The sequence below is a fragment of the Mesoplodon mirus genome (genome assembly GCF_964341445.2).
Source record: "Mesoplodon mirus genome assembly, chromosome: 19".
Classification (NCBI taxonomy): Eukaryota; Metazoa; Chordata; class Mammalia; order Artiodactyla; family Ziphiidae; genus Mesoplodon; species Mesoplodon mirus.
Window position 1 is genome coordinate 39,723,975 of NC_138995.1, and position 254,491 is coordinate 39,978,465.

A 254,491-nucleotide genomic window follows, 5' to 3' on the forward strand; every position below is an offset into this window, starting at 1 on the left:
TGCTACCTTTGAACCCCAGTCAGTTCCCTAGTTCCGAGTCCCCCAGGGTTGGCAGTTATAACAAAGAGACATCAGTGCCACCCAGCTCAGATCAGGTCCCACTTCCCAGTTGCGTGACCTTGGGCAAAACGCTCCCCCTCTCTGAGCCAATTTAGTTTTCTACACTGCAAGGTGGGAATAGCTAAAGGTCTCTAGATGGGAGTTCCTGGAGGTCTCTTCTTGGTGAAGACTGGAAAAATGGCATCCAGGTAAATGAATACCCAAGGTGTAGCCCAGTGGCTCAATCTTAGCAAATGGAAGGGCAAGCTGCACAAAAATAATGTCCTTGTATGTTGCTGTTCCTGGAAGGGTCACATACCTCAGTGGGCCATGGATGACTACTATAACTATATGAGTTATAGACTGACCACTGTCTTATGTTTGGGGCAACACGTGTTCACTTCTGGAATTGATCAAGTTTCCTTTTTCTATAATAGTCAAGAATAACAGCACTTATCTGGCACTTCCTGTCCGATGCTGCTCTCCATGAGAACATTTTCTCCTAATGACCTTATGAAATGAGGCCTATTAATTATTTCCTCTTGGAAATGGAGGCACGGAGAGGTGAAGTAATTTGTCCAAGGTCACACAGCAAAGAAAGTGGCAGGATGTGAAGCACAGGCTCACTGGTTTGAGTCAGCACGCTTAACCTCCGTGGTCTCTTAAAGAACATGCGTAGTGCCACCAAGATGCCAGGATCAATTCTAAAGCTTAAAACAGATCTCAATCACTCATTTATTCAACACACATTTATTGAGCTGCTTCGGTATACACATGGCTTTTCCAGGGCACCGGGGAAACAGAAGGTAAGAAGAGACCAGAATATAAGTCCCCTTGGCCTGTGCGCCCCGGCAGGGTAGCTCCGAGCTGTCTGGGTGCTCGATGGGCCCCGAGCAAGGCGCAGGGCACACAGCAGGCGCTCAGCAAGCGTTCCCTGAACGAACGCGCTAATCGAAGTGTCACGCCCGCAAGGCGTACACGGCCCCGCGGGGCGGAAACAGACCCAACGCCACCGAGGCGTCCCGGGGCTTCTGGGAGTCCCATCTGCGCGGCCCCAGAGGCCTCGAGGAGGCTCTAAGACAGGTCGGACCCACGTCCCCGGCGCCCTCCCCGGGGCGTAGCAGCTCAAAAGACCGATTGAGGTGAGTGAGCGAGCCGCGTTCGGAGTCCCGGCCAGTAGCCCCAAAGCACCCCCCGCCCCCGCGCCTTCCACCCTTTTGGCTCCGACTCCCGGCTCCTTCGCGATTCCACCTGCGGGGCCTCCCCTCTCCTCCAGCCGCGACTCTCGCTACCTTTTCGAACCTTCGGCGCTCCCCCTGGTCGCGTCCTCCCGCCCGCTCCCCAGACGGGCTGGGCGCCCGGGATACGGGAGGGCGAATCCCTTTAGCCTTTCCCCCTAATCCGGAGCATCGCTCGATGCAGTCGGCAGACTCCACAGTAGCCTGGGAAGGCACGCCCCCGAACCCCCGGGACTAGGGCTGGGGAGGGGGCGGTGCCGGAGCGGAGGTCACCCTCCCGGGGCGTTCGTAGACTCCCATTCGTTCGCGGGCCCGCAGCTCGAAGCCCAGAGCCGAAGCTGGTTTGCTGAGTCGCAGGGCGGGGCCTCCCCCAAGCCCGTCCCTCGGCGAGGGCGGAGGGAGTAGGAGGAGGAGGAGGAGGAGGAAAGGGGGGGAGGAGCACAAAACCTGTAAGGTTTTTTTTTTCTTTTGCACGTAATTAAAAAATATTTTTCTTTTTTTTTTTTTTTTTTTTTGCAAACCCGAGGGGTCCCGCCCGGAGCGGGCGCCTGTCCGGGGCGCCCGGTCCGCGGCGCGGGGCGGCGGCAGGGGCCTGGCGGAGGCTGCCGGGCGGCCGCCATGCGATCAGGCAGTGCGCTGACCGGCCCGGCCGTTCGGCCCCTTCTGGGTCCTCCCTTTGCAGCCCGTGCGGGGCCGTCTCGGAGAGCACGCGTCGACGGCTGCTCAAACATCAGGGTGAGTTTCTCACAATGTAGCAATTTCTCTTTAAATCTCTTAACTCTCTCTATCTGCGAGTCGGGGCTGTGACAGGGCGCAAAAGCGAGGGGGGAGTGGGGGTTGGCGGCGAGGAGCCGCAGCCGGGGCCGAACCCACTCCCCCGACACTCACACACTTAGCCCCCCAACCGGGGCGCATCGCCCGCTGCCTCTTTTTCTGTTCGGCGCCCACCACCCACGGCAGCCCCCCCTCACCCCCCGCGTCTCTCCATCACCGCCGCCCCGATTCTGCGGGGACCCCCCCCCCCACCCACCCCGGGCTCCCCTGCCCAAACCCGGCGCCAGGTGCCTCCCCGGCCCTCCCGCCGGCTGCCGGGGATACAATGGAGCGGCGAAAAAACGAGACCTAACGTCCCACGGAGGGAGGGGTGGGGAGACCCCCTCCCCCGGGCGGGGGGGCCCCCCTCCCCTCCCCTCCCCTCCCCTCCCCTCCCCTCGCCCTGCTCCCTGCCTTTTGGGGAAGAAGAGGGCAATGGGGCAGCGGATGGTGGTTTCCCGGCCGGAGCTGGCGAGCCTTCCTCTCCCCCTCTCGCCCGTCCCCTGCGCTCCCTTCTCAGATCCCTCCGGGGGTGCCGGAGAAAAACGGGGCCTCCGGCCTGCTGGGGAGGGATGGATGCGGAAGGAAGCCACTGGGTCTCCTCCTCCCCACTGCCCCGAAACAATGAAAGGAGTTGACTTGGTCCCCCACCCCCCAGCAATGAAAGGAGTTGACCCCCGCCCCCGCTAGCTGGTTGTTCCCGGAGGGGGCCGCTACGGGGGGTGGGGGGAGAGGGAGGTGAGCCTTACCCCTGTCACCTGCGAGATTTGGGGCGGCCCCCCATCTCCACCCCCTCGGCCTAGCAATGGGAGGCACCAGGCCCAGCCCGGGCACCGCGCTCGGGTGTTGACCTTTAGCCAAAGACAGCCCTTTCCCTGTGGTGAGCCCGGACGAGCCGGGCCTGAGGCCTCCCCGGACCCCTGCGGAGGGCGGCCGGGCCGCGGGCCCCCGGAGGGAGGGATGGAGCAGGAGGGCGGAGGGATGGAGCCATCTGGCTTTCCCATCCCTCGCTGCCCCTCGGCTGCTTCTCCGGCTCCTGTCACGGGCGGCCGCGGGGAGACCAGGGACCGCGGTCTGCCCAGGCCTTGGTCCGAGGCCAGCGGCGAGCGGGGCGAGCAGCCGCGGGCGGGCTCGGGAGGCAGCGGTGATTGGAAGGCACGGCGGCTCCTTCCTCTCCGCACGCCTTTGTTTTGCTTTGTGGTTCTGAGCAGCTGAACTTCCCGGGAGGTGGGGTCAGAGGCCGCTGTGTCAGCTCTCCCCGGAGGCCGGGGTGACAGGTCCCAGCCCTCTGGTGTACGCGGACCGGGGCTCCTGCCCGTGCTCGGCCTTCTGCCCGGACAGGCAGCCCCTTTTGTCACACAGCCCTCCGATAGTCTAGATCTGGGGATGTATTGAGGGTTTGCTTTTCCCTCACACCTCCTTTCCCAGGGCGCTTGTCGGGGAAACAGTTTTTAGAAACACCCCCAGACTTCACGGCCTGAGATTTCTGAGAAGTGCTCTGTGCTTTCACACCTCTCCCCTCGCCTGGGGTGGGGATGGGGGCCTCAGTCAACGCCGACCTGCTAGGGTGGTGGGAGAACAGGGGAGGAGGACAGCTGAGGAGTCACCCCCTTCCCATGTGCCAGCGTCCAGTGAGACTTAAGGGGTGTGCTTAGCTACAGCCCCCCTCCCCCAGAGCTCCCCCACTCCTGGAAGGTGGAAATAACATCTCCTACCCAGAGAGCATTAGGGATTGGCTACTGTTAGGTGCGCTACCCACTGGCCCCCACCCGAGGAGGAAGTTGGGTCAGTTATGTGATTCCCATTTTGCAGACAAGCTAATGGAGGCTCAGAGAAGCTAAGTGACTTGCCCGGGGTCACACAGCCCCAATCTGTAACCGTCTCAAGTTTTTCCAACTCAGCTCAAAACTCTTAGGTTCTCCTGTACCCCTCTTTGGCAATTTGTCCCTTTGACTTCAGTTGAGTCTCAAATGTAGATAATACCAGGAAGGAGCCGCCGAATCCCCCCCAGCCCCCAGCCCCCCGAGTGATCGTTTGGGGAAGGAGTAAGGAGCATCTGGAAGCTGGGCTGAGGGCAGGATGCTTTCACCTGTGGCTGGAGCAGAGCGTTTGCCTGCAGGAGCTGAGGATTGGAGGTGTGGAGTCAGGAGAAGGGGGGCCCCAGGCCTCGCTGTCTGGGGTTTGGGGGGCACTTGGTCGGTGGCCCCTCTGTCATCCTCTTCCTCTTCCATCTGAGCTGGGACTCAGCCCCGCTGGGCGGGAATCTGAGCTGCCAGGGACCTTCGTCGTCGCTCTGCCCTGTGACCCTCCGTGGCGCCGTGATGTAGCTGGCAGAGAACTCCCCTGTCCGTTCTCCCCTGGGCCTGGGTGGCAGACTCCCTGTCCCACTCTGTAACCTCAGGCACTAGATTCAACTCACTAGTCCTCAGTTTCCTCATCTGCAGGTGGGGATCAGCAGAGCTTCCTTAACTGACCTTGCGGTGACTGAAAGTTTTATCCAAGCGTGTTATTTTTATTTCTCCTTCAGCATATGGGGATATGGCAGGCCTGTAGGGTGGGGAGGAAAGTTGGGTGCTGGGTATTTTAGGGTGAATGGCAAAAGGCATCTGCCTTGGAGGAATTCCCTGTGGTGGTGGGTGAGGGCAGGCAGTAAGTAAGGAGTTCTGCTTTGGTGACCCTCCATCTCCAGCTCTCTGGGACCCCACCCCTTCAGCAGCCTCCAGCTCTCTGGGACCCCGCCCCTTCAGCACTTACTGGTGCCAAATACACATTTGGTGGCGGGGGGGGGGGCGGGGGGAGGAGGAGGAAGGGCTGGGGAGGGCCCAGCTTACCCAGTGAGGGGGGCAATACGGGCGATCTTGTCATTTTACAGATGAGGAAACTGAGTCCAGCGGAAACCTGTTCCATGGCTGAGAGGGGACTCCAGCCCAGACTTCAGGGACCGGGGTGTGATTGGAGAGAAGCTAACACTTTGAGGGACACCCTGCAAATACCTTCCTGAGGTGACAGGCATCATAAGTAATCATAATTCCTGTGGGGTGGGGGCAGGAGGGGAGGGGCTGTAGGTCTCTCTAGGGTGAGTGCTTCCTGAAAGTTGGAACTGATTTTGGGGGGGCAGGGTGGCAGTGGAAAAGGGGGGAAATGTGAGGCCCAAGAGTGACAGGCCTATGCTCCGCCCCCCCTTTTTGCCCGCTTCCTTCCCAGAGGCCTCAGGGGCCTTCCCCAACCTTCCCTGGGGATGTGGGGTCTTCCCCCTCTCCCCTCTGAGAGGCTGTGAAAGGGTCCAGGGGTCAGCACCAAGGCTAGGGGGCCTGGCAGGAGGGTCCTGGGGTGTGGTGTGGGTACCCCGGGGTCCTGGGGGGGTCACCTTTGAGCCCCAGGCCCAGCCGCCCTCAGAGTTCCTGCCTGCTCTCCCAGCTCTCCCCCGTGGCTGTCTTGATTCCTGGTCTCAAGAATGCGGAGGGCTGCTGGTGGGGGGAAGTTAATTGGAAACAGGAGAACATGGCATTCCTTTCTAGCTGGCCTGGGCCTGGAAAGCAGTGAGGGGCTGCCTTTCTCCCTCTCCCGCCCTGCAGGGGAGAGGTGGGGGGGGAGCATGGTTCTCTCACCTCTGTCTCTTCGGGGTCTTTCCCCCACCAGGCTCCCTGACTCTTAGTGGAAACAGCAAGTTGCCTGTTTTACGTCCATGATGTAAAATGCTCTCCCACCAATCAGAATGACTTGCCCCCCTTTTTCACCAGGTCATATCCAAGTTTGTCCCCGCTCTCTGAGGGCGGAGGGCCCGTCTCAGTTGGCTCCCCAGCGTAGGCTGTGTCACACTAGAGACACATGGGAAATGTTTGGTTGACTGGTCCCCAAGGATTCCCTCCTCCTTCCTTCCCTAGACTTCTCCCCTGCCTGGGGTACCACCAATAGAGTTTTATCCCGATTGACTGAAGCCTTTGTGTCTCAGTGGCATGCAAGATCCCCCAACGGGAAAAGAGAAGGTTTTCTAAGACATTTCTCGTTTGGCGACAGTTTTGTGTCCTGAGTTTGCAGGTATTCATGGTGGCGGGGGATCTGTTGGCAGGAGAAGCTGGAGAGAGGGCCTGTCTGTCTGTAATTGTTCCCGATTAAACTTCCTGAGGGCCTACTGTGTGCCACGGACCTGGGGCCCAGTTATGATACTGGGACCCGATCCGGGAGAAGGCTCGAGAGAAGTGTTGTCTTCAAGGCTGCTGGGGGACTTTGATGCCTTCTGTCTGGGTGGTTTGCAAAGGCTCCAAGGGGGAAGCAGCTTCTTTCTCTCTTTCTCTTTTTTTCTAAGTGATACATCCACATGGGACAAATTCAAAACCTCAAACATAGTAAGTCTCCCCCTTTACCCTCCGGGGCATCCCTGGTCCCCCAACTCGCCTCCCCAGAGCACCGCCTCAATCCTGATGTTCTGTGCGCACACATTTATATACCTGTGTATGTCTTAAAAAATATTTATTTTGCACAGATGGTAGCCCCCTCTTCCCGTCGTTGTGCACGTTGCTTTTTTCACTTCATCTCCCTGGGAGATGTGCACAATACATGGAGGCGTTTCTTTGGCTTTTTCTCAGGTGCATTGTATTCCTCAGTGTGGGCAAATCCTCCTTGACTCAACACGGATATGGAGGTGTTTCCTAAAGTTTCAGCGTGCAGAGCCAGAGGGCATGCATCCATTTGTCTTACTGGGAAGTGGGTATGCCAGCGGGGTGAACTCCTGGAGGCGGGATTGCTGGGTCAAGAGCCTGTGGTTTGTCATTCGGTCACTCTTGGGAGGCACCTGTGGAGCTGTATCTTGAAGGAAATCGTTTCCCCTCCTGTTCAAGTCATCCCACCCATCCATCCATTGTCTTTGCCTCTTGTGACCTCCTTGCCCCTTCCTTCCTGCCTGTGGCCTGCACCCTGTGCTTGCCACTTCGTGTAGAGGTCAAGGGTGGGGGCTCTGTTGATTCGAATCCCGGCTCTGCCGCTTGCTGGCTGAATGGATGCAGGCAGGGGGCTTGCTGGCTCTGGGCCTGAGTTGTCCCCTCTGTTAAATGGGTTCACCTCAGTACCTACTTTTGGAAAGGTTGTGAGGATTAAATAATACCCATCAAGGTGCATGGGTAGCCTAGCTGAGTCATTCGGTGGAGGTGTCATCTGTCATTCTATGGCAGTTCTGTCTCCTGGGGTGAGGAGCCCCTTAATTCTGGGCTGTGAGCCCCCTTACTGGCAGGCAGGGGAGGGAATGCTGGCTTTTGCACTTACCTGCAGCGTGACCTTGGGCAAGCGATCCTTTTCTGGGTCTCGATTTCCTTGTCTGTAAAATGGGCCCATGATGGCTCCCTGGCAGGTGGGCTGTGAGGGCCGAAGGAGGCACCGCCCTCCCCAGCCGGGCGTGCAGTAGCTGTTCGGGAAGGAGCATCTGATGTTGCTGTTATTTTCACTATGGTTACTGTTCTCCTGTGGGCCCCACGCTGACTTCGCCACTCTGAAAGCTCTCCATTGTCTTCCTGAAAGGCACATAGGGAACACTGTTGGCATTCTAAACCGCACAGCAGCGGAGGGCACAGGGCAGGCTGCTGCGGCGGCATGGCCCTGGGGACAGACGGGGCTGTCCTGCTCTGGGTCTCGCTTTCCTCATCTGGAAGAACGGCTGTGATGGGAGACCTACCTGTGTGCTCACGGATGTTCAGTGCTTAACACAGTGCCTGACATGTCACAAGTGCTCAGAAAATGTCCGTGGCTGTGATGGTGGTGGTGGTGGTGGTGGTGATGGTGTTGGTGGTGATGATGGTCATGATGGTGGTGATGATGATGATGATGATGATGGAGAGAAATCTCCTGTGGAATTAGATACCTGCGTCCTTGCCTCCTTCCCCTAAAACCCTGGGCAGTCAATGTTGGCATTTTAATCAGAGGGAAGGTTCCAAGGCAATCAAATACCCTTTGGGCCTCAGTTTCCTCATCTGTAACAGAACTCATGGGGTCTTTGTGAAGCTTAAATGAGTGAAGATGTAGAAAGCTTTTAAGACAGGCCCCGGCTTGCAGGAGTGCGGTGAAAATTCACTTTGCTTGTTATTAGTTAAATTTTTTATCATGGAAATTTTAAAGTACCTACCAAGAGTTGAGAGAATAAAATAATCACCCCCTGTGTACCCATCGCCAGCTTCACCAATTTTCCGCTGATCCCTCCTCCCGCCCCCCCCCCACCCCCGCGCCACCCTGCACTTTCTTTTCCCTTTTCTGCTGGAGTACATTTAAGCAAATTCCAGATAGCATATCAGTTCAATTGTATCATTATCGTTACTAATGGTGTTATTATTTTTGGTATCCAGAATCTGTTTCATCACCTCCGGGTTCTATCCTGTTCTGTGCTGGAAGAGACATTAGGCCCATTTCATAGATTGGGGAAATCGAGGCTGCAGGCCGTAAACTTTGGTCAGGTTGTCGTTGATCTGTGTTCCCATCCTGTCTTGGCCAGCCCAGGCTTTGCACCTTGGTGGCTGTTTCTGATCACACGGGCTTGGGGATTTATGCCTGGATGTGGGTTCTGATATTCTGTGCAGAAATCACAGTCAGAGAAGGTGGGCCAGTGGCAGGGGGATGGACAGATGACCCCGGCAGTGAGGGGTTACTGGGTCAGCCGCCCGGGTTCGAGTCCTCTTTCTGCCCCTTCTAACCTTGTGACTTGGGGGCAAGTTACTTCCTTTCTCTAATTCCAGATTAGAGAACCAGAAGTACAGGAATAATAAATCGATGCTTCTTTCAAGAGCTTTTGCATCAGTTAAATCAGGTCCTGAGTGGAAAAGTGTTTTGCAAGTGCCTGGCTCAGAGTAAGCGCTCTGCAGAAGGTAGCAGTCACCATTGTCACTGTAGTTAGTTATCACTTCCGTGGAGGCTGTAACCAAACGCTCCTTCCAGGGGTAAGAGGGTCAGAGGAAGGGTTATATCCCTGGAGCCCCTGACCAGGCCTGGCTGCCTTAATCCCCCGCTTTTGCTCACTCCATCCTCTATAATTCTCCTTCAAAGTGTTTCTTGTCCTTCGAGGGGCTGGAGGGGGCTGTTGGCTTCTAGGTAACCACCCCCCCCCAGCCTCCTGTGTCCCCTATGTCCCATCCTGGCAGTCTTGGGTGCAGAGTGAGGGAGGACCATCTCTATGGCTGTGGGACCCTCGTTAATGACCCCTGGGGCCCTGGAGGGAGCCCCGGTGGCCTCCGCAGCTTGGAGGTGAAGGGCGGTCCATTCCTCCAGGACACCTGCAGATCGAAGGTGCCTGGAGCCCCCTTTCCAGAGGATGGATGCCGCCCTGCCTCTCGTCCAATATGTGGTACTGGGCAGGCTGTTGCTCGCAGATGCTCACGGGATGATTGTGGCGGGTGGCTAGATTGTAACCTCCCTCCTGTCCTTCAAGGCACCTCACCCATCTTCGAACACCAAGCCCTCCAGGCTAGGTGACGGGGGCCCCCGGAAGAGTTCTCAGCTCTTTACCCTCTCAGGCCAGGCTCCCCTCGGCCTAGCAGGCCCTGGCCACGGTGGCCTCACTTCTCTCCCCAGAACATGCCCAGTGCCCTCCCGCTTTTGTGGACATGCATCCCCGGTTTTTTGTTTTTTGTTTTTTGTTTTTTGGTTTTTTTTGGCGGTACATGGGCCTCTCACTGCTGCGGCCTCTCCCGTTGCGGAGCACAGGCTCCGGACGCGCCGGCTCAGCGGCCATGGCTCACAGGCCCAGGCGCTCCGTGGCACATGGGATCCTCCCGGACCGAGGCACGAACCCGCATCCCCTGCATCGGCAGGCAGACTCTCAACCACTGCGCCACCAGGGAAGCCCCCATGCATCCCCTTTCACAGAAAGTTTTGTGTGTGTGTGTGTATGTGTGTATGTATTTCTCCCCCAACCTCTCATTGAGTGTAATTGGCATACAATGAAATACACAGATTAAGGGTGCTTCTCCATGAGTGTTGCCAAACCATAGCAGCGTGTGTAATCCACACCCCATCGAGATCCAGAGCGTTCGCATCGCAGCCAAAAAGTTCCTTTGTGCCCCTTCACCGTCAACACCCCCTCCCAGAGCAGCGGGTCACTGGCCCGCTGCTCGTTTATCCTGTTGTGGATCTGCCTTGCCTCTTCTTGAATCTCGCAGACGTGTGTGGTCCTTTGGGTTGAGCACCTCAGCTCAGCATCACTGTTTCGAGATTTAGCCTTTTTATCACTGAGCAGGAGTCCTTGGGAAGGCTTTACCTCCTTTCTCTCGGGAGAGAGAAATCTGCCCCCCCGCCCCCCTTGAAGTCTCATCATCCCATTTGTCCCTCCCCTGGGTGCCCTTCCCAGCCTCAGCCTCCGGCCTAGGGACGCTCTCCCATTTCACTGCTCCACCCCTCGTAGCCCCATTGGGATGTAGGTGTCCCGTGAGTTTTTCTTCAGGCCTGGCTTTCTCACTAGATTCTATAAACTACAGAAGGAGGGAAATGATGTGCCCCGTGTTCTCAGCTCCTGGTGTGCAGTAGGAATCGTGTAATGTTTGTTGCCTGACTCACTGACTGACTGAAGGATGGACATGTCACAGGCATGGAGAAAGGGAGCAGAGAGCCTGTGCTTGCGGTCGCTATTCTGTTTCTTAAAAAGTGTGACCCACCTGCTTCCAAAGCACCAAAAATGCCAATCTCGGGGTGCCACGCATCTCCTGGGAGTCCTGGTGGGTAGGGCCCGAGAGGCCCCCAGCCAGGCTCAGCTGCCTTCATTGCCCGCCCCCCCCCGGGCCCATCCCCCCACCACTTTTATGAAGCCCGACCCCTGAGTGGCTCCTTGGCTCAGGAAGCCCAGCCCTCAAAGCTGCAGGGCTCTGCCTGCAGTGGCAAAGCTCCACCGGCAGGCCCCTCACCCAGGACAGGCAGCCATGGGTCTCCCAACTGCACTTGACACTTGGTCCATGGACATTGCCCATCCTGCCCTAGCCACCTCCCCACTGCCCAGTACTCGCTCCCTCAGTGTCTTCAGAGACGGAGTGAATCAGGGCCCATGGGACAGGTCAGGACTGCCCACTGCTCAGCAGGGAGACTGAGGCTGGAGGGGGGCGCTCAGGTGCTGCCCTCCTCAGTTCAGCCAGGACTGGAAGCCACACATGCTGTGTTCACACAAGCCATTTGCTGTAAGTTACGCCTCCTTTTACAGAGATGCTAAAATGGGCAAAGACTCAGGTCTCGAAGTTGATAAAAATGTCCGGGAAACTTCTGCTCCGTCTTTGCCTCTGGTTTCTGCGGCCCTTCCGGGCTGCCTGTGCTTTGCCACCTAAAGTCTCAAAGCTGTTCCGTGAGGAGCTGTTTTCCTTTGTCAGATTTCTGTCTCCTTAGCTGGACCAGCAGAATTCCCTGACATCTGCCCAGCCCTTGCCCGTCCCCGAGCCCGTCCCCCTTCCACAGTCCTATTTTTTCTTTGCGACCTTTAAGGGGCAGGGAGTCGTGTGTGCATTGGTCACAGGGGACACTGAGCCAACTTCTGGGCCTGAAGAGCCCCCGGCCAGACTCTGTAGCAGAATAGGGAGATTTATTTAAGGGAGTTCCTAACAGAAGTCTGCTTTAAGCAAATGAACAGTAAACTATATATACCCACACACATACATTAATATATGTTACATATTATTATACTTTATGTAATAATTTAGTGGTAAATTTAAACTTAGCAGTATAATAGGCATGTAGTAAATGTATATATTATATACACATATATGCAAGTGCATATGTGTATATATATATATCTATATATATCTATCTGTATAAGATTCCCTTGTATTCTCATTTCCTTCCCTGGCCCAGTGCCCTGGCAAATTGTTCTGTGCCCTGGCAAATTGTTTGCTTTGTGTGGTGGATTTTTGCTTTCTACAGAGGATCCTGCTGCATTTCTCTTTCTGAGTCTTTGTCGCCCAACACCCACTCTCAGGCCTCCTGTGTTGCTACTTGTGCATCTTGTCTGTTGCTTCTCCTGGCTGTGGGACTCCGTGCGGTGCAGTTTTCATGGTTTGCTTAGAATTTTCCCAAGGGCCAGACCCCTGGGTTGCCTTCCTTTCCCAGTTACAGTGGGAGGTGAAGTGCCTTGTCCAAGGTTACACAGCTAGCTGCTGGCAGAGCAGGGATGTGAATCCAGGCGCATTGTACTGGTTAATTCAGACCCACATAGCAGGCCTCCCTTGTGCCGGGCCTCAGAGCTCTGCACTCGGGACAGGGGAGGGGGGTAAACCCAAAACACACCCATCCTCCCTGCAAGGTGAGATCAGTGTCTCAGGAGTGTCAGCTGGGCTGGTGAAGGCCAGGAGGAGGCATTGCTTGTGGGGTATGTTGGTGCATCAGGGCAGGCTTCCTGGAGGAGAGGGCTTCTGGGGGCAGGCTTTGGGCTCCATGCCATTTCTAGCAGAGAGAAACCTGGGATGCTTTGCACAAAGGCCAGTTGAAGCTTCACGGGGAAAGAGGACCCAGGACACTGGGGCTGAGATCTGGGGTGCTTTGGTTTTGTTGATGGGAGGTAAGGGAAGGAGGGAGTCCAGGATGATCCAAAGTCACTGGCCTGAGCAACTGAGTGGATGCAGGTGCCCTTTCTTGAGATGCTGTAGTGGTGTCTATAGTTTGGGGAACACAAACCCCAGAGAGTAAAGCTCCAGCACCCTCTCGGCTGGTGGTGAGGTGCAGACGGAATGAATGAATGAACTGGAGGCATCATGAGTGAGAGACGGTGACATGGAGTGATCACTGAAGTCCCAGGGATGGGGATGATTCCCCAGGGAGAGGACAGGAGAGGGTGGAGAGTCAGCTTAGGCGGGCCACCCACGTGTAGGGAGGGGTGGGAGCTTCTCTGGCCAAAACAGAGAAAGGGAGGAGGAGCAGGATAAGGCAGGATCAGCTTCTCAGGAACAAAGGGGGAGAGTTTTTAGAAAGGTTTAACTTCCATGGACCTGAGGACAGGCTTCCTGGGTTGGATGAGGCTGTTGTGGAAGCAAAGGTTTCCTGGGTTTGATGGGTATGTAGGGGCGGAAGCCAGACTGGAATATGGTGAGGAGTCATGAGAGAAGGATGGCTTCGTGGATGGATGGATGGATGGACAGATGGACGGACAGAAGGCAGGCAGATGGAGCTCTTGGCAGCCAGAGATTGGAAAAAAAAATCCTGCTACCCTTTATGGCTCCCTAGTGCCCTCAGGTGAAAGTCTAATCTCACCTCCCCCCACAGAGCCCCATTAGTCTGGCCTGGGCTTATCTCCCTGACCTCATCTCCTGCCCTTTCACCTTGCTTTCTTCCCACACCCAGCTTGTTCCTGCCTCCCCACCTTTGCCCTTGCCTCTACTTGCCATGATCTTCTCCCATTCCTTCCTGTCTCTGGGCTCCTCGTCCTGTCCTGCAGGCCTCTGCTTAAATACCGCCTCCTCTGGGAAGCCTTCCTTGACGACCCTGTCCAACTTTCTCCATGTCATGCGGTTTGCTTCTGTGTGAGGATTCATCCCCCGGACCTGACTGGGAATGCATCCAGACTCAGTATTCACTGCATGAGTGAGGGACCAGGCTTAGAGAGTTTTAGGATCTGAGCAGGCTTAGAGAAAAGGAAAGGAGCAAAGGAAGATTCTAGAAGAAGAGGGAGGAGGTGGGGTGGTGGGTTGGGCTCAAGAGTGAAGCTTCCTTACAGGTCAGGAGGTGAGGAAGAGAGGGGTGTGAAGGCAGAAGAAAGATGTTTGTGCAGTTGGGAAGGAGTTCAGGAGGCCAGTGCAAAGGTGCTTGGAGACAGGAGGGGGTGGCAGGAGGTGGGGGGCGGGAGCGGGGGAGGCCGGTGGTATTGCCAGCTGTTGGGAGGGCGAGAGCTTTGGCCGTCCTGCCCCAGCTGGGAGAGGCAGCCGCCTTTTATCTTTTCCAGGACAAGGTCTTAAGAGCACGAGGTGGTCCTTAGTGTGGGGGAAGGAGGGCTCAGGTCCTTTGGGGAACCTGCTCGGAGGCCTCCGACCTTTCCCCCAGAGAAACGCATGCTTGACTCTACATCGCAACCTTTGGCGGAGGATTTCAGGGGTGTTGTGGATCCAGTTAGGAGCTTTCCACAGCTCATGACTGTAGCAACAATAAAAATAACAGCCCACACGGCCATGGGCACCAGTCTAGGGCCCTCACAAGTCCTGACTCAGTTACTCACGTTAGGACCTTAGGAGGTAGGTGCGGTGAGCATCCCCATTTTACAGATGAGGAAACTGAGGCACTGGGCGGTTAAGTGACTTGCCCAGAGTCACACATCTGCTAAAGGGTATACTGGGGATCCCCCACCCCACCCTGGGGGTCGCAGTCTGGCCCCAAAGCCCAGGCTTTTAGCCATAAAGCCTCACTGTTTGCTTGTTACAGGGACCAGGACTGAAAGCCCACAGTCAGGAAGTTGCCTTTGCCCCGCCCCCCTCCACTCCGCTTTTTGCCCTGGGATCCAGCTTGGATCTCAGCTTAGCCAGTGGAGGCCCCGGCTCAGCAGGGTGCCGTCCCACCCTCCTCTTTCCCTTTTTACCCTCCGTGGTGTCTTCATTAACATAACTGTGGCGCCCCCAGCTTCCTCGGATGTGTTTGTGAGTTTGTGAGGGAACCCCGGTGGGTGACTGACAGGGAGACCTGCAAGGAAGGGGTCAGGACCCCGGAGGCAGATCTGGCCTGGAGGCAGCTGCGGGACTTGGAGCAGGGGCCCACCACCTCTCGCAGCCTCAGTTTCCCCATCAGCGAGGGCGGGGGCCTGATGCCTTCCTCTCGGAGGTTTCATAGATGACGTCACATGTCAACAGATGTGCTGCAAATTTATGGCAGTAAGCAGCTTCCGAGGTGTGTCAACATTCAGAATATTTCAGACCACAGCGCAGGCTGCAGTGAGGTGGAACAGCCCTCAGCCAGGCAGGGCAGCTCCCCTTCCCCAAATAGGCTAAAGATTTCTGCAGCAAATACTATTCCTGCTGCTAATATATCTGTGGCTGTTCTACACTAAGAAGGATACATAAGGATAGTCATTGCAGGTTAGCTTTTGCCCCACAGTGAGTAAAGGGGAAAACAAAGGGATGGTTTTTAGAGATTTTTGGAGGTTGGAATTGCAGATATGGGGTTGTAGATCGAGATGATCTGGGACATGGTGGGATGTCTGTGGCGTTTCATTGAGATAAGGTACCACCACCTGGCACTTAATAAGCCCGTTGTAAGTGCTGGCTGCTATTATTATCACTGACCAGCCTTTAGTCTGTACCTACTAAGTCTGTGCAGACAGATTGGGCTGTGTTGCAGATCAACAGTTTCTCAAACTTGAACGTGCACACGAATCCCTTGGGGAGCCTGTTCAAATGCGGGGTCTGATTCAGCGGGTCTGTGGCAGGCGTGAGACTCTGCATTTCTAGCAGGCTCCCAGGGGACACTGAGGCCGCTCCTTTGAGTAGCAAGGGGTAGAGTGGCTTCCGGACGATTTCCGAGTTGCTTCAAGGGCCCTGCACTGGATGCGGAGGCTAAGATCAGATTCCTTAACTCTTTGGGGTTTGCCAGTTTGAGGGCAGATCTGTATGAATTAATTCGACACGGAAAAAAGTCATATATAACACTATGAAAGTCTTTTCACTGTCCCCTTGTCCTGCCCTCTCCAGAGGAGCCCTATGTGAGGAGTTTGGGTGCATTCTTTCTACCCCTCTATTCTGTGCATACATTTTTTTCCTCTTGCTCACACGTATCATATGAATTATTCTACAGCTTGCTTTTTAACTTGAACAAGTGTCTTAGAATTATTTCCATGGCAGCAATCTAGAGCTCCACTCTTTTTTTTTTAATTGAAGTATAGTTGATTTACAATGTTGTGTTAATTTCTGCTGTACAGCAAAGTGATTCAGTTATACATATATATTTACATTCTTTTTCATAGTCTTTTCCATTGTGGTTTATTACAGAATATTGAATACAGTTCCTTGTGCTATACAGTAGGACCTTGTTTTTTTTTTAATATTTAATTAATTAATTAATTAATTACTTTTTGGCTTTGTCGGGTCTTAGTTGTGGCACATGAGCTCTTCACTGTGGTGCATGGGCCTCTCTCTCCAGTTGTGGCACGTGGGCTCCAGAGCACGTGGGCTCAGTAGTTGCCGCGCACGCGGGCTTAGGTGTGGTGTGCGGGCTTAGTTGCCCCAAGGCATGTGGGATCCTAGCTCCCTGACCAGGGATCGAACCCACGTCCTCTGCACTGGACAGCAGATTCTTAACCACTGGACCACTAGGGAAGTCCCCAAGAGCTTGTTTTTTTTGTTGTTGTTGTTTTTGTTTGTTTGTTCATTTGTTTTTTAAGTTTTTTTTTTTGTGTGTGGCTGCACTGTGCCGCACGTGGGATCTTAGTTCCCCAACCCGGGATCAAACCCACATCCCCTGCATTGGAAGCACAGAGTCTTAACCACTGGACCGCCAGGGAAGTCCCAGGACCTTGTTGTTTATCCATTCTGTATATAATAGTTTGCATCTGCTAATCCCAAACTCCCAATTCGTCCGTCCCCCACCCCTCCCCCCAGAACCCGTTCTTTTAGCAAACTAAAGGAGGAGGAGTATTCCATAATTTATTTAACCTCTACTCTATGGATTTTTTTTTTTTTGGTTCGAACTTTGACTGTGAGCCTATATATGTCTTTATATTTAAAGTGTGCTTACATTTAAAGTGTGTCTCTTGCAGACAGCAAATAGTCTATGTCCTTTTGATGATTGGAATGTCGAGACCAGTGCTGTCCAGTAAGAAAACCCTAGCCACTTATACGTTACTTAAAATTTTCTAGTAGCCACAGGAGAAAGAAATAGGGAAAATTAATGTGAATATATTTTATGCAACCTGTTATATACAGAATACTATTATTTCAACACGTAATCAGTCTAGAAGTCACTAATGAGATATTTTACAGTCTTTTTTATTGTGGTAAAATGCACGTGACCTAAAATTTCCCATTTTCACCATTCTTAAGTGCACAATTCAGTGGCATTATGTATATTTGCAATGTTGTGTAACCGTCACCACTCTCCATTTCCAGAACTTGTTCATCCTTCCATACAGAAACTCTGTGCCCCTTAAACAATAATTCCCCATCCCCCTCTCCCACCACCTACTGGTAACCTCCATTCTACTTTCTTTCTCTATGAATTTGACCACTTCTTCCTCATATAAGTGGAATCATACAGTATTTATCCTTCTGTGTCTGGCTTATTTCACTTACCGTAATGTCTTCAAGGATAGTCATCACATTCGTAGCATCTATCAGAATTTCCTTCCTTTTTAAGGCCGAATACTATTCCATTGTCTGAATAGCCCACACCGTGTTTATCCATCCAATAATAGACAGACACTTGGGTTATTTCCACCTTTTGGATATTGTGAATAGTGCTGCTATAAACATTGGCATACAAGAATCTGAGTCTGCCTTCAGTGCTTTTGGATATACACCTAGGAATGGAGTCGCTTGGTCATCTGGTAATTCTCTTTTTAACTTTTGTTTGTTTGTTTGTTTTGCGGTACACGGGCCTCTCACTGTTGTGGCCTCTCCGGTTGCGGAGCACAGGCTCCGGACGCGCAGGCCCAGCGGCCATGGCTCACGGGCCCAGCCGCCCCGCGGCATGTGGGATCTTCCCGGACCGGGACACAAACCCGTATCTCCTGCATTGGCAGGCGGCTCTCAACCACTGCGCCACCAGGGAAGCCCTGTTTTTAACTTTTTGAGGAATCACTGTTGTCCACGGTGGCTGCACCATTTCACATTCCCACGAGTAATGCACAAGGGTTCCGATTTCTCCACATCCTCGCCAACACGTGTTGTACACTGTTTTCCGCCTTCCATCCCGCACTGAGTTTTTGAAATCCAGTGTGTATTTTCCACTCAGAACATCTTATTGGACTAGCTCCGTTCCCAGGGCTGGGCAGTCACATGAGGCCTCTCTGAGTGGACGGTGCAGGGTTAGACCGTTCGTATTTGCCCTCATTACTGATGTGGCTGCATTGAAATCTTCTATCTTACTGTTCATTTTTGGTTTATCTCTGGTGTTCTTTGTTCCTTATTCTCTCGTTTCCTGCCTCCTTTAGATTAATTGAGTAATTTGGCCTTCCATCTTATCTCCATTAGGAGCTGATTCATGCTACCTCTTTACTACTCTGGAGTTTCCATTCTGCGTCTTTGACCAGGACCTGGGCTCTGCTCCTGAGTGAGATGGGAGCCATGGCAGGCTTTTGAGCAGGGGAGTGACCCGACCTGGCATTTTTGTATCCACATCTGCAGTTGCTTGTGCAGGAGCGTTTCTACTGGCCAGATTCCTGGAAGAGGACTTGCTAAGGCCAAGGGAAGCGTGTGCTGAGGTTTGAGGAGGCCCTGGCAAATGGCATTCCAGAAAGGCCTCACTGTTCTCATCCCTTGCAAAGAGCAGCCAGAATTTACCGAGTGACTGCTTGGTGCCAGGCCCTAGAGATGCTGGCGAGAATCAGCCCAAGTCCTGCTACTTAAATAACTCTTGGTCCTGGAAACACAGGGCAGTCTCTGGAGTGGCCTCTGAGCTCAAAGGAAGGTGAAGCTTTCAGAGGAACCAAAAAAGGAGAGGCCAGGGGCTATTCTAGGTGGCAGAAGGAGGCCTGGCACAGCCCTGGTGTGAGCTCTGGCTGGACCAAGAAGTGGAGTGTATTGGCCTGGAGAGACTGCGTGTGTGGGCCCCCCATCCATGTGGGACATAGCGAGGTACAGCTAAGGAGTAAAATAATAGCACCTCCCCCTTGGGGCTTGTCTGGGAGGGTTCAGCAGGAAGCAGACAGCACACGGTTGTTGTTTGGCTAACTTATCCCCCCTGGGAGGGGATCAGTATCGGACGGGGCGGCCTGACCTAGGGACAGGCATGATCCATGCTTTGGACATGTTTAGGCCCTGTGGCAGATAGACTTGGACTTGGAGCCCCAGCTGTCTCCTTCTTCAGGCCAGCTGCGCCAGGCCTCTGTTAAAAGAGGATACATAACAGTAGAAGCTGCTTCTCAGGAGAGTGATGAGGGTCAGGCAATGAGACGGTCACCACATGGAGCGCAGGGGCCTCCTGGACCAGAGTAGGGTTCCATGAAGGTTAGCCACTATTATTATTATTGCTGCTGCTGCTGTTGTCATTGTTGTTGATTTAAGGCTTACAGGCGACAGCCAGATCCTTCCAGACCTGCCCCCCCAGGACTGAGACCCCTGGAGAAATGAGGTCGGTTGCTCAGGGTCAGGAAATCGCAGAGCAGGGATTTGAAGCCAGGTGTGTCTGACCTGAGCTCAGGGGCTCCCTGCTTCCAGGCCTTGGGGGAGCCTTGGGCTTAGCACAAAGACTCTTCCCTTCTTAGATCAACCAGGGAGCAAGGCGTGCTATCACAGTGACACCACCTCCATCAGTGATGATGAGGGCAGCTCGCCCGCTGTGACTCAACAGGCAGCAGGACCTGACCCGAAGCCAAGCTATTCGTAGTCTGTCTTTGCTCTCCATGTGAATATTCATACATTTGGCTGCAGAAATATTAGTGTTTGATTACTGGGTGGCGTCTCAGAGCTGGTTGTGGGTGTTCCGCCATAGACAGCTGCGCATCCCAGCACCTGGCAAAGTCTGGAAAAGAATCTGCTTTTCGGAAAGCATCTCCCCTCAAAGGTTTCGAATAAAGGCTCTTGGACCCCTTAGAATATATATTCTGTCTCGCGCTTGCCCACCCCCCAGGGTGCGTGTTGCCTGTACTGTTTGGCGACGTTGGATGGTGTTTACTATTCAGATTCCGCGCTCCTTGCTAGACGATGCGGAACAAGCAGCCGCATCGGGCCTTCATGGGCTCCAAAGGCGAGGAAGCCGGGTGGGTGGTAGGAGTGGGCAGGGAGGTTTCTGGAAGCCTGTTCCCTGAAAGCTGGGAGCCTGGAGGCTGTGTTGCGCTGTGACTGGTGATGAGGGAGGAAGGGGGAACGTGATGATGGGCCAGACTGGGGCCTGCCCTGTGACAGGATGCTCCTGCGCAGCTGGACACTGTGTCAAGGGAACCAAGAGAGAAGCCAGGCCCTAGAAATGGGCAGGAGTGGAATTAAGGGCAGATTTTATTCACTTTTGTCTCCAGCCCGTCCCGCTCTGCCGAGCCCTCCACTGGGTTGTCTCAGAGGCACCTCAAACTTAACACATCGGACCCCTCACCCCCACCCCCCAAGCAAACAAACAAAAGTAAAGCCTGCCCCCTCCAGTTTGTCACCATCTCGGTTCATCCTCCCAGTGGCCTGGGTCAGGTACTTTGGCATCATCCTTGACTCTTTTTTTTCCTCTCTCTTTTTAAATTTTATTGACTTATTTATTTATGGGTGCTGCTCAGCTTGCGGGATCTTAGTTCCCCAACCTGGGATCAGACCCAGGCTGCAGCAGTGAAAACGCCAAGTCCTAAGCACTGGACCGCCAGGGAACTCCCGATTTTAATTTTTCTTATTGTGATAAACAACGCATGACATAAAACTTACCATCTTAAGCCCTTTTTAGTCACATTGCTGTGTGGATGCCCCTTATCCTTCTGTCTTCTGCACCCCGTCAGTCCAGCAGTGTAGCCTGTGAGCTCTGCTTGTGGAAGATCTCCACCGTCTGGCCTGTCTCCCCACCCCGGCTGCGCCCACCCCGGTCCAGCCACCATCACCTCCTGCCTGGACCATCTCAGTCTCCTCCTCCTGGGGCTCCCTCCATCCCCTGCCCCCCACCGGCTATTTCCCTCACTCAGCCAACCAGACCCTGTTGTAACCTGAGTCAGCTCAGGGCCCTTCTCTGCTCAGAGCCCTCCCGTGCTCGCCCAAGAACTCCGCTCACCAATGCACTAACCACTGGGTGAGTGTAAGTGTTAAAAAAAAAAAAACAAACACACTGGATTTCAAAGACTTCGAAGGAAGGGGGAAAAAGTCAGTTCCCCATTAATACTATTTTTATGTTGATGACACGTTGAAATGATCGTGTTTGTATATATCATATTACATAAAATGTATTCTTGAAATTAACATACGTTAAATTCACCTCTTCTTTCCACTAGAAAATTTAGAATGACATATGTGGCTTGCATTGCCTTTCTGGGGGGCAGCACTGGTTTAGAAGGCACCTCCCCTATTGGGCTGTCGGAGGGGTGAATGAATGAACATACGTAAAGCTTTGAGGACAGTGCCTGATACGTCTAATGCAACATGTTAGCTGTTGCTTTTTTTTTTAAATAGATATTTAACTGCTAGGATTTTTTTTTATTATTTTTTTATTTTATTCATTTATTTTTGGCTGTGTTGGGTCTTTGTTGCTGCGTGTGGGCTTTCTCTAGTTGCAGCGAGCGGGGGCCACTCTTTGTTGCGGTGCACAGGCTTCTCATTGCGGTGGCTTCTGTTGTGGAGCACGGGCTCTAGGCGCACGGGCTTCGGTAGTTGCGGCACACGGGCTCAGTAGTTGTGTCTTACGGGCTCTAGAGCACAGGCTCAGTAGTTGTGGCACACGGGCTTAGTTGCTCCGCGGCATGTGGGATCTTGCTGGACCAGGGCTCAAACCCGTGTCCCCTGCATTGGCAGGCGGATTCTTAACCACTGCGCCACTAGGGAAGTCCTGTTATTGCTTTTTAATTGTGGGAAAATGTGCATACCATAATAACATTGACCATTTTCACCATTTTTAAGTGTCCAGTTCAGTGGCACTAAGTACGTTTATGGTGTTGTGCAGCCATCATCTGTATCCACTTCCAGAACTTTTTCGTCATTCCAAACAGAAACTCAGTACCCATGGAACAATAACTCCCTGTTCTCCCCTCCCACCAGCCCCTCGTAACCTCTCATCTACTTTCTGTTTCCATGAATTTGCCTATTTTATGCACCTCATTTAAAAATTTTTAAAATTTTTTTAATCTTTTGGCTGCACCCTGCGGCATGTGGGATCTTAGCTTCCCGGCCAGGGATGGAACCCGTGCCCCCTGCAGTGGAAGCACAGAGTCTTATCCACTGGACCGCCAGGGAGGTCCCGTATGGTCTCATGTAAATGGAATCATACCATATTTGTCCTTTTGAGTCTGAGTTATTTCACTTAGCATAATGTTGCCAAGGTTCATTGCTAATGTAGCATGTATCAGAATTTCATTCCTTTCCAAGACTGAATAATACATCCAGTGTGTGGCTGTACCGCATTTTGTTTCTACACCCCTCAGGTGATGGGCACGTGGGTCGTTTCTGCCTTTTAACTGATATTATTTTTAGTTCATGATCTGACCCCTGGCTTTCTATCTATCTATCTAACCTCATCTCCCACTAACTACTCTCCCCCTTACTCACTCCGCTTCAGCCTCACTGGCCTCCTTCCTTGACTCAGACACGTATCCACCTCAGGGCCTTTGCACTTGCTATTCCTCTGCTCCATGATTCCCTCCCTCCCCTCCTCAATCAAGCCTGCCTTTATTACTCTAGTTAAAATTACAAATACCTTGTCCTTCCTTTTCGTTGCTTTTCCTCCACAGCACTTAGCAACTTCTGACATAATATTTGTTTTACATTTATATTGATTTTACATGTCCTAATCTTTTATAACATTTGTATTTTAAATATGATAGATAATTCTATACATGACATATATTCTAATATCTATTAAATATTTATTCAATAAATAAAAGCTAAATACATGTAAATTAAATATTTGTAAATACTTAGTATAATCTGTTATATTGTTCTTTCTTTGTTTCCCTCCTTACTCTCCTCAAAAATGTAAGCTCCACGTGAACAGGGATCTTTGTTTTGTTCACAGCCATCCCTCCAGCTTCTAGAACAGAGCCTGGCACGCAGCACATATCCCAAGCCTTAATTGCTGAATGGCTGGATATTTCGTGAATGAGGAACCCGGGAGGATGTGAATGAGCCAAAAGAAAGTGTGTTAATCGGGGAGAGGAGAGGAAGTTGGGAAGAGCAGCAAAAGGGCCCCGAGGCTTAAAAGCTGGTGTGATCAGGCCCTGGGTGAGTGTGAGGGACACTAGGGAACAGGCCGGCAGAAGAGACACAGTGCGTGCTTTGGGGGTGGTGGAGGTCTGAGCTTTGCCCGAAATGTGGTTCCCTCATTTGCTGGGTAACCTTGAGTCAGTGACTTGTCCTCTCTGGGCCTCATTGCCTCATCTGTAAAAGGGGAGAAGAGCAGCTGTTCGTTCATGAATGCGACATGAACATACATATTTCCTGCATTCCTGCCATGTGCCGGGCACTGTGGTAGATGAGGCAGGCAGCGTCCTCACCCTCATTGATCTATTCCAGGCCCCCACCTCCAGGGTCATGTAGAATTAAGCACTGTGGTGGCCTGTGGTGAACCGCAGTTCCTGTCGTCAGGTTAGCTGTAGGCTTCAGCTTTCCTCATCGGTAAGGTAGGGATAGAGGTACCCACCGTGCGTGGTTGTCATGGAAGCCCGGTACCCCGTGTATGGTAATGGCGATTTCTAAATGGGGGCTTTGTTATTGGTGTGGTCTTGGGCTCGAGATGCAACTTGGATCCTTCATCATTGAGCTTATGTTTCTTTTCTTTTCTTTTTTTTTCTGGACCACGCCACGCAGCTTGCGGGATTTTAGTTCCCCGACCAGGGATTGAACCTGGGCCCCCCCAGGCAGTGAAAGCGCTGAGTCCTAACCACTGGACCGCCAGGGAATTCCCATGGAGCTTATGTTTCTTTTCAAAATATGAACTTGGCGTGGCTTAGAACACATTTTGTGGATGCTAAATCTCTGGCCTTGGACGTGACCCTGATGCTTCACTAGGCTTTTCTGAGTTGGGCACACCTGTTGTACTGTGAGGCGTCCAGAGACTCAGTTTCCTCTCCTCTCCTCTCTGGAACTTCAGCAAAAGATTCTGCGTTCAGCAGGCTGCTGAGTTAACCAACCTTCGTTTGGGGGGTGTGTAAGTTAGCACAGGTCATGCTAGCTGCTGTAACAAATAAGCCCTTTCTTCTGAGTGGCTTCAGTGTACTAAATGGCTTCCAAGCATTTTTCTCACACGTGTTATAGACCAGTGAGGGTGTTTCTGGTGGGGCAGCCTCATGTGAACTCATTGAGAGAACCAGACTTCTTCCCTAGAGTGTCTTTGCCCTCCCTAAGTCTGTGGAGTCCACTTTAGATGAAGAAGTGTGGAGGGATGTCTTTTGTGCCAGGCCTGGAAAGTAGGAATGTGAATGTCACTTCCAAGTACATTCTGTTGGCCAGAATTCAGTCATGTGACCACACCCAGCTACAAGGGATGCTGGGAAATGTAGTCCAGGGAAAGAAAATGGTTGGGAGAAACATAGAGCAGTCTTCACCATAGTGGGTGTGTATTTGTAGATGCCCTGGGTGGCCAGTGGAATGAGTGGGAAGGTCTCAGATCTATGGGAGGAGGCATCTGGATTAGCTGTTTTCCTGACCTTTGGACCTGCAGTCTCTGATAAGACATATATATTTCACACCATGATCCAGGAGAGATACACACACACACACACACACACCTGAAACAAAGTTTTGTGGAATACTTAGCTAAACCACCTTTGAGTCATTCAATCCGTTTTTTCAATTTTACTCTGTTCTTTTTCCTTCATTTGTTTCAGTGATGGTTGAGACTCACTATACTGATTTCATCACTGCTCAATTTTTCCAACTCACAATTTGAAAAGCGCTGAAAATGAAAGTAGAAATGTGAGGAACCCTATGGGCAACTTCTACGCTCCTGAGAGCGTACCACCTCAGTTCCCCATGTGTCCCAAGCCCAGTTCCAGAAGCGTGTTGGAGGCATTGGGGCAACTCTGGAAGGTTAGAACACTTAGGACAAAATCTACTGGCTTCCCGTGCTTACTGCCCCCCCGACCCCCCCGCCCCAGCTACTTCTCTGATGTCCTTCCCAGCGCCCTCCCCCCACCTCACAGTGATCTAGTTGTTCTTGGTGCCTGTCAGGCACATTCCTGCCTTGGGGCCTTTGCACTCACTGTTCCCTCAGCCTGGGATGCTTTTCCCGCATCTATTTGCACGGCTCCCTTCATTTCAGTCTCTGCTTCAGTGTCACATGTATTGACCACCCTGTTTTAAAACTAAAGCCTCCCCTTCCCCATCATGCCTGCTTTTTGAGCTCCTTCTGGCCACTTGCCACTAGCCAATATCACGTCGTAGATGACTTTGTTTACCAATTTATGGTTTGCTTCTTCCAGGAGAATTTAGCTCTATGAGGGGTCTCCCAGGGCCTGGGGCATAGTGGGTGTTCACTGAATATTTGTTGAGTGAATGAATGCACATGTTTTGGTTTTGTGGTTTTTTCTCCCTGCCCAGTGGGAAAGCAGCTTCTGCTCATCAGCATTTTGGGAAGGTGAATTGTCCACCAGGTGTTGTAAGAGAGGGTCTGGGTGGGGGTCGGGTGGGAGGGAGAGAACCGAGCTGGGAAAGCTGTTCCCAGGAATTCTGTGGAATCAATAGCTTGGTTGCTTGACGTGAGAACATATGTCTATAGATTATTATTTCATAAAAGAATCGCTTAGAAAAAAAAAAAAAGAATCGCTTAGGAACTGTGTGGGTTTTTCTGTCCCCCCTGCTGAAATAACAGTGCTAAATCTCACCTCCTAACCAACCTAATCTCCCAAGGCACCGCAGAGCGTGGCGGGGCAGAGGGGGGGTTCCCTCAGGTCCCTCTGGCCTGACTTGCTATGTGTGTGTGTGTTTTCACTTTTTGTTGAAGTCTAAAGGTTTCTATGTTTGCTTGGTTTTGTGTTTTGAAGTATAAAGGTATTTCTGCCTCCGAAATCAGCACTTGTCACACTTAGAAAATTCTACAAACCCAGCACATTTCACATGCCTCTGTGGTTTCTGTGTTTTCTTGCCCATTTTTGGCTTTGGTGGGGTTGGGGGGCGGGGTGTGGTGGATGGAATGAGAGGCTAAAGCTTCATACTCACCTCTCTCACACGTGGCGCCCCCATCCCAGGGCCAGTAGTGGGTACCGAGGGAGGTGACCCAGGGCCGTGCTGGGGGTGTCCCACCTGGGTCATGGAGGGCACCCAGGAAATTCATCCAGGGCTGGAGGCGGGGGTCCCGGCGCTGCCCCATGCGTTTGAGGGGCGGGGGCCGTGCTGAGGGAACATGTTCTGGGAGGATGTGCAGCCTGGTAAGTGCAGGTTGGGAGTCATGGTCCAGGTGGGGGTGGGGGTGGGGGTGGGGATGGGCCATGTGACCAGTTCCTTCCTCCCTCCCTCCCTCCCTCTCTCCCTCCCTCCCTCCCTTCCTCCCTTCCTTCCGTTTTTGCTTGCTTAAAATCTTGAGCAGCTTTATTGAGATATAATTCACATACCATAAAATTCCCCCATTTAAAGCATACAGTTCAGTGGTTTTCTGGTACATTCGCAGAGTTGTGCAGCCATCCCCACAGTCTAGTTCCAGGACATTTTCATCCCCCCAAATGGAAACCCCGTCTCCTTAACAGTTGCTCCCCATTCCCCCTTCCATCCAGCCCCTGGCAACCCCTAACCTGCTTTCTGTCTCATGAATTTGCCTGTTGTGGACATTTTCTATAAATAGAACCCTACACTATGCGGCCTTTTGGGTCTGGCTTTCATGCAGTGTGTTTTCAAGGTTCATCCATGTTGTAGCATGTGTCAGAGCTTCATTCCTTTTTTTCTTTCTTTTTAAACATTGAGATATTTGCATGCCATTAATTTCTCCCCTTTAAGCGTACAACTCAGTGGGTTTTAGTACATTTACAGAGTTGTGCAACCATCCTCACAATCTAGTTCTAGAACAATTTCACTCAAAAGGAAACCCTGTATATTTTCCTCTAATCCCTGGCAACCATTAATTTACTTTGTCTTTGGGCATTTGCCTTTTCTGAACATTCGTACAAATGGAATCGTGCAAGATGTGGTCTTTTGCGTCTGGCTGCTTTCATTTCATGTATTGTTTCCAAGGTTCATCCATGTTGTAGCATGGATCAGTGCTTCATTCCTTTTTATGGCTGAATAATATTCTGTTGTACAAATGTACCGCATCTGGTTTATCCGCTTGTCAATTGGTGGACATTTGGGTTGTTTCCACTTTTTGTCAACTATGAATAAAGCTACTTGGTGGCTGTTTCTTCAGTTGAGGTGGAAGATGGCATTTCCAGCCACCCCCTGCCCAGGCCTGTTCTTCCTTTGTGTGCTTACAGGTACACAGGCTTCCCTTTCCCTCTCTCCCTCCCCGCCTCCCCTTCCTCTTTTCCTTTCTCTTCCTAGTCTTCCTGTTCTTCTTGTGTTGTATCTCCTCCTCCCCCAGCCTCAGCCCAGGGCTTAGGAGTCTGGAAATCTTTTCCAGGGAGCCCTGGGCAGTCCCACAGGGCGGTTCTGCTCTCCCAGCAGGAACGCCTCAGCCCTGCCTGGCCTCCCACCCCTGGGAGGGAACAGAGGGGACAACCTGATCCTTCTAATCCAGCCCCAGGGGAGATGTGTGGGGACAGGGCCACATGTAGGAAACAGCTTTTCTTTGGGGCTTAAAAAATTTTTTTTTCTTTTTTTTAAATAGGAACAACGCACCCAAGTAGAAAACTCGAATAATATCAGAGATTTCTAGTCAAGAGTCTCCCTCCCTCTCCCACCTCCCAGCTATCTGTACCCATATCCTCTTCCCAGAGGTAAATGGTTATTGTTTGGGGGCCTCTTTTCAAACAGACATTCTGTGCATGTGTAAGCATCTCTCCCTCTCTCTCTCTCTCTCTCTCTCTCCTTCCCCCTCCTTCCCTCCCTCCGTCTCTCTTCATGCCCCACCTCCCCCCATTTTTTAAGGCACTAATGACAAGTTATTCTAACACCGTTCTGCCCTTTGCCTTTAGCTTTTAATGATATATCCTGGAGGTTCTAACTTGTCAAGTTCTGTGTCTTTCTCAGCTGCATGGTATTTATTCCATTGGAGGGCCCTAGCTTGCTGAAGCAGTCCCCATCTGCTGGACACTTAGGTTAGTTCTAGGCTATCACAAACAAGACTACAGTGAGGTACCGTGTGTACCACTGTTGATTTGCATGAATGCAAGCAACGTGAGTACCGTGTAAGTTAAAAGCCCAGAGGTGGAATTGCTGGGGCAAAGGGTGTGCAGAAGAAAATAAAATTTATTAATGAAAAATTCCAACTGTATACAAAATTAGAGAGAACTGCATAATGAACCCTCCTTACTTATCCCCAGGTTCCATAGATGGAGATCTGGCCACACTTGCTTGTATCGATATCTTTTTTGTTGCTGTTGAAGTATCAATATTTTAAAGCAAATCCCAGATCTCCTGTCATTTTAATTCTACAAACTCAAGTGTGTATTTAAAAAGCAAAACTAAGCATTTTCTTACATAGCCACAATGACATTGTCAAACCTAGTAAAAATTACGGTCATTTGGTATCATCAAGGGATGTGCTTTTTTTAATTACTTTTTTTTATGGAGATGTAATTCACATGCCATAAAATTCACTGTTTGAAAGTATACAGTTCAGTGGTTTTTAGTATATTTACAAGGTTGTACAACCATCACCGTTATCTGATTCTAGAATATTTTCATCACCCTCAAAAGAAATCCCATTTCCATGAGAAATCTCCTCATTTCCCCCAGCCCTCCTTCCCCACTACAAGCCCGTGATCACCATTAATCTACTTTCTGTTTCCATAGATTTGCCTGTCTGGACATTTCACATGAATGGAATCATCCAGTATGTGTGTGGCCTTTTGTACTTGGCATCTTTCACTGAGTGTAATGTTTTCAAGGTTCGTCCATGTCGTAGCATGGATCGGTGCTTCATTCTTTTTCCTGGCTGATTAATGTTCTATTATATGACTATACCAGGTTTTATTTATCCATTGATAGACATTTGGGTTGTTGCCACTTTTTTGTCTCTTGTGAATACGCTGGTATGGGCATTTGTGCACAAGTCTTTGTGTGGATGTATGTTAATTCTCTTGGGTCTATACCTAGGAGTGGAATTCCTGGGTTAAATGATAATTCTGTGTTCAGGTATTGAGGTACTGCCAGACCTTTTCCCCCAGCGGCTGCACCAGTTTACTTTCCCACCAGTAATGCATGAGGATTCCAATATCTCTTTTCTAACATAACCATCCTACTGGGTGTGAGGTGGTATCCCATTATGTTTTGTTTTTAAAATTTTTTAAATGTATTTCTGGCTGCATTGGGTCTTTGTCGCTGCGCATGGGCTTTCTCTAGTTGCGGTGAGCGGGGGCTACTCTACGTCGCGGTGCGCAGTCTTCTCACTGCGGTGGCTTCTCTTATTGTGGAGCACGGGCTCTAGGTACGTGGGCTTCAGTAGTTGTGGCACGTGGGCTCTAGAGTGCAAACTCAGTAGTCGTGGCGCACAGGCTCAGTAGCTCCGCGGTATGTGGGATCTTCCTGGACCAGGGCTCGAGCCCGTGTCCCCTGCATTGGCAGGTGGATTCTTAACCAGTGCGCCACCAGGGAAACCCCCCATTATGGTTTTGACTTGCATTTCTCTAATGGCTAATGATGTTGAACATCTTTAAATGGGGTGGGGGTGTGCATCTAAATTCTCATCTCTGTTTCCACTTGGCGGATGGGACCACTGGTTTTCACTGGCTTGTCTTTAATTTTCCCCGAAACACTCTCCTTCCCTCTTCCCTGCCTGTTTTCTCTGCCCCTGCTTTCTCTGTCTTGACTGAGTAGTCTTTGTGTACAGAGACCGCCAGTCCTTCTTGCTGCCTGTCATTCAGGGGAGGAAATCTGGGCTTCATGGTAGTCTGGGCTCATGCCCTTCTCTGGGGCAGCGTGCAGTGTGCAGTGTAGGTAGTTGGTGGTGTCAGCCTGCCCAGTGGGGACCCAAGCTCCACCCCTTCCTTGCTGTGTGACTTGGGGCCAGTGCCTTTGCCTCTCTGAGCTTCATTCAGATCCTTGAGGTTAGTGGTGAAGCCCATTTCTTTCCATCTTCCCTTGTGCTTTCTCCTTCTTTCCTTGACTAGATACTTATTGGGCATTTTGCAATTCACATCCCCAAATGGGAGTAGCATGTATCCCTTAGCTCACTTATTCAGCAGTTATTTACTAAGTGCCTATTGTGTGCCAGGCACTATTCTAGGAGGGGGGATATAGCATGAACAAGACAAAAATCCCCGCTGTCTGGGGACTGGCTGGCTGGTGGGGGAGACCCATGATAGGACTCATCAGAGGGTACTGAATGCAGTGGAGCAAAAGGGAAAGTGGGTGGAGAGGGCTGGTGGTGCGAGTGGTCATTTTAACCTGCCCTCGCTGAAAATGTGACATTTGAGCAAAGACCTGAAGAAGGTGAGCTGGAAGCCCCGTAGCTATCTGCAGGAAGGGTGTTCCTGACAGAGAACAGCAAGTGCAAAGGTCCTGAGGCAGGGAAGTGAAGATACTTGCCCCAATTCACAGCTGGTAACTTGTGGAGCCACAGTTTGAACCAGGCAGTCTGGAGTTGGAGCCTGTTTTTGTTTTTGTTTTGTAATGAACTTCATTAAGATATAATTTATATTTAATGTGATACATCCATTTAAAAATGTTTTTAATTTAATTTTTCAAATTGAAGTGTAGTTGATTTACCATGTTTCAGGTGTACAGCAAAGTGATTCAGTTGTACATATGTATATTCTTTTATTTATTTATTCATTCATTCATTCATTTGTTTATTTATTTTTGGCCGCATTGGGTCTTCGTTGCTGCGCGCGGGCTTCTCATTGTGGTGACTTCTCTTGTTGCGGGGCACAGGCTCTAGGCGCGCGGGCTTCAGTAGTTGTGGCTCACTGGCTTCAGTAGTTGTGCCTCGTGGGCTCTAGACCACAGGTTCAGAAGTTGTGCCAGACAGGCTTAGTTGCTTCGTGGCATGTGGGATCTTCCCAGACCAGGGCTCGACCTGTGTCCCCTGCATTGGCAGGTGGATTCTTCACCACTGCGCCACCAGGGAAGCCCCATATATATATATTCTTTTTCAGATTCTTTTCCATTATAGATTCTTACAAGATATTGAGTGTAGTTCCCTGTGCTATACGGTAGGTCCTTCTTGTGTATCTATTTTATATATAGTAGTGTGTATCTGTTAATCCCAAATTCCTAATTTATCCCTCCCCCCAAGTGATGCATCCATTTTAAGGGTACTTATTGGTTGCATTTTGACAAATCAGTACTATTGTGTAACCGCCTTCCCAGTCAAGGCACAGAACATTTTCTAGCGTTTGATGTAAGTAGAATCACACAGCCTGTATTCTGTGGTGTCTGGCTCCTGCCACCCAGCACAGTGATTTTGAGGTTCATCTATGTTGCACATCTTAGTGGTTCATTCCTTTTTGTTTGTTGCTGTGCAGTAATTCCATTGTGCAGATATAATACATTGCGATGTGTTTATCCTTTCGGCTGTGGGTGCACCTTTGGGCTGTTGCCAGTGTTTGGCCATCACACATGAAGCTGCTGTGAACATTCGGGTACTAATCATTGTGTGACATATGCCATCCTTTCTCTTGGGTAAAGACCTAGGCGTGGAATGGCTGGGTTGGATGAGGATACGTTTAACTTTATTAGAAACTGTCAAGCCATTTTCCAAAGTGCCCGGAACATTTAACATCACCCCCAGCCGTGCATAAGAGTTCCAGTTGCTCCACATCCTCACCACCACTTGCTGTTATCAGTCTTATAAATTTTCAAATGGGTATGTAGTGGTGTCACTATGGTCTTAATTGAAATTTCCCTCCTGACTAAAGATGTCGAATATCTCATTGGCTTATGCGCCATTTGTAGGTCTCCTTTCGCTCATTTTTAAATTGGGTTGTTGGTCTTCTTATTGTGTTGTAGTATTTCTGAATATATGTCCTGGTCTGATATATGTGTTGTGAACATTTTCTCACAACATGTGAGTCCATTCTTGTTATTTGCAGTAGGTGTGTTCTGTAAAGTTGACAAAGTCACCACACTGGGGTCTTTTCAGAGATCCTGCTGGCTTTCCAAGTGGCGGGCAGCTAACTGAGGCCCCCCAGCTGATGTGCCGCTGTGGTGACTCCCCCCACCAGCCTACATCCCAATTCAGATACCTCTCAAGACCACCCTGTCTCTTCTGCAAGCACCCAGGCATCCCCGTTCCCACCTTATGCCTCCTCTGGTGCTTCTCTTTAAATGGCTTTATGGGATGTAATTCGTATACCCTCCATTTCACCAGTGGCTCTTCGTATATTCACAGAGTTGTACGACCATCACCACAATCAATTTTTGAACATTTTCATTCCCCCCAAAAGAAACTGGGAACAGTCCCCTGCCAGGTGGCCCTGGACAGACAGGCAAGGGAGAAGAAAGTTGAGGAGGCCCATGTCGCTGGAGCTGAGTGGAAAAAGGAGGGAGGGCAGGGAATGGGGGCAGTGGGAGCAGGGCCAGTTCCTATGTGGCCTGGTGGGCCTCAGTGAGGAGTTTGCTTTGACTCCGAGTGAAACAAGAACTCTGCTCGGATTCGGGGCAGAGGAGGGACAGGAGGTGACTCAGGATCAAACCAGATCCCTAGACTGGGAGTGGAGGTGGGGAGACTGTTGAGGAGGCTGCTGAAGAAATTCAGGCATAATGTGGGTTCGGGAAATATTTATTGATTTTTGAATTGAAGGAAGGAATGATTTCAGCAAAGCAGTAGGAGGCATTTGCTGAAGCAAATGTGCAGGGGAGAGGGCTGGAAGGTCTGTCCCAGCCACACCCCAAAAGCAGTCTCTCATGCTTCTGCCCCCTAGAACCAGCAGGGTATCGGGAGGACCCAGCCACTTAACAACCAAAAGCCCGGCTTCCAGGCAGACCTATTCTGTGACCTGGGGCATGCTCAGGGGGGTGTTGCCTCAATTTTCATTCTGTAAAATGGGAATAATCAAGTGCCTGGGTGTGGTCAGTACATGTTTGCTAGTTTTCTTTTTTTTAAAATTTTGAAATAGAGGGTTCATACAGAAGAGTAGAAAACGTGTCTTCCGCCTAGCAATGATCAACTAACGCTCTCACAGTTACTTTGTTTTTAAACAGCTTTATTGAGCTTCAGTTCACGTATCATACAATTCAGCCATTTAAAATGTACGACTCTGGTTTATGGTACATTCGCAGAGATGTGTAACCATCACCATTTCAATTTAAAACATTTTCGTCACCCCCAAAATAAACACTGTGCCCCTGAGCCATCACCCACCCCCGCCACTCCCATCCATCCCAGGCCTGGCAACCACTGATGTACTTTCTGTCTCTATGGATTTGTCTATTCTGGGCATTTCATATAAAGAGAATCATATAATATGTGGTCTTTTGTGCCTGGCTTCTTTCACTTGGCATGATGGTTTCTCTGTTCATCCATGCTGTAGCATGTGTCAGTGCTTCATTCCTTTTCGTGGCTGAGTAATATTCCGTTGTGTGGATGGACCACATTTTGTTTCTCCATCCATCAGTTAATGGGCATTTGGATTGCTTTTACCTTTTGGCCATTATGAATAATGCTGCTGTGAACATTTGTGTACATGTTTTTCAGTGCATACATATTTTCATGTTTCCTGGGTAATGTACCCAGGAGTGGAATTGCTGGGTCATAGGGTAACTCTGTTTAACCCTTCGAGGAGCTGCCAGACTGTTTCCCACGCGATCACACCATGTTACATTCTACCAGTAGTAGATGAGGAAGACAGTTATTCTTTTGTATTCTTCTGTCTTCTCCCCCTTTGGGGGAACTTGTTGTTGAATTACAACATGGAGAAAAGAGCACACATCATAAATGTCCAGTTGGATGAATTTTTTGCACATTGGCCACACCCATGTAACTGGCTCCCAGATTTAAAAACAAAACACACAAAAAACGCCCAGAACATGACCTCCTCCCAAAAGATGCCCCAACCCTTTCTGGCCCCTCCATCTGCCCCCCACCCCTCCGACCCCCAGGGAACCGCCATCCTGATTCTAACTCCATAGTTAAAAGTGGGTGTGTACTTTACACATGAAACCGTACAGTGGTGTTTTCTTTCACTCAACACGATGTTGGTGTGATGATTCCATGTTGTACATACCAGTAGTTTGTTCCTTTTTCGTTGCTGTGTAGTATTCCATTATGTGATGGACCGCAGCGTATTCGTGCATTCTTCCGTTGATGGACATCTGGGTTGTTTCCAGTTCAAGGGTGCTGTGAACATTCTAGAATGTTCTACATCTGCCCCATTATTCATAAGGGTGGACTTAGAGTAGCCGCAGGCTCTGTGTGATGCCAGGTAGAAATTGTCTGTAGACTCCCCTCCCTTCTTGATGGAGGTGTGCCCCCCCATCGCATGTTCTAGAACCCTCCTTTCTTAGTGAGGGTTGAAAGCCATCATGGCAGTCCCTGCTGCTGTTGTTGGTTCTTTAACTCTTGCTCTGTGGACCTGAGAGATGTCCTCTTCCACAGCACCTGTGAACGAGCCGTCCACGATGTCGGTGGGGATGCGGGTGTTGTCTGGGCGTCCTGTCCCTGTGGAGGGTTCCTAACCAGCTTGACAGGGTTCATCCGGGTGGTGTCTGTACACATTCTGCACACTTGCCTGGAGTTTTTATTGTCTTCCATATTGGGGTGGCTCCTGGCATTTGGGGCAGGAGCCACTGGTGTAGACTGATTGGCTTAATTTGCCTCCTGGGTTGGTGTGCAGGGTGGGGCGGGTGGGTAAGTCCTGTGGAACATCCCCCCACTGTCCTGGGAAGATGCGCCCACCTCCTCTCTCTCTCCGTGTCTGTCTCTGAGACGTTCTCTATGGCATCGGCCCCATCAGCACCTCTGCTCAGTTCTCCCTTCTCTGAGCAGCTTTCTGTGGTGGGGCCCAATTCCACCCCTCCCCCACCTGTGACCTTTCACCTCCTCTCCCATCTGCCCCTGACAGGTTCCCTCTGGGCCCCTGGGCCTTGCTCTCATCCCAGTGGCCAGTCCCCCATTGTGAGCCCTGCCCGATGGTTCCCTGGTCAGCCTGTGATGTGCCCCCCCTGCCCACCACGCCCACCCCCAAACCTGGTCCCACACCTACTCTGTTCAGAATCAGCTGTGACCACGGAGAACGGTCCCCCTCTGTCATTCAGTCCATGTTTACACAGAGGGAACAAAACAGACCGAAACCTGGGCTCACCCGCTCCTCCTTGCAGAGCCAGGCAATAGATAAGACAAATCAGAGTCACACGTGAGCTAGTAATTGGAGCTTTGAAGTAAAGCAAAGCAGGAGAGGGAGGTGGAAGTGCTGGGTGAGGGGGTGGGGATCACGACTGCCAACAGAATCAGGTTGAGCCTCACCGATCTGGTGCCAAGGTCCTGAGGCAGGTGTGTGCCTGGTGCATTGGAGGAATGTGGAGCAGGCTGGTGTGGGTGGAGGGGAGTGAAGGAGGGAGAGAGGGTGAGAGGTGAGGGCAGAGGTGGGATGGGGGCAGATGGTCACAGTAAGAACTTGGACTTTGATTCAGAGTGAGGCAGGAGCCATGGGAGAGCTCCGAGCAGAGGAGGGACGTGTGAGCGGACTTGCATTCTAACATGATCCCTTTGGTCACCATGTGGGGATGAGATTGTAGGAGAACCAGGGCAGAATCGGGGACAGAGGGGACAGAACCTGGTTGATGTTTGTCACAGCGAAAAACCAACATCACTATGAACCCAACTCCAGAATTGATTCAGATTTCCTTAGTTTCCCCCTAATGTCCTTTTTCTGTTCCAGGACTCCACCCAGCACACCACATTACACTGCGTCCTCATGTCTCCTTAGACCTCTCTTGGCTGTGACAGTTTCTCAGACTTTCCTTACTGCTGATGACCTCGACATTTTGGGGCACAACTGGCCAGGGATTTTGGAGAATGTGCCTCTCTCGGGATTAGTCTGATGTCTTTCTCGTGATTCGATAAGGGGTTAGGGGGTTTGGGAGGAAGACCACAGAGATAAAGTGCCCTTCCCATCTTATCACATCAAAGGTACATACTATGCCCTTGACTTATCATGGCTGATGTTGACCTTGATCGCCTGGCGGAGGCCACAATACTTGTGACTCTACACTCATGGCAGTAAAAATGGTAAGCATGTGCCTAATGCATATCTATTTACATGCATCCATTCGTTTTAATCCTCACAACCCTCTGAGGTGGGCACTACTTTTAATCCCATTTTATAGAGAAAGAAACTATAGGGAAAGGGAGACTGAAGTGACTCGCCTGAGGTCACACATCAATTAAGTGGCATTTGAACCCAGAAGGTCTGGCTCCAAAGTCCAGGCCTTAACCGTCACCTGTTTTTTATAAACTGTATACGTACATGACTCCACTTTGGTACATTATAAAAAAATACATAAAAAGTAGATTAAAAACAGGTGAGGAAGATTTTTAAAAATCAAACATTTTACATAGCATTATATTTATCAATAGTCATTACTAATGATAAAACCTAAAGGCTCTATTTTGAATGATGTTCTTGATAATTAAAGTTTCAGTCAGCTTTTTGCCAGTTCTGTTGAAAACATCACTGATTTTCCTTTTTTTTTTTTTTCTTTTTTCTTTATTTTTGGCTGCGTTGGGTCTTCGTTGCTGCGCAGGCTTTCTCTAGTTGCGGCGAGCGGGGGCTACTCTTCCTTGCAGTGCGCGGGCTTCTCATTGCAGTGGCTTCTCTTGCTGCGGAGCACGGGCTCTAGGCACACGGGCTTCAGTGGTTGTGGCACGTGGGCTCAGTAGTTGCGGCTCGCAGGCTCTAGAGCGCAGGCTCAGTAGTTGTGGCACACAGGCTTAGTTGCTCCGTGGCATGTGGGATCTTCCCAGACCAGGGCTCAAACCCGAGTCCCCTGCATTGGCAGGCGGATTCTTAACCACTGCGCCACCAGGGAAGTCCCTGACTTTACTTTTTAATGTGGCTTAAAAAGAGCTTACAATAGGAACAGCTTACAATAGGAATGGGACCATCGTCTTTATTTTCTGCTTACATTAACTGTGTTTTCTTTCTTTGAGATAACATTCACATAGCATAAAAATTAACCATTTTGAGGGGGAAGGGATAAATTAGGAGTTTGGGATTAACAGATACACACTACTATATATAAAAGAGATAAACAACAAGGACCTACTTTGTAGCACAGGGAACTATACTCAATATTTTGTAATAACCTATAAGGGAAAAAGCAACTGAAAAATTATATGTATATATATATATATATATATATCTGAATCACTTTGCTGTACACCTGCAACTAACACAACATTGTAAATCAACTATACTTCAATTTTAAAAAGTTAACCATTTTAAAGTGCACAGTTCAGTGGCTTTTAGTACGCTAATAATGTTATGCAACCATCACCTCTATCTAGTTTCCTGCCAACCCACCTATCTAGGATAATTTCGTTTGCCCAAAAGGAAACCCTATACCCATTAAGCAGTTTCTCTTTGTTTCTCCTCCCCCCAGCCCCTGGCAACCACTAATTTGCTTTCTGTCTCTATGGATTTACCTTTTCTGGACATTTCTTAGAAATGGCATCATACGATATGTGACCTTTTGTGTCTGTAGATTATGATTTGTAACGTTTTGGTTTCTTTGTTAGTACTTTCTTATGCCTTCTGTCTCTTCTTGTGAAGATAGTTTCATTAAAAGTTGATAACGTGATATATAAGTGAAGTTACTCGAGAATGTATTGTCAAGCAAAGGGACATCACGGTCTCTGCTTTGGGGACCTTGTACCCTTCTGAGGCACCTTGCTGCCTGGACTATCCATCACCTTCTGCCCAGCATCAATGCATATATTGATTACCCGTCCAGCTGAATATGTTTTATCTCCGAGATTAGGGAATAAATAGAAATTGACATTTTACCAATGGAAAAGAACAGAGAGCCCAGGATGAGAGCCAGGCAAGATATGGACATGTGGTCTGAGGCCAAAGTGGCCAGTGGTCACATTGATGGGGAAGGGAGAGACTTAATAAACCAAGCTGGGGACCAAAAACCAGTCATTCATTTGGAAAGAGATGAAATGGGATCCCTACCTTACACCATATAGCCCCAGATGGTTTAAGGATTCAAAGTCAGATGTAAACTGCCAATCTCAGTTTAGACTTTGGGGAAAGGCCAGATTCTGAAACAAGACACACAAAGAGCTGCTGGGTGAGGAAGATTTGAAGGCCTTGCATATCTCAGCTAGTTTTCTCTGTCTCTGAGGCTCTGAGCAGCAGCCCTCCCTGCTTTGTCCTGGGTGGGAGGCCAACCCCTCTCCTAATAACATAATTAGTAGCTTTGGGACCATCAGAATACCTTAGCGAGAAATGGCCTTAGCTGGAGCAGCTGCTTGATCAACCAGGAGAGCTGGTGTAAGGGTGCGTGTGCACTTCACATCCTGCCTGGCTGCCCACTTTTAGCTGCTCTGCCCTGCTGTCCGGCTCAAATTCCAGCGGGCCCTTGACTCTGCTCTTTCCCCTACACCTCCTACCTCCTGGTCAATCCGTCTGCAGGCCCTATTGCTTTGCCATTAAATCCAGACTCCAACCACTTTTCGCCTCTTCCCCTGCCACCATTGCCACCTCTCTGGGCTCCCTGCTCCCATCCTTGCCTCGTGCAATTCTTTCTCCACTCAGCAGCCGGAGGGATCCTGTGAAAACCCAAGTCAGGTCACGTCCCTGGACTCACCCAGAATAAAAGCCCGAGTCCTCACCACGGCCCACCAGGCCCTCTGTGGCTGACCCTGATCGTCTCCTCAACCCCGCTTCACCTCCTTGCTGTTGCTCAAGCAACCCCAGCATGTTTCTGCCACAGGACCTTTGCATCTGCTGTTCCTTCTTCCTGGACCACCCTTCCCTGGGTGTCTGAATCACTCCTTCCCTTACCTCCTGCACATCAACTCAGACTCCCCTTTCTCTATGAGGCCGCCCCAACCACTTTCACTAAAAATGCACCCGGAGCCCTCCCCGCCCCCTCCCCACAGCACCTTTCTCCCGCCTTCTTGCTTTCCTCCTCTCGGCACCATGTCTCTGTTCTCTGTTTGTCATCTGACTCCTGCCCTAGAACGTCACCAGGAAGAGTAGGGATGTCTGTTGTCCTTGCCGCTGTCTCCCCAGCACTGTTTTGTTGAGTGGGGCAGTGGAGAGTCCTGGGAAGGGGAAACCACGTGACCTCAAATCAAATGGACCTCTTTGGCCCGAGTGGGGAGCTGAGTTTAGAAGGGACCCGAGAGGAAGCTGGAGGCCGGTTAGCCACTCCCCTGCAGCCCTCCAGACGGTGAGCACAGACAGGGTTAGACGGACGTTGCTGCTTGTAAGTAAGCCCTGGAGGAGGGTGGGGGGGCATTTGTTAAGAAACAGGATGAAGTGTGACATCTTGAAACCAGGACCACAAACCCATGGCTGGCTCAGGACCTGCCCACCCAGCTCCCTGGCCCTCGTGGGGTAGACCTCAGGCTCCCACTTCTCAGGACTCCCCAGTGGTTCTGCCTCAAGCATCATGTGAGAGAAATCGGGCCATGATTAGGGAAGGCTCCTGACAAGTTCAGGAAGAAAAGAATTTCTGCCGGGGAAGGGTAGAGGGAAGGGAGGTCGTGCCAGCAGATGCCCAGTTTCCCAGCATTTTCATGGACACTGGAGTTGAGGCAGTGGGGAGTCCTGGAAGGCTGTCCAAGGATTTGGTGTCCCGAAGTCTGGGTTCAAATCCCAGTTCTTCCTTTTACCACTGAATAGCTTTTTAGTTTGTGTGCATTCGGCTGCAAGTAACAGTTTACGCTGATGAGTGATGGTGGAAACTGTCCTCTTATTTTTTTTAACACATTTTTTAAAATGTACTTTTTGGGGAATTCCCTGGTGGTCCAGTGGTTAGGACTTGGAGCCTTCACTGCTGTGGCCCGTGTTCAATCCCTGGTCAGGGAACAAAGATCCCACAAGCCTCGGGGCATGGCCAAAAAAAAACCCCCCAAAACAAAAAACAAATTATAAAAAACCAAAAGCTATTTTTGAAACATTTGCAGCGGAGTGTCTCCGTCCCATCTTTGTCCCATCTGCTGGGTCCCCCTCCTAGTTCATAAGTGGGTTTAGTGCTGTAGAGATCCTTCTGGAAGTTCTTTAGACCTAGAAAGGCATTTAGGATATATAGTCTTTTTTTTTTAAGTAGATGTATAGTTGATTTACTAGAATATATATTCTTGTATCTCCTCCCTACTGTCTTTAAGCAGATGGTAACGTTTTATACACTGTTCTGCATTTTACTTTCGCACAGAACAATAGTCGTGGAGAACTTTCTCTGTCAGTATATGGAGAACATCCTTGTTCCTTTTTAAAAAATAGCATCTTTATTAACATATAATTCACATACCATGAAATTCACCCATCTAAAGTGTACAATTCAGCACTTTCTAGTAGATTCACAGGTTATATATTCAAGATTCTATAATGTGCAACCATCACCACTATCTAGTTTCAGAACAATTTTATCACCCCCCCCCCAAAATTTTGTGCCCAAGAACAGCCACTTCAAATTCCTCCCTCTCCACAGCCTCTGGCAACCACTAATCTTTCTGTCTCTGTGGATTTGTCTATTCTGGACAGTTCATAAAATGGGATCATACAATATATGGTCCTTTGTGTCTGGCTTCGTTCACTCAGCATGATGCTTTCAAGGATCATCCATGTTGTACTGTGGTATATCAGTACCTCATTCCTTTTGATGTCTGAGTAATATCCCACCAAATTGAGAGACCACGTTTTGTGGATCCATGCATCCGTTGGTGGACATTTGGGTTATTTCAACCTTTTGGCTATTATGAATAATGCTGCTATGGACATTTGTATACAGGTTTTTGTGTGAATGCATGTATTCATTTCTCTTGGGTCTATATGTAGGAGTGATATTGCTGGGTCACATGGTAACAGTGTTTAACTGTTTGGGGAGTTTCCCAGACTACTTTCCACTGAGGCCCCGCCATTTTCCATTCCCACCAGCAGTGTATGAGTGTTCTGATTTCTACACATCCTCACCAGCACTGATTATTGTCTGTCTTTTTGATTGTAGCCATCCTAGTGGGTGAAGCAGTCTCCACTTGTGGGTTTTGTTTTTTTTTTTTTTTTTTTTTTTTTGCGGTACACGGGCCTCTCACTGTTGTGACCTCTCCCGTTGCGGACGTGCAGGCGCAGCGGCCATGGTTCACAGGCCCAGCCGCTCCGTGACATGTGGGGTCTTCCCAGACCGGGGCACGAACCCGTATCCCCTGCATCAGCAGGCGGACTCTCAACCACTGCGCCACCAGGGAAGCCCATCCACTTGTGGTTTTGATTTGCATTTCCCTGGTGGCTATTGATGTTGAGCATCTCTTCATGGGCTTGTTGGCCGTTTGTATTCTTTAAAAAAAATTTTTTTTTAAATTTTACGTTGGAGTATAGTTGATTTACAATGTTGTGTTAATTTCAGGTATACAGCAAAGTGATTCAGTTATATATGTACATATATGTATTGTTTTTCAGATTCTTTTCCCATATAGCTGGCCATTTGTATTCTTCATTCTTTTTTACAGCTGCATAGTATTCCCATTTAGATGGACCCAGTTTATTTAACCTGTTTTCCAGTGATGGCCAGTGGATTACTTCCAATATCTCGCTGGTAGACACACACCTTGCCCTAAAAACCTCCTAAATGTATAATTTTGGATATATCAGGTTGTACCTGTAGGATCAGACCATGAGTGAAATCTCCAGGTAAAGGGTAAATAAATGTGCTATAATCTTGACCAATATTTCCCTGTACTGTTGATTCTCATTCCCACATGCCATATTTGTGAATTCATCTACCTGGTAAAATTTCTTTGTAACCCCCAGATCAGCACACCGGGTGCTTTCCCAGTCATTTACAGACATGTGCAGAGCAAGTGAAAAATTTGAGTTGTGCTGTGTGCCTGTTCCCAGCTGAGATCAACCAGGGCGACCCTCTGTCTTCTTGTTTCAGCTCTTACTGTAGCCAAGTGGCTTTTTCTTGGTCTGTTCAGTGCCACGTTTTTCACATTTGGGGGCTTTTGGTTGCTGGTTTAGCTGTTTAAAATGCCCCGCAAACATTGTGCTGAAGTGTTGGCTAGTGTTCCTAAGTTCCAGAAGGCTGTGATGTGTCTCAGATGAGCTTCGTTCAGGTGTGAGTTACAGCGCCGTTGGTTATGGGTTTACTGCGAATGAATCAGCCGTATATATTAAATCAGGCGTCTTTAAACAGAAACACATGTAAAAACAAGGTTATGTATTGATCAGTTGATGAAAATGTTGGGACCAGAGGCTCATAAGAACCTGTATTTCCCCCAGGAGCAATAGTTCCTTATTCTCTAATTCAGTGTTTGTGGCAACTTTGTCGAACATAACTACCACGAATAACAAGAATGGATTGTGTAGGGTTTTTTTGTTTTTTGTTTTTTTAAGCTGTGCTTTACTGGGATACAAAGTAAGTATAATAAAAGGCACAAACCTTAAGTGCACTGCTTGATGAATTTTGGCCAATATTACCTATGTAACCATCACCCAGATCTAGCTACAGACCATTTCCATCATCCCAGAAGATTTCCTCGTGGACCTTCCTAGTCAGTACTTAGCCCTCTCCCCCTCCTGCTGCTCGCTTAAGGCAATCACACCTCCGATTTTTTTCCCCATCACTTTCACTAGAACTTTACTTCAAGGGGATCGCACAGTGAATGGTCTTTTGTGTCTGGCTTCCTTTCCTCAGCATGGTGGATTTGAGATTCATCCATGACCTTGCGTGTATCAGTAGTTTATTCCCTTTCATTATCAAGCTGTATTCAAGTGCGTGGATATAACATAGTTTGTTTCTCCATCTACCAGTCGATGGACACTGTGCTGTTTCCAATTTGGGGCTTTTGTGAATAATGCTGCTATGAAAACTTCTGTACAAATGTTTTTGTAGACATACTTTTCACATCCATTAAGTCAATTCCTTGAAGTGGAATTTCTGGGTCATAGAGTAGGTGTATGTTTAACCTTAGTTAATTCAGGCTTTTAGTTCTCTTCTGGAACAACACATCTAGTTGAAGGCCATTCCAGGCATAGTTGGCAGCTCAATATTGCCAGGATGCTGGGTCTGTCTCTGATTCACTGGGCCTTCCCCCTCAGGAGTGCAAAATGGCTGCTGTAGCACTGGCCATTGTCACCATGCTTCACATCATTCTCTCAAGCAGGAAAGAGTAGGGGCAAATAATCTTCCCAATGTAAGGTTCTGTCTTTTTTATCCAAATGTAAACATCTTCCCATGTCCACACTTGGCTGCAAAGGAGGCTGAGAAAGGAAGTCTCTGGCAAAGGGGCAAAAGGCCTATACTCACTGTGAGTCGTCCTCTTAGGAGGGTACATTGCTGAATGGAACCAAATCCAAGTTCTGTTTAAAAGGATATCAGACTGAGACTGGCTGTTGGACCCTCCTGAGCCTCGGAGGGGACCCTGCGAGGCCACATTGTCAGGGGCCTGGGCACTGGCTAGGAACTGGTGGCTTGTGTTCTATGCAAGAGCAAGAGCCCCAGAAGGAAAACTAAAGAGACAAAAGCTTCTAGAGCAGTGGTCCTTGGACCAGCAGCATCAGCATCACCTGGGAACTTGTTAGAAATGCAAATTTTCAGCACCCCCCGCCCCTGCCCCCAACCTGCTGATTCTGAAGTCCATTCTTTCATTCTTTCTTTTAAAAGCCTTCCAGGTGATTCTGGTGCCTGCCCACGTTTAGGAACAAGTGGTCTAAAGCACGTGTGGAATGTTGTAGGGGCTTTTCTTTCCCCTTCGCTTCTCTTAACTCCATTTTTTCCTGAACTTGAAGTGTTCTCTTCTGCTTGATGCCCTGGGCAGCCCTGTGTCTGGTCAGTGTAATCGCTGCTTTTGTTCCCTTCACCCCACCCCGTTACCTGTTTCACTCCTCAGAGTTTCCCCCCTGTTTTTTACACACTAGTATTAAGAAAAAATTCAAAAACCTTTTCAGATGCCTGATTTTCTTGGCAAGTCTGTGGCTTTATAGCTTCATTTAGAACAGCGGTGAATGGCAAAAAGGGAAAGAGAGAACATACCAAACATTTCTAGTGTGTGACTACCTGTGTAAACAAGGCTTTTAGGAGCTAGACACCAGTTGCTTTATGAGCAATCCAAGTTTTATAGGGCACGCTTTTATGTTGTTAAACTAATTCAGTGATTTTAGAACTCTAAAGGTCGCTGAACATAAAGGTGGTGTCGATTTTAATTGCTCTCCAAAGAGCTCTTTCTTTCTCTCTCCCCAAAAGTCTGGGTGGATGGATAGATGAAAAGAGAGATGGTGAGGCCTGGATCTGGGCAGGAATAGTGGTCATGGAGAGGAAGAGATAAAGTGGAGAGATTTGGGAGGTGGAATGGGTAAGACTTGGGTGAGGGACTTCCCTGGTGGCACAGTGGTTAAGAATCCACCTGCCAATGCAGGGAACATGGGTTCAATCCCCGGTCCGGGAAGATCCCACATGCTGCGGAGCAGCTAAACCCATGTGCCACAACTAATGAGCCTGCGCTCTAGAGCCCGTGAGCCACAACTACTGAGCCTGCATGCCACAACTACTGAAGCCCATGCACCTAGAGCCCATGCCCCGCAACAAGAGAAGCCACCACAGTGAGAAGCACGTGCACCACAACAAAGAAGAGCCCCCGTCGCCGCAACTAGAGAATGCCTGCACGCAGCAATGAAGACCCAATGCAGCCAAAAATAAATGAATTAATTAAAAAAAAAAAAAAAGAAAGAGTTGGGTGAGTCAGAGGTGTGAGGTCAAAGTTGGTACTTAGTCTCTAGAGAGGGCTGTATCAGCTAGCTGCTGCCACATAACAAATAACCCCCAAGTTTAGAGGCTGTTCTGGTTACTGTTGCTGTTTAACAGATTACCCCAAAATGTAGCAGCTTAATGGAACAACTGTATTATGCTCACAGGTTTTATGGGCCAAGAATTTGACATGGAATTTGACATAGTGGGTCTCTGCTCCATGATGTCTGCAGTCTTGGCTGGGAAGACTCGCAGGCTGGGGGCTGAGGGCTTGTTCATATGCCATGCATGGCACCTGGGCTGGGATGACTTGAAGATAAGACCATCAACCAGAGCATCTACTCATGGTCTCTCCATGTGTCTAGCTTAGGCTTCCCCATAGCATGGTGGCCTCAGAGCGGTAAGAATTCTATTAAGGTGGCTTAGGGCTTCCAGGGTCAATGTCCTGGTGGACATGGCAGAAACTGAGTTGACTTTTATGACCTAGCTTCAGAAGTCACATAGTGGCACTTCTGTTGCCTTGTCCTGGTTGAAGTAGTCACAAAGTTTCCTCAATTCAAGGGGACTGGCAAGATCCCACCTTGGTAGATCATGGGAGGTTGTAGACATTATTTCAGCCATGTTTGGAAAACACGATGCGCCACAGTGGATTAAAACAAAACTGTGGTTCCACTGGTTAGAATTTGGCCTTGGGTACCTCTGGTTACTTCTGTCTTACCTGGGTGTGGTCAGCTGTAGGTCAGCTAGGCAGCTCTGCTTCTAGGGCTTGGCTGGCTGTGAGCTGGGATGATAGAGGTGATGGGCATGTGTCTCTTGTCCTCCGAAAGGCTAGCCTGGACTTTGTCACATGGCAGCTGGGCAAAGAGTAGGCTCAGAAACGCACACCATCACTTCCACCACATTCTGTTGGCCAAGGCCAGTCAGAAGGCCAGCCCAAGTTCAAGGGTTGGATAATAAATAGGAGGAGCTGTAAACAGTGGGACTAGGGAGAAGAAGAGTTTTTGGCCCCAGTGGTCTTTTTTCCAGATCCCCTTGCCATCAGCCCTCTCCCATTTTGCTGGGCCTCTCTTCTCAATCAGCGGATTCACAGAGTACAGTCCTTGACCCACGGAAGGCTTTGAGAGTCCTTGTGATGGGCTGCAAAGATGTGTAGAAATGCCAACTCGTTTGTGTCAGGTTGTGTTTGACTGCAAATAACGGAAAACCTAACAGTGGCTTAAACTGTAAGGATTAAGAAGTCTGGAGGCAGGCAACCCATGAGGAGTGTTAAGAACCTAGTCTTTTTCTCTCCTCTCATCAGTTATCCTCCGTAGGTGGGCTTACCAGCCTCAGATTTATTGCCTCATGATTGCAAAATAGCTGCCACAGCTCCAGTCTTCTCAACTGTATTCAAAGCTGGAAGCAGGAAGCAAAAGACTTTCTCCCTAGAGAAGCTCTGTCTTTATATTCTGGAAGAAAACCTTTCCCAAATTCTGTCTTCCCCAAAAGATTCATTGAGCAGAACCCAACTCTGTACACTTTGGCTTTTACTTATTTGCAAAACTATGGCTAGCCTAGCTGCTAGGAAGCCTGGGAAAGTGAATGGCTGATAAAGGGGAGAGCAGTGCCACTGGCCTCGTCCAATTATTTTAAAGCTATTTTGGCCACAACCCACAGTCGGAAATATGTACACACAGAGACACACAAAATTGAAACGAGTATCACAAACTGATCCTTTTGCTTACCCTGTGTGATGCCTTTGAATATTTCCTATTCTATCCCATTCCATTTGACCCCATACTCTTTAACTTAAAACAAAATTCCTTGTCACAACCTGCTAATTGGATTTCACAACCCTCAAAGGCATGACCCATAGTTGGAAAAAGACTGACTGACTCAGAACAGCGTTTGTTTACATCTTGGAATTGGCAGGGGTTACCCCGAGCAGCATCAGGCTTCTGTGAGCAAGGCGAGGAGGGGTGGGGAAATGGTGTTTGGAAAAGCAACAGCTAGACTTTGCCACATCCTCTTCACCTATCACTTCCCATGAGCAAATGGTAGTGTCCCGTCGACTTTGATTTTTATGACTTGCAAATAACCTGAGGGTTACTAGCATTAAATTAAATCTAAATTAAAATTAGCCTGTTTCTGGGCTTTGCGGGGACTTTTAATTCTGTATCCTGCTCAGCAGCCTGGCTTCTGCACAACTCCTGATGACAACGCAAAACTCCGATGGCATTCCAAGTGCCGGAGGAATTCACAGGATTTTCTGGAAGGACACTTGGTCATTGTTGCATCGTGGCTGTTCTCTTGAGCTGGTTGTGGTTTCGCAAGCCCATCTTTTCGTGCTTTTGATAGCCCAGTGGTGGAGAAGGAGGTTCTTCAGAATCACAGGGTCTGAGTTCAAATTCTGGCCTCACAGTGTGGTTTGGGGCAAGTGTCCTGACCCCTGGGAGCCTCAGTTTCCTGCGCTGTGGGAAATGTTCCTCCTGCCTCCCCGGGGCCTGGGAGGAAATCAATAGGTGTGGGGTTAGCACAGGGCCTGATACCAAGGAAGCACTGGGGCAGGGTAGGCTCTTCCTAGATGTATCAGCCAGCTTCGGCTGAGTGCTTTGCAGTAATGAGTGAGCCCTAGATCTCAGCAGCTGACAGCAGCAAAGGCTCCTCTCTCGCTCGTGTGTCCGAGCTTCGTGCATTGGCTGTGGCTCCGTCCACGTACCCATTGTCATGCCAGGACTTGGGCAGAACCGTGCGATGGCTTTTAAAGCTTCTGCTCTGAAGGAGCGCAAGGCGTCCGCTCCCCTGTGCGTAATTTGGGGTTGCAGCTTTGCATGCTAATTGTGTGTCCCCCACCTCCCCGGTCACTTTTTCAAAAGCTTTTTGAGTATGTGTGTGTCGAGGAAGGAGAGGGGCGTCTAATGTCACCCCTGGTTGAGAACCACTAGTCCTGATCTTGCCCAAAGTCAAGGACTGGGTCTGCTTTTGTTCGTTACGGTATCCTCAGCTCTCCCCCATGCTGGACACAGAGCGGGCAATTAGTAAATGCCTTTCTCACCAGGCTGCTCTTTGAACGAATGATTGGGTTTGTTTAACCACCTGTGCAAATTCATTTGTTCACCCCACAAATATTTAGTGACCCCCTACCATGTGCCATGCTCTGTGCAGGCTCTGGGTGTCCCACAGGGAACAAAACAGACAAAATCCCTGTCCTCGGGGCGGGGGGTTGACATTTTGGTGGGGGAGACAGACGACAAAAAATCAGAGAGACGTATGATTTTTTGATGTTCAAGTATTTTCAAAATAAAAAATTTTCATTTTGGAAAACTGCAAATGTGCACAAAGTAGAATAGTAAAACATGGACCCCATCAACCAACTCTTTGCCAATTTTCAGTTTTCCGCCACTCTGACAGACCAGCGCTGTCCAAGAGAGCTTTCTGCCACCGTGGGAATATTCTAGATCTGCGGTGTCCTGTGTGGTAGCCAGCAGCCACGTGTGGCTGTCAAGCCCACGAAATGTCGCCACCGTGACCGCAAACTAAATGTTTAATTTCCTTTACACTCTTAAGGTAAATCTTTTTTATTTAAAACTTTCACATTCCTCCTTGTCCCCCTTTTTTTCCCATGTGTTTATTGCAGTAAAATATACATAACACAACCTACCATCTCAGCCATTTCGAAGTGTACGATTCAGCGACAGTAAGTGCGTTTGCATAGTTGTGCAACCTTCACCCCCATCCTTCTCCAGAACTTGTAGCATCTTGCAGAACTGAAACTCTGCACCCACTAAACAATAACTCCCGGTTTCTCCTCCCCTGCCCCCAGTCCCTGGCAGCTGCCATTCGACTTCCTGTCTCTCCGTCATAAGTGGCATCAGATGGTATCTTTGTCTTTTTGTCACTGGCTCACTTCACCTAGCTTAAGGTCATCCATGCCGTTGCGTGTATCAGAATTTCCTCCCTGAATGCTATTCCATTGTAAATAGACACCACATTTGGCTTATCCATTCATCTGTTGATGGACACTTGGGTTGTTTCTACCTTTTGGCTCTTGTGAATAGTGTTGCTGTGATCGTGGGTGTATAAATCTGTCTTCAAGACCCTGCTTTCAATTCTTTTGTGTATATATCCAGAAGTGGACTTGCTGGGTCATATGCTAATTCTATTTTTAATTTTTTGAGGAACCGCCCAAGTGTTTTTCACAGCAGCTGCAACATTTTACATTTCCACTAACTAACAGAGCACCAGGGTTCCAGTTTCTCCAGGTCCTCGGCAAGACTTGTTAATTTTTGGTTTTTTGATAGTAGCCCTTCTAATGGGGGTGGGGCGGCATCTGTGGTTTTGATTGCATTTCCCTAATGATTGGTGGTGTGGATCATCTTTTCCTGTGCTTATGGCCATTTGTATATCTTCTTTGGACAAATAACTACTCAAGTCATTTGCCCTAATTTCATTTCATTAGCTTGAACTTAAATGCGCGTAGTCACACATGGCTAGTGGCTTCCGTATTGGACAGCGCAGGTCAGTATGCCCCTGACCTCCCAGAACTGGATTATTTTGCAGTAAATCACAGACATTTGATCATTTCACCCCTATGTATTTTAGGATGTATTACTAAAAGGTAAGAACTCTAAAGGAAAAAAAGCAGAAAAACAAAAACACTATGCCATTGTTATACCTAGAATCTTCATCACAATTTCTTAGTATCATCAGATATCCAGACAGCATTCAAATTCTGTCTTTCCACTCTCAGTGGGTTCATTTGTGTCTTTCAAGGCTCCCTCTGTCTGCCGGGTTGAGAGCTGCAGGCTCCTGGGTAGCCCTGTGCATGAGTGGGTAGGGGGCACGTATCACTGGTTGTGTGTGGCGCATGGTTTCCCATTCACCACTCTATTTAGCCTCGTTTATCTCACCTGACAAATGGGGTAACAACAGGGGTTTGGAAGGACCCAAGGAGACCTGGTACCTGGCAGTTGAAGTCGGACCACGTGCATAATCAAATGATATGTAAACCCTTCCATATGGTAACTCCATTTTTAGTTTTTTAAGGAGCCTCCATGCTGTTCTCCATATTGGCTGCACCAATTTCCATTCCCACCAACAGTGCAGGAAGGTTCCCCTTTCTCCACACCGTCTCCAGCATTTATTATTTGTAGACTTTTTGATGATGGCATTCTGACTGGTGTGAGGTGATACCTCATTGTAGTTTTGATTTGCATTTCTCTGATAATTAGCAATGTTGAGCATCTTTTCATGTGCCTGTTGACCATTTGTATGTCTTCTTTGGAGAAATGACTATTCAGGTGTTCTGCCCACTTTTTGATTGGGTTGTTTGTTTTGTTGTTATTGAGTTGTATGAGCTGTCTGTATATTTTGGAAATTAAGCCCTTGTCAGTCACATCATTTGCAAGTATCTTCTCCCAGGCTATAGGTTGTCTTTTCCTTTTGTTTCTGGTTTCCTTTACTGTGCAAAAGCATATAAGTTTGATTAGGTCCCATTTGTTTATTTTTGCTTTCATTTCTATTGCCTTGGGTGTAAACCCTTCAAAATGTGCTCAAGGGCCAAATGTGACAAAAGGCACCAGGTGGAAAAGCTGGGGCCTGGGGACTTTTGTCCAACCTGACTGTGCTGTGGCCAGAAAGCTGTGGGAGTTGCCCCACTAGGTAAGATTCACAATGGCAGCTAAAATGATTGTGTAACAGTATCTATCGCTTACAAAATACTTTACTACACCAGAGGATTAAAGGCCTAAGAGCCTCTCCACTGCCATACGTGAAAATAAGGACTATGATTGTGCCCATTTTACAGATGAGGGCACTGAAGCCTAGAGCGGTGAAGTCACTTGCCCGACTTCAGCCCATGTGTGGGGAAGTGGAGATTTGAACTGCTGACTCCAACCCCAAACTGTAACCCCATGCTGGGCCTCTTGGCATCAACCTGATAGGCGACATAGATGCCAACCCTGGCACCTGAACAGGGGACCCATCTCAGAGGAACCCCGGACCTGCTGATCATTGACAAATGGTTTTCTTTTTATTATGGAAACTTTCGAGAAGATGTACATTAACTAGAATGGTGTACTGAGCCCCCAGGTAGCCATCATCCAGCTCTAACAGTTACCAACATTTGCCATGTCTGTTAGCTCTCCTCCCCCACTACAACTCTATGCTGATTATTTATTTTGTACAGTTTTTTTTTTTTTTTTTTTTTTTTTTTTTTGCGGTACGCGGGCCTCTCACTGTTGTGGCCTCTCCCGTTGCGGAGCACAGGCTCAGCGGCCATGGCTCACAGGCCTAGGCGCTCCGCGGTATGTGGGATCTTCCCGGCCCGGGGCACGAACCCGCGTCCCGTGCATCGACAGGCGGACTCTCAACCACTGCGCCACCAGGGAAGCCCTGTTTTGTACAGTTTTTTAAAGGTAAAATTAACATGGTTGAATTGATATGTGTTGACATACAGAAACCTGAGCTGTGAATTTTTAAACCCCCATGTAACAGACACCCCATCACCATGCAGAACCTTGCCCTCTCCCCGGAAAGTCCCCCTCGTCCATTGCTCTGCTGTTAGCATCTGAATGAAAACACATGGATAACAGATTCTCACAGGCTGGAGCCTCCCACTGGACATTCACCCGCAGATCCCCTTTGGAGAGCCCTGTTCAGGAGACACCCACCTCCTGGCTCTACTTCTGGTCCGACTGACGTTTACAGAACTTGGGCCACACCCAAAGCTTGGGGCATGGAGGAGGGGGGAACCCACATGGAGCTGGCGGCGCTCCCAAAGCCACCTTGGGCGCTTGTGATCACCCTGGTCCAGGGCAGTGCACCTGGAATCTAGATGGGCCAGGATCCCGTGTTCCAGGGTCTTGTGACAGATGCTTTCTAGCTCTTTCCAGGGCCTGGGGCTCTCCATAAAAAGGAGAAGCAGCTCTCGTTCCTGCTCTCTCTTCCATCTGCTCGCTTTATCGCTTTTTTGGATCTGAGCTATCCCAGGCATTCACAAAATGCTAACAAAGGCTGTCACCCAGCTTCGTCTTATCTTGACCCTGTGGCGTGTTGGCTTCACATTTAAAAGAGAAACAATATGACGAGAGGACCGTCTGTGGGATAGTGGTTAAGGGCGGGGACTCTGGAGTCAGCCGACCTTGGCTCAGACCCCAGCCTGACCACTGACCACTGGAGGGATATAGGGCGTATGGCTCACCGTTCTGAGCCTCGCCTTCCTCATCTGTGGAATGGGGCTGCGAAAAGCACCTGCTTCATAGGGATTCAAAGACGGTGAACAGGCTGATACGTGCAGAGTACTTCAAACCAGCAGCCATCATCATCGTCATCACAGCCACCATCATTACTGTCATCAGGTCAATCCTTGTTATTCGTGGATTCCATATTTGTGAATCCGCCTGTTTGCTAACATTGTTAACCCCCAAATCAGTACTCACGGCGCTTTCCTGGTCACTTGCAGACGTGTGCAGAGCCGTGAGTCTATCTTGAGTCTCCCGATGCACGTGCTACCAGCTGAGGTTGAACGCGGCGACCCTCTGCCTCTCTGTTCAGCTCGAGAGCTATAAAGAAGCATCCTCTTTAGCGCCCTGTTGTTTTGCACTTTTGTGCTTTTTGTGGGTGGTTTTGCTGTTAAACCCGGCCCCTCCCGTGTAGGGCTGAAGGGCCGCCCACTGTCCATAAGCACAGGAAGGCTGCGATGTGCTCTGGAGAGATCGCGCGTGTGAGGTGACCTGCCCTCAGGCATGAGTTACAGCGCTGTGGGCCTTGAGCTCGGTGTGAGCGAATCAACCGTTTATGTTAAACAGGGTGTCTTTATTGTTTTTTTAAATTATTTTTAAAATAAATTTATTTATTTATTTATTTATTATGGCTGAGTTGGGTCTTCGTTGCTGTGCGTGGGATTTCTCTAGTTGCGACGAGCAGGGGCTACTCTCGTGGTGCGCGGGCTTCTCATTGCGGTGGCTTCTCCTGTTGCGGAGCACGGGCTCTAGGCGTGCAGGCTCAGTAGTTGTAGCGCACGGGCTCTGTTGCTCCACGGCATGCGGGATCTTCCCGGACCAGGGCTCAAACCCGTGTCCCCTGCATTGGCAGGCGGACTCTCAACCACTGCGCCACCAGGGAAGTCCCAAACAAGGTGCCTTTAAACAGAAACACACATAAGCCAAGGGGATATATTGATGGGTTGATGAGAATGGGACCAGAGGCTGGCAGGAAGCTAACCCTGTCTTTCCCCAGGGGCTGCAGCTCAGCGGCCATAATCGCAAATTCACGGTGACCTTATAGGACATAAGCACCTCAGATGATGAGACCTGACTGTAGTTTGCTAGATTGAAGTGCTGATGGATTATATCATATAATGTTATATACTATTGCATGATGTGTGTGTGTGTGAATATATATATATATATGTACACACACTGTATGTAGATATAGTGCAGTGTGTCTGCATATATATGTGTGATAATGTACAGTGTTGTTTCCTGTGGGTTTTTGTTTTGTTTTGTTTTTTTTTTTGCGGTATGCGGGCCTCCCACTGTTGTGGCCTCTCCCCTTGCAGAGCACAGGCTCCGGACGTGCAGGCTCAGCGGCCATGGTTCATGGGCCCAGCCGTTCCACGGCATGTGGGATCTTCCCAGACCGGGGCACGAACCCACGTGCCCTGCATCGGCAGGCGGACTCTCAACCACTGCACCACCAGGGAAGCCCCTTTCCTGTGGTTTTAAACTGGTATTTGACCTCTCGTCTCTCTGGCTACATCTTTCTCCCTTTCACTGACTGTCTCACTCACAGCCTCTCTCTCATTCTCTCTCCACAGCTGGCCCCCAAAAGGACCCTCCCCACATCCCCAGCTGGGGGCCCTGCGTAGAGCTGGAGTGGACGCCCCCTCCTTCCCTTCATGATTCGTTTGTAGCGCAGGTAACCAGCCAAGCATCCCGCTCATTCCCGGAGGGGCCGTGGTCTCCCGTCCACCTCCCCGGAAGGGACGTTCCTTCTTGGAAGAGCCTGGCTCAGCCACATCCTTCAGCCCCGCCCTCTCCAGCCTGGGCCCCCTGGGTCATTCGGGCCATTCCCCCCCAACCTCCATGCCATCTGCAGGCAGGATCTCCCTCCCCCCTTTCCGTCTTCTCCAGATTCTCTGCAGATCCTGCCTTGTCATTCCCTGGCCAGGCCTTGCCCACCTTAGGCTGGTTGGGAAGGGCAGGGGCTCGTAGGCCACAGAGCTGGTGACATGGGAAGACAGTGGGTGTGGGCGGAGATATGAAGCCAGAGAGAGTGTGTTATCTTGCCGCACGGATGCAGCAAGAGCCTTGGAAGGGCCTCTCTGGGGACAGTCCCCGGGGCCAGCTCTAGAGGCGAGCGTGATGGGTGTGTGAGGCTCCGGAGCCAAGTGTTTCTGTTCTAGACTGGGCTTGTTAACCCAGGGCCCGTGAAGTGTGTACGTGTGTGCATACGTGTGTGTGTGTGTGTCCCATGACACACTTCCCCCTGGGAAAGAACGTGTAACATTTCTGGCCCACATGCATGTTTCTGGCAAGAGGGTCCTTTGTTTTCATCAGACTCTCCAGGGTACTGTCCAGAGAAGCCCCTGAAATAACCATATGGATTCTCTCCCTGAGATTCTTTACGTCACAGAGCCGTCGAGGGTAATAGGGGCTGTAGTGGTGATCAGGAAGTTCAGAGAATGCTATTGAGGGTTAGGGATGGTGACCCAGCTGGGGGGGGGGGGCACGACAGTCACCATGTCCTCAGTGAGTTCGGGACCATCCCCCTCCCCCTACCAAGAAGAAAAAGAGAGGGTAACAACTCCATGGCCCTGGACTGGGATTGTGTGTGATTTCTCATCGTGTTCTGTCTGCGTGGTTGGGAGGGAAGGATGCGTGGGCTGATGGAAGGATAGGCGGATGGGGACTTCCCTGGCGGTCCAGTGGTTAGGACTCAGTGCTTTCCTTGCCCGGGCCCGGGTTCAGTCCCTGATCGGAGAACTGAGATCCCGCAAGCCTCTCAGTGCGGCCCAAAACAGTAAAAAGGAGGAGCGGATGGAAGGACGGGTCAGTTTGTGTGTTTGGAAGACAAGAAAGATGGGCGGTTGGGTGGAAGTTTGTAAAGATGGGTGCGTGGAAGCTTGGATGTCTGGAGCAGTGGTGGTTGGCGCGGGGGTGGATGGGCAAACAGAGAACTTGTTTTCTCACTTGTAAACTGGGGCACACGGCATCCCTTTCCCATGGGGGCTGAACAAGCTAACATTTGTGAAACGCTTGGGACAGTGCCTGGCACATGGTAAGCAGGAGCCAAATGTTAGCCGTCCTCATCCTCATCATTCTGACAGGCTCGGCCCGGCTCTGGCGGTTCCTCTGACTCAGAGCGCCTGCCCTCCTGGCCCCTCTCCCTCTCTGTTCCCTTCCTTGAGAACCACGCTGCATGTGTCTTCCAGGGGGACCCAGAGCCTGGGCCCCTTCATGCCGCCTCCCCTCCCTCCCTCCTTCACCCAGTCACGTGTAGGACAGGAGCACAGGCTTGGGGCCAGACTTGTGGGTTCAGGGCTGGCTCTGCCACCTGCTAGCTGGGAGACAGAGAACCATGGTCTCAGCTCTTCCTTTTACTCATCTGCAAAGCGGGGGTGGCAGGACCCACCTCGAGGGATACTGTGGGGATTAAATGAGATACATGTGTGTGAAGCACTTAGCACGGGGCCTGCATGTGATCAGGACTCAGTCTGGGTTGATGTCATCACCATCGTCATCAGACGCTGGGGAGAGAGAGGGAGGAGGAAAAGGCAGCTGTCTGTCTCTGATCAGGAGGCTCTGGTACGGAGGGCACCTGCCCCACCCCTACCCATGCCCCTAGACTTAAGGGGACAGAAAGCCTGACCCCTCCAGGGGTCTTGGCCCCAGGGAATGGTCCTTGCAGGGAGGGTCCTGGCACGCTGCCGACATCTAACTTGTCTCCCTTGCCCTCTTCCCGCCCCGCCCCGTCCAGTGGCGATGGATGATGAGGATGGGAGATGCTTACTAGACGTGATTTGGTGAGTAATGGGCTCCCCACCCCACCCCACCCCACCCTCCCCCACCCTCTCCCTCCCCTCCCCTGTCCCTCATGTCCTCAAATGTCTCTCCCCTTCTCTCTTTCAGTGACCCTCAGGCCCTCAGTGACTTCTTACATGGATCTGAGAAGGTGAGTGCTGGGGCAGGGAGAAGCATCCCCAGGGCAGGGGCCTGTGGAATTGGGAGCTGAGAGACACTCCCCGCTGATTCAGTAGACATCTGCCCCTTGCCTTCCATGAGCCAGGCCCCAGGGTTATGGCAGAGAGTGAAAGAGATGGCAAATCCCTGCCCTCACTCCATACACATTTCCTTGGTAAACAAAGCAACCGAGAGCTAATAAAGGTGATGGTGGAAAGCACCATGCAGAGCAGCATAAGAAATAATAATGTCACTTGCACAACAAAAGAGGTTTAAAAGAAAATGAATGGGAGGCGGAAGCAGGGGCTTCTTCTCTAGCTGGTGTGAAGCTGAAGGATCAAAGGGAGGTGCCCATGGCGCTCTGGGCAGGGGAAGGACAGGTAGGAAGGTTGGAAAGTTTGAGAAAGAAGGCCAGTGGGGCCGGAATGAAGGGGAAACTAGAAGGTGGTAAGACTGGAGTGGACAAAAATCACCAGGTCATGAAGGGCTTGGAGGACTTGATCGAGGAGTTCAGACTTTATTCTGAACGTGACAGGCAGTTCTGACGGGTTATTAAGCAGGAGAATGCCACATTCCGTTTGCCCTCCAGGGAATGGAACAAAGTGGGGGAGAGTGGATGTCTGTTGAGCCATGAGGAGCTGTATCAGTCACCCACAGCTGCATAACAAGTTATCCCATCACTTAGTGACTTAAAACAACATTTGTTAGAGCTCTCAGTTTCTGAGGGTCAGGAACTGGGGAGTGCTTAGCTGGGTGTCTAGCTCAGTGTCTCCCCTGAGTAGCAGTCAGGATGTTGCCTGGAGCCACTGTCATCTGAGGGCTTGTCTGGGGCTGGAGGATGTGCCTCCACAGTGACTCACTGCCGTGGCAGTTGGCTGGAGGCCTCAGCTCCTCACCATGTGGGCCTCCCCCTAGGATTGCTTGAGTGTCCTCACAGCATGGCAGCTGGTTCCCCCAGAGCAAGTGACCCAAGGGAGAGAGCCAGGAGGAAGCTCAGTGCCTTTTATGACCTAGTCTCCAAAGTCGCACACTGTCACTTCCGTCATACTGCATTTGCTAGAAGCGAGTCACTAAGCCCGCCCACACTCACAGGGAGGGGACGGAGCTCAGCTCCTTGAGAGGGGATGTATCAAATAATCTGTGGAGCGGAGGCGAGTGCGGAGCAGAAGTTGGTGGCCTGGGCCCCAGGGCAGGCACGGGAGGAGGTACCAGACGCTGGCTCTGGGATCTGTCTGGGAGGCAGGATCACTAGACTTGCTGGTGGCTTAGACGGTGAGGAAGAAAGAGCATCCAGAATGCCTCCTGGACTTGACCTGAGCAGCTGAGTGGGTGGTGGTACCGTTCTCTGAGACTGGGAGTTCGAGGTGGATGCCAGAAGTCCAAGGGCGGCTATTGGATATAGCAGTCTGGGGTTCTGGAAAAAGATCAGCTGGACAGAGAAACTGGGGAGGCTTGGCTGTGGACAGCCATTCATTGGGCGCTTAGGGCCTGTTGTAGACATTGCCTATGTCTGCAGGAACGAGACAGGTCCCTGTGCTCCCAGACAACGGGAACAGCACGCACGTTAGGCGCCCGGGTGGCAGGGCGTGCCGGGTGCTTGGGCTGGGCAGTGGAAGGAGTGACTTAGTAGGAAGGGACGGACAGTTGTCGGGAGGAGGTGACAAATGTGACAGGCCCTGCCAGCTGTGTTACCAAAGACGCTTGAGCAAAGCCACGGAGGCAGGATTCTAGAGTTCAAGGCAGGCATGTCAGGAGAGGCTCGGACTCAGTGCTGGGGTTGCCTCGCATTTTAATCTTGCAGCCAAGCCCCTTTCTTTGGGGCGACTTTTCTGGAGGCGGAGTTTCCTGTACCCCTCGAATCTCCCCCCGCAACCCCCCCACCTCGTCTTTGTCTTTTTGTCCCATGTAACCCTCAATTGGTTTTTGTTCTAGAGGTGGGCCGGCCCACTGCCCAGCTGACCTTTGACCTTGGGTGGGGGCGGGTCTTGGTGCAGCTTGACAGTGATGAGCTCCTGGATAATCCCGGGGAGGCCCGTCGAAGTGCCTTCTATGAAGGTCCTGGGGTAAGTGGCCCGGGGGCTCGGGGAAGGCCGTGGGCTCCAGGCATCACCCAAGTCGCCTGTGGTGGCAGCCAGTGGGGGAGGGGAGAAGGGGTCGCACTCGTCCCCTGAGGCACTTTGCCGGGAGGGGGGCAGGGGGCAGTCACTGAGGAGCAGTGTGGGGTGGAGGTGAGGCCGGAGCTGCTGGACCCCCAGCTGTGCCCTCCGGCCCCTCAGAGAAGGAGGTGTGGTCCTGAGTCCCTGGCCTTGGAGGGCAGCTGCTACAGAGCTGGAACAGAGGCAGAGGCTGGCTCTGGAGTTCACAGTGGGCAGGGCGGGGGCGCTGGGGGGTCCTGTCCCGGCCCAGCCATGGGTGGGTGTGTGACCTGGGGGAAGGGGATCGACTGTTGTGGACCTCAGTCTCCACCTGGAAGATGAAGGCAGGGGTGATGAGCAAAGCCCAGAGCGGGGAACACAGTGGACTTTTATTGAGCACCTACTGTGTGCCGGGCCCATTACTCAGTGCCAGTCGTCCCTCCCTCTTCTTCCTCTTCTGTGGCCTCTCCCCTCCCCTCTTCGCTCCCCATCCCTCCCCCTCCTTTTTCCTCCTCCCCCCTCTTCTCTCTCCCTCCCACTCCCCCCTCCTCCGTCTTCATTAACATAACTATCAGTTACCAAATACCTATCATATGCCACGCCCTTTACAGTAATTTTCATTTAGTCCTCACAACAACCATAGTAACATTCCAAATAATTTATCTGGCATAATATAAATGACTAAATCCAGAACCCAACAAATACACATTATGTTCATGTTATTACATTTACGGAAGAGTAACAATGTGCATTATTCTTACCCGTGCCGTCCTCTTAATGCCCATAACGTCCCTGGTCAGGTTCTCAGCACCTCCTGTACGTGACATCAGTGAACGTCACGACTGTCCTAGGAGGCGGGTTTGGTTATGGCCATTTAGCGGTTAGGAACTCAGAACTGCCTGGTCCTTGGTTGGGGGCTGAGCCGGAGCCCCATCCTGCCAGGCACTGCCCTCCACTCAGCAGCAGGGTGACCCCTTTCCCCGGTCTGGGAGGCAAGGAGGGAGCAGTGCCCACCTCACTGAGCTGTTATTAACGACAACATGGACAGTAATAATGACGGTAACAACGATAGATGATGTTTCTCGCGTGCCAGCCAAGAGCCACGTACTGCTCTGAGCCCTCCACTAGGATTAATAACAGGTGTTGTTATTTTTTAAAAAATTTTATTTATTTTATTTATTTATTTTTGGCTGCGCTGGGTCTTCATTGCTGTGCGTGGGCTTTCTCTAGTTGCGGCGAGTGGGGGCTACTCTTCGTTGCAGTGCGCGGGCTTCTGGTTGCAGTGGCTTCTCTTGTTGCAGAGCATGGGCTCTAGGCGTGCGGGCTTCAGTAGTTGTGGCTTGCGGGCGCTAGAGCGCAGGCTCACTAGTGGCGCATGGGCTTAGTTGCTCCGCGGCATGTGGGATCTTCCCGGACCAGGGCTCGAACCCGTGTCCCCTGCATTGGCAGGCAATTCTTAACCACTGTGCCACCAGGGAAGCCCCCGAACTACAGGTTTTGATCCATCGCCTGGTCAAGTATCAGTGGGTTTTCCATGCCCTTGGCATAATTATTACTTGTGGAATATTTGCTCTAAAATGCATGTATAGATTACACACTCGTGTCCTGGATTGCCATCCCGGAAAGCATTTAAGAAACATCAGGTTCGGGACTTCCTTGGTGGTGCAGTGGTTGGGAGTCTGCCTGCCGATGCAGGGCCCTGGTCTGGGAAGATCCCACATGTCGCAGAGCAACTAGGCCCGTGAGCCACAACTACTGAGCCTGCGCGTCTGGAGCTTGTGCTCCGCAACGAGAGGCCGTGACGGTGAGAGGTCCGCGCACCGCCATGAAGAGTGGCCCCCGCTCACCGCAACTAAAGAAAGAATCGCACAGAAACGAAGACCCAACACAGCAAAACAACAACAACAAGAAAAAGTTAAAGGGCATTAAAAACAAACCAACCAGATATATGTGGGTAGGCATTTTCCATCCCAGTTACAGAATGAGAAAACTGAGACTCAAACAGGGCAAATGACTTGCCCAAGGTGGCAAAGAAGGAAGAAGAGCCAGGCTGTAGATTCTGGTTCATCTGATGCCAGAGTCCTTTCCCCAACCACAGTGCCCGCACCGCTTCCAACTCAACTTCCTCCTCTGCTCCTCCTCCCTCCCCGTCTTTTCAGATGGACTGAGCTGAAACCTGGCCCTTCTGTGAAGCCTCCTGACACCAGCGTTTGCCCTGCTCCCCTAGCCAGTCCCTCCGAAGGCAGCACACAGTTACAGACACAGTCACGCCTTTAAGCCATCAATCCTCTGAGGTGTCCCTCTTCCTCATCTCAGTTAACAGCATCTACTCAGTTGCTCAAACCCCAACCTGCCCTGCCAACCTCGATCTGTCCTTTTCCTTACCAGCTCTCCCTGTGATGTGTGACCCATCAGCATGTCTGAATCTACTTCTAACATGATCCCTAATCCTTGCGCTTCTGGCCTCTTCACTGCTACTCCAGCCCAGGCCACCATCTCCGCTGAGAGCCTTCCAGCTACTCTCCAGGATTCCTATCTTGCCGCCCACGGCACCCTCACAGCAGCTAGAGCTTTGCACAACCTCCCCTGGTTCCCGTGGCAGAGTCTGTGCTTTGCCGCACCGTGGCCTGGAAGTGGGTCTCAGCCTCAGCAGCCTCCTCAGTGTGGCTTCCCACCCCCGCGCCATCCACCTGCCAGCGTCTGCCACTCCCTGTCACTCCCTCGGACTTGGCCCCCTGCTGTACTTTCCTCATGTCGCTTTGTGGTAGACACAAGGTCTGACTCCCCAGTGGCTGTTTCTGCTTCCTCTTCTTTTCCTGGCAAATGGGATTCCAGTTTGGATCGGGTGACAACAAATTTGAGGGAACACACTGGTTCTCCCCAGTCCTGGAACTGGGGAAAACCAGGGGGGAACACAACTTACGCTTTTGCCCTGGAGACAAATCTTGAGGGTCCGGGATAACGGTGGCCACTTCCCTTTCCACTGCCACGGATCAGTTTAGAAAGAGCACGGGCTACAGTTCTGGCCGAGGAGACGTGAGGGGCGTTCCGTTGGGCGCTGCTACAAGCTTTCCTCACTTTTAAAAAGGGGAACAAGGAAGGGAGGGAGCTGCTCTCTGCCCTGCACCCTCCGAAGGTTTGGGTGCTCCGCGTACAAGAGGGGATTCTTGCTGCTGCTGCTGCAGCCGACTTGCAGACGCTGGCCACTGCTGGCAGGCCTGGACTTCACCGTGGAGCCACTGGCACCACCACGTGTCCTGAGAGCTTAAACCTACGCTGACTCCTCTGTTATTACGGCCCAAAGCATATGCACTATAGATATCTAAACTCACCTTTTTGCTGCTTTATCACTCCTACCATCCCGCTCCTAAAATGTAAGCTCTGTGAGGGGAGGGGCCTGTCCCTCCATCACTATGTCCCCATCACGTGGACTGGGCATTGTCTGGCACAGCTACAGCAGGTGCTTGATAAATGCTGGCTGCATTAATGTATGAGGGTCCTCCAGGGCAGGGACTCAGTCACTGTGGCTTCTGGGAGCAGCAGGGGCTCAAAAGCCTTCGCTGGATCAACAGGCAGGGAAGCCAGAAGACAGCTTCTTAAGAAACAAATTTAATACTATATACAAGGGAAAACGTACAGAAACAACAAAGGAGACGCAACAGGGCTGGAGGTGCCCATCCCAACTAGCTGCCCACGCAGAGGGCCGATGCCAGCCCCTAGCTCGCCCTCCTCCTCCTACAGTTGGAAGGGCTCCATGGGCCCCCTTGCCCTGGCGGTGGGATCCACGTGGTCCTGAAGCCGGTGCCACTTCATGTGGGCATTCCGACCCTTGATCTTGCCAAACACCCTGAGGAGGCACCAGAGGACACAGGGGTCAGAGCAGGGGGAGGCGGGTAGCCCTGAGGGGGGCACCCCAGAGGGCTGAGGGCAGGCGGTGTGGGAGCATCTAAGGAAAGGGCGGTACCTCTCACACTTCTGGCAGGGAAAGAAGCCCTGGCCCTTGCTGCTCCCCGGCAGCTCAGGGGTCCGCTTCGAGCCGGTGTTTGGGCTGGAGTTGGGGATGGACTCCCTCCTGGAACTCTCAGTAGTCCTCTGTAATTCGGGGGTTGGGCGGTGGCTGGGTTTCCTCCGAGGGCTACGAGTGACCTGCACAGGGGGCAGAGGTGATGAAAGGGTGCTGACCGCCCCGCCGCCCTTCTAAGGGAGAAGCAGGTGTCCAGAGCGTCCAGACGTCGCGGGGTGCACCCCCCCACCGCCACCCAGCTTGGATGGGCACCGGGCATCCAGATCCGTGCTGAACTCCTGAAGCCCTATCCCGAGACCCTCTACCTTCGCTTCTGTCCTGTCTGCTTCACCCAGCTCTCTCTTGACCCTCTTTTCCGGCACTGGGGCTCGGCCGCAGTCAAACTTGATCATTTTCTTCTGCGTGTAGTAGAACTCGACACACTGGGCTACTGTTTTTGTCTGGACCTAGTGGAGGAAGACAGAAGCCGACTAAGGACAGTGCCTCAGGAGTAGCAGTGAGAATGGCCTTGACGCCCTAAATCCCCTCCCCATGGGGCCAGCCGCCACTTTTTGAAAGCCCTCCTGAAACGTGTCTCCCCTACGGCTTGGTATGCTCCACTGCTACGGGAGACAGAGAATCACAAAGTCCTCCTGGGGATGAAGGAGTTCAGAGAGAAGCCACCAGAGTCAACACCATCTAAGCTCTGCACGCTCTGAGCAACAAGGCTGGCCCAAGAAGGCTTCTCTCCAGGAAAACGCACACAAAGGTACACACGAGGACGCTCACTGTGACATCATGTGGAGCCACATGACTACCGACTGGGACTAATTAAACCAGAGTGTCCTTACGTGTTGGATACCTCATAGCCTTATGCGACAGCTAGGCAGAGCCCTCCAAAAAACTGAAGAGGAAGGAATACTTCCCAACTCAGTCCGTAAGTTCAACATTTCTCTGATACCAAAGCCAGACAAAGATATTACAAGGAAAGAAGGCTACAGACCAATGTCCCTCATGAACATAGATGAAAATTTTTAAACAAAACTTTAACGAACAGAATCCAACTATATATATATATATATATATATAAAGGAGAATATACCATGACTAAGTGGAGCTCATCCCAGAAACGTGAGGTTGGTTTAACAATCGAAAATCAATGTAATTCATCATATTAAACTTAAAAAAGAGAAATCATATGAGCATCTTGATAGGTGCAGAAAAAGCATTTGATACAATCCAATGTCCATTCCTGATGGAAACTCTCAGCACAATAGGAATAGAAGGAACTTCTCTTCAACCTGATAAATGATACCTACAAAATCCCTACAGCTAACGGTGGAGTGTTTTCCCCTCAAATATCATGAACAACACAAGGATTTCCACTCTCACCACTTCTACTCAATACTGTACTGGTGGTTCTAGAGTGCAAAAAGGCAAGAAAAAAAGTAAAGGCATCCAGGTTGGAAAGGAAGAAAGAAAAGTGTCTTTATTTACAGATGATATGACTGTCTATGTAGAAAATTCAGTGGAATCCACAAAAAAGTTACCAAAACTAGTAAGTTAGTTTGGCAACATTTCAGAACACAAGATCAATATAAAAATCAATTTTATTTCTATACATAGTAGCAACAAACCATTGGAAACTGAAATAAAAAAGAACTCTATAACATCATAAAAAACACAAGTACTGGGCTTCCCTGGTGGCGCAGTGGTTGAGAGTCCGCCTGCCGATGCAAGGGACACGAGTTCGTGCAATGGTCCTGGAGGGATCCCACATGCCATGGAGCGGTGGGGCCCGTGAGCCATGGCCGCTGGGCCTGCGCGTCCGGAGCCTGTGCTCCGCGGCGGGAGAGGCCACAATGGTGAGATGCCCGCATACCGCAAAAAAAAAAAACAAAAACAAAACAGAAAAAAACCAAGCGCTTAGGAATAAATCTGACAAAAAGTATGCAACAACTGTACACTGAAAACTTCAAAACATTGCTGAAAAATTAAAGATTGAAATAGAGAGATATACCCTGTTCACGAGTCAGAAGACTCAATATTGTTAAGGTAACAACTCTCCCCAGTTGACGTAGAGAGTCAAAAACAGTACCAATCAAGTTCCTAGCAGGAATGTTTATTTTGAAATTGACAAGTTATTTCTAAAATTCATAGGGAATTAAAAAGGATGTAGAATACAAAAAATAACTTTGAAAAAGAATAACAAAGTTGAAGGACTAACATTTTCTAATTTCAAGACTTAGAATAAAGCTACAGTAATAAAGACAGTATGGGAATAGCTTAATAAAAGACAAACAGATCAATGGAACAGAATACAGGGTCCAGAAGTAGATGCATATATATATGGCCAACTGATACTTAACAAAGGTACAAAAGCAACTGAGTGGAGAAAGTATGGTCTTTCCATCAAAAGGTATTGGAATAAATATCCATATGCAAAAATGAACTCACCTCGCACCCCATACAAAAATAAACTTACAATGGATCATAAATCTAGAAATAAAACCTAAAACTGTAAAACCTCCAGAAGAAAACATAGGGGGAAATCTTTGTGACTTTGGGTTAGGCAAAGATTTCTTAGATACAACACGAAAAGCACAGTCTATAAAAGAGAAACTAGTAAGTTATGCTTAAGCAAAATTTAAAACTTTTCTTCAAAAGACACTGTTAGAAGACTGACAAATGGCATATTGGGAGAAAATATTTCCAAAGCATATATCTGGATAAAGGACTGGTGTTCAGAACAAAATAAGAACTCCTACAGCTCAATAAAAACACAGACACTCCAATAAAAACAGAGGCAAAAGATATGAACAGACAGCTCACCAGAGAAGGTGCACATAGAGCAAAAAAACACAAAGATGCTCAGCATCATTAGTCATTAGGAAAATGGAGTCAGATGCTACTGTACACTCATTAGAATGGCTAAAATTAAAGAGACTTAGCATACCACGTGTCGACGAGGGTGTGGAGCAACTGGACCTTTCATAACCTGCTGGTGGGAATGGGAAGTGGTAGAGCCACTTTGGAAAACAGTTTGGCAGTTTCTTAAAAAGTTAAACATACATCTACTATAAGTTACCCTCATTCCCCTCCTAGGTATTTATAATCCCAACCCCGTGTCCGCCAAAAAAAAAAAAAAAAAAAAAAAACCAGTACATGTCCGTACAAAGACTTGTGTGTAAATGTGCAGAGCAGCTTTATCTGTAGTCATCAGTAAGTGGAAACCACCAACAGGTGGATGATTAAATGAACGGTGGTCCGTCCACACAGTGGTCCGTCCACACAGTGGTATACGCCTCAACAGTAAAGGGATGAACTATGGGTACACACGACAACATGGATGAATCTCAAAATCATTAGGTTGAGTGTAAGAAGCCAGACAAAGCAGATCACATGCTGTATGATTATTCCATTTATATAAACCTCTAGAAAATGCAAACTCATTTAGAGTGACAGAAAGTAGACAAGAGTTGACTAGGGACCCGGGTGGCAGGAAGGAAGGGTTGCAAAGGGGCAGGAGGGAACTTTTGGGGGTGAAGGATACTCTCATTATCTTGATCATGGTGGTGGTCTTACAAGTGTATAACTATGTCAAAAACATTAAATCTTACACTTCGATTATGTGCAATTTTGCGTACATCAAGTTAAAAAACAAATTAATCAGCAGGATATTAAGTATATGATGTCATCCTTTTTTGAGAAAGTGCATATAGGTGTGTAAAATCCGTATGGGCAGTAAATACCTGTCAGGTTATCAATCAGAAGTAGGATTGTGGGGAGGGGTCTGGAGGGCTTTATTTGGAACATGGGATTCATTTCTGTACCGTTTCAGGTTGTTCCAAGCAATGGCATTGTAGTTGTCAACTGTTCACAGCATGAGCAGAGTATCGCCCCTGACAGGCCCTGCAGTTCTAGCGCCTCGGCCGTGTGAAGGAGCCTTGTCTACACCAGCCTGCCATGTTCGCCTTACCATCTTGTGTATCAAGTAGAAGTCCTTCTTGTAGGCACAGAACGCCTTCTTAAAGAGCCTCTTCTCCATGGAGGTCCAGATGTCCGAACCTATTGGAGAAACAGCCAAGAGGAGGAAGGCTGTTTCTCCTTCTGGGACCACAGCCACGGCTGAAGTGCAGACTCCCCTCCTTTTTCAGGCCACTGAGCGCCACTTATATGCCAAGATTTCTGCTAAGCCCCTTACTTGCTTTATCTCACACAATCCTCACAAAAACCTTAGCAGGTAGGGGCTATTACCATCCCCACTTGACAGGTGCAGCAACTTGAGGCTTCCTCTGGTTAAGAGACTTGCCAAGGGCAGCCGTGGGCCCCTGGTTGCCTGACTCCAAGGCTGGAGTGCTCAACTGGGAAACCTGAGCCCACCCCAACCTGGCACCCCCCTTCTGGCCAGGAAGAGCCCACGAGGGAACCAGTGGAAAGGGGAAGGTTGGATCCAACTAGAGAACAGCACCCACTGAGTCCCCCAGAGAGGACGGGCCCTTCTGGGAGGGCAGGTGTAGGCCCCAAGAGAACTCCGGGAGGCACGTGCAGAGCTTGCCATGGAAAGTGACTGGCTCGCAGGGGCCTCAGCCAGGCCAAAACCACGCGGGCAGCCACGCTCGTTACCTGTGTAGTGATAGTTGGCGAGAGGGTGAGTCCGTGGCTTCTGGGGTCCTCTCAGTAACAGGGTCTCCAGGGCAACCTGGAACGAGAGGAGTGGTGGGCAACTCTCTGAGGGAGGGAAGGTGAGGTAGAGGCCCACCTTCATTCTTTCATCCATTCAGAAAATATGTGCAGCCCTCCCTAAAGCCACCCCTACCCCAGGGCGACTCAAAGTGTGGTCGGTCTGTGGACTGGCCACCAGCTGTGAACCACTTGGGACACATTGCCTACAGCACTAAGCGGACTGTTGAGTGCAGCTGACGTTACCTTTTTCATAGCAAGATTTACTTGATGACGAAACAGTGTGTGGACTTATTCTGGCACAAGCTCCTTATTTCTTCAGGGAGCAGCATTTGGAGCGGCACTGCCCCCGCCCTACCCCATGTTATGGTCCTCATAGCACTCATCATTATCTATCACTTTTAAAAAATGTATTTCATGTGCTCACTCTCCTAAAATGTAAGCCCTGCAAAGAGGGGGCATTTGTCTTGCTCAACAGCGTAACCCCGTCAGGACTCGCTATGCAGTTTGCAGGACCCAGCGCAAAATGGAAACACGGGGCCCTGTGCTCAGAAACTATTAAGAATTTCAAGATGGTGGCAGCAGAGCATTAAACCAAGAATGGGCCCCTGAGCTGGCCCCAGCCTGATACCATGACATCACCAGGTATCAGGAGGACCCAGTAAACGTGTGCTGATTACTCTGCTGAGCACCCACCACGTGCCAGCCACTGCCTCTCAGCTTGAGAAAAAGCACCATGTAGCCCTGACTCTTGGGTCTCCAACTCGGGTGACGTGACTTCCTCTCCCACTACACACAGTTGGACTTCTTCATTGTCTAAACTTCAGGGTTGTGAGGAGGGTCCTTGGAGGAGGCAGAGGCATTTCTGTTGCATCAGAGGTTTGCATACACCATTTTTAATCCAAAAGTCAATGTTCAGTAAATAAACCAGATTAATGCAGGCCCTGAGTTGGTTCTGCTAGGCACCGCCTCCCCAGTGCTGCGCTGAGATGAGGTAACGCTGGAGGAACCCTGGTGCTCTGCTGTCACCCCAGAGAAATAACTGATTGAGCCCGTATGTGTGCATTTCCCCTACGTTCAAAAGGACACCACCAGTCCCAAAGCGACCAGGGAGAAGGGTGGGTGGCCAGCCTTTGGTTCTCGTGAGCTGCAAAGCCCCAGGTAGAAGGCACGTGTCTTGCGCCTAGAGCCCCTGGCCCTAAGAGAGCAGGGAGCTTCCCACAGCTCCTCTGAGCACCCCCCTCGCCTGCACCGCACCTGGATGTTGCCCTGGGCTTCATGCAGGCAGTGCAGAGCGAGCTCCAGGTTGGTGCCCCCGCCCGGCATCACGTTGGAGCAGGCCAGGTTGCAGAGTTCGGTCACTGTTTCCAGCAGGCAGCCCGGCAGCGAGAAGGAGAGGAGACACAGAGGGTCAGCAAGTGCCAGAGAGGAAACCTCCCCAACAGCACAGATGGGGTGGGGGGCTCCTGTCACCATCTCCCTCACCTCTCTGTTACAAGCAGGCTGAGGGAAGGGAGGGACAAGGAGGATGGGCAGAAACCCTGCTCCTGGCACCTGCTCTGGATGGCCTGGCCAGCTACTGGGTGAGAGGAGAGGTGGGGCAAGGGACTGCAGCACAGCAAAGCAGTCCTGCGCTGAAGGCCAGCTCTGCCCACCCCACCCCCGCCTGGGGATCACTGCTTCTTGGTCAAGGTGAGAACTGGGAGGAGAAACCCCTTGGACATGGAGGAGGGCTCTCAGGAACCTGGCCCCAAAGTCTCAGTCACCTCTATCCTGCGTCTTCGGGTTGGTCATCACATCTCCCCATGGCTTCCAGACCAGAGTAGCTACATGCTCGTCACTTCCAGCCAGTGATCTGTCCTGGAGCTCTGGGATCTCAGCCTGAAACTGGCTCCCTATGTTGATGTGTCTGAAATGAGGCCACACACACGGACATAAAAGGCATATGTGTGTGACCAAGATGGGAAATACAAGAGAGATGTGCGGTGAGCCCTGCTCACCAGGGCTGTGGAACCCACCTTTTGGCCATCTCTCAGACACAGGGAGTGCTCATCAGCCCAGTAGACACGCTCTGGTATTCCAGAGACCTCTTGAGGGATACTTCCTTCCTTCCTCCAATTTGCTTTATCACCAGATTTCTGGCTTCAGGCGTTTGGGGTCTAGGACAGGGGAGGTATGTGCTGATACCTGGCATTCTGCTGTATCCAAGGTAACATCCAAGCTACAAAAGAGTATCTCATTGTGCCATCACCAATTCTATCTAGAACCCCAGGGTGCTGGGCATTCTGTCTGCAGACATCCAACTATGGTATGTCTGGACAGAAGGAATATTGGGGAAACACCTGGAGAAATCCACCACTTCTCTCCTAGAGAGGTTCTGGGTCTAGACCTGACTTTCCCGTGATGAAGGCTCCCTTGGGAAAAACCGACACTGGAATGCAAGGAGGGTAAAAGCATCCCCACATTGCAAGGACCCTCAGGTTCTAAGTCTGTTCCAACTCACGGTTCAGTGCTGATCTTGCTGTTGTCCTTCACCACACTGATGCCAAAAGAGCCGTCCATGTGATCTGGAAAACGCCCAAAGAAGAGGCTCAAGGAGACTGGCTACAACTGACCCATGAGGCCCTTTTTGCCTGCCTTTCCAGAGCAGCTAAAAGCAGGCTCTTCAAGATTGCATGGTATACACACACTACTGTATATAAAATAGATAATCAAAAAGGACCTACTGTATAGCACAGGGAACTATACTCAATACTCTGTAATAACCTATATGGAAAAAGAATCTAAAAAACAATAGATATGTGATTATGTATAACAAAATCACTTTGCTGTATACCTGAAACTAACACATTGTAAATCAACTCTAATCCAATATAAAATTGAAAATTGGAAAAAAAAGATTGCATGGTATGGAGTTTCCTCAAAAATTAAAAGTAGGACTACCATATCATGCAGCAAACCCACTTCTGGGTATTCATCCAAAAGAACTGCAGTCAAGACCTCAAAAAGATATCTGAAAAGATATCTCCCATGTTCACTCCAGCACCATTCATAATAGCCAAGATGTGGAAACAACCTAAATGTCCACTGACAGATGAGCACATAAAGGTAATGTGACATAAACATACAATGAAATACCATTTAGCCTTAAAAAGAAATTCTGCAATATGCAACAACATGGATGACCATTGAGGACATAATACTAAGTGACATAAGCCAGTCACAGAAAGAGAAATACTGCATGACTCCACTTATATAACGTATCTAAAGTAGTTGAATTCATATTGATAGAATCAAAGAGTGGAATAGGGGTCACCAGGGGTTGGGGCAGTGGGAAATGGGAGGTTACTAATCAATGGGCATAAAGTTTCAATTAATCAAGCTCTAGAAATCTGCTGTATAACATTGTACCTATAGTCAACAATACTGTATTGCACACTTAAATATTTGTTAAAAGGGCAGATCACAGATTAACTGTTCACATCACAATAAAATAAAAAGATTGCATGGAAGTGGGATAAGACTTCTGAAAAAGTAGAGTAAGGAACTCGGCAAAACAACAGATTTACTGACAAAAATCATTAAAAAAAAAAGAACAGTAAGCTAAAGTCTGCAAGTTGTCCTAAAGGCATACAGCATTTTAAGAAATACTCATTCAAGAAAATCTACTAAATCTCGGGAAGAACAGTGAGAGTCTGTGGCACTGGAGCCATGGCCCACTCCCTTACCCACCTAGCCCCCAGCTCTTTGTAAAGGAAGCTCTACCCAGGTAGGTGCAGCCAAGGAGATGGGGGCTTCTTCTTCCCCTGGCTCCCATGCTTAAAGAATTAAAGTAAGATAAAATAAAAATTTCTCATCAAAGAGAAAATGCCATCAAGAGATGGAAATTATTTTTTAAAAAGATACAAATGTGGACTTCCCTGGCGGTCCAGTGGTTAAGACTCCACGCTTCCACTGCAGGGGGCATGGGTGTGATCCCTAGTAGAGGAAGTAAGATCCTGCATGCTGTGTGATGCAGCCAAAAAACAGAAGAACCAAATGGAAATAGTTCAGGGGTTAAAAAAGTACAATAACCAAAATAAGGCTCAACAGTAGATCTGAGCTGGCAAATGAAATGATCAGCAAACCTGAAGATAGAACAATGGAGACTATGAAATCTGAAGAACAGAGAGAAAAAAATATAGGAAAGTGAAGAGAGCCTCAGAGAAATGTGAGATGTCATTAAATGCAACAATATATATGTAGTGGGAGTACCAGAAAGAGGGGAGAAAGGGACAGAATATTTAAAGTATTAATGGCTGAAAATTTCCCAACGTTGATGAAAAACAATATGTATATCCAGCAAACTCTACAAACTCCAAGAAAGATTAAACACAAAGAGCTCTACATCCAGACATAACATAGGCAAAATGTGGAAAGCAAAAATAAAGATAAGATCTTGAAAGCAAAAAGGGAAAAACAATTTGTTACATACAAGGGCACTACAGTAAAATTAACAGCTAACTTTTTAAGAGAAACGATGTAGGTTACAAGGCAATGGGATAATATATTCAAATTACTGAAAGTAAAAAAGTGTTAACCAAGTATCTTATATTCAGCAAATTATCTTGCAAAAATGAAGGTAAAATAAAGACACTCCCAGATAAATAAAAACTGAGGCTACCTGTTGCTGGCAGACCTGTCTTACAAGAAATATTAAAGGTGAAATATTATTCAGCCCGCAAAAAGGAACAAAGTACTGATACATACTGCAACTTGGATGAAACCTAAAAACATCATGCTAACTAAAAGAAGGCATTCATAAAGGACCACATACTGTATGATTCCACTCATATGAAATATGCAGAATAGCCACATCGATAGAGACAAAGTAGATTAGTCGTTACCCATGGCTGGGGACGGGGAGGATGGAAAGGAGGGACTGCTAATAAGTACAGGGCTTCTTTTGGGGATGATGAAAATTTCTGAAAACGGATGGTAGTGATGGTTGCACAGCTCTGTGAATATACTAAAAACCATTGAATTCTATACTTTAAAGGGATGAATTGTATGGTATGTGAATTATATATCCCTAATAAAGATAAATAGTAAAGAAAGTCCTTCAGATTGAAAGCAAATGACATCAGATGGTAACTTGAATCCAAACCAAAAAAAAAAGCGAAGCGCTAGTAAATATGGGTAACTATAAAAATCACTATGATTACATATTTCTTTTCTTTTTTTAATGGCCTTAAAAATAACTGCATAAAACAATATGTATTGTGGGCCTCTAACATATAGAAATATAATATATGTGACAGTAACTGCACAAGGAGCACAGCTGCATTGGAGTAAAGGAATATCACCTCAGACAGTAACTCAAATCCACAAGAATAAATGAAGAGATCAGAAATGGTCAATAAGAAGGTTAATATAACAACCTCTATAAATCATGCTTGTTTTCCTTTATTCTGTGTTTTTACACGAAATAAAAGTATATAAAGCAAGAAACATGACCAGTAAGGTATTACTGGGTCTCTCACATATAATAGCAAAAGAGTTAGAAGGAATAGAGCTAGATAGGAGCAGTGTTTCTATATTTCACTGTTAATGAGTTATTACACATCCTAACAGATTCTGATAAGACATATATTTTAAGTCCTAGAGCAACCACTAAGAAATGACTAAGACACAGTGAAAAATTAACGGAATTAAAATGTCACACTAGAAAATACTCACTTAATACAAAAGAAAGCAGGAAAGGAGGAACAGAGGGAGAAAAAGACATGTAACATATAGAAAATAAAAAGCAAAATGGCAGATGTAAATCCAACCATATCAATATAACAGTAAACAAGAAGGGATTCAACAAACCAATCAAAAGGCAGAGTTTGTAAGACTGGATAAAAAACACATGATCCACCTAATGGTGTCTAGAGGTAACATGCTTTATTTTCAAAGACACAAATAGGCTGAAAGTAAAAGAAGAGAAAAATATATACCAAGCAAACAACAACCAAAAAAGAGAATGGAATGGCTATATGAATGTCAGGCACATTAGACTTTAAAACCAAAAATATTACTAGAGATAATGATAAAATTATTGTAATAATGACAAATGATGTCACAATCACATCCTAATGATAAAAGGTCAAGCCGTGAGGAGGATGTGACAATTACAAACATATACACACCTAAAAACAGACCCCCAAAATACACCAAGCAACAAACGACAGAACTGAAGGATGAAATAAACCATTAAAAAATAATAGTTGGAGATTTCAATACTTTCAACAGTGGATAGGGCAACTAGGCAGAAGATCAACAAGGAAATTGAAACTAACTAGACAAAACAGACAAAATACAGCATTCCACCAAACATCAGTAGAATACATTCTTCTCAGATTCACATGGAACATTCTTCAAGACAGACTGGATTCTAGCCCATATAACATGCCTCAATAAATTTTAAATTTTAAAATAAATTTAAGGGAATTCCCTGGCGGTCCAGTCATTAGGACTCCACGCTTCCGCTGCAGGGGGCATGGGTTCGACCCCTGGTGGGGGAACTAAGATCCTGCAAACCGCACAGCACAGCCAAAAAAAAATAAATAAATTAAATAAATTAAATTGAAAAAGAAACAAAGTATGTACTCTGACCAAAAGAGAATTAGAGTACAAATCAATAAAAGGCAGCAATTTGGAAAATTCACAAATATGTGAAAATTAAGCAACACACTCTTTAATAGTCAGTGTATTAAATAAGAAGTGGAATGATAAATTAGAAAATACTTTAGGTGAATGAATATAAAAACACAACATACTAAAACTTACAAAATGTAGCTAAAGCAATGTTCAGAAGGAAATCTATAGCTGTAAAATATCTGTATTAAAAAAGAAGAAACATCTCAAATCATTTATGGTCAACTGACTTTCCACAAAGGTAGCAAGACAGGGCTTCCCTGGTGGCGCAGTGGTTGAGAGTCTGCCTGGCGATGCAGGGGACATGGGTTCGTGCCCCGGTCTGGGAAGATCCCACATGCCGCGGAGCGGCTGGGCCCGTGAGCCATGGCTGCTGAGCCTGAGTATCCGGAGCCTGTGCTCCACAACGGGTGAGGCCACAAACAGTGAGAGGCCCACGTACCACAAAACAAACAAACAAACAAACACCTCACAATGAGCTACCACTTTACACCCACTAGGATGGGTGTAATAAAAAAGACAGCTAAGAAGTGTGAGCAAGGATGTGGAGAAACTAGAACTTTCATACAATGCTGGTGGAAATTTAATATGACCCGGCCATTTTGCAAAGCAGTCTGGCAGTTCCTTAAATGGTTAGACATAGTTACCCTTTGACCCAGCAATTCCACTCTGAGTTATATACCCAAGAGAAATGAGGACTTATGTCCAACAAAAACTTACACATAAATGTTCTTAACAGCACTGTTTGCAATAGCCAAAGGACACAAACAACCCAAATGCTCGTCAACTGATGAATGGATAAATAAAATGTTGTCTATCCAGAGAATTCAATATCATTCATCCATAGAAAGAAATGAAGCACTGATGCATACTACAACATGAACCTTGACAACATTATTCTAAGTGAACAAACTAGACACAGAATGTCACGTATTTTATGATTCCAATTACATGAAATGTCCAGAATAGGGAGACCCGTAGAAAAAGTAGGTTGGTAGACTGGTGGTTGCCCAGGGCTGAGGAGTTGGGGGCTACAGGGCCTGTGTGTCACCGCTCGTGGATATAATCTTCTGGGGTGATGAAAATGCTCTAGAATTAGATTGTGGGATGGGTGTCCAATCCTAAGAATACACTAAAAAATCACTGTACACTTTAAATGGGTGATTCATATGGCATGTGAATTATACCTCAATAAAGCTGTTTAAACAATTACTCGAAAGGGCAGGCAGAAGGGTGGTTAGGCTAAATGGCGTCTATTTTCTTTCTGGCTACAAAGTTATAAGCACCTAGAAGGCTGCTGGTCCCAGATGGTCCTGGGATAGTTCTGAACAGCAACGGGACCCCCAGAGCAGACCCAGGCGTAGGCCAGAGAGAATGGATGGACCAAATTCTACAGGGGGCGGGGGTCTGGCCCCCCGCAGGCCCATCATGGGGTGATCAAGCTCACTCACCAAGCATGGCGCTGATGAGCCTGTCGGGACGGGCCCGGGCAGAATGTGGAACAGAGAGTGTTGAAATACAGCCCAGAGCCCTCCCGGATGGGGCTGAGCATCGGGGGCGGTGTGTAGGGACGTCACTGGGACAGTCCCTTCAGGAGGTGGTCCATCAGGAACACGGGCAAGCGCAGGCAGCTCTGGCGGCATCCTCCCGGGCCCGGCTCCCCAGACATGGAGGGCGGAGGAGGGATGAGCAGTGCCTTGGGCCGGAGGAGCTTCATCCGCTTCTTGTGTTGGCTGCTCTCCTTGCAGTCTCTCTCTTCCCCGTCCTTCTCCTGTCCCTGGAGAAGAAGAGACTTCAGAACCACGGGGGTCACCTGAGGCCACCGGCCCCAAAGCTCAGACCTCAAGATGGCCTGAGAGTGGGAAAGGGTACTGACCAGCCAAATGCACACCCAGCATGGCCATGCCCAGAGTCCTCAGCGCAGGAAGCCGGGCAGGGCCACCACGCCTGAGCCAGACTCCAGACCCTAAGCCGGGCGACATTTGACGCTGGGGCCTTCTCAGGCAACCACCCCCCCCCAAGGAGAGGCCCTCACTCAGACCATTTTGGAAACTCATGTCCGTTGTTAAAGTGACTGGCACTTAAAGTGTGGGGGCCAGACGGATGCAACAGCATGACAAAAGGAAAACCTGTTGCCCTCAAAACGACAGCAGCTCCTGCGAGACAAACAGTGGGCTCCATGCACCCCGTACCCGAGTCCAGCATGGACTTCTCCAGGTGGGGTCTTCCAGCACAGGCTGAAGAGACGACGGCTTGACCTTGCTACACTCGCTCTTACCTCCACGCAATCTCCCCTCCTCTCTGCCCATCTTACCCCTCCTCATCCTCCAGCTCTCAGCTGCAACACCCCCTTCCTCAGGCAGGGTCTCTGGTGCCCTCGGGGCTCCTACAGCTCCCTCTCCCAGCCCGGCCCGTTCTGGGTCGTCAGTGTCCGGGGATGGGTCTATCTACTCCGCTGGGCTGGGAGCCCCAGGAGACGGGGGCAGGCCTGTTGTGGTCGCTGCGGTGTCCCCAGCCCTGCCCAGCACAGGGCCAGGCACAAAGGAAGTTCACTGGAGGTTGAAGGGATGAAGGAACACGCAAATCAAGCTCTTCTGGAGTCAGGATTTGGGGGCTTTTCTCACAGCTCCCACTGGCAGCTGGAAAGCAGCCGGAAGGAAGTGCACCCACCTTGCTCCCCGGGGGATGGTTTGCTGGAGCCACTGGCACCGACACTGGGACCACCAAAGGGGCTGCGGTCATGTTGTCCAAGGACTTCCTGCCTCCCGGGGAACTCTGCCTGTCCCCCTCTGGCCTCAGCACCTGTCTTGGTGGCTTGCAAAACTCCATGCCACACACCTACACACAGAGAAGAGCCAGCCCTTTAAGAGACACAGTACGTAGGGAGCAAGGGGCCCCTCCAGAGCAGCACAGCCCTGACTCCCGGCCCCCAGCCAGGCTCCCTGCAGGAGGACGGCTCCATCCTGAGATGAATGGCAGCTTCAAGCCCCTTCACCTGGGGCTCCTGCTTCCCTCGAGGTGACGGCCACTGGTCGCTGTGAAAACACGTGGCTTGCTCAGCCCTCTCTCTGTATAAAACATCTGGCTGCAATTCTTGCAGACGTAAGTGCTCCTTGGCTCTGCCCAGTCTGTGGGACCACCACTGTGCTGGTTCCTGTGGGGAAGAAAGGGAGAATGGGACTCCGTCCCCAAACACTGATCCTCTGACAGACAGCTTTGGACGAACCCTAAAGAAATGGACATGATGCCCCCGATTCTCCGTGGCCTGGTGCTTACCCCTTCAGGAGTGAAGCATCCAGAGCTCGCTCACCCAGGCCCAGCACATCAAAGCCACCAGAGTTCTCCCGAGGGGCTTCTGAACTTACCAGCCACCCGCCATGTTCTCCTCCTTCATCGGGTTGGGGAGCCGGTAGATATTTCCACCCTGAAGACGAAAATACATCTGAGCCAACATATCAGAAATGAGATGCAAGAGTGAAAACTATAAGACTTGGAAGAAAACACAGGTATAATTCTTGGTGACCCTGGAGTAAGCAGTGGTTTCTTGGATGACTCCAAAACCAAACAAAAGACAGACGTATTGGACTTCATCAAAACTTACAAGTTCTGTGCTTCAAAGGACATCATCAAGAAGTGAAAAGACAGAATAAGAGAAAGAAGTTGCAAATCATGTATCTGATAAGGGACTATGTATATTTCTGTATCAGTGATACATAATGAACTCTCACAGCTCAAAAATAAAATCACAACCCAATTTAAAAATGGGCAAAGAGTCTGAGTAGACACTTACCCAAAGAGGATATACAAATGGCCATTAAAAGATGCTCAGGATTATTAGCCATCGGGGAAATGCAAATTAAAGTATAATGAGATTATCATTTCCCACCCACTAAGGTGAACCAACTGGACAGTAACAAGTGTTGGTGAGGATGCAGAGAAACTGCAGGCCTCATACACTCTGGGTAGGGATATAAAACAGCACAGCTTTTTGGAAAAGTCTGGCACTTCCTCCAATAGAATTACCCTAGAGCCCAGCAATTCCCCTCCAAGGTATTTCCCAAGAGAAATGAAAACATATGTCTAAACAATAATCTGTACACAAATGTTCATAGCACCGTTATCACAATGGCCAAGAAGGGAAAACAACCCAAATATCTATCAGCTGATGAATGGATAAATAAAATATGGTGTTTCCAAACAATGCACAAGTTACCAGCGATAAAAAGGAGTGAAGTTCTGACCCGTGCTACAGCACAGAGGAACTCTGAGAACATCATGTGAAGTGAAAGAAGCAAAAGACACAAAAGGCCACGCAGCGTTAGGATTCCAATCACATGAAGTGTCCAGAATAGGCAAATCCATGGAGACAGAAAGTAGATGCATGGTTGCCAGGGGCTGGGAGGGATGGAGAGATTGCGGGTGACAACCAACGGTGTGGGGTTTCTTTTTGCGGTGATGAAAGTGTATTGGCAAAGAGTGGCGATGCGAGCACGACCTCGTAAACAAACTAAAAACTACTGGATGTTGCACTTCAAGATGGCGAATTAGATGGCACGTGAATATTAAAGCTGTGGAAAAAAAAAGAGGAGGAGGTAGCTGAGGTGCGACAGGAAGGATGCTGGACCTCGGAACATCACGAAGAGACGTGGCCAAGCTCCCTGTGCCCAGGACCTCGTGGGCACGATGTGGGAGGACCCAAGCTGCTCCAAAAGGGCGGACCAGTGCCAGGCCTGCAGTAGGGGCTAGTCGGACTTGTGGACCTGTGATTCACAACCAGAATAGACACAGCATTTCACGTACAAATATCAAGGGTAAAGGAGCTCTGCCTTTACATTCTCTGAAGAAGTGAAGGAGGCAAATCCAAAAGGAAGCGAAAGGCAGAAAGAAAGCAAACAGAAAAAGTTTAGTGAAGAAACATGACGCAAAGTGTCTCTGACAACTCTAAAGCCCTGTTCTGTTTTGTGTGTGTGTGTTGCAGGGCGGAGGGTGATGGGAGGAACCATCATTTCTCTGGACCTTCATTCCCCCCTCTGTAAACAAACTGCATCTGAGGATTTGCTGAGGTTAAATACAGTGCCTGGACAAGTCAGAAACACGGACTCAGGTAAGGACGAGACTCTGCCCCCCGCATGGTCAGGTCCCGTGAGAGGGCCCTGGTACCTGGATCCTGTTGAGTATCATCAGCTTGGACTTGGAGTCCCAGGGGGGATCCGCTGGAGGTCCGGCCAACGACGAGAAGGAGGCCATGGCTACCTGGCTTGGAGAAGCTGCACAGCAAATATCCATTTTCACTTTCTCCTTCCGGAAGTGCTGGGCCCCGGAGTTGCCAGAGAAGAGCCTGTAGCCTCCGCCCCAGGAGCAGACCGGGCCCTCTCCACCTTTTGTGGCCCCGGAAGCCGTGCCATTCTCAGCCTGGGCCTGCTTCCCTGGGAGGTGGGCTCTGGATGGCTCCTCCCCTCCTAACTGGGTCTGATGCAGGCCCCGAGGGAGAAGATGTCCCTAGGTCCAAGGTCCCTTTCGAGGATCTCAACTGCTTGGCCAGAGAGGAGATGTCTGGGTTTCCAGGAGGGTCCAGGGACGCCGCCGTGGGGGCAGGTGGAGCAGCAGCCACTTTTGGTCTTCCCTTTGTGTCCTGGCTCACGCTGCTGGGGGAGGGCTCTGTGGGTAAAGCGGGTGTGGATTTTCTCCTGCGGGCTAGGGATCCCTCTGGATCAGGGTTCACGGGGCCAGCATGGAGAGAGTCAACAGTGGGTGCCACAGGTGGGGGTTGCTGTGGCCACGGCCCCTGCAGTGACTTCAGGGCAACTCGATTGCCGTCGGGTGTGGGAAGCTGGGAGGAGGCGGCGGCCACCTGGGTGTGGGAGAAGATCCGCTGGGACTTGGTGATCATCTGGAACACCTGCATCTGCTCGTGGCTCACCAGAGACTCCTGAGACTTCAGGACCAGCTGCTGGAAGAGCGGTGTGGCATCCGACGGGAGGCCGCTGGACTTCTGGCCGTCCTGGGTGCCAGGCTTACCAGGGTTCTGCCACGAGAAGGAGTCGCAGTCGAACTTGCTCTTCTTGGAAGCCCAGGAGTCGTCTTCCCCGCTGGTGCTGACATATCTGGGGTCGCCCGAGGCCTCCCCCTGGGCCTTCAGGAGCGTGGGAGGGAAAGACGGCGTGTCCTCCAGACCGGTGCACTGGCTGGGTGAGGGCTCCCCAGCAGGGGAGTCGCTGCTGAGCCCGGGGCCCGGCTCGGAACCCTCCCGGGACGGCACTGCAGAGGGCTTGTGGACGACAAACATACTGTTTCCTTTGCTCTTAGGGCAGCCCGACAGGTTTCAGAGCCACTGGAAACTGTGGCTTGATGGCTGGGAACTGGCGGGGACAGTCTGGCCATGGAACAGAGGCAGGCAGGCGGGCAGGGAGCGCCCTCGGGCCAGCCCTCCAGGGATGATGGGGGCTGGAGCAGCGGCAGCTCCGGCTCGGCTGGGTCGGGGCCGCTGTTCTCCGCTGCCCGTGAGTGGACGGCTGTGAACACGTCCATGGCAGGCTCCTTCCGTGGGGGCCGGGGCTCCTCGGGAACCTCAGTGCCCAGGGCTCCTGGGGCCGCCGGGGTGCTGGCTGGGCCGCAGGAGGAGGACCCTGACGAGGGCAGGGAGGAACAGGCCGTGATCCTCCCTTCGCCGCTGTCTGAAGGCCCTCCCAGGGCTGGCCCGGGAGAAGGGATCTTCTGGCAGATGATGCTGCTCACGATACAGCGCAGGAGGTCTCGGTTGGACAAGAGGGAGATGGGGGATGGGGCTTCCGGGGGCACCAGGGACCACAGGCTCGCGGGTGCGGGCTGGCAGGCCACCTCGTGCGGGTGAGTTCCCGCAGGGCTCCTCCTCCGGAGGGGCCTCCTTGAGGATGCACAGGCCGTGCTGGACCTCGTAGTGCCGGCGCACGGAGCGGTAGTCGCTGTAGCTCTTGCTGCAGCCCTGCTCAATGCACACAAAGGGCTTGGACTTCTGGTGGGTGAGCGTGTGCCCAGTCCTGGAATCACATGAGAAAGTTAGTGGGTGTCTCGGCGTGGGTCACCCACTGCAGGAGCCCAGGCGTGTCCCCAGGGGGCAGCAGCATCGCAACTCAGAAACTGTGCTCAGACCCTATGAGGAAAGACCCCTGCTACGGCCAAAGCCGTCTGGAAGGGGGAGCTCTTGCCCTCACCCCTAAGCAAACCCCTAACCTGAGATTAAAAAAATCAGTGGGAGCCAAGTCAGAGTTCCCCAAAGTGGGTTCCTAAGGAACACCAGTCTCCAGAGTTGCTCCCTGAGGACTTGGGCTCAGCTGGCAAATAAGTTTGGGAAAAACACTCTTTACTTCTTGGAGGTTCCTAGGAGCAAACTGAAAAGCCACAGAGCAGATAAAGAGATATTTGTTGAACTTTCCATGTCTCTCAAACTTATTTGCCCACAAAACCATTTTTTTAAATAGACCCGTTTAGCATCCCCGAGAAGCAGAGAACCAGAGTTCTGAGAACAAACTTAAGGAAACGCTAACTTGGGGATGATCCTTCCTTGAACAAAGGAGTCTTCGCCTTCCCACAGGAGTCCTCTAGACAGCTACCTGGGAGCCCCACAGCAACAACAACAAAAAGCCAAATGTGCCTATAATTTCTGCAAATATAAACGAATGCAAGTATGTATTATATTTACATCATACTTATACCTGCATTAATATATTATAAATATAAACAAATGGGTAAATCACCCTCTGGGTTCCCAACAATCCTACTCCGGATGGTTCTAATCAATGGAACCAAGTAAATAATGAAACCCTTTCCCAAACGTGGACCCTTGGCCTCCATCTGAGGGAAGCAGCAGAGAGGGCATCCGGAGACCCACTTTCTAGCCCTGTTACCAGCTTGTGACAGGAGTAAATCATTTCCCATCCTTAATGGCGAGAGGGGAGAGGATACAATGAAAGCGGGATTCATCGAAGGCTCAGTAAAGGCTGGGGGAGCTGTAAACATGCAAGGGATCGTCCTCTCCCACTTACGAGTCTCTCAGTTTGAAAGTCTGTCTCTCCTCCCTCGGCAGCAAGAAAAGCTTATCATTTCTAAGACATGAAGAAGAAACGGAATTCTGCTCCTCTTACACTGAGCTTGCTTTTGAAAGTCAAGTTTAAAAAAAATCGAGTTAATAAAAGGTGGAATTAAAAGAGGAAAAAAGAGAGTGAACACTGCATTGCCATGTTCTAGAAACAGGCATTTCAGAACCCCTCACGCCCTGGTGTTATGCCAACATATATTCCTCATGGAGTGCATATCTGTTCTGCTCAGACACCTACCAAGGACTCTGAAACTTTCTCTACACAGTTAGCCCAACTCCCTCCATGACAAAATTGCCTCTGGAGTGTGTTTTGAAAGCACATGGGTCCTGCCTGCAAATCGCAGCGGCGCTCTCCTCACTGCAGTGAATCTGGAGGCTGGGGAGGGCGGGCTGTCCGGGGCAGTGTAGGCCCTGCCCCGACAAATACTGACCGTGGTACGAGCACAGGTCGCACACACCTGGGACACTCGACGGTGGGGGGCGGTGCAGGTGGATGGGATGGGATGCAAAAGAACCAGGAACACGCCCAGCCCCCAGCAGCCCCCTGAACAGATGTCCCGACCAGACTCCTACATACAGGTGGTCCTGACGCTTAAAGGCCTTGCTGCAGATTTTGCACACGTGTCTCCTCTCCTGGCTGTGCGTCAGGTAGTGCTTGCTGAGAAGACTGGCGCTGCTGAACACCTTCCCGCAGAGGCTGCAGTCCAGGAGTGGGTTCTGAGGGGACCTGTGCTGCCGCTTTCCTTTCCTTGTGCTCCCAGACGTGGCCCTGCCTCCTTCGTTAGCCTCTTTGGGCACCTTGAGCACGCCTAGCCCCAGGTCTAGACAGAGGGAGAAAGCACAGGTTATGACATCCGGGAACATCGGAGCCCGGGCGGAAGCACTCTACCACCCTCGGACCAACTTCAGCAGCTGAGTCCAACTCAGGGAGTTGGCCGAGAACCCCAACTTCAGCAGCTTCACTTGCAGAGAAGACCAGGCTTAGCACCAGGTGAGGGGGAGAAGGGACCCTGGTCAGGCCACACCTCCAGGGCGGCACCCAATCTTCAAGCCACACTTGGGGGGTAAGGGAGGGGACAGCAACAGTCTGAGAGCTTCCAGGACAGAGTGACTCGACAGGCAGGACTTCATGACGGTAACATCAACAGCACACTTGCAAGTGCAATCCAGAAATGCACAATGCAAAATCTTAGAAAAGTTTAAGTCCTTTCTCCCAGCCAATTCCACTCTGGTTTTTTAATTAAGGAAATTAAGGCAGATCTGTACAAATTAACGGAGATCTTGCAGTTAACTGCAAGCGAGTTAACTGCAGCATTGTTTTTCCTGGTGAAATGTGAGAAACCACCTAATAACTGACACAAGGGAAGGTGGGTGACTGCATTCTGGTCTCAGTGGTCTATGGCTCAGGCATTTAAGATACAACTGTAGGAAAATATCTGATGACGTGAAAGGATGTTCATGCTGTACCACTAAGTGCTGTGCCACTAACAAGAGGATTGCTGAAAAACGGAATGATCTAGTCTTTAGAAGGGACAAATAAATTTGAATACAAACAAACAGAATGGGATTCATTGGTAGCATCATGGATCAACTTAATTTTCCTTTTCCTGTATATCTGAATTTTCCATGTTTATGTACTTCTTGGGTAAATGATAAAAGGTATTTCCACGAATCACCTCATCAGAGGAACAGGTGAAGAGGCTGGGAATGTCCATGTGGGAGAGGGAGATGTCTTCAAGTAGCTGAAGGGCCAGGATGTGGAGGAGGGAGCACACTGCTTCTGTCTTGCTACAAGGGGCAGAGCTAGATTTGATGAATAAAAGGTAAAGAGAGGGACTTCCCTGGTGGCGCAGTGATTAAGAATCCGCCTGCCAATGCAAGGGACATGGGGTCGAGCCCTGGTCCAGGAAGATCCCACATGCTGCGGAGCAGCAAAGCCCGTGCGCCACAACTACTGAGCCTGCGCTCTAGAGCCCACGAGCCACAACTACTGAAGCCCACGCGCCCAGAGCCCGTGCTCCGCAACAAGAGAAGCCACCTCAATGACAAGCCCGTGAACCGCAACGAAAAGTAGCCCCCGCTTGCTGCAACTAGGGAAAGCCCACATGCAGCAACGAAGACCCAATGCAGCCAAAAATAAATAAATAAATTTATATTAAAAAGATGTGTAAAAAAAAGTATAGGGAAGCTGATTTTAAATCACTAGAGACGTAAGGACAGTGGATACAAGACCTAAGAACTCTGCAGGCTTGCTGCTGTGTTCCTAGCTCCTGGGATTCCCATTCCTGTACTCGTAGGCACACAGTAACTATTGGATGGATGAATCATGGAAGAGTTTTCTACCCCTTAAGATGGATTAGACTGCCTCACGTGATAGCAAGTTTAAAAACTGCCCTTCATCTAGGATGCAGCAGAGGCTGGACCCAAGAATCCAACAGGTCAGGGCGTGCATACTGCACTAAAGGACCCCAAATGCTAATTCTCTGTGGCTGAGATGTAGCTTGAGAGACACAGCAGAAAGGAACCTCGACTCTCATCCCAACTCTGTCTCTGGCCATTTGTCACTTAACCTGTCTGGTCTACATCTTCTTCATACGAAAAGCTGCTGTGTTGAGTGGTCGAATGATTCTAACAGTTTAAATGAGGGAAAATAGGACTCCCATGTGGGAAAGTCCTTGCCTTGATAACTTACTTTTAAAATGTTCATTAGAGGACTTCCCTGGTGGCACAGTGGATAAGACTCCGCGCTCCCAATGCAGGGGGCCCGGGTTCGATCCCTGGCCAGGGAACTAGATCCCATATGCATGTGGCAACTAAGAGTTCGCATACCACAACTAGGGAGCCCGCCTGCCACAACTAACACCTGGTGCAACCAAATAAATAAATAATAATAATTTTTTTTAAAAAAGATGAGTATTTAAAATAAATAAATAAAAATCAAATCAAATCAAATCAAATGCTCATTAGGACCTCCCTGGTGGCACAGTGGTTAAGAATCCGCCTGCCAATGCAGGGGACACGGGTTCGAGCCCTGGTCCGGGAAGATCCCACATGCCGCGGAGCAACTAAGCCCCTGCGCCACAACTACTGAGCCTGCACTCTACAGCCCGCAAGCCACAACTACTGAGCCCACGTGCCACAATTACTGAAGCCCGTGCACCTAGAGCCCGTGCTCTGCAACGAGAAGCCACCGCGGTGAAGAGCCCGTACACCGCAAAGAAGAGTAGCCCCCGCTCGCCACAAATAGAGAAAGCCCGCGTGCAGCAACGAAGACCCAACGCAGCCTAAATAAACAAACAGAAGGTTTTCTCTAAAAATAAATAAATAAATTAAATGCTTATTAAAGCAACTGTTAAACTAGAGAACAAAATGTGGTTTCAAAAAAATTGGCAGGGACACTGAAAAACAGGCACACTGAGTCACTGGCCCGGGAAGCCACTTGCTCTTCCCAGAAAGCATGTGCACAAGCTCTAAAACTGTGTGTGTTCTCCGACCAGCAAGCCTACAGGGAGGAATATGTGCGAAGAACTCATCCAAGAGAAAAAGTCAATGGAAAAGTTATTCACAGATCCACTCTAACAGTCTATCAGGCAAGAATATGGTCCGACAATACAATGGAATAACCATTACAATGACAACCGAATAGTCTACCTTCATATAAGAAAGCAGACTCACTAAGTTTTAGAAACTTCAAATGAATTAGACACTTAATACATCTCTGCAAAACCATGTGTACCCTAGTGGCCTCACCTACGTTTTTTAAAAATCCACGTGTGGGAGCCATGGTGGGGATTTTAATTGTTATTACTTTTCTTTATTTTCTAACTTTTCTATATAAATATATATCACTTTCTAATTAAAATATATAAGCATATCTATTTCTATGAATCTGAATTTAAGTTAGAGAAGTGTAAAGAGTTAAAATTTAACGTTCAGTGGATGTTTTTTAACAAGGTAACCAAAAAAAAAAAATCCTCAAGTTTAAAACAAATTAGGAAAAATTGAACTAGATTAATGCTTTGTAACATTCACTGGGGGGCACAGACCCATATGAAAATCTGGTGAAATATCACAGTTTCTCTGCCCAGCAAAACGCACACGTACTCACCCTAGCAGCATTTTTAGGTAATTTCTGTGGTTCAGGTTGAGAACCTGAATTACTGTAACCAGGCCTGGCCCAGCACCTGCAATACCAAGGATGGCCTTGGTTTCTAGGATTTCACATTTAGCCATGGTTCCAACACGGGGACAAGGCTAACGGCTTGTCTACATTGTGTGGAGTGCGGGCCTCGGCAGTCTTTCATTCTAGCGAGTATGCAGGACAGTTCTTGAGCTGCTGATCCCAATTAACATTGACATTTGTTCTGCAGGGCTGTTCCGGATGTGGCCTTCCATGCGTGTGGTGTGATTATAAATACGAAGGAGCTCTAAGCAACTTACCCAAGAACCCATGAAGTGGGTTAAAAACAAAAATCAAATTTATCCTCTGGCGGAAGTCTGAAGGTAAACCAAAAGGTGATGTAACCAACGTCTCTGACTGTTCCACTAGTTCTCCCTTTGCTCCTCCGCTGCGGAAGAGAAAGACTTAGAACTGCATCAATGGACTGTGGGAAGGTATTCTAACAGTAGTGGTAAAAATCACTACCATCTGTCCAGTGCTTCCCAGCCTGCAAAGCGCTTTTACTTTCATTTCTTCTTTTGCTTCTTACCGCTGGCACTCTGGGGGGAAAGCAGAGTGGGTATTATTGTAAGGCAGTCTGAGATTCCGGATCTGCATACTCCACCAGCGGCTTCATGGAGTCACTGTCCTTCCCTGAATACACGGACAGGGCATCCAAGTTGTCCTCCAGCATCTCGCTGGGCGCGTCAGGCATCAGGAGGCTGGGCTCCAGGTCCAAGTGGCTCAGGCCGTCGTACAGCAGGTCTCGTGAGCCAGGCCCCAGATCCCGGTTGAGGGTGTCGCTGCATTTGAGCGCCTGGCTCTCGGGAAACGAAGGGAGGTGCATCTCGGATGGAAGGGTGCCCTTGTCCCCCAGGCTGCACTGGTCCATGGCTCTCCACTACCAGGTCTCAGCCAACAGCTACTCTCTAGACAAGCAAGGCTGTGTAAGGAGTCAGGGAGGAGAGAGCTCTTGGTGGTGTTTATTTCCTGAGAATGAACGAGGAGGAATCACAATTATGAGATGGCAACACACATGGTGGATAGAGCGTGGACTTGGAATTCAAACAGACCTGTATGGGGGTTTGTTCTCGGCCACTTAACAGCCACATGACCTTGGGCAAGTCACTTAAGGTCCATGAGCCCTAGTTTCCTCATCTTTAAACTGAGCATAAGAGTACCTCCATCATAAGAGTGTTGTAAGGAAAAAGCAACCGAAATGTCCATCAACAGACGAATGGATAAAGAAGATGTGGTACATATATACAATGCAATATTACTCAGCAATAAAAGAGAACAAACTAATGCCATCTGCAGCAACATGGATAGACCTAGAGATTGTCATACTGAGTGAAGTAAGTCAGACACAGAAAGACAAATATCATATGATATCACTTATATGTGGAATCTAAAAAAAGGGGGATACAAATGAACTTATTTATAAAACGGAAGTAGAGTCATGGATGTAGAAAACAAATTTATGTTTACCAGGGGATGGTGGGGGGAAGGGATAAATTGTGAGATTGGGATTGACATACACACTACTATATATAAAACAGATAACTAATAAGAACCTACTGTATAGTACAGGTAACTCTACTCAATACTCTGTAATGGCCTCTATGGGAAACGAATCTCAAAAAAGAGTTGATATATGTATATGTATAACTGATTCACTTTGCTGTACACCTGAAACCAACACAACATTGTAAATCAACTATACCCCTACAAAAATTTTTAAAAAAGAAGAAGAAGAAAAAAAAAGATTGTTGTGAGGAATAAATGAAAGGATTTTGGCAACATGGTGGACTAAACTGACCTCTTTCTCCAACTATAAACACATAGAGATATGAGAAAAGACCATTTTTAATACAGAGTCAAGCTCAAGAGACAGGTAAGACCCCAAGTGCCAGCAACAATGAGGAAACTCAAAGCCACAGGTGCGAGCACAAGTTGGCCCAAGGGGAAAGTCAGACTCCAATACAGGGCCTGGAACTGTCATCCAATACGGTGGCCACCAGTCACATGTGGTGATGACACACTTGAAATGTGGCCCCGAATTGAGACCTGCTGTGAGTGTCAAATACACTGGATTTGGAAGACTTAGTACCCCAAATAATTCATTTTCATATTGATTACATGTTGAAATGAGAATATTTCGGATCTACTGGCTTAAATGTAATATGTTATTAAAATTAATTTCATCTACCTCTTTATTTTTTAATGTGGCTATCTGCAAATTTTAAATTATATACATGGCTCATATTATATTTCTCTTAAAGGGCACTACCCTGGAGGCTGGGACCTGAGGTTGTAACAAACACATGGAAAAGGAAACAGGGACTTGAGTTCACAGGCAAGGGAGACCTGGGACCCTGGAAGAGCCAAGCCATCCACAGGAAAACTAAATAAATGAAAGAAAAACACCGCACACAAGCCTTGAAAAGCATCACAAGAACTAGTTCAAAACAGGACGAGAGACAACAAAACCTAGCAGAGAAAAGAAGACACAAGGGGCAAGGACTTTTTTAAAAGAAACAAATGAAACTTCTAGAAATGAAAGACTTTTAAATTTAAAACTCACTGGGAGGGTTAAACAGCAGATAAACAGTGCTGAAGAGACAAATAATGAACGGGCAGAGCAATCTGAAGATAATTCTCCCCCAGAATTCAGTGCAGAGAGAGAAACAAATGGAAAATACAAATGAAGAAGCAAATGCAAAAGTCCAACATATGCCTAAACGGGGTCCTGAAAGGGAAGAGGAGAGGATGGAGAAGACATGGTACCTCAGGATGGCGGAGGGATTTCCAGAACTGCGGAAACACAGGGCTCCAGACTTAAAGATATGATTCTTGAAGGTATATGGTTAATCATGAACAAGCACTGCAAGGCCAGAGCAGGACAAAAAAAAAAATGAATTCACTCCTCGACACACAAGCAGAACTGCAGAACCCTAAAGACCAAGAGAAAACCCTAAAGACTACCACGAAGACCAGGCAGATCCTTTACAACTTCTCAACAGAAACGAGGCTAGAAGACAAGGACTACCACCACCTGCAGACTGAGGAAAGGCAGGAGTCAGCGCAGAACTCAATGCACAGGAAAACCAGTATTCAAGAGTCTACACAGACTTTTCCAGACAAGGCATAAGACTGTACCTTGTAGACTTTGGCTCAAACACTACCACAGGTTTTGAATCATTTAGTAAAAACAAAAAGAAAGATGAAGATTAACTTCATACTTTAAGTATTCACACTCAAAGAATCTAACCGTAACCGCCAGACAAAAGGAATAAACTATGTAACATGTAAACTAGTAGAATTGATCCTAAAAAGAAAAAGAGAGAAAAGAGTCAAAATATTAAAATCAGAAATTAAAGAAGGGACATCACTCATGATCTTACAAAATTAAAAGGATTGTAAAGGAATACTATAAACAACTGCATGCCAACAAATTAGGCAACTCAGAGAAAAACGGACAGATTTCTAGAAAGATAGAAATTACCAAAACTGACTCGAGGAAACAGACTATCTGAAAAGACCTATAAGGGTAAAAAGCTTGAATTACTAATTGAAAAACTTCCCACCCATGCCAGCCTAGAAACAGTGAAAACAATCTACCTTGTCTGAACTGTGGAAAATAGTAAGGTTTACAGCAACCAAGCAAACACTTATCAAGAGAAAGGTGAATGAACCACCCCCGCTTCCCCACTCTCCAGCTCAGCAGTGATTCTGAAGACAGCACCCCCCTTCTCTTGTGGGTTCCTGGTGTGGGAGGCAGCAGACAGGACCTTGTTCTCAAAGAACTGAGGCTGTCTGTCCTGACCTGTCAAATAGCTGCTGAAGGTCTAATGAAAAGGTGTTGCCTTTGGGAGTTGCCTTCTGAGTTGTGTCTAACTCAGAATTTGCTCAGAGCAGAGAGTGGCCATGGGGAAGGCATTTGTCAAAAACATTCAAGGCAGTCAACCAGTCACTGCAGCCTGGGGCAAAGGATATTAACTGAGGCCGACAACAGACAGCACTGAAAGACAGGGAGAAAAGCTGGAGAGTGAGATGCTTTGGGGAACAAGGGCTCTGAAAGGGCTCCACACTGGCAGTTTCTTACAAAGCTAAACATAAACAGGGCCTTACCATACCATCCAGCCATCGCACTTCTAGGTATCCACCCCAATAAGCTGAAAACTTATGTCCATACAAATGTTTATAGCAGCTTTATTCATAACTGCCAAAAACTGGAAGCAACCAAGATGTCTCTCAACAGAAGAATGGATAAACGAACTGCGGTACATCATATAATGGGATATTATCCAGCAATAAAAAGCAAAGAGCTATTGGACTTCCCTGGTGGCGCAGTGGTTAGGAGTCCGCCTGGCGCTGCAGGGGACACGGGTTCGATCCCTGGTCCGGGAAGATCTCACACGTCGCGGAGCAACTAAGCCCGTGCGCCACAACTACTGAGCCCACGTGCCACAACTACTGAAGCCCGCGTGCCTGGAGCCCACGCTCCGCAACAAGAGAAGCCACCGCAATGAGAAGCCCGTGCACCGCAATGAAGAGTAGCCCCCGCTCGCCGCAACTAGAGAAGGCCTGCGCACAGCAATGAAGACCCGATGTAAGCTGTAAGCTGCCTGCTGAATGTTGAAGGCCTGTCCCAACACTCACCCAGAGGTCAACTGCAGAGACTGTGAGTTGTCTGATGTGGGGTTTGTTTGTTTTGCTTTGAACATTTAAGGAAATCTCTGTCAAATGTCTCTTTGGACACTTAAGGAAATCTCTGTCAAATCTCAGAAGAGAGACTTCACTGACCACGCGTGACAAAAAATACAGTCTTTCTAAAAATAGCCTAGAGAAGTCACTAAACGAACAAACAATTAGAACCCACACTGGACAACAGCAAAGCCTGGGGTGGAGGTGCGGGGGAGAATCTGATTCCCAGAGGTACCATATTATAATATTCAAAATGTCCAGTTTTTCAACAAAAAGTTATGACGTATGCAAAGTATGGAGAGGGCCATCCATTTCACATAAATGGCATCAAACAATATGCAGCCTTTTCTGTCTGGCTGCTTTCCCTAAGCATAGCATTTTCGAGTTTGATCCCCTCCCTTGGGGCACATATCATCACTTTATTCCCTTTTATGGATGAACACTATTCCACTGTGTGGATAGAACACATTTTCTTCATCCATTCATCTGCTGATGAGTATTCGGGTTGTTTCCATTCTGGGCTATCACGCGTAATTCTGTCCATAGCGAGACATTTAATAAACGCTTGACGACTCACTGATAAATCGAGTGGATCCTAGAATAACTGGAGTTTGGGCTAGTTTCCTAGGCCATAGGTTTCGACTGTTTTTAAACCTTTCATGTTGCAATGGAATAGACTAGCTGCAAGTGTAACGTCTGAGTGTCACATTATGTGTCCACCTGTGTGTCTGTGTTAAGTAGCCTACTGAGGGGGCTCAAATTAAAGTTCAGTGCAGGTCTGAAATCCTGTACCAGAACTCCGGGACCCAAGTGAGTTTCAGAATTCACAATCTGAGGGATTCAGAAAGGTAAATCAATGCATACGCCACACTGTAAGTAACCGCCAGTGGGTCCAGGGCAGCACCTGGTGACCAAGTCATTCTTTCTGCATTGAAACCCTGACAGCTCAGAGTAAACAGAATAAATAAAGACAGGAACGAGCAATATGTGAGTTCAGGTGTGGCCACAAAGAGGTCTGAGCCACCTCAGCATTTTCAGAGCTTCTGGGAATTCTAAATTGCAGACAAGGGAATGTGGATGACAGAAGTTTATATTTTAAGGCAAAGTGAATTTCTCTGCCAATTCCAAAGTTTCTTCTACAGTGCTGCTCTAAAGTGTTCCCAGCACTCCAAGGGGAAAAGAGCCCATCTCCTTCACCTCCCGACTATAAAAACAAGCAAATAATATAAAACATAAAGCATTACTTAAAAGGAACATAAAGCAACGTCTTCTAAAGTAAAGCTGTAAGCGTTTTCTCCTGGTCAGGCAGCACACCAAGTGCTCTTCGGGCCTTAATTCACTCACCCCTCGCAACGACCCCGAGGTCGGTTCTATCATTACTCCCACTTTGCAGAGAAGAAAAGGGACTCTGAGAGGGTAAATCATTTGTCCACAGCCACACAACTAACAGGTAGTTGAACCAGATCTTAAACCCAGATTATTATTTTTTTTGTATATATATTTTTTTGCGGTACGCGGGCCTCTCACTGTTGTGGCCTCTCCCGTTGTGGAGCACAGGCTCTGGACGCACAGGCTCAGCGGCCATGGCTCACGGGCCCAGACACTCCACGGCATGTGGGATCTTCCCGGACCGGGGCACGAACCCGTGTCCCCTGCATCGGCAGGCGGACGCTCAACCACTGCGCCACCAGGGAAGCCCAAACCCAGGTATCTTGACTTTAGAGCTTGTGTTCTTACCCGCTGCACAATACTGACTCCCTATAAATTAATCTGTAGACCGCACTGCACCAATTATACTAGAAAACACAAAAGGTGCCAGTGGGGGCGGGGTGGAACACAGGATTATGTCTCGGGATTTCCCCAATGCCGAAATCGCCTTCCTTCCAACATACTCCTACAGTCCATAGAACAAACTGGTCCGGTTACAACCTCAGGCAGGCACGCCAGAAGTCCAAAGGCTGGGCTTTGACATTTACATCCTTTTCCAGATAGTAAAGCACCCCCCACCCCCGCTCAACCAGTACTGAACTTGCTCTTGTTCTGTCAACAGATACATTCAATTCAACAAGTTTTAGCACCTTCTATGCACAGAGCTCCCCGCTACTCCCTGTAGGGCAGGGTTTCTGGTCCCCGGGAGACATTCCCAAGCGTCCAACTACTCTTTACAAGAATTTTGTAATTTTGTGCTTTCGTTTTGAGAACAATCTAAACAAGAAAATCTGTAGATCTGGATTACTGGATTACCACTTTGTAACCCAGTAATACGACCATTTGGTTTCAATGCCCGGGCTTTGTTTGTGATTGCACTAATGCCACTGACGCTGACTAGGACTACTTTAATTGCCGCAGGCTAATGAGAAGGGGACAGAGGTGGACTGAGCTCATGATAATGCTTTTGGGCTCAACTAAAGCCAGTGGACATCATGGTACAAGTGGAGGTTTTGCTGCAGTTCAAACTGAAAAAGGGATGGGAGATCTGAGATACCACAGGGGCTGTTAAACCCAAAAGGGCCCGGTGTGGCAGTCTGCAAAGTATTTGTTTCAAGGAAGCCGTTAAATTCCAGCAAAATAGCAGCCCTCTCATTAAATTAATGTTTGTAATTTGAGTTACATTAGTTTGGTTGCTTTGTTTCTATTTGATTGGCAAATTGACTGGCTTTATGGTGGCATGAGAGCTGTAAGCTTTAGGAACTTGTGCCTCATTTTAGCATCATTTAAGCCTTGTTTAATAGTTTAAAAAACAGTTTAAGTCAACACTGAGGATCCAAAGCAATTTTTTTTTTCTTTTGAAAAAGGCCTATCGGGGCTTCCCTGGTGGCACAGTGGTTGACAGTCCGCCTGCCGAGGCAGGGGACACAGGTTCGTGCCCCAGTCCGGGAGGATCCCACATGCCACGGAGCGGCTGGGCACATGAGCCATGGCCGCTGAGCCTGTGCGTCCCGAGCCTGTGCTCCGCAACGGAAGAGGCCACAGCGGTGAGAGGCCTGCGTACTGCAAAATAATAAAATAAAATAAATAAAAATAAAAATAATAAAAAGGCCTATCATTCCACGACTGGTGGGGTAGGAGGAGAAAGAGATTCTCCTGTGAAATGCTACAACCTCTTGGGAAAGTAACCCACCATAGATTCTAGACCGCAGCCATAAATCCACAATTAGGTAAATAATATTTACTGAGGCCTTGTTTGGAGGGAAGGGAGAGAACAATTTCAATATCTACCTGTTCTATAAAAATGTTTTACTCAGCCTGCAGTAAATTTCAATATTTTTCAATTAGTTACCAAGTTGAAAAATCTGTCAGAGTTTCTTTGGACAGAGTGTCACTGTCCAAAAGAACTTTCTGAGCTGCTGGAAATGTTCTAAATCTGCATTGTCCAATGACAGCCACTCAGCACATGCAGTTAATGAGCAGCTAGAAATGCAGCTAGTGCAACTGACAAACTAAGTTCTTTATTTTATTGAATTTTAATTAAGTTAGCTACAAATGGCTTGTGGCTACCACCTGGGACACTGCATTGAAAATAAGGTTATCCAAATTCTATTTAAAAACCTGGGGAAAAATATCTGATGCTCTGTCAACACTGAGTCCACAAAGCAACAACTGGCTGGAGCTGAGAAGCCACAGCTGCCTTTAGACACAGCATGCGCTCTCCAGTTTGCCACAGTCCTCACCACTCCCTAACCTCTCACACCTGGCCATAACGCTCATCTATATGCCCTGCCCAGCCCCTCGAGACATCTGAATTTATGACACGGATTTGTGCCGTTGCCCTTGACCACCTTCTCTTCACTCGGCTTTACCAAATGAAACGCTTCCAAATAAGACCGAAACGCCCCCTCTACTGCAGAGAATACTCCCAACATAACTAAGTCTGAGATTATTTCCCCCTCCTCTGAACTCTGATAAGCACTTGTCTGAAAATCCATGTAACACTCATCCTGAATGGCTTCAAATTTTAATTATCTTTCAGGTTCTTCTATTTTCCCCCGGACTATAAGCTCTAGGATGACTTTGACTCTACCTTATGTGTCTATACTTCTTATAGCATCTTGCTGGTCACAGCACTCTGATCAAAGAAGGCTCTCAGCATCCCTTTCCTTATGAGTGACAGGATTCCATTGGGCCACCTCTCTTCCTCTTTGAGCAGCCCTAACCTGTTGGTGTGTCAGCTTTGCCACCTCCCCCCCCCCACCAAGAGCCACCTTCTCTTCCTCTCTGTGCATCAGTGTTACCAGGGAGACAGTGATCATGTCTCAGTAACATCAGGTTGTTGGGAGCTGGGAGGTAGGAGAGACTTGCAGCTTTTACCCCGCCGATGCCAATTCTATCCTTATTTTCCCACTCCAAACATTGTTGTAAACTACAGGCTTCTTTTGTTTAACCTACACAGGGTTTTAAAAAATTGGATCAAAAAAAAAAGAAAAGAAAAAAAATTGGATCAGATTGCCTGAATACCCCAAAAATAAAAAATAAATAAAAATTGGATCAGCCACCAACATTTTTTTTAATGGGGAGATTACACCTAGAGATATGGCTTTCTGGCTTCTCTTGAAAATGATTAGATTTGATATTCCCGGATAGGTAATAATAGGATAGAGTGAGGGACAACGGCCATCTCTGGATGGGGCAATGGCCTCCAGGTCCCACAGTCCCCACTTACCTTCCGGCCTGGCCCCCATAATAACCACCATCATAAGACTAAGAATAGCAGCAAACATTTACCAAAGCGTTATCATGTTTCAAGCATCACTGCAATCACTTATATATCACTTCATTTAATCCCCACAACATCCCTTTGAGGCATAAACTGTATTATTGACCCTATTTTATGGATGAGGTGAATAAAGTCCACACAAGTTAAGTAACTTGTCCCAAATCAAGCTTAGCATTCAACCCTGGGAAGTCTGACTTCAAAGCCCTCACCCTTAACCACTCACTCTGCTGTGATTCCACGCTTGACGCTGGGATTCCTGCCCTATACTCTGCACTTACATTCTTCAGTTGAACAACCAAGGAAAACTCCTCCTCTAGCCATGGAACCAATATATAATTTTAACCGTAAGTTTCACTCATTTCCTCTGATCGCTCATTTAAAAAGCAGATATAAAGCTTATGCTGGAAAACAGAACGACATAGAGGAATCAGAAGGCTATGACTGCACTTGCCAGAGAGACTTCTTAAATAGAATTAACTAAACGAGGAAAAGAGACATCAAAGTTTCTCACTCCACAAGCTCTTCCTACCAGAAAATGCAGACAATCGTTAAAATCTAGAATAGACATTTTCGTAGTGAGGACAATGAGAGGACCCCCGGGGTCCTCGAGAGTCTTTCACGGAGTCTCTGAGGTCAAAATTATTTTCATAACAATATTTAGATGTTATCTGCCCTTCCCATTCAGTGAAACTTTCCAGGGGCTACAGGACTTATCTCAAAAGGCTGAATGCAGAAGCAGATATAAGACTCCAGATCACTCTAAAAATGTAAAACGGGACTTCCCTGGTGGCACAGTGGTTAAGAATCCGCCTAACAATGCAGGGGACACAGGTTCGAGCCCTGGTACGGGAAGATCTCACATGCCGCAGAGCAACTAAACCCGTGAACCACAACTACTGAAGTCCATGTGCCTAGAGCCCGTGCTCTGCAACAAGAGAAGCCACTGCAATGAGAAGCCTGTTCACTGCAATGAAGAGCAGCCCCCGCTCACCATAACTAGAGAAAAGCCTGCGCACAGCAACAAAGACCGAACGCAGCACCCCCCAAAACGATGCCACTATTCTTGCTAAATTTTTTATCTTCTGAAATATAGTTTTTTAATTAAAATGTCAATTATGTTAATATATAATGGGTTTACTATTGCTATTTTTAAATGAATTAATTTTTAAAAATTTATGTTTAAACTTTTAATACAGCAAATATCAGCAGATACAGTTCACATGCACAAAAATACCCTGAGGTCTTCAATAATTTTTAAGTGTAAAGGGGTCCTCAGATAAAAAAGTCTGAGAACTGCTGCTCTGAAGAGAAAAAGTCCAGCACGGACGCATGGGTCCAAATAGGTGTGTATATGTGTCTAACCTAAACCCAAAATTCCAAACTGGTGGCCAGTAACGTGTTTTGCAAGCTCCCACACCTTGGTGTGGCCTTTAATAAGGTCTTTAAATACTTATATTTAAATACTTTAATAATTTAAAATTTAATAATTTTAATAAATATATTAAATATTTAAATAAAGGTCTTTAAATACTTATTAAATTGGTTGTCAACATTTAAAGATCAAAAAGCTTCACATAAAGACAGTGTTCTGGTTTCTTCTGGAAAAAAAAAAAAAGAAAGTAAAAGTTCTGGCAACACTGCCCCGACACTTCCACTTGGCCATTTCCACTGGCTGGCATCGCTTAGATGGGGAACACAATCTTAGGTTTGCCAGTCTGGGCCTTTACCTGCCCATCCCCTGCAGGTATCTAAGTTGCTGAGCTAGAGGGAAAAAAAGGGTTTCTTTGCAATAAATGATAAAACATACACCAATCGAATAAATGTCTGCATTCCTACAGAGCAGTCAACATGTACGAGAAATAACCCTTTCCCTCATCTGACCTCCCAAAGCAGCAACTTCTAATGGTTTCACCATTGGTACAGAGACCCTTGCATTGATGAGAAACCCTTCTGCGAAAGAAAGGAATCCATCTGACAAAGTGGATGTCCTCAGACAAATGCAAAGGGAGGAAACTCACCAGGAGAAGTGCGAGTGAATGAAAGAACCTCGAGGGAACAGGAGGGCCCAGTTTAGGTCGCACAGTGAAGGGGGTTCAGGTGACAGACCATTAGATATTTCCTCCTGGAATGCTGGATAATCAATTCGGGACACTCATCCAACTTCTTTTGCCCTGAAAGCAGGTGGTGGAAAGGCAGGGGCAATCAGAACTTGGGTCGCCAAAGCAAGGGCACAGGTGTAAAACTGGGGGAGATTGGCAATTTGGGGAAGAAAGAAGAAAGCAATACTGAACTGGGGAGATCTAGGTAGGAAAAGGGATTTTGTTGTTAGAGGAGTTATCTTCTTTCTTTCCGTATTTTTCCTCCCTCGGGAAGGAACCTGGAGAGCTTTGCTGGGAGAAGCCTAATAGGGGTGGAACTGGTGAGGAAAAGGGGTTTTCGATGGAGAGTTGGGGAAGGCGGTTGGAAAAATAAGTATTAGACGAGAGAGAAAATGGAAGGACTGAGCTGGTTGGTTATCAGTGGAAACATCTTCCAAACAGGGGGACTCTTGGTGGGAAGAAAGAATTTTTGCTGGAAAGTGATCCTCAATGCAGGAGAAATCTGGGAAAGAAAAAATAATTTCTTTGCTAGAGGAAGCTCCTAAAAGGAGCGGGAGGGGCGTAATCAAGGAGTCTGGGAGGGCTCTTTGGTTTTGCTGGAAGATCCTAAAAGGAAACAAATCTGGGTCCCCTAAAGGAAGGGGGTCTCTTCAGAAGGAAAGGAGATTTTAGCACCAGGGGCCTAGAAAGCAGAGGGCGAATGCAAGGCCGACATGCGGAAAGTGCGGAGGTCGGGTAGGGCCCGCGGCGCGAGCTGGGGAGCTGTGAGGGGGCAGTTGGGGCCTCGGGGGCGGGGCGGGATAGGAAAGAAATGTCGGCCCGGGCCTCTAAGGAGAGTCTTCTCCAAGGGGGAAGGGGCTGCGGGGATGCAGAAGGTGCGTGACGCGGTGCGAGGGGCACCCGCCGCGCCTGCTGCGCCCCTCGAAAGGGAGATTGGGCCCCCCTGAAGAAGAAATATAAACGCATTCGATTTTAAAAGGGGGGAGGAGTTGAAGAATGAGGAAGGGGCGGGAAAGGATGGGGTAGGGAGGAAGGGGAGGGGGGCAGGGGCAGCAGCAACCGGGTTTTACCCGACCCTGGGGTCTCGCGCGCCAGGCCTCCTGCCTTGCGGGCCTGCCGGCAGCCGCCGCCTCCCCTTCGCCGCCCGCCGGCCGGCCGCAGCCGGGCCCGCTCCTGGGGCTGCCCGCTCACCCGCAGCGCAGGCGCGCGTGCGTGGCCGCTGGCCGCCTCGCAGCGCCCGAGCTTCCGGCGCGTGCCGCCCGGCCGCGCATGCTCTGAGGCTATTAGGCCGGCGCCGAGGGGCGGGGCCCCGCGGGGGGCGGGTCTTGGCGTGGTCAGGTGACCAGTGGCGGGCGGGAAAGGAGGCGGTTGGTCGCCATTTTGGAAGGAGGGCGGTTGAAGGCGGGGAGTGTGAAGGGGCAGCGGGAAAGGAGCTGCGTGGGGAGGGGCTGGCCCCCCACGACCCACACACCGAGGCCGAGAGTCGGGCAGCTCCGGCCATTGTTCCTTGAGAGCGTCGTTCGGACGCAGCATGGGGAGCTGCGGCTCCCCGCGGGCCGCTCTGAGCTGCAGCCTCCCGCGATGCAGGGGAGGGGGTTGAGAGTAGGGGCCGCCCTCGCATTGTCGTGGGGCCGAGCGAGGCAGTCCCCCGTGCTCCCGAGGGGCCACCGAGGCCTTCCTGGCAGTGGGTTGGGAAGATGTGGGGCTGCAGAAGCACAAAGCGGGACGCGATCTGCTCCGCCTTTCTTTAAGCAAACCCTCCCTGAACCACCTGTGGGTCCGGCTATGTCCTGAGCTGTGCCGCCGGACAGAAGGAAACCGGGAAGAGCAATGGCCCGGGGTGGAAGGTGGGGGCGTGCTGATCGGCCAAGAAGTCTGAACCGTGGAACGACTTAGATGGGGAATTCATTCCTTAGAAATTGCGCACTGAAAACCTATGGAGACAGCAGATTTGTGGTTGCCTGGGAGCGGGAATGGGTATCGACTAGTAAACAAACTCGAGGGGATCTGATTGGGGTGATGGACCTATTCTGAAAGTGGGTTGTAGCAATGGCCGCACAACGTGGTGACTTTACTAAAAATCCTTGTATTTTACACTTCAAATGGGTGACTTTCATGTAACTTCTATCCCAATAAAGTTTTGATGTTTGAAAAAATTGATCCCTGGGGTAGGTAGAGCAGAGAGGAGAGGAAAAGGACTGGCATTCCACTTTTGGATTCCTTCATTCAACAAATATTGTTTATGGAGTTTCCGTTTTGTTCTGAAATACCGCAGTATATGAGTCAAACATCCCTGCTCTGGTTTATGTTCTAGAGCAACGCTGTCTGGTAGAAATAGAATACAAGCCCCAAGTGCCAGTCACAAAGTTTTACATTTCCTGGTAGGCATATTTTTTAAAGGTTAAAAAAAAGTGAAATTAACTTTAATAATACAATTTAACCCTAAATGGTATTTCAACAGGTAATCAATACAAAAATTTTTAATGAGATAATTTACTTTGGGGGAGACTTTACAATCTGGTGTATATTTTACATTTACAGGACATCTCAGTTCAGACCAGCCACATTTCAAAGGCTCCATAGCCCAATGCGGCTAACGGCTTTGGTACTGAAGAGCAAGCATACCTTTAGTGGGGGACAGGCAAATACATTTAGAATGCAATGTGGTTATCCTTTTTGAAAAATGTAAGGAAAGAAGGTAGAGACTGTCCGAGGATTCTATTTTATATAGGTCAATAAAAGCCTCTCTGGCAAAGTTACACTGAGCAGAGACTGGAAAGCCATGAGGAAGGGAGCTATAAAAATATCTGGGGGAGGAGCAAGTGCAAAGGCCCTGAGGCAGGAAGAGGTGGGATCCATTTGAACAGCAGTGACCAGTGTGGTTAGAACGATGTGAGTAAAGGAAAGCGTAAACTAGGGGCATATTATGTAGGGCCTTGTAGGTTATGCAAAGACAGGGATTAAAAACCTGCCTTCGTTTTAGGAGGGATTCTTCATTTATATAGCAAACACTAAAAAATACTGAGTTTCAGCAGTGTGATCTCTTGGTGGAAGAAATGAGGACCCTGGCCAATGGGTAGATGAGAGTTTAAAGAACAGGACTTAAGCTCCTGAAGGAAACTGACATTTTCCTGTCCTTTGACAAACATTGATCACTTTATGGACAGAGACAAGATCCTTGCAACACATAACACAAAGAAGTAGCATTCAGAAATTATTTTAGAAGACTACAAGTTAATGCGACAGCCCAATGAACAAATAAAAGATATCAAGAGGCACTTCCTACAAGAGGAAACATAGGGAAAGGGGCCTAATTATAGCAAGATTTTAATGCAAATTAAATCCACAGATATTAGGTCACACCCACCAGTTTGGCAAATTTTTACCTTTTTTCTATCACGCAGAGCAAGGGGAACTCACAGTACTGGTCATGGGTAAACTTGGTACAATCACAGTAGAGTACAAATTGAAGATATTGAATAAAATAAAAGATGTGATGTGTCCCATGCCCCAGCAATCCAGGGATTGACGGTAGAGAAACTTGCTCATATGCACTAGGAGATGTGCACAAGAATAGTCATAAGCAGCAAGGTTTGTAATAAAAACAAACAAAAAACCCAACTTGGATTGGATGATTCTGGAACAGAAAAAGGACATTAGTGGAAAAACTAGTGAAATCTTAAAGACTGAAATTCAATGCAGGGGACACGAGTTTGAGCCCTGGTCTGGGAGGATCCCACATGCCGCGGAGCAACTAAGCCCGTGTGCCACAACTACTGAGCCTACGCTCTAGAGCCCGCGAGCCACAACTACTGAGCCCACGTGCCACAACTACTGAAGCCCACGCACCTAGAGACTGTGCTCTGCAACAAGAGAAGCCACCGCAATGAGAAGCCTGCGTGCCGCAACCAAGAGTAGCCCCCGCTCGCTACAGCGAGAGAAAAGTCCACGTGCAGCGACGAAGACTCAACGCAGGCAAACAAGAAAAAAAAAATTAAATTATTGATGAAAGTTAAACTAAAATTCGGTAGTCACATTAAACTTAAATGTTAGTGATTAGATTATCCTTTTTTACTAAATTTTGATTAAAATGTAGCAAATAAAAGTAAACAGTGAATTAAAATTAAATTTTAAATTATAAAATTACATTTTCCGTAGATGATGTTTTACAATTTTAATTCTACAATGAAAGGAATTCATGCAACATGTGTGTGGAGGTACCAAACGCAGGGCCTGGTGCATGGGAGATGCTCTGATGGGTGAGTGTCGAGGTAGGACGTGAGCTCAGGCTTAGAAGCTGGGGATGCTAACCTCTTGCCAGAGACCACACGCCATGGTGGAAGGAGCATGAGCTCTGAATCAAATATTTATCAGAAGCAGCAGCATCCCTGCCATGTGCCAGGCACTGTCTGAAGCCCTTTACATATATTAACTCACTTGAATCCTTATAAGCACCCTATGAGGCAGATAGTATTCTTATCCCCGTTTTCCAGATGAGTAAACTGAGGCACAGAGACACTCATCGAATCAATGGAGGAGTCAGGATCCAAAGACCTGGATTTGAACCCAGCCTAACCCACAAGCTATATGGCCTCAGTCGAACCTCAGTTTCTGCCCCACAGATTGAGGACAGCAACCCACTGTGTTGGAGGTCACAAAGAGAAAATGGGAATACTTGGAAGAAAGCCCTCACTGAATCCTAACATATGCTGAACATATGTGAATGATTAAAGAGCCAGGAGGGAGGCTGGCAGTCCTGGCAGGGAAGAAGGCGGGAGCAAAGGTACTGAGGCCTCACCTTGAAGGCCGGGCCAGTATGGCTGTGTGGAAGTTGCTACAGGAGATGGGGAGTGAGGTGTGTTTGTGCCTGAATCCTGGATGCCTCCTGGAGCAGCCTTCTTCCTTCTGGTGCTTAGTGAGTGTGCCACTTGGTGGCCACAGGGCAGGGCACTCTTCTGGTAATGCTGGTTCCCATGGGTGGGGGCAGTGTGACTCTGAGGGAGGTCAGCTCCTTGGGTCAGGGCCTCCCACCCTGAAGACATGTCCCATTATCTCCGGTGGAGTCTCAGAACTCCCCCCAAACCCCCAGAGAAAACTCACCTCAATTTAGGAAAGCGAAATAGGTTGTAGAACTGGAAAGGACCAGAGATGTCATCTGGTCCAACCCTTTCAATATACGCAGATCAGGAGACTGAGGCCCAGAGAGGGCAAGGGACTTGGCTAAAGTTACACAGCAAGTCAGTGGCAGAAACAGGGCCAGATGCAGCTATGTTGACTCCTGGACCTGTGCTTTTTCCTCTCCCCCAGGTTTGTGTATGGGAGTATCTGGGTATTCACATGAATTGAACAGATGGGAGCAGGGGAGGGGAGCTGCCAGCCATATTGCACTAAAGGAGAATTGGGTGGTGCTTGCCTTGACAGTAAACAACAACCGCCATGCTATTAAATTATTTTTAAGTTTGACATTCAGCCATTTTACTGAATAAATGATTCAACCAAGTATTTCCTAAGTCTCTACTATATCTCCAGTAAGCTAAGCACCAAAGGAGATTATAGACAAAGACCCAAGAAATTGTCCCACCTTGTTAGGTCTTAATGTTTTTGTCCCCCCCTAAATTCATATGCTGAAACTTAACTCCCAATGTGATGGTATTAGGAGGTGGGCCTTTGAGATATGATTAGATCATGGGGGTAGAGCCCTCATGAATGGGATTAGTGCCCTTTTAATTTATTTTTTATTAAATTTTTTTTATTGAAGTATAGTTGATTTACAATGTTGTGTTAGTTTCAGGTGTACAACAAAATGATTCAGATATATATATATATATATATATATATATATATATATATATATATATATAATGTTCTTCTTCAGATTCTTTTCCCTTGTAGGTTATTACAAAATATTGAGTATAGCTCCCTGTGCTATACAGTAGGTCCTTGTTCATTATCTATTTTATATATAGTAGTGTGTACATGTTAATCCCAAACTCCTGATTTATCCCTCTCCTTTCCCCTTTGGTAACCATAAGTTCGTTTTCTACGTCTGTGGGTCTCTTTCTGTTTTGTATGTAAGTTCATTTGTATCTTTTTATTGACTCCACATATAAGCAGTATCGTATATTTGTCTTTCTCTGTCTGGCTTACTTCACTTAGTATGATAATCTCTAGGCTCATCCATGTTTGGAGGCGATTAGATCATGGGGGTGGAGCCCTCATGAATGGGATTAGTACCGTTTTAAAAGAGACCCTAGAGAGCTCCCTCACCCCTTCCGCCATGCGATGTTATAGCAAAAAAAAAAAACCCAGCTGTCCATGAGGAAGCAATATCACCAGACATTGAATCTGCCGGCACCATGATCTTGGACTTTCCAGCCTCTAGAACTATGAGAAATACATGTTTATTGTTTATAAGCCACCAGTTTGTAGTATATTTGCTATAGCAGCCTGAATGGACTAAGACACACCCTTTCCAGCTTCACAATTGTTGTCAGATAAGGTTGGAGAAGTAAAAAGAGCCACATAAAATAATAAAGAACAATGATCAAGGTTAGGATTGGCCATGATTAAAAATAACACTAGGCAAGTCTTTGCTGTACTCTGCCACACCTCCATCATCTTATAAGTGCATTTGTCCTTCAGTATCTTCTAGATGGACACCATCTCTTTTTATCTTTGAGTCTCCTGCAGTCAAACATTTAACAAATATTGAACACCTGCTCTGTGCCAGAATACCGCAGTAAACAATCAGAAAATCTCCCTGGTCTCATGGAATTTATGTTCTTGTGCAGAAGACAAGCAATAAACAAGGAAAGAGATAACAAGTTAACTCCAAAATGAGGTGAGAGCTATGAAAGAAATGAACACGACAGTGTGATAGAGAGGGTCTGGGTGCTTTAGAACCTGGCTGTTCAAAGCACGGTACCCAGACCAGCAGCATCAACAGCTCGTTAGAAATGCAGAAGCTCAGGCCCTATCCCAGACCTCCTAAGGCAGGAATTGTTGCATTTTAGCAACATTCCCATGGGATTCATGTGTACCTTGAATTTTGAAAAGAACTGCCTTAGACGCATGATCCACGAAGACTTTTCAGAGGAGGTGGCATTTGAATGGAGACCTGAAGGTTAAGAATCAGGCTGTCAAGCAGAGGTCTAGAGCAAGAATTCCAGGCAAAGGGAACTTCAAGTACAAAGGTCATTATACCAAGTAGAGGTCTGAGGAGCTCAAAGAGGACCCGTGTGGCTATGGCAAGCAAGTTGAGGATACTGATGTGGTTAAAGAAGTGGCTGAGGGCCAACCAGAGCCTGGTGGGCCCTAGAAAGGAGTTTGGATAGCATGTGAAATCAACAGAATCCACTGAAGAGCTATATGCGAAGAGAGACACAATCTGATGGGCATTTACAAAAATGTCCCTCTGGGCCTGAGGGACTTCATACTGTGACAACTTAGCTAAGCTGGAACCACATTTCTCAGAATTCCCTTCCATATATGGTCTGGGTTAGGCTTGGCCAGAGGAGAAATCACACAACATTAAGATTCATTCAGTGATTTTTTATTTTTATTTTTTTTTCGGTACACGGGCCTCTCACTGTTGTGGCCTCTCCCGTTGCGGAGCACAGGCTCCGGATGCGCAGGCTCAACAGCCATGGCTCACGGGCCCAGCTGCTCCGCGGCATGTGGGATCTTCCCGGACCGGGGCACGAACCCGTGTCCCATGCATCGGCAGGTGGACTCTCAACTACTGCGCCACCAGGGAAGCCCCTCATTCAGTGACTTTTATCTAATGTTAATCCATGTTCAGATTTCCCACTCATCGTCCAAATATCTCACCTTAATAATATTAAGATGAATAATATTCCATGTGACAATTAGAGCTGTCCTAAGGTTGATCATACATAATTGCAAAAAAAAAAGTTGTTAGGGTTGGCAAACAGCATCTTCCAATGGTTTCTCCCCTTGGAGTGACCAGATTTTACACAACCAGCCCTAAACGGAATGGTGTGATGGGAAATGCACATCTCATGTCTGGAGATTGTGAATGAATTGACAAGCCCATGACAAGGGCATTGTTTGGTTTGAAAGCTTCCCCAGGTGGTCCCAGCGTGCATCCTGGTTTGGGAATTACTGCTGTGGCTGCAGGAAAACCTGCCTGTCTCAGAAGTCAAATCCTCACCATGCTCTCCCTGGCATGTTGGTGGATAAAGCTGCCCCTGGGGTCCTCTCCGCCTCCCACCACTGCCTGACCTGCATGCAGACCACCTGCTTTTTTCAACAGGTCATGACAGTGCTTCTGATACTGGGATCAGGAAGGTTATCTGGTCACCGAAACTTTGGAAGGCGTGAGAATGCTTAGGAAGCCCAGGCAGAAAAGGAGAGTCAAGGGGTCGGGGGTGGGATGAGGGTGGGGTGCCCGGATTTGCACTCGGAAAAGTGCAGGCATTTGAGGAGAAGTCAATCAGTGAGGACACTGCAAAAGAAGAACCAGAGAAGTGGAAGGAAAACCATGAAAAAGTAAGCCCTGGTGAAGCGAAGGAAAAAGATGCTCTCCAGAAGGAATGAGGGGTCCACCCTGGCCACCGGTTTCTGCTCTCCACCCTGCTTTCCTTTCCTCACATTCATCCCTTGAGTCACTTCCTTCAAGCATCCTCAAAGCCCATGCCCCTCACAATCTGCAGTAGGCACGTTGCCAAACTCCGCCATCTGCCCCCCAAGCCAGCTGAACACAGCAAAAGGAAACCACCCAGCCAGCCTGGCATGTTTTACCTGAATCACAGAAATCACAGACCTCAAGGGGGCACAGGGCACTCTCTCTGTGTCTCTGGGGAGCTTGCTTTCACTCCATCACAATAGGACTGATTCCTTCCAGGCCTCCCACCCACCCACCCCTGCCATCCAGCTGATGGCCATGTCCCGTGCTTCTCTGTGCAAACTGAACCCGACAGTAGGGAACCCCCTCATTGCCTAGCCCGAGAGCCCAAGCCCCCTCATTTTCCTGTTGGTTACCAGTCCCGCAACCCTTGGGGTCCATCCTGTTTCTCAAGGACTGAGGTTATTTCCTTTCTTCTTTCCCTTCTTTCCTTCCTTCCCCATTTCCTCTTCTGCTGCTGCTTCTACTTCTCCTCCTTCTAACTCTCCTCCTCCTCCCCGCTTCCTGTACAATCTGGCCCCATGCCAGCTGCTGCAATCCTTTCTAAAAGGCAGATGGGGACCCTCCACCTCTTGGCGGGAAGAAGGGTCACAGTACTGTGGACAGATTTACCTGCTACTGTCTTGTCTAAATGTGTTTAGGTGGTGACTGTTAGCTCCCTCCGTAGTAAAGGAATCTCTTCTCCTTGGCGAACAGCAATCTGAGACGTGATGCTTTGAGACCGTGTGAGCATCCTGCACCCCACCAACCTTTCCCCAGGGATGTTGGCATGTCATTCTGCCTTTCGCCTGGAACAACGTTTCCCAGCAGTTGACCACGTCAGAGATGATAGCAGCCTGAAGTCAAGTAGTCAGAATGGAGATGGACAAAGATGATGACTCTCGGTTTAATTGCAATGAAATCAATCCCTCACTGTGTAACTAATGACTAAGTACGCATCTCTTTTGCTCATTCCATGAGGATGGGGGCCATGCAGGTCTTGGTCACTGTGTCTCCAGTACCTAAGAGGACCTTCCAGTAACAATAATATAAAAGCACCAGGTAGGGCTTCCCTGGTGGCGCAGTGGTAGAGAATCCGCCTGCCGTTGCAGGGGACACGGGTTCGTGCCCCGGTCTGGGAGGATCCCACATGCCGCGGAGCGGCTGGGCCTGTGAGCCATGGCTGCTGAGCCTGCGCGTCCAGAGCCTGTGCTCCGCAATGGGAGAGGCCACAACAGTGAGAGGCCCGCGTACCGCAAAAAAAAAAAAAAAAAAAAAAAAAACACCAGGTAGTGTTCTAGCACTTCACATCCACTCCCTCTTTGAGCAAGGAGGGTTGCTGCTATGCCCATTGTACAGATGAGGAAACTGAGGCACAGAGAGGAGACTAACTTGCTCAAGGCACAGAGCCAGTAGGTGGCAGAGCTGGGATATGAACCTGGAAGCCTCATTCCAGAGCCTACACTCTTCGATATCATACTCTCTGGCTTCAGAATGAAGCTGCAGGGCTTCCCTGGGGGCGCAGTGGTTAAGAATCTGCCTGCCAATGCAGAGGACACGGGTTCGGGCCCTGGTCTGGGAAGATCCCACATACCACAGGGCAACTAAGCCCGTGCGCCACAACTGCGGGGCCTGCGCTCTAGAACCCACGAGCCACAACTACTGAAGACCACGTGCTTAGAGCCCGTGCTCTGCAACAAGAGAAGCCACCACAGGGCTGTTCACCACAACGAGGAGTAGCCCCTGCTCGCTGCAACTAGAGAAAGCCCGCGCACAGCAGCAAAGACCCAATGCAACCAAAAAAATAGAAATAAAATAAATAAATTCAAAAAGAAGAAAGAAAGAAGCTGCAGTGCCACTCTGGAAAACAGTATGGAGGTTCCTCAGAAAACTAAAAGTAGAATTGCCATATGTTCCTGCAATCTCTTTCCTGGGCATATATTTGGAGAAAACCATAATCGAGAAGATACATGCACCCCAGTGTTCATAGCAGCACTATTTATAATAGCCAAGACATGGAAGCAACCTAAATGTCCATCGACAGGTGAATGGATAAAGAAGAGGTGGTGTCAATACATATACACGATGGAATACTACTCAGCCATAAAAAGAATGAAATAATGCCATTTGCAGCAACATGGATGGACCTAAAAGTGATCATACCAAATGAAGTCAGACAGAGAAAGGCAAATACCATAAGATATCACTTATGTGTGGAATCTAAAATATGACCCAAATGAACCTATCAACAAAACAGAAACAGATGCACAGACATAGAGAACAGACCTGTGGTCACCAAAGGGGAGGGGGAGTGGGGGACGGAAGGATTGGGAGTTTGGAATTAGCAGATGCAAACTATTATATAGGGGATGGATAAACAACAAGGCCCTACTGTAGAGCACAGGGAGCTATAGTCAATACCCTGTGATAAACCATGAGAGTTTATCACAAAAGAATGTGCAAAAGAATGTATATATGACTGAATCACTTTGCTGTACAGCAGAAATTAACACAACACTGTAAATCAACTATACTTCAATAAAAAAAGAAATCCTTTGAGACTATAATAATAAAGATATTCTCCTTAAACAAAACAAAGCAAATAACAGAAGAAACTGCAGTAAAAATTTGTTGAATGAGTTAACGCTGCAGGGTGTGGAGAGGATGGGGGGTGGGGAGTTTGGGAAATGTGTTCCAGGTCATTTCAGCTCCCTCTACTTAAAACCCTTTAAAGGGGGACTCTTGTCTCGTTTGCTGGGTTTTTTTTCAATGATGGGAAACGTCCAGCCTTCACAGAATGCGTTTTCTGAGCACGAGTAGCACTGGGCCAGCCTGGCAGATGGGTCCCTGCTCTGCCATGCCAGGTCCTTTAGGGCACAAGGCTCCAAGATTCCAAAGTGCAGCTCCTTCCATGAAGAAAAAAATTCAAGTGTGTCCTATGTCTGAGGCCACCCAGGATATTCATTTTCCTAACAGAAAACTCCAGATTCACAGATACTGTCCCTTCCTTAACCAAAGTCGTTGAAGTTTCCCTGTGTGGGGTCCAGAAAAGAGGAAAGGGTGTAACAAAGGCAATTTGGCCAAAGCCATCTTTGCGCAGGTGATGTGGGTGGCTGAGGAGGAAGTGTGCTTCTCTCCCTTCCACTAGTACCTCTCACCTTATTTCCTGAGATTCAGCAAGATCATCAACTGCTCTGAAATCAAGACCATTGTTCCTTGATTGCAATGATAATCATAGCTCTCACCAAACCATGGTCCAAGTTTCAAAGCTGTTGTTCTTTGTCCCTGCCATTCTCTCTTGAAATGTTAATTCAGCATCCCTGGAAGGGACATATTTTGTATTATTAGCAGCAAGCTACAAGCTGAATATCAGAATAAGAGTTTCAAGAGGAAGTTGTTGAGGGAAAGGTGAGAGATAATTTTGGATTTCTTTTGTCATTCAATAAATACTAAAATACTGGGTGTTGGGGATGCCCACACGTTCATCCTAGTGCTTAGCCTCTCCTTTGTATCAGTTAGCTACAGCTGTGTAAGAAACCATCTTGAAATTTAGTAGCTTAACACAACAACTTTTTCTTTTTCTCTCACGTGTATTTGGGTCGTCTAGACAGTTCTGCTAATCTGGGTCAGGCTTGGCTGACCTTGGCTGGTTTCACTCGTGAACCTGCCATCATCCTCTGGCAGGTTAACTAGAGGCTGGCTGGTTTCGAATTACTTCAGCTGGGATGACTCAGTTCTTCTTTACCTCTCCCCCACATCCCTCCAGCAAGCTAGCCCAGGCATGTTCTCATGGCAAAGGTGGAGAAGAAGAGAGAGAAGAGAAATACTCTGAGCCTCTTAAGGCTTAGCCTTGGAATTTGTGCACTCCTGCTGTATTCTACCGGCTAAAGCAAGTTGTAAATTTCAGTTCAGGGGACGGGAAAAGAGACTCCGTCTCTCTTTTTTTTAATTTTTAAAAAATATTTATTTATTTATTTTGGCCCTGCTGGGTCTTAATTGCGGCATGCAGGATCTTCGCTGCAGCATGCGGGATCTTTAGTTGCGGCATGCATTTGGGATCTAGTTCCCCCATCAGGGATCGAACCTGGGCTCCCTGCATTGGGGGCGCGAAGTCCTGCCCACTGGACCACAAGGGGAGTCCCAAGAGACTCCATGTCTTGATGGGAGGAGCTGCGAAAGCACACCGCAAAGCGCCCGGATAAAGGGAGGGGTGGAGAAGGGCAGCCTCAAGGCAGGGAAGAGTGGTCCTTCTTATTTCTGCTTCTCCCATGAGCCAATGAAAGTCTGATTCCCATTGTCCACAGTTGCCTCATCTGCCCCACAGTCCTATTATCTGACTTTAACCTTCACTTCTTTCTGTGAGTCCCTTAGGTCTCTTTTGGGGCAGCTCTATCCCATTCCTCACTCTCCAAGCCCCCAACCCCACCTCCACCCATCATTGGAGGCTGATGAATCCCCCTCCTACTTCAGGATAAGGCCGATTCCAGCTTCCCTGCCTTTTGTTTATTTCTTCCATCTCCTGTGGGAGGTGTTTGTTCTTGAATGCTCATGAGGGAGGGGTTCAAACTGGACTCCTCCCACTTTCTCAGATCCCCCCTCCCCACAGCCCCAAGTTAGTCACCCTTCTACCTCCCTGTGGGTCAGTCCTCTTGTTTCCATCCCGGTCCAGGCCCCACCATTATCTCTTGCCCTAGACTAACATCACTGTTGCGGCCTCTCCCGTTGCGGAGCACAGGCTCCGGATGCGCAGGCTCAGCAGCCACGGTTCAAGGGCCCAGCCGCTCTGCGGCACGTGGGATCTTCCCGGACCCGGGCACGGACCCGTGTCCCCTGCATCGGCAGGCGGACTCGCAACCACTGCGCCACCATGGAAGCCCGGTGTCTGGTTTTTAATCCTGGTTCTGCTGTTGATCTGCTGGGTGACCTCAGGGACCTGACTTTGCCTCTCTGTGCTTCAGTTTCCTCCTGCTGGAGACTGAATGTTTATTTCCCCCCCAGCCCTCAAACTCTATCTGTTGAACCCTAATCCCCAATGTGATGGTATTTGTAGATGGGGCCTTTAGGAGGTGATTAGGTCATGAGGGTGGCATTCTCATGTATGAGATTAGTTCCCTTAGAAAAGAGACCCCAGAGAGCTCCCTCACCCTTTCTGCCACGCGAGGACGTGCAAGAAGATGGCTGTCTGTGAACCAGGAAGCACCTTGATCTTGGACTTCCCAGCCTCTAGAACAGTAAGAAATAAATTTCTGTTGTTTACAAGCCACCCAGTCTATGGTATTGTGTTCCAGCAGCCTGAACAGACTAAAATACCTCTTCTATAAGACACCTCACTTCTACAGATTAGTGATGATAATAGTATCTGCTTATAAGGTTGTTTGCTGTAAGGATCCGAAAAGCAACCTCATCTGAAGATCTGAAGCACTTGGGACTCTTCTGGTCCTGGAAATTGACAGGGATAAATGGCGATGATAGGATGGGGGTGGGGGGATTCATTCCATCCGATGTACTAGGTCTGTGCTCAGTATGTCACTGGTCCTCCCAGTGAGCCTAGGGGTCAGTTCCATTTTCCCGATGAGACAACTAAGGCGCAGAGAGCCTCAAGGTCACGGTTGCCCAAGGTCATGGTTACTGAATAACTGGGCCACGATTTGAACTGAGATCCATCTGATTCCTAAGTTTCTCTTTCTGACTGTGAGCACCGGCTTCTCCCTTGTCTCCCCGCTTCCCCTCTGACCCCCCAGTCTCTGCTCCCCAGTCCACCAAAGGGAGGCAAAGAAGGGGTCAAGCTAATCAAGTCTCCCCCTTCCTAAGATTTTTCAGCAACATGACTCAGTCCAATGCATGATCCAAGATTGGATCCTATACTGGCGAAAACATGGCTATAAAGGACGTTACTGAAGGGAAGCGAGAGATTTGAATTTGTGGATTAAACAACAGTATTACTGTATCAGTGTTACAGTTCCTGATTTTGATAACTGTCCTGGGGTTTTTGAAGAGAATGTCTTTGTTCTGTAGCTCCATGCTGAAGTATTTATAGGGATCAAGGGACAGGATGTCTGCCGCTGCCTCTCAAATGTTCTGAAAAGAGTGAGATAAAACACATGTGGTTAAGTATTATTGACTGATGAACCTAGGAGGATGGGGTTCTTTTTACTCTTCTTGTTTGAGAAGAGTAAACTGTCAAAGAGTTCTGTAGTTTGATCTTATTTCAGGTGAAAAACAAATCAGCAAAAACACACTCTTCATTCTCCTCCTCAGTAGGTACCCATGAGAAAGGAAAATCTATGTCCACACAGACACTTGTACCCGAAGGTTCAAAGCAGCATTATTCACAGCAACCAAAAAGCAGAAACAACCCAAATGTCTATCAACTGATGACTGGATAAACCAAATGTGGTGTATCCCAACAGTAGAAATATTGTTTTATTGAAGTATAGTTGATTTACAATGTTGTGTCAGTTCCAGGTGCACAGCAAAGTGATTCAGTTTTATATATATATATATATATCCTTTTCCATCATAGGTTATTACAAGATATTGAATATAGTTCCCTGTGCTATATAGTAGGACCTTGTTGTTTATCTAATTTATGTTTAAAAATTTTTTATTGCCATATAGTTGATTTACAATGTTATGTTACTTTCTGCTGTACAGCAAAGTGAACCAGTTATACATATACATATGCCACTCTTTTTAAGATTCTTTTCCCATATAGGTCATTACAGAGTATTGAGTAGAGTTCCCTGTGCTATACAGTAGGCCTTTATTAGTTATCTATTTTATATATAGTAGTGTGTATATATCAATCCCAATCTCCCGTTTTATACCTCCCCCCTTGTAACCAAAAGATTGTTTTCTACATCTGCGACCCTATTTGTGTTTTGTGAATAAGTTCATTTGTACCATTTTTTAAGATTCCACGTATAAGCAATATCATACGATATTTGTCCTTCTCTGTCTGACTTACTTCACTCAGTATGACAATCTCTAGGTCCATCCACGTTGCTGCAAATGGCATTATTTCATTCTTTTTTATGGCTGAGTAATATTCCATTGTATATGTGTACCACATCTTCTTTATTCATTCCTCTGTCAATGGACATTTAGGTTGCTTCCATGTCCTGGCTATTGTAAACAGCACTGCAATGAACAGTTTTCTCTGGATATATGCCCAGGAGTGGGATTGCTGGATCATATGGTAGCTCTATTTTTAGTTTCTTATGGAACTGCCATACTGTTCTCCATAGTGCTTGTCCCAATTTACATTTCCACCAAGAGTGTAGAAGGATTCCCTTTTCTCCACACCCTCTCCAGCACTTATTATTTGTGGACTTTTTAATGTCGGCCATTCTGACCAGTGTGAAGTGATACCTCATCGTAGTTGTTGTTGTTGTGTGTTTTTTTTTTTTGGCTGCACCATGTGGCATGTGGGATCTTACTTCCCCAACCAGGGGTCGAACCTACACCCCCTGCATTGGAAGTGTGGAGTCTTAACCACTGGACTGCCAGGAAAGTCCCCTACCTCACTGTAGTTTTGATTTGTATTTCACTAATAATGAGCAATGTTGAGCATCATTTCATGTGCCTATTGGCCATATGTATGTCTTCTTTGGAGAAATGTCTATTTAGGCCTTCTGTCCATTTTTTGATTGGGTTGTTTGTTTTTTTGTTATCAAGTTGTATGAGCTATTTGTATATTTTGGAAATTAAGCCCTTGTCAGTTGCATCATTTACAAATATTTTCTCCCAATCCATAGGTTGTCTTTTTGTTTTGCTTATGGTTTCCTTTGCTGTGCAAAAGCTCATAAGTTTGATTAGGTTCCATTTGTTTATTTTTGCTTTTATCTCTATTGCCTTGGGAGACCCAACAGGGGAATATTATTCAGCCATAAAAAGGAATGAAGTTCTGATTCATGCTACAGCATGGGTGAACTTTGAAAACATTGTGCTGGGAATTCCCTGGCAGTCCAATAGTTAGGACTCTGCGCTTTCACTGCCAAGGGCCTGGGATCAATCCCTGGTTGGGGAACTAAGATCCCACAAGCCATGAGGGGTGGCCAAAAAGAAAACATCATGCTAAGTGAAAGAAGCCAGACACAGAGGCCATATATTGTAGGATTCCATTTATATGAAACGTCTGGAATAGACAAATCCATAGAGATAGAAAGCAGATTCGTGGTTGCCTAGGGTTGGTGGGGAGGGGGACATAGGAAGGACTGCTAATGGTACAGGATTTCTTCTTGGGGTGATGAAAATGTTCTGGAACTAGATAGTGGTGATGGTTGCACAGCCTTGTGAATATACAATAAACCATGGAATGGTCCACTTTACATGAATAAGTTTTATGGTATGTGAATTGCATAGCAGTTAAAAGTAATAACGACAGTGACAACAAACCCTTCAATGACTGTGTATGGCTTTTGGGATCAAACCCCAAATCCCCGGTGTAAGGTCACCCAGTCCCTAAGCCTCTCTCAGCCAAGCTCTCAAGACTCCAGCAGCCCAACCTGCCTTCTTTCCCTGCCGCTGCCACCTCTGGGGCTTTGCACCTGCCCTTCCCCTCCAACCTTGTCTGACTAACTCTATTTATCTTGCAAGTCTTAGCTTACAACTGACTTCCTTCACGATGTTGTCCCTTAATCCCCAGAGTCTAAGTCACCGGGTTCCCAAAGTAGCATTTGGGATGATTTCCAGGTGACTTTTTTTTTTTTTTTTTTTTTGCTGTACACGGGCCTCTCACTGTTGTGGCCTCTCCCGTTGCGGAGCACAGGCTCCGGACGTGCAGGCTCAGCGGCCATGGCTCATGGGCCCAGCCGCTCCGTGGCATGTGGGATCTTCCCAGACCGGGGCACGAACCCATGTCCCCTGCATCGGCAGGCGGACTCTCAACCACTGTGCCACCAGGGAAGCCCTCCAGGTGACATTTTAATTGTTATGCATTTATTTTAAAGCACGTTGGGGAAAAAAGGAACTGGCCCTTCACACCTGTGACTTCATGACTATTGTTCCCTGGGATCAGCCTAAGGTAGCCCCAGGGGAACCCATCAAAGGAAGAAAAAAAGTTGGTTGAAGGAACAAATTTTATTTTATTTTATTGAAGTATAGTTGATTTACAATGTTGTGTTGATTTCTACTGTACAGCAAAGTGATTTGGTGATACATATATATTTTTTCATATTCTTTTCCATTATGGTTTATCACAGGATACTGAATATAGTTCCCTGTGCTATACAGGAGGACCTTGTTGTTTATGAGAGAACACATTCTCAAGGTACAGACAATAGAGGCAGTACTCGGCAAAAGTTGTGAAATAGACCTTTAGGAATAATAGAAGTGGGGAAACCCCGGGGGGCTGAGTTAACTCCACCTGACCTCCCATAGCAGCCATCAGGCTAATATCTGTCACACCGCGAAGTGATTTGTTTTATGTCTGTCTCCCGCACTGGGGTGTGAGTCCCATGAAGGCAGGGCTGGGCCTGGCTCTTCCCCGCTGTTTCCCTAGCACTGCCCGCGCAGGGCGGGGCATGGAGCAGGTGCTCAGACAGGGTGTGCTGAATAAACTGAGGCCAAGCTGTTCCGGACTGTGGACTACCCCCAAGGGCACTAGGGAGCCTTAGGAGGGTTTCAATCAGGGGAGTGTCCAGGTTGATCTGTGCTTTACAAATTCCAGGCCCCCTTTCTACTTTGCACCCGGAAAATCCACATGCCTCCCCGTCTGACCTTTCCTATCAGACTCCTCTTTACCCTTCTCCTCCTCCAGGAAGCCTTCCTGAACTGCAGGCTGGGTCAGGTGCCTGCTCTGGGCTTCCACAATCCCCCACCTTCCCCCATCACAGCCCTGTCTACTCTGGGGGTGGGTCTGTATCCTCCAGAGACTTGTGAGATCTCCACAAGTTCTGCCCTAGGCTCTCAGGAACCACTCCAGAGCAGGTGCATTGACTGGACCCCTCTCCACTGCCATGTCCCCAGATCTCCCTCCATTATTTTCCTCCACCAGTCCCTCCCTAGCTGTATTTGGATCCTCTCCTCGTATACACTGCCCTGTGTATTATTTTTAAAATCGTGTGCTTAACACCACTGCTTTCTCACCATTTAAAATTTAAAAACAATTTTTGCGTCCTGAAATTGACTGTTGTCACCATTTAAAATGTACAATTCAGTGGCATTAAGCACATTCACAGCGTTGTACCACCATCACCACTATCTAATTCTCGAAATTTCCCATCACCCCCAAAGGAAACCCTATGCCCATGTAGCAGTTACTAGCCACTCCCCCCTCCCCCCAGGCCCTGGCCACCTCTGCGTTCTGTCTCTGTGGATTTGCCTCTTTAGGACAGTTCATATAATGGACTCACCCAATATGTGGCCTTTTGGATCTAGTTTCTTACACTTAGCATCATGTTTTCGAGGTTCCATGACATAGCATGGATCCGTTCCTTTTTGTGGCTGAATAATATTCCATTGTGTGTGTAGGCCACATTTTGTTGATTCATTCATCTGCTGGTGGACATCTGGGTTGTTTCCACCTTCTGGCTATTGTGAATAATGCTGCTGGGATCATTCATGTACAAGTTATTGTTTGAACACCTGTTTTCAACTATTCTGGGTATACACATAGGTGTGGCCATGTAGTAATTCCAGGTGCAACTTATGGAGGAAACAGCAAACTGTTGTCCATATTGGTGGCCCCTTTACCCAGCAGCAGTGTGTGAGGATTCTGATTTCCCCACATCCTTCCTAACACTTGGTATTGTCCCTTTTTTGGATTATGGCCATTCTAGCAAGGGCGAAGTGGCCTCTCATAGTTTTGACTTGCATTTCACGAATAACTAATAACCTTGAACATCTTTTTATGTGCTTCTTGGTCATTTTCTCACTACCTTTTGCAAACTGACCTCAGCTCCTACCACCTTGCTAAAGCCATTTTCCCCATATTCACCAGTCCACTGGCTTCCCTTTTTAAAAATTTTTTTAAAAATTTATTTTATTGAAGAATAGTTGATTTACAATGTTGTATTAATTTCTGCTGTACAGCAAAGTGATAAAGTGATTCATATATATATATATATATATCTATATATGTATCTATATATATATACTCTTTTTCATACTTGTTTCCATTATGGCTTATTACACAATATTGGATATAGTTTCTTCGGCTATACAGTAGGACCTTGTTGTTTATCCACTGGCTTATCTTAATTCCCATTTTTTCCTGTCTCTCAGCAACTCTGGAGGCCTTCCTCTCTCTCCCACCATGACCTACCCATTCTTGGTCTTCCTCTTCTTTTTCTGGAGAGAGATGTGGGACCTTGGGCCAGTTATTTAACTTCTCTGTGCCTCGGTTTTTTCATCTGTGAAATGAGACCACTAACTATTTTGACTTCTTGGTTGTTGTAACAATTCAATGAGCTTAGAAGTGTGCCTGATGATTACCTAGTAACGATCAGGGAATTATTTAATGGTGAGAGGAGTAGGAGGGCTGAGGGCAGAACATTTCCTCGTGAAAGGTACTTAAAAAAATTAAAAAGCTGGAGGGTGAAAAAATAAAATAAAATTTAAAAGCTTGCCCTGATACAGAATTTTAGGAAACACCATCAGAAATTCTTTTATTAAAAAAAAAACCCACAAGACTATTACTCAGCCATAAAAAAGAATGAAATAATGCCATTTGCAGCAACATGGATGGACCAGGAGATTATCATACGAAGTGAAGTAAGTCAGACAAAGACAAATATCATATGATATCGCTTATATGTGGAATCTAAAAAGAAAAAAAGAAATACAAATGAACTTATTTACAAAACAGAAAGAGATTCACGGACATAGAAAACAAACTTATGGTTACCAAAGGAGAAAGGGGAGGGGGGTAGGGATAAATTAGTAGTCTGGGATTAACATATACACACTACTATATATAAAATAGATAACTAATAAGAACCTGCTGTATAAAAAAATAAATAAAATTCAAAGATTCAAAAAAAAATCTGCATTAAGCTTCTTATAGCTTTTAAAACAATGCATCAAAAGACAAAAAAGTTTTTAGGGGCAAGTGTCATATGGTGGTTAAAAGTATGAACTTTGGGGCTTCCCTGGTGGCGCAGTGGTTGAGAGTCTGCCTGCCGATGCAGGGGACACGGGTTCGTGCCCCGGTCTCGGAAGATCCCACATGCCTCGGAGCGGTTAGGCCCGTGAGCCATGGCAGCTGAGCCTGCGCGTCCAGAGCCTGTGCTCCGCGGCGGGAGAGGCCACAACAGTGAGAGGCCCGCGTACCGCAAAAAAAAAAAAAAAAAAAAAAAAGTATGAACTTTGGAGAAGGGCTGCCTGGGTCCGAATCCCTGTGACGCCTGATGTGGGCAATTCTATAACTCTCTGTGCCTCAGTTTCCACAGGCGTAAAACGGGAGGCTGGTAGAAGCTGCTAGGATCTTTCTGGGCATTCACCGAGTTTATCTATGTACCTGGGTTGGCAGCTCCAGCTCTGGCTGGTAGGCGTTAACTTAGAACATCTCGTAGCCGGTCAAGTTTTCACTCCAGGCCTGGGTGACTTTCCCAGCCATCTAAAAACAATGTTTCACAAACCCTGTAGCGAACTTATACGCAGGAATTCTTAACAAGTAAGATCCATAACAGGTCAAATCTCAGCTGCAGGAAGTCGTTCTCATTCTCTGCTCCAGATCTCCCGGAACAGAGAGGAATAATAAAAGTCAAAACCCGGACAACTCTCCCTTCTCCAGGTCAATTCCGCCAGCGTCGTTGTCCGGAGGAGGCAGGCTTCCCTTCTTAAAGGGGCCTCTCCTAGTTTTGACTTTCTCTTCTCTCTCCTAAGAGGGCCTGGCTGGTTTCTCCTCCTCATCTCCCACTTAGCATCTCTCAGGAAGCGGCCCCTCCCTCTCCGTTGGGATGTTAAATCCTGCAGTGATTACTAATAAATAAAGCCACTCTTCATTGAATCTGGATTTCTGTTGGTCCTGAGTACGTGAAGCAGCTCAATTCCCCAAATACCATTGTGGGTTGTAGGGGGCGCAGGTCGGGGGTCCATGGCCTCTATAGCCAAGTCAAGAATTTTCCTAGGGGCCGTTGCTTCGAGGTACGTGGATGAAAAGGGAGAGTTCTCAGAACTTACTATTTGTTTACAAGTTTCTAACTTTACAAAGGTCCAAATAGATCTACCCTCCACGCACCCCGGTCTCCCTCCCCACAGACGCTGCAGTTACCAGTTTGTTTCTGCTTTCGAAGATATTCTGTGCATTTAGCAAGCAGCAGCTTAGATTTTCTCACCTCCCCCTTAAATTATTATACACTCTTCTTCCTTCATTGCCTTTCCCCCTTAACTGAATTCATAGCTTATTCCGCGTCGGTTCATGTATTACTTCCTCATTTTACGGTTAGTTCATGTCCCCCTGTGGGCCAGACCACAGCTCATTTAGTGAGTCCCCTATCCATGGACAGCTAGGTTGTTTTCGGGTTTGTTTATCCTTACCACTTTTTTATGAAAACAGAAACAATGTTCCCTACCCCCTTGGTTAGCATTTATCAAGAAACCTGCGGAAGCCTCAACCTGCCCGCCCCCACTGCCAGCCTCCACTTAGAGTATCCCCATCTCCAGGGTTCCAGTGCTTGGGCGGCGCGTCTTACGTGGGTTGCCTAGCTGAAGCTGTCAGGCGCAGGCCGGGGCCCTCTGGCGCCCCGCCCCGCGGCCGGCCCGCAGTCGGGCCGATTCAAATCCAGCCAATGGCAGCGTGTAAACAAACCCAGGCCCGCCCCACGATGAATAATTCCCCGGGCCGGCGCGAAGCCTATTTAACTAGGCGGGGGATGGGGGCGGGACGGAGATGTGGCCCCGCCCCCCGGCGTGGGCCAACGGGCGACTAGGCCCCGCCCCCCGCCCCTGCCGCTCTGAGGACCCAAGGTCCGGGTGGGCTTGTAGCTGTCTGATTTGCCGCCGCTCGCGGTCTTGGCGCTCCAGGCGAGCCAGCGTAGCTGCGTGCTGGAGTAGCACTGTCCCGCTGTACGAGCCATAGTTAAAGGGCGCGGTCAGAGGGCGCAGGTCGCTCCGGAGGCAGTGCTCTCCTAGTCCTCCTATTTTTCCCCTCCTGGCGGCTAGAATTCGGATCCTGGAGAGGTCTTTGATGAAAACTTTCCCCTGAAGTCGGATTGAACGAGAAGTGGAGGGACCAGCAGGGGTGTTTTGGGCAAGGCTTTTTCTTGCTTTGTTCCTTCTTGTTATTGAAGTGTTACATGCCTCCAGAAAAGTGCACGGATCCTAAGCGTGCTGCTCAACTGAAAACGAAAAACACCCGTGGAAACAGCTTGCCAGATCAAGAAACAGAACTTGGGTTGGCCAAGTTTTAGACTTTGCAGTTGCGGGTGCGAGGGAGGAGCCGCGAAGGCCGTTCTTTTGACTTTCAGAGGCACAAACAACTTGTTAAGAAAGAAAGGGAGGGAGGGAGCAAAAGGAAAACCACACCTCTGTAGAGAACCGGGAATCAGGCCAGGCTCTGGTCGGGCTCCCTCAGGGTAGGAACTGGGCTGTTGGACGGGTAGGAGGTGTAGGAGTCAGAGATAAAGGGTATTAGGATCTGGTTGGGAGAGCTGAGGGTGGGGTGGGGAAGGACTAGAAATTGGAGGGGACTAGAAATTTGAGGGGTTAGAAAATGCGCTGGTACTGGGGGTGGGAGAGGGGAGGTTTCTGGGCTGGAGGGTTGGGAGGACCAGGGGGACTTGGAGCCGGTGGGCTAAAAGTGGAACAAGGTATCACAGCCCCTGGGAGAGGGCAGGTTAATTCTCCAGTGTCCTGGACTTTCCACAGCAAATGGGTTTCCTGCTGTTCCTTTTCAGCTGCACGGTTATAATTAAAACAGTCCATTAAACGTTGAGATGAGGGGTCCAGAAATCCAAGCTCATTCAGCAAATATTTGTGAGGTGTCTGTCTCCTGCCCAGACCTATGTTAGGAGAGAGAAAATATCATGACCTATATGGGATTAAGTTCCCTATTGGCAGGCAAGGACCCTGTGTCCAGAGTCCAGCTGAGCACAGAGGTGTAGCGTATTTGGTAGATGAGAAAAGGTGGGTGCATCTTCTCCCGTCCTAATTTCTTGCATCTGGATGCTGCTCTGTCCCTGTCCCATAAGAGCTTCTATGTGCCTCGTCCCATTTCATCCTTTCCATGGCCTTCATAACGTCTGGACTCGGGACAAACAGAGCTGGGTTTGACTCCCCGGCTGTGTGACATTGATCCGGTTTCTTACCCTCCCCGTACCGGTTTCTCCACACAAAAAAGTTAGAATTGAGGTTTAAATGAGAGTCAGCGGCTGGCCCAGGGGTTGGTATTAACAGTTGTCAGAGTGTTTATCAAAGCGAAGAGTTAGTTAGGATTACCAGCTTAATGGTGTGTTCGGGAGAGATAAACAGATGGCTGCAATGCATCAAAAACTGAGATGGATTTGATGGATGGCTAGATGCACAGATGTGTGATTAAGCTAGTAGAGTAGGATGCTGATGGTTGAATCTAGGTGGTGGGTATTTATCCTATTTCTTCCACTTTTCCGTATTTGAAAATGTTCAGAATAAAATGTTGCGGGGCGATGGATTTTGGTGTCTGACTATACGGTCCCATTTTACAGATGAGAAAATGGAGGAGCTGGAGAAGTGACTTGCCCCAGGTTCATGTGGTGACTGGTAACAGAACATCTGGGATTAGTCCCTCCCCTGGCTGGGTATCCCTGGGGCAAGTTGCTGAACCTATCTGGGTCTCACTGCCAACCCGATTCTGAACCTGGAACTTACAACTTACATCTGATTTTCAAAGGGCAGGGGTGTGTCACCCCCTAAAGAATAGCAGGTCTCTTCCCATTTGGGCCCATATAGACCCCTCCTCTGGCCTTGGACATTTGACCTCCCAGGCCTTTGCCAGCCATGGCTAGATTGGGGGCTTCTTTCACACCCATGCCCATTCCAGGCCGCCTGGCCTCAAGACCATCTCCTAAGAGGTCAGGTATGCCTGTGGAAAGGTGGGTGTTATCTCATTGCTCAGCAGATCTTTCTTGAGCCCTTATTAAGTGCCAAGCACTGTTCTGGGGTGTGTGTTGGGGGGGTTGGGGGGGGTAGATACCATAATGCACCTAAGAAGCCTGGAACCTGCTACAGAGGGCAGGGGAAACTGATTTGCTTACTTGCTCATTGTCTGTGTCCCCTAATCGACTGTGAGCTGCGGAATGGGGGTGGGGGGTAGCGATGGGGCAGGAAACAGGGTGTTCTTGGTCACTGCTATATTCCTGGCACACACTGGATACCCATAAACAATACTTTCTGTATGAATGAATAAACTTGGACAGTCACCCCCCCGCAATGCCTCAGGTCTGCTACCTTTGAACCCCAGTCAGTTCCCTAGTTCCGAGTCCCCCAGGGTTGGCAGTTATAACAAAGAGACATCAGTGCCACCCAGCTCAGATCAGGTCCCACTTCCCAGTTGTGTGACCTTGGGCAAAACGCTCCCCCTCTCTGAGCCAATTTAGTTTTCTACACTGCAAGGTGGGAATAGCTAAAGGTCTCTAGATGGCAGTTCCTGGAGGTCTGTTCTTGGTGAAGACTGGAAAAATGGCATCCAGGTAAATGAATACCCAAGGTGTAGCCCAGTGGCTCAATCTTAGCAAATGGAAGGGCAAGCTGCACGAAAATAATGTCCTTGTATGTTGCTGTTCCTGGAAGGGTCACATACCTCAGTGGGCCATGGATGACTACTATAACTATATGAGTTATAGACTGACCACTGTCTTATGTTTGGGGCAACACGTGTTCACTTCTGGAATTGATCAAGTTTCCTTTTTCTATAATAGTCAAGAATAACAGCACTTATCTGGCACTTCCTGTCCGATGCTGCTCTCCATGAGAACATTTTCTCCTAATGACCTTATGAAATGAGGCCTATTAATTATTTCCTCTTGGAAATGGAGGCACGGAGAGGTGAAGTAATTTGTCCAAGGTCACACAGCAAAGAAAGTGGCAGGATGTGAAGCACAGGCTCACTGGTTTGAGTCAGCACGCTTAACCTCCGTGGTCTCTTAAAGAACATGCGTAGTGCCACCAAGATGCCAGGATCAATTCTAAAGCTTAAAACACATAGATCTCAATCACTCATTTATTCAACACACATTTATTGAGCTGCTTCGGTATACACATGGCTTTTCCAGGGCACCGGGGAAACAGAAGGTAAGAAGAGACCAGAATATAAGTCCCCTTGGCCTGTGCGCCCCGGCAGGGTAGCTCCGAGCTGTCTGGGTGCTCGATGGGCCCCGAGCAAGGCGCAGGGCACACAGCAGGCGCTCAGCAAGCGTTCCCTGAACGAACGCGCTAATCGAAGTGTCACGCCCGCAAGGCGTACACGGCCCCGCGGGGCGGAAACAGACCCAACACCAGCGAGGCGTCCCGGGGCTTCTGGGAGTCCCATCTGCGCGGCCCGAGAGGCCTCGAGGAGGCTCTAAGACAGGTCGGACCCACGTCCCCGGCGCCCTCCCCGGGGCGTAGCAGCTCAAAAGACCGACTGAGGTGAGTGAGCGAGCCGCGTTCGGAGTCCCGGCCAGTAGCCCCAAAGCACCCCCCGCCCCCGCGCCTTCCACCCTTTTGGCTCCGACTCCCGGCTCCTTCGCGATTCCACCTGCGGGGCCTCCCCTCTCCTCCAGCCGCGACTCTCGCTACCTTTTCGAACCTTCGGCGCTCCCCCTGGTCGCGTCCTCCCGCCCGGCGACCATCCCCCGCGTCGGGGCGCGCCCAGCGCGCACCGCGCCCGCTCCCCAGACGGGCTGGGCGCCCGGGATACGGGAGGGCGAATCCCTTTAGCCTTTCCCCCTAATCCGGAGCATCGCTCGACGCAGCCGGCAGACTCCACAGTAGCCTGGGAAGGCACGCCCCCGAACCCCCGGGACTAGGGCTGGGGAGGGGGCGGTGCCGGAGCGGAGGTCACCCTCCCGGGACGTTCGTAGCCTCCCATTCGTTCGCGGGCCCGCAGCTCGAAGCCCAGAGCCGAAGCTGGTTTGCTGAGTCGCGGGGCGGGGCCTCCCCCAAGCCCGTCCCTCGGCGAGGGCGGAGGGAGGAGGAGGAGGAGGAGGAGGAGGAAAGGGGGGTGCGGAACACAAAACCTGTAAGGTTTTTTTTTCTTTTGCACGTAATTAAAAAATATTTTTTCTTTTTTTTTTTTTTTTTTTTTTGCAAACCCGAGGGGTCCCGCCCGGAGCGGGCGCCTGTCCGGGGCGCCCAGTCCGCGGCGCGGGGCGGCGGCAGGGGCCTGGCGGAGGCTGCCGGGCGGCCGCCATGCGATCAGGCAGTGCGCTGACCGGCCCGGCCGTTCGGCCCCTTCTGGGTCCTCCCTTTGCAGCCCGTGCGGGGCCGTCTCGGAGAGCCCGCGTCGACGGCTGCTCAAACATCAGGGTGAGTTTCTCACAATGTAGCAATTTCTCTTTAAATCTCTTAACTCTCTCTATCTGCGAGTCGGGGCTGTGACAGGGCGCAAAAGCGAGGGGGGAGTGGGGGTTGGCGGCGAGGAGCCGGAGCCGGGGCCGAACCCACTCCCCCGACACTCACACACTTAGCCCCCCAACCGGGGCGCATCGCCCGCTGCCTGTTTTTCTGTTCGGCGCCCACCACCCCCGGCAGCCCCCCCTCACCCCGCGCGTCTCTCCATCAGCGCCGCCCCGATTCTGCGGGGACCCCCCCCCCACCCCGGGCTCCCCTGCCCAAACCCGGCGCCCGGTGCCTCCCCGGCCCTCCCGCCGGCTGCCGGGGATACAATGGAGCGGCGGAAAAACGAGACCTAACGTCCCACGGGGGGAGGGGTGGGGAGACCTCCTCCCCCCGGCGGGGGGCCTCCCCTCCCCTCCCCTCCCCTCGCCCTGCTCCCTGCCTTTTGGGGAAGAAGAGGGCAATGGGGCAGCGGATGGTGGTTTCCCGGCTGGAGCTGGCGAGCCTTCGTCTCCCCCTCTCGCCCGTCCCCTGCGCTCCCTTCTCAGATCCCTCCGGGGGTGCCGGAGAGAAACGGGGCCTCCGGCCTGCTGGGGAGGGATGGATGCGGAAGGAAGCCACTGGGTCTCCTCCTCCCCACTGCCCCGAAACAATGAAAGGAGTTGACTTGGTCCCCCACCCCCCAGCAATGAAAGGAGTTGACCCCCGCCCCCGCTAGCTGGTTGTTCCCGGAGGGGGCCGCTACGGGGGGTGGGGGGAGAGGGAGGTGAGGCTTACCCCTGTCACCTGCGAGATTTGGGGCGGCCCCCCATCTCCACCCCCTCGGCCTAGCAATGGGAGGCACCAGGCCCAGCCCGGGCACCGCGCTCGGGTGTTGACCTTTAGCCAAAGGCAGCCCTTTCCCTGTGGTGAGCCCGGACGAGCCGGGCCTGAGGCCTCCCCGGACCCCTGCGGAGGGCGGCCGGGCCGCGGGCCCCCGGAGGGAGGGATGGAGCAGGAGGGCGGAGGGATGGAGCCATCTGGTTTTCCCATCCCTCGCTGCCCCTCGGCTGCTTCTCCGGCTCCTGTCACGGGCGGCCGCGGGGAGACCAGGGACCGCGGTCTGCCCAGGCCTTGGTCCGAGGCCAGCGGCGAGCGGGGCGAGCAGCCGCGGGCGGGCTCGGGAGGCAGCGGTGATTGGAAGGCACGGCGGCTCCTTCCTCTCCGCACGCCTTTGTTTTGCTTTGTGGTTCTGAGCAGCTGAACTTCCCGGGAGGTGGGGTCAGAGGCCGCTGTGTCAGCTGTCCCCGGAGGCCGGGGTGACAGGTCCCAGCCCTCTGGTGTACGCGGACCGGGGCTCCTGCCCGTGCTCGGCCTTCTGCCCGGACAGGCAGCCCCTTTTGTCACACAGCCCTCCGATAGTCTAGATCTGGGGATGTATTGAGGGTTTGCTTTTCCCTCACACCTCCTTTCCCAGGGCGCTTGTCGGGGAAACAGTTTTTAGAAACACCCCCAGACTTCACGGCCTGAGATTTCTGAGAAGTGCTCTGTGCTTTCACACCTCTCCCCTCGCCTGGGGTGGGGATGGGGGCCTCAGTCAACGCCGACCTGCTAGGGTGGTGGGAGAACAGGGGAGGAGGACAGCTGAGGAGTCACCCCCTTCCCATGTGCCAGCGTCCAGTGAGACTTAAGGGGTGTGCTTAGCTACAGCCCCCCTCCCCCAGAGCTCCCCCACTCCTGGAAGGTGGAAATAACATCTCCTACCCAGAGAGCATTAGGGATTGGCTACTGTTAGGTGCGCTACCCACTGGCCCCCACCCGAGGAGGAAGTTGGGTCAGTTATGTGATTCCCATTTTGCAGACAAGCTAATGGAGGCTCAGAGAAGCTAAGTGACTTGCCCGGGGTCACACAGCCCCAATCTGTAACCGTCTCAAGTTTTTCCAACTCAACTCAAAACTCTTAGGTTCTCCTGTACCCCTCTTTGGCAATTTGTCCCTTTGACTTCAGTTGAGTCTCAAATGTAGATAATACCAGGAAGGAGCCGCCGAATCCCCCCCACCCCCCAGCCCCCCCGAGTGATCGTTTGGGGAAGGAGTAAGGAGCATCTGGAAGCTGGGCTGAGGGCAGGATGCTTTCACCTGTGGCTGGAGCAGAGCGTTTGCCTGCAGGAGCTGAGGATTGGAGGTGTGGAGTCAGGAGAAGGGGGGCCCCAGGCCTCGCTGTCTGGGGTTTGGGGGGCACTTGGTCGGTGGCCCCTCTGTCATCCTCTTCCTCTTCCATCTGAGCTGGGACTCAGCCCCGCTGGGCGGGAATCTGAGCTGCCAGGGACCTTCGTCGTCGCTCTGCCCTGTGACCCTCCGTGGCGCCGTGATGTAGCTGGCAGAGAACTCCCCTGTCCGTTCTCCCCTGGGCCTGGGTGGCAGACTCCCTGTCCCACTCTGTAACCTCAGGCACTAGATTCAACTCACTAGTCCTCAGTTTCCTCATCTGCAGGTGGGGATCAGTAGAGCTTCCTTAACTGACCTTGCGGTGACTGAAAGTTTTATCCAAGCGTGTTATTTTTATTTCTCCTTCAGCATACGGGGATATGGCAGGCCTGTAGGGTGGGGAGGAAAGTTGGGTGCTGGGTATTTTAGGGTGAATGGCAAAAGGCATCTGCCTTGGAGGAATTCCCTGTGGTGGTGGGTGAGGGCAGGCAGTAAGTAAGGAGTTCTGCTTTGGTGACCCTCCATCTCCAGCTCTCTGGGACCCCACCCCTTCAGCACTTACTGGTGCCAAATACACATTTGGTGGCGGGGGGGGGGCGGGGGGGAGGAGGAGGAAGGGCTGGGGAGGGCCCAGCTTACCCAGTGAGGGGGGCAATACGGGCGATCTTGTTATTTTACAGATGAGGAAACTGAGTCCAGCGGAAACCTGTTCCATGGCTGAGAGGGGACTCCAGCCCAGACTTCAGGGACCGGGGTGTGATTGGAGAGAAGCTGACACTTTGAGGGACACCCTGCAAATACCTTCCTGAGGTGACAGGCATCATAAGTAATCATAATTCCTGTGGGGTGGGGGCAGGAGGGGAGGGGCTGTAGGTCTCTCTAGGGTGAGTGCTTCCTGAAAGTTGGAACTGATTTTGGGGGGGCAGGGTGGCAGTGGAAAAGGGGGGAAATGTGAGGCCCAAGAGTGACAGGCCTATGCTCCGCCCCCCTTTTTTGCCCGCTTCCTTCCCAGAGGCCTCAGGGGCCTTCCCCAACCTTCCCTGGGGATGTGGGGTCTTCCCCCTCTCCCCTCTGAGAGGCTGTGAAAGGGTCCAGGGGTCAGCACCAAGGCTAGGGGGCCTGGCAGGAGGGTCCTGGGGTGTGGTGTGGGTACCCCGGGGTCCTGGGGGGGTCACCTTTGAGCCCCAGGCCCAGCCACCCTCAGAGTTCCTGCCTGCTCTCCCAGCTCTCCCCCGTGGCTGTCTTGATTCCTGGTCTCAAGAATGCGGAGGGCTGCTGGTGGGGGGAAGTTAATTGGAAACAGGAAAACATGGCATTCCTTTCTAGCTGGCCTGGGCCTGGAAAGCAGTGAGGGGCTGCCTTTCTCCCTCTCCCGCCCTGCAGGGATGAGGTGGGGGGGGAGCATGGTTCTCTCACCTCTGTCTCTTCGGGGTCTTTCCCCCACCAGGCTCCCTGACTCTTAGTGGAAACAGCAAGTTGCCTGTTTTACGTCCATGATGTAAAATGCTCTCCCACCAATCAGAATGACTTGCCCCCCTTTTTCACCAGGTCATATCCAAGTTTGTCCCCACTCTCTGAGGGCGGAGGGCCCGTCTCAGTTGGCTCCCCAGCGTAGGCTGTGTCACACTAGAGACACATGGGAAATGTTTGGTTGACTGGTCCCCAAGGATTCCCTCCTCCTTCCTTCCCTAGACTTCTCCCCTGCCTGGGGTACCACCAATAGAGTTTTATCCCCATTGACTGAAGCCTTTGTGTCTCAGTGGCATGCAAGATCCCCCAACGGGAAAAGAGAAGGTTTTCTAAGACATTTCTCGTTTGGCGACAGTTTTGTGTCCTGAGTTTGCAGGTATTCATGGTGGCGGGGGATCTGTTGGCAGGAGAAGCTGGAGAGAGGGCCTGTCTGTCTGTAATTGTTCCCGATTAAACTTCCTGAGGGCCTACTGTGTGCCACAGACCTGGGGCCCAGTTATGATACTGGGACCCGATCCGGGAGAAGGCTCGAGAGAAGTGTTGTCTTCAAGGCTGCTGGGGGACTTTGATGCCTTCTGTCTGGGTGGTTTGCAAAGGCTCCAAGGGGGAAGCAGCTTCTTTCTCTCTTTCTCTTTTTTTCTAAGTGATACATCCACATGGGACAAATTCAAAACCTCAAACATAGTAAGTCTCCCCCTTTACCCTCCGGGGCATCCCTGGTCCCCCAACTCGCCTCCCCAGAGCACCTCCTCAATCCTGATGTTCTGTGCGCACACATTTATATACCTGTGTATGTCTTAAAAAATATTTATTTTGCACAGATGGTAGCCCCCTCTTCCCGTCGTTGTGCACGTTGCTTTTTTCACTTCATCTCCCTGGGAGATGTGCACAATACATGGAGGCGTTTCTTTGGCTTTTTCTCAGGTGCATTGTATTCCTCAGTGTGGGCAAATCCTCCTTGACTCAACACGGATATGGAGGTGTTTCCTAAAGTTTCAGCGTGCAGAGCCAGAGGGCATGCATCCACTTGTCTTACTGGGAAGTGGGTATGCCAGCGGGGTGAACTCCTGGAGGCGGGATTGCTGGGTCAAGAGCCTGCGGTTTGTCATTCGGTCACTCTTGGGAGGCACCTGTGGAGCTGTATCTTGAAGGAAATCGTTTCCCCTCCTGTTCAAGTCATCCCACCCATCCATCCATTGTCTTTGCCTCTTGTGACCTCCTTGCCCCTTCCTTCCTGCCTGTGGCCTGCACCCTGTGCTTGCCACTTGGTGTAGAGGTCAAGGGTGGGGGCGCTGTTGATTCGAATCCCGGCTCTGCCGCTTGCTGGCTGAATGGATGCAGGCAGGGGGCTTGCTGGCTCTGGGCCTGAGTTGTCCCCTCTGTTAAATGGGTTCACCTCAGTACCTACTTTTGGAAAGGTTGTCGTGAGGATTAAATAATACCCATCAAGGTGCATGGGTAGCCTAGCTGAGTCATTCGGTGGAGGTGTCATCTGTCATTCTATGGCAGTTCTGTCTCCTGGGGTGAGGAGCCCCTTAATTCTGGGCTGTGAGCCCCCTTACTGGCAGGCAGGGGAGGGAATGCTGGCTTTTGCACTTACCTGCAGCGTGACCTTGGGCAAGCGATCCTTTTCTGGGTCTCGATTTCCTTGTCTGTAAAATGGGCCCATGATGGCTCCCTGGCAGGTGGGCTGTGAGGGCCGAAGGAGGCACCGCCCTCCCCAGCCGGGCGTGCAGTAGCTGTTCGGGAAGGAGCATCTGATGTTGCTGTTATTTTCACTATGGTTACTGTTCTCCTGTGGGCCCCACGCTGACTTCGCCACTCTGAAAGCTCTCCATTGTCTTCCTGAAAGGCACATAGGGAACACTGTTGGCATTCTAAACCGCACAGCAGCGGAGGGCACAGGGCAGGCTGCTGCGGCGGCATGGCCCTGGGGACAGACAGGGCTGTCCTGCTCTGGGTCTCGCTTTCCTCATCTGGAAGAACGGCTGTGATGGGAGACCTACCTGTGTGCTCACAGATGTTCAGTGCTTAACACAGTGCCTGACATGTCACAAGTGCTCAGAAAATGTCCGTGGCTGTGATGGTGGTGGTGGTGGTGATGGTGTTGGTGGTGATGATGGTCATGATGGTGGTGATGATGATGATGATGATGATGGAGAGAAATCTCCTGTGGAATTAGATACCTGCGTCCTTGCCTCCTTCCCCTAAAACCCCGGGCAGTCAATGTTGGCATTTTAATCAGAGGGAAGGTTCCAAGGCAATCAAATACCCTTTGGGCCTCAGTTTCCTCATCTGTAACAGAACTCATGGGGTCTTTGTGAAGCTTAAATGAGTGAAGATGTAGAAAGCTTTTAAGACAGACCCCGGCTTGCAGGAGTGCGGTGAAAATTCACTTTGCTTGTTATTAGTTAAATTTTTTATCATGGAAATTTTAAAGTACCTACCAAGAGTTGAGAGAATAAACTAATCACCCCCTGTGTACCCATCGCCAGCTTCACCAATTTTCCGCTGATCCCTCCTCCCGCCCCCACCCCCACCCCCCGCGCCACCCTGCACTTTCTTTTCCCTTTTCTGCTGGAGTACATTTAAGCAAATTCCAGATAGCATATCAGTTCAATTGTATCATTATCGTTACTAATGGTGTTATTATTTTTGGTATCCAGAATCTGTTTCATCACCTCCGGGTTCTATCCTGTTCTGTGCTGGAAGAGACATTAGGCCCATTTCATAGATTGGGGAAATCGAGGCTGCAGGCCGTAAACTTTGGTCAGGTTGTCCTTGATCTGTGTTCCCATCCTGTCTTGGCCAGCCCAGGCTTTGCACCTTGGTGGCTGTTTCTGATCACACGGGCTTGGGGATTTATGCCTGGATGTGGGTTCTGATATTCTGTGCAGAAATCACAGTCAGAGAAGGTGGGCCAGTGGCAGGGGGATGGACAGATGACCCCGGCAGTGAGGGGTTACTGGGTCAGCCGCCCGGGTTCGAGTCCTCTTTCTGCCCCTTCTAACCTTGTGACCTGGGGGCAAGTTACTTCCTTTCTCTAATTCCAGATTAGAGAACCAGAAGTACAGGAATAATAAATCGATGCTTCTTTCAAGAGCTTTTGCATCAGTTAAATCAGGTCCTGAGTGGAAAAGTGTTTTGCAAGTGCCTGGCTCAGAGTAAGCGCTCTGCAGAAGGTAGCAGTCACCATTGTCACTGTAGTTAGTTATCACTTCCGTGGAGGCTGTAACCAAATGCTCCTTCCAGAGGTAAGAGGGTCAGAGGAAGGGTTATATCCCTGGAGCCCCTGACCAGGCCTGGCTGCCTTAATCCCCCGCTTTTGCTCACTCCATCCTCTATAATTCTCCTTCAAAGTGTTTCTTGTCCTTCGAGGGGCTGGAGGGGGCTGTTGACTTCTAGGTAACCCCCCCCCCCGCCAGCCTCCTGTGTCCCCTATGTCCCATCCTGGCAGCCTTGTGTGCGGAGTGAGGGAGGACCATCGCTATGGCTGTGGGACCCTCGTTAATGACCCCTGGGGCCCTGGAGGGAGCCCCGGTGGCCTCCGCAGCTTGGAGGTGAAGGGCGGTCCATTCCTCCAGGACACCTGCAGATCGAAGGTGCCTGGAGCCCCCTTTCCAGAGGATGGATGCCGCCCTGCCTCTCGTCCACTATGTGGTACTGGGCAGGCTGTTGCTCGCAGATGCTCACGGGATGATTGTGGCAGTTGGCTAGATTGTAACCTCCCTCCTGTCCTTCAAGGCACCTCACCCATCTTCGAACACCAAGCCCTCCAGGCTAGGTGACGGGGGCCCCCGGAAGAGTTCTCAGCTCTTTACCCTCTCAGGCCAGGCTCCCCTCGGCCTAGCAGGCTCTGGCCACGGTGGCCTCACTTCTCTCCCCAGAACATGCCCAGTGCCCTCCCGCTTTTGTGGACATGCATCCCCCGTTTTTTTTTTTTTTTTTTTTTGGCGGTACATGGGCCTCTCACTGTTGCGGCCTCTCCCGTTGCGGAGCACAGGCTCCGGACGCGCAGGCTCAGCGGCCATGGCTCACAGGCTCAGCCGCTCCGTGGCACATGGGATCCTCCCGGACCGAGGCACGAACCCGCATCCCCTGCATCGGCAGGCAGACTCTCAACCACTGCGCCACCAGGGAAGCCCCCATGCATCCCCTTTCACAGAAAGTTTTGTGTGTGTGTGTGTATGTGTGTATGTATTTCTCCCCCAACCTCTCATTGAGTGTAATTGGCATACAATGAAATACACAGATTAAGGGTGCTTCTCCATGAGTGTTGCCAAACCATAGCAGCGTGTGTAATCCACACCCCATCGAGATCCAGAGCGTTCGCATCGCAGCCAAAAAGTTCCTTTGTGCCCCTTCACCGTCAACACCCCCTCCCAGAGCAGCGGGTCACTGGCCCGCTGCTCGTTTATCCTGTTGTGGATCTGCCTTGCCTCTTCTTGAATCTCGCAGACGTGTGTGGTCCTTTGGGTTGAGCACCTCAGCTCAGCATCACTGTTTCGAGATTTAGCCTTTTTATCACTGAGCAGGAGTCCTTGGGAAGGCTTTACCTCCTTTCTCTCGGGAGAGAGAAATCTGCCCCCCCGCCCCCCTTGAAGTCTCATCATCCCATTTGTCCCTCCCCTGGGTGCCCTTCCCAGCCTCAGCCTCCGGCCTAGGGACGCTCTCCCATTTCACTGCTCCACCCCTCGTAGCCCCATTGGGATGTAGGTGTCCCGTGAGTTTTTCTTCAGGCCTGGCTTTCTCACTAGATTCTATAAACTACAGAAGGAGGGAAATGATGTGCCCCGTGTTCTCAGCTCTTGGTGTGCAGTAGGAATCGTGTAATGTTTGTTGCCTGACTCACTGACTGACTGCAGGATGGACATGTCACAGGCATGGAGAAAGGGAGCAGAGAGCCTGTGCTTGCGGTCGCTATTCTGTTTCTTAAAAAGTGTGACCCACCTGCTTCCAAAGCACCAAAAATGCCAATCTCGGGGTGCCACGCATCTCCTGGGAGTCCTGGTGGGTAGGGCCCGAGAGGCCCCCAGCCAGGCTCAGCTGCCTTCATTGCCCGCCCCCCCCCCGGGCCCATCCCCCCACCACTTTTATGAAGCCCGACCCCTGAGTGGCTCCTTGGCTCAGGAAGCCCAGCCCTCAAAGCTGCAGGGCTCTGCCTGCAGTGGCAAAGCTCCACCGGCAGGCCCCTCACCCAGGACAGGCAGCCATGGGTCTCCCAACTGCACTTGACACTTGGTCCATGGACATTGCCCATCCTGCCCTAGCCACCTCCCCACTGCCCAGTACTCGCTCCCTCAGTGTCTTCAGAGACGGAGTGAATCAGGGCCCATGGGACAGGTCAGGACTGCCCACTGCTCAGCAGGGAGACTGAGGCTGGAGGGGGGCGCTCAGGTGCTGCCCTCCTCAGTTCAGCCAGGACTAGAAGCCACACATGCTGTGTTCACACAAGCCATTTGCTGTAAGTTACGCCTCCTTTTACAGAGATGCTAAAATGGGCAAAGACTCAGGTCTCGAAGTTGATAAAAATGTCCGGGAAACTTCTGCTCCGTCTTTGCCTCTGGTTTCTGTGGCCCTTCCGGGCTGCCTGTGCTTTGCCACCTAAAGTCTCAAAGCTGTTCCGTGAGGAGCTGTTTTCCTTTGTCAGATTTCTGTCTCCTTAGCTGGACCAGCAGAATTCCCTGACATCTGCCCAGCCCTTGCCCGTCCCCGAGCCCGTCCCCTTTCCACAGTCCTATTTTTTCTTTGCGACCTTTAAGGGGCAGGGAGTCGTGTGTGCATTGGTCACAGGGGACACTGAGCCAACTTCTGGGCCTGAAGAGCCCCCGGCCAGACTCTGTAGCAGAATAGGGAGATTTATTTAAGGGAGTTCCTAACAGAAGTCTGCTTTAAGCAAATGAACAGTAAACTATATATACCCACACACATACATTAATATATGTTACATATTATTATACTTTATGTAATAATTTAGTGGTAAATTTAAACTTAGCAGTATAATAGGCATGTAGTAAATGTATATATTATATACACATATATGCAAGTGCATATGTGTATATATATATATCTATATATATCTATCTGTATAAGATTCCCTTGTATTCTCATTTCCTTCCCTGGCCCAGTGCCCTGGCAAATTGTTCTGTGCCCTGGCAAACTGTTTGCTTTGTGTGGTGGATTTTTGCTTTCTACAGAGGATCCTGCTGCATTTCTCTTTCTGAGTCTTTGTCGCCCAACACCCACTCTCAGGCCTCCTGTGTTGCTACTTGTGCATCTTGTCTGTTGCTTCTCCTGGCTGTGGGACTCCGTGCGGTGCAGTTTTCATGGTTTGCTTAGAATTTTCCCAAGGGCCAGACCCCTGGGTTGCCTTCCTTTCCCAGTTACAGTGGGAGGTGAGGTGCCTTGTCCAAGGTTACACAGCTAGCTGCTGGCAGAGCAGGGATGTGAATCCAGGCGCATTGTACTGGTTAATCCAGACCCACATAGCAGGCCTCCCTTGTGCCGGGCCTCAGAGCTCTGCACTCGGGACAGGGGAGGGGGGTAAACCCTAAACACACCCATCCTCCCTGCAAGGTGAGATCAGTGTCTCAGGAGTGTCAGCCGGGCTGGTGAAGGCCAGGAGGAGGCATTGCTTGTGGGGTATGTTGGTGCATCAGGGCAGGCTTCCTGGAGGAGAGGGCTTCTGGGGGCAGGCTTTGGGCTCCATGCCATTTCTAGCAGAGAGAAACCTGGGATGCTTTGCACAAAGGCCAGTTGAAGCTTCACGGGGAAAGAGGACCCAGGACACTGGGGCTGAGATCTGGGGTGCTTTGGTTTTGTTGATGGGAGGTAAGGGAAGGAGGGAGTCCAGGATGATCCAAAGTCACTGGCCTGAGCAACTGAGTGGATGCAGGTGCCCTTTCTTGAGATGCTGTAGTGGTGTCTATAGTTTGGGGAACACAAACCCCAGAGAGTAAAGCTCCAGCACCCTCTCGGCTGGTGGTGAGGTGCAGACGGAATGAATGAATGAGCTGGAGGCATCATGAGTGAGAGACGGTGACATGGAGTGATCACTGAAGTCCCAGGGATGGGGATGATTCCCCAGGGAGAGGACAGGAGAGGGTGGAGAGTCAGCTTAGGCGGGCCACCCACGTGTAGGGAGGGGTGGGAGCTTCTCTGGCCAAAACAGAGAAAGGGAGGAGGAGCAGGATAAGGCAGGATCAGCTTCTCAGGAACAAAGGGGGAGAGTTTTTAGAAAGGTTTAACTTCCATGGACCTGAGGACAGGCTTCCTGGGTTGGATGAGGCTGTTGTGGAAGCAAAGGTTTCCTGGGTTTGATGGGTATGTAGGGGCAGAAGCCAGACTGGAATATGGTGAGGAGTCATGAGAGAAGGATGGCTTCGTGGATGGATGGATGGATGGATGGACGGATGGACGGACGGACGGACGGAAGGCAGGCAGATGGAGCTCTTGGCAGCCAGAGATTGGAAAAAAAAATCCTGCTACCCTTTATGGCTCCCTAGTGCCCTCAGGTGAAAGTCTAATCTCACCTCCCCCCACAGAGCCCCATTAGTCTGGCCTGGGCTTATCTCCCTGACCTCATCTCCTGCCCTTTCACCTTGCTTTCTTCCCACACCCAGCTTGTTCCTGCCTCCCCACCTTTGCCCTTGCCTCTACTTGCCATGACCTTCTCCCATTCCTTCCTGTCTCTGGGCTCCTCGTCCTGTCCTGCAGGCCTCTGCTTAAATACCGCCTCCTCTGGGAAGCCTTCCTTGACGCCCCTGTCCAACTTTCTCCATGTCATGCGGTTTGCTTCTGTGTGCGGATTCATCCCCCGGACCTGACTGGGAATGCGTCCAGACTCAGTATTCACTGCATGAGTGAGGGACCAGGCTTAGAGAGTTTTAGGATCTGAGCAGGCTTAGAGAAAAGGAAAGGAGCAAAGGAAGATTCTAGAAGAAGAGGGAGGAAGGGGGGTGGTGGGTTGGGCTCAAGAGTGAAGCTTCCTTACAGGTCAGGAGGTGAGGAAGAGAGGGGTGTGAAGGCAGAAGAAAGATGTTTGTGCAGTTGGGAAGGAGTTCAGGAGGCCAGTGCAAAGCTGCTTGGAGACAGGAGGGGGTGGCAGGAGGTGGGGGGCGGGAGCGGGGGAGGCCGGTGGTATTGCCAGCTGTTGGGAGGGCGAGAGCTTTGGCCGTCCTGCCCCAGCTGGGAGAGGCAGCCGCCTTTTATCTTTTCCAGGACAAGGTCTTAAGAGCACGAGGTGGTCCTTAGTGTGGGGGAAGGAGGGCTCAGGTCCTTTGGGGAACCTGCTCGGAGGCCTCCGACCTTTCCCCCAGAGAAACGCATGCTTGACTCTACATCGCAACCTTTGGCGGAGGATTTCAGGGGTGTTGTGGATCCAGTTAGGAGCTTTCCACAGCTCATGACCGTAGCAAGAATAATAATAACAGCCCACACGGCCATGGGCACCAGTCTAGGGCCCTCACAAGTCCTGACTCAGTTACTCACGTTAGGACCTTAGGAGGTAGGTGCAGTGAGCATCCCCATTTTACAGATGAGGAAACTGAGGCACTGGGCGGTTAAGTGACTTGCCCAGAGTCACACATCTGCTAAAGGGTATACTGGGGATCCCCCACCCCACCCTGGGGGTCGCAGTCTGGCCCCAAAGCCCAGGCTTTTAGCCATAAAGCCTCACTGTTTGCTTGTTACAGGGACCAGGACTGAAAGCCCACAGTCAGGAAGTTGCCTTTGCCCCGCCCCCCTCCACTCCGCTTTTTGCCCTGGGATCCAGCTTGGGTCTCAGCTTAGCCAGTGGAGGCCCCGGCTCAGCAGGGTGCCGTCCCACCCTCCTCTTTCCCTTTTTACCCTCCGTGGTGTCTTCATTAACATAACTGTGGCGCCCCCAGCTTCCTCGGATGTGTTTGTGAGTTTGTGAGGGAACCCCGGTGGGTGACTGACAGGGAGACCTGCAAGGAAGGGGTCAGGACCCCGGAGGCAGATCTGGCCTGGAGGCAGCTGCGGGACTTGGAGCAGGGGCCCACCACCTCTCGCAGCCTCAGTTTCCCCATCAGCGAGGGGGGGGGGCCTGATGCCTTCCTCTCGGAGGTTTCATAGATGACGTCACATGTCAACAGATGTGCTGCAAATTTATGGCAGTAAGCAGCTTCCGAGGTGTGTCAACATTCAGAATATTTCAGACCACAGCGCAGGCTGCAGTGAGGTGGAACAGCCCTCAGCCAGGCAGGGCAGCTCCCCTTCCCCAAATAGGCTAAAGATTTCTGCAGCAAATACTATTCCTGCTGCTAATATATCTGTGGCTGTTCTACACTAAGAAGGATACATAAGGATAGTCATTGCAGGTTAGCTTTTGCCCCACAGTGAGTAAAGGGGAAAACAAAGGGATGGTTTTTAGAGATTTTTGGAGGTTGGAATTGCAGATATGGGGTTGTAGATCGAGATGATCTGGGACATGGTGGGATGTCTGTGGCGTTTCATTGAGATAAGGTACCACCACCTGGCACTTAATAAGCCCGTTGTAAGTGCTGGCTGCTATTATTATCACTGACCAGCCTTTAGTCTGTACCTACTAAGTCTGTGCAGACGGATTGGGCTGTGTTGCAGATCAACAGTTTCTCAAACTTGAACGTGCACACGAATCCCTTGGGGAGCCTGTTCAAATGCGGGGTCTGATTCAGCGGGTCTGTGGCAGGCGTGAGACTCTGCATTTCTAGCAGGCTCCCAGGGGACACTGAGGCCGCTCCTTTGAGTAGCAAGGGGTAGAGTGGTTTCCGGACGATTTCCGAGTTGCTTCAAGGGCCCTGCACTGGATGCGGAGGCTAAGATCAGGTTCCTTAACTCTTTGGGGTTTGCCAGTTTGAGGGCAGATCTGTATGAATTAATTCGACACGGAAAAAAGTCATATATAACACTATGAAAGTCTTTTCACTGTCCCCTTGTCCTGCCCTCTCCAGAGGAGCCCTATGTGAGGAGTTTGGGTGCATTCTTTCTACCCCTCTATTCTGTGCATACATTTTTTTCCTCTTGCTCACACGTACCATATGAATTATTCTACAGCTTGCTTTTTAACTTGAACAAGTGTCTTAGAATTATTTCCATGGCAGCAATCTAGAGCTCCACTCTTTTTTTTTTAATTGAAGTATAGTTGATTTACAATGTTGTGTTAATTTCTGCTGTACAGCAAAGTGATTCAGTTATACATATATATTTACATTCTTTTTCATAGTCTTTTCCATTGTGGTTTATTACAGAATATTGAATACAGTTCCTTGTGCTATACAGTAGGACCTTGTTTTTTTTTTAATATTTAATTAATTAATTAATTAATTACTTTTTGGCTTTGTCGGGTCTTAGTTGTGGCACATGAGCTCTTCACTGTGGTGCATGGGCCTCTCTCTCCAGTTGTGGCACGTGGGCTCCAGAGCACGTGGGCTCAGTAGTTGCCGCGCACGCGGGCTTAGGTGTGGTGTGCGGGCTTAGTTGCCCCAAGGCATGTGGGATCCTAGCTCCCTGACCAGGGATCGAACCCACGTCCTCTGCACTGGACAGCAGATTCTTAACCACTGGACCACTAGGGAAGTCCCCAAGAGCTTGTTTTTTTTGTTGTTGTTGTTTTTGTTTGTTTGTTCATTTGTTTTTTAAGTTTTTTTTGTGTGTGTGGCTGCACTGTGCCGCACGTGGGATCTTAGTTCCCCAACCCGGGATCAAACCCACATCCCCTGCATTGGAAGCACAGAGTCTTAACCACTGGACCGCCAGGGAAGTCCCAGGACCTTGTTGTTTATCCATTCTGTATATAATAGTTTGCATCTGCTAATCCCAAACTCCCAATTCGTCCGTCCCCCACCCCTCCCCCCAGAACCCGTTCTTCTAGCAAACTAAAGGAGGAGGAGTATTCCATAATTTATTTAACCTCTACTCTATGGATTTTTTTTTTTTTTTGGTTCGAACTTTGACTGCGAGCCTATATATGTCTTTATATTTAAAGTGTGCTTACATTTAAAGTGTGTCTCTTGCAGACAGCAAATAGTCTATGTCCTTTTGATGATTGGAATGTCGAGACCAGTGCTGTCCAGTAAGAAAACCCTAGCCACTTATACGTTACTTAAAATTTTCTAGTAGCCACAGGAGAAAGAAATAGGGAAAATTAATGTGAATATATTTTATGCAACCTGTTATATACAGAATACTATTATTTCAACACGTAATCAGTCTAGAAGTCACTAATGAGATATCTTACAGTCTTTTTTATTGTGGTAAAATGCACGTGACCTAAAATTTCCCATTTTCACCATTCTTAAGTGCACAATTCAGTGGCATTATGTATATTTGCAATGTTGTGTAACCGTCACCACTCTCCATTTCCAGAACTTGTTCATCCTTGCATACAGAAACTCTGTGCCCCTTAAACAATAATTCCCCATCCCCCTCTCCCACCACCTACTGGTAACCTCCATTCTACTTTCTTTCTCTATGAATTTGACCACTTCTTCCTCATATAAGTGGAATCATACAGTATTTATCCTTCTGTGTCTGGCTTATTTCACTTACCGTAATGTCTTCAAGGATAGTCATCACATTCGTAGCATCTATCAGAATTTCCTTCCTTTTTAAGGCCGAATACTATTCCATTGTCTGAATAGCCCACACTGTGTTTATCCATCCAATAGTAGACAGACACTTGGGTTATTTCCACCTTTTGGATATTGTGAATAGTGCTGCTATAAACATTGGCATACAAGAATCTGAGTCTGCCTTCAGTGCTTTTGGATATACACCTAGGAATGGAGTCGCTTGGTCATCTGGTAATTCTCTTTTTAACTTTTTTTTGTTTGTTTGTTTTGCGGTACACGGGCCTCTCACTGTTGTGGCCTCTCCGGTTGCGGAGCACAGGTTCCGGACGCGCAGGCCCAGCGGCCATGGCTCACGGGCCCAGCCGCCCCGCGGCATGTGGGATCTTCCCGGACCGGGACACAAACCCGTGTCTCCTGCATTGGCAGGCGGCTCTCAACCACTGTGCCACCAGGGAAGCCCTCTTTTTAACTTTTTGAGGAATCACTGTTGTCCACGGTGGCTGCACCATTTCACATTCCCACGAGTAATGCACAAGGGTTCCGATTTCTCCACATCCTCGCCAACACGTGTTGTACACTGTTTTCCGCCTTCCATCCCGCACTGAGTTTTTGAAATCCAGTGTGTGTTTTCCACTCAGAACATCTTATTGGACTAGCTCCGTTCCCAGGGCTGGGCAGTCACATGAGGCCTCTCTGAGTGGACGGTGCAGGGTTAGACCGTTCGTATTTGCCCTCATTACTGATGTGGCTGCATTGAAATCTTCTATCTTACTGTTCATTTTTGGTTTATCTCTGGTGTTCTTTGTTCCTTATTCTCTCGTTTCCTGCCTCCTTTAGATTAATTGAGTAATTTGGCCTTCCATCTTATCTCCATTAGGAGCTGATTCATGCTACCTCTTTACTACTCTGGAGTTTCCATTCTGCGTCTTTGACCAGGACCTGGGCTCTGCTCCTGAGTGAGATGGGAGCCATGGCAGGCTTTTGAGCAGGGGAGTGACCCGACCTGGCATTTTTGTATCCACATCTGCAGTTGCTTGTGCAGGAGCGTTTCTGCTGGCCAGATTCCTGGAAGAGGACTTGCTAAGGCCAAGGGAAGCGTGTGCTGAGGTTTGAGGAGGCCCTGGCAAATGGCATTCCAGAAAGGCCTCACTGTTCTCATCCCTTGCAAAGAGCAGCCAGAATTTACCGAGTGACTGCTTGGTGCCAGGCCCTAGAGATGCTGGCGAGAATCAGCCCAAGTCCTGCTGCTTAAATAACTCTTGGTCCTGGAAACGCAGGGCAGTCTCTGGAGTGGCCTCTGAGCTCAAAGGAAGGTGAAGCTTTCGGAGGAACCAAAAAAGGAGAGGCCAGAGGCTATTCTAGGTGGCAGAAGGAGGCCTGGCACAGCCCTGGTGTGAGCTCTGGCTGGACCAAGAAGTGGAGTGTATTGGCCTGGAGAGACTGCGTGTGTGGGCCCCCCATCCATGTGGGACATAGCGAGGTACAGCTAAGGAGTAAAATAATAGCACCTCCTCCTTGGGGCTTGTCTGGGAGGGTTCAGCAGGAAGCAGACAGCACACGGTTGTTGTTTGGCTAACTTATCCCCCCTGGGAGGGGATCAGTATCAGGGACGGGGCGGCCTGACCTAGGGACAGGCATGATCCATGCTTTGGACATGTTTAGGCCCTGTGGCAGATAGACTTGGACTTGGAGCCCCAGCTGTCTCCTTCTTCAGGCCAGCTGCGCCAGGCCTCTGTTAAAAGAGGATACATAGAGGACTTCCGGGTAAGATGGCGGAAGAGTAAGACGCGGAGATCACCTTCCTCCCCACGGATACACCAGAAATACAGCTACACGTGGAACAACTCCTACAGAACACCTACTGAACGCTGGCAGCAGACCCCAGACCTCCCAAAAGGCAAGAAACTCCCCACATACCTGGGTAGGGCAAAGCGGAGAGATTCCCGCACAGAGGATCGGTGCCGAGCGGCACTCACCAGCCCGAGAGGCTTGTCTGCTCGCCCGCCGGGGCACGCAGTGCTGGAAGCTGAGGCTCGGGCTTCGGTCAGAGCGCAGGGAGAGGACTGGGGCCGGCGGCGAGAACTCAGCCTGAAGGGGGCTAATGTGCCACAGCTAGCCGGGAGGGAGTCCGGGAAAACTCTAGAGCTGCCGAAGAGGCAAGAGACTTTTTCTTCCCTCTTGGTTTCCTGGTGCGCGAGGAGAGGGGATTAAGAGCGCTGCTTAAAGGGGCTCCACGGACGGGCGCGAGTCGCGACTGAAAGCGCGGAGCCCAGTGACAGGCGTGGGACGCTGGGGCTGCTGCTGCCGCCGCCAAGAAGCCTGTGTGCGAGCGCAGGTCACTGCCCACACCGCCCTTCCGGGAGCCTGTGCAGCCCGCCACTGCCGGAGTCCCGGGATCCAGGGGCGGCTTCCCTGGGAGAACGCACGGCGCGCCTCGGGCTGGTGCAACGTCACGCCGACCTCTGCCGCTGCAGGCTCGCCCCGCACTCCGTGCCCCTCCCTCCCTCCTGGCCTGAGTGAGCCAGAGTCCCCGAAGAGGCTGCTCCTTTAACCCTGTCCTATCTGAGCGAAGAACAGACGCCCTCCGGCGGCCTACACGCAGAGGCGGGGCCAAATCCAAAGCTGAGACCTAGGAGCTGTGAGAACAAAGAAGAGAAAGGGAAACCTCTCCCAGCAGCCTCAGAAGCAGCGGATTAAAGCTCCACAATCAACTTGATGTACCCTGCATCTGTGGAATACATGAATAGACAACACATCATCCCAAATTGAGGAGCCCGGAGTCAGTGCTGTGCCTCTGAGGTGGGAGAGCCAACTTCAGGACACTGGTCCACAAGAGACCTCCCAGCTCCACATAATATCAAACGGCGAAAATCTTCCAGAGATCTCCATCTCAACACCAGCACCCAGCTTCACTCAACGACCAGCAGGCTACAGTGCTGGACACCCTAAGCCAAATAACTAGCAAGACAGGAACACAACGCCACCCATTAGCAGAGAGGTGGCCTAAAATCATAAAAAGTCCACAGACACCCCAAAACACACCACCAGACGTGGACCTGCCCACCAGAAAGACAAGATCCAGCCTCATCCACCAGAACACAGGCACTAGTCCCCTCCACCAGGAAGCCTACACAACCCACTAAACCAACCTTAGCCACTGGGGACAGACACCAAAAACAACAGGAACTACGAACCTGCAGCCTGCAAAAAGGAGACCCCAAACACAGTAACATAAGCAAAATGAGAAGACAGAAAAACACACAGCAGGAGAAGGAGCAAGATAAAAACCCACCAGACCTAACAAATGAAGAGGTAATAGGCACTCTACCTGAAAAAGAATTCAGAATAATGATGGTAAAGATGATCCAAGATTCTATTTCCCAGATACAAAATCTCGGAAATAGAATAGACAAAATGCAAGAAACAGTTAACAAGGACCTAGAAGAACTAAAGATGAATCAAGCATCGATTAAAAACACAATACATGAAATAAAAAATACTCTAGATGGGATCAATAGCAGAATAACTGAGGCAGAAGAACGGATAAGTGAGGTGGAAGATAAAATAGTGGAAATAACTGCTGCAGAGCAAAATAAAGAAAAAAGAATGAAAAGAACAGAGGACAGTCTCAGAGACCTCTGGGACAACATTAAACGCACCAACATTCGAATTATAGGGGTTCCAGAAAAAGAAGAGAAAAAGAAAGGGACTGAGAAAATATTTGAAGAGATTATAGTTGAAAACTTCCCTAATATGGGAAAGGAAATAGTTAATCAAGTCCAGGAGGCACAGAGAGTCCCATACAGAATAAATCCAAGGAGAAATACGCCAAGACACATATTAATCAAACTGTCAAAAATTAAACACAAAGAAATCATATGAAAAGCAGCAAGGCAAAAACAACAAATAACACACAAGGGAATCCCCATCAGGATAACAGCAGATCTCTCAGCAGAAACTCTACAAGCCAGAAGGGAGTGGCAGGACATACTTAAAGTGATGAAGGAGAAAAACCTGCAACCAAGATTACTCTACCCAGCAAGGATCTCATTCAGATTTGATGGAGAAATTAAAACGTTTACAGACAAGCAAAAGCTGAGAGAGTTCAGCACCACCAAACCAGCTTTACAACAAATGCTAAAGGAACTTCTCTAGGCAAGAAACACAACAGAAGGAAAAGACCTACAATAATGAACCCAAAACAATTAAGAAAATGGGAATAGGAACATACATATCGATAATTACCTTAAATGTAAATGGACTAAATGCTCCCACCAAAAGACACAGAGTGGCTGAATGGATACAAAAACAAGACCCATCTATATGCTGTCTACAAGAGACCCACTTCAGACCTAGAGACACATACAGACTGAAAGTAAGGGGATGGAAAAAGATATTCCATGCAAATGGAAACCAAAAGAAAGCTGGAGTAGCAATTCTCATATCAGACAAAATAGACTTTAAAATAAGGACTACTAGAAGAGACAAAGAAGGACACTACATAATGATCAAGGGATCGATCCAAGAAGAAGATATAACAATTGTAAATATTTATGCACCCAACATAGGAGCACCTCAATACATAAGGCAAATACTAACAGCCATAAAAGGAGAAATCGACAGTAACACACTCATAGTAGGGGACTTTAACACCCCACTTTCACCAATGGACAGATCATCCAAAATGAAAATAAATAAGGAAACACAAGCTTTAAATGATACATTAAACAAGATGGACTTAATTGATATTTATAGGACATTCCATCCAAAAACAACAGAATACACATTTTTCTCAAGTGCTCATGGAACATTCTCCAGGATAGATCATATCTTGGGTCACAAATCAAGCCTTGGTAAATTTAAGAAAATTGAAATTGTATCAAGTATCTTTTCCGACCACAATGCTATGAGACTAGATATCAATTACAGGAAAAGAGCTGTAAAAAATACAAACACATGGAGGCTAAACAATACACTACTTAATAACGAAGTGATCACTGAAGAAATCAAAGAGGAAATTAAAAAATACCTAGAAACAAATGACAATGGAGACACGACGACCCAAAACCTATGGGATGCAGCAAAAGCAGTGCTAAGAGGGAAGTTTATAGCAATACAATCCCACCTTAAGAAACAGGAAACATCTCGAATAAACAACCTAACCTTGCACCTAAAGCAATTAGAGAAAGAAGAACAAAAACATCCCAAAGTTAGCAGAAGGAAAGAAATCATAAAAATCAGATCAGAAATAAATGAAAAAGAAATGAAGGAAACGATAGCAAAGATCAATAAAACTAAAAGCTGGTTCTTTGAGAAGATAAACAAAATTGATAAACCATTAGCCAGACTCATCAAGAAAAAAAGGGAGAAGACTCAAATCAATAGAATTAGAAATGAAAAAGGAGAAGTAACAACTGACACTACAGAAATAAAAAAGATCATGAGAGATTACTATAAGCAACTCTATGCCAATAAAATGGACAACCTGGAAGAAATGGACAAATTCTTAGAAATGCACAACCTGCCGAGACTGAATCAGGAAGAAATAGAAAATATGAACAGACCAATCACAAGCACTGAAATTGAAACTGTGATAAAAAATCTTCCAACAAACAAAAGCCCAGGACCAGATGGCTTCACAGGCGAATTCTATCAAGCATTTAGAGAAGAGCTAACACCTGTCCTTCTGAAACTCTTCCAAAATATAGCAGAGGGAGGAACACTCCCAAACTCATTCTACGAGGCCACCATCACCTTGATACCAAAACCAGGCAAGGATGTCACAAAGAAAGAAAACTACAGGCCAATATCACTGATGAACATAGATGCAAAAATCCTCAACAAAATCCTAGCAAACAGAATCCAACAGCACATTAAAAGGATCATACACCATGATCAAGTGGGGTTTATTCCAGGAATGCAAGGATTCTTCAATATACGCAAATCAATCAACATGATACACCATATTAACAAACTGAAGGAGAAAAACCATATGATCATCTCAATAGATGCAGAGAAAGCTTTCGACAAAATTCAACACCCATTTATGATAAAAACCCTGCAGAAAGTAGGCATAGAGGGAACTTTCCTCAACATAATAAAGGCCATATATGACAAACCCACAGCCAGCATCGTCCTCAATGGTGAAAAACTGAAACCATTTCCACTAAGATCAGGAACTAGACAAGGTTGCCCACTTTCACCACTCTTATTCAACCTAGTTTTGGAAGTTTTAGCCACAGCAATCAGAGAAGAAAAGGAAATAAAAGGAATCCAAATTGGAAAAGAAGAAGTAAAGCTGTCACTGTTTGCAGATGACATGATACTATACATAGAGAATCCTAAAGATGCTACCAGAAAACTACTAGAGTTAATCAATGAATTTGGTAAAGTTGCAGGATACAAAATTAATGCACAGAAATCTCTGGCATTCCTATATACTGATGATGAAAAATCTGAAAGAGAAATCAAGGAAACACTCCCATTTACCATTGCAACAAAAAGAATAAAATATCTAGGAATAAACCTACCTAAGGAGACAAAAGACCTGTATGCAGAAAATTATAAGACACTGATGAAAGAAATTAAAGATGATACAAATAGATGGAGAGATGTACCATGTTCTTGGATTGGAAGAATCAACATTGTGAAAATGACTCTACTACCCAAAGCAATCTACAGGTTCAATGCAATCCCTATCAAACTACCACTGGCATTTTTCACAGAACTAGAACAAAAAATTTCACAATTTGTATGGAAACACAAAAGACCCCGAATAGCCAAAGCAATCTTGAGAACGAAAAATGGAGCTGGAGGAATCAGGCTCCCTGACTTCAGACTATACTACAAAGCTACAGTAATCAAGACAGTATGGTACTGGCACAAAAACAGAAAGATAGATCAATGGAACAGGATAGAAAGCCCAGAGTTAAACCCACGGACATATGGTCACCTTATCTTTGATAAAGGAGGCAGGAATGTACAGTGGAGAAAGGACAGTCTCTTCAATAAGTGGTGCTGGGAAAACTGGATAGGGACATGTAAAAGTATGAGATTAGATCATTCCCTAACACCATACACAAAAATAAGCTCAAAATGGATTAAAGACCTAAATGTAAGGCCAGACACTATCAAACTCTTAGAGGAAAACATAGGCAGAACACTCTATGACATAAATCACAGCAAGATCCTTTTTGACCCACCTCCTAGAGAAATGGAAATAAAGACAAAAATAAACACATGGGACCTAATGAAACTTCAAAGCTTTTGCACAGCAAAGGAAACCATAAACAAGACCAAAAGACAACCCTCAGAATGGGAGAAAATATTTGCAAATGAAGCAACTGACAAAGGATTAATCTCCAAAATTTATAAGCAGCTCATGCAGCTCAATAACAAAAAAACAAACAACCCAATCCAAAAATGGGCAGAAGACCTAAATAGACATTTCTCCACAGAAGATATACAGACTGCCAACAAACACATGAAAGGATGCTCAACATCTTTACTCATTAGAGAAATGCAAATCAAAACTACAATGAGATATCATCTCACACCAGTCAGAATGGCCATCATCAAAAAATCTACAAACAATAAATGCTGGAGAGGGTGTGGAAAAAAGGGAACACTCTTGCACTGCTGGTGGGAATGTGAATTGGTACAGCCACTATGGAGAACGGTATGGAGGTTCCTTAAAAAACTACAAATAGAACTACCATATGACCCAGCAATCCCACTACTGGGCATATACCCTGAGAAAACCATAATTCAAAAAGAGACATGTACCAAAATGTTCATAGCAGCCCTATTTACAATAGCCCGGAGATGGAAACAACCTAAGTGTCCATCATCGGATGAATGGATAAAGAAGATGTGGCACATATATACAATGGAATATTACTCAGCCATAAAAAGAAATGAAATTGAGCTATTTGTAATGAGGTGGATAGACCTAGAGTCTGTCATACAGAGTGAAGTAAGTCAGAAAGAGAAAGACAAATACTGTATGCTAACACATATATATGGAATTTAAGAAAAAAAAATGTCATGAAGAACATAGGGGTAAGACAGGAATAAAGACACAGACCTACTAGAGAATGGACTTGAGGATATGGGGAGGGGGAAGGGTAAGCTGTGACAAAGTGAAAGAGCGGCATGGACATATATACACTACCAAACGTGAGGTAAATAGCTAGTGGGAAGCAGCCGCATAGCACAGGGAGATCAGCTTGGTACTTTGTGACCGCCTGGAGGGGTGGGATAGGGAGGGTGGGAGGGAGACGCAAAAGGGAGGGGATATGGAAACATATGTATATGTATAACTGATTAAATTTGTTATAAAGCAAAAAAATAAAATAAAATAAAATTTAAAAAAAAAAAGAAAAGATAAAAAAAAAAAATAAAAAAAAAAAAAAAAAAAAAAAAAAAAAAAAAAAAAAAAAAAAAAAAGAGGATACATAACAGTAGAAGCTGCTTCTCAGGAGAGTGATGAGGGTCAGGCAATGAGACGGTCACCACATGGAGCGCAGGGGCCTCCTGGACCAGAGTAGGGTTCCATGAAGGTTAGCCACTATTATTATTATTGCTGCTGCTGCTGTTGTCATTGTTGTTGATTTAAGGCTTACAGGCGACAGCCAGATCCTTCCAGACCTGCCCCCCCAGGACTGAGACCCCTGGAGAAATGAGGTCGGTTGCTCAGGGTCAGGAAATCGCAGAGCAGGGATTTGAAGCCAGGTGTGTCTGACCTGAGCTCAGGGGCTCCCTGCTTCCAGGCCTTGGGGGAGCCTTGGGCTTAGCACAAAGACTCTTCCCTTCTTAGATCAACCAGGGAGCAAGGCGTGCTATCACAGTGACACCACCTCCATCAGTGATGATGAGGGCAGCTCGCCCGCTGTGACTCAACAGGCAGCAGGACCTGACCCGAAGCCAAGCTATTCGTAGTCTGTCTTTGCTCTCCATGTGAATATTCATACATTTGGCTGCAGAAATATTAGTGTTTGATTACTGGGTGGCGTCTCAGAGCTGGTTGTGGGTGTTCCGCCATAGACAGCTGCGCATCCCAGCACCTGGCAAAGTCTGGAAAAGAATCTGCTTTTCGGAAAGCATCTCCCCTCAAAGGTTTCGAATAAAGGCTCTTGGACCCCTTAGAATATATATTCTGTCTCGCGCTTGCCCACCCCCCAGGGTGCGTGTTGCCTGTACTGTTTGGCGACGTTGGATGGTGTTTACTATTCAGATTCCGCGCTCCTTGCTAGACGATGCGGAACAAGCAGCCGCATCGGGCCTTCATGGGCTCCAAAGGCGAGGAAGCCGGGTGGGTGGTAGGAGTGGGCAGGGAGGTTTCTGGAAGCCTGTTCCCTGAAAGCTGGGAGCCTGGAGGCTGTGTTGCGCTGTGACTGGTGATGAGGGAGGAAGGGGGAACGTGATGATGGGCCAGACTGGGGCCTGCCCTGTGACAGGATGCTCCTGCGCAGCTGGACACTGTGTCAAGGGAACCAAGAGAGAAGCCAGGCCCTAGAAATGGGCAGGAGTGGAATTAAGGGCAGATTTTATTCACTTTTGTCTCCAGCCCGTCCCGCTCTGCCGAGCCCTCCACTGGGTTGTCTCAGAGGCACCTCAAACTTAACACATCGGACCCCTCACCCCCACCCCCCAAGCAAACAAACAAAAGTAAAGCCTGCCCCCTCCAGTTTGTCACCATCTCGGTTCATCCTCCCAGTGGCCTGGGTCAGGTACTTTGGCATCATCCTTGACTCTTTTTTTTCCTCTCTCTTTTTAAATTTTATTGACTTATTTATTTATGGGTGCTGCTCAGCTTGCGGGATCTTAGTTCCCCAACCTGGGATCAGACCCAGGCTGCAGCAGTGAAAACGCCAAGTCCTAAGCACTGGACCGCCAGGGAACTCCCGATTTTAATTTTTCTTATTGTGATAAACAACGCATGACATAAAACTTACCATCTTAAGCCCTTTTTAGTCACATTGCTGTGTGGATGCCCCTTATCCTTCTGTCTTCTGCACCCCGTCAGTCCAGCAGTGTAGCCTGTGAGCTCTGCTTGTGGAAGATCTCCACCGTCTGGCCTGTCTCCCCACCCCGGCTGCGCCCACCCCGGTCCAGCCACCATCACCTCCTGCCTGGACCATCTCAGTCTCCTCCTCCTGGGGCTCCCTCCATCCCCTGCCCCCCACCGGCTATTTCCCTCACTCAGCCAACCAGACCCTGTTGTAACCTGAGTCAGCTCAGGGCCCTTCTCTGCTCAGAGCCCTCCCGTGCTCGCCCAAGAACTCCGCTCACCAATGCACTAACCACTGGGTGAGTGTAAGTGTTAAAAAAAAAAAAACAAACACACTGGATTTCAAAGACTTCGAAGGAAGGGGGAAGAAGTCAGTTCCCCATTAATACTATTTTTATGTTGATGACACGTTGAAATGATCGTGTTTGTATATATCATATTACATAAAATGTATTCTTGAAATTAACATACGTTAAATTCACCTCTTCTTTCCACTAGAAAATTTAGAATGACATATGTGGCTTGCATTGCCTTTCTGGGGGGCAGCACTGGTTTAGAAGGCACCTCCCCTATTGGGCTGTCGGAGGGGTGAATGAATGAACATACGTAAAGCTTTGAGGACAGTGCCTGATACGTCTAATGCAACATGTTAGCTGTTGCTTTTTTTTTTAAATAGATATTTAACTGCTAGGATATTTTTTTATTATTTTTTTATTTTATTCATTTATTTTTGGCTGTGTTGGGTCTTTGTTGCTGCGTGTGGGCTTTCTCTAGTTGCAGCGAGCGGGGGCCACTCTTTGTTGCGGTGCACAGGCTTCTCATTGCGGTGGCTTCTGTTGTGGAGCACGGGCTCTAGGCGCACGGGCTTCAGTAGTTGCGGCACACGGGCTCAGTAGTTGTGGCTTATGAGCTCTAGAGCACAGGCTCAGTAGTTGTGGCACACGGGCTTAGTTGCTCCGCGGCATGTGGGATCTTGCTGGACCAGGGCTCAAACCCGTGTCCCCTGCATTGGCAGGCGGATTCTTAACCACTGCGCCACTAGGGAAGTCCTGTTATTGCTTTTTAATTGTGGGAAAATGTGCATACCATAATAACATTGACCATTTTCACCATTTTTAAGTGTCCAGTTCAGTGGCACTAAGTACGTTTATGGTGTTGTGCAGCCATCATCTGTATCCACTTCCAGAACTTTTTCGTCATTCCAAACAGAAACTCAGTACCCATGGAACAATAACTCCCTGTTCTCCCCTCCCACCAGCCCCTCGTAACCTCTCATCTACTTTCTGTTTCCATGAATTTGCCTATTTTATGCACCTCATTTAAAAATTTTTTAAATTTTTTTAATCTTTTGGCTGCACCCTGCGGCATGTGGGATCTTAGCTTCCCGGCCAGGGATGGAACCCGTGCCCCCTGCAGTGGAAGCACAGAGTCTTATCCACTGGACCGCCAGGGAGGTCCCGTATGGTCTCATGTAAATGGAATCATACCATATTTGTCCTTTTGAGTCTGAGTTATTTCACTTAGCATAATGTTGCCAAGGTTCATTGCTAATGTAGCATGTATCAGAATTTCATTCCTTTCCAAGACTGAATAATACATCCAGTGTGTGGCTGTACCGCATTTTGTTTCTACACCCCTCAGGTGATGGGCACGTGGGTCGTTTCTGCCTTTTAACTGATATTATTTTTAGTTCATGATCTGACCCCTGGCTTTCTATCTATCTATCTAACCTCATCTCCCACTAACTACTCTCCCCCTTACTCACTCCGCTTCAGCCTCACTGGCCTCCTTCCTTGACTCAGACACGTATCCACCTCAGGGCCTTTGCACTTGCTATTCCTCTGCTCCATGATTCCCTCCCTCCCCTCCTCAATCAAGCCTGCCTTTATTACTCTAGTTAAAATTACAAATACCTTGTCCTTCCTTTTCGTTGCTTTTCCTCCACAGCACTTAGCAACTTCTGACATAATATTTATTTTACATTTATATTGATTTTACATGTCCTAATCTTTTTTTTTTTTTTTTTTTTTTTTTTTTCGGTATGCGGGCCTCTCACTGTTGTGGCCTCCCCCGTTGCGGAGCACAGGCTCCGGACGCGCAGGCCCAGCGGCCATGGCTCACGGGCCCAGCCGCTCCGCGGCATATGGGATCCTCCCAGACCAGGGCACGAACCCGCATCCCCTGCATCGGCAGGCGGACTCTCAACCACTGCGCCACCAGGGAGGCCCTGTCCTAATCTTTTATAACATTTGTATTTTAAATATGATAGATAATTCTATACATGACATATATTCTAATATCTATTAAATATTTATTCAATAAATAAAAGCTAAATACATGTAAATTAAATATTTGTAAATACTTAGTATAATCTGTTATATTGTTCTTTCTTTGTTTCCCTCCTTACTCTCCTCAAAAATGTAAGCTCCACGTGAACAGGGATCTTTGTTTTGTTCACAGCCATCCCTCCAGCTTCTAGAACAGAGCCTGGCACGCAGCACATATCCCAAGCCTTAATTGCTGAATGGCTGGATATTTCGTGAATGAGGAACCCGGGAGGATGTGAATGAGCCAAAAGAAAGTGTGTTAATCGGGGAGAGGAGAGGAAGTTGGGAAGAGCAGCAAAAGGGCCCCGAGGCTTAAAAGCTGGTGTGATCAGGCCCTGGGTGAGTGTGAGGGACACTAGGGAACAGGCCGGCAGAAGAGACACAGTGCGTGCTTTGGGGGTGGTGGAGGTCTGAGCTTTGCCCGAAATGTGGTTCCCTCATTTGCTGGGTAACCTTGAGTCAGTGACTTGTCCTCTCTGGGCCTCATTGCCTCATCTGTAAAAGGGGAGAAGAGCAGCTGTTCGTTCATGAATGCGACATGAACATACATATTTCCTGCATTCCTGCCATGTGCCGGGCACTGTGGTAGATGAGGCAGGCAGCGTCCTCACCCTCATTGATCTATTCCAGGCCCCCACCTCCAGGGTCATGTAGAATTAAGCACTGTGGTGGCCTGTGGTGAACCGCAGTTCCTGTCGTCAGGTTAGCTGTAGGCTTCAGCTTTCCTCATCGGTAAGGTAGGGATAGAGGTACCCACCGTGCGTGGTTGTCATGGAAGCCCGGTACCCCGTGTATGGTAATGGCGATTTCTAAATGGGGGCTTTGTTATTGGTGTGGTCTTGGGCTCGAGATGCAACTTGGATCCTTCATCATTGAGCTTATGTTTCTTTTCTTTTCTTTTTTTTTCTGGACCACGCCACGCAGCTTGCGGGATTTTAGTTCCCCGACCAGGGATTGAACTTGGGCCCCCCCAGGCAGTGAAAGCGCTGAGTCCTAACCACTGGACCGCCAGGGAATTCCCATGGAGCTTATGTTTCTTTTCAAAATATGAACTTGGCGTGGCTTAGAACACATTTTGTGGATGCTAAATCTCTGGCCTTGGACGTGACCCTGATGCTTCACTAGGCTTTTCTGAGTTGGGCACACCTGTTGTACTGTGAGGCGTCCAGAGACTCAGTTTCCTCTCCTCTCCTCTCTGGAACTTCAGCAAAAGATTCTGCGTTCAGCAGGCTGCTGAGTTAACCAACCTTCGTTTGGGGGGTGTGTAAGTTAGCACAGGTCATGCTAGCTGCTGTAACAAATAAGCCCTTTCTTCTGAGTGGCTTCAGTGTACTAAATGGCTTCCAAGCATTTTTCTCACACGTGTTATAGACCAGTGAGGGTGTTTCTGGTGGGGCAGCCTCATGTGAACTCATTGAGAGAACCAGACTTCTTCCCTAGAGTGTCTTTGCCCTCCCTAAGTCTGTGGAGTCCACTTTAGATGAAGAAGTGTGGAGGGATGTCTTTTGTGCCAGGCCTGGAAAGTAGGAATGTGAATGTCACTTCCAAGTACATTCTGTTGGCCAGAATTCAGTCATGTGACCACACCCAGCTACAAGGGATGCTGGGAAATGTAGTCCAGGGAAAGAAAATGGTTGGGAGAAACATAGAGCAGTCTTCACCATAGTGGGTGTGTATTTGTAGATGCCCTGGGTGGCCAGTGGAATGAGTGGGAAGGTCTCAGATCTATGGGAGGAGGCATCTGGATTAGCTGTTTTCCTGACCTTTGGACCTGCAGTCTCTGATAAGACATATATATTTCACACCATGATCCAGGAGAGATACACACACACACACACACACACACCTGAAACAAAGTTTTGTGGAATACTTAGCTAAACCACCTTTGAGTCATTCAATCTGTTTTTTCAATTTTACTCTGTTCTTTTTCCTTCATTTGTTTCAGTGATGGTTGAGACTCACTATACTGATTTCATCACTGCTCAAATTTTCCAACTCACAATTTGAAAAGCGCTGAAAATGAAAGTAGAAATGTGAGGAACCCTATGGGCAACTTCTACGCTCCTGAGAGCGTACCACCTCAGTTCCCCATGTGTCCCAAGCCCAGTTCCAGAAGCGTGTTGGAGGCATTGGGGCAACTCTGGAAGGTTAGAACACTTAGGACAAAATCTACTGGCTTCCCGTGCTTACTGCCCCCCCGCCCCCCCCCGCCCCAGCTACTTCTCTGATGTCCTTCCCAGCGCCCTCCCCCCACCTCACAGTGATCTAGTTGTTCTTGGTGCCTGTCAGGCACATTCCTGCCTTGGGGCCTTTGCACTCACTGTTCCCTCAGCCTGGGATGCTTTTCCCGCATCTATTTGCACGGCTCCCTTCATTTCAGTCTCTGCTTCAGTGTCACATGTATTGACCACCCTGTTTTAAAACTAAAGCCTCCCCTTCCCCATCATGCCTGCTTTTTGAGCTCCTTCTGGCCACTTGCCACTAGCCAATATCACGTCGTAGATGACTTTGTTTACCAATTTATGGTTTGCTTCTTCCAGGAGAATTTAGCTCTATGAGGGGTCTCCCAGGGCCTGGGGCATAGTGGGTGTTCACTGAATATTTGTTGAGTGAATGAATGCACATGTTTTGGTTTTGTGGTTTTTTCTCCCTGCCCAGTGGGAAAGCAGCTTCCGCTCATCAGCATTTTGGGAAGGTGAATTGTCCACCAGGTGTTGTAAGAGAGGGTCTGGGTGGGGGTCGGGTGGGAGGGAGAGAACCGAGCTGGGAAAGCTGTTCCCAGGAATTCTGTGGAATCAATAGCTTGGTTGCTTGACGTGAGAACATATGTCTATAGATTATTATTTCATAAAAGAATCGCTTAGAAAAAAAAAAAAAGAATCGCTTAGGAACTGTGTGGGTTTTTCTGTCCCCCCTGCTGAAATAACAGTGCTAAATCTCACCTCCTAACCAACTTAATCTCCCAAGGCACCGCAGAGCGTGGCGGGGCAGAGGGGGGGTTCCCTCAGGTCCCTCTGGCCTGACTTGCTATGTGTGTGTGTGTTTTCACTTTTTGTTGAAGTCTAAAGGTTTCTATGTTTGCTTGGTTCTGTGTTTTGAAGTATAAAGGTATTTCTGCCTCCGAAATCAGCACTTGTCACACTTAGAAAATTCTACAAACCCAGCACATTTCACATGCCTCTGTGGTTTCTGTGTTTTCTTGCCCATTTTTGGCTTTGGTGGGGTTGGGGGGCGGGGTGTGGTGGATGGAATGAGAGGCTAAAGCTTCATACTCACCTCTCTCACACGTGGCGCCCCCATCCCAGGGCCAGTAGTGGGTACCGAGGGAGGTGACCCAGGGCCGTGCTGGGGGTGTCCCACCTGGGTCATGGAGGGCACCCAGGAAATTCATCCAGGGCTGGAGGCGGGGGTCCCGGCGCTGCCCCATGCGTTTGAGGGGCGGGGGCCGTGCTGAGGGAACATGTTCTGGGAGGATGTGCAGCCTGGTAAGTGCAGGTTGGGAGTCATGGTCCAGGTGGGGGTGGGGGTGGGGGTGGGGATGGGCCATGTGACCAGTTCCTTCCTCCCTCCCTCCCTCCCTCTCTCCCTCCCTCCCTCCCTTCCTCCCTTCCTTCCGTTTTTGCTTGCTTAAAATCTTGAGCAGCTTTATTGAGATATAATTCACATACCATAAAATTCCCCCATTTAAAGCATACAGTTCAGTGGTTTTCTGGTACATTCGCAGAGTTGTGCAGCCATCCCCACAGTCTAGTTCCAGGACATTTTCATCCCCCCAAATGGAAACCCCGTCTCCTTAACAGTTGCTCCCCATTCCCCCTTCCATCCAGCCCCTGGCAACCCCTAACCTGCTTTCTGTCTCATGAATTTGCCTGTTGTGGACATTTTCTATAAATAGAACCCTACACTATGCGGCCTTTTGGGTCTGGCTTTCATGCAGTGTGTTTTCAAGGTTCATCCATGTTGTAGCATGTGTCAGAGCTTCATTCCTTTTTTTCTTTCTTTTTAAACATTGAGATATTTGCATGCCATTAATTTCTCCCCTTTAAGCGTACAACTCAGTGGGTTTTAGTACATTTACAGAGTTGTGCAACCATCCTCACAATCTAGTTCTAGAACAATTTCACTCAAAAGGAAACCCTGTATATTTTCCTCTAATCCCTGGCAACCATTAATTTACTTTGTCTTTGGGCATTTGCCTTTTCTGAACATTCGTACAAATGGAATCGTGCAAGATGTGGTCTTTTGCGTCTGGCTGCTTTCATTTCATGTATTGTTTCCAAGGTTCATCCATGTTGTAGCATGGATCAGTGCTTCATTCCTTTTTATGGCTGAATAATATTCTGTTGTACAAATGTACCGCATCTGGTTTATCCGCTTGTCAATTGGTGGACATTTGGGTTGTTTCCACTTTTTGTCAACTATGAATAAAGCTACTTGGTGGCTGTTTCTTCAGTTGAGGTGGAAGATGGCATTTCCAGCCACCCCCTGCCCAGGCCTGTTCTTCCTTTGTGTGCTTACAGGTACACAGGCTTCCCTTTCCCTCTCTCCCTCCCCGCCTCCCCTTCCTCTTTTCCTTTCTCTTCCTAGTCTTCCTGTTCTTCTTGTGTTGTATCTCCTCCTCCCCCAGCCTCAGCCCAGGGCTTAGGAGTCTGGAAATCTTTTCCAGGGAGCCCTGGGCAGTCCCACAGGGCGGTTCTGCTCTCCCAGCAGGAACGCCTCAGCCCTGCCTGGCCTCCCACCCCTGGGAGGGAACAGAGGGGACAACCTGATCCTTCTAATCCAGCCCCAGGGGAGATGTGTGGGGACAGGGCCACATGTAGGAAACAGCTTTTCTTTGGGGCTTAAAAAATTTTTTTTTCTTTTTTTTAAATAGGAACAACGCACCCAAGTAGAAAACTCGAATAATATCAGAGATTTCTAGTCAAGAGTCTCCCTCCCTCTCCCACCTCCCAGCTATCTGTACCCATATCCTCTTCCCAGAGGTAAATGGTTATTGTTTGGGGGCCTCTTTTCAAACAGACATTCTGTGCATGTGTAAGCATCTCTCCCTCTCTCTCTCTCTCTCTCTCTCTCCTTCCCCCTCCTTCCCTCCCTCCGTCTCTCTTCATGCCCCACCTCCCCCCATTTTTTAAGGCACTAATGACAAGTTATTCTAACACCGTTCTGCCCTTTGCCTTTAGCTTTTAATGATATATCCTGGAGGTTCTAACTTGTCAAGTTCTGTGTCTTTCTCAGCTGCATGGTATTTATTCCATTGGAGGGCCCTAGCTTGCTGAAGCAGTCCCCATCTGCTGGACACTTAGGTTAGTTCTAGGCTATCACAAACAAGACTACAGTGAGGTACCGTGTGTACCACTGTTGATTTGCATGAATGCAAGCAACGTGAGTACCGTGTAAGTTAAAAGCCCAGAGGTGGAATTGCTGGGGCAAAGGGTGTGCAGAAGAAAATAAAATTTATTAATGAAAAATTCCAACTGTATACAAAATTAGAGAGAACTGCATAATGAACCCTCCTTACTTATCCCCAGGTTCCATAGATGGAGATCTGGCCACACTTGCTTGTATCGATATCTTTTTTGTTGCCGTTGAAGTATCAATATTTTAAAGCAAATCCCAGATCTCCTGTCATTTTAATTCTACAAACTCAAGTGTGTATTTAAAAAGCAAAACTAAGCATTTTCTTACATAGCCACAATGACATTGTCAAACCTAGTAAAAATTACGGTCATTTGGTATCATCAAGGGATGTGCTTTTTTTAATTACTTTTTTTTATGGAGATGTAATTCACATGCCATAAAATTCACTGTTTGAAAGTATACAGTTCAGTGGTTTTTAGTATATTTACAAGGTTGTACAACCATCACCGTTATCTGATTCTAGAATATTTTCATCACCCTCAAAAGAAATCCCATTTCCATGAGAAATCTCCTCATTTCCCCCAGCCCTCCTTCCCCACTACAAGCCCGTGATCACCATTAATCTACTTTCTGTTTCCATAGATTTGCCTGTCTGGACATTTCACATGAATGGAATCATCCAGTATGTGTGTGGCCTTTTGTACTTGGCATCTTTCACTGAGTATAATGTTTTCAAGGTTCGTCCATGTCGTAGCATGGATCGGTGCTTCATTCTTTTTCCTGGCTGATTAATGTTCTATTATATGACTATACCAGGTTTTATTTATCCATTGATAGACATTTGGGTTGTTGCCACTTTTTTGTCTCTTGTGAATACGCTGGTATGGGCATTTGTGCACAAGTCTTTGTGTGGATGTATGTTAATTCTCTTGGGTCTATACCTAGGAGTGGAATTCCTGGGTTAAATGATAATTCTGTGTTCAGGTATTGAGGTACTGCCAGACCTTTTCCCCCAGCGGCTGCACCAGTTTACTTTCCCACCAGTAATGCATGAGGATTCCAATATCTCTTTTCTAACATAACCATCCTACTGGGTGTGAGGTGGTATCCCATTATGTTTTGTTTTTAAAATTTTTTAAATGTATTTCTGGCTGCATTGGGTCTTTGTCGCTGCGCATGGGCTTTCTCTAGTTGCGGTGAGCGGGGGCTACTCTACGTCGCGGTGCGCAGTCTTCTCACTGCGGTGGCTTCTCTTATTGCGGAGCACGGGCTCTAGGTACGTGGGCTTCAGTAGTTGTGGCACGTGGGCTCTAGAGTGCAAACTCAGTAGTCGTGGCGCACAGGCTCAGTAGCTCCGCGGTATGTGGGATCTTCCTGGACCAGGGCTCGAGCCCGTGTCCCCTGCATTGGCAGGTGGATTCTTAACCAGTGCGCCACCAGGGAAACCCCCCATTATGGTTTTGACTTGCATTTCTCTAATGGCTAATGATGTTGAACATCTTTAAATGGGGTGGGGGTGTGCATCTAAATTCTCATCTCTGTTTCCACTTGGCGGATGGGACCACTGGTTTTCACTGGCTTGTCTTTAATTTTCCCCGAAACACTCTCCTTCCCTCTTCCCTGCCTGTTTTCTCTGCCCCTGCTTTCTCTGTCTTGACTGAGTAGTCTTTGTGTACAGAGACCGCCAGTCCTTCTTGCTGCCTGTCATTCAGGGGAGGAAATCTGGGCTTCATGGTAGTCTGGGCTCATGCCCTTCTCTGGGGCAGCGTGCAGTGTGCAGTGTAGGTAGTTGGTGGTGTCAGCCTGCCCAGTGGGGACCCAAGCTCCACCCCTTCCTTGCTGTGTGACTTGGGGCCAGTGCCTTTGCCTCTCTGAGCTTCATTCAGATCCTTGAGGTTAGTGGTGAAGCCCATTTCTTTCCATCTTCCCTTGTGCTTTCTCCTTCTTTCCTTGACTAGATACTTATTGGGCATTTTGCAATTCACATCCCCAAATGGGAGTAGCATGTATCCCTTAGCTCACTTATTCAGCAGTTATTTACTAAGTGCCTATTGTGTGCCAGGCACTATTCTAGGAGGGGGGATATAGCATGAACAAGACAAAAATCCCCGCTGTCTGGGGACTGGCTGGCTGGTGGGGGAGACCCATGATAGGACTCATCAGAAGGTACTGAATGCAGTGGAGCAAAAGGGAAAGTGGGTGGAGAGGGCTGGTGGTGCGAGTGGTCATTTTAACCTGCCCTCGCTGAAAATGTGACATTTGAGCAAAGACCTGAAGAAGGTGAGCTGGAAGCCCCGTAGCTATCTGCAGGAAGGGTGTTCCTGACAGAGAACAGCAAGTGCAAAGGTCCTGAGGCAGGGAAGTGAAGATACTTGCCCCAATTCACAGCTGGTAACTTGTGGAGCCACAGTTTGAACCAGGCAGTCTGGAGTTGGAGCCTGTTTTTGTTTTTGTTTTGTAATGAACTTCATTAAGATATAATTTATATTTAATGTGATACATCCATTTAAAAATGTTTTTAATTTAATTTTTCAAATTGAAGTGTAGTTGATTTACCATGTTTCAGGTGTACAGCAAAGTGATTCAGTTGTACATATGTATATTCTTTTATTTATTTATTCATTCATTCATTCATTTGTTTATTTATTTTTGGCCGCATTGGGTCTTCGTTGCTGCGCGCGGGCTTCTCATTGTGGTGACTTCTCTTGTTGCGGGGCACAGGCTCTAGGCGCGCGGGCTTCAGTAGTTGTGGCTCACTGGCTTCAGTAGTTGTGCCTCGTGGGCTCTAGACCACAGGTTCAGAAGTTGTGCCAGACAGGCTTAGTTGCTTCGTGGCATGTGGGATCTTCCCAGACCAGGGCTCGACCTGTGTCCCCTGCATTGGCAGGTGGATTCTTCACCACTGCGCCACCAGGGAAGCCCCATATATATATATTCTTTTTCAGATTCTTTTCCATTATAGATTCTTACAAGATATTGAGTGTAGTTCCCTGTGCTATACGGTAGGTCCTTCTTGTGTATCTATTTTATATATAGTAGTGTGTATCTGTTAATCCCAAATTCCTAATTTATCCCTCCCCCCAAGTGATGCATCCATTTTAAGGGTACTTATTGGTTGCATTTTGACAAATCAGTACTATTGTGTAACCGCCTTCCCAGTCAAGGCACAGAACATTTTCTAGCGTTTGATGTAAGTAGAATCACACAGCCTGTATTCTGTGGTGTCTGGCTCCTGCCACCCAGCACAGTGATTTTGAGGTTCATCTATGTTGCACATCTTAGTGGTTCGTTCCTTTTTGTTTGTTGCTGTGCAGCAATTCCATTGTGCAGATATAATACATTGCGATGTGTTTATCCTTTCGGCTGTGGGTGCACCTTTGGGCTGTTGCCAGTGTTTGGCCATCACACATGAAGCTGCTGTGAACATTCGGGTACTAATCATTGTGTGACATATGCCATCCTTTCTCTCGGGTAAAGACCTAGGCGTGGAATGGCTGGGTTGGATGAGGATACGTTTAACTTTATTAGAAACTGTCAAGCCATTTTCCAAAGTGCCCGGAACATTTAACATCACCCCCAGCCGTGCATAAGAGTTCCAGTTGCTCCACATCCTCACCACCACTTGCTGTTATCAGTCTTATAAATTTTCAGATGGGTATGTAGTGGTGTCACTATGGTCTTAATTGAAATTTCCCTCCTGACTAAAGATGTCGAATATCTCATTGGCTTATGCGCCATTTGTAGGTCTCCTTTCGCTCATTTTTAAATTGGGTTGTTGGTCTTCTTATTGTGTTGTAGTATTTCTGAATATATGTCCTGGTCTGATATATGTGTTGTGAACATTTTCTCACAACATGTGAGTCCATTCTTGTTATTTGCAGTAGGTGTGTTCTGTAAAGTTGACAAAGTCACCACACTGGGGTCTTTTCAGAGATCCTGCTGGCTTTCCAAGTGGCGGGCAGCTAACTGAGGCCCCCCAGCTGATGTGCCGCTGTGGTGACTCCCCCCACCAGCCTACATCCCAATTCAGATACCTCTCAAGACCACCCTGTCTCTTCTGCAAGCACCCAGGCATCCCCGTTCCCACCTTATGCCTCCTCTGGTGCTTCTCTTTAAATGGCTTTATGGGATGTAATTCGTATACCCTCCATTTCACCAGTGGCTCTTCGTATATTCACAGAGTTGTACGACCATCACCACAATCAATTCTTGAACATTTTCATTCCCCCCCAAAAGAAACTGGGAACAGTCCCCTGCCAGGTGGCCCTGGACAGACAGGCAAGGGAGAAGAAAGTTGAGGAGGCCCATGTCGCTGGAGCTGAGTGGAAAAAGGAGGGAGGGCAGGGAATGGGGGCAGTGGGAGCAGGGCCAGTTCCTATGTGGCCTGGTGGGCCTCAGTGAGGAGTTTGCTTTGACTCCGAGTGAAACAAGAACTCTGCTCGGATTCAGGGCAGAGGAGGGACAGGAGGTGACTCAGGATCAAACCAGATCTCTAGACTGGGAGTGGGGGTGGGGAGACTGTTGAGGAGGCCGCTGAAGAAATTCAGGCATAATGTGGGTTCGGGAAATATTTATTGATTTTTGAATTGAAGGAAGGAATGATTTCAGCAAAGCAGTAGGAGGCATTTGCTGAAGCAAATGCGCAGGGGAGAGGGCTGGAAGGTCTGTCCCAGCCACACCCCAAAAGCAGTCTCTCATGCTTCTGCCCCCTAGAACCAGCAGGGTATCGGGAGGACCCAGCCACTTAACAACCAAAAGCCCGGCTTCCAGGCAGACCTACTCTGTGACCTGGGGCATGCTCGGGGGGTGTTGCCTCAATTTTCATTCTGTAAAATGGGAATAATCAGGTGCCTGGGTGTGGTCAGTACATGTTTGCTAGTTTTCTTTTTTTTTAAATTTTGAAATAGAGGGTTCATACAGAAGAGTAGAAAACGTGTCTTCCGCCTAGCAATGATCAACTAACGCTCTCACAGTTACTTTGTTTTTAAACAGCTTTATTGAGCTTCAGTTCACGTATCATACAATTCAGCCATTTAAAATGTACGACTCGGGCCTCCCTGGTGGCGCAGTGGTTGAGAGTCCGCCTGCCGATGCAGGGGATGCGGGTTCGTGCCCCGGTCTGGGAGGATCCCATATGCCGCGGAGCGGCTGGGCCCGTGAGCCATGGCCGCTGGGCCTGCGCATCCGGAGCCTGTGCTCCGCAACGGGAGAGGCCACAACAGTGAGAGGCCCGCATACCGCAAAAAGAAAAAAAAAAAAAAAATAAAATAAAATAAAATGTACGACTCTGGTTTATGGTACATTCGCAGAGATGTGTAACCATCACCATTTCAATTTAAAACATTTTCATCACCCCCAAAATAAACACTGTGCCCCTGAGCCATCACCCACCCCCGCCACTCCCATCCATCCCAGGCCTGGCAACCACTGATGTACTTTCTGTCTCTATGGATTTGTCTATTCTGGGCATTTCATATAAAGAGAATCATATAATATGTGGTCTTTTGTGCCTGGCTTCTTTCACTTGGCATGATGGTTTCTCTGTTCATCCATGCTGTAGCATGTGTCAGTGCTTCATTCCTTTTCGTGGCTGAGTAATATTCCGTTGTGTGGATGGACCACATTTTGTTTCTCCATCCATCAGTTAATGGGCATTTGGATTGCTTTTACCTTTTGGCCATTATGAATAATGCTGCTGTGAACATTTGTGTACATGTTTTTCAGTGCATACATATTTTCATGTTTCCTGGGTAATGTACCCAGGAGTGGAATTGCTGGGTCATAGGGTAACTCTGTTTAACCCTTCGAGGAGCTGCCAGACTGTTTCCCACGCGATCACACCATGTTACATTCTACCAGTAGTAGATGAGGAAGACAGTTATTCTTTTGTATTCTTCTGTCTTCTCCCCCTTTGGGGGAACTTGTTGTTGAATTACAACATGGAGAAAAGAGCACACATCATAAATGTCCAGTTGGATGAATTTTTTGCACATTGGCCACACCCATGTAACTGGCTCCCAGATTTAAAAACAAAACACACAAAAAACGCCCAGAACATGACCTCCTGCCAAAAGATGCCCCAAACCTTTCTGGCCCCTCCATCTGCCCCCCGCCCCTCTGACCCCCAGGGAACCACCATCCTGATTCTAACTCCATAGTTAAAAGTGGGTGTGTACTTTACACATGAAACCGTACAGTGGTGTTTTCTTTCACTCAACACGATGTTGGTGTGATGATTCCATGTTGTACATACCAGTAGTTTGTTCCTTTTTCGTTGCTGTGTAGTATTCCATTATGTGATGGACCGCAGCGTATTCGTGCATTCTTCCGTTGATGGACATCTGGGTTGTTTCCAGTTCAAGGGTGCTGTGAACATTCTAGAATGTTCTACATCTGCCCCATTATTCATAAGGGTGGACTTAGAGTAGCCGCAGGCTCTGTGTGATGCCAGGTAGAAATTGTCTGTAGACTCCCCTCCCTTCTTGACGGAGGTGTGCCCCCCCATCGCATGTTCTAGAACCCTCCTTTCTGAGTGAGGGCTGAAAGCCATCATGGCAGTCCCTGCTGCTGTTGTTGGTTCTTTAGCTCTTGCTCTGTGGACTTGAGAGATGTTCTCTTCCACAGCACCTGTGAACGAGCCGTCCACGATGTCGGTGGGGATGCGGGTGTTGTCTGGGCATCCTGTCCCTGTGGAGGGTTCCTAACCAGCTTGACAGGGTTCATCCGGGTGGTGTCTGTACACATTCTGCACACTTGCCTGGAGTTTTTATTGTCTTCCATATTGGGGTGGCTCCTGGCATTTGGGGCAGGAGCCACTGGTGTAGACTGATTGGCTTAATTTGCCTCCTGGGTTGGTGTGCAGGGTGGGGCGGGTGGGTAAGTCCTGTGGAGCATCCCCCCACTGTCCTGGGAAGATGCGCCCACCTCCTCTCTCTCTCCGTGTCTGTCTCTGAGACGTTCTCTATGGCATCGGCCCCATCAGCACCTCTGCTCAGTTCTCCCTTCTCTGAGCAGCTTTCTGTGGTGGGGCCCAATTCCACCCCTCCCCCACCTGTGACCTTTCACCTCCTCTCCCATCTGCCCCTGACAGGTTCCCTCTGGGCCCCTGGGCCTTGCTCTCATCCCAGTGGCCGGTCCCCCACTGTGAGCCCTGCCCGATGGTTCCCTGGTCAGCCTGTGATGTGCCCCCCCTGCCCACCACGCCCACCCCCAAACCTGGTCACACACCTACTCTGTTCAGAATCAGCTGTGACCACGGAGAACGGTCCCCCTCTGTCATTCAGTCCATGTTTACACAGAGGGAACAAAACAGACCGAAACCTGGGCTCACCCGCTCCTCCTTGCAGAGCCAGGCAATAGATAAGACAAATCAGAGTCACACGTGAGCTAGTAATCGGAGCTTTGAAGTAAAGCAAAGCAGGAGAGGGAGGTGGAAGTGCTGGGTGAGGGGGTGGGGATCACGACTGCCAACAGAATCAGGTTGAGCCTCACCGATCTGGTGCCAAGGTCCTGAGGCAGGTGTGTGCCTGGTGCATTGGAGGAATGTGGAGCAGGCTGGTGTGGGTGGAGGGGAGTGAAGGAGGGAGAGAGGGTGAGAGGTGAGGGCAGAGGTGGGATGGGGGCAGATGGTCACAGTAAGAACTTGGACTTTGATTCAGAGTGAGGCAGGAGCCATGGGAGAGCTCCGAGCAGAGGAGGGACGTGTGAGCGGACTTGCATTCTAACATGATCCCTTTGGTCACCATGTGGGGATGAGATTGTAGGAGAACCAGGGCAGAATCGGGGACAGAGGGGACAGAACCTGGTTGATGTTTGTCACAGCGAAAAACCAACATCACTATGAACCCAACTCCAGAATTGATTCAGATTTCCTTAGTTTCCCCCTAATGTCCTTTTTCTGTTCCAGGACTCCACCCAGCACACCACATTACACTGCGTCCTCATGTCTCCTTAGACCTCTCTTGGCTGTGACAGTTTCTCAGACTTTCCTTACTGCTGATGACCTCGACATTTTGGGGCACAACTGGCCAGGGATTTTGGAGAATGTGCCTCTCTCGGGATTAGTCTGATGTCTTTCTCGTGATTCGATAAGGGGTTAGGGGGTTTGGGAGGAAGACCACAGAGATAAAGTGCCCTTCCCATCTTATCACATCAAAGGTACATACTATGCCCTTGACTTATCATGGCTGATGTTGACCTTGATCGCCTGGCGGAGGCCACAATACTTGTGACTCTACACTCATGGCAGTAAAAATGGTAAGCATGTGCCTAATGCATATCTATTTACATGCATCCATTCGTTTTAATCCTCACAACCCTCTGAGGTGGGCACTACTTTTAATCCCATTTTATAGAGAAAGAAACTATAGGGAAAGGGAGACTGAAGTGACTCGCCTGAGGTCACACATCAATTAAGTGGCATTTGAACCCAGAAGGTCTGGCTCCAAAGTCCAGGCCTTAACCGTCACCTGTTTTTTATAAACTGTATACGTACATGACTCCACTTTGGTACATTATAAAAAAATACATAAAAAGTAGATTAAAAACAGGTGAGGAAGATTTTTAAAAATCAAACATTTTACATAGCATTATATTTATCAATAGTCATTACTAATGATAAAACCTAAAGGCTCTATTTTGAATGATGTTCTTGATAATTAAAGTTTCAGTCAGCTTTTTGCCAGTTCTGTTGAAAACATCACTGATTTTCCTTTTTTTTTTTTTTCTTTTTTCTTTATTTTTGGCTGCGTTGGGTCTTCGTTGCTGCGCAGGCTTTCTCTAGTTGCGGCGAGCGGGGGCTACTCTTCCTTGCAGTGCGCGGGCTTCTCATTGCAGTGGCTTCTCTTGCTGCGGAGCACGGGCTCTAGGCACACGGGCTTCAGTGGTTGTGGCACGTGGGCTCAGTAGTTGCGGCTCGCAGGCTCTAGAGCGCAGGCTCAGTAGTTGTGGCACACAGGCTTAGTTGCTCCGTGGCATGTGGGATCTTCCCAGACCAGGGCTCAAACCCGAGTCCCCTGCATTGGCAGGCGGATTCTTAACCACTGCGCCACCAGGGAAGTCCCTGACTTTACTTTTTAATGTGGCTTAAAAAGAGCTTACAATAGGAACAGCTTACAATAGGAATGGGACCATCGTCTTTATTTTCTGCTTACATTAACTGTGTTTTCTTTCTTTGAGATAACATTCACATAGCATAAAAATTAACCATTTTGAGGGGGAAGGGATAAATTAGGAGTTTGGGATTAACAGATACACACTACTATATATAAAAGAGATAAACAACAAGGACCTACTTTGTAGCACAGGGAACTATACTCAATATTTTGTAATAACCTATAAGGGAAAAAGCAACTGAAAAATTATATGTATATATATATATATATATATATCTGAATCACTTTGCTGTACACCTGCAACTAACACAACATTGTAAATCAACTATACTTCAATTTTAAAAAGTTAACCATTTTAAAGTGCACAGTTCAGTGGCTTTTAGTACGCTAATAATGTTATGCAACCATCACCTCTATCTAGTTTCCTGCCAACCCACCTATCTAGGATAATTTCGTTTGCCCAAAAGGAAACCCTATACCCATTAAGCAGTTTCTCTTTGTTTCTCCTCCCCCCAGCCCCTGGCAACCACTAATTTGCTTTCTGTCTCTATGGATTTACCTTTTCTGGACATTTCTTAGAAATGGCATCATACGATATGTGACCTTTTGTGTCTGTAGATTATGATTTGTAACGTTTTGGTTTCTTTGTTAGTACTTTCTTATGCCTTCTGTCTCTTCTTGTGAAGATAGTTTCATTAAAAGTTGATAACGTGATATATAAGTGAAGTTACTCGAGAATGTATTGTCAAGCAAAGGGACATCACGGTCTCTGCTTTGGGGACCTTGTACCCTTCTGAGGCACCTTGCTGCCTGGACTATCCATCACCTTCTGCCCAGCATCAATGCATATATTGATTACCCGTCCAGCTGAATATGTTTTATCTCCGAGATTAGGGAATAAATAGAAATTGACATTTTACCAATGGAAAAGAACAGAGAGCCCAGGATGAGAGCCAGGCAAGATATGGACATGTGGTCTGAGGCCAAAGTGGCCAGTGGTCACATTGATGGGGAAGGGAGAGACTTAATAAACCAAGCTGGGGACCAAAAACCAGTCATTCATTTGGAAAGAGATGAAATGGGATCCCTACCTTACACCATATAGCCCCAGATGGTTTAAGGATTCAAAGTCAGATGTAAACTGCCAATCTCAGTTTAGACTTTGGGGAAAGGCCAGATTCTGAAACAAGACACACAAAGAGCTGCTGGGTGAGGAAGATTTGAAGGCCTTGCATATCTCAGCTAGTTTTCTCTGTCTCTGAGGCTCTGAGCAGCAGCCCTCCCTGCTTTGTCCTGGGTGGGAGGCCAACCCCTCTCCTAATAACATAATTAGTAGCTTTGGGACCATCAGAATACCTTAGCGAGAAATGGCCTTAGCTGGAGCAGCTGCTTGATCAACCAGGAGAGCTGGTGTAAGGGTGCGTGTGCACTTCACATCCTGCCTGGCTGCCCACTTTTAGCTGCTCTGCCCTGCTGTCCGGCTCAAATTCCAGCGGGCCCTTGACTCTGCTCTTTCCCCTACACCTCCTACCTCCTGGTCAATCCGTCTGCAGGCCCTATTGCTTTGCCATCAAATCCAGACTCCAACCACTTTTCGCCTCTTCCCCTGCCACCATTGCCACCTCTCTGGGCTCCCTGCTCCCATCCTTGCCTCGTGCAATTCTTTCTCCACTCAGCAGCCGGAGGGATCCTGTGAAAACCCAAGTCAGGTCACGTCCCTGGACTCACCCAGAATAAAAGCCCGAGTCCTCACCACGGCCCACCAGGCCCTCTGTGGCTGACCCTGATCGTCTCCTCAACCCCGCTTCACCTCCTTGCTGTTGCTCAAGCAACCCCAGCATGTTTCTGCCACAGGACCTTTGCATCTGCTGTTCCTTCTTCCTGGACCACCCTTCCCTGGGTGTCTGAATCACTCCTTCCCTTACCTCCTGCACATCAACTCAGACTCCCCTTTCTCTATGAGGCCGCCCCAACCACTTTCACTAAAAATGCACCCGGAGCCCTCCCCGCCCCCTCCCCACAGCACCTTTCTCCCGCCTTCTTGCTTTCCTCCTCTCGGCACCATGTCTCTGTTCTCTGTTTGTCATCTGACTCCTGCCCTAGAACGTCACCAGGAAGAGTAGGGATGTCTGTTGTCCTTGCCGCTGTCTCCCCAGCACTGTTTTGTTGAGTGGGGCAGTGGAGAGTCCTGGGAAGGGGAAACCACGTGACCTCAAATCAAATGGACCTCTTTGGCCCGAGTGGGGAGCTGAGTTTAGAAGGGACCCGAGAGGAAGCTGGAGGCCGGTTAGCCACTCCCCTGCAGCCCTCCAGACGGTGAGCACAGACAGGGTTAGACGGACGTTGCTGCTTGTAAGTAAGCCCTGGAGGAGGGTGGGGGGGCATTTGTTAAGAAACAGGATGAAGTGTGACATCTTGAAACCAGGACCACAAACCCATGGCTGGCTCAGGACCTGCCCACCCAGCTCCCTGGCCCTCGTGGGGTAGACCTCAGGCTCCCACTTCTCAGGACTCCCCAGTGGTTCTGCCTCAAGCATCATGTGAGAGAAATCGGGCCATGATTAGGGAAGGCTCCTGACAAGTTCAGGAAGAAAAGAATTTCTGCCGGGGAAGGGTAGAGGGAAGGGAGGTCGTGCCAGCAGATGCCCAGTTTCCCAGCATTTTCATGGACACTGGAGTTGAGGCAGTGGGGAGTCCTGGAAGGCTGTCCAAGGATTTGGTGTCCCGAAGTCTGGGTTCAAATCCCAGTTCTTCCTTTTACCACTGAATAGCTTTTTAGTTTGTGTGCATTCGGCTGCAAGTAACAGTTTACGCTGATGAGTGATGGTGGAAACTGTCCTCTTATTTTTTTTAACACATTTTTTAAAATGTACTTTTTGGGGAATTCCCTGGTGGTCCAGTGGTTAGGACTTGGAGCCTTCACTGCTGTGGCCCGTGTTCAATCCCTGGTCAGGGAACAAAGATCCCACAAGCCTCGGGGCATGGCCAAAAAAAAACCCCCCAAAACAAAAAACAAATTATAAAAAACCAAAAGCTATTTTTGAAACATTTGCAGCGGAGTGTCTCCGTCCCATCTTTGTCCCATCTGCTGGGTCCCCCTCCTAGTTCATAAGTGGGTTTAGTGCTGTAGAGATCCTTCTGGAAGTTCTTTAGACCTAGAAAGGCATTTAGGATATATAGTCTTTTTTTTTTAAGTAGATGTATAGTTGATTTACTAGAATATATATTCTTGTATCTCCTCCCTACTGTCTTTAAGCAGATGGTAACGTTTTATACACTGTTCTGCATTTTACTTTCGCACAGAACAATAGTCGTGGAGAACTTTCTCTGTCAGTATATGGAGAACATCCTTGTTCCTTTTTAAAAAATAGCATCTTTATTAACATATAATTCACATACCATGAAATTCACCCATCTAAAGTGTACAATTCAGCACTTTCTAGTAGATTCACAGGTTATATATTCAAGATTCTATAATGTGCAACCATCACCACTATCTAGTTTCAGAACAATTTTATCACCCCCCCCCCAAAAATTTTGTGCCCAAGAACAGCCACTTCAAATTCCTCCCTCTCCACAGCCTCTGGCAACCACTAATCTTTCTGTCTCTGTGGATTTGTCTATTCTGGACAGTTCATAAAATGGGATCATACAATATATGGTCCTTTGTGTCTGGCTTCGTTCACTCAGCATGATGCTTTCAAGGATCATCCATGTTGTACTGTGGTATATCAGTACCTCATTCCTTTTGATGTCTGAGTAATATCCCACCAAATTGAGAGACCACGTTTTGTGGATCCATGCATCCGTTGGTGGACATTTGGGTTATTTCAACCTTTTGGCTATTATGAATAATGCTGCTATGGACATTTGTATACAGGTTTTTGTGTGAATGCATGTATTCATTTCTCTTGGGTCTATATGTAGGAGTGATATTGCTGGGTCACATGGTAACAGTGTTTAACTGTTTGGGGAGTTTCCCAGACTACTTTCCACTGAGGCCCCGCCATTTTCCATTCCCACCAGCAGTGTATGAGTGTTCTGATTTCTACACATCCTCACCAGCACTGATTATTGTCTGTCTTTTTGATTGTAGCCATCCTAGTGGGTGAAGCAGTCTCCACTTGTGGGTTTTTTTTTTTTTTTTTTTTTTTTTTTTTTTGCGGTACACGGGCCTCTCACTGTTGTGACCTCTCCCGTTGCGGACGTGCAGGCGCAGCGGCCATGGTTCACAGGCCCAGCCGCTCCGTGACATGTGGGGTCTTCCCAGACCGGGGCACGAACCCGTGTCCCCTGCATCAGCAGGCAGACTCTCAACCACTGCGCCACCAGGGAAGCCCATCCACTTGTGGTTTTGATTTGCATTTCCCTGGTGGCTATTGATGTTGAGCATCTCTTCATGGGCTTGTTGGCCGTTTGTATTCTTTAAAAAAATTTTTTTTAAAAATTTTACGTTGGAGTATAGTTGATTTACAATGTTGTGTTAATTTCAGGTATACAGCAAAGTGATTCAGTTATATATGTACATATATGTATTGTTTTTCAGATTCTTTTCCCATATAGCTGGCCATTTGTATTCTTCATTCTTTTTTACAGCTGCATAGTATTCCCATTTAGATGGACCCAGTTTATTTAACCTGTTTTCCAGTGATGGCCAGTGGATTACTTCCAATATCTCGCTGGTAGACACACACCTTGCCCTAAAAACCTCCTAAATGTATAATTTTGGATATATCAGGTTGTACCTGTAGGATCAGACCATGAGTGAAATCTCCAGGTAAAGGGTAAATAAGTGTGCTATAATCTTGACCAATATTTCCCTGTACTGTTGATTCTCATTCCCACATGCCATATTTGTGAATTCATCTACCTGCTAAAATTTCTTTGTAACCCCCAGATCAGCACACCGGGTGCTTTCCCAGTCATTTACAGACATGTGCAGAGCAAGTGAAAAATTTGAGTTGTGCTGTGTGCCTGTTCCCAGCTGAGATCAACCAGGGCGACCCTCTGTCTTCTTGTTTCAGCTCTTACTGTAGCCAAGTGGCTTTTTCTTGGTCTGTTTAGTGCCACGTTTTTCACATTTGGGGGCTTTTGGTTGCTGGTTTAGCTGTTTAAAATGCCCCGCAAACATTGTGCTGAAGTGTTGGCTAGTGTTCCTAAGTTCCAGAAGGCTGTGATGTGTCTCAGATGAGCTTCGTTCAGGTGTGAGTTACAGCGCCGTTGGTTATGGGTTTACTGCGAATGAATCAGCCGTATATATTAAATCAGGCGTCTTTAAACAGAAACACATGTAAAAACAAGGTTATGTATTGATCAGTTGATGAAAATGTTGGGACCAGAGGCTCATAAGAACCTGTATTTCCCCCAGGAGCAATAGTTCCTTATTCTCTAATTCAGTGTTTGTGGCAACTTTGTCGAACATAACTACCACGAATAACAAGAATGGATTGTGTAGGGTTTTTTTGTTTTTTGTTTTTTTAAGCTGTGCTTTACTGGGATACAAAGTAAGTATAATAAAAGGCACAAACCTTAAGTGCACTGCTTGATGAATTTTGGCCAATATTACCTATGTAACCATCACCCAGATCTAGCTACAGACCATTTCCATCATCCCAGAAGATTTCCTCGTGGACCTTCCTAGTCAGTACTTAGCCCTCTCCCCCTCCTGCTGCTCGCTTAAGGCAATCACACCTCCGATTTTTTTCCCCATCACTTTCACTAGAACTTTACTTCAAGGGGATCGCACAGTGAATGGTCTTTTGTGTCTGGCTTCCTTTCCTCAGCATGGTGGATTTGAGATTCATCCATGACCTTGCGTGTATCAGTAGTTTATTCCCTTTCATTATCAAGCTGTATTCAAGTGCGTGGATATAGCATAGTTTGTTTCTCCATCTACCAGTCGATGGACACTGTGCTGTTTCCAATTTGGGGCTTTTGTGAATAATGCTGCTATGAAAACTTCTGTACAAATGTTTTTGTAGACATACTTTTCACATCCATTAAGTCAATTCCTTGAAGTGGAATTTCTGGGTCATAGAGTAGGTGTATGTTTAACCTTAGTTAATTCAGGCTTTTAGTTCTCTTCTGGAACAACACATCTAGTTGAAGGCCATTCCAGGCATAGTTGGCAGCTCAATATTGCCAGGATGCTGGGTCTGTCTCTGATTCACTGGGCCTTCCCCCTCAGGAGTGCAAAATGGCTGCTGTAGCACTGGCCATTGTCACCATGCTTCACATCATTCTCTCAAGCAGGAAAGAGTAGGGGCAAATAATCTTCCCAATGTAAGGTTCTGTCTTTTTTATCCAAATGTAAACATCTTCCCATGTCCACACTTGGCTGCAAAGGAGGCTGAGAAAGGAAGTCTCTGGCAAAGGGGCAAAAGGCCTATACTCACTGTGAGTCGTCCTCTTAGGAGGGTACATTGCTGAATGGAACCAAATCCAAGTTCTGTTTAAAAGGATATCAGACTGAGACTGGCTGTTGGACCCTCCTGAGCCTCGGAGGGGACCCTGCGAGGCCACATTGTCAGGGGCCTGGGCACTGGCTAGGAACTGGTGGCTTGTGTTCTATGCAAGAGCAAGAGCCCCAGAAGGAAAACTAAAGAGACAAAAGCTTCTAGAGCAGTGGTCCTTGGACCAGCAGCATCAGCATCACCTGGGAACTTGTTAGAAATGCAAATTTTCAGCACCCCCCGCCCCTGCCCCCAACCTGCTGATTCTGAAGTCCATTCTTTCATTCTTTCTTTTAAAAGCCTTCCAGGTGATTCTGGTGCCTGCCCACGTTTAGGAACAAGTGGTCTAAAGCATGTGTGGAATGTTGTAGGGGCTTTTCTTTCCCCTTCGCTTCTCTTAACTCCATTTTTTCCTGAACTTGAAGTGTTCTCTTCTGCTTGATGCCCTGGGCAGCCCTGTGTCTGGTCAGTGTAATCGCTGCTTTTGTTCCCTTCACCCCACCCCGTTACCTGTTTCACTCCTCAGAGTTTCCCCCCTGTTTTTTACACACTAGTATTAAGAAAAAATTCAAAAACCTTTTCAGATGCCTGATTTTCTTGGCAAGTCTGTGGCTTTATAGCTTCATTTAGAACAGCGGTGAATGGCAAAAAGGGAAAGAGAGAACATACCAAACATTTCTAGTGTGTGACTACCTGTGTAAACAAGGCTTTTAGGAGCTAGACACCAGTTGCTTTATGAGCAATCCAAGTTTTATAGGGCACGCTTTTATGTTGTTAAACTAATTCAGTGATTTTAGAACTCTAAAGGTCGCTGAACATAAAGGTGGTGTCGATTTTAATTGCTCTCCAAAGAGCTCTTTCTTTCTCTCTCCCCAAAAGTCTGGGTGGATGGATAGATGAAAAGAGAGATGGTGAGGCCTGGATCTGGGCAGGAATAGTGGTCATGGAGAGGAAGAGATAAAGTGGAGAGATTTGGGAGGTGGAATGGGTAAGACTTGGGTGAGGGGCTTCCCTGGTGGCACAGTGGTTAAGAATCCACCTGCCAATGCAGGGAACATGGGTTCAATCCCCGGTCCGGGAAGATCCCACATGCTGCGGAGCAGCTAAACCCATGTGCCACAACTAATGAGCCTGCGCTCTAGAGCCCGTGAGCCACAACTACTGAGCCTGCATGCCACAACTACTGAAGCCCATGCACCTAGAGCCCATGCCCCGCAACAAGAGAAGCCACCACAGTGAGAAGCACGTGCACCACAACAAAGAAGAGCCCCCGTCGCCGCAACTAGAGAATGCCTGCACGCAGCAATGAAGACCCAATGCAGCCAAAAATAAATGAATTAATTAAAAAAAAAAAAAAAAGAAAGAGTTGGGTGAGTCAGAGGTGTGAGGTCAAAGTTGGTACTTAGTCTCTAGAGAGGGCTGTATCAGCTAGCTGCTGCCACATAACAAATAACCCCCAAGTTTAGAGGCTGTTCTGGTTACTGTTGCTGTTTAACAGATTACCCCAAAATGTAGCAGCTTAATGGAACAACTGTATTATGCTCACAGGTTTTATGGGCCAAGAATTTGACATGGAATTTGACATAGTGGGTCTCTGCTCCATGATGTCTGCAGTCTTGGCTGGGAAGACTCGCAGGCTGGGGGCTGAGGGCTTGTTCATATGCCATGCATGGCACCTGGGCTGGGATGACTTGAAGATAAGACCATCAACCAGAGCATCTACTCATGGTCTCTCCATGTGTCTAGCTTAGGCTTCCCCATAGCATGGTGGCCTCAGAGCGGTAAGAATTCTATTAAGGTGGCTTAGGGCTTCCAGGGTCAATGTCCTGGTGGACATGGCAGAAACTGAGTTGACTTTTATGACCTAGCTTCAGAAGTCACATAGTGGCACTTCTGTTGCACTGTCCTGGTTGAAGTAGTCACAAAGTTTCCTCAATTCAAGGGGACTGGCAAGATCCCACCTTGGTAGATCATGGGAGGTTGTAGACATTATTTCAGCCATGTTTGGAAAACACGATGCGCCACAGTGGATTAAAACAAAACTGTGGTTCCACTGGTTAGAATTTGGCCTTGGGTACCTCTGGTTACTTCTGTCTTACCTGGGTGTGGTCAGCTGTAGGTCAGCTAGGCAGCTCTGCTTCTAGGGCTTGGCTGGCTGTGAGCTGGGATGATAGAGGTGATGGGCATGTGTCTCTTGTCCTCCGAAAGGCTAGCCTGGACTTTGTCACATGGCAGCTGGGCAAAGAGTAGGCTCAGAAACGCACACCATCACTTCCACCACATTCTGTTGGCCAAGGCCAGTCAGAAGGCCAGCCCAAGTTCAAGGGTTGGATAATAAATAGGAGGAGCTGTAAACAGTGGGACTAGGGAGAAGAAGAGTTTTTGGCCCCAGTGGTCTTTTTTCCAGATCCCCTTGCCATCAGCCCTCTCCCATTTTGCTGGGCCTCTCTTCTCAATCAGCGGATTCACAGAGTACAGTCCTTGACCCACGGAAGGCTTTGAGAGTCCTTGTGATGGGCTGCAAAGATGTGTAGAAATGCCAACTCGTTTGTGTCAGGTTGTGTTTGACTGCAAATAACGGAAAACCTAACAGTGGCTTAAACTGTAAGGATTAAGAAGTCTGGAGGCAGGCAACCCATGAGGAGTGTTAAGAACCTAGTCTTTTTCTCTCCTCTCATCAGTTATCCTCCGTAGGTGGGCTTACCAGCCTCAGATTTATTGCCTCATGATTGCAAAATAGCTGCCACAGCTCCAGTCTTCTCAACTGTATTCAAAGCTGGAAGCAGGAAGCAAAAGACTTTCTCCCTAGAGAAGCTCTGTCTTTATATTCTGGAAGAAAACCTTTCCCAAATTCTGTCTTCCCCAAAAGATTCATTGAGCAGAACCCAACTCTGTACACTTTGGCTTTTACTTATTTGCAAAACTATGGCTAGCCTAGCTGCTAGGAAGCCTGGGAAAGTGAATGGCTGATAAAGGGGAGAGCAGTGCCACTGGCCTCGTCCAATTATTTTAAAGCTATTTTGGCCACAACCCACAGTCGGAAATATGTACACACAGAGACACACAAAATTGAAACGAGTATCACAAACTGATCCTTTTGCTTACCCTGTGTGATGCCTTTGAATATTTCCTATTCTATCCCATTCCATTTGACCCCATACTCTTTAACTTAAAACAAAATTCCTTGTCACAACCTGCTAATTGGATTTCACAACCCTCAAAGGCATGACCCATAGTTGGAAAAAGACTGACTGACTCAGAACAGCGTTTGTTTACATCTTGGAATTGGCAGGGGTTACCCCGAGCAGCATCAGGCTTCTGTGAGCAAGGCGAGGAGGGGTGGGGAAATGGTGTTTGGAAAAGCAACAGCTAGACTTTGCCACATCCTCTTCACCTATCACTTCCCATGAGCAAATGGTAGTGTCCCGTCGACTTTGATTTTTATGACTTGCAAATAACCTGAGGGTTACTAGCATTAAATTAAATCTAAATTAAAATTAGCCTGTTTCTGGGGCTTTGCGGGGACTTTTAATTCTGTATCCTGCTCAGCAGCCTGGCTTCTGCACAACTCCTGATGACAACGCAAAACTCCGATGGCATTCCAAGTGCCGGAGGAATTCACAGGATTTTCTGGAAGGACACTTGGTCACTGTCGCATCGTGGCTGTTCTCTTGAGCTGGTTGTGGTTTCGCAAGCCCATCTTTTCGTGCTTTTGATAGCCCAGTGGTGGAGAAGGAGGTTCTTCAGAATCACAGGGTCTGAGTTCAAATTCTGGCCTCACAGTGTGGTTTGGGGCAAGTGTCCTGACCCCTGGGAGCCTCAGTTTCCTGCGCTGTGGGAAATGTTCCTCCTGCCTCCCCGGGGCCTGGGAGGAATCAATAGGTGTGGGGTTAGCACAGGGCCTGATACCAAGGAAGCACTGGGGCAGGGTAGGCTCTTCCTAGATGTATCAGCCAGCTTCGGCTGAGTGCTTTGCAGTAATGAGTGAGCCCTAGATCTCAGCAGCTGACAGCAGCAAAGGCTCCTCTCTCGCTCGTGTGTCCGAGCTTCGTGCATTGGCTGTGGCTCCGTCCACGTACCCATTGTCATGCCAGGACTTGGGCAGAACCGTGCGATGGCTTTTAAAGCTTCTGCTCTGAAGGAGCGCAAGGCGTCCGCTCCCCTGTGCGTAATTTGGGGTTGCAGCTTTGCATGCTAATTGTGTGTCCCCCACCTCCCCGGTCACTTTTTCAAAAGCTTTTTGAGTATGTGTGTGTCGAGGAAGGAGAGGGGCGTCTAATGTCACCCCTGGTTGAGAACCACTAGTCCTGATCTTGCCCAAAGTCAAGGACTGGGTCTGCTTTTGTTCGTTACGGTATCCTCAGCTCTCCCCCATGCTGGACACAGAGCGGGCAATTAGTAAATGCCTTTCTCACCAGGCTGCTCTTTGAACGAATGATTGGGTTTGTTTAACCACCTGTGCAAATTCATTTGTTCACCCCACAAATATTTAGTGACCCCCTACCATGTGCCATGCTCTGTGCAGGCTCTGGGTGTCCCACAGGGAACAAAACAGACAAAATCCCTGTCCTCGGGGCGGGGGGTTGACATTTTGGTGGGGGAGACAGACGACAAAAAATCAGAGAGACGTATGATTTTTTGATGTTCAAGTATTTTCAAAATAAAAAATTTTCATTTTGGAAAACTGCAAATGTGCACAAAGTAGAATAGTAAAACATGGACCCCATCAACCAACTCTTTGCCAATTTTCAGTTTTCCGCCACTCTGACAGACCAGCGCTGTCCAAGAGAGCTTTCTGCCACCGTGGGAATATTCTAGATCTGCGGTGTCCTGTGTGGTAGCCAGCAGCCACGTGTGGCTGTCAAGCCCACGAAATGTCGCCACCGTGACCGCAAACTAAATGTTTAATTTCCTTTACACTCTTAAGGTAAATCTTTTTTATTTAAAACTTTCACATTCCTCCTTGTCCCCCTTTTTTTCCCATGTGTTTATTGCAGTAAAATATACATAACACAACCTACCATCTCAGCCATTTCGAAGTGTACGATTCAGCGACAGTAAGTGCGTTTGCATAGTTGTGCAACCTTCACCCCCATCCTTCTCCAGAACTTGTAGCATCTTGCAGAACTGAAACTCTGCACCCACTAAACAATAACTCCCGGTTTCTCCTCCCCTGCCCCCAGTCCCTGGCAGCTGCCATTCTACTTCCTGTCTCTCCGTCATAAGTGGCATCAGATGGTATCTTTGTCTTTTTGTCACTGGCTCACTTCACCTAGCTTAAGGTCATCCATGCCGTTGCGTGTATCAGAATTTCCTCCCTGAATGCTATTCCATTGTAAATAGACAGCACATTTGGCTTATCCATTCATCTGTTGATGGACACTTGGGTTGTTTCTACCTTTTGGCTCTTGTGAATAGTGTTGCTGTGATCGTGGGTGTATAAATCTGTCTTCAAGACCCTGCTTTCAATTCTTTTGTGTATATATCCAGAAGTGGACTTGCTGGGTCATATGCTAATTCTATTTTTAATTTTTTGAGGAACCGCCCAAGTGTTTTTCACAGCAGCTGCAACATTTTACATTTCCACTAACTAACAGAGCACCAGGGTTCCAGTTTCTCCAGGTCCTCGGCAAGACTTGTTAATTTTTGGTTTTTTGATAGTAGCCCTTCTAATGGGGGTGGGGCGGCATCTGTGGTTTTGATTGCATTTCCCTAATGATTGGTGGTGTGGATCATCTTTTCCTGTGCTTATGGCCATTTGTATATCTTCTTTGGACAAATAACTACTCAAGTCATTTGCCCTAATTTCATTTCATTAGCTTGAACTTAAATGCGCGTAGTCACACATGGCTAGTGGCTTCCGTATTGGACAGCGCAGGTCAGTATGCCCCTGACCTCCCAGAACTGGATTATTTTGCAGTAAATCACAGACATTTGATCACTTCACCCCTATGTATTTTAGGATGTATTACTAAAAGGTAAGAACTCTAAAGGAAAAAAAGCAGAAAAACAAAAACACTATGCCATTGTTATACCTAGAATCTTCATCACAATTTCTTAGTATCATCAGATATCCAGACAGCATTCAAATTCTGTCTTTCCACTCTCAGTGGGTTCATTTGTGTCTTTCAAGGCTCCCTCTGTCTGCCGGGTTGAGAGCTGCAGGCTCCTGGGTAGCCCTGTGCATGAGTGGGTAGGGGGCACGTATCACTGGTTGTGTGTGGCCCATGGTTTCCCATTCACCACTCTATTTAGCCTCGTTTATCTCACCTGACAAATGGGGTAACAACAGGGGTTTGGAAGGACCCAAGGAGACCTGGTACCTGGCAGTTGAAGTCGGACCACGTGCATAATCAAATGATATGTAAACCCTTCCATATGGTAACTCCATTTTTAGTCTTTTAAGGAGCCTCCATGCTGTTCTCCATATTGGCTGCACCAATTTCCATTCCCACCAACAGTGCAGGAAGGTTCCCCTTTCTCCACACCGTCTCCAGCATTTATGACTTGTAGACTTTTTGATGATGGCATTCTGACTGGTGTGAGGTGATACCTCATTGTAGTTTTGATTTGCATTTCTCTGATAATTAGCAATGTTGAGCATCTTTTCATGTGCCTGTTGACCATTTGTATGTCTTCTTTGGAGAAATGACTATTCAGGTGTTCTGCCCACTTTTTGATTGGGTTGTTTGTTTTGTTGTTATTGAGTTGTATGAGCTGTCTGTATATTTTAGAAATTAAGCCCTTGTCAGTCACATCATTTGCAAGTATCTTCTCCCAGGCTATAGGTTGTCTTTTCCTTTTGTTTCTGGTTTCCTTTACTGTGCAAAAGCATATAAGTTTGATTAGGTCCCATTTGTTTATTTTTGCTTTCATTTCTATTGCCTTGGGTGTAAACCCTTCAAAATGTGCTCAAGGGCCAAATGTGACAAAAGGCACCAGGTGGAAAAGCTGGGGCCTGGGGACTTTTGTCCAACCTGACTGTGCTGTGGCCAGAAAGCTTTGGGAGTTGCCCCACTAGGTAAGATTCACAATGGCAGCTAAAATGATTGTGTAACAGTATCTATCGCTTACAAAATACTTTACTACACCAGAGGATTAAAGGCCTAAGAGCCTCTCCACTGCCATACGTGAAAATAAGGACTATGATTGTGCCCATTTTACAGATGAGGGCACTGAAGCCTAGAGCGGTGAAGTCACTTGCCCGACTTCAGCCCATGTGTGGGGAAGTGGAGATTTGAACTGCTGACTCCAACCCCAAACTGTAACCCCATGCTGGGCCTCTTGGCATCAACCTGATAGGCGACATAGATGCCAACCCTGGCACCTGAACAGGGGACCCATCTCAGAGGAACCCCGGACCTGCTGATCATTGACAAATGGTTTTCTTTTTATTATGGAAACTTTCGAGAAGATGTACATTAACTAGAACGGTGTACTGAGCCCCCAGGTAGCCATCATCCAGCTCTAACAGTTACCAACATTTGCCATGTCTGTTAGCTCTCCTCCCCCACTACAACTCTATGCTGATTATTTATTTTGTACAGTTTTGGTTTTTTTTTTTTTTTTTTTTTTTGCGGTACGCGGGCCTCTCACTGTTGTGGCCTCTCCCGTTGCGGAGCACAGGCTCAGCGGCCATGGCTCACAGGCCTAGGCGCTCCGCGGTATGTGGGATCTTCCCGGCCCGGGGCACGAACCCGCGTCCCGTGCATCGACAGGCGGACTCTCAACCACTGCGCCACCAGGGAAGCCCTGTTTTGTACAGTTTTTTAAAGGTAAAATTAACATGGTTGAATTGATATGTGTTGACATACAGAAACCTGAGCTGTGAATTTTTAAACCCCCATGTAACAGACACCCCATCACCATGCAGAACCTTGCCCTCTCCCCGGAAAGTCCCCCTCGTCCATTGCTCTGCTGTTAGCATCTGAATGAAAACACATGGATAACAGATTCTCACAGGCTGGAGCCTCCCACTGGACATTCACCCGCAGATCCCCTTTGGAGAGCCCTGTTCAGGAGACACCCACCTCCTGGCTCTACTTCTGGTCCGACTGACGTTTACAGAACTTGGGCCACACCCAAAGCTTGGGGCATGGAGGAGGGGGGAACCCACATGGAGCTGGCGGCGCTCCCAAAGCCACCTTGGGCGCTTGTGATCACCCTGGTCCAGGGCAGTGCACCTGGAATCTAGATGGGCCAGGATCCCGTGTTCCAGGGTCTTGTGACAGATGCTTTCTAGCTCTTTCCAGGGCCTGGGGCTCTCCATAAAAAGGAGAAGCAGCTCTCGTTCCTGCTCTCTCTTCCATCTGCTCGCTTTATCGCTTTTTTGGATCTGAGCTATCCCAGGCATTCACAAAATGCTAACAAAGGCTGTCACCCAGCTTCGTCTTATCTTGACCCTGTGGCGTGTTGGCTTCACATTTAAAAGAGAAACAATATGACGAGAGGACCGTCTGTGGGATAGTGGTTAAGGGCGGGGACTCTGGAGTCAGCCGACCTTGGCTCAGACCCCAGCCTGACCACTGACCACTGGAGGGATATAGGGCGTATGGCTCACCGTTCTGAGCCTCGCCTTCCTCATCTGTGGAATGGGGCTGCGAAAAGCACCTGCTTCATAGGGATTCAAAGACGGTGAACAGGCTGATACGTGCAGAGTACTTCAAACCAGCAGCCATCATCATCGTCATCACAGCCACCATCATTACTGTCATCAGGTCAATCCTTGTTATTCGTGGATTCCATATTTGTGAATCCGCCTGTTTGCTAACATTGTTAACCCCCAAATCAGTACTCACGGCGCTTTCCTGGTCACTTGCAGACGTGTGCAGAGCCGTGAGTCTATCTTGAGTCTCCCGATGCACGTGCTACCAGCTGAGGTTGAACGCGGCGACCCTCTGCCTCTCTGTTCAGCTCGAGAGCTATAAAGAAGCATCCTCTTTAGCGCCCTGTTGTTTTGCACTTTTGTGCTTTTTGTGGGTGGTTTTGCTGTTAAACCCGGCCCCTCCCGTGTAGGGCTGAAGGGCCGCCCACTGTCCATAAGCACAGGAAGGCTGCGATGTGCTCTGGAGAGATCGCGCGTGTGAGGTGACCTGCCCTCAGGCATGAGTTACAGCGCTGTGGGCCTTGAGCTCGGTGTGAGCGAATCAACCGTTTATGTTAAACAGGGTGTCTTTATTGTTTTTTTAAATTATTTTTAAAATAAATTTATTTATTTATTTATCATTTATGGCTGAGTTGGGTCTTCGTTGCTGTGCGTGGGATTTCTCTAGTTGCGACGAGCAGGGGCTACTCTCGTGGTGCGCGGGCTTCTCATTGCGGTGGCTTCTCCTGTTGCGGAGCACGGGCTCTAGGCGCGCAGGCTCAGTAGTTGTAGCGCACGGGCTCTGTTGCTCCACGGCATGCGGGATCTTCCCGGACCAGGGCTCAAACCCGTGTCCCCTGCATTGGCAGGCGGACTCTCAACCACTGCGCCACCAGGGAAGTCCCAAACACGGTGCCTTTAAACAGAAACACACATAAGCCAAGGGGATATATTGATGGGTTGATGAGAATGGGACCAGAGGCTGGCAGGAAGCTAACCCTGTCTTTCCCCAGGGGCTGCGGCTCAGCGGCCATAATCGCAAATTCACGGTGACCTTATAGGACATAAGCACCTCAGATGATGAGACCTGACTGTAGTTTGCTAGATTGAAGTGCTGATGGATTATATCATATAATGTTATATACTATTGCATGATGTGTGTGTGTGTGTGAATATATATATATATGTACACACACTGTATGTAGATATAGTGCAGTGTGTCTGCATATATATATGTGATAATGTACAGTGTTGTTTCCTGTGGGTTTTTGTTTTGTTTTGTTTTGTTTTTTGCGGTATGCGGGCCTCCCACTGTTGTGGCCTCTCCCCTTGCAGAGCACAGGCTCCGGACGTGCAGGCTCAGCGGCCATGGTTCATGGGCCCAGCCGTTCCACGGCATGTGGGATCTTCCCAGACCGGGGCACGAACCCACGTGCCCTGCATCGGCAGGCGGACTCTCAACCACTGCACCACCAGGGAAGCCCCTTTCCTGTGGTTTTAAACTGGTATTTGACCTCTCGTCTCTCTGGCTACATCTTTCTCCCTTTCACTGACTGTCTCACTCACAGCCTCTCTCTCATTCTCTCTCCACAGCTGGCCCCCAAAAGGACCCTCCCCACATCCCCAGCTGGGGGCCCTGCGTAGAGCTGGAGTGGACGCCCCCTCCTTCCCTTCATGATTCGTTTGTAGCGCAGGTAACCAGCCAAGCATCCCGCTCATTCCCGGAGGGGCCGTGGTCTCCCGTCCACCTCCCCGGAAGGGACGTTCCTTCTTGGAAGAGCCTGGCTCAGCCACATCCTTCAGCCCCGCCCTCTCCAGCCTGGGCCCCCTGGGTCATTCGGGCCATTCCCCCCCAACCTCCATGCCATCTGCAGGCAGGATCTCCCTCCCCCCTTTCCGTCTTCTCCAGATTCTCTGCAGATCCTGCCTTGTCATTCCCTGGCCAGGCCTTGCCCACCTTAGGCTGGTTGGGAAGGGCAGGGGCTCGTAGGCCACAGAGCTGGTGACATGGGAAGACAGTGGGTGTGGGCGGAGATATGAAGCCAGAGAGAGTGTGTTATCTTGCCGCACGGATGCAGCAAGAGCCTTGGAAGGGCCTCTCTGGGGACAGTCCCCGGGGCCAGCTCTAGAGGCGAGCGTGATGGGTGTGTGAGGCTCCGGAGCCATGTGTTTCTGTTCTAGACTGGGCTTGTTAACCCAGGGCCCGTGAAGTGTGTACGTGTGTGCATACGTGTGTGTGTGTGTGTGTCCCATGACACACTTCCCCTGGGAAAGAACGTGTAACATTTCTGGCCCACATGCATGTTTCTGGCAAGAGGGTCCTTTGTTTTCATCAGACTCTCCAGGGTACTGTCCAGAGGAGCCCCTGAAATAACCATATGGGTTCCCTCCCTGAGATTCTTTACGTCACAGAGCCGTCGAGGGTAATAGGGGCTGTAGTGGTGATCAGGAAGTTCAGAGAATGCTATTGAGGGTTAGGGATGGTGACCCAGCTGGGGGGGGGGGCACGACAGTCACCATGTCCTCAGTGAGTTCGGGACCATCCCCCTCCCCCTACCAAGAAGAAAAAGAGAGGGTAACAACTCCATGGCCCTGGACTGGGATTGTGTGTGATTTCTCATCGTGTTCTGTCTGCGTGGTTGGGAGGGAAGGATGCGTGGGCTGATGGAAGGATAGGCGGATGGGGACTTCCCTGGCGGTCCAGTGGTTAGGACTCAGTGCTTTCCCTGCCCGGGCCCGGGTTCAGTCCCTGATCGGAGAACTGAGATCCCGCAAGCCTCTCAGTGCGGCCCAAAACAGTAAAAAGGAGGAGCGGATGGAAGGACGGGTCAGTTTGTGTGTTTGGAAGACAAGAAAGATGGGCGGTTGGGTGGAAGTTTGTAAAGATGGGTGCGTGGAAGCTTGGTAGGATGTCTGGAGCAGTGGTGGTTGGCGCGGGGGTGGATGGGCAAACAGAGAACTTGTTTTCTCACTTGTAAACTGGGGCACACGGCATCCCTTTCCCATGGGGGCTGAACAAGCTAACATTTGTGAAACGCTTGGGACAGTGCCTGGCACATGGTAAGCAGGAGCCAAATGTTAGCCGTCCTCATCCTCATCATTCTGACAGGCTCGGCCCGGCTCTGGCGGTTCCTCTGACTCAGAGCGCCTGCCCTCCTGGCCCCTCTCCCTCTCTGTTCCCTTCCTTGAGAACCACGCTGCATGTGTCTTCCAGGGGGACCCAGAGCCTGGGCCCCTTCATGCCGCCTCCCCTCCCTCCCTCCTTCACCCAGTCACGTGTAGGACAGGAGCACAGGCTTGGGGCCAGACTTGTGGGTTCAGGGCTGGCTCTGCCACCTGCTAGCTGGGAGACAGAGAACCATGGTCTCAGCTCTTCCTTTTACTCATCTGCAAAGCGGGGGTGGCAGGACCCACCTCGAGGGATACTGTGGGGATTAAATGAGATACATGTGTGTGAAGCACTTAGCACGGGGCCTGCATGTGATCAGGACTCAGTCTGGGTTGATGTCATCACCATCGTCATCAGACGCTGGGGAGAGAGAGGGAGGAGGAAAAGGCAGCTGTCTGTCTCTGATCAGGAGGCTCTGGTACGGAGGGCACCTGCCCCACCCCTACCCATGCCCCTAGACTTAAGGGGACAGAAAGCCTGACCCCTCCAGGGGTCTTGGCCCCAGGGAATGGTCCTTGCAGGGAGGGTCCTGGCACGCTGCCGACATCTAACTTGTCTCCCTTGCCCTCTTCCCGCCCCGCCCCGTCCAGTGGCGATGGATGATGAGGATGGGAGATGCTTACTAGACGTGATTTGGTGAGTAATGGGCTCCCCACCCCACCCCACCCCACCCTCCCCCACCCTCTCCCTCCCCTCCCCTGTCCCTCATGTCCTCAAATGTCTCTCCCCTTCTCTCTTTCAGTGACCCTCAGGCCCTCAGTGACTTCTTACATGGATCTGAGAAGGTGAGTGCTGGGGCAGGGAGAAGCATCCCCAGGGCAGGGGCCTGTGGAATTGGGAGCTGAGAGACACTCCCCGCTGATTCAGTAGACATCTGCCCCTTGCCTTCCATGAGCCAGGCCCCAGGGTTATGGCAGAGAGTGAAAGAGATGGCAAATCCCTGCCCTCACTCCATACACATTTCCTTGGTAAACAAAGCAACCGAGAGCTAATAAAGGTGATGGTGGAAAGCACCATGCAGAGCAGCATAAGAAATAATAATGTCACTTGCACAACAAAAGAGGTTTAAAAGAAAATGAATGGGAGGCGGAAGCAGGGGCTTCTTCTCTAGCTGGTGTGAAGCTGAAGGATCAAAGGGAGGTGCCCATGGCGCTCTGGGCAGGGGAAGGACAGGTAGGAAGGTTGGAAAGTTTGAGAAAGAAGGCCAGTGGGGCCGGAATGAAGGGGAAACTAGAAGGTGGTAAGACTGGAGTGGACAAAAATCACCAGGTCATGAAGGGCTTGGAGGACTTGATCGAGGAGTTCAGACTTTATTCTGAACGTGACAGGCAGTTCTGACGGGTTATTAAGCAGGAGAATGCCACATTCCGTTTGCCCTCCAGAGAATGGAACAAAGTGGGGGAGAGTGGATGTCTGTTGAGCCATGAGGAGCTGTATCAGTCACCCACAGCTGCATAACAAGTTATCCCATCACTTAGTGACTTAAAACAACATTTGTTAGAGCTCTCAGTTTCTGAGGGTCAGGAACTGGGGAGTGCTTATCTGGGTGTCTAGCTCAGTGTCTCCCCTGAGTAGCAGTCAGGATGTTGCCTGGAGCCACTGTCATCTGAGGGCTTGTCTGGGGCTGGAGGATGTGCCTCCACAGTGACTCACTGCCGTGGCAGTTGGCTGGAGGCCTCAGCTCCTCACCATGTGGGCCTCCCCCTAGGATTGCTTGAGTGTCCTCACAGCATGGCAGCTGGTTCCCCCAGAGCAAGTGACCCAAGGGAGAGAGCCAGGAGGAAGCTCAGTGCCTTTTATGACCTAGTCTCCAAAGTCGCACACTGTCACTTCCGTCATACTGCATTTGCTAGAAGCGAGTCACTAAGCCCGCCCACACTCACAGGGAGGGGACGGAGCTCAGCTCCTTGAGAGGGGATGTATCAAATAATCTGTGGAGCGGAGGCGAGTGCGGAGCAGAAGTTGGTGGCCTGGGCCCCAGGGCAGGCACGGGAGGAGGTACCAGACGCTGGCTCTGGGATCTGTCTGGGAGGCAGGATCACTAGACTTGCTGGTGGCTTAGACGGTGAGGAAGAAAGAGCATCCAGAATGCCTCCTGGACTTGACCTGAGCAGCTGAGTGGGTGGTGGTACCGTTCTCTGAGACTGGGAGTTCGAGGTGGATGCCAGAAGTCCAAGGGCGGCTATTGGATATAGCAGTCTGGGGTTCTGGAAAAAGATCAGCTGGACAGAGAAACTGGGGAGGCTTGGCTGTGGACAGCCATTCATTGGGCGCTTAGGGCCTGTTGTAGACATTGCCTATGTCTGCAGGAACGAGACAGGTCCCTGTGCTCCCAGACACGGGAACAGCACGCACGTTAGGCGCCCGGGTGGCAGGGCGTGCCGGGTGCTTGGGCTGGGCAGTGGAAGGAGTGACTTAGTAGGAAGGGACGGACAGTTGTCGGGAGGAGGTGACAAATGTGACAGGCCCTGCCAGCTGTGTTACCAAAGACGCTTGAGCAAAGCCACGGAGGCAGGATTCTAGAGTTCAAGGCAGGCATGTCAGGAGAGGCTCGGACTCAGTGCTGGGGTTGCCTCGCATTTTAATCTTGCAGCCAAGCCCCTTTCTTTGGGGCGACTTTTCTGGAGGCGGAGTTTCCTGTACCCCTCGAATCTCCCCCCGCAACCCCCCCACCTCGTCTTTGTCTTTTTGTCCCATGTAACCCTCAATTGGTTTTTGTTCTAGAGGTGGGCCGGCCCACTGCCCAGCTGACCTTTGACCTTGGGTGGGGGCGGGTCTTGGTGCAGCTTGACAGTGATGAGCTCCTGGATAATCCCGGGGAGGCCCGTCGAAGTGCCTTCTATGAAGGTCCTGGGGTAAGTGGCCCGGGGGCTCGGGGAAGGCCGTGGGCTCCAGGCATCACCCAAGTCGCCTGTGGTGGCAGCCAGTGGGGGAGGGGAGAAGGGGTCGCACTCGTCCCCTGAGGCACTTTGCCGGGAGGGGGGCAGGGGGCAGTCACTGAGGAGCAGTGTGGGGTGGAGGTGAGGCCGGAGCTGCTGGACCCCCAGCTGTGCCCTCCGGCCCCTCAGAGAAGGAGGTGTGGTCCTGAGTCCCTGGCCTTGGAGGGCAGCTGCTACAGAGCTGGAACAGAGGCAGAGGCTGGCTCTGGAGTTCACAGTGGGCAGGGCGGGGGCGCTGGGGGGTCCTGTCCCGGCCCAGCCATGGGTGGGGTGTGTGACCTGGGGGAAGGGGATCGACTGTTGTGGACCTCAGTGTCCACCTGGAAGATGAAGGCAGGGGTGATGAGCAAAGCCCAGAGCGGGGAACACAGTGGACTTTTATTGAGCACCTACTGTGTGCCGGGCCCATTACTCAGTGCCAGTCGTCCCTCCCTCTTCTTCCTCTTGTGTGGCCTCTCCCCTCCCCGCTTCGCTCCCCATCCCTCCCCCTCCTTTTTCCTCCTCCCCCCTCTTCTCTCTCCCTCCCACTCCCCCCTCCTCCGTCTTCATTAACATAACTATCAGTTACCAAATACCTATCATATGCCAGGCCCTTTACAGTAATTTTCATTTAGTCCTCACAACAACCACAGTAACATTCCAAATAATTTATCTGGCATAATATAAATGACTAAATCCAGAACCCAACAAATACACATTATGTTCATGTTATTACATTTACGGAAGAGTAACAATGTGTATTATTCTTACCCGTGCCGTCCTCTTAATGCCCATAACGTCCCTGGTCAGGTTCTCGGCACCTCCTGTACGTGACGTCAGTGAACGTCACGACTGTCCTAGGAGGCGGGTTTGGTTATGGCCATTTAGCGGTTAGGAACTCAGAACTGCCTGGTCCTTGGTTGGGGGCTGAGCCGGAGCCCCATCCTGCCAGGCACTGCCCTCCACTCAGCAGCAGGGTGACCCCTTTCCCCGGTCTGGGAGGCAAGGAGGGAGCAGTGCCCACCTCACTGAGCTGTTATTAACGACAACATGGACAGTAATAATGACGGTAACAACGATAGATGATGTTTCTCGCGTGCCAGCCAAGAGCCACGTACTGCTCTGAGCCCTCCACTAGGATTAACTCAGAATCCTTTAAACTACAGGTGGTGTTATTTTTTTTTAAATTTTATTTATTTTATTTATTTATTTTTGGCTGCGCTGGGTCTTCATTGCTGTGCGTGGGCTTTCTCTAGTTGCGGCGAGTGGGGGCTACTCTTCGTTGCAGTGCGCGGGCTTCTGGTTGCAGTGGCTTCTCTTGTTGCAGAGCATGGGCTCTAGGCGTGCGGGCTTCAGTAGTTGTGGCTTGCGGGCGCTAGAGCGCAGGCTCACTAGTGGCGCATGGGCTTAGTTGCTCCGCGGCATGTGGGATCTTCCCGGACCAGGGCTCGAACCCGTGTCCCCTGCATTGGCAGGCAATTCTTAACCACTGTGCCACCAGGGAAGCCCCCGAACTACAGGTTTTGATCCATCGCCTGGTCAAGTATCAGTGGGTTTTCCATGCCCTTGGCATAATTATTACTTGTGGAATATTTGCTCTAAAATGCATGTATAGATTACACACTCGTGTCCTGGATTGCCATCCCGGAAAGCATTTAAGAAACATCAGGTTCGGGACTTCCTTGGTGGTGCAGTGGTTGGGAGTCTGCCTGCCGATGCAGGGCCCTGGTCTGGGAAGATCCCACATGTCGCAGAGCAACTAGGCCCGTGAGCCACAACTACTGAGCCTGGGCGTCTGGAGCTTGTGCTCGGCAACGAGAGGCCGTGACGGTGAGAGGTCCGCGCACCGCGATGAAGAGTGGCCCCCACTCGCCGCAACTAAAGAAAGCAATCGCACAGAAACGAAGACCCAACACAGCAAAACAACAACAACAAGAAAAAGTTAAAGGGCATTAAAAACAAACCAACCAGATATATGTGGGTAGGCATTTTCCATCCCAGTTACAGAATGAGAAAACTGAGACTCAAACAGGGCAAATGACTTGCCCAAGGTGGCAAAGAAGGAAGAAGAGCCAGGCTGTAGATTCTGGTTCATCTGATGCCAGAGTCCTTTCCCCAACCACAGTGCCCGCACCGCTTCCAACTCAACTTCCTCCTCTGCTCCTCCTCCCTCCCCGTCTTTTCAGATGGACTGAGCTGAAACCTGGCCCTTCTGTGAAGCCTCCTGACACCAGCGTTTGCCCTGCTCCCCTAGCCAGTCCCTCCGAAGGCAGCACACAGTTACAGACACAGTCACGCCTTTAAGCCATCAATCCTCTGAGGTGTCCCTCTTCCTCATCTCAGTTAACAGCATCCACTCAGTTGCTCAAACCCCAACCTGCCCTGCCAACCTCGATCTGTCCTTTTCCTTACCAGCTCTCCCTGTGATGTGTGACCCATCAGCATGTCTGAATCTACTTCTACCATGATCCCTAATCCTTGCGCTTCTGGCCTCTTCACTGCTACTCCAGCCCAGGCCACCATCTCCGCTGAGAGCCTTCCAGCTACTCTCCAGGATTCCCGTCTTGCTGCCCACGGCACCCTCACAGCAGCTAGAGCTTTGCACAGCCTCCCCTGGTTCCCGTGGCAGAGTCTGTGCTTTGCCGCACCGTGGCCTGGAAGTGGGTCTCAGCCTCAGCAGCCTCCTCAGTGTGGCTTCCCACCCCCGCGCCATCCACCTGCCAGCGTCTGCCACTCCCTGTCACTCCCTCGGACTTGGCCCCCTGCTGTACTTTCCTCATGTCGCTTTGTGGTGGACACAAGGTCTGACTCCCCAGTGGCTGTTTCTGCTTCCTCTTCTTTTCCTGGCAAATGGGATTCCAGTTTGGATCGGGTGACAACAAATTTGAGGGAACAGTTCTCCCCAGTCCTGGAACTGGGGAGAACCAGGGGGGAACACAACTTACGCTTTTGCCCTGGAGACAAATCTTGAGGGTCCGGGATAACGGTGGCCACTTCCCTTTCCACTGCCACGGATCAGTTTAGAAAGAGCACGGGCTACAGTTCTGGCCGAGGAGACGTGAGGGGCGTTCCGTTGGGCGCTGCTACAAGCTTTCCTCACTTTTAAAAAGGGGAACAAGGAAGGGAGGGAGCTGCTCTCTGCCCTGCACCCTCCGAAGGTTTGGGTGCTCCGCGTACAAGAGGGGATTCTTGCTGCTGCTGCTGCAGCCGACTTGCAGACGCTGGCCACTGCTGGCAGGCCTGGACTTCACCGTGGAGCCACTGGCACCACCACGTGTCCTGAGAGCTTAAACCTACGCTGACTCCTCTGTTATTACGGCCCAAAGCATATGCACTATAGATATCTAAACTCACCTTTTTGCTGCTTTATCACTCCTACCATCCCGCTCCTAAAATGTAAGCTCTGTGAGGGGAGGGGCCTGTCCCTCCATCACTATGTCCCCATCACGTGGACTGGGCATTGTCTGGCACAGCTACAGCAGGTGCTTGATAAATGCTGGCTGCATTAATGTATGAGGGTCCTCCAGAGCAGGGACTCAGTCACTGTGGCTTCTGGGAGCAGCAGGGGCTCAAAAGCCTTCGCTGGATCAACAGGCAGGGAAGCCAGAAGACAGCTTCTTAAGAAACAAATTTAATACTATATACAAGGGAAAACGTACAGAAACAACAAAGGAGACGCAACAGGGCTGGAGGTGCCCATCCCAACTAGCTGCCCACGCAGAGGGCCGATGCCAGCCCCTAGCTCGCCCTCCTCCTCCTACAGTTGGAAGGGCTCCACGGGCCCCCTTGCCCTGGCGGTGGGATCCACGTGGTCCTGAAGCCGGTGCCACTTCATGTGGGCATTCCGACCCTTGATCTTGCCAAACACCCTGAGGAGGCACCAGAGGACACAGGGGTCAGAGCAGGGGGAGGCGGGTAGCCCTGAGGGGGGCACCCCAGAGGGCTGAGGGCAGGCGGTGTGGGAGCATCTAGGGAAAGGGCGGTACCTCTCACACTTCTGGCAGGGAAAGAAGCCCTGGCCCTTGCTGCTCCCCGGCAGCTCAGGGGTCCGCTTCGAGCCGGTGTTTGGGCTGGAGTTGGGGATGGACTCCCTCCTGTAACTCTCAGTAGTCCTCTGTAATTCGGGGGTTGGACGGTGGCTGGGTTTCCTCCGAGGGCTACGAGTGACCTGCACAGGGGGCAGAGGTGATGAAAGGGTGCTGACCGCCCCGCCGCCCTTCTAAGGGAGAAGCAGGTGTCCAGAGCGTCCAGACGTCGCGGGGTGCACCCCCCCACCGCCACCCAGCTTGGATGGGCACCGGGCATCCAGATCCGTGCTGAACTCCTGAAGCCCTATCCCGAGACCCTCTACCTTCGCTTCTGTCCTGTCTGCTTCACCCAGCTCTCTCTTGACCCTCTTTTCCGGCACTGGGGCTCGGCCGCAGTCAAACTTGATCATTTTCTTCTGCGTGTAGTAGAACTCGACACACTGGGCTACTGTTTTTGTCTGGACCTAGTGGAGGAAGACAGAAGCCGACTAAGGACAGTGCCTCAGGAGTAGCAGTGAGTATGGCCTTGACGCCCTAAATCCCCTCCCCATGGGGCCAGCCGCCACTTTTTGAAAGCCCTCCTGAAACGTTTCTCCCCTACGGCTTGGTATGCTCCACTGCTACGGGAGACAGAGAATCACAAAGTCCTCCTGGGGATGAAGGAGTTCAGAGAGAAGCCACCAGAGTCAACACCATCTAAGCTCTGCACGCTCTGAGCAACAAGGCTGGCCCAAGAAGGCTTCTCTCCAGGAAAAGGCACACAAAGGTACACACGAGGACGCTCACTGTGACATCATGTGGAGCCACATGACTACCGACTGGGACTAATTAAACCAGAGTGTCCTTACGTGTTGGATACCTCATAGCCTTATGCGACAGCTAGGCAGAGCCCTCCAAAAAACTGAAGAGGAAGGAATACTTCCCAACTCAGTCCGTAAGTTCAACATTTCTCTGATACCAAAGCCAGACAAAGATATTACAAGGAAAGAAGGCTACAGACCAATGTCCCTCATGAACATAGATGAAAATTTTTAAACAAAACTTTAACGAACAGAATCCAACAATATATATATGTATATGTATATATATGTGTGTATATATATATATATATATATACACATATATATACATATATATATATATATATATATATATATATATATATATATATATATATAAAGGACAATATACCATGACTAAGTGGAGCTCATCCCAGAAACGTGGGGTTGGTTTAACAATCTAAAATCAATGTAATTCGTCATATTAAACTTAAAAAGGAAAAATCATATGAGCATCTTGATAGGTGCAGAAAAAGCATTTGATACAATCCAATGTCCATTCCTGATGGAAACTCTCAGCACAATAGGAATAGAAGGAACTTCTCTTCAACCTGATAAATGATACCTACAAAATCCCTACAGCTAACGGTGGAGTGGTTTCCCCTCAAATATCATGAACAACACAAGGATTTCCACTCTCACCACTTCTACTCAATACTGTACTGGTGGTTCTAGAGTGCAAAAAGGCAAGAAAAAAAGTAAAGGCATCCAGGTTGGAAAGGAAGAAAGAAAAGTGTCTTTATTTACAGATGATATGACTATGTAGAAAATTCAGTGGAATCCACAAAAAAGTTACCAAAACTAGTAAGTTAGTTTGGCAACATTTCAGAACACAAGATCAATATAAAAATCAATTTTATTTCTATACATAGTAGCAACAAACCATTGGAAACTGAAATAAAAAAGAACTCTATAACATCATAAAAAACACAAGTACTGGGCTTCCCTGGTGGCGCAGTGGTTGAGAGTCCGCCTGCCGATGCAAGGGACACGAGTTCGTGCAATGGTCCTGGAGGGATCCCACGTGCCATGGAGCGGCGGGGCCCGTGAGCCATGGCCGCTGGGCCTGCGCGTCCGGAGCCTGTGCTCCGCGGCGGGAGAGGCCACAATGGTGAGAGGCCCGCATACCGCAAAAAAAAAAACAAAAACAAAACAGAAAAAAACCAAGCGCTTAGGAATAAATCTGACAAAAAGTATGCAACAACTGTACACTAAAAACTTCAAAACATTGCTGAAAAATTAAAGATTGAAATAGATATACCCTGTTCACGAGTCAGAAGACTCAATATTGTTAAGGTAACAACTCTCCCCAGTTGACGTAGAGAGTCAAAAACAGTACCAATCAAGTTCCTAGCAGGAATTTTTATTTTGAAATTGACAAGTTATTTCTAAAATTCATAGGGAATTAAAAAGGATGTAGAATACAAAAAATAACTTTGAAAAAGAATAACAAAGTTGAAGGACTAACATTTTCTAATTTCAAGACTTAGAATAAAGCTACAGTAATAAAGACAGTATGGGAATAGCTTAATAAAAGACAAACAGATCAATGGAACAGAATACAGGGTCCAGAAGTAGATGCATATATATATGGCCAACTGATACTTAACAAAGGTACAAAAGCAACTGAGTGGAGAAAGTATGGTCTTTCCAACAAAAGGTATTGGAATAAATATCCATATGCAAAAATGAACTCACCTCGCACCCCATACAAAAATAAACTTACAATGGATCATAAATCTAGAAATAAAACCTAAAACTGTAAAACCTCCAGAAGAAAACATAGGGGGAAATCTTTGTGACTTTGGGTTAGGCAAAGATTTCTTAGATACAACACGAAAAGCACAGTCTATAAAAGAGAAACTAGTAAGTTATGCTTAAGCAAAATTTAAAACTTTTCTTCAAAAGACACTGTTAGAAGACTGACAAATGGCATATTGGGAGAAAATATTTCCAAAGCATATATCTGGATAAAGGACTGGTGTTCAGAACAAAATAAGAACTCCTACAGCTCAATAAAAACACAGACACTCCAATAAAAACAGAGGCAAAAGATATGAACAGACAGCTCACCAGAGAAGGTGCACATAGAGCAAAAAAACACAAAGATGCTCAGCATCATTAGTCATTAGGAAAATGGAGTCAGATGCTACTGTACACTCATTAGAATGGCTAAAATTAAAGAGACTTAGCATACCACGTGTCGACGAGGGTGTGGAGCAACTGGACCTTTCATAACCTGCTGGTGGGAATGGGAAGTGGTAGAGCCACTTTGGAAAACAGTTTGGCAGTTTCTTAAAAAGGTAAACATACATCTACTATAAGTTACCCTCATTCCCCTCCTAGGTATTTATAATCCCAACCCCGTGTCCGCAAAAAAAAAAAACAAAAAAAAAAAACCCAGTACATGTCCGTACAAAGACTTGTATGTAAATGTGCAGAGCAGCTTTATCTGTAGTCATCAGTAACGGGAAACCACCAACAGGTGGATGATTAAATGAACGGTGGTCCGTCCACACAGTGGTATACTCCTCAACAGTAAAGGGATGAACTATGGGTACACATGACAACATGGATGAATCTCAAAATCATTAGGTTGAGTGTAAGAAGCCAGACAAAGCAGATCACATGCTGTATGATTATTCCATTTATATAAACCTCTAGAAAATGCAAACTCATTTAGAGTGACAGAAAGTAGACAAGAGTTGACTAGGGACCCGGGTGGCAGGAAGGAAGGGTTGCAAAGGGGCAGGAGGGAACTTTTGGGGGTGAAGGATACTCTCATTATCTTGATCATGGTGGTGGTCTTACAAGTGTATAACTATGTCAAAAACATTAAATCTTACACTTCGATTATGTGCAATTTTGCGTACATCAAGTTAAAAAAAAGCAAATTAATCAGCAGGATATTAAGTATATGATGTCATCCTTTTTTGAGAAAGTGCATATAGGTGTGTAAAATCCGTATGGGCAGTAAATACCTGTCAGGTTATCAATCAGAAGTAGGATTGTGGGGAGGGGTCTGGAGGGCTTTATTTGGAACATGGGATTCATTTCTGTACTGTTTGGGGTTGTTCAAAGCAATGGCATTTCAGTTGTCAACTGTTCACAGCATGAGCAGAGTATCGCCCCTGACAGGCCCTGCAGTTCTAGCGCCTCGGCCGTGTGAAGGAGCCTTGTCTACACCAGCCTGCCATGTTCGCCTTACCATCTTGTGTATCAAGTAGAAGTCCTTCTTGTAGGCACAGAACGCCTTCTTAAAGAGCCTCTTCTCCATGGAGGTCCAGATGTCCGAACCTATTGGAGAAACAGCCAAGAGGAGGAAGGCTGTTTCTCCTTCTGGGACCACAGCCACGGCTGAAGTGCAGACTCCCCTCCTTTTTCAGGCCACTGAGCGCCACTTATATGCCAAGATTTCTGCTAAGCCCCTTACTTGCTTTATCTCACACAATCCTCACAAAAACCTTAGCAGGTAGGGGCTATTACCATCCCCACTTGACAGGTGCAGCAACTTGAGGCTTCCTCTGGTTAAGAGACTTGCCAAGGGCAGCCGTGGGCCCCTGGTTGCCTGACTCCAAGGCTGGAGTGCTCAACTGGGAAACCTGAGCCCACCCCAACCTGGCACCCCCCTTCTGGCCAGGAAGAGCCCACGAGGGAACCAGTGGAAAGGGGAAGGTTGGATCCAACTAGAGAACAGCACCCACTGAGTCCCCCAGAGAGGACGGGCCCTTCTGGGAGGGCAGGTGTAGGCCCCAAGAGAACTCCGGGAGGCACGTGCAGACCTTGCCATGGAAAGTGACTGGCTCGCAGGGGCCTCAGCCAGGCCAAAACCACGCGGGCAGCCACGCTCGTTACCTGTGTAGTGATAGTTGGCGAGAGGGTGAGTCCGTGGCTTCTGGGGTCCTCTCAGTAACAGGGTCTCCAGGGCAACCTGGAACGAGAGGAGTGGTGGGCAACTCTCTGAGGGAGGGAAGGTGAGGTAGAGGCCCACCTTCATTCTTTCATCCATTCAGAAAATATGTGCAGCCCTCCCTAAAGCCACCCCTACCCCAGGGCGACTCAAAGTGTGGTCGGTCTGTGGACTGGCCACCAGCTGTGAACCACTTGGGACACATTGCCTACAGCACTAAGCGGACTGTTGAGTGCAGCTGACGTTACCTTTTTCATAGCAAGATTTACTTGATGACGAAACAGTGTGTGGACTTATTCTGGCACAAGCTCCTTATTTCTTCAGGGAGCAGCATTTGGAGCGGCACTGCCCCCGCCCTACCCCATGTTATGGTCCTCATAGCACTCATCATTATCTATCACTTTTAAAAAATGTATTTCATGTGCTCACTCTCCTAAAATGTAAGCCCTGCAAAGAGGGGGCATTTGTCTTGCTCAACAGCGTAACCCCGGTCAGGACTCGCTATGCAGTTTGCAGGACCCAGCGCAAAATGGAAACACGGGGCCCTGTGCTCAGAAACTATTAAGAATTTCAAGATGGTGGCAGCAGAGCATTAAACCAAGAATGGGCCCCTGAGCTGGCCCCAGCCTGATACCATGACATCACCAGGTATCAGGAGGACCCAGTAAACGTGTGCTGATTACTCTGCTGAGCACCCACCACGTGCCAGCCACTGCCTCTCAGCTTGAGAAAAAGCACCATGTAGCCCTGACTCTTGGGTCTCCAACTCGGGTGACGTGACTTCCTCTCCCACTACACACAGTTGGACTTCTTCATTGTCTAAACTTCAGGGTTGTGAGGAGGGTCCTTGGAGGAGGCAGAGGCATTTCTGTTGCATCAGAGGTTTGCATACACCATTTTTAATCCAAAAGTCAATGTTCAGTAAATAAACCAGATTAATGCAGGCCCTGAGTTGGTTCTGCTAGGCACCGCCTCCCCAGTGCTGCGCTGAGATGAGGTAACGCTGGAGGAACCCTGGTGCTCTGCTGTCACCCCAGAGAAATAACTGATTGAGCCCGTATGTGTGCATTTCCCCTACGTTCAAAAGGACACCACCAGTCCCAAAGCGACCAGGGAGAAGGGTGGGTGGCCAGCCTTTGGTTCTCGTGAGCTGCAAAGCCCCAGGTAGAAGGCACGTGTCTTGCGCCTAGAGCCCCTGGCCCTAAGAGAGCAGGGAGCTTCCCACAGCTCCTCTGAGCACCCCCCTCGCCTGCACCGCACCTGGATGTTGCCCTGGGCTTCATGCAGGCAGTGCAGAGCGAGCTCCAGGTTGGTGCCCCCGCCCGGCATCACGTTGGAGCAGGCCAGGTTGCAGAGTTCGGTCACTGTTTCCAGCAGGCAGCCCGGCAGCGAGAAGGAGAGGAGACACAGAGGGTCAGCAAGTGCCAGAGAGGAAACCTCCCCAACAGCACAGATGGGGTGGGGGGCTCCTGTCACCATCTCCCTCACCTCTCTGTTACAAGCAGGCTGAGGGAAGGGAGGGACAAGGAGGATGGGCAGAAACCCTGCTCCTGGCACCTGCTCTGGATGGCCTGGCCAGCTACTGGGTGAGAGGACAGGTGGGGCAAGGGACTGCAGCACAGCAAAGCAGTCCTGCGCTGAAGGCCAGCTCTGCCCACCCCACCCCCGCCTGGGGATCACTGCTTCTTGGTCAAGGTGAGAACTGGGAGGAGAAACCCCTTGGACATGGAGGAGGGCTCTCAGGAACCTGGCCCCAAAGCCTCAGTCACCTCTATCCTGCGTCTTCGGGTTGGTCATCACATCTCCCCATGGCTTCCAGACCAGAGTAGCTACATGCTCGTCACTTCCAGCCAGTGATCTGTCCTGGAGCTCTGGGATCTCAGCCTGAAACTGGCTCCCTATGTTGATGTGTCTGAAATGAGGCCACACACACGGACATAAAAGGCATATGTGTGTGACCAAGATGGGAAATACAAGAGAGATGTGCGGTGAGCCCTGCTCACCAGGGCTGTGGAACCCACCTTTTGGCCATCTCTCAGACACAGGGAGTGCTCATCAGCCCAGTAGACACGCTCTGGTATTCCAGAGACCTCTTGAGGGATACTTCCTTCCTTCCTCCAATTTGCTTTTTCGCCAGATTTCTGGCTTCAGGCGTTTGGGGTCTAGGACAGGGGAGGTATGTGCTGATACCTGGCATTCTGCTGTATCCAAGGTAACATCCAAGCTACAAAACAGTATCTCACTGCGCCATCACCAATTCTATCTAGAACCCCAGGGTGCTGGGCATTCTGTCTGCAGACATCCAACTATGGTATGTCTGGACAGAAGGAATATTGGGGAAACACCTGGAGAAATCCACCACTTCTCTCCTAGAGAGGTTCTGGGTCTAGACCTGACTTTCCCGTGATGAAGGCTCCCTTGGGAAAAACCGACACTGGAATGCAAGGAGGGTAAAAGCATCCCCACATTGCAAGGACCCTCAGGTTCTAAGTCTGTTCCAACTCACGGTTCAGTGCTGATCTTGCTGTTGTCCTTCACCACACTGATGCCAAAAGAGCCGTCCATGTGATCTGGAAAACGCCCAAAGAAGAGGCTCAAGGAGACTGGCTACAACTGACCCATGAGGCCCTTTTTGCCTGCCTTTCCAGAGCAGCTAAAAGCAGGCTCTTCAAGATTGCATGGTATACACACACTACTGTATATAAAATAGATAATCAAAAAGGACCTACTGTATAGCACAGGGAACTATACTCAATACTCTGTAATAACCTATATGGAACAAGAATCTAAAAAACAATAGATATGTGATTATGTATAACAAAATCACTTTGCTGTATACGTGAAACTAACACATTGTAAATCAACTCTAATCCAATATAAAATTGAAAATTGGAAAAAAAAGATTGCATGGTATGGAGTTTCCTCAAAAATTAAAAGTAGGACTACCATATCATGCAGCAAACCCACTTCTGGGTATTCATCCAAAAGAACTGCAGTCAAGACCTCAAAAAGATATCTGAACTCCCATGTTCACTCCAGCACCATTCATAATAGCCAAGATGTGGAAACAACCTAAATGTCCACTGACAGATGAACACATAAAGGTAATGTGACATAAACATACAATGAAATACCATTTAGCCTTAAAAAGAAATTCTGCAATATGCAACAACATGGATGACCATTGAGGACATTATACTAAGTGACATAAGCCAGTCACAGAAAGAGAAATACTGCATGACTCCACTTATATAACGTATCTAAAGTAGTTGAATTCATATTGATAGAATCAAAGAGTGGAATAGGGGTTACCAGGGGTTGGGGCAGTGGGAAATGGGAGGTTACTAATCAATGGGCATAAAGTTTCAATTAATCAAGCTCTAGAAATCTGCTGTATAACATTGTACCTATAGTCAACAATACTGTATTGCACACTTAAATATTTGTTAAAAGGGCAGATCACAGATTAACTGTTCACATCACAATAAAATAAAAAGATTGCATGGAAGTGGGATAAGACTTCTGAAAAAGTAGAGTAAGGAACTCGGCAAAACAACAGATTTACTGACAAAAATCATTAAAAAAAAAAGAACAGTAAGCTAAAGTCTGCAAGTTGTCCTAAAGGCATACAGCATTTTAAGAAATACTCATTCAAGAAAATCTACTAAATCTCGGGAAGAACAGTGAGAGTCTGTGGCACTGGAGCCATGGCCCACTCCCTTACCCACCTAGCCCCCAGCTCTTTGTAAAGGAAGCTCTACCCAGGTAGGTGCAGCCAAGGAGATGGGGGCTTCTTCTTCCCCTGGCTCCCATGCTTAAAGAATTAAAGTAAGATAAAATAAAAATTTCTCATCAAAGAGAAAATGCCATCAAGAGATGGAAATTATTTTTTAAAAAGATACAAATGTGGACTTCCCTGGCGGTCCAGTGGTTAAGACTCCACGCTTCCACTGCAGGGGGCATGGGTGTGATCCCTAGTAGAGGAAGTAAGATCCTGCATGCTGTGCGATGCAGCCAAAAAACAGAAGAACCAAATGGAAATAGTTCAGGGGTTACAAAAGTACAATAACCAAAATAAGGCTCAACAGTAGATCTGAGCTGGCAGATGAAATGATCAGCAAACCTGAAGATAGAACAATGGAGACTATGAAATCTGAAGAACAGAGAGAAAAAAATATAGGAAAGTGAAGAGAGCCTCAGAGAAATGTGAGATGTCATTAAATGCAACAATATATATGTAGTGGGAGTACCAGAAAGAGGGGAGAAAGGGACAGAATATTTAAAGTATTAATGGCTGAAAATTTCCCAACGTTGATGAAAAACAATATGTATATCCAGCAAACTCTACAAACTCCAAGAAAGATTAAACACAAAGAGCTCTACATCCAGACATAACATAGGCAAAATGTGGAAAGCAAAAATAAAGATAAGATCTTGAAAGCAAAAAGGGAAAAACAATTTGTTACATACAAGGGCACTACAGTAAAATTAACAGCTAACTTTTTAAGAGAAACGATGTAGGTTACAAGGCAATGGGATAATATATTCAAATTACTGAAAGTAAAAAAGTGTTAACCAAGTATCTTATATTCAGCAAATTATCTTGCAAAAATGAAGGTAAAATAAAGACACTCCCAGATAAATAAAAACTGAGGCTACCTGTTGCTGGCAGACCTGTCTTACAAGAAATATTAAAGGTGAAATATTATTCAGCCCGCAAAAAGGAACAAAGTACTGATACATACTGCAACTTGGATGAAACCTAAAAACATCATGCTAACTAAAAGAAGGCATTCATAAAGGACCACATACTGTATGATTCCACTCATATGAAATATGCAGAATAGCCACATCGATAGAGACAAAGTAGATTAGTCGTTACCCATGGCTGGGGACGGGGAGGATGGAAAGGAGGGACTGCTAATAAGTACAGGGCTTCTTTTGGGGATGATGAAAATTTCTGAAAACGGATGGTAGTGATGGTTGCACAGCTCTGTGAATATACTAAAAACCATTGAATTCTATACTTTAAAGGGATGAATTGTATGGTATGTGAATTATATATCCCTAATAAAAATAAATAGTAAAGAAAGTCCTTCAGATTGAAAGCAAATGACATCAGATGGTAACTTGAATCCAAACCAAAAAAAAAAGCGAAGCGCTACTAAATATGGGTAACTATAAAAATCACTATGATTACATATTTCTTTTCTTTTTTTAATGGCCTTAAAAATAACTGCATAAAACAATATGTATTGTGGGCCTCTAACATATAGAAATATAATATATGTGACAGTAACTGCACAAGGAGCACAGCTGCATTGGAGTAAAGGAATATCACCTCAGACAGTAACTCAAATCCACAAGAATAAATGAAGAGATCAGAAATGGTCAATAAGAAGGTTAATATAACAACCTCTGTAAATCATGCTTGTTTTCCTTTATTCTCTCAGTGTTTTTACACGAAATAAAAGTATATAAAGCAATAAACATGACCAGTACGGTATTACTGGGTCTCTCACATGTAATAGCAAAAGAGTTAGAAGGAAGAGAGCTAGATAGGAGCAGTGTTTCTATATTTCACTGTTAATGAGTTATTACACATCCTAACAGATTCTGATAAGACATATATTTTAAGTCCTAGAGCAACCACTAAGAAATGACTAAGACACAGTGAAAAATTAACGGAATTAAAATGTCACACTAGAAAATACTCACTTAATACAAAAGAAAGCAGGAAAGGAGGAACAGAGGGAGAAAAAGACATGTAACGTATAGAAAATAAAAAGCAAAATGGCAGATGTAAATCCAACCATATCAATATAACAAGAAGGGATTAAACAAACCAATCAAAAGGCAGAGTTTGTAAGACTGGATAAAAAACACATGATCCACCTAATGGTGTCTAGAGGTAACATGCTTTATTTTCAAAGACACAAATAGGCTGAAAGTAAAAGAAGAGAAAAATATATACCAAGCAAACAACAACCAAAAAAGAGAATGGAATGGCTATATGAATGTCAGGCACATTAGACTTTAAAACCAAAAATATTACTAGAGATAATGATAAAATTATTGTAATAATGACAAATGATGTCACAATCACATCCTAATGATAAAAGGTCAAGCCGTGAGGAGGATGTGACAATTACAAACATATACACACCTAAAAACAGACCCCCAAAATACACCAAGCAACAAACGACAGAACTGAAGGATGAAATAAACCATTAAAAAATAATAGTTGGAGATTTCAATACTTTCAACAGTGGATAGGGCAACTAGGCAGAAGATCAACAAGGAAATTGAAACTAACTAGACAAAACAGACAAAATACAGCATTCCACCAAACATCAGTAGAATACATTCTTCTCAGATTCACATGGAACATTCTTCAAGACAGACTGGATTCTAGCCCATGTAACATGCCTCAATAAATTTTAAATTTTAAAATAAATTTAAGGGAATTCCCTGGCGGTCCAGTCATTAGGACTCCACGCTTCCGCTGCAGGGGGCATGGGTTCGACCCCTGGTGGGGGAACTAAGATCCTGCAAACCGCACAGCACAGCCAAAAAATAAATAATTTAATAAATTAAATTGAAAAAGAAACAAAGTATGTACTCTGACCAAAAGAGAATTAGAGTACAAATCAATAAAAGGCAGCAATTTGGAAAATTCACAAATATGTGAAAATTAAGCAACACACTCTTTAATAGTCAGTGTATTAAATAAGAAGTGGAATGATAAATTAGAAAATACTTTAGGTGAATGAATATAAAAACACAACATACTAAAACTTACAAAATGTAGCTAAAGCAATGTTCAGAAGGAAATCTATAGCTGTAAAATATCTGTATTAAAAAAGAAGAAACATCTCAAATCATTTATGGTCAACTGACTTTCCACAAAGGTAGCAAGACAGGGCTTCCCTGGTGGCGCAGTGGTTGAGAGTCTGCCTGGCGATGCAGGGGACATGGGTTCGTGCCCCGGTCTGGGAAGATCCCACATGCCGCGGAGCGGCTGGGCCCGTGAGCCATGGCTGCTGAGCCTGAGTATCCGGAGCCTGTGCTCCACAACGGGTGAGGCCACAAACAGTGAGAGGCCCACGTACCACAAAACAAACAAACAAACAAACACCTCACAATGAGCTACCACTTTACACCCACTAGGATGGGTGTAATAAAAAAGACAGCTAAGAAGTGTGAGCAAGGATGTGGAGAAACTGGAACTTTCATACAATGCTGGTGGAAATTTAATATGACCCGGCCATTTTGCAAAGGAGTCTGGCAGTTCCTTAAATGGTTAGACATAGTTACCCTTTGACCCAGCAATTGCACTCTGAGTTATATACCCAAGAGAAATGAGGACTTATGTCCAACAAAAACTTACACATAAATGTTCTTAACAGCACTGTTTGCAATAGCCAAAGGACACAAACAACCCAAATGCTCGTCAACTGATGAATGGATAAATAAAATGTTGTCTATCCAGAGAATTCAATATCATTCATCCATAGAAAGAAATGAAGCACTGATGCATACTACAACATGAACCTTGACAACATTATTCTAAGTGAACAAACTAGACACAGAATGTCACGTATTTTATGATTCCAATTACATGAAATGTCCAGAATAGGGAGACCCGTAGAAAAAGTAGGTTGGTAGACTGGTGGTTGCCCAGGGCTGAGGAGTTGGGGGCTACAGGGCCTGTGTGTCACCGCTCGTGGATATAATCTTCTGGGGTGATGAAAATGCTCTAGAATTAGATTGTGGGATGGGTGTCCAATCCTAAGAATACACTAAAAAATCACTGTACACTTTAAATGGGTGATTCATATGGCATGTGAATTATACCTCAATAAAGCTGTTTAAACAATTACTCGAAAGGGCAGGCAGAAGGGTGGTTAGGCTAAATGGCGTCTATTTTCTTTCTGGCTACAAAGTTATAAGCACCTAGAAGGCTGCTGGTCCCAGATGGTCCTGGGATAGTTCTGAACAGCAACGGGACCCCCAGAGCAGACCCAGGCGTAGGCCAGAGAGAATGGATGGACCAAATTCTACAGGGGGCGGGGGTCTGGCCCCCCGCAGGCCCATCATGGGGTGATCAAGCTCACTCACCAAGCATGGCGCTGATGAGCCTGTCGGGACGGGCCCGGGCAGAATGTGGAACAGAGAGTGTTGAAATACAGCCCAGAGCCCTCCCGGATGGGGCTGAGCATCGGGGGCGGTGTGTAGGGACGTCACTGGGACAGTCCCTTCAGGAGGTGGTCCATCAGGAACACGGGCGAGCGCAGGCAGCTCTGGCGGCATCCTCCCGGGCCCGGCTCCCCAGACATGGAGGGCGGAGGAGGGATGAGCAGTGCCTTGGGCCGGAGGAGCTTCATCCGCTTCTTGTGTTGGCTGCTCTCCTTGCAGTCTCTCTCTTCCCCGTCCTTCTCCTGTCCCTGGAGAAGAAGAGACTTCAGAACCACGGGGGTCACCTGAGGCCACCGGCCCCAAAGCTCAGACCTCAAGATGGCCTGAGAGTGGGAAAGGGTACTGACCAGCCAAATGCACACCCAGCATGGCCATGCCCAGAGTCCTCAGCGCAGGAAGCCGGGCAGGGCCACCACGCCTGAGCCAGACTCCAGACCCTAAGCCGGGCGACATTTGACGCTGGGGCCTTCTCAGGCAACCACCCCCCCCCCCCAAGGAGAGGCCCTCACTCAGACCATTTTGGAAACTCATGTCCGTTGTTAAAGTGACTGGCACTTAAAGTGTGGGGGCCAGACGGATGCAACAGCATGACAAAAGGAAAACCTGTTGCCCTCAAAACGACAGCAGCTCCTGCGAGACAAACAGTGGGCTCCATGCACCCCGTACCCGAGTCCAGCATGGACTTCTCCAGGTGGGGTCTTCCAGCACAGGCTGAAGAGACGACGGCTTGAGCTTGCTACACTCGCTCTTACCTCCACGCAATCTCCCCTCCTCTCTGCCCATCTTACCCCTCCTCATCCTCCAGCTCTCAGCTGCAACACCCCCTTCCTCAGGCAGGGTCTCTGGTGCCCTCGGGGCTCCTACAGCTCCCTCTCCCAGCCCGGCCCGTTCTGGGTCGTCAGTGTCCGGGGATGGGTCTATCTACTCCGCTGGGCTGGGAGCCCCAGGAGACGGGGGCAGGCCTGTTGTGGTCGCTGCGGTGTCCCCAGCCCTGCCCAGCACAGGGCCAGACACAAAGGAAGTTCACTGGAGGTTGAAGGGATGAAGGAACACGCAAATCAAGCTCTTCTGGAGTCAGGATTTGGGGGCTTTTCTCACAGCTCCCACTGGCAGCTGGAAAGCAGCCGGAAGGAAGTGCACCCACCTTGCTCCCCGGGGGATGGTTTGCTGGAGCCACTGGCACCGACACTGGGACCACCAAAGGGGCTGCGGTCATGTTGTCCAAGGACTTCCTGCCTCCCGGGGAACTCTGCCTGTCCCCCTCTGGCCTCAGCACCTGTCTTGGTGGCTTGCAAAACTCCATGCCACACACCTACACACAGAGAAGAGCCAGCCCTTTAAGAGACACAGTACGTAGGGAGCAAGGGGCCCCTCCAGAGCAGCACAGCCCTGACTCCCGGCCCCCAGCCAGGCTCCCTGCAGGAGGACGGCTCCATCCTGAGATGAATGGCAGCTTCAAGCCCCTTCACCTGGGGCTCCTGCTTCCCTCGAGGTGACGGCCACTGGTCGCTGTGAAAACACGTGGCTTGCTCAGCCCTCTCTCTGTATAAAACATCTGGCTGCAATTCTTGCAGACGTAAGTGCTCCTTGGCTCTGCCCAGTCTGTGGGACCACCACTGTGCTGGTTCCTGTGGGGAAGAAAGGGAGAATGGGACTCCGTCCCCAAACACTGATCCTCTGACAGCTTTGGACGAACCCTAAAGAAATGGACATGATGCCCCCGATTCTCCGTGGCCTGGTGCTCACCCCTTCAGGAGTGAAGCATCCAGAGCTCGCTCACCCAGGGCCAGCACATCAAAGCCACCAGAGTTCTCCCGAGGGGCTTCGGAACTTACCAGCCACCCGCCATGTTCTCCTCCTTCATCGGGTTGGGGAGCCGGTAGATATTTCCACCCTGAAGACGAAAATACATCTGAGCCAACATATCAGAAATGAGATGCAAGAGTGAAAACTATAAGACTTGGAAGAAAACACAGGTATAATTCTTGGTGACCCTGGAGTAAGCAGTGGTTTCTTGGATGACTCCAAAACCAAACAAAAGACAGACGTATTGGACTTCATCAAAACTTACAACTTCTGTGCTTCAAAGGACATCATCAAGAAGTGAAAAGACAGAATAAGAGAAAGAAGTTGCAAATCATGTATCTGATAAGGGACTATGTATATTTCTGTATCAGTGATACATAATGAACTCTCACAGCTCAAAAATAAAATCACAACCCAATTTAAAAATGGGCAAAGAGTCTGAATAGACACTTACCCAAAGAGGATATACAAATGGCCATTAAAAGATGCTCAGGATTATTAGCCATCGGGGAAATGCAAATTAAACTATAATGAGATTATCATTTCCCACCCACTAAGGTGAACCAACTGGACAGTAACAAGTGTTGGTGAGGATGCAGAGAAACTGCAGGCCTCATACACTCTGGGTAGGGATATAAAACAGCACAGCTTTTTGGAAAAGTCTGGCACTTCCTCCAATAGAATTACCCTAGAGCCCACCAATTCCCCTCCAAGGTATTTCCCAAGAGAAATGAAAACATATGTCTAAACAATAATCTGTACACAAATGTTCATAGCACCGTTATCACAATGGCCAAGAAGGGAAAACAACCCAAATATCTATCAGCTGATGAATGGATAAATAAAATATGGTGTTTCCAAACAATGCACAAGTTACCAGCGATAAAAAGGAGTGAAGTTCTGACCCGTGCTACAGCACAGAGGAACTCTGAGAACATCAGGTTAAGTGAAAGAAGCAAAAGACACAAAAGGCCACGCAGCGTTAGGATTCCAATCACATGAAGTGTCCAGAATAGGCAAATCCATGGAGACAGAAAGTAGATGCATGGTTGCCAGGGGCTGGGAGGGATGGAGAGATTGCGGGTGACAACCAACGGTGTGGGGTTTCTTTTTGCGGTGATGAAAGTGTATTGGCAAAGAGTGGCGATGCGAGCACGACCTCGTAAACAAACTAAAAACTACTGGATGGTGCACTTCAAGATGGCGAATTAGATGGCACGTGAATATTAAAGCTGTGGGAAAAAAAAAGAGGAGGAGGTAGCTGTGGTGCGACAGGAAGGATGCTGGACCTCGGAACATCACGAAGAGACGTGGCCAAGCTCTCTGCGCCCAGGACCTCGTGGGCACGATGTGGGAGGACCCAAGCTGCTCCAAAAGGGCGGACCAGTGCCAGGCCTGCAGTAGGGGCCAAGTCGGACTTGTGGACCTGTGATTCACAACCAGAATAGACACAGCATTTCACGTACAAATATCAAGGGTAAAGGAGCTCTGCCTTTACATTCTCTGAAGAAGTGAAGGAGGCAAATCCAAAAGGAAGCGAAAGGCAGAAAGAAAGCAAACAGAAAAAGTTCAGTGAAGAAACATGATGCAAAGTGTCTCTGACAACTCTAAAGCCCTGTTCTGTTTTGTGTGTGTGTGTTGCAGGGCGGAGGGTGATGGGAGGAACCATCACTTCTCTGGAACTTCATTCCCCCCTCTGTAAACAAACTGCATCTGAGGATTTGCTGAGGTTAAATACAGTGCCTGGACAAGTCAGAAACACGGACTCAGGTAAGGACGAGACTCTGCCCCCCGCATGGTCAGGTCCCGTGAGAGGGCCCTGGTACCTGGATCCTGTTGAGTATCATCAGCTTGGACTTGGAGTCCCAGGGGGGATCCGCTGGAGGCCCGGCCAACGACGAGAAGGAGGCCATGGCTACCTGGCTTGGAGAAGCTGCACAGCAAATATCCATTTTCACTTTCTCCTTCCGGAAGTGCTGGGCCCCGGAGTTGCCAGAGAAGAGCCTGTAGCCTCCGCCCCAGGAGCAGGCCGGGCCCTCTCCACCTTTTGTGGCCCCGGAAGCCGTGCCATTCTCAGCCTGGGCCTGCTTCCCTGGGAGGTGGGCTCTGGATGGCTCCTCCCCTCCTAACTGGGTCTGATGCAGGCCCCGAGGGAGAAGATGTCCCTAGGTCCAAGGTCCCTTTCGAGGATCTCAACTGCTTGGCCAGAGAGGAGATGTCTGGGTTTCCAGGAGGGTCCAGGGACGCCGCCGTGGGGGCAGGTGGAGCAGCAGCCACTTTTGGTCTTCCCTTTGTGTCCTGGCTCACGCTGCTGGGGGAGGGCTCTGTGGGTAAAGCGGGTGTGGATTTTCTCCTGCGGGCTAGGGATCCCTCTGGATCAGGGTTCACGGGGCCAGCATGGAGAGAGTCAACAGTGGGTGCCACAGGTGGGGGTTGCTGTGGCCACGGCCCCTGCAGTGACTTCAGGGCAACTCGATTGCCGTCGGGTGTGGGAAGCTGGGAGGAGGCGGCGACCACCTGGGTGTGGGAGAAGATCCGCTGGGACTTGGTGATCATCTGGAACACCTGCATCTGCTCGTGGCTCACCAGAGACTCCTGAGACTTCAGGACCAGCTGCTGGAAGAGCGGTGTGGCATCCGACGGGAGGCCGCTGGACTTCTGGCCGTCCTGGGTGCCAGGCTCACCAGGGTTCTGCCACGAGAAGGAGTCGCAGTCGAACTTGCTCTTCTTGGAAGCCCAGGAGTCGTCTTCCCCGCTGGTGCTGACATATCTGGGGTCGCCCGAGGCCTCCCCCTGGGCCTTCAGGAGCGTGGGAGGGAAAGACGGCGTGTCCTCCAGACCGGTGCACTGGCTGGGTGAGGGCTCCCCAGCAGGGGAGTCGCTGCTGAGCCCGGGGCCCGGCTCGGAACCCTCCCGGGACGGCACTGCAGAGGGCTTGTGGACGACAAACATACTGTTTCCTTTGCTCTTAGGGCAGCCCGACAGGTTTCAGAGCCACTGGAAACTGTGGCTTGATGGCTGGGAACTGGCGGGGACAGTCTGGCCATGGAACAGAGGCAGGCAGGCGGGCAGGGAGCACCCTCGGGCCAGCCCTCCAGGGATGATGGGGGCTGGAGCAGCGGCAGCTCCGGCTCGGCTGGGTCGGGGCCGCTGTTCTCCGCTGCCCGTGAGTGGACGGCTGTGAACACGTCCATGGCAGGCTCCTTCCGTGGGGGCCGGGGCTCCTCGGGAACCTCAGTGCCCAGGGCTCCTGGGGCCGCCGGGGTGCTGGCTGGGCCGCAGGAGGAGGACCCTGACGAGGGCAGGGAGGAACAGGCCGTGATCCTCCCTTCGCCGCTGTCTGAAGGCCCTCCCAGGGCTGGCCCGGGAGAAGGGATCTTCTGGCAGATGATGCTGCTCACGATACAGCGCAGGAGGTCTCGGTTGGACAAGAGGGAGATGGGGGATGGGGCTTCCGGGGGCACCAGGGACCACAGGCTCGCGGGTGCGGGCTGGCAGGCCACCTCGTGCACATGGGGTGAGTTCCCGCAGGGCTCCTCCTCCGGAGGGGCCTCCTTGAGGATGCACAGGCCGTGCTGGACCTCGTAGTGCCGGCGCACGGAGCGGTAGTCGCTGTAGCTCTTGCTGCAGCCCTGCTCAATGCACACAAAGGGCTTGGACTTCTGGTGGGTGAGCGTGTGCCCAGTCCTGGAATCACATGAGGAGAAAGTTAGTGGGTGTCTCGGCGTGGGTCACCCACTGCAGGAGCCCAGGCGTGTCCCCAGGGGGCAGCAGCATCGCAACTCAGAAACTGTGCTCAGACCCTATGAGGAAAGACCCCTGCTACGGCCAAAGCCGTCTGGAAGGGGGAGCTCTTGCCCTCACCCCTAAGCAAACCCCTAATCTGAGATTAAAAAAATCAGTGGGAGCCAAGTCAGAGTTCCCCAAAGTGGGTTCCTAAGGAACACCAGTCTCCAGAGTTGCTCCCTGAGGACTTGGGCTCAGCTGGCAAATAAGTTTGGGAAAAACACTCTTTACTTCTTGGAGGTTCCTAGGAGCAAACTGAAAAGCCACAGAGCAGATAAAGAGATATCTGTTGAACTTTCCATGTCTCTCAAACTTATTTGCCCACAAAACCATGTTTTTAAAATAGACCCTTTTAGCATCCCCGAGAACCAGAGAACCAGAGTTCTGAGAACAAACTTAAGGAAACGCTAACTTGGGGATGATCCTTCCTTGAACAAAGGAGTCTTCGCCTTCCCACAGGAGTCCTCTAGACAGCTACCTGGGAGCCCCACAGCAACAACAACAAAAAGCCAAATGTGCCTATAATTTCTGCAAATATAAACGAATGCAAGTATGTATTATATTTACATCATACTTATACCTGCATTAATATATTATAAATATAAACAAATGGGTAAATCACCCTCTGGGTTCCCAACAATCCTACTCCGGATGGTTCTAATCAATGGAACCAAGTAAATAATGAAACCCTTTCCCAAACGTGGACCCTTGGCCTCCATCTGAGGGAAGCAGCAGAGAGGGCATCCGGAGACCCACTTTCTAGCCCTGACTGTTACCAGCTTGTGACAGGAGTAAATCATTTCCCATCCTTAATGGCGAGAGGGGAGAGGATACAATGAAAGCGGGATTCATCGAAGGCTCAGTAAAGGCTGGGGGAGCTGTAAACATGCAAGGGATCGTCCTCTCCCACTTACGAGTCTCTCAGTTTGAAAGTCTGTCTCTCCTCCCTCGGCAGCAAGAAAAGCTTATCATTTCTAAGACATGAAGAAGAAACGGAATTCTGCTCCTCTTACACTGAGCTTGCTTTTGAAAGTCAAGTTTAAAAAAAATCGAGTTAATAAAAGGTGGAATTAAAAGAGGAAAAAAGAGAGTGAACACTGCATTGCCATGTTCTAGAAACAGGCATTTCAGAACCCCTCACGCCCTGGTGTTATGCCAACATATATTCCTCATGGAGTGCATATCTGTTCTGCTCAGACACCTACCAAGGACTCTGAAACTTTCTCTACACAGTTAGCCCAACTCCCTCCATGACAAAATTGCCTCTGGAGTGTGTTTTGAAAGCACATGGGTCCTGCCTGCAAATCGCAGCGGCGCTCTCCTCACTGCAGTGAATCTGGAGGCTGGGGAGGGCGGGCTGTCCGGGGCAGTGTAGGCCCTGCCCCGACAAATACTGACCGTGGTACGAGCACAGGTCGCACACACCTGGGACACTCGACGGTGGGGGGCGGTGCAGGTGGATGGGATGGGATGCAAAAGAACCAGGAACACGCCCAGCCCCCAGCAGCCCCCTGAACAGATGTCCCGACCAGACTCCTGCATACAGGTGGTCCTGACGCTTAAAGGCCTTGCTGCAGATTTTGCACACGTGTCTCCTCTCCTGGCTGTGGGTCAGGTAGTGCTTGCTGAGAAGACTGGCGCTGCTGAACACCTTCCCGCAGAGGCTGCAGTCCAGGAGTGGGTTCTGAGGGGACCTGTGCTGCCGCTTTCCTTTCCTTGTGCTCCCAGACGTGGCCCTGCCTCCTTCATTAGCCTCTTTGGGCACCTTGAGCACGCCTAGCCCCAGGTCTAGACAGAGGGAGAAAGCACAGGTTATGACATCCGGGGACATCGGAGCCCGGGAGGAAGCACTCTACCACCCTCGGACCAACTTCAGCAGCTGAGTCCAACTCAGGGAGTTGGCCGAGAACCCCAACTTCAGCAGCTTCACTTGCAGAGAAGACCAGGCTTAGCACCAGGTGAGGGGGAGAAGGGACCCTGGTCAGGCCACACCTCCAGGGCGGCACCCAATCTTGAAGCCACACTTGGGGGGTAAGGGAGGGGACAGCAACAGTCTGAGAGCTTCCAGGACAGAGTGACTCGACAGGCAGGACTTCATGACGGTAACAGCAACAGCACACTTGCAAGTGCAATCCAGAAATGCACAATGCAAAATCTTAGAAAAGTTTAAGTCCTTTCTCCCAGCCAATTCCACTCTGGTTTTTTAATTAAGGAAATTAAGGCAGATCTGTACAAATTAACGGAGATCTTGCAGTGAACTGCAAGCGAGTTAACTGCAGCATTGTTTTTCCTGGTGAAATGTGAGAAACCACCTAATAACTGACACGAGGGAAGGTGGGTGACTGCACTCTGGTCTCAGTGGTCTATGGCTCAGGCATTTAAGATACAACTGTAGGAAAATATCTGATGACGTGAAAGGATGTTCATGCTGTACCACTAAGTGCTGTGCCACTAACAAGAGGATTGCTGAAAAACGGAATGATCTAGTCTTTAGAAGGGACAAATAAATTTGAATACAAACAAACAGAATGGGATTCATTGGTAGCATCATGGATCAACTTAATTTTCCTTTTCCTGTATATCTGAATTTTCCATGTTTATGTACTTCTTGGGTAAATGATAAAAGGTATTTCCACGAATCACCTCATCAGAGGAACAGGTGAAGAGGCTGGGAATGTCCATGTGGGAGAGGGAGATGTCTTCAAGTAGCTGAAGGGCCAGGATGTGGAGGAGGGAGCACACTGCTTCTGTCTTGCTACAAGGGGCAGAGCTAGATTTGATGAATAAAAGGTAAAGAGAGGGACTTCCCTGGTGGCGCAGTGATTAAGAATCCGCCTGCCAATGCAAGGGACATGGGGTCGAGCCCTGGTCCAGGAAGATCCCACATGCTGCGGAGCAGCAAAGCCCGTGCGCCACAACTACTGAGCCTGCGCTCTAGAGCCCACGAGCCACAACTACTGAAGCCCACGCGCCCAGAGCCCGTGCTCCGCAACAAGAGAAGACACCGCAATGACAAGCCCGTGAACCGCAACGAAAAGTAGCCCCCGCTTGCTGCAACTAGGGAAAGCCCACATGCAGCAACGAAGACCCAATGCAGCCAAAAATAAATAAATAAATTTATATTAAAAAGATGTGTAAAAAAAAGTATAGGGAAGCTGATTTTAAATCACTAGAGACGTAAGGACAGTGGATACAAGACCTAAGAACTCTGCAGGCTTGCTGCTGTGTTCCTAGCTCCTGGGATTCCCATTCCTGTACTCGTAGGCACACAGTAACTGTTGGATGGATGAATCATGGAAGAGTTTTCTACCCCTTAAGATGGATTAGACTGCCTCACGTGATAGCAAGTTTAAAAACTGCCCTTCATCTAGGATGCAGCAGAGGCTGGACCCAAGAATCCAACAGGTCAGGGCGTGCATACTGCACTAAAGGACCCCAAATGCTAATTCTCTGTGGCTGAGATGTAGCTTGAGAGACACAGCAGAAAGGAACCTCGACTCTCATCCCAACTCTGTCTCTGGCCATTTGTCACTTAACCTGTCTGGTCTACATCTTCTTCATACGAAAAGCTGCTGTGTTGAGTGGTCGAATGATTCTAACAGTTTAAATGAGGGAAAATAGGACTCCCATGTGGGAAAGTCCTTGCCTTGATAACTTACTTTTAAAATGTTCATTAGAGGACTTCCCTGGTGGCACAGTGGATAAGACTCCACGCTCCCAATGCAGGGGGCCCGGGTTCGATCCCTGGCCAGGGAACTAGATCCCATATGCATGTGGCAACTAAGAGTTCGCATACCACAACTAGGGAGCCCGCCTGCCACAACTAACACCTGGTGCAACCAAATAAATAAATAATAATAATTTTTTTTAAAAAAGATGAGTATTTAAAATAAATAAATAAAAATCAAATCAAATCAAATCAAATGCTCATTAGGACCTCCCTGGTGGCACAGTGGTTAAGAATCCGCCTGCCAATGCAGGGGACACGGGTTCGAGCCCTGGTCCGGGAAGATCCCACATGCCGCGGAGCAACTAAGCCCCTGCGCCACAACTACTGAGCCTGCACTCTACAGCCCGCAAGCCACAACTACTGAGCCCACGTGCCACAATTACTGAAGCCCGTGCACCTAGAGCCCGTGCTCTGCAACGAGAAGCCACCGCGGTGAAGAGCCCGTACACCGCAAAGAAGAGTAGCCCCCGCTCGCCACAAATAGAGAAAGCCCGCGTGCAGCAACGAAGACCCAACGCAGCCTAAATAAACAAACAGGTTTTCTCTAAAAATAAATAAATAAATTAAATGCTTATGAAAGCAACTGTTAAACTAGAGAACAAAATGTGGTTTCCAAAAAATTGGCAGGGACACTGAAAAACAGGCACACTGAGTCACTGGCCCGGGAAGCCACTTGCTCTTCCCAGAAAGCATGTGCACAAGCTCTAAAACTGTGTGTGTTCTCCGACCAGCAAGCCTACAGGGAGGAATATGTGCGAAGAACTCATCCAAGAGAAAAGTCAATGGAAAAGTTATTCACAGATCCACTCTAACAGTCTATCAGGCAAGAATATGGTCCGACAATACAATGGAATAACCATTACAATGACAACCGAATAGTCTACCTTCATATAAGAAAGCAGACTCACTAAGTTTTAGAAACTTCAAATGAATTAGACACTTAATACATCTCTGCAAAACCATGTGTACCCTAGTGGCCTCACCTACGTTTTTTAAAAATCCACGTGTGGGAGCCATGGTGGGGATTTTAATTGTTATTACTTTTCTTTATTTTCTAACTTTTCTATATAAATATATATCACTTTCTAATTAAAATATATAAGCATATCCATTTCTATGAATCTGAATTTAAGTTAGAGAAGTGTAAAGAGTTAAAATTTAACGTTCAGTGGATGTTTTTTAACAAGGTAACCAAAAAAAAAAAATCCTCAAGTTTAAAACAAATTAGGAAAAATTGAACTAGATTAATGCTTTGTAACATTCACTGGGGGGCACAGACCCATATGAAAATCTGGTGAAATATCACAGTTTCTCTGCCCAGCAAAACGCACACGTACTCACCCTAGCAGCATTTTTAGGTAATTTCTGTGGTTCAGGTTGAGAACCTGAATTACTGTAACCAGGCCTGGCCCAGCACCTGCAATACCAAGGATGGCCTTGGTTTCTAGGATTTCACATTTAGCCATGGTTCCAACACGGGGACAAGGCTAATGGCTTGTCTACATTGTGTGGAGTGCGGGCCTCGGCAGTCTTTCATTCTAGCGAGTATGCAGGACAGTTCTTGAGCTGCTGATCCCAATTAACATTGACATTTGTTCTGCAGGGCTGTTCCGGATGTGGCCTTCCATGCGTGTGGTGTGATTATAAATACGAAGGAGCTCTAAGCAACTTACCCAAGAACCCATGAAGTGGGTTAAAAACAAAAATCAAATTTATCCTATGGCGGAAGTCTGAAGGTAAACCAAAAGGTGATGTAACCAACGTCTCTGACTGTTCCACTAGTTCTCCCTTTGCTCCTCCGCTGCGGAAGAGAAAGACTTAGAACTGCATCAATGGACTGTGGGAAGGTATTCTAACAGTAGTGGTAAAAATCTCTACCATCTGTCCAGTGCTTCCCAGCCTGCAAAGCGCTTTTACTTTCATTTCTTCTTTTGCTTCTTACCGCTGGCACTCTGGGGGGAAAGCAGAGTGGGTATTATTGTAAGGCAGCCTGAGATTCCGGATCTGCATACTCCACCAGCGGCTTCATGGAGTCACTGTCCTTCCCTGAATACACGGACAGGGCATCCAAGTTGTCCTCCAGCATCTCGCTGGGCGCGTCAGGCATCAGGAGGCTGGGCTCCAGGTCCAAGTGGCTCAGGCCATCGTACAGCAGGTCTCGTGAGCCAGGCCCCAGATCCCGGTTGAGGGTGTCGCTGCATTTGAGCGCCTGGCTCTCGGGAAACGAAGGGAGGTGCATCTCGGATGGAAGGGTGCCCTTGTCCCCCAGGCTGCACTGGTCCATGGCTCTCCACTACCAGGTCTCAGCCAACAGCTACTCTCTAGACAAGCAAGGCTGTGTAAGGAGTCAGGGAGGAGAGAGCTCTTGGTGGTGTTTATTTCCTGAGAATGAACGAGGAGGAATCACAATTATGAGATGGCAACACACATGGTGGATAGAGCGTGGACTTGGAATTCAAACAGACCTGTATGGGGGTTTGTTCTCGGCCACTTAACAGCCACATGACCTTGGGCAAGTCACTTAAGGTCCATGAGCCCTAGTTTCCTCATCTGTAAACTGAGCGTAAGAGTACCTCCATCATAAGAGTGTTGTAAGGAAAAAGCAACCGAAATGTCCATCAACAGATGAATGGATAAAGATGTGGTACATATATACAATGCAATATTACTCAGCAATAAAAGAGAACAAACTAATGCCATCTGCAGCAACATGGATGGACCTAGAGATTGTCATACTGAGTGAAGTAAGTCAGACACAGAAAGACAAATATCATATGATATCACTTATATGTGGAATCTAAAAAAAGGGGGATACAAATGAACTTATTTATAAAACGGAAGTAGAGTCATGGATGTAGAAAACAAATTTATGTTTACCAGGGGATGGTGGGGGGAAGGGATAAATTGTGAGATTGGGATTGACATACACACTACTATATATAAAACAGATAACTAATAAGAACCTACTGTATAGTACAGGTAACTCTACTCAATACTCTGTAATGGCCTCTATGGGAAACGAATCTCAAAAAAGAGTTGATATATGTATATGTATAACTGATTCACTTTGCTGTACACCTAAAACTAACACAACATTGTAAATCAACTATACCCCTACAAAAATTTTTAAAATAGAAGAAGAAGAAGAAAAAAGATTGTTGTAAGGAATAAATGAAAGGATTTTGGCAACATGGTGGACTAAACTGACCTCTTTCTCCAACTATAAACACATAGAGATATGAGAAAAGACCATTTTTAATACAGAGTCAAGCTCAAGAGACAGGTAAGACCCCAAGTGCCAGCAACAATGAGGAAACTCAAAGCCACAGGTGCGAGCACAAGTTGGCCCAAGGGGAAAGTCAGACTCCAATACAGGGCCTGGAACTGTCATCCAATACGGTGGCCACCAGTCACATGTGGTGATGACACACTTGAAATGTGGCCCCGAATTGAGACCTGCTGTGAGTGTCAAATACACTGGATTTGGAAGACTTAGTACCCCAAATAATTCATTTTCATATTGATTACATGTTGAAATGAGAATATTTCGGATCTACTGGCTTAAATGTAATATGTTATTAAAATTAATTTCATCTACCTCTTTATTTTTTTTTTTTTTTTTTTTTTTGCGGTATGCGGGCCTCTCACTGTTGTGGCCTCCCCCGTTGCGGAGCACAGGCTCCGGATGCGCAGGCCCAGCGGCCATGGCTCACGGGCCCAGCCGCTCCGCGGCATATGGGATCCTCCCAGACCGGGGCACGAACCCGTATCCCCTGCATCGGCAGGCGGACTCTCAACCACTGCGCCACCAGGGAGGCCCTACCTCTTTATTTTTTAATGTGGCTATCTGCAAATTTTAAATTATATACATGGCTCATATTATATTTCTCTTAAAGGGCACTACCCTGGAGGCTGGGACCTGAGGTTGTAACAAACACATGGAAAAGGAAACAGGGACTTGAGTTCACAGGCAAGGGAGACCTGGGACCCTGGAAGAGCCAAGCCATCCACAGGAAAACTAAATAAATGAAAGAAAAACACCGCACACAAGCCTTGAAAAGCATCACAAGAACTAGTTCAAAACAGGACGAGAGACAACAAAACCTAGCAGAGAAAAGAAGAAGACACAAGGGGCAAGGACATTTTTTAAAAGAAACAAATGAAACTTCTAGAAATGAAAGACTTTTAAATTTAAAACTCACTGGGAGGGTTAAACAGCAGATAAACAGTGCTGAAGAGACAAATAACGAACGGGCAGAGCAATCTGAAGATAATTCTCCCCCAGAATTCAGTGCAGAAAGAGAAACAAATGGAAAATACAAATGAAGAAGCAAATGCAAAAGCCCAACATATGCCTAAACGGGGTCCTAAAAGGGAAGAGGAGAGGATGGAGAAGACATGGTACCTCAGGATGGCGGAGGGATTTCCAGAACTGCGGAAACACAGGGCTCCAGACTTAAAGATATGATTCTTGAAGGTATATGGTTAATCATGAACAAGCACTGCAAGGCCAGAGCAGGACAAAAAAAAAAATGAATTCACTCCTCGACACACAAGCAGAACTGCAGAACCCTAAAGACCAAGAGAAAACCCTAAAGACTACCAGGAAGACCAGGCAGAGCATTTACAACTTCTCAACAGAAACGAGGCTAGAAGACAAGGACTACCACCACCTGCAGACTGAGGAAAGGCAGGAGTCAGCGCAGAACTCAATGCACAGGAAAACCAGTATTCAAGAGTCTACACAGACTTTTCCAGACAAGGCATAAGACTGTACCTTGTAGACTTTGGCTCAAACACTACCACAGGTTTTGAATCATTTAGTAAAAACAAAAAGAAAGATGAAGATTAACTTCATACTTTAAGTATTCACACTCAAAGAATCTAACCGTAACCGCCAGACAAAAGGAATAAACTATGTAACATGTAAACTAGTAGAATTGATCCTAAAAAGAAAAAGGGAGAAAAGAGTCAAAATATTAAAATCAGAAATTAAAGAAGGGACATCACTCATGATCTTACAAAATTAAAAGGATTGTAAAGGAATACTATAAACAACTGCATGCCAACAAATTAGGCAACTCAGAGAAAAACGGACAGATTTCTAGAAAGATAGAAATTACCAAAACTGACTCGAGGAAACAGACTATCTGAAAAGACCTATAAGGGTAAAAAGCTTGAATTACTAATTGAAAAACTTCCCACCCATGCCAGCCTAGAAACAGTGAAAACAATCTACCTTGTCTGAACTGTGGAAAATAGTAAGGTTTACAGCAACCAAGCAAACACTTATCAAGAGAAAGGTGAATGAACCACCCCCGCTTCCCCACTCTCCAGCTCAGCAGTGATTCTGAAGACAGCACCCCCCTTCTCTTGTGGGTTCCTGGTGTGGGAGGCAGCAGACAGGACCTTGTTCTCAAAGAACTGAGGCTGTCTGTCCTGACCTGTCAAATAGCTGCTGAAGGTCTAATGAAAAGGTGTTGCCTTTGGGAGTTGCCTTCTGAGTTGTGTCTAACTCAGAATTTGCTCAGAGCAGAGAGTGGCCATGGGGAAGGCATTTGTCAAAAACATTCAAGGCAGTCAACCAGTCACTGCAGCCTGGGGCAAAGGATATTAACTGAGGCCGACAACAGACAGCACTGAAAGCCAGGGAGAAAAGCTGGAGAGTGAGATGCTTTGGGGAACAAGGGCTCTGAAAGGGCTCCACACTGGCAGTTTCTTACAAAGCTAAACATAAACAGGGCCTTACCATACCATCCAGCCATCGCACTTCTAGGTATCCACCCCAATAAGCTGAAAACTTATGTCCATACAAATGTTTATAGCAGCTTTATTCATAACTGCCAAAAACTGGAAGCAACCAAGATGTCTCTCAACAGAAGAATGGATAAACGAACTGCGGTACATCATATAATGGGATATTATCCAGCAATAAAAAGCAAAGAGCTATTGGACTTCCCTGGTGGCGCAGTGGTTAGGAGTCCGCCTGCCGCTGCAGGGGACACGGGTTCGATCCCTGGTCCGGGAAGATCTCACACGTCGCGGAGCAACTAAGCCCGTGCGCCACAACTACTGAGCCCACGTGCCACAACTACTGAAGCCCGCGTGCCTGGAGCCCACGCTCCGCAACAAGAGAAGCCACCGCAATGAGAAGCCCGTGCACCGCAATGAAGAGTAGCCCCCGCTCGCCGCAACTAGAGAAGGCCTGCGCACAGCAATGAAGACCCGATGTAAGCTGTAAGCTGCCTGCTGAATGTTGAAGGCCTGTCCCAACACTCACCCAGAGGTCAACTGCAGAGACTGTGAGTTGTCTGATGTGGGGTTTGTTTGTTTTGCTTTGAACATTTAAGGAAATCTCTGTCAAATGTCTCTTTGGACACTTAAGGAAATCTCTGTCAAATCTCAGAAGAGAGACTTCACTGACCACGCGTGACAAAAAATACAGTCTTTCTAAAAAAAGCCTAGAGAAGTCACTAAACGAACAAACAATTAGAACCCACACTGGACAACAGCAAAGCCTGGGGTGGAGGTGCGGGGGAGAATCTGATTCCCAGAGGTACCATATTATAATATTCAAAACGTCCAGTTTTTCAACAAAAAGTTATGACGTATGCAAAGTATGGAGAGGGCCATCCATTTCACATAAATGGCATCAAACAATATGCAGCCTTTTCTGTCTGGCTGCTTTCCCTAAGCATAGCATTTTCGAGTTTGATCCCCCCCTTGGGGCACATATCATCACTTTATTCCCTTTTATGGATGAACACTATTCCACTGTGTGGATAGAACACATTTTCTTCATCCATTCATCTGCTGATGAGTATTCGGGTTGTTTCCATTCTGGGCTATCACGCGTAATTCTGTCCATAGCGAGACATTTAATAAACGCTTGACGACTCACTGATAAATCGAGTGGATCCTAGAATAACTGGAGTTTGGGCTAGTTTCCTAGGCCATAGGTTTCGACTGTTTTTAAACCTTTCATGTTGCAATGGAATAGACTAGCTGCAAGTGTAACGTCTGAGTGTCACATTATGTGTCCACCTGTGTGTCTGTGTTAAGTAGCCTACTGAGGGGGCTCAAATTAAAGTTCAGTGCAGGTCTGAAATCCTGTACCAGAACTCCGGGACCCAAGTGAGTTTCAGAATTCACAATCTGAGGGATTCAGAAAGGTAAATCAATGCATACGCCACACTGTAAGTAACCGCCAGTGGGTCCAGGGCAGCACCTGGTGACCAAGTCATTCTTTCTGCATTGAAACCCTGACAGCTCAGAGTAAACAGAATAAATAAAGACAGGAACGAGCAATATGTGAGTTCAGGTGTGGCCACAAAGAGGTCTGAGCCACCTCAGCATTTTCAGAGCTTCTGGGAATTCTAAATTGCAGACAAGGGAATGTGGATGACAGAAGTTTATATTTTAAGGCAAAGTGAATTTCTCTGCCAATTCCAAAGTTTCTTCTACAGTGCTGCTCTAAAGTGTTCCCAGCACTCCAAGGGGAAAAGAGCCCATCTCCTTCACCTCCCGACTATAAAAACAAGCAAATAATATAAAACATAAAGCATTACTTAAAAGGAACATAAAGCAACGTCTTCTAAAGTAAAGCTGTAAGCGTTTTCTCCTGGTCAGGCAGCACACCAAGTGCTCTTCGGGCCTTAATTCACTCACCCCTCGCAACGACCCCGAGGTCGGTTCTATCATTACTCCCACTTTGCAGAGAAGAAAAGGGACTCTGAGAGGGTAAATCATTTGTCCACAGCCACACAACTAACAGGTAGTTGAACCAGATCTTAAACCCAGATTATTATTTTTTTTGTACATATTTTTTTTTGCGGTACGCGGGCCTCTCACTGTTGTGGCCTCTCCCGTTGCGGAGCACAGGCTCTGGACGCACAGGCTCAGCGGCCATGGCTCACGGGCCCAGCCACTCCATGGCATGTGGGATCTTCCCGGACCGGGGCACGAACCCGTGTCCCCTGCATCGGCAGGCGGACGCTCAACCACTGCGCCACCAGGGAAGCCCAAACCCAGGTATCTTGACTTTAGAGCTTGTGTTCTTACCCGCTGCACAATACTGACTCCCTATAAATTAATCTGTAGACCGCACTGCACCAATTACACTAGAAAACACAAAAGGTGCCAGTGGGGGCGGGGTGGAAGACAGGATTATGTCTCGGGATTTCCCCAATGCCGAAATCGCCTTCCTTCCAACATACTCCTACAGTCCATAGAACAAACTGGTCCGGTTACAACCTCAGGCAGGCACGCCAGAAGTCCAAAGGCTGGGCTTTGACATTTACATCCTTTTCCAGAGAGTAAAACAACACCCCCCCCGCCCCCCCGCTCAACCAGTACTGAACTTGCTCTTGTTCTGTCAACAGATACATTCAATTCAACAAGTTTTAGCACCTTCTATGCACAGAGCTCCCCGCTACTCCCTGTAGGGCAGGGTTTCTGGTCCCCGGGAGACATTCCCAAGCGTCCAACTACTCTTTACAAGAATTTTGTAATTTTGTGCTTTCGTTTTGAGAACAATCTAAACAAGAAAATCTGTAGATCTGGATTACTGGATTACCACTTTGTAACCCAGTAATACGACCATTTGGTTTCAATGCCCGGGCTTTGTTTGTGATTGCACTAATGCCACTGACGCTGACTAGGACTACTTTAATTGCCGCAGGCTAATGAGAAGGGGACAGAGGTGGACTGAGCTCATGATAATGCTTTTGGGCTCAACTAAAGCCAGTGGACATCATGGTACAAGTGGAGGTTTTGCTGCAGTTCAAACTGAAAAAGGGATGGGAGATCTGAGATACCACAGGGCCTGTTAAACCCAAAAGGGCCCGGTGTGGCAGTCTGCAAAGTATTTGTTTCAAGGAAGCCGTTAAATTCCAGCAAAATAGCAGCCCTCTCATTAAATTAATGTTTGTAATTTGAGTTACATTAGTTTGGTTGCTTTGTTTCTATTTGATTGGCAAATTGACTGGCTTTATGGTGGCATGAGAGCTGTAAGCTTTAGGAACTTGTGCCTCATTCTAGCATCATTTAGGCCTTGTTTAATTGTTTAAAAAACAGTTTAAGTCAACACTGAGGATCCAAAGAAATTTTTTTTTTCTTTTGAAAAAGGCCTATCGGGGCTTCCCTGGTGGCACAGTGGTTGACAGTCTGCCTGCCGAGGCAGGGGACACGGGTTCGTGCCCCAGTCCGGGAGGATCCCACATGCCACGGAGCGGCTGGGCACATGAGCCATGGCCACTGAGCCTGTGCGTCCCGACCCTGTGCTCCACAACGGAAGAGGCCACAGCGGTGAGAGGCCTGCGTACTACAAAATAATAAAATAAAATAAATAAAAATAAAAATAATAAAAAGGCCTATCATTCCACGACTGGTGGGGTAGGAGGAGAAAGAGATTCTCCTGTGAAATGCTACAACCTCGTGGGAAAGTAACCCACCATAGATTCTAGACCGCAGCCATAAATCCAAAATTAGGTAAATAATATTTACTGAGGCCTTGTTTGGAGGGAAGGGAGAGAACAATTTCAATATCTACCTGTTCTATAAAAATGTTTTACTCAGCCTGCAGTAAATTTCAATATTTTTCAATTAGTTACCAAGTTGAAAAATCTGTCAGAGTTTCTTTGGACAGAGTGTCACCGTCCAAAAGAACTTTCTGAGCTGCTGGAAATGTTCTAAATCTGCATTGTCCAATGACAGCCACTCAGCACGTGCAGTTAATGAGCAGCTAGAAATGCAGCTAGTGCAACTGACAAGAACTGACTAAGTTCTTTATTTTATTGAATTTTAATTAAGTTAGCTACAAATGGCTTGTGGCTACCACCTGGGACACTGCATTGAAAATAAGGTTATCCAAATTCTATTTAAAAACCTGGGGAAAAATATCTGATGCTCTGTCAACACTGAGTCCACAAAGCAACAACTGGCTGGAGCTGAGAAGCCACAGCTGCCTTTAGACACAGCATGCACTCTCCAGTTTGCCACAGTCCTCACCACTCCCTAACCTCTCACACCTGGCCATAACGCTCATCTATATGCCCTGCCCAGCCCCTCGAGACATCTGAATTTATGACACGGATTTGTGCCGTTGCCCTTGACCACCTTCTCTTCACTCGGCTTTACCAAATGAAACGCTTCCAAATAAGACCGAAACGCCCCCTCTACTGCAGAGAATACTCCCAACATAACTAAGTCTGAGATTATTTCCCCCTCCTCTGAACTCTGATAAGCACTTGTCTGAAAATCCATGTAACACTCATCCTGAATGGCTTCAAATTTTAATTATCTTTCAGGTTCTTCTATTTTCCCCCGGACTATAAGCTCTAGGATGACTTTGACTCTACCTTATGTGTCTATACTTCTTATAGCATCTTGCTGGTCACAGCACTCTGATCAAAGAAGGCTCTCAGCATCCCTTTCCTTATGAGTGACAGGATTCCATTGGGCCACCTCTCTTCCTCTTTGAGCAGCCCTAACCTGTTGGTGTGTCAGCTTTGCCACCTCCCCCTCCCCACCAAGAGCCACCTTCTCTTCCTCTCTGTGCATCAGTGTTACCAGGGAGACAGTGATCATGTCTCAGTAACATCAGGTTGTTGGGAGCTGGGAGGTAGGAGAGACTTGCAGCTTTTACCCCGCCGATGCCAATTCTTTCCTTATTTTCCCACTCCAAACATTGTTGTAAACTACAGGCTTCTTTTGTTTAACCTACACAGTGTTTTTAAAAATTGGATCAAAAAAAAAAAAAAAGAAAAGAAAAAAAAACTGGATAAGATTGCCTGAATACCCCCAAAATAAAAAATAAATAAAAATTGGATCAGCCACCAACATTTTTTTTAATGGGGAGATTACACTTAGAGATATGACTTTCTGGCTTCTCTTGAAAATGATTAGATTTGATATTCCCGGATAGGTAATAATAGGATAGAGTGAGGGACAACGGCCATCTCTGGATGGGGCAATGGCCTCCAGGTCCCACAGTCCCCACTTACCTTCCGGCCTGGCCCCCATAATAACCACCATCATAAGACTAAGAATAGCAGCAAACATTTACCAAAGCGTTATCATGTTTCAAGCATCACTGCAATCACTTATATATCACTTCATTTAATTCCCACAACATCCCTTTGAGGCATAAACTGTATTATTGACCCTATTTTATGGATGAGGTGAATAAAGTCCACACAAGTTAAGTAACTTGTCCCAAATCAAGCTTAGCATTCAACCCTGGGAAGTCTGACTTCAAAGCCCTCACCCTTAACCACTCACTCTGCTGTGATTCCACGCTTGACGCTGGGATTCCTGCCCTATACTCTGCACTTACATTCTTCAGTTGAACAACCAAGGAAAACTCCTTCTCTAGCCATGGAACCAATATATAATTTTAACCGTAAGTTTCACTCATTTCCTCTGATCGCTCATTTAAAAAGCAGATATAAAGCTTATGCTGGAAAACAGAACGACATAGAGGAATCAGAAGGCTATGACTGCACTTGCCAGAGAGACTTCTTACATAGAATTAACTAAACGAGGAAAAGAGACATCAAAGTTTCTCACTCCACAAGCTCTTCCTACCAGAAAATGCAGACAATCGTTAAAATCTAGAATAGACATTTTCGTAGTGAGGACAATGAGAGGACCCCCGGGGTCCTCGAGAGTCTTTCACGGAGTCTCTGAGGTCAAAATTATTTTCATAACAATATTTAGATGTTATCTGCCCTTCCCATTCAGTGAAACTTTCCAGGGGCTACAGGACTTATCTCAAAAGGCTGAATGCAGAAGCAGATATAAGACTCCAGATCACTCTAAAAATGTAAAACGGGACTTCCCTGGTGGCACAGTGGTTAAGAATCCGCCTAACAATGCAGGGGACACAGGTTCGAGCCCTGGTACGGGAAGATCTCACATGCTGCAGAGCAACTAAACCCGTGAACCACAACTACTGAAGTCCATGTGCCTAGAGCCCGTGCTCTGCAACAAGAGAAGCCACTGCAATGAAGAGCAGCCCCCGCTCACCATAACTAGAGAAAAGCCTGCGCACAGCAACAAAGACCGAACGCAGCACCCCCCAAAACGATGCCACTATTCTTGCTAAATTTTTTATCTTCTGAAATATAGTTTTTTAATTAAAATGTCAATTATGTTAATATATAATGGGTTTACTATTGCTATTTTTAAATGAATTAATTTTTAAAAATTTATGTTTAAACTTTTAATACAGCAAATATCAGCAGATACAGTTCACATGCACAAAAATACCCTGAGGTCTTCAATAATTTTTAAGTGTAAAGGGGTCCTCAGATAAAAAAGTCTGAGAACTGCTGCTCTGAAGAGAAAAAGTCCAGCACGGACGCATGGGCCCAACTAGGTGTGTATATGTGTCTAACCTAAACCCAAAATTCCAAACTGGTGGCCAGTAACGTGTTTTGCAAGCTCCCACACCTTGGTGTGGCCTTTAATAAGGTCTTTAAATACTTATATTTAAATACTTTAATAATTTAAAATTTAATAATTTTAATAAATATATTAAATATTTAAATAAAGGTCTTTAAATACTTATTAAATTGGTTGTCAACATTTAAAGATCAAAAAGCTTCACATAAAGACAGTGTTCTGGTTTCTTCTGGAAAAAAAAAAAAAGAAAGTAAAAGTTCTGGCAACACTGCCCCGACACTTCCACTTGGCCATTTCCACTGGCTGGCATCGCTTAGATGGGGAACACAATCTTAGGTTTGCCAGTCTGGGCCTTTACCTGCCCATCCCCTGCAGGTATCTAAGTTGCTGAGCTAGAGGGGAAAAAAGGGTTTCTTTGCAATAAATGATAAAACATACACCAATCGAATAAATGTCTGCATTCCTACAGAGCAGTCAACATGTACGAGAAATAACCCTTTCCCTCATCTGACCTCCCAAAGCAGCAACTTCTAATGGTTTCACCATTGGTACAGAGACCCTTGCATTGATGAGAAACCCTTCTGCGAAAGAAAGGAATCCATCTGACAAAGTGGATGTCCTCAGACAAATGCAAAGGGAGGAAACTCACCAGGAGAAGTGCGAGTGAATGAAAGAACCTCGAGGGAACAGGAGGGCCCAGTTTAGGTCGCACAGTGAAGGGGGTTCAGGTGACAGACCATTAGATATTTCCTCCTGGAATGCTGGATAATCAATTCGGGACACTCATCCAACTTCTTTTGCCCTGAAAGCAGGTGGTGGAAAGGCAGGGGCAATCAGAACTTGGGTCGCCAAAGCAAGGGCACAGGTGTAAAACTGGGGGAGATTGGCAATTTGGGGAAGAAAGAAGAAAGCAATACTGAACCGGGGAGATCTAGGTAGGAAAAGGGATTTTGTCGTTAGAGGAGTTATCTTCTTTCTTTCCGTATTTTTCCTCTCTTGGGAAGGAACCTGGAGAGCTTTGCTGGGAGAAGCCTAATAGGGGTGGAACTGGTGAGGAAAAGGGGTTTTCGATGGAGAGTTGGGGAAGGCGGTTGGAAAAATAAGTATTAGACGAGAGAGAAAATGGAAGGACTGAGCTGGTTGGTTATCAGTGGAAAGATCTTCCAAACAGGGGGACTCTTGGTGGGAAGAAAGAATTTTTGCTGGAAAGTGATCCTCAATGCAGGAGAAATCTGGGAAAGAAAAAATAATTTCTTTGCTAGAGGAAGCTCCTAAAAAGGAGCGGGAGGGGCGTAATCAAGGAGTCTGGGAGGGCTCTTTGGTTTTGCTGGAAGATCCTAAAAGGAAACAAATCTGCGTCCCCTAAAGGGAGGGGGTCTCTTCAGAAGGAAAGGAGATTTTAGCACCAGGGGCCTAGAAAGCAGAGGGCGAATGCAAGGCCAAGATGCAGAAAGTGCGGAGGTCGGGTAGGGCCCGCGGCGCGAGCTGGGGAGCTGTGAGGGGGCAGTTGGGGCCTCGGGGGCGGGGCGGGATAGGAAAGAAAAGTCGGCCCGGGCCTCTAAGGAGAGTCTTCTCCAAGGGGGAAGGGGCTGCGGGGATGCAGAAGGTGCGTGACGCGGTGCGAGGGGCACCCGCCGCGCCTGCTGCGCCCCTCGAAAGGGAGATTGGGCCCCCCTGAAGAAGAAATATAAACGAATTCGATTTTAAAAGGGGGGAGGGGTTGAAGAATGAGGAAGGGGTGGGAAAGGACGGGGTAGGGAGGAAGGGGAGGGGGGGCAGGGGCAGCAGCAACCGGGTTTTACCCGACCCTGGGGTCTCGCGCGCCGGGCCTCGTGCCTTGCGGGCCTGCCGGCAGCCGCCGCCTCCCCTTCGCCGCCCGCCGGCCGGCCGGCCGGCCGGGCGCGCACGCGCAGCCGGGCCCGCTCCTGGGGCTGCCCGCTCACCCGCAGCGCAGGCGCGCGTGCGTGGCCGCTAGCCGCCTCGCGGCGCCCGAGCTTCCGGCGCGTGCCGGCCGTCCGCGCATGCTCTGAGGCTATTAGGCCGGCGCCGAGGGGCGGGGCCCAGCGGGGGGCGGGTCTTGGCGTGGTCAGGTGACCAGTGGCGGGCGGGAAAGGAGGCGGTTGGTCGCCATTTTGGAAGGAGGGCGGTTGAAGGCGGGAGAGTGTGAAGGGGCAGCGGGAAAGGAGCTGCGTGGGGAGGGGCCGGCCCCCCACGACCCACACACCGAGGCAAAGAGTCGGGCAGCTCCAGCCATTGTTCCTTGAGAGCGTCGTTCGGACGCAGCATGGGGAGCTGCGGCTCCCCGCGGGCCGCTCTGAGCTGCAGCCTCCCGCGATGCAGGGGAGGGGGTTGAGAGTAGGGGCCGCCCTCGCATTGTCGTGGGGCCGAGCGAGGCAGTCCCCCGTGCTCCCGAGGGGCCACCGAGGCCTTCCTGGCAGTGGGTTGGGAAGATGTGGGGCTGCAGAAGCACAAAGCGGGACGCGATCTGCTCCGCCTTTCTTTAAGCAAACCCTCCCTGAGCCACCTGTGGGTCCGGCTATGTCCTGAGCTGTGCTGCCGGACAGAAGGAAACCGGGAAGAGCAATGGCCCGGGGTGGAAGGTGGGGGCGTGCTGATCGGCCAAGAAGTCTGAACCGTGGAACGACTTCGAAGGGGAATTCATTCCTTAGAAATTGCGCACTGAAAACCTATGGAGACAGCAGATTTGTGGTTGCCTGGGGGCGGGAATGGGTATCGACTAGTAAACAAACTCGAGGGGATCTGATTGGGGTGATGGACCTATTCTGAAAGTGGGTTGTAGCAATGGCCGCACAACGTGGTGACTTTACTAAAAATCCTTGTATTTTACACTTCAAATGGGTGACTTTCATGTAACTTCTATCCCAATAAAGTTTTGATGTTTGAAAAAATTGATCCCTGGGGTAGGTAGAGCAGAGAGGAGAGGAAAAGGACTGGCATTCCACTTTTGGATTCCTTCATTCAACAAATATTGTTTATGGAGTTTCCGTTTTGTTCTGAAATACCGCAGTATATGAGTCAAACATCCCTGCTCTGGTTTATGTTCTAGAGCAACGCTGTCTGGTAGAGATAGAATACAAGCCCCAAGTGCCAGTCACAAAGTTTTACATTTCCTGGTAGGCATATTTTTTAAAGGTTAAAAAAAAGTGAAATTAACTTTAATAATACAATTTAACCCTAAATGTTATTTCAACAGGTAATCAATACAAAAATTTTTAATGAGATAATTTACTTTGGGGGAGACTTTACAATCTGGTGTATATTTTACATTTACAGGACATCTCAGTTCAGACCAGCCACATTTCAAAGGCTCCATAGCCCAATGCGGCTAACGGCTTTGGTACTGAAGAGCAAGCATACCTTTAGTGGGGGACAGGCAAATACATTTAGAATGCAATGTGGTTATCCTTTTTGAAAAATGTAAGGAAAGAAGGTAGAGACTGTCCGAGGATTCTATTTTATATAGGTCAATAAAAGCCTCTCTGGCAAAGTTACACTGAGCAGAGACTGGAAAGCCATGAGGAAGGGAGCTATAAAAATATCTGGGGGAGGAGCAAGTGCAAAGGCCCTGAGGCAGGAAGAGGTGGGATCCATTTGAACAGCAGTGACCAGTGTGGTTAGAACGATGTGAGTAAAGGAAAGCGTAAACTAGGGGCATATTATGTAGGGCCTTGTAGGTTATGCAAAGACAGGGATTAAAAACCTGCCTTCGTTTTAGGAGGGATTCTTCATTTATATAGCAAACACTAAAAAATACTGAGTTTCAGCAGTGTGATCTCTTGGTGGAAGAAATGAGGACCCTGGCCAATGGGTAGATGAGAGTTTAAAGAACAGGACTTAAGCTCCTGAAGGAAACTGACATTTTCCTGTCCTTTGACAAACATTGATCACTTTATGGACAGAGACAAGATCCTTGCAACACATAACACAAAGAAGTAGCATTCAGAAATTATTTTAGAAGACTACAAGTTAATGCGACAGCCCAATGAACAAATAAAAGATATGAAGAGGCACTTCGTACAAGAGGAAACATAGGGAAAGGGGCCTAATTGTAGCAAGATTTTAATGCAAATTAAAACCACAGATATTAGGTCACACCCACCAGTTTGGCAAATTTTTACATTTTTTTCTATCACGCAGAGCAAGGGGAACTCACAGTACTGGTCATGGGTAAACTTGGTACAATCACAGTAGAGTACAAATTGAATATATTGAATAAAATAAAAGATGTGATGTGTCCCATGCCCCAGCAATCCAGGGATTGACGGTAGAGAAACTTGCTCATATGCACTAGGAGATGTGCACAAGAATAGTCATAAGCAGCAGGTTTGTAATAAAAACAAACAAAAAAACCAACTTGGATTGGATGATTCTGGAACAGAAAAAGGACATTAGTGGAAAAACTAGTGAAATCTTAAAGACTGAAATTCAATGCAGGGGACACGGGTTTGAGCCCTGGTCTGGGAGGATCCCACATGCCGCGGACCAACTAAGCCCGTGTGCCACAACTACTGAGCCTGCGCTCTAGAGCCCGCGAGCCACAACTACTGAGCCCACGTGCCACAACTACTGAAGCCCACGCACCTAGAGACTGTGCTCTGCAACAAGAGAAGCCACCGCAATGAGAAGCCTGCGTGCCGCAACCAAGAGTAGCCCCCGCTCGCTACAGCGAGAGAAAAGTCCACGTGCAGCGACGAAGACTCAACGCAGGCAAACAAGAAAAAAAAAATTAAATTATTGATGAAAGTTAAACTAAAATTCGGTAGTCACATTAAACTTAAATGTTAGTGATTAGATTATCCTTTTTTACTAAATTTTGATTAAAATGTAGTAAATAAAAGTAAACAGTGAATTAAAATTAAATTTTAAATTATAAAATTACATTTTCCGTAGATGATGTTTTACAATTTTAATTCTACAATGAAAGGAATTCATGCAACATGTGTGTGGAGGTACCAAACGCAGGGCCTGGTGCATGGGAGATGCTCTGATGGGTGAGTGTCGAGGTAGGACGTGAGCTCAGGCTTAGAAGCTGGGGATGCTAACCTCTTGCCAGAGACCACACGCCATGGTGGAAGGAGCATGAGCTCTGAATCAAATATTTATCAGAAGCAGCAGCATCCCTGCCATGTGCCAGGCACTGTTTGAAGCCCTTTACATATATTAACTCACTTGAATCCTTATAAGCACCCTATGAGGCAGATAGTATTCTTATCCCCGTTTTCCAGATGAGTAAACTGAGGCACAGAGACACTCATCGAATCAATGGAGGAGTCAGGATCCAAAGACCTGGATTTGAACCCAGCCTAACCCACAAGCTATATGGCCTCAGTCGAACCTCAGTTTCTGCCCCACAGATTGAGGACAGCGACCCACTGTGTTGGAGGTCACAAAGAGAAAATGGGAATACTTGGAAGAAAGCCCTCACTGAATCCTAACATATGCTGAACATATGTGAATGGTTAAAGAGCCAGGAGGGAGGCTGGCAGTCCTGGCAGGGAAGAAGGCAGGAGCAAAGGTACTGAGGCCTCACCTTGAAGGCCGGGCCAGTATGGCTGTGTGGAAGTTGCTACAGGAGATGGGGAGTGAGGTGTGTTTGTGCCTGAATCCTGGATGCCTCCTGGAGCAGCCTTCTTCCTTCTGGTGCTTAGTGAGTGTGCCACTTGGTGGCCACAGGGCAGGGCACTCTTCTGGTAATGCTGGTTCCCATGGGTGGGGGCAGTGTGACTCTGAGGGGGGTCAGCTCCTTGGGTCAGGGCCTCCCACCCTGAAGACATGTCCCATTATCTCCGGTGGAGTCTCAGAATTCCCCCCAAACCCCCCGAGAAAACTCACCTCAATTTAGGAAAGCGAAATAGGTTGTAGAACTGGAAAGGACCAGAGATGTCATCTGGTCCAACCCTTTCAATATACGCAGATCAGGAGACTGAGGCCCAGAGAGGGCAAGGGACTTGCCTAAAGTTACACAGCAAGTCAGTGGCAGAAACAGGGCCCGATGCAGCTATGTTGACTCCTGGACCTGTGCTTTTTCCTCTCCCCCAGGTTTGTGTATGGGAGTATCTGGGTATTCACATGAATTGAACAGATGGGAGCAGGGGAGGGGAGCTGCCAGCCATATTGCACTAAAGGAGAATTGGGTGGTGCTTGCCTTGACAGTAAACAACAACCGCCATGCTATTAAATTATTTTTAAGTTTGACATTCAGCCATTTTACTGAATAAATGATTCAACCAAGTATTTCCTAAGTCTCTACTATATCTCCAGTAAGCTAAGCACCAAAGGAGATTATAGACAAAGACCCAAGAAATTGTCCCACCTTGTTAGGTCTTAATGTTTTTGTCCCCCCCTAAATTCATATGCTGAAACTTAACTCCCAATGTGATGGTATTAGGAGGTGGGCCTTTGAGATATGATTAGATCATGGGGGTAGAGCCCTCATGAATGGGATTAGTGCCCTTTTAATTTATTTTTTATTAAATTTTTTTTATTGAAGTATAGTTGATTTACAATGTTGTGTTAGTTTCAGGTGTACAACAAAATGATTCAGATATATAGATATATAGATATATATATATATATAAAATGTTCTTCTTCAGATTCTTTTCCCTTGTAGGTTATTACAAAATATTGAGTATAGCTCCCTGTGCTATACAGTAGGTCCTTGTTCATTATCTATTTTATATATAGTAGTGTGTACATGTTAATCCCAAACTCCTGATTTATCCCTCTCCTTTCCCCTTTGGTAACCATAAGTTCGTTTTCTACGTCTGTGGGTCTCTTTCTGTTTTGTATGTAAGTTCATTTGTATCTTTTTATTGACTCCACATATAAGCAGTATCGTATATTTGTCTTTCTCTGTCTGGCTTACTTCACTTAGTATGATAATCTCTAGGCTCATCCATGTTTGGAGGCGATTAGATCATGGGGGTGGAGCCCTCATGAATGGGATTAGTACCGTTTTAAAAGAGACCCTAGAGAGCTCCCTCACCCCTTCCGCCATGCGATGTTATAGCAAAAAAAAAAAACCCAGCTGTCCATGAGGAAGCAATATCACCAGACATTGAATCTGCTGGCACCATGATCTTGGACTTTCCAGCCTCTAGAACTATGAGAAATACATGTTTATTGTTTATAAGCCACCAGTTTGTAGTATATTTGCTATAGCAGCCTGAATGGACTAAGACCCACCCTTTCCAGCTTCACAATTGTTGTCAGATAAGGTTGGAGAAGTAAAAAGAGCCACATAAAATAATAAAGAACAATGATCAAGGTTAGGATTGGCCATCATTAAAAATAACACTAGGCAAGTCTTTGCTGTACTCTGCCACACCTCCATCATCTTATAAGTGCATTTGTCCTTCAGTATCTTCTAGATGGACACCATCTCTTTTTATCTTTGAGTCTCCTGCAGTCAAACATTTAACAAATATTGAACACCTGCTCTGTGCCAGAATACCGCAGTAAACAATCAGAAAATCTCCCTGGTCTCATGGAATTTATGTTCTTGTGCAGAAGACAAGCAATAAACAAGGAAAGAGATAACAAGTTAACTCCAAAATGAGGTGAGAGCTATGAAAGAAATGAACACGACAGTGTGATAGAGAGGGTCTGGGTGCTTTAGAACCTGGCTGTTCAAAGCACGGTACCCAGACCAGCAGCATCAACAGCTCGTTAGAAATGCAGAAGCTCAGGCCCTATCCCAGACCTCCTAAGGCAGGAATTGTTGCATTTTAGCAACATTCCCATGGGATTCATGTGTACCTTGAATTTTGAAAAGAACTGCCTTAGACGCATGATCCACGAAGACTTTTCAGAGGAGGTGGCATTTGAATGGAGACCTGAAGGTTAAGAATCAGGCTGTCAAGCAGAGGTCTGGAGCAAGAATTCCAGGCAAAGGGAACTTCAAGTACAAAGGTCATTATACCAAGTAGAGGTCTGAGGAGCTCAAAGAGGACCCGTGTGGCTATGGCAAGCAAGTTGAGGATACTGATGTGGTTAAAGAAGTGGCTGAGGGCCAACCAGAGCCTGGTGGGCCCTAGAAAGGAGTTTGGATAGCATGTGAAATCAACAGAATCCACTGAAGAGCTATATGCGAAGAGAGACACAATCTGATGGGCATTTACAAAAATGTCCCTCTGGGCCTGAGGGACTTCATACTGTGACAACTTAGCTAAGCTGGAACCACATTTCTCAGAATTCCCTTCCATATATGGTCTGGGTTAGGCTTGGCCAGAGGAGAAATCCACACAACATTAAGATTCATTCAGTGATTTTTTATTTTTATTTTTTTTTCGGAACACGGGCCTCTCACTGTTGTGGCCTCTCCCGTTGCGGAGCACAGGCTCCGGATGCGCAGGCTCAACAGCCATGGCTCACGGGCCCAGCTGCTCCGCGGCATGTGGGATCTTCCCGGACCGGGGCACGAACCCGTGTCCCCTGCATCGGCAGGTGGACTCTCAACTACTGCGCCACCAGGGAAGCCCCTCATTCAGTGACTTTTATCTAATGTTAATCCATGTTCAGATTTCCCACTCATCGTCCAAATATCTCACCTTAATAATATTAAGATGAATAATATTCCACGTGACAATTAGAGCTGTCCTAAGGTTGATCATACATAATTGCAAAAAAAAAAAATTGTTAGGGTTGGCAAACAGCATCTTCCAATGGTTTCTCCCCTTGGAGTGACCAGATTTTACACAACCAGCCCTAAACGGAATGGTGTGATGGGAAATGCACATCTCATGCCTGGAGATTGTGAATGAATTGACAAGCCCATGACAAGGGCATTGTTTGGTTTGAAAGCTTCCCCAGGTGGTCCCAGCGTGCATCCTGGTTTGGGAATCACTGCTGTGGCTGCAGGAAAACCTGCCTGTCTCAGAAGTCAAATCCTCACCATGCTCTCCCTGGCATGTTGGTGGATAAAGCTGCCCCTGGGGTCCTCTCCGCCTCCCACCCCTGCCTGACCTGCATGCAGACCACCTGCTTTTTTCAACAGGTCATGACAGTGCTTCTGATACTGGGATCAGGAAGGTTATCTGGTCACCGAAACTTTGGAAGGCGTGAGAATGCTTAGGAAGCCCAGGCAGAAAAGGAGAGTCAAGGGGTCGGGGGGGGGATGAGGGTGGGGTGCCCGGATTTGCACTCGGAAAAGTGCAGGCATTTGAGGAGAAGTCAATCAGTGAGGACACTGCAAAAGAAGAACCAGAGAAGTGGAAGGAAAACCATGAAAAAGTAAGCCCTGGTGAAGCGAAGGAAAAAGATGCTCTCCAGAAGGAATGAGGGGTCCACCCTGGCCACCGGTTTCTGCTCTCCACCCTGCTTTCCTTTCCTCACATTCATCCCTTGAGTCACTTCCTTCAAGCATCCTCAAAGCCCATGCCCCTCACAATCTGCAGTAGGCACGTTGCCAAACTCCGCCATCTGCCCCCCAAGCCAGCTGAACACAGCGAAAGGAAACCACCCAGCCAGCCTGGCATGTTTTACCTGAATCACAGAAATCACAGACCTCAAGGGGGCACAGGGCACTCTCTCTGTGTCTCTGGGGAGCTTGCTTTCGCTCCATCACAATAAGACTCTTTCCTTCCAGGCCTCCCACCCACCCACCCTTGCCATCCAGCTGATGGCCATGTCCCGTGCTTCTCTGTGCAAACTGAACCCGACAGTAGGGAACCCCCTCATTGCCTAGCCCGAGAGCCCAAGCCCCCTCATTTTCCCGTTGGTTACCAGTCGCGCAACCCTTGGGGTCCATCCTGTTTCTCAAGGACTGAGGTTATTTCCTTTCTTCTTTCCCTTCTTTCCTTCCTTCCCCATTTCCTCTTCTGCTGCTGCTTCTACTTCTCCTCCTTCTAACTCTCCTCCTCCTCCCCGCTTCCTGTACAATCTGGCCCCATGCCAGCTGCTGCAATCCTTTCTAAAAGGCAGATGGGGACCCTCCACCTCTTGGCGGGAAGAAGGGTCACAGTACTGCGGACAGATTTAGCTGCTACTGTCTTGTCTAAATGTGTTTAGGTGGTGACTGTTAGCTCCCTCCGTAGTAAAGGAATCTCTTCTCCTTGGCGAACAGCAACCTGAGACGTGATGCTTTGAGACCGTGTGAGCATCCTGCACCCCACCAACCTTTCCCCAGGGATGTTGGCATGTCATTCTGCCTTTCGCCTGGAACAACGTTTCCCAGCAGTTGACCACGTCAGAGATGATAGCAGCCTGAAGTCAAGTAGTCAGAATGGAGATGGACAAAGATGATGACTCTCGGTTTAATTGCAATGAAATCAATACCTCACTGTGTAAGTAATGACTAAGTACGCATCTCTTTTGCTCATTCCATGAGGATGGGGGCCATGCAGGTCTTGCTCACTGTGTCTCCAGTACCTAAGAGGATCTTCCACTAACAATAATATAAAAGCACCAGGTAGTGTTCTAGCACTTCACATCCACTCCCTCATTGAGCAAGGAGAGTTGCTGCTATGCCCATTGTACAGATGAGGAAACTGAGGCACAGAGAGGAGACTAACTTGCTCAAGGCACAGAGCCAGTAGGTGGCAGAGCTGGGATATGAACCTGGAAGCCTCATTCCAGAGCCTACACTCTTCGATATCATACTCTCTGGCTTCAGAATGAAGCTGCAGGGCTTCCCTGGTGGCGCAGTGGTTAAGAATCTGCCTGCCAATGCAGAGGACACGGGTTCGGGCCCTGGTCTGGGAAGATCCCACATACCACAGGGCAACTAAGCCCGTGCGCCACAACTGCGGGGCCTGCGCTCTAGAACCCACGAGCCACAACTACTGAAGACCACGTGCTTAGAGCCCGTGCTCTGCAACAAGAGAAGCCACCACAGGGCTGTTCACCACAACGAGGAGTAGCCCCTGCTCGCTGCAACTAGAGAAAGCCCGCGCACAGCAGCAAAGACCCAATGCAACCAAAAAAATAGAAATAAAATAAATAAATTCAAAAAGAAGAAAGAAAGAAGCTGCAGTGCCACTCTGGAAAACAGTATGGAGGTTCCTCAGAAAACTAAAAGTAGAATTGCCATATGTTCCTGCAATCTCTTTCCTGGGCATATATTTGGAGAAAACCATAATCGAGAAGATACATGCACCCCAGTGTTCATAGCAGCACTATTTATAATAGCCAAGACATGGAAGCAACCTAAATGTCCATCGACAGATGAATGGACAAAGAAGAGGTGGTGTCAATACATATACACGATGGAATACTACTCAGCCATAAAAAGAATGAAATAATGCCATTTGCAGCAACATGGATGGACCTAAAAGTGATCATACCAAATGAAGTCAGACAGAGAAAGGCAAATACCATAAGATATCACTTATGTGTGGAATCTAAAATATGACCCAAATGAACCTATCAACAAAACAGAAACAGATGCACAGACATAGAGAACAGACCTGTGGTCACCAAAGGGGAGGGGGAGTGGGGGATGGAAGGATTGGGAGTTTGGAATTAGCAGATGCAAACTATTATATAGGGGATGGATAAACAACAAGGCCCTACTCTAGAGCACAGGGAGCTATAGTCAATACCCTGTGATAAACCATGAGAGTTTATCACAAAAGAATGTGCAAAAGAATGTATATATGACTGAATCACTTTGCTGTACAGCAGAAATTAACACAACACTGTAAATCAACTATACTTCAATAAAAAAAGAAATCCTTTGAGACTATAATAATAAAGATATTCTCCTTAAACAAAACAAAGCAAATAACAGAAGAAACTGCAGTAAAAATTTATTGAATGAGTTAACGCTGCAGGGTGTGGAGAGGATGGGGGGTGGGGAGTTTGGGAAATGTGTTCCAGGTCATTTCAGCTCCCTCTACTTCAAATCCTTTAAAGGGGGACTCTTGTCTTGTTTGCTGGGTTTTTTTTCAATGATGGGAAACGTCCAGCCTTCACAGAATGCGTTTTCTGAGCACGAGTAGCACTGGGCCAGCCTGGCAGATGGGTCCCTGCTCTGCCATGCCAGGTCCTTTAGGGCACAAGGCTCCAAGATTCCAAAGTGCAGCTCCTTCCATGAAGAAAAAAATTCAAGTGTGTCCTATGTCTGAGGCCACCCAGGATATTCATTTTCCTAACAGAAAACTCCAGATTCACAGATACTGTCCCTTCCTTAACCAAAGTCGTTGAAGTTTCCCTGTGTGGGGTCCAGAAAAGAGGAAAGGGTGTAACAAAGGCAATTTGGCCAAAGCCATCTTTGCGCAGGTGATGTGGGTGGCTGAGGAGGAAGTGTGCTTCTCTCCCTTCCACTAGTACCTCTCACCTTATTTCCTGAGATTCAGCAAGATCATCAACTGCTCTGAAATCAAGACCATTGTTCCTTGATTGCAATGATAATCATAGCTCTCACCAAAACATGGTCCAAGTTTCAAAGCTGTTGTTCTTTGTCCCTGCCATTCTCTCTTGAAATGTTAATTCAGCATCCCTGGAAGGGACATATTTTGTATTATTAGCAGCAAGCTACAAGCTGAATATCAGAATAAGAGTTTCAAGAGGAAGTTGTTGAGGGAAAGGTGAGAGATAATTTTGGATTTCTTTTGCCATTCAATAAATACTAAAATACTGGGTGTTGGGGATGCCCACACGTTCATCCTAGTGCTTAGCCTCTCCTTTGTATCAGTTAGCTACAGCTGTGTAAGAAACCATCTTGAAATTTAGTAGCTTAACACAACAACTTTTTCTTTTTCTCTCACGTGTATTTGGGTCGTCTAGACAGTTCTGCTAATCTGGGCCAGGCTTGGCTGACCTTGGCTGGTTTCACTCGTGAACCTGCCATCATCCTCTGGCAGGTTAACTAGAGGCTGGCTGGTTTCGAATTACTTCAGCTGGGATGACTGAGTTCTTCTTTACCTCTCCCCCACATCCCTCCAGCAAGCTAGCCCAGGCATGTTCTCATGGCAAAGGTGGAGAAGAAGAGAGAGAAGAGAAATACTCTGAGTCTCTTAAGGCTTAGCCTTGGAATTTGTGCACTCCTGCTGTATTCTACCGGCTAAAGCAAGTTGTAAATTTCAGTTCAGGGGACGGGAAAAGAGACTCCGTCTCTCTTTTTTTTAATTTTTAAAAAATATTTATTTATTTATTTTGGCCCTGCTGGGTCTTAATTGCGGCATGCAGGATCTTCGCTGCAGCATGCGGGATCTTTAGTTGCGGTATGCATTTGGGATCTAGTTCCCCCATCAGGGATCGGACCTGGGCTCCCTGCATTGGGGGCGCGAAGTCCTGCCCACTGGACCACAAGGGGAGTCCCAAGAGACTCCATGTCTTGATGGGAGGAGCTGCGAAAGCACACCGCAAAGCGCCCGGATAAAGGGAGGGGTGGAGAAGGGCAGCCTCAAGGCAGGGAAGAGTGGTCCTTCTTATTTCTGCTTCTCCCATGAGCCAATGAAAGTCTGATTCCCATTGTCCACAGTTGCCTCATCTGCCCCACAGTCCTATTATCTGACTTTAATCTTCACTTCTTTCTGTGAGTCCCTTAGGTCTCTTTTGGGGCAGCTCTATCCCATTCCTTACTCTCCAAGCCCCCAATCCCACCTCCACCCATCATTGGAGGCTGATGAATCCCCCTCCTACTTCAGGATAAGGCCGATTCCAGCTTCCCTGCCTTTTGTTTATTTCTTCCATCTCCTGTGGGTGGTGTTTGTTCTTGAATGCTCATGAGGGAGGGGTTCAAACTGGACTCCTCCCACTTTCTCACATTCCCCCCCCCCCACAGCCCCAAGTTAGTCACCCTTCTACCTCCCTGTGGGTCAGTCCTCTTGTTTCCATCCCCACGTTTCCATCCCGGTCCAGGCCCCACCATTATCTCTTGCCCTAGACTAACATCACTGTTGCGGCCTCTCCCGTTGCGGAGCACAGGCTCCGCATGCGCAGGCTCAGCAGCCACGGTTCAAGGGCCCAGCCGCTCTGCGGCACGTGGGATCTTCCCGGACCCGGGCACGAACCCGTGTCCCCTGCATCGGCAGGCGGACTCGCAACCACTGCGCCACCAGGGAAGCCCGGTGTCTGCTTTTTAATCCTGGTTCTGCTGTTGATCTGCTGGGTGACCTCAGGGACCTGACTTTGCCTCTCTGTGCTTCAGTTTCCTCCTGCTGGAGACTGAATGTTTATTTCCCCCCCAACCCTCAAACTCTATATGTTGAAACCTAATCCCCAATGTGATGGTATTTGTAGATGGGGCCTTTAGGAGGTGATTAGGTCATGAGGGTGGCATTCTCATGTATGAGATTAGTTCCCTTAGAAAAGAGACCCCAGAGAGCTCCCTCACCCTTTCTGCCACGCGAGGACGTGCAAGAAGATGGCTGTCTGTGAACCAGGAAGCACCTTGATCTTGGACTTCCCAGCCTCTAGAACAGTAAGAAATAAATTTCTGTTGTTTACAAGCCACCCAGTCTATGGTATTGTGTTCCAGCAGCCTGAACAGACTAAAATACCTCTTCTATAAGACACCTCACTTCTACAGATTAGTGATGATAATAGTATCTGCTTATAAGGTTGTTTGCTGTAAGGATCCGAACAGCAACCTCATCTGAAGATCTGAAGCACTTGGGACTCTTCTGGTCCTGGAAATTGACAGGGATAAATGGCGATGATAGGATGGGGGTGGGGGGATTCATTCCATCCGATGTACTAGGTCTGTGCTCAGTATGTCACTGGTCCTCCCAGTGAGCCTAGGGGTCAGTTCCATTTTCCCGATGAGACAACTGAGGCGCAGAGAGCCTCAGGGTCACGGTTGCCCAAGGTCACGGTTACTGAATAACTGGGCCACGATTTGAACTGAGATCCATCTGATTCCTAAGTTTCTCTTTCTGACTGTGAGCACCGGCTTCTCCCTTGTCTCCCCGCTTCCCCTCTGACCCCCCAGTCTCTGCTCCCCAGTCCGCCAAAGGGAGGCAAAGAAGGGGTCAAGCTTATCAAGTCTCCCCCTTCCTAAGATTTTTCAGCAACATGACTCAGTCCAATGCATGATCCAAGATTGGATCCTATACTGGCGAAAACATGGCTATAAAGGACGTTACTGAAGGGAAGCGAGAGATTTGAATTTGTGGATTAAACAACAGTATTACTGTATCAGTGTTACAGTTCCTGATTTTGATAACTGTCCTGGGGTTTTTGAAGAGAATGTCTTTGTTCTGTAGCTCCATGCTGAAGTATTTATAGGGATCAAGGGACAGGATGTCTGCCGCTGCCTCTCAAATGTTCCGAAAAGAGTGAGATAAAACACATGTGGTTAAGTATTATTGACTGATGAACCTAGGAGGATGGGGTTCTTTTTACTCTTCTTGTTTGAGAAGAGTAAACTGTCAAAGAGTTCTGTAGTTTGATCTTATTTCAGGTGAAAAACAAATCAGCAAAAACACACTCTTCATTCTGCTCCTCAGTAGGTACCCATGAGAAAGGAAAATCTATGTCCACACAGACACTTGTACCCGAAGGTTCAAAGCAGCATTATTCACAGCAACCAAAAAGCAGAAACAACCCAAATGTCTATCAACTGATGACTGGATAAACCAAATGTGGTGTATCCCAACAGTAGAAATATTGTTTTATTGAAGTATAGTTGATTTACAATGTTGTGTCAGTTCCAGGTGCACAGCAAAGTGATTCAGTTTTATGTATATATATATATATATATATATATATATATATATATATATATATATATATATATATATATCCTTTTCCATCATAGGTTATTTCAAGATATTGAATATAGTTCCCTGTGCTATACAATAGGACCTTGTTGTTTATCTATTTTATGTTTAAAAATTTTTTATTGCCGTATAGTTGATTTACAATGTTATGTTACTTTCTGCTGTACAGCAAAGTGAACCAGTTATACATATACATATGCCACTCTTTTTAAGATTCTTTTCCCATATAGGTCATTACAGAGTATTGAGTAGAGTCCCCTGTGCTATACAGTAGGCCTTTATTAGTTATCTATTTTATATATAGTAGTGTGTATATATCAATCCCAATCTCCCGTTTTATACCTCCCCCCTTGTAACCATAAGATTGTTTTCTACATCTCCGACCCCATTTGTGTTTTGTGAATAAGTTCATTTGTACCATTTTTTAAGATTCCACGTATAAGCAATATCATACGATATTTGTCCTTCTCTGTCTGACTTACTTCACTCAGTATGACAATCTCTAGGTCCAGCCACGTTGCTGCAAATGGCATTATTTCATTCTTTTTTATGGCTGAGTAATATTCCATTGTATATGTGTACCACATCTTCTTTATTCATTCCTCTGTCAATGGACATTTAGGTTGCTTCCATGTCCTGGCTATTGTAAACAGCACTGCAATGAACAGTTTTCTCTGGATATATGCCCAGGAGTGGGATTGCTGGATCATATGGTAGCTCTATTTTTAGTTTCTTATGGAACTGCCATACTGTTCTCCATAGTGCTTGTCCCAATTTACATTTCCACCAAGAGTGTAGAAGGATTCCCTTTTCGCCACACCCTCTCCAGCACTTATTATTTGTGGACTTTTTAATGTCGGCCATTCTGACCAGTGTGAAGTGATACCTCATCGTAGTTGTTGTTGTTTTTTTTTTTTTTTTTTTTGGTTGCACCATGTGGCATGTGGGATCTTAGTTCCCCAACCAGGGGTCGAACCTACGCCCCCTGCATTGGAAGTGTGGAGTCTTAACCACTGGTCTGCCAGGAAAGTCCCCTACCTCACTGTAGTTTTGATTTGTATTTCACTAATAATGAGCAATGTTGAGCATCATTTCATGTGCCTATTGGCCATATGTATGTCTTCTTTGGAGAAATGTCTATTTAGGCCTTCTGTCCATTTTTTGATTGGGTTGTTTGTTTTTCTGTTATCAAGTTGTATGAGCTATTTGTATATTTTGCAAATTAAGCCCTTGTCAATTGCACCATTTACAAATATTTTCTCCCAATCCATAGGTTGTCTTTGTTTTGCTTATGGTTTCCTTTGCTGTGCAAAAGCTCATAAGTTTGATTAGGTTCCATTTGTTTATTTTTGCTTTTATCTCTATTGCCTTGGGAGACCCAACAGGGGAATATTATTCCGCCATAAAAAGGAATGAAGTTCTGATTCATGCTACAGCATGGGTGAACTTTGAAAACATTGTGCTGGGAATTCGCTGGCAGTCCAATAGTTAGGACTCTGCGCTTTCACTGCCAAGGGCCTGGGATCAATCCCTGGTTGGGGAACTAAGATCCCACAAGCCATGAGGGGTGGCCAAAAAGAAAACATCATGCTAAGTGAAAGAAGCCAGACACAGAGGCCATATATTGTAGGATTCCATTTATATGAAACGTCTGGAATAGACAAATCCATAGAGATAGAAAGCAGATTCATGGTTGCCTAGGGTTGGTGGGGAGGGGGACATAGGAAGGACTGCTAATGGTACAGGATTTCTTCTTGGGGTGATGAAAATGTTCTGGAACTAGATAGTGGTGATGGTTGCACAGCCTTGTGAATATACAATAAACCATGGAATGGTCCACTTTACATGAATAAGTTTTATGGTATGTGAATTGCATAGCAGTTAAAAGTAATAACGACAGTGACAACAAACCCTTCAATGACTGTGTATGGCTTTTGGGATCAAACCCCAAATCCCCGGTGTAAGGTCACCCAGTCCCTAAGCCTCTCTCAGCCAAGCTCTCAAGACTCCAGCAGCCCAACCTGCCTTCTTTCCCTGCCGCTGCCACCTCTGGGGCTTTGCACCTGCCCTTCCCCTCCAACCTTGTCTGACTAACTCTACTTATCTTGCAAGTCTTAGCTTACAACTGACTTCCTTCACGATGTTGCCCCTTAATCCCCAGAGTCTAAGTCACCGGGTTCCCAAAGTAGCATTTGGGATGATTTCCAGGTGACTTTTTTTTTTTTTTTTTCTTTTGCTGTACACGGGCCTCTCACTGTTGTGGCCTCTCCCATTGCGGAGCACAGGCTCCGGACGTGCAGGCTCAGCGGCCATGGCTCATGGGCCCAGCCGCTCCGTGGCATGTGGGATCTTCCCAGACCGGGGCACGAACCCATGTCCCCTGCATCGGCAGGCGGACTCTCAACCACTGTGCCACCAGGGAAGCCCTCCAGGTGACATTTTAATTGTTATGCATGTATTTTAAAGCACGTTGGGGAAAAAAGGAACTGGCCCTTCACACCTGTGACTTCATGACTATTGTTCCCTGGGGTCAGCCTAAGGTAGCCCCAGGGGAACCCATCAAAGGAAGAAAAAAAGTTGGTTGAATGAACAAGGAACAAATTTTATTTTATTTTATTGAAGTATAGTTGATTTACAATGTTGTGTTGATTTCTACTGTACAGCAAAGTGATTTGGTGATACATATATATTTTTTCATATTCTTTTCCATTATGGTTTATCACAGGATACTGAATATAGTTCCCTGTGCTATACAGGAGGACCTTGTTGTTTATGAGAGAACACATTCTCAAGGTACAGACAATAGAGGCAGTACTCGGCAAAAGTTGTGAAATAGACCTTTAGGAATAATAGAAGTGGGGAAACCCCGGGGGGCTGAGTTAACTCCACCTGACCTCCCATAGCAGCCGTCAGGCTAATATCTGTCACACTGCGAAATGATTTGTTTTATGTCTGTCTCCCGCACTGGGGTGTGAGTCCCATGAAGGCAGGGCTGGGCCTGGCTCTTCCCCGCTGTTTCCCTAGCACTGCCCGCGCAGGGCGGGGCATGGAGCAGGTGCTCAGACAGGGTGTGCTGAATAAACTGAGGCCAAGCTGTTCCGGACTGTGGACTACCCCCAAGGGCACTAGGGAGCCTTAGGAGGGTTTCAATCAGGGGAGTGTCCAGGTTGATCTGTGCTTTACAAATTCCAGGCCCCCTTTCTACTTTGCACCCGGAAAATCCACATGCCTCCCCGTCTGACCTTTCCTATCAGACTCCTCTTTACCCTTCTCCTCCTCCAGGAAGCCTTCCTGAACTGCAGGCTGGGTCAGGTGCCTGCTCTGGGCTTCCACAATCCCCCACCTTCCCCCATCACAGCCCTGTCTACCCTGGGGGTGGGTCTGTATCCTCCAGAGACTTGTGAGATCTCCACAAGTTCTGCCCTAGGCTCTCAGGAACCACTCCAGAGCAGGTGCATTGACTGGACCCCTCTCCACTGCCATGTCCCCAGATCTCCCTCCATTATTTTCCTCCACCAGTCCCTCCCTAGCTGTATTTGGATCCTCTCCTCATATACACTGCCATGTGTATTATTTTTAAAATCATGTGCTTAACACCACTGCTTTCTCACCATTTAAAATTTAAAAACAATTTTTGTGTCCTGAAATTGACTGTTGTCACCATTTAAAATGTACAATTCAGTGGCATTAAGCACATTCACAGTGTTGTACCACCATCACCACTATCTAATTCTCGAAATTTCCCATCACCCCCAAAGGAAACCCTATGCCCATGTAGCAGTTACTAGCCACTCCCCCCTCCCCCCAGGCCCTGGCCACCTCTGCGTTCTGTCTCTATGGATTTGCCTCTTCTGGACAGTTCATATAATGGACTCACCCAATATGTGGCCTTTTGGATCTAGTTTCTTACACTTAGCATCATGTTTTCGAGGTTCCATGTCATAGCACGGATCCGTTCCGTTTTGTGGCTGAATAATATTCCATTGTGTGGATAGACCACCTTTTGTTGATTCATTCATCTGCTGGTGGACATCTGGGTTGTTTCCACCTTCTGGCTATTGTGAATAATGCTGCTGGGAACATTCATGTACAAGTTATTGTTTGAACACCTGTTTTCAACTATTCTGGGTATACACATAGGTGTGGCCATGTAGTAATTCCAGATGCAACTTATGGAGGAAACAGCAAACTGTTGTCCATATTGGTGGCCCCTTTACCCACCAGCAGTGTGTGAGGATTCTGATTTCCCCACATCCTTCCTAACACTTGGTATTGTCCCTTTTTTGGATTATGGCCATTCTGGCAAGGGCGAAGTGGCCTCTCATGGTTTTGACTTGCATTTCACGAATAACTAATAACCTTGAACATCTTTTTATGTGCTTCTTGGTCATTTTCTCACTACCTTTTGCAAACTGACCTCAGCTCCTACCACCTTGCTAAAGCCATTTTCCCCATATTCACCAGTCCACTGGCTTCCCTTTTTAAAAATTTTTTTAAAAATTTATTTTATTGAAGAATAGTTGATTTACAATGTTGTATTAATTTCTGCTGTACAGCAAAGTGATAAAGTGATTCATATATATATATATATATATATATAAAAGCTACTATAAAAGCTATAAAAGCTACTCCCCACAAGGACGGCCGAGTCGCCTTCTCTGCGCTAACGTCAGTCACGGGTGTCGGCCCGCCCCGTCCAGCACGCGTCCCCGTGCTTCCTCACGGCCTCAGCGCCGGCCTCCTGCTTAGTTCACAGGCGTTCCCGCCTTTGCTCGGCTCCCTTTCCCCCCGGGTTTAGGACACGGGGTGCTTCCACAGATCTCCCCTCCCGGCCTCCTGCTCTCCTGTACCCTGGGCTCTCACCCTCACAGACCAGTTATGCGACCTTTTAGCCATGATGACGCGTGACAGATGGTGCTCATGATGGTGCTGACGGTTGAAACCCGCCTTTTTCTCATTCAGGAAAGCGCACGGACGTCTGTTGTGTGGCTAACTTTATCTACAGTAATTTATTCTTTCTAAAAGTAAAGCATTTCCAAACTGCAGTATTTAAACCACTAATCAGAAACACATTCCTTTGGACATGCCTCTAAGACCACGTTTAGGGCCCCCCCCCCAGGCTGACAGTGACTTTATTGTCCCTTCAAATCTCGATGTAGTTTTTCTTTGTATTCGCTCCGCACTGCTATATATAGCCTGTAAACCGGAAGTCAGATTTCCAACCCCATCTGTCAGCTACCCCGAGCGAAACTCAGCCCTGGCTGTGTTCCCAAGATCTCCTGGAGTCAGCGGAGAGTGTGGGACGTAGGGGGCGGGCCTTTGCCACATCACACATGACTTCATTGGTTTGTCTGACGTGGACGCATATAACTCTCATCTAACTCTCTCTTTGCTCCTAGGACAGACTTCTTAAGTGGATGGTGTCATCATTACTGTATGCGCTGGGCGTGGTCCTCACAGATTTCTGATTCAGTTGGAATCTCTAGACTAACCCAGAATACAGACTTTCCGTCCAGATGCCTCTCTTTGTAGCTGTGGGGTTTCTCTGACAGTTCGATGTTCAGTACGATTCTCAGTTCTGTCATTTCTCTTCTGAAACGACTCACCATCTCAGAAGGAATCTGTGAAACCAGGTTCCGGGTATCCTCCCATCTTCGGTGCCTTTAAGGCTCAGGAGACCTAGAATGCAAATGAGGGCTAAGTGGAGACCTTACAGACATTCTGTCGAACCTGTTTTCCAGTTGCTTCCTCCCTCCTTCTCCCCAGAACTTGGTCTAAGGGCCCCCCAACTAAAGTGCGGGCCTTGGGCACAGTTTTGCCACCAACCTCCTCCCCTAGAAAGGTGGCTTCCGTTCCCGGCCGTAGCCTCACAAGCTCTGGTAGAAAATGAGAGAACTGTTTTCTAGACAGATGGTCAGATGTCCATGATTATGGCATTTGCAGAAAAACTGTGAGAATATCCACTCAGGTCAGAAGGAACAAAACCACATAGATGCCTCTGGGGACATGTGGCCCCTCGTATCATGAGCCAAAACCTGGGCAAAGCGTTTTTTTAATTAGACTTTTACTTTTCTTTCCTTTTTTAATCACAGAAATAGTACACATTCATTGCAGATAAATACAAAAGTAGGTATATGGGGATATGTGTATATGTATAGCTGATTCACTTTGTTGTAGGGCAGAAACTAACACACCATTATAAAGCAATTCTACTCCAACAAAGATGTTAAAAAAAAAAAGTAGGTAGAAAAATGTTTTTAATCATTCATATTTTCACCATGCAGAGATTGCCGACGGTAATGTGGTGTTATGCTCTCAGTGTTTTTCTATATGTACTGTATAAATAAACGTAGGGCTTTTAAAACAAATATGAGATCATGTGGTACTCTCATAACTTGCTTTTTCCATTTAACAAAATACTGACTTCCCACGTAGGTGACGTCCATCTCCGCCGTTGTATTTCTGTACTGTAATTTATTTTACAGTCCACTGTTAGATTGTCTCCAGCCTCTCCTAAACCATGTGATATAAGGTGCAACCTTGTAGCTGAATCTGTCCAGGCTTTTGTACTGTTTCCCCGGCTGCGTCAGCAGTAGCGGGCTTGCAGGGTGTGTGCGTCTTCACGGCTCTGCTGACTGACGCACACACCCCGGAACAGCTGTGCGGCTTTACCCTCCTCCCCAGCAGTTCCTAACACTGGGTATTTATTATCTTAAATGAATATGTTGATACTTTAATAGTAGGAAAAATAGTGTCTCATTGTATTAATTTGCATTTATTTTATTTCTAATGAAAGTTTTATATATTTACTGGTCATTTGTGTTTCGTTTCTTGAGAATTCCCAGACTTTGTTCCTCCAATAGCCGAAATATCGAGTTGTTATTCTGCCTTTTCAGCTTGATTTGAAAGAAATAAAGGCATTTAAACAGTGAAAAAAAAAAAAACCACAAGAATATTACTCAGCCATAAAAAAGAATGAAATAATGCCATTTGCAGCAACATGGATGGACCAGGAGATTATCATACGAAGTGAAGTAAGTCAGACAAAGACAAATATCATGATATCGCTTATATGTGGAATCTAAAAAGAAAAAAAGAAATACAAATGAACTTATTTACAAAACAGAAAGAGATTCACGGACATAGAAAACAAACTTATGGTTACCAAAGGAGAAAGGGGAGGGGGGTAGGGATAAATTAGTAGTCTGGGATTAACATATACACACTACTATATATAAAATAGATAACTAATAAGAACCTGCTGTATAAAAAAATAAATAAAATTCAAAGATTCAAAAAAAAATCTGCATTAAGCTTCTTATAGCTTTTAAAACAATGCATCAAAAGACAAAAAAGTTTTTAGGGGCAAGTGTCATATGGTGGTTAAAAGTATGAACTTTGGGGCTTCCCTGGTGGCGCAGTGGTTGAGAGTCTGCCTGCCGATGCAGGGGACACGGGTTCGTGCCCCGGTCTCGGAAGATCCCACATGCCTCGGAGCGGTTAGGCCCGTGAGCCATGGCAGCTGAGCCTGCGCGTCCAGAGCCTGTGCTCCGCGGCGGGAGAGGCCACAACAGTGAGAGGCCCAAGTACCGCAAAAAAAAAAAAAAAAAAAAAAAAACAAGTATGAACTTTGGAGAAGGGCTGCCTGGGTCCGAATCCCTGTGACGCCTGATGTGGGCAATTCTATAACTCTCTGTGCCTCAGTTTCCACAGGCGTAAAACGGGAGGCTGGTAGAAGCTGCTAGGATCTTTCTGGGCATTCACCGAGTTTATCTATGTACCTGGGTTGGCAGCTCCAGCTCTGGCTGGTAGGCGTTAACTCAGAACATCTCGTAGCCGGTCAAGTTTTCACTCCAGGCCTGGGTGACTTTCCCAGCCATCTAAAAACAATGTTTCACAAACCCTGTAGCGAACTTATACACACGAATTCTTAACAAGTAAGATCCATAACAGGTCAAATCTCAGCTGCAGAAAGTCGTTCTCATTCTCTGCTCCAGATCTCCCGGAACACAGAGGAATAATAAAAGTCAAAACCCGGACAACTCTCCCTTCTGCAGGTCAATTCCGCCAGCGTCGCTGTCCGGAGGAGGCAGGCTTCCCTTCTTAAAGGGGCCTCTCCTAGTTTTGACTTTCTCTTCTCTCTCCTAAGAGGGCCTGGCTGGTTTCTCCTCCTCATCTCCCACTTAGCATCTCTCAGGAAGCGGCCCCTCCCTCTCCGTTGGGATGTTAAATCCTGCAGTGATTACTAATAAATAAAGCCACTCTTCATTGAATCTGGATTTCTGTTGGTCCTGAGTACGTGAAGCAGCTCAATTCCCCAAATACCATTGTGGGTTGTAGGGGGCGCAGGTCGGGGGTCCATGGCCTCTATAGCCAACTCAAGAATTTTCCTAGGGGCCGTTGCTTCGAGGTACGTGGATGAAAAGGGAGAGTCCTCAGAACTTACTATTTGTTTACAAGTTTCTAACTTTACAAAGGTCCAAATAGATCCACCCTCCACGCACCCCGGTCTCCCTCCCCACAGACGCTGCAGTTACCAGTTTGTTTCTGCTTTCGAAGATATTCTGTGCATTTAGCAAGCAGCAGCTTAGATTTTCTCACCTCCCCCTTAAATTATTATACACTCTTCTTCCTTCATTGCCTTTCCCCCTTAACTGAATTCATAGCTTATTCCGCGTCGGTTCATGTATTACTTCCTCATTTTACGGTTAGTTCATGTCCCCCTGTGGGCCAGACCACAGCTCATTTAGTGAGTCCCCTATCCATGGACAGCTAGGTTGTTTTCGGGTTTGTTTATCCTTACCACTTTTTTATGAAAACAGAAACAATGTTCCCTACCCCCTTGGTTAGCATTTATCAAGAAACCTGCGGAAGCCTCAACCTGCCCGCCCCCACTGCCAGCCTCCACTTAGAGTATCCCCATCTCCAGGGTTCCAGTGCTTGGGCGGCGCGTCTTACGTGGGTTGCCTAGCTGAAGCTGTCAGGCGCAGGCCGGGGCCCTCTGGCGCCCCGCCCCGCGGCCGGCCCGCAGTCGGGCCGATTCAAATCCAGCCAATGGCAGCGTGTAAACAAACACAGGCCCGCCCCACGATGAATAATTCCCCGGGCCGGCGCGAAGCCTATTTAACTAGGCGGGGGATGGGGGCGGGACGGAGATGTGGCCCCGCCCCCCGGCGTGGGCCAACGGGCGACTAGGCCCCGCCCCCCGCCCCTGCCGCTCTGAGGACCCAAGGTCCGGGTGGGCTTGTAGCTGTCTGATTTGCCGCCGCTCGCGGTCTTGGCGCTCCAGGCGAGCCAGCGTAGCTGCGTGCTGGAGTAGCACTGTCCCGCTGTACGAGCCATAGTTAAAGGGCGCGGTCAGAGGGCGCAGGTCGCTCCGGAGGCAGTGCTCTCCTAGTCCTCCTATTTTTCCCCTCCTGGCGGCTAGAATTCGGATCCTGGAGAGGTCTTTGATGAAAACTTTCCCCTGAAGTCGGATTGAACGAGAAGTGGAGGGACCAGCAGGGGTGTTTTGGGCAAGGCTTTTTCTTGCTTTGTTCCTTCTTGTTATTGAAGTGTTACATGCCTCCAGAAAAGTGCACGGATCCTAAGCGTGCTGCTCAACTGAAAACGAAAAACACCCGTGGAAACAGCTTGCCAGATCAAGAAACAGAACTTGGGTTGGCCAAGTTTTAGACTTTGCAGTTGCGGGTGCGAGGGAGGAGCCGCGAAGGCCGTTCTTTTGACTTTCAGAGGCACAAACGACTTGTTAAGAAAGAAAGGGAGGGAGGGAGGGAGGGAGCAAAAGGAAAACCACGCCTCTGTAGAGAACCGGGAATCAGGCCAGGCTCTGGTCAGGCTCCCTCAGGGTAGGAACTGGGCTGTTGGACGGGTAGGAGGTGTAGGAGTCAGAGATAAAGGGTATTAGGATCTGGTTGGGAGAGCTGAGGGTGGGGTGGGGAAGGACTAGAAATTGGAGGGGACTAGAAATTTGAGGGGTTAGAAAATGCGCTGGTACTGGGGGTGGGAGAGGGGAGGTTTCTGGGCTGGAGGGTTGGGAGGACCAGGGGGACTTGGAGCCGGTGGGCTAAAAGTGGAACAAGGTATCACAGCCCCTGGGAGAGGGCAGGTTAATTCTCCAGTGTCCTGGACTTTCCACAGCAAATGGGTTTCCTGCTGTTCCTTTTCAGCTGCACGGTTATAATTAAAACAGTCCATTAAACGTTGAGATGAGGGGTCCAGAAATCCAAGCTCATTCAGCAAATATTTGTGAGGTGTCTGTCTCCTGCCCAGACCTATGTTAGGAGAGAGAAAATATCATGACCTATATGGGATTAAGTTCCATATTGGCAGGCAAGGACCCTGTGTCCAGAGCCCAGCTGAGCACAGAGGTGTAGCGTATTTGGTAGATGAGAAAAGGTGGGTGCATCTTCTCCCGTCCTAATTTCTTGCATCTGGATGCTGCTCTGTCCCTGTCCCATAAGAGCTTCTATGTGCCTCGTCCCATTTCATCCTTTCCATGGCCTTCATAACGTCTGGACTCGGGACAAACAGAGCTGGGTTTGACTCCCCGTCTGTGTGACATTGATCCGGTTTCTTACCCTCCCCGTACCGGTTTCTCCACACAAAAAAGTTAGAATTGAGGTTTAAATGAGAGTCAGCGGCTGGCCCAGGGGTTGGTATTAACAGTTGTCAGAGTGTTTATCAAAGCGAAGAGTTAGTTAGGATTACCAGCTTAATGATGTGTTCGGGGGAGATAAACAGATGGCTGCAATGCATCAAAAACTGAGATGGATTTGATGGATGGCTAGATGCACAGATGTGTGATTAAGCTAGTAGAGTAGGATGCTGATGGTTGAATCTAGGTGGTGGGTATTTATCCTCTTTCTTCCTCTTTTCCGTATTTGAAAATGTTCAGAATAAAATGTTGGGGGGCGATGGATTTTGGTGTCTGACTATACGGTCCCATTTTACAGATGAGAAAATGGAGGAGCTGGAGAAGTGACTTGCCCCAGGTTCATGTGGTGACTGGTAACAGAACATCTGGGATTAGTCCCTCCCCTGGCTGGGTATCCCTGGGGCAAGTTGCTGAACCTATCTGGGTCTCACTGCCAACCCGATTCTGAACCTGGAACTTACAACTTACATCTGATTTTCAAAGGGCAGGGGTGTGTCACCCCCTAAAGAATAGCAGGTCTCTTCCCATTTGGGCCCATATAGACCCCTCCTCTGGCCTTGGACATTTGACCTCCCAGGCCTTTGCCAGCCATGGCTAGATTGGGGGCTTCTTTCACACCCATGCCCATTCCAGGCCGCCTGGCCTCAAGACCATCTCCTAAGAGGTCAGGTATGCCTGTGGAAAGGTGGGTGTTATCTCATTGCTCAGCAGATCTTTCTTGAGCCCTTATTAAGTGCCAAGCACTGTTCTGGGGTGTGTGTTGGGGGGGTTGGGGGGGTTAGATACCATAATGCACCTAAGAAGCCTGGAACCTGCTACAGAGGGCAGGGGAAACTGATTTGCTTACTTGCTCATTGTCTGTGTCCCCTAATCGACTGTGAGCTGCGGAATGGGGGTGGGGGGTAGCGATGGGGCAGGAAACAGGGTGTTCTTGGTCACTGCTATATTCCTGGCACACACTGGATACCCATAAACAATACTTCCTGTATGAATGAATAAACTTGGACAGTCACCCCCCCGCAATGCCTCAGGTCTGCTACCTTTGAACCCCAGTCAGTTCCCTAGTTCCGAGTCCCCCAGGGTTGGCAGCTATAACAAAGAGACATCAGTGCCACCCAGCTCAGATCAGGTCCCACTTCCCAGTTGCGTGACCTTGGGCAAAACGCTCCTCCTCTCTGAGCCAATTTAGTTTTCTACACTGCAAGGTGGGAATAGCTAAAGGTCTCTAGATGGGAGTTCCTGGAGGTCTCTTCTTGGTGAAGACTGGAAAAATGGCATCCAGGTAAATGAATACCCAAGGTGTAGCCCAGTGGCTCAATCTTAGCAAATGGAAGGGCAAGCTGCACAAAAATAATGTCCTTGTATGTTGCTGTTCCTGGAAGGGTCACATACCTCAGTGGGCCATGGATGACTACTATAACTATATGAGTTATAGACTGACCACTGTCTTATGTTTGGGGCAACACGTGTTCACTTCTGGAATTGATCAAGTTTCCTTTTTCTATAATAGTCAAGAATAACAGCACTTATCTGGCACTTCCTGTCCGATGCTGCTCTCCATGAGAACATTTTCTCCTAATGACCTTATGAAATGAGGCCTATTAATTATTTCCTCTTGGAAATGGAGGCGCGGAGAGGTGAAGTAATTTGTCCAAGGTCACACAGCAAAGAAAGTGGCAGGATGTGAAGCACAGGCTCACTGGTTTGAGTCAGCACGCTTAACCTCCGTGGTCTCTTAAAGAACATGCGTAGTGCCACCAAGATGCCAGGATCAATTCTAAAGCTTAAAACACATAGATCTCAATCACTCATTTATTCAACACACATTTATTGAGCTGCTTCGGTATACACATGGCTTTTCCAGGGCACCGGGGAAACAGAAGGTAAGAAGAGACCAGAATATAAGTCCCCTTGGCCTGTGCGCCCCGGCAGGGTAGCTCCGAGCTGTCTGGGTGCTCGATGGGCCCCGAGCAAGGCGCAGGGCACACAGCAGGCGCT

At 48.4% G+C, this 254,491-nt stretch overlaps 2 protein-coding genes and 2 pseudogenes across 24 annotated transcripts; 2 read left to right on the forward strand and 2 right to left on the reverse strand.

Annotated features, from left to right (window-relative positions):
• Window positions 1–1,095: 1,095 nt before the first annotated feature.
• LOC309794545 (BRD4-interacting chromatin-remodeling complex-associated protein-like) lies at window positions 1,096–86,256 on the forward strand. Of its 16 annotated transcripts, XM_082606179.1 has the most exons (7): window positions 1,734–2,012; window positions 4,963–5,092; window positions 53,583–53,683; window positions 55,745–55,790; window positions 55,897–55,939; window positions 57,942–58,010; window positions 65,927–71,864. In XM_082606179.1, exons 4-7 carry the CDS (start codon window positions 55,750–55,752, stop codon window positions 66,023–66,025), a joined length of 252 nt encoding a protein of 83 aa, XP_082462305.1. In that variant the 5' UTR covers window positions 1,734–2,012; window positions 4,963–5,092; window positions 53,583–53,683; window positions 55,745–55,749; the 3' UTR covers window positions 66,026–71,864. The 16 variants fall into 16 exon arrangements, 3 of the variants coding, with proteins under 3 accessions (XP_082462305.1, XP_082462304.1, XP_082462303.1); XR_014292125.1 differs by lacking the exons at window positions 1,734–2,012; window positions 57,942–58,010 and adding an exon at window positions 1,102–1,181; XR_014292126.1 differs by lacking the exons at window positions 1,734–2,012; window positions 4,963–5,092; window positions 57,942–58,010 and adding exons at window positions 1,102–1,181; window positions 22,860–23,065.
• Window positions 61,576–91,827, reverse strand: LOC309794548 (zinc finger protein 541-like; annotated as a pseudogene). The gene is made up of 15 exons: window positions 86,268–91,827; window positions 82,101–82,344; window positions 78,610–80,465; window positions 76,815–76,873; window positions 76,445–76,603; window positions 76,120–76,287; window positions 74,901–75,226; window positions 69,272–69,335; window positions 68,535–68,677; window positions 68,026–68,129; window positions 66,712–66,787; window positions 66,065–66,153; window positions 62,412–62,552; window positions 62,047–62,228; window positions 61,576–61,929 (listed from the first exon to the last, which is right to left on the reverse strand). The product of its transcript is annotated as a zinc finger protein 541-like (transcript).
• A 32,112-nt stretch (window positions 91,828–123,939) lies between these two features.
• On the forward strand, window positions 123,940–192,532 carry LOC309794546 (BRD4-interacting chromatin-remodeling complex-associated protein-like). 6 transcript variants are annotated; one of them, XM_082606180.1, is made up of 6 exons: window positions 123,940–124,254; window positions 182,954–183,054; window positions 185,120–185,165; window positions 185,272–185,314; window positions 187,316–187,384; window positions 191,672–191,809. In XM_082606180.1, exons 3-6 carry the CDS (start codon window positions 185,125–185,127, stop codon window positions 191,765–191,767), a joined length of 249 nt encoding a protein of 82 aa, XP_082462306.1. In that variant the 5' UTR covers window positions 123,940–124,254; window positions 182,954–183,054; window positions 185,120–185,124; the 3' UTR covers window positions 191,768–191,809. The 6 variants fall into 6 exon arrangements, 1 of the variants encoding a protein (XP_082462306.1); XR_014292137.1 differs by lacking the exons at window positions 187,316–187,384; window positions 191,672–191,809 and adding an exon at window positions 191,902–192,532 and having other exon boundaries at window positions 124,059–124,254; XR_014292138.1 differs by lacking the exons at window positions 187,316–187,384; window positions 191,672–191,809 and adding an exon at window positions 191,905–192,532 and having other exon boundaries at window positions 124,059–124,254.
• On the reverse strand, window positions 187,209–227,160 carry LOC309794547 (zinc finger protein 541-like; annotated as a pseudogene). Its single transcript has 16 exons — window positions 226,800–227,160; window positions 215,723–216,127; window positions 211,560–211,803; window positions 208,056–209,916; window positions 206,259–206,317; window positions 205,893–206,051; window positions 205,568–205,735; window positions 204,346–204,671; window positions 198,731–198,794; window positions 197,994–198,136; window positions 197,485–197,588; window positions 196,170–196,245; window positions 195,523–195,611; window positions 191,799–191,939; window positions 191,434–191,615; window positions 187,209–191,316 (listed from the first exon to the last, which is right to left on the reverse strand). The product of its transcript is annotated as a zinc finger protein 541-like (transcript).
• Window positions 227,161–254,491: the final 27,331 nt, after the last annotated feature.

Coding starts and splice junctions, on each gene's coding strand:
- LOC309794546 (XM_082606180.1), top strand. CDS start 185,125: ATGGATGATGAGGATGGGAGATGCTTACTAGACGTGATTTG. Junction 185,166..185,271: donor TGCTTACTAGACGTGATTTG/GTGAGTAATGGG, acceptor TCTCTCTTTCAG/TGACCCTCAGGCCCTCAGTG. Junction 187,385..191,671: donor CCTTCTATGAAGGTCCTGGG/GTAAGTGGCCCG, acceptor CGCCCTTCTAAG/GGAGAAGCAGGTGTCCAGAG.
- LOC309794545 (XM_082606179.1), top strand. CDS start 55,750: ATGGATGATGAGGATGGGAGATGCTTACTAGACGTGATTTG. Junction 55,791..55,896: donor TGCTTACTAGACGTGATTTG/GTGAGTAATGGG, acceptor TCTCTCTTTCAG/TGACCCTCAGGCCCTCAGTG. Junction 58,011..65,926: donor CCTTCTATGAAGGTCCTGGG/GTAAGTGGCCCG, acceptor GTACCGTTTCAG/GTTGTTCCAAGCAATGGCAT.